Source organism: Puma concolor, chromosome B3 (genome assembly GCF_028749965.1).
Source record: "Puma concolor isolate L17-30 chromosome B3, mPumCon1.1.hap2, whole genome shotgun sequence".
Taxonomy (NCBI): domain Eukaryota; kingdom Metazoa; phylum Chordata; class Mammalia; order Carnivora; family Felidae; genus Puma; species Puma concolor.
In genome coordinates, this window is record NC_141672.1 from 518505 (window position 1) to 806862 (window position 288358).

General features: G+C 43.1%; 3 protein-coding genes, 10 pseudogenes and 1 gene segment (V, D, J or C); all 14 read left to right on the forward strand.

Annotated features, from left to right (window-relative positions):
* The first annotated feature begins 27071 nt into the window (after positions 1 to 27071).
* Positions 27072 to 28025, forward strand: LOC112856811 (immunoglobulin heavy variable 3-23 pseudogene; annotated as a pseudogene).
* Positions 28026 to 66145: 38120 nt separating this feature from the next.
* On the forward strand, positions 66146 to 66941 carry LOC112856810 (immunoglobulin heavy variable 3-74 pseudogene; annotated as a pseudogene).
* A 2523-nt stretch (positions 66942 to 69464) lies between these two features.
* Positions 69465 to 83239, forward strand: LOC147579588 (disintegrin and metalloproteinase domain-containing protein 29-like; annotated as a pseudogene).
* Positions 83240 to 94973: 11734 nt separating this feature from the next.
* On the forward strand, positions 94974 to 95990 carry LOC112856809 (immunoglobulin heavy variable 3-74 pseudogene; annotated as a pseudogene).
* A 9831-nt stretch (positions 95991 to 105821) lies between these two features.
* LOC147579589 (immunoglobulin heavy variable 3-23 pseudogene) lies at positions 105822 to 106592 on the forward strand (annotated as a pseudogene). The gene is made up of 2 exons (XR_015251836.1): positions 105822 to 105948; positions 106048 to 106592. The product of XR_015251836.1 is annotated as an immunoglobulin heavy variable 3-23 pseudogene (transcript).
* Positions 106593 to 121777: 15185 nt separating this feature from the next.
* On the forward strand, positions 121778 to 122539 carry LOC147579590 (disintegrin and metalloproteinase domain-containing protein 20-like; annotated as a pseudogene).
* Positions 122540 to 122703: 164 nt separating this feature from the next.
* Positions 122704 to 123978, forward strand: LOC147579591 (disintegrin and metalloproteinase domain-containing protein 29-like; annotated as a pseudogene).
* A 15357-nt stretch (positions 123979 to 139335) lies between these two features.
* On the forward strand, positions 139336 to 142313 carry LOC147579592 (immunoglobulin heavy variable 3-23 pseudogene; annotated as a pseudogene).
* A 27-nt stretch (positions 142314 to 142340) lies between these two features.
* On the forward strand, positions 142341 to 156681 carry LOC147579593 (disintegrin and metalloproteinase domain-containing protein 20-like). Its single transcript, XM_086708456.1, is given in 2 exon segments — positions 142341 to 143428; positions 156611 to 156681. Coding segments are annotated over 2 exon segments (1140 nt in total). The 5' UTR covers positions 142341 to 142359.
* Positions 156682 to 157438: 757 nt separating this feature from the next.
* LOC112859864 (uncharacterized) lies at positions 157439 to 158911 on the forward strand. The gene is made up of 3 exons (XM_086708457.1): positions 157439 to 157547; positions 157648 to 158103; positions 158685 to 158911. Exons 1-3 carry the CDS (start codon positions 157502 to 157504, stop codon positions 158909 to 158911), a joined length of 729 nt encoding a protein of 242 aa, XP_086564583.1. The 5' UTR covers positions 157439 to 157501.
* Positions 158908 to 173679, forward strand: LOC112856819 (uncharacterized; annotated as a pseudogene).
* Positions 173680 to 183968: 10289 nt separating this feature from the next.
* On the forward strand, positions 183969 to 198682 carry LOC147579594 (immunoglobulin heavy variable 3-74-like). The segment is given in 3 exon segments: positions 183969 to 184076; positions 184176 to 184618; positions 198548 to 198682. Coding segments are annotated over 3 exon segments (624 nt in total).
* Positions 198683 to 215320: 16638 nt separating this feature from the next.
* Positions 215321 to 216006, forward strand: LOC147579595 (immunoglobulin heavy variable 3-23 pseudogene; annotated as a pseudogene).
* A 2354-nt stretch (positions 216007 to 218360) lies between these two features.
* LOC147579596 (disintegrin and metalloproteinase domain-containing protein 21-like) lies at positions 218361 to 220678 on the forward strand. Its single transcript, XM_086708441.1, has one exon. It carries the CDS (start codon positions 218361 to 218363, stop codon positions 220566 to 220568), a length of 2208 nt encoding a protein of 735 aa, XP_086564567.1. The 3' UTR covers positions 220569 to 220678.
* The last annotated feature ends 67680 nt before the right edge of the window (positions 220679 to 288358 follow it).

Genomic DNA, 288358 nt, shown 5'->3' on the forward strand with positions numbered 1-288358 from the left:
ATCAAATCTGATGAACAATCTGGCCAAAGAGACACACACAGCATATCTTGTGAAACTTGAGTTCAATTTCAGCATGAGAACAGAATTTCCATATATTATGAAAAAAACCATGCCATGAAAACGAGTTACTTGGGGTGCCTGGGTGGCTCAGCCGGTTAAGCATCCGACTTCGGCTCAGGTCATGATCTCACGGTCCATGAGTTCAAGCCCCGTGTCAGGCTCTGTGCTGACAGCTCAGAGCCTGGAGCCTGCTTCAGATTCTGTGTCTCCCTCTCTCTCTGACCCTCCCCCATTCATACTCTTTCTCTCTCTGTCTCAAGAATAAATAAACATTAAAAAAAATTTAAAAAAAAAAAGAAAATGAGTTACTACACACTATAAACTTAAAAACAAACAACAGAGACCAGAGACCAGTTAGGGAACAAGTCAACACTGAGAGAAACCAGAAAAAAAAAAGATTTTACTTACCTTGTAAATCAAGAAATTAGTGGGGTACCTGGGCGGCTCAGTCGGTTAAGCATCTGACTTCAGCTCAGATCATGATCTTACAGTTCGTGGGTGTGAGCCCTGTGTCAGTTTCTGTGCTTACAGCTTGGAGCCTGGAGCCTGCTTCAGAATCTGTGTCTCCCTCTCTCTGCCTCTCACCCACTGGAACTCTGTCTCTGTCTCTCTCTCTCTCTCTCTCTCTCTCTCTGAAGAATAAAAATTTTAAAAAAGATATCAGTCACAAGCAATCAATCATTATGAAAACCAAAATTATACCTAAGAAACGAAGGCCCATAAAAAGAAATAGTATAAATGGGCTTTGTGAAAATCAAATAATTTTTTTCTGAACACGTGACAATCAATAGCAGTAAGACAAGGTACAGACAAAGAGACAATATTCAAAAATTGCATAACCACCAAGGGACCTGCATCCTGAATATGCTAAGAACCCTCGACAGTCAATAGGAAGAAAGGATACAACCCTCTATAAAACAAGCACAGCCTTGCGTAGTAAACATCCCATCCTAGAGGTTGTAGACACATTAAGTAAGGACAGGAAAAGACTCTTCACACCATCGACTGTCAAGGAAATTCAAATCAAGAATGCAATAGATGCCCTATGCACACATCCTGAGGGCTCAGGTATGGAGGGAACACTGGCAACACCATCCAGGAGAGCATCCAGCACACATGGGGCCTCAAACACTGTAGGTAGGAATGAAAAACGAACACCACCTCTGGAAAATCATTGGCTGTTGCTTATGACATTGTACATGGACAACTTAACATGTAACCCGGAAATACCACTCCCAAGTGTTTGCTCCAGAAAGAAATCCCATGCTCAGAAAATAAATGGTGTGTAAATATTTACAACTTCTTTCTTAGTGTTAGAAGCTAAGAATAAGGCAAAACGCTTTCACAATATAAAGGAATAAACCAAGTATGAAACTTCCATCAATGGGATGCTTTTCAGATAAATGTGACACTACTGATGCACATCTGAAACCAGGTGAAACTAAAAGACACGATGGTGGAGGGAAGGGCGGTAGTCTCATAATTACAGAGGTGGTGTGGCCTGGGACATTCACACAGCCAGACCATGGTGACAGTGATTTGGTTGGGCATTCTTTATGTCTTTCTGTTCCTCGCCACATGGTAAGATCCTCTGCTTCATTTGAGTGCTCCCCTATGTTCAACCATGCTCTGATGTATCAAGTCTCCACAGACTAGACCCCAGAACCTAGGACTCCTCTGAATGGAGAGTTGTTGAGGCCATAATCTGATATGTGTTCTGACAGGAGCTGTTCCCTCCACTGTCCCTGGCTCTGGCTCTCTCCTGCAGGTGAGGAGGAGTAGGTTCGGAATACTCCACTGAAACCATCTGTCTCCTGCACCTGATTCTCCCGCAACATGAGGCCCAGACCTTCCTCACCCTCAGCTGGAAATGAAGTCAGTTGCACCGGAACAGATTTCCACCTTGGTTTAGTGGATTGTTCCCACTCCCCCAATCCCTGGGAAAAATTCTGCAGCTGCAGGTGAGGACAAACAAGATTCCCTCCTCACTCAGTTTGGAAACTGAGGGCTCAGTTTAGGGGTGGGTGGCACCTTCATTTCCTTGTGGCTTGCTTGTCCTGGTGGCATGAGACTCCTGCCATACAAGTCAGGTCTGTGGCGACCAGGCTCCCAGCATCCCTAGTGGACTGTACCCACGGCAGAGTTTCCACCCTGGGAGTGTGGATGCAAACAATGTGTGTGTCCAAATCTCAGTGGCACTTTCTGGGGCTTGGCCTCAACAACAAACAGCTTAGGGTCATGACATCCTGTCTCTCTGGGAAAGAGTCCTCTGAACAGTAGCTGGTCACCGTGAACCCTGTGTATTGGCTACAACAGTCTGGAGGGGAGTTTGCAGTCAGGCTCAGTGGCACACACCTATAGTCCCAGATACTTGCACTGGAGTTTGCATTTGCTGAGCTGGGGTGGGGAAGGAAAGGCACAAACCTTAGCTCAAAATTCTAGCTTTTCCTTCTGTCAGTACATTTTCTGGAATAAATGTTTCTTCATGGGCTGTATGCCAACAAGGCCATTTACAGACACTGTAAATACATCATTTGAGATTTTATTCAAATTCCACTTAGTAAACATGCAATGTAATATTACTTTCAGGTGTAAAATGTAGTCATTCAGCATTTCCATACAACACCCAGTGCTCATTATTAGTGCGCCCCTGCAACCCCATCACCTACTTCCCGAACCCTCCTCCCACCTTCCATCTGGTAACCATAAGTTTTTGTATAGGTAAGAGTCTGTTTTGTTGTGTTTACATGTTCCATGGGTTAACCCTAAGACTCTTGATTTGGGCTCATGTCTTGATTTCATGGTTCCTGAGATCAAGCTCATCTTTGGTTTCTGCACTGACAGCAAAGAGGCTGCTTGGGATTCTCCTTCCCTCTTCCCCTGCCCCTCCCCCATTCTATCTCAAAATAAATTTGCAAACATTGAAAAAATTGTATTTCTTGGTGTGGCTCTTCTCTCTTATTTGTCCCATTTCCCATTTGAGGTTTCTTAAATTTTACATATGAATGAAATCATATATTTGTCTTTCTCTGACTTATTTCAGTTAGCATAATACTCCCTAGCTCCATCCATATCATTACAAAGAGCAAATGTCGTTCATTTCAGGGTTGAGAAACATTCCAGTGTATGAGTATGAGTGTGTGTGTGTGTGTGTCTGTGTGTGTGTGTGTGTGTCTGTGTGTGTGTGTAGATATACCACATATACTTTATCCATTTATCAGTCAATGCTTACTTGGACTGCTTCCATAGCTGGGCTGTTTTTGATGGGGCTGGTATAAAAATAGAGGTACAATCCCCTTTAAATTAGTATTTTTGTATCCTTTCGGTAAATACCTAGTAGTTCAATTGATCAGTCATAAGGTAGTTATATTTTTAGCATTTTGAGGAATGCCCATACTGTTTTCCAGACAAGCTGCACCAGTTTCCATTCCCACAAGCAGTGAAAAAGTGTTCCTCTTTCTCTGTATCCTCACCAACACCTGTTGTTTCTTGTGTAGTTGAGTTTAGTCATTCTGACAGGAGTGAGTTGCTATTTCGTTGTAGTTTTGATTTATATTTCCCAGATGATGAGTGATGTTGAGCATCTTTTCATGTGTTTATTGACCATGTGTATGTTGCATGTTGGAAAGTCTATTCATGCCTTCTGCTCATTTTTTAATAGGATTATTCAGTTTTGGAGTTGAATTTTATACTATACATAGAAATCCTGAAAAACTCCACCAACAAAAACTGGCTAGTCCTGATACAATAAACCATTAAAGCTGCAGCATACAAAATCAACATACAGAAATTTGTGCATTTCGATACACCAGTAATGAAGCAGGAGAAAGAGAAATCAAGGAATGATCCCATTTACAATTACACCAAAAACCATAAGATACCTAGAAATAACCTTCATTAAAGAGTTAAAAGAGCCTTACTCTGAAACCTGGGACATTTATGTAAGAAATTGAAGAAGACACAAAGAAATGGAAAAATATTCCATGCACATGGATTAAAACAAAAAACATTGTTAAAATGTTGATACTACCCAAAGCAATCTAGACATTCAATGCAAATATCCCTGTCAAATAATACAAGCATTCTTCACAGAGCTAAAACAAATAATTCTAAAATTATCATGGAACCACAAAAGACCCTGAACATCCAAAGCGATCCTGAAAAAAAAAAAAAAAAAATGGAGGCATCACAATTTTGGATTTCAAGCTATATTACAATGCTGTAGTCATCAAGACAGTATGGTCCTGGCACAAAAGGAGACACATAGATTAATGGAACATAGTAGAAAACCCATAAATGGACACATAACAATATGGTCAACTAATCTTCGACAGAGCAGGAAACAGTATCAAATGGAAAAATGACAGTCCCGTCAACAAATGGTGTTGGGAAAACTGGACAGCAACATGAAATTCTAATGGAACTGGACCACTTTCTTACAATATACACAAAAACAAATTCAAAATGGATGAAATACCTAAATATGAGACAGGAAACCATCAAAATCCTAGAGGAAAACACAGGCACCAACCTCTTTGACCACGGTTGGAGCAACTTCTTACTAGACATGTCTCAGACGCAAGGGAAACAAAAGCAAAAATCAACTATTGGGACCTCATGAAGATAAAAAGCTTCTGCGGAGCAAAGAAACAATCAATAAAACTAAAAGGCAACTGACAAAATAGGAGAAGATATTTGCAAATGGCATATAAGATAAAGGCTTAGTATGCTAAATCTATAAAGAACTTATCAAACTTGAAACTCAAAAATACAAATAATCTGGTGAAGAAATGTTCAGAAGACATGAATAGACATTTTTCAAAGACTTTCAGATAGCGATAAGACACGTGTAATGAGGCTCATTGTCACTTCTCATCAGGGAAACATAAATCGAAACCACACTGAGATAACACCTCACACCTGTCAGGATGGCTAAAATTAACATGGTGGGAATGCAAACTGGTGCAGCCATTCTGGAAAATAGTGTGGAGATTCCTCAAAAAAATTAAAAATAGAACTATCCTGTGATTGAGCAATTGCTTTACTAGGAATTTATCCAAAGGATACCAAAATGCTGATTTGAAGGGGCACAGGCACCCCAATGTTTATAGCAGCCCTATCAACAATAAGCAAATTGTGGAAGAGCCCAAATATCCATCAAGGGATGAACGCATAAAGAAGATGTGGTAGAGATGGCAGCGTAGGAGGACGCTGGGCTCACCGCGCGTCCTGCTGATCACTTAGATTCCACCTACACCTGCCTAAATAACCCAGAAAACCACCAGAGGATTAGCAGAACGGAGTCGCCGGAGCCAAACGCAGACGAGAGGCCCACGGAAGAGGGTAGGAAGGGCGGCGAGGCGGTGCGCGCTCCACGGACTGGCGGGAGGGAGCCGGGGCGGAGGGGCGGCTCGCCGGCCAAGCAGAGCCCCCGAGTCTGGCTTGCAAAAAGCGGAGGGGCCTGATGGACTGTGTTCCGACAGCAAGCGCGACTTAGCGTCTGGGAGGTCATGAGTTAACAGCTCTGCTCAGAAAGCGGGAAGGCTGGAGGACAAAGGGAAGGAGAGCTGCTGAGCCCCCGGACGACAGAGCTCAGTTTGGTGGGGAACAAAGGCGCTCGCCAGCGCCATCTTCCCCGCCCATCCCCCAGCCAAAATCCCAAAGAGAACCAGTTCCTGCCAGGGAACTTGCTGGCTCCGCGCGCAAACACCCAACTCTGCGCTTCTGCGGAGCCAAACCTCCGGCAGCGGATCTGACTCCCTCCTGCTGCCACAGGGCCCCTCCTGAAGTGGATCACCTAAGGAGAAGCAAGCTAAGCCTGCCCCTCCTGCCCCTGTGCACCTTGCCTACCCACCCCAGCTAAGACGCCAGATCCCCAGCACCACAAGCCTGGCAGTGTGCAAGTAGCCCAGACAGACCACCCCACCCCACAGTGAATCCCGCCCCTAGGAGAGGGGAAGAGAAGGCACGCACAAGTCTGACTGTGGCCCCAGCGGTGGGCTGGGGGCAGACATCAGGTCTGACTGCGGCTCCACCCACCAACTCCAGTTATACACCACAGTACAGGGGAAGTGCCCTGCAGGTCCTCACCACGCCAGGGACTATCCAAAATGACCAAGCGGAAGAATTCCCCTCAGAAGAATCTCCAGGAAATAACAACAGCTAATGAGCTGATCAAAAAGGATTTAAATAATATAACAGAAAGTGAATTTAGAATAATAGTCATAAAATTAATCGCTGGGCTTGAAAACAGTATAGCTGACAGCAGAGAATCTCTTGCTACAGAGATCAAGGGACTAAGGAACAGTCACGAGGAGCTGAAAAACGCTTTGAACGAAATGCATAACAAAATGGAAACCACCACGGCTCGGATTGAAGAGGCAGAGGAGAGAATAGGTGAACTAGAAGATAAAGTTATGGAAAAAGAGGAAGCTGAGAAAAAGAGGGATAAAAAAATCCAGGAATATGAGGGGAAAATTAGAGAACTAAGTGATACACTAAAAAGAAATAATATACGCATCATTGGTATCCCAGAGGAGGAAGAGAGAGGGAAAGGTGCTGAAGGGGTACTTGAAGAAATAATAGCTGAGAACTTCCCTGAACTGGGGAAGGAAAAAGGCATTGAAATCCAAGAGGCACAGAGAACTCCCTTCAGACGTAACTTGAATCGATCTTCTGCACGACATATCATAGTGAAACTGGCAAAATACAAGGATAAAGAGAAAATTCTGAAAGCAGCAAGGAGTAAACGTGCCCTCACATATAAAGGGAGACCTATAAGACTCGTGACTGATCTCTCTTTTGAAACTTGGCAGGCCAGAAAGAATTGGCACGAGATTTTCAGTGTGCTAGACAGAAAAAATATGCAGCCGAGAATCCTTTATCCAGCAAGTCTGTCATTTAGAATAGAAGGAGAGATAAAGGTCTTCCCAAACAAACAAAAACTGAAGGAATTTGTCACCACTAAACCAGCCCTCCAAGAGATCCTAAGGGGGACCCTGTGAGACAAAGTACCAGAGACATCACTACAAGCATAAAACATACAGACATCACAATGACTCTAAACCCATATCTTTCTATAATAACACTGAATGTAAATGGATTAAATGCGCCAACCAAAAGACATAGGGTATCAGAATGGATAAAAAAACAAGACCCATCTATTTGCTGTCTACAAGAGACTCATTTTAGACCTGAGGACACCTTTAGATTGAGAGTGAGGGGATGGAGAACTATTTATCATGCTACTGGAAGCCAAAAGAGAGCTGGAGTAGCCATACTTCTATCAGACAAACTAGACTTTAAATTAAAGGCTGTAACAAGAGATGAAGAAGGACATTATATAATAGTGACAGGGTCTATCCATCAGGAAGAGCTAACAATTATAAATGTCTATGCGCCGAATACCGGAGCGCCCAAATATATAAAACAATTACTCATAAACACAAGCAACCTTATTGATAAGAATGTGGTAATTGCAGGGGACTTTAACACCCCACTTACAGAAATGGATAGATCATCTAGACACACGATCAATAAAGAAACAAGGGCCCTGAATGAGACATTGGATCAGATGGACTTGACAGATATATTTAGAACTCTGCATCCCAAAGCAACAGAATATACTTTCTTCTCGAGTGCACATGGAACATTCTCCAAGATAGATCATATACTGGGTCACAAAACAGCCCTTCATAAGTTTACAAGAATTGAAATCATACCATGCATACTTTCAGACCACAATGCTATGAAGCTTGAAATCAACCACAGGAAAAAGTCTGGAAAACCTCCAAAAGCATGGAGGTTAAAGAACACCCTACTAACGAATGAGTGGGTCAACCAGGCAATTAGAGAAGAAATTAAAAAATATATGGAAACAAACGAAAATGAAAATACAACAATCCAAACGCTTTGGGACGCAGCAAAGGCAGTCCTGAGAGGAAAATACATTGCAATTCAGGCCTATCTCAAGAAACAAGAAAAATCCCAAATACAAAATCTAACAGCACACCTAAAGGAAATAGAAGCAGAACAGCAAAGGCAGCCTAAACCCAGCAGAAGAAGAGAAATAATAAAGATCAGAGCAGAAATAAACAATATAGAATCTAAAAAAACTGTAGAGCAGATCAATGAAACCAAGAGTTGGTTTTTTGAAAAAATAAACAAAATTGACAAACCTCTAGCCAGGCTTCTCAAAAAGAAAAGGGAGATGACCCAAATAGATAAAATCATGAATGAAAATGGAATTATTACAACCAATCCCTCAGAGATACAAACAATTATCAGGGAATACTATGAAAAATTATATGCCAACAAATTGGACAACCTGGAAGAAATGGACAAATTCCTGAACACCCACACTCTTCCAAAACTCAATCAGGAGGAAATAGAAAGCTTGAACAGACCCATAACCAGCGAAGAAATTGAATCGGTTATCAAAAATCTCCCAACAAATAAGAGTCCAGGACCAGATGGCTTCCCAGGAGAGTTCTACCAGACGTTTAAAGCAGAGATAATACCTATCCTTCTCAAGCTATTCCAAGAAATAGAAAGGGAAGGAAAACTTCCAGACTCATTCTATGAAGCCAGTATTACTTTGATTCCTAAACCAGACAGAGACCCAGTAAAAAAAGAGAACTACAGGCCAATATCCCTGATGAATATGGATGTCAAAATTCTCAATAAGATACTAGCAAATCAAATTCAACGGCATATAAAAAGAATTATTCACCATGATCAAGTGGGATTCATTCCTGGGATGCAGGGCTGGTTCAACATTCGCAAATCAATCAACGTGATACATCACATTAACAAAAAAAAAGAGAAGAACCATATGATCCTGTCAATCGATGCAGAAAAGGCCTTTGACAAAATCCAGCACCCTTTCTTAATAAAAACTCTTGAGAAAGTCGGGATAGAAGGAACATACTTAAAGATCATAAAAGCCATTTATGAAAAGCCCACAGCTCACATCATCCTCAACGGGGAAAAACTGAGAGCTTTTTCCCTGAGATCAGGAACACGACAGGGATGCCCACTCTCACCGCTGTTGTTTAACATAGTGCTGGAAGTTCTAGCATCAGCAATCAGACAACAAAAGGAAATCAAAGGCGTCAAAATTGGCAAAGATGAAGTCAAGCTTTCGCTCTTTGCAGATGACATGATATTATACATGGAAAATCTGATAGACTCCACCAAAAGTCTGCTAGAACTGATACATGAATTCAGCAAAGTTGCAGGATACAAAATCAATGTACAGAAATCAGTTGCATTCTTATACACTAACAATGAAGCAACAGAAAGACAAGTAAAGAAACTGATCCCATTCACAATTGCACCAAGAAGCATAAAATACCTAGGAATCAATCTAACCAAAGATGTAAAGGATCTGTATGCTGAAAACTATAGAAAGCTTATGAAGGTAATTGAAGAAGATTTAAAGAAATGGAAAGACATTCCCTGCTCATGGATTGGAAGAATAAATATTGTCAAAATGTCAATACTACCCAAAGCTATCTACACATTCAATGCAATCCCAATCAAAATTGCACCAGCATTCTTCTCGAAACTAGAACAAGCAATCCTAAAATTCATATGGAACCACAAAAGGCCCCGAATAGCCAAAGTAATTTTGAAGAAGAAGACCAAAGCAGGAGGCATCACAATCCCAGACTTTAGCCTCTACTACAAAGCTGTCATCATCAAGACAGCATGGTATTGGCACCAAAACAGACACATAGACCAATGGAATAGAATAGAAACCCCAGAACTAGACCCACAAACGTATGGCCAACTCATCTTTGACAAAGCAGGAAAGAATATCCAATGGAAAAAAGACAGCCTCTTTAACAAATGCTGCTGGGAGAACTGGACAGCAACATGCAGAAGATTGAAACTAGACCACTTTCTCACACCATTCACAAAAATAAACTCAAAATGGATAAAGGACCTGAATGTGACACAGGAAACCATCAAAACCTTAGAGGAGAAAGCAGGAAAAGACCTCTCTGACCTCAGCCGTAGCAATCTCTTACTCGACACATCCCCAAAGGCAAGGGAATTAAAAGCAAAAGTGAATTACTGGGACCTTATGAAGATAAAAAGCTTCTGCACTGCAAAGGAAACAACCAACAAAACTAAAAGGCAACCAACGGAATGGGAAAAGATATTTGCAAATGACATATCGGACAAAGGGCTAGTATCCAAAATCTATAAAGAGCTCACCAAACTCCACACCCGAAAAGCAAATAACCCAGTGAAGAAATGGGCAGAAAACATGAATAGACACTTCTCTAAAGAAGACATCCGGATGGCCAACAGGCACATGAAAAGATGTTCAGCGTCGCTCCTTATCAGGGAAATACAAATCAAAACCACACTCAGATATCACCTCACGCCAGTCAGAGTGGCCAAAATGAACAAATCAGGAGACTATAGATGCTGGAGAGGATGTGGAGAAACGGGAACCCTCTTGCACTGTTGGTGGGAATGCAAATTGGTGCAGCCGCTCTGGAAAGCAGTGTGGAGGTTCCTCAGAAAATTAAAAATAGACCTACCCTATGACCCAGCAATAGCACTGCTAGGAATTTATCCAAGGGACACAGGAGTACTGATGCATAGGGGCACTTGTACCCCAATGTTCATAGCAGCACTCTCAACAATAGCCAAATTATGGAAAGAGCCTAAATGTCCATCAACTGATGAATGGATAAAGAAATTGTGGTTTATATACACAATGGAGTACTACGTGGCAATGAGAAAAAATGAAATATGGCCTTTTGTAGCAACGTGGATGGAACTGGAGAGTGTGATGCTAAGTGAAATAAGCCATACAGAGAAAGACAGATACCATATGGTTTCACTCTTATGTGGATCCTGAGAAACTTAAGAGAAACCCATGGGGGAGGGGAAAAAAAAAAAAAAAGAGGTTAGAGTGGGAGAGAGCCAAAGCATAAGAGACTGTTGAGAACTGAGAACAAACTAAGGGTTGATGGGGGGTGGGAGGGAGGAGAGGGTGGGTGATGGGTACTGAGGAGGGCACCTTTTGGGATGAGCACTGGGTGTTGTATGGAAACCAATTTGACAATAAATTTCATATATAAATAAAAAAAAAAAGACCCTATGGGCTTCATACAGATGCTTTTCACAGTTTGATTTCAGTGCTTTAGTTTTTAATGTAGCAAATTATTCAAAGTTCTACAAAATCAATGGCATCTTTACTCCAAATAAAACTTCATTCCACGCTTAAAAAAAAAAAAAAAAAAAAAAAAAAAAAAAAAGATGTGGTAAATATATACAATGGAATATTACTCAAGCATCAAAAAGAATGAAATCTTGCCATTTACAACAATGTGGGTGGAACAACAAAGTATTAACCTAAGTGAAATAAGTCAGTAAGAAAAAGTCAAATATCATATGATTTCACTCATATATGGAATATAAGAAACACAACATACGGGAAGGAAAAATAAAATAAGATAACAACAGAGAGGGAGGAAACCAGAAGATATACTTAAATACAGAGAACAAACCAAGGGGAAGTGGGGAAGGTGGGCTGAAAGGGAGATGGGCATTAAGGAGGGCACTTGTTGAGATGAGAACTGGGTGCTATTTGTACGTGATGAATCACAAAATTCTACACCTGAAATCAATACTACACTGTACGTTTAACACACTTGAATTTAAATTAAAAATATTACAAGAAAATCACATACATACATATATGAACAATTGGGAATACCTCAAAATAGCAATCTTCTGCACAGTGAAGGAAACAATAAACAAAACTAAAAGGCAACCTATGGAATGGAAGAAGATATTTGTAAATGGCATATCCTCAGGGTTAGGATCCAAATATGTAAATTTTAAAAAATTATTTCCACTTACCTGTAGAGAGTGTGTGTCCATGCATACTTTGAGTGAGGAGCAAAACTCGTGTATTGTGGTAAGATCTCACTGAAACTGAGATCCACCCTCTTCACTAAATGTTAACCGTACAGTACAGTATTGTTAACTACAGGTGTAACGTTGTGGAGAAGACCTCTAGAACTTAGTCGTCTTGCATAACAGAAAATCACACCCCTTTATATCTAACCCTCATTGTCCCTTGCTGCCAGCCCCTGGCAAATGCCACTCCACTCTCTGTTTTATTGTTATCAAAACCAAAATTCAGCTGCCTGTTGCTGGAAAGGTCAACGTTCAAAGTTATACTTTTGGTGGGAAAGGGATTTGAGCTTTATTCAGAAGGCCAGCCAGTGGTGAGAATGCATAATCCTGTCCAAAAGACATCTCTGAGGGTTTCTCCCTGACGCAGGGGGTTTTAAAGGAGCAGAGCATACTTAATCAAACAAGGGAGCGCCATGGTTGATAACGTCTTTTGATCATGTGCAGACTCCATGGTGCATGCTACCAAAGTTACCTCCACTCCCTGGCATCTCCAGCTGAGGAGGGAACTACACATGCATGGGAGGAGACTGCCAGAGGCCAGGAAAGAACCCCAATAAGGGATTAGAGCGGAAAACCCCTGGGGCTCACACATGGTCAGCAGTACTTTCTGTTCTCCCCAGCTGGCATAAAAAATACTAAAATACAACCTTGTAGTTCACCAAGCATCACATGGAATACTGGGAAATGGTTTCCTCAGTAAACTCAGAGGAAGCTTCAAAGCAAAAACCAAAAGAAACAAATTGCTTAAAAACTAATATTTAACCAGAATGACATGAAAAACGACAAAGCTATTTTTTTCATCACCAATAAAGGTAAAATTGACAATGTCCACCTCCACATATCAAGAAAGTAGGAAGCATCGGTCTCCATAATGAGGAAAGGTAGTCATCGATAGAAAGTGACCCAGACATACCACAGGACATGGAATTGATAGAGAAGTTCAGGATGTTAAAATTGCATATCCCATATCCAAGTAGCGGAGGAAAGATGGAATGTGTTGAATAGAGCCAGGTCTCTGGGTCCAAGTCCCCACTATGCCCACGTGAGCACTCTTGAACTGGCCCATCTGCCTCTTCCACATCCACCCCAGCGGAACTGTTGTGTAGGGTCACCCAATGCCACACCCTGGGACTGTTACCTAACCCCACAAGTGGCTCCCAGGTGCAGGGTGCTGGCCACCTGGCTCAGCAGTCTGTTCTGTCAGATGGCCTAGACCTCACTTTGCTGAGGATCCTCCATTTATCCACTCTCACTGGCAGATGTCCCTGAGCAGGTGCATGAGGCTGGCAGAGGGCCAGATCACGCTGAGGGCGTCCCTCTTGAAGTTTGCACTCTGGGCAGTGCTATCTCCTGTCCAGGGTTCTCAAGGACGTCCCTCATGGCGCTATCCACATGCAGCACAAGAAACCCTTTTGGTCCATACATCATCATTTTGGTCCATAAATACATCATTTTGGTCCATACATCATCTGCTGATGATGACTCAGGATAATCAGGGAGACTTGCAGATGGGTTACCCCTCCATGCCTCCAGACTGTACTACCTCAGCTATCTGGAGAAGATTCCTCTTTCCATGGTTACCATGGGCATGTGCTATCAGGGCCTTAAAGGTATCATGAAGTTGGATGGCATTGCCTATGAAATCAGACACCTCAGTGATTCGCAACATTTGAACACATTTTTTTCTCAGAGAGTGGCAGACACCAGTGCAATGGGACCTACTTATAACCTGGAATATAAGGAGGATAGGGAACACCCTGTTCCTCAAGCAAATGCCAGTGTAGTGCTCAGGATCTCTAGTAAGTTGTAGTCATCCCATCAGGGAATTTTGCTCTCAGACCCTAAACAATATATAGTGTGTCCAACCATGTGTCAAAATGTGCCCAATTCCTAATAAGGCTAATTAGCTTAATTGACTCATTGTTTCATGGGATTGATGTAAGTTACTATATTGGTTTCATGATAAGTTATAATGAGAGAGATCCAGCTAACGTGGGCAAATATGTGTTGCACCAGAGTCCTTTTTTTTTTTCGATTCTATGAGTCCAAGGGTTTTCAAATTCTTAAACCAAATTCATACTTAATTGCGATTTGAGATGGATCCCATGAAGTTAATTTCAGTCCAGCTGTATGCAGTATATGCCATCCACAAAGCCCTATCATGATGGGTTATTTAGGCAGATATTATTTACTCTTGTCTGTCATAGCAACACATCAGATTGCAAAATATATTGGTTTGTGGGTTGACACTGATGAATATGCTTGCCAGAAAAGATCCAACTGCATTAGGACCCAATTAACTGGTATAATGGAAGTTTTCAGTAAGTGTTCTTTCATTCATATGCAGCACAAAATCAGGGGCAGATTAGGCAACTGCCTCTTCAAATCTAAGTGGTGCATTGAAATAAAAGCCTGACCCACAATCATTTTGGAAACTACTTAGCTGACCCAGGCAAGAATTGTGACTGCAACTCCTTAGAGCAATGCTACAGCAATCTATGCTGTATGAGTGATTGTATTTTTTTATTTTTATTTTTAAAAAAAATTTTTTTTCAACGTTTATTTATTTTTGGGACAGAGAGAGACAGAGCATGAACGGGGTAGGGGCAGAGAGAGAGGGAGACACAGAATCGGAAACAGGCTCCAGGCTCTGAGCCATCAGCCCAGAGCCCGACGCGGGGCTCGAACTCCCGGACCACGAGATCGTGACCTGGCTGAAGTCGGACGCTTAACCGACTGCGCCACCCAGGCGCCCCGAGTGATTGTATTTTAACCCATGGCAACAAATGGAATACAGGCAGATGCTATACAGACTGCCCCAACTCCACTTCTTGGACACTCAGCAGACCAATCAAAAATATATTTGATCCTCCAGAGTCCTGCCGTGGGGTGTCCTTGTCGTGCCCTGATGACTTCCATATGTAAGATGGTACCCCGTGCACTGAAGAAGGGTGCTGCTATCATGGAAACTGCACTGAGTGCACTATGCACTGCCAAGAAACTTTGGCAGAAATTCTGGGAAAGGTGAAGATGTCTGCTATACCATAAATCACAAAGGCAGCCGACATGGACACTACAGAAGACCACAGGGAATTCAACGCTGAACCTGTTCCCACACAGACGTGCCGTGTGGAAGGCTGCAGTGTAGTAATGTCACAAACCTCCCTCAGCTGCAAGAGCATGTTGTATTCCATCTTTCTGAGATCCAGGGTTCTGATGTTTGGGGCTGGATTCACATCGTAGCACAGGAACAACCCAGATTGGTCATGTGAGAACTGGTACTTCCTGTGCTCCTGGAAAGTTCTCTCAGGATACCTACTTCAATGGCAGTGGGGCTCAGCTGAATTATGACTGTATCCCGGAGAAATGTAACAGTCACATTCACAGTCACAGAAGGATGTGCAACCATAACAGGAACTGCCACTGCCACATAGGTTGGGATCCTCCATGGTGCACTGGACGAGGCACTGGTGGGAGCAAAGACAGTGGACGCCTCCAAGAAGAATGTGGCCAGTCAGGCAAAGTCCTGAATCCCTGGTATATCTCAGAGTGGTTTTTGGTCCCGTTTAAGCCATAATAGCTGCATTCCTTGTGCTGTTGCCACAAATGTCAGAATTATCAACACCAAGAAAGTTAAGAGAGCGATTGTTGGTGAAGACAACCCATAATTCAGCCTCCAGACCCCTGAACAACTATAGTCAAATCACCTGGTGCCTCTGTGAAAATACAGTAATGAGGCAGCACAGCTGACATCCATGTTTCCAGGGTCTGTGAGAGACACAGGATCCACAGGAACATCACAGATCTGACACAGGTTTCTCATGGGTCACTGATGAAAACTCTGAAATGAAACTTAAAAACTGCATGGTTGTGCACTCTATGTGTATGTCAAAGCTTCCAAGAGCCCAAACATAGCCTGAGATTATTTTCAGAGGACCTGAGTCAGCATCTGGGTCTTGAACTGAGGTATACGCTTCCAGAATTAAGAGAAGTTGACACAAGCTCTTTTAGGGACAAATTCATGAGTTTTATCCAAAACTGTGCTCTTGCACACTTAACATTTTCTCATTCTCCAGGTAATCTGTCTTCCCCCAGTCCCAACGTGGGTTCAGGGTATTGGTGGGCTATCACCCACCCACACTGCCTGTCCCACACTGGGATGTCTGTGGGCTGTGAGGGAATGGGGACTGGCATTAGGTTCCACCTAGCACAAGCTGTGCCTCCCTGGAGAGCAAATTTCCAAATGTGGGAGACTGAGACCATGAGGTTTAAAGGAGCACCAAGTGAAATGAATCAGAAAGGTAGGCACAAGTACTTATGGATGACTCTGGCATCCAGAGGGAGCCTGGTGAATGTGAATCCCTGCTCTCTTTCTCTTGCCTAATTTTCAATGAGTTTAACCTTAGATAAGGATCTGCCTAGGATTCCAACTTTGGTTTTCCGAGTGCCTTCTCGAATAACCACACAGAGGTGAGCTTGTGAAAACTAGAGACTTCAGCCCCATCTACTCTCAAGTTGTCAGGTACTTGCTACTCTGTTTTCTATGTCCTTATCACTGGGAATGTGGGATGGAGACCTGTCCTTCCCTTGGTCCTTATGCCCCCTTGTTCTGGGCTCTATAAGTCATAAATCCTGTGCCTCCATTTCCTTTATTGGGGGTGCACTGAAACTCCACCTTGATTCAGCAGGGCCCCGTGCAACTCATGTACCCAAAGCAAGAGCTCAGATGCCTAGGGAGCCACCTGTCCACCCCCTGAGCAATGGCTCTTGCCTCTTCCTTCAGCAGGACACAGTCTACATGTTCTTAATTCTGTACAACAGCTGGGGTCCCCAACACATTTGTTCCCAAGGATGGGATTGGGGACCTAGGTGGTGACTTCCAACAATGCGTTAGTACTGAGAATGGCTCACTCATTCCTCACCCCCACATCTCAGCTGTTCTGGGAAGGAGCTAGTGTTTGCTGGTGGTCTGTAGCTGTCTTTGGGCTGATGCCAGGTTTTGCCAGAAACTCCCATCATAAGTTATCAGAGCCATAAAAGGTCAGACTCCCTGCAGAGACCAACAAGCAGGCACCAGTCTGGGGTTCCAGAGGTGTGTATTTCCTATTCACCTCCAAAGGAGGTGGACACCGAGGACAGTGTTCCTAGATTAGTGTCAAAGAAGACACTCGCTACTGTGTCCACTGTGTTGTGGCCAGCACAATGGTGTTGTGTCTGATTAGCCAGCCCTAGCTAGTGATGGAGGCAAATCTACAAGAAGCATCATGGCACCCAGGGTGGAGGTCTTGGCCAAGGCAAGCTCCCCCTAGTTGCTGAAATCCTCGCTGCTGTGACCAATGGCTCCCCACCTGTCAGGTGTTGAGTGGGACACCTCAGTGTGGGAGGCCACAGAACACGAGTCTGGGAAGAGCTAATTTCTATCCCAAATTTTCCCTGTCATGATCCACTACACCAACATGTCCAAGGACCAGCGTGAGAGACAGAAATGTTGACAGGCACTATAGAATCATGGAAATGCAAGGCTTCCTGGAATCATTTGTCCAAAGGGAGGGAGACAAGGACATTGATTGGTTCTTGTGGGTCTTCATAATTGGCTCCAAGCTGTTGTTTTAAGCACTTGATATGCTGCAGCTGTCTGGATTGGTCCAAGTCCCCCAGATTCATAAATCACTGAAAAGCTCAAGGTATCAACAGCCTGTTTACTTGCAGACAACATGTGGAGCTTTCAGTCTTTTCACTGTATCAAGTGCTTATGACAATCACACCAGGGCACAGGTCAGGAGACACAGACCAAATAAAAGGGGAAGGCTCTGAGGAAGAGGCTTCCCAGGGCCCCAGAGCCCACAGAGGTAGGAAGAAAGAAGTTCTGATTCCCAGTACATGGATTTTTGTGGCATGACAGCACAGGCCCACTGGGAGAGGTCAAGCCCAGGTGACACAATCCAACTCTAAGATACAATGGGGACAATTCAATGGGTGTGGTTCTTTTTTTTTTTTTTTTTTTTTTTTTTTTTTTTGCCTTATGTCATGCACCCATGAGCCCTTGTCCATTTCCAACCTGGAGGAGAGGCACTTGACAACAGAATTCAAGGAGTTATTCTTGAAAGACCACTCTGATTAAGCCTTGTGCCAATACAATTCATGGAAATACCAGCTTTAGTGTAGCAGGCATTAGCATGTATGCCATAGTCAAACGTGAAAAGGAGAATTTTCAAGAAGCCCAAGACTTTTTTGCTGCAAAGGCTGATGGCTCACCACCTCCAAAGATAGGCCACAGGAGTGTCCCAACAGCATATGGAGCTTGGGGGCCTCTTTTCTGCCGCATTCAAGGGGTGGCACTTCAACCCAGCTCTCTTGCTCTGGAGATGATGCCCACACTTCTCTTTATGGGCAGCTCTGAGAAGCGGGGTCCCTAATGTAATCTCATGACAGCCCAAACACAAGTCAGAAACTTTGATCAGACTCTTTTGGATCTTCAAGAGAATGCTGTTCCTACCCTTTGGGTGGGTGCCATCACTTCTCTGGACATGACAGCCCTGGTACGGGGGAGCTGGGATCCCAGTAGGTGGGGAGATGCCAAGGCCCCTGCCTAGGGACCCGGAGGTTTGTGGAGTATGTCCTTACTCCTGGGAACACTGCCTGTATATTCTGTAATTACCCTGTAGGACACAGACATAGACAACACTTTATTTCTCTTATTGACCCTGAAGCCAAGGTATATTGCTTCCCAGGAACCCCTCCAAATATAAGTGTGGTGCCCTTTAGCTTATGAGGTAAAGGGAGGTATAGTAGAAGGGTCTCAACATCCCTTTGATGTCACTACAGGAAGAATATTTACTGAATCTATTTTAGCAATGGTGGCCCCTTTGACCCTGCATTGTCTTGTTAATGGTGTGGATGCCCTCACATGCCATCAAGGCCAGTGGGAACAAACCCAGTGCCTGGACTTCCTCAGGGGGAGCTAATATCAGGAGTCTGTAGGACTGCAAACTGCACCCCCCACACACACACACCCAAATAAGACAGTATATATACATCAATATTGTGTGCAATAGAGGACTGAGTAATTGCAGCCCATAATCAATATTTACTGAAGAGGAGGGGTCATTAAACATGCCGTTTCTCCTTTCAGTCTGCCTATTTGACAGGCATTAAAGCCCCCTCCTAACAAGTGGCGCTTTACAGTTGACAACTGAAATGTAAATTCCCAGCTGTGCATAAGATGGCTCACGTTCCCAAGACTGTCTAGGCAGTTGAAAGTATCTAAAGGGCCACAGGGGAGACTCTGTCATGACTGAGCTAGCCAGTATGTCCCATTCAGCATCGATGACCAAGGAGTCCCAGCCACAGTCTGCTCTCAACCTGTACATCTCTACCCAGCTGTCTTGGGAATTCCTAACAGCCCAAAGAGTGCCAAGATGTTAGGCTGACCAGCTCATGTAGAGCCTGTCATGAGTTCCCACTGGTCTGGGCAATTGAGGGTCACTGTCACTGGTCAATTATCATGCATTCCTGAACGTTTGTGAGACATGGGACCAGCAGTCCGTCAGCAGCTATAAGGTGGGTTTTGTCACCTGACTGAGCTACTCCAGATTTTCGGCCTACTTTCATATGACTTGTGCTGTTAGGCAGCCTTACCTGGAAGTGGCTGAGCTATGCCAGTTGATGCACAGGTGGTCTGAGTGCCAATGAAACATTTTGGGATCTGGAAAGTGTTTGTGCCATGGGGGTTACCCTGGAGCACCTAGTGACCATCTGGCACCAGGTTGCCTTGCTATGTCACCAAGAGAGAGAAGCCAGCACCATGACTGTCTTCATACAAAGGGAAATATTCTCTCCCAATACTTCACCTGAGCAAAGGACCATCCCGAAGCTTCCATTAAAGTTGTGGTCCCAATCAATGCAGTGGAAGGAAAGGCAGAGTGACATTGTCGTGCTGGTTGTGGATACCACACCCTTCCATATGTCCATCCACATGGTGTATTCACCTGCTTGCATTGGCAGGAAATAACACTACTTTGGGGGCTTACTTGCTATCCTGATGTCAAAACAATTGACAATCAGACTGATTATTTACTGTAGACAGGACTTGGAAAACCTGTGTAAGGGTCTGTGTCTGACCTGCTGAGATAACCACACAGGTGAATGGGGCAGATGCAGTCTGAAGACAGACAGTTGTAGAGGTTCAGAGGGAGAGCAGGAAATGTAGTCAGTCTTTTAATAGTGGGGGAAAGGGCAGGTTCAATTTTTAAAAGTTTGTTTTCCTGACAGGAGAAAGCCAGAAAATGAAACTAGGTAGAAATGCAGTTTCTTGAACCGTGACCTACTATGTGATCCCATGTGCTTCTGGAGCCTGGGAATTGGCTCTGTGAATCCTTACCTATGGTCGTCGTGGGGATGGCCATCCAGGGTCTTGACGATGGCATTTTCTGGAACTATTCTGTGCAGCTTGCATGAATCCAGAGGCATCTTTCCCTAATTTTGATGGCAGTGTATTCGGTTAGCAGTTCGTCATAAGGTGCTTCCCAGTGAGGTGGCACTGGGTGCTCTCTGAAGACTTGATGTGCCTTCCATATTCCATAGAAGGGGTGGTAAGACTTGTCAGTGGCACAGGCCACGTTCTTATTGTCTGTGGATGATATGACCCAAGTGTACCAGTTAGTTCTTGGTCCTGGATATGCATGGCATCAACTTGGTCATAGCAGTTATAAAGTTCACTCAATCAGTAATGAAAGTGTTAAGCATTCCTTTCTAAAATACAATTGCAAAGGGGCTCAGTCCCTGCCTGCTATCTGGGGCATTCCAAATCTCATTAAGGGCCAAGGACAATGATTCTAGACGTTCCAGGAAAGTTTGCAGATGGATTTTTCCTGAAGGACTTTGTGTCTAGTTTTTCATGTTCCATATATGTTTCCCTAATCCTCATATCCTCATCTTCCTCTTCTGTGATGATTGAAGATCACGTGGGGTATGAAATTCTAACGAATACCCCCAAGTCTTTCCAAGTAGGTAGTTTGTCTATGTGCTGAAGTGAGTTCCTTGGTCTGGCTAAATCCATAATGGAATGGGAAAACCAGGGACCATTTCAGGCATCACATTCTTTACCAGGGTCGTGGCATTGGCAGGTCCAGTCAGAAAGCATCAGTCCATCCACCAAACATGCGGCCATTAACCAAAGAGGAAGCCAATTTGTCAAATCCATCTGGAGAGCCCCAGTGGGCAGGGAGGGGCTAGAGGGACTCCCTGAGGCCTGCAGATATTATACGGAACTTGGAGAGATTTACAAGTAGTGCCCTGGGAAATAATTTAGTCAGAGGTTTAGTGGATGCCTGGGAAGAACCCGCTGACTCTCACTTTCTTAATTATCCCATCTGTTGGGGTTAGTGCAAGACCAAAGGAGAGAAGAACGTGGCCTCAGCAGGCCCACTAAACCCCAATGTACACCCCATCTAATCACTATCTGTCCACCTGTCTTTTTCACGTTGTGAGGAACTTACATGATAAACAATAGTCCAAGTTGGGGATAAAGACAGGCTTCTATAGTGGGGGAAAGGACAGGGGCCTGTGTTCTTTGCTGTGTATTTGACAGCCTTGTGAGCTCTGTCAGTCACTGGACAGATAGCATCAGTCTCCTCACAGTTTGGGCTGGAGTGACTATTAGCAATTTTAGCAGTAAGATCAGTTGTGTGCAATAAGGCAGCAATTACATGTCTGCTGGAAAAATGTCCTCTGGTACTCATGGGGGTTAGGAGCTGTGGGATTTCTAGAGGTTGCCAACAGCCCTGAAGACTCCAGGGTATGTCTGGAATGGCTGTGAATAGTGGTGGTCTTTCCCTTTGCGGATGTGCAAGCTTGGGAAAACCTGGGAGCGCAGTGGCTTAGACTGATTTTACAGCAGGCAGAGAGGACACCTGGAGTACTTCTAGTAGGGACACTGGCCTGCCTGGTTCCTATGTTTCCCCACATACAGAAGCAATCACAAAATAGAAGTCAGGGTGGGGCACCTGGGTGGCTCAGTTGGTTAAACCATGGACTACGGCTCAGGTCAGGATCTCGCAGTTTGTGAGTTCAAGCCCTGCATCGGGCTCTGTACTGACAGCTAAGAGCCTGGAGCCTACTTCAGATTCTAAGTCTCCCCCTCTCTCTACCCCTCCCCTGCTCACGCTCTGTGTCTCTCTGCCTCTCAATAAGAAATAAATGTTAAAGAAAAAAAATTTTTAAATAGAAGTCAGGGTTGACCACCAGATATCCCAGAAATCATTCATGTAGCTGAGGGCAATTGTGTGGAATGAAGTAGGGTCTCCCCTTTTAAATTTTTTTAATGTTTATTTATTTTTGAGAGAAAGACAGAGTGTGAGTGGGGGAGGAGCGGAGAGAGAGGGGGACACAGAATCTGAAGCAGGCTCCAGGCTCTGAGCTGACAGCACAGAGCCAGATGCATGGCTCAAACTCACAAACCACGAAATCATGACCTGAGCTTAAGTAGGAGGCCCACCAACTGAGCCACCCAGGAGCCCTGTGTCTCCCTTTTTAGGGAGGGGAGTGGGATAGTGGGATTTAAAGTGTTAACATGACACAAGATGATGGAGGGGTTGGTCAGTGGCCAGCTGGTAGGTAGGTGGTGGGCCTGGGAATTACAAATTTGTCAGAAAGGAACATAGAGGTGAGTGGGGACCTTAATGTATCCAGACAGCAGCTGTGGGGGGTGCAAGCATGCAGTGGTACCTGATGGCCCAAGGTCTAATTTTCATGAGAAGAAAGTTATAGGACATATCCGAGAGGCACAGGTTGTCACAGGATACCTGCAGCCGCTGCATTCCATGGAATGAGAGGTGAAACATGTTACTGATATTCAGCTGAGAGTTCGGGGTGTGCACAGAGCTAATATTAATGCTTTAAAGTAGGTTAATGCCTCTGAAAGCCATGAAAAGGAATCTATGGCAGCATCAGGTAGGGGTGAGAGGCTCATATAGATACAGCAAGTTCAGTGAAGTTAGGGGGCTTTAGGAAGCAAAGCCAGGTTTCCTTAGAAGTTTATGCAACTGCATTTTTGTACTGGTGAGAGGGATGCGAAAAACTGACAAGACACTTTGTGGGGAGATTTGAAGCATGGTGACATACTCCTAGTTGGTAGTAGCTGTTTGCAACCATGGACATCAACAAGACAGGAGGGTGTATGGTCCTGTCTGGCTGGTGCTTTAGGAGGGTGGGGGCGTCTGCAAGGGCTCCCTGCCCCTTTGGCAATGGAATGACAGACACTGACATACTGAACAAGAGTGCAGGCTTGGGTGCAGGTACAGAATGTAAGTCGGCTTCAAGAACTTGGAGAAATATTGAGCCCGATTTCGTTGGCTTCCCCAAGCATACACACAAAGAGAAAGCATAAGTCAGGGTGCAATGGCATTGACAAGAAAGTTGAGCAAATGTTCATTCCAGTAATGCATCTTCATCACCAGGGATTGAGGCATGAATGCCAGCTCAGTTAGGGACAGAGGTTGGGGGATGCGGAATTTGTGACAAAAGACTTTATGGCTCCTACATTGTACAAATCAGTAGCTTTGATTGCCATCTGAATCAATTATGTTCTTTCTTTACTCACAAGATTGGGGTGTTACATGGTGAGGAGGTAAAGCAAGAACGTCATGTGGTAACAGAGTCTTTCACAGGGTCAGGTCCTCCCTCTGCAGCAAGACAGGGCATGTGGCTACTTGTGGCAGGTGCCAGTCCCTTTCCCAGGCCCCTAGAGCACAAGCTAAGCATTAGACACATTCCATCCTCGTGTGCATATGAGGCCCAGACACTAGTGGGCACATCTTTAAGACTCATCCTCTGAGGAGCACTTTGAATGAAGGTGGGTCTCCATTAGGGAAAGGGGGAAGCTTGAGGTGTGGTCTGATGGCAGGGAAATGAGAACACCTTATTGTCCCTCCTGCATTTTGGATATTAACTCCTTTTTAATATTTTTTATTGTAATGTCTACCCTCCCATAGACTGCCTTCTAGCTCTGCAAATATTTGCTTGCCCCTTTTCTAGTATGGTATAGTCCCCCTTGCCTGCTTTGTTCTCTGTGACTTTGCTTTTATATCAAATCAATCATTCTCTCGGGGCGCCTGGGTGGCGTAGTCGGTTAAGCGTCCGACTTCAGCCAGGTCACGATCTCGCGGTCCGTGAGTTCGAGCCCCGCGTCAGGCTCTGGGCTGATGGCTCAGAGCCTGGAGCCTGTTTCCGATTCTGTGTCTCCCTCTCTCTCTGCCCCTCCCCCGTTCATGCTCTGTCTCTCTCTGTCCCAAAAATAAATAAACGTTGAAAAAAAAATTAAAAAAAAATCAATCATTCTCAAATGAATGTCATGACGTTTATCTTTCATGTTTTCTTTGAAGGCATTTAGGTTCAAGTGTTCTTCTTAATCCTTCATCCATTTTGAGATTTTTTTGTGTCGACGTATATGTATGAAGCAAGATTATGGTCAAATGTTATTATTTTGCATGTATATATCAATACTATTTTTTAATTTTTACTTTGTTTTTGAGGGAGAGACACAGATAATGAGTAGGGAGGCACAGAGATAGAGGCAGAAACAGAATCCAGGCCCTGAGCTGTCAGCAGGAGCCTGATGTGACGCTCAAACCCACAAACCATGAGATCATGACCTGAGTGGAAGTGGGATGCTTAACTGACCGAGCCACACAGGTGCCCCTAGTCAACACTATGTTTAAGAGACACTATCCTCCCCTCACTGTGCATTGTTGGAAATCTCGTGGAGGATTTGCTGACTGCATCTGCAAACTTCTACTTCTGGGCTCCATAATGAGCTCCACTGGCCTAAATGTCTCATTTGATGCCAGCAGCACACTGTTGTGGTTAATGTACCTCTGCAATATCTTTAGAAAGAGAGAAGTATGATGTCTCCAGGTTCTCTCGACGTCATGATTGTTTTGTTGCTTCCATGTGTTGTGTGCTTTCATATGAATTGTATATTTTTCAGGTTCCTTAAAAAACTCATTGGCATTTTTATTGACATAACAAGAGAAACATAAAAATAACATAAAAAGATAAAGCAGACAGAAAATAGAGTCTATCACAAATACAGAAAACAAATCAATTACATAAAAATTTGTATTTGGAAAAGGAAGTAAAATTTGAAAAAAATAGGTAGCCTGGGGAAATAGGGAAGACTCAAACAAATGCAATCAGAATTGAAAGAGGAGACATAACTGAACTAAAGACATGAAAAGGATCATTAAAGAAAAACTTAGATATTTATAGGCCAACAATTAGATCACCAGGAACAAATTACACATTTTATGCCATAATGTAGTCCAGCAAGACTGTTTCATGGAAAATTACAAAATGAACAAAAGAAAAATTAATAAGATTTCTCTAGCTAAAACCTCACCTTCCAAATAATCTGCATAGGAGTCCTTAGCTTTATTAAAACTTCTACTAAGTATTTAAAGAGGTATTAATGCCAATGTTTCTCAAACTATTACAAACCAATGATAAAAAACAGCACTCCCAAATGCATTTTGTGAGGACAGCATTGCTCTCACACCAAAGCCAAAGAAAGACACCAGAAGAAGGGAAACTACAGGTAACTATCTCAAATGAACATACAAGCAAAATTCCTTCACAAAATTTGAGCATACTGAATTCAAAAGAACATTGAGAGGGCCATACAACATAATCCAGTGTGATTCACTCCAGGGATGCAAGGATCCTTCAATATACACAGTTGCATAAATGTGATGTCCTCCATTAACAGAGGGAGTGATTGAATCAAAGCTATTCTTAATTGATTCAAAAAAAAATTAGACAAAATTCAACACATGTTCCTCAATTAAAAATAACCCAATTAAAAAGGAACTGAAGGAGATTACCTCCACATGATCATAGCCACTATGAAAAGCCCACACCTGACAGCATATTGAACGGTAAAATGCTGAAGGCTTTCCTGTCAAATCAGGAGCCAGGCAATGATGGTCACCCCTAACATAAGTATTCCCCATGATAACGTGAAGAATACATATGCCACCTCAAACTATGTCATCTTGTCACATTGCTTATTTGGATGAAAGTCACTTGAGAAATAGTCCAAGTACACTCAGACTCTCCATCGTCCCTTGACAGAAGGATATAAATCTCCCTTCCATATACCAAGAGGGAAGAACCATCCTTAGCACCAGAATAAGGACACAGGCACAAGAAGGCTGTGCAAACAAGCCTAGTTACTTGGTGACTAACATAATACCCCAAACTTAACTCTTGCCAAATCCAATGTTTTGTTGTCTGAAAGTCACAGTGCCACCTGCTTTGTCCTTTTTCTGGGTGTCATATCATTAGGAAGGCCATGCACTTACAAAATGAAATTTAGTCTCTCCTGTAGATGTGTCTTATGTCAATTGAATCCTTACACTGTCTAAATCCCAGAAGAAAAGAAGGGAAAAGCTTTCTTCTCCAACAACTGGAAGACGTAACCAGAAAAAAATAGGGAATAAAAAAAATAAAAGACATTTAAATCAGTAGGAAGGAAGAAAAATTACCTGTTTGCAGATGACATGATCTTAAACATAACAAAACACTTGAGATACCACAAAAACTTAGAACTACTTTTAACAATGAGGGAAATTGCAGGATACAAAATGAACAACAACACCAAAAAGGCACCTGTGATTGTACGCACCAACATGGAAATATATGCAAAACAAATAACAAAATTATACAAGTGAAAATGACACAGAATAAAGAATTTTGGATTAAACTTCAAAAAATATGTAAAACACTTGTAGAGTGAAAATGACCTTTGTTGATGAAAGACCTGGAAAAATGCACACACGCCTGCAAATATACCTGTGCTCACTGATTGGAATTATTTATATTGTCACAGCACCATCTACACAAACTAAACTACAAGTGTGTCCCAAACCCTGTCGTTCACTTTTAAAGAATCAAATCAAAGTCTTGGGTTTGATATATATGTCAGAGCACATGCAAATGGGGTCATTTCTGTGTTGATAAAACCAGCCCATCCCAGACTCTGCAGCTGGGAGAGGAGCCCCCAGCCCGGGAGTCACAGGTGTTCCCATTCTATGATCAGGACAGAACAGACACCTCACCATGGAGTTTGTGTTTGGCTGGGTGTTCCTGGTTGCTCTTTTAAAAGGTAATTCAGGGGCGCCTGGGTGGCGCAGTCGGTTAAGCGTCCGACTTCAACCAGGTCACGATCTCACGGTCCGTGAGTTCGAGCCCCGCGTCGGGCTCTGGGCTGATGGCTCAGAGCCTGGAGCCTGTTTCCGATTCGGTGTCTCCCTCTCTCTCTGCCCCTCCCCCGTTCATGCTCTGTCTCTCTCTGTCCCAAAAATAAATAAACATTGAAAAAAAAAATTAAAAAAAAAAAAAGTAATTCATGGTGAACGAGAGACACAGAGCATGTGAGTGGATATGAGTGAGAACCAGTGGATGTGTGACAGTTTCCTGACCAACATGTCTTGTGTCTGCAGGTGTCCAGTGGGACGTGCAGCTGGTGGGGTCTGGGGGAGACCTGGTGAAGCCTGGGGGGTCCCAGAGACTCATCTGTGTAGCCTCTGGATTCACCTTCAGTAGATATGGAATGAGCTGGGTCTGCCAGGCTCCAGGAAAGGGACTCCAGTGGGTCGCATATATTTATGATGATGGAAGTAGCACATACTACGCAGACTCCGTGAAGAGCCGATTCACCCAGAACACCCTCTATCTGCAGATGAACAACCTGAGGGCCGAGGACAAGGCCACATATTACTGTGCAAGAGACAAGGTGAGGGGACCTCACTGGGAGCCCAGACACAAACATCCCTGCAGGAAGGGATCATCACCACGAAGGAGTGCACACTATGCACAATTTTGCTTTGTGTTGCCAGGAGCAGGTGAAGATGGAGGTTACAGGCAGGTTTCCTGTCAGGGTCTGGGGCTTCCTGTCCACACAGCAGTTTCTCCAGGGAGCCTCTCTGGACACAGGATTCTGTGTTTACCTACTAACTGTGTGAAATATATCATTGTTGTCATAGGAAAACTACCCTAACATGCACAAAGACACAGTTGTTTGCATTGCTTACTCCTGCCCCTCAACATGAGTGAATTACAGATTTCCTGAGACACAATAGCTGAACATTTACATGAGTCCCAGATGCACTCCCTGTGAAGCCAGGACCATAGGATCCCACAGCTACCCATTATCTTCACCCAGCCCTTATCCCAATCAAACAATGTGACACTTCCTTCATGGCACTTTGCTACTCAGGACTTTAAATGAGATACAGCTCTATTCAATTCCTCTAAACAAGAGATAAATCATCTCCATGTATTAGTGATGTATTCCTTTGAGCAACAGAACCCAAAGAACATTGGTTTCCAAGACAAAATATGTTGAGATTTCCCATGATCTACCGTCACAAGTTGGGGACCCAGGAAAACCAGTGGTGTAATTCTCGCCTGATTCTGAACTAGTGTCTAGTCTCAGAACCTGCAGAGCTGATGATGTAACTCTAAGAACAAGGGCAGGAGGAGATTAATGTTCCAGTTCAAACAAGCACATGGGAAGTAAAAATGAGGGAATTCTTCCTCCCTCTGCAACGGATTCTACTCAGAACTATAATGGAATGGGTGATGCCCAGACAGAAAGAAACCATGGATGGAAATGTCAGTCTCTTCTGGAAACTCATCACAGACATACACAGAAACAGTCGTGATTCTGGACACCCATGACACAGTCAAGATGACACATAAAGGTAATCATGACACGTCAACCAGCTGTAAATGTCGAGTTCAAAGACTGAAGATTTAGAAGTCCATGCCATCACTGGGGTGGAGCTGGGTGGGCATAGCTATGCTGCTGTGGAGGAGCCCCGAGGCCCATAGGGACTGCTGCGGTTTGAAGATCCCCTATTTGGGAGCCAGGACATTGCCTCTTGTGGGGCAGGAGAGTTGACAGGCACCATTGCACTGCCCTGGTCATTAGTACAGGAGCCTCTCCTGAGAGCAGCTAACTGAATGCTGCCTTCTTGTTTTTCCTCATCATGAACTCCAATCCCCTAGTGTTCATGCAACTGCCCTTCTGGGATAACCAGCTCCAGCCACGACACAGCGAGACAATCTCCCAGAGGATCAGTGGGGTCCCTGTCATATTGAGTATACAATTTGGTGTATTCAAACCCAGCTAGAGCTCCTGAGATAAAACATAAGAGCACTGAGGTGCCAGGTGGGCCAATGGATTGGACACAGACAGGGTGAAGGCCGGGTTCTGAAGCAAGCCTGGGACCCATGAGTACAGATTGTTCTCTCTGTGTGAGGGCTTCCTGAACAGGGGTAGCTGGGAACTCCAACTGCAGGGACTAGAGGGGGAGTTGATGCGAATATTTCCTCCAACCAATTACGGACAGAATTCAGTGAGCAGCACAGCACCTCCCCAGTAGATACGGAGCTACTAACACCAAGCTATACCCACCTTGCCTTCCTCAGGTGCTTCCTTATTAGGGAAAGAGTTCCTGGAATCCATACCAACATTGCACCCCTCCCTCCAAAGACCACCATATACCCACACAGGCACCAAGTCTACTGACCATATAGTGAGGAATAGCTTCACCTATAGGGGAGATAGGAATTAGCCTTTTTTAATAATGAGAACAAACTCACCTAGTTAAAACTCACAACACTATGGACAAAGTTGAAAAACTCCCCACTAGAGGCAAGGAAAACTCTGCAGAGGACTGACCTCAGGGACAGAGCAGCCAATACATGACAGCACAGTGTACACAGCACATGCAAGAAATGCTTCCAGAATGTCAGGTCCTCAACAGTATATAAACATTACTCAATAAATACACTACTCTAGAAGCATAAAACATGACAGGATTTTCCTAAAACACTTAAGAAAGCGGAGACATAGACATACACCATGGTGGAGGAATTCATTCCATGAGAAAAACGATAAAAGGACATTGCCAGGGATATAATTAAAACACATATAAATAATTTGCCTCAAACAGAATTTAAAACATATCATAAGGAACCAAAACTTTTAAAAACTATCATAAGGATACTAGCTGTGCTTGAGGAAAGCCTAAAAGACAAGAGGATACCCTGACTGCAGATGGAAAAGACCTATATCCCAGTCAGGCTGAAATTTTTAAAATCCTGTAACCAAGATATGAAATTGATTGGATATAATGAACTCAACGCAGAAAGAAGCAGATGAATGAGTAAGTGACATGGAAGATAAAATTTTGTGAGAAATGAAGCAGGAAAGAAGAGGAAAATTAAAATATTGCCTCACAAACGTATACTTAGGGAATCAGCAACTCCATAAAGTGTAATAAAATTATTTTCAAAGGAGTCCCAGAAGAAGAAAAGAGGGAGAAAGAAGGGGAGAAGTTTTATCTGAATGCATTAGAGTGGAAAGTTTCCACTAAATGGTGAAGGAAACAGATGTCTACATCTATGAATCACAGAAAACGCCCATTAAAATTAAAAAAAAAAAAGCTGGCCAACTCTGAGACATAACATAGTAAAATTCACAAAATACACAGATTAAAAAAAAAACCTATAAGCATGAAGACAGAAGAGTTTGCTAACAAGTATGGGAAGATAAAAAAAGATTATGGCAGAAGTGTCCACAGAAACCTGCAGGAAAGAAGGGAGTGGCAAGATATCCTCAAAAGCTCAGTTGAAGATTAGGCAGTCAATGGGGGAATTGATGATGGCGGAACAACATGGAAGATTTTTGTGTGTCTCGTGTCCATGAAATACAGCCAGAACAACACTAAATCATCCTACACACCTTGAAATCTGATTGAGGATTAACACAGGAATCTGCACAACCTGAATCACAGAATTCCACAAGTACGTGGTGCAGAGAGGTGGCCTTGGGGAGCGAGAAGCTGCAGAAAGGGAGGTGCTTTTGTGGGCGGAAAGAGGACGGAGCCTGGGGAGTGGGGGAGAATACAGGAAAAGCACCCCTCCCCAAAAGCAGCTGGAGAGAAAGTGGAAAATTGGAAACAGCCACAGGGACTAAACTAAAAAGGGAGAAAGGAGAGTGTGTAAATCCCACTAAGACTCTAAACAAGGGGAGTGCAAAGGCTGCAACTCTGTAGCTTGATACCTAGAGGTGCTCTGGTGGGAAGGGAGAATCCCAGGAACAGAGAGGGGTCTGGGATGTTCTCAGGCCACACGGAGAGAGGAGGTTCCACTGCTGGAAGGACATTTGGTGGAGACTGCCAAAGCTACCTGCTCCCAGCAGACCCCAGAAAACGGCCACATTCTCTGGTGCTGGAACAAGGTCATTTAGGGTGAAGCCTGGTGCCAGATGTGTGTTGTGATTTTCCATAATCCCTGAAATGCTGTTGCTACACTCTCTCACAAACTTTTTCTGGGGCGGGCTGGCACCTGGCCACAGTCTCGGGGCACCAGCAACAACAGGGTCCAGCAAGCGTTCCTGGGTGCAGCCAATAATTCGCCATTGCTTATTCAGCCATTGCTCGGTGAGACCCTCCCACAGAGGGGCAGAACAGGTCAAAGCCACAGTCCTTTGGACGTAAGGGGCTGGGGAAAACAGCCCATCTGAGACAAAACTTGGGAGAGAGGTGCGGCCTGGGGCCCTGTACAGAGAGTGAAGGAGCGGGTAGTGGACGAGAGCTGAAGACAGAAGACGGGTGCACAATTGCTGATCCAGGAGAACAGACTGGGTAGCTAGGTGGCGCCATTGTCACCTCTCCTGCGCATGTGCATTCGCACCTACAAGTACTTCAACAATCCACCCACAGGGGCTAGTAGCACCTTTTAGTGGAGAGCGGAGCCGTTACACTGAGCACCCCCCCCAAGGGGGCCAACATGGCTCTTCAGGAACACAAGTCTCACTGCCCTGGCTTAGTTTATTGACTATAAAGAGCTACATAGACTGACATCTAGGGGATAACGAAGTAATTTCAGTCCTGCTTCAATCTGTTAGCAGGTTCATCTAGTCAATTTTCTTTCTTTTTTTTCTTTTTCTCTTTTACACTTTTTTTTCTCAAATGCAGAAAGAGAAAAAATTCATTTTTATTATCAATTTTTATTAAAAACATTTTAATTTAATTTTTATTACTATATTTTTTACATTTGTGTAATTTCTTTTGAAATTCTATTTTACTTCTGTCATTTGTTTTTAGTCTACTTCAGTGTATTCCCTTTTCAAATTTCCAAACAATTTCCTTCTTATTTTTTCTTTTTCTTTTTTTCTCATCATCGTTTCTGTTATTTTTCTTGGAAGCAGAAAGAGAAAAACTTCATTTTACTTTCAATTTCTATTAAAATATTTTATTTAATTTTTTAATATATTGATTGCTTTTATGTAACTTTTTTCAAATTCTATTTTACTTCCATCATTTTCTTTTAGTCTACTACAGTGTATTCACTTTTTGAATTTTCAAAAGATTTCCTTTTTTCCTTTTTTTATGTTTTTTCTCCTTTTCATTTCTTTTTCCTTGAATACATAAAAAGAAAAAAAATCACATTTATTTTTAATTTTTATTAAAAATATTTTCCTTAATTTTTCTACTATATTCTTTACTTTTGTGTATATTTTTTCAAACTCTATTTTACTCCCTTCATTTCATTTTAGTCTATTTCAGTGTATTCATTTTTTCTAATTATCAAATTATTTCCTTTTTTTCTCCCTCCCTTTTTTTTCTGTAATCGGTCAAACAACTTTCAACACCCAGAAAAAAAACATACCTAGGATCTAACATCATCTATTCGATTTCTGTGTGTGTGTGTGTGTGTGTGTGTGTGTGTTTAATTTTTAATTTTAATATTTTTGTAATTTTCTTATTTCAATTTTGCGACATTATTTCCTTTTCTCCCATTAAAATGACAAAATGAAGGAATTCACCCGAAAAGAAATACCACGAAGAAATGACAGCCAGGGATTTAACCAACACAGATACAAGCAAGATGTCTGAACAAGAATTTAGAATCACGATAATAAGAATACTAGCTAAAAATAGTCAAAAATAGATTATAATCCCTTTCTGTAGAGATAAAAGAAGTAAAAAATAGCCAGAATGAAATTAAAAATGCTATAACTGAGCTGCAATCACGGATGGATGAAGCGGTGGCACGGATGGATGAGGCAGAACAGAGAATCAGGGATATAGAGGACAAACTTATAGAGAATAATGAAGAAGAAAAACAAGAGGGAAATTAAAGCAAAAGAGCAAGACTTAAGAATTAGAGAAATCAGTGACTCATTAAAAAGGAACAACATGAGAACCATAGGGGTCCCAGAAGTGGAAGACACAAATAGGAGTGGAAGTATTATGTGAGCAAATCATAGCAGAAAACTTTCCTAACCTGGGCAAAGACACACACATCAAAATCCAGGAAGCACAGAGAACTCCCATTAGATTCAACCAAAACCGAACATCAACAAGGCACATCATAGTCAAATTGACAAAGTACTCAGGCAAAGAGAATCATAAAACCAACAGGGAAAGAAAGTCCCTAACCGGCAAGGGAAGACAGATCAGGTTTGCAGCAAACCTATCCACAGAAACTTGGCAGGTGAGACATGAGTGGCAGGATATATTCGGTGTGCTAAATCAGAAAAATATGCAGCCAAGAATTCTGTATCCAGCAAACCTGTCATTCAAAATAGAAGGAGAGATAAAAATATTCCCATACAAACAAAAATTAAATGAGTTTGTTACCACTAAACCAGCCCTGCAAGGAATTTTAAGGGGGACTAGCTGAGGGGAGAAAAGATGAAAATATATCTGTATAAATAAATACCAAAAGCAACAAAGATTAGAAAGACCAGAGAACACCACCAGAAACTCCAACTCCACAAGTATCATATTGGCAATAAATTCATATCTTTCAGTACTCATTCTAAATGTCAATGGACTCAATGTCCCAATCAAAAGACATAGGGTAACAGAATGGATAAGAAAACAAGATCCATCTATATGCTTTTTACAATAGACCTACTTTAGACCTAAAGACACCTCCAGATTGAAAATAAGGGGATGGAGAATCATCTATCATGCTAATGTTCAACAAAAGAAAGCCGGAGTAGCCATACTTACATCAGACAATCTAGACTTTAAAATAAACACTGTATCAAGAGATGCAGAATGGCATTATATCATTCATAATCAAGGGGTCTATCCACCAAGGATACCTAACAATTGTAAACATTTATGCACCAAATATGAGAGCATACAAATATATAAATCAATTAATCACACACATAAATAAACTCACCGATAAGTATACCATAAAAGTAGGGGACTTCAACACCCCACTCACAACAATGGACAGATCATCTCATCAAAAAATCAACAAGAAAACAATAGCTTTGAATGACACACTGGACCAGATGGACTTAACAGATATATTCAGAACATTTCCTCCTAAAGCAACAGAATATGCATTCTTCTCCAGTGCACATGGAACGTTCTCCAGAATAGACCATATACTGGGACACAAATCAGTCCTATGTAAGTACAAAAATATCGAGATTATACCGTGCATATTTTCAGACCACAACACCATGAAACTCAAAATACACCACAAGAAAAAATTTGGAAAGGTAACAAATAATTAGAGACGGAAGAACATCCTACTAAAGAATGAATGGGCTAACCAAGAAGTTAAAGAGGAAATTAAAAAGTATATGGAAGTCAATGAAAAGGATAACACCACAACCCAGGACCTCTGGGATGCAGCAAAGGTGGTCATAAAAGGAAAGTATATAGCAATCCAGGTCTTTCTATGGAAGGAATAAAGATCTCAGATACACAACCTAACTTTATGCCTTAAGGAGCTGGAAAAGAACAGCAAATAAAACCCAAAACCAGCAGACGAGAGGGAATAATAAAGATTAGAACAGAAATTAATGTTATCAAAACAAAAATACAGTAGAACAGATCAATGAAACTAAAACCTGCTTCCCTGAAAGAATTAATACATTGATAAGCCACTATCCAGTTTGATCAAAAAGAAAAAGGAAAGGACCCAAATAAATAAAATCAAGAATGACAGAGGAGAGATCACAACCAACAAAACAGAAATAAAAACAGTAATAAGATAATATTATGAGCAATTATATGCCAGTAAAATGGGTAATCTGGAAGAAAGGGAAAAATTCCAAGAAACATATACACTACCACAACTGAAACAGGAAGAAATAGAAAATTTGAACAGACCCATAACCAGTAAGGAAATCGAATTAGTAATAAAAAATCTGCCAAAAGAAAACAGTCCAGGACCAGAGGGCTTTCCAGGGGAATTCTACCAAACATTTAAGGAAGAATTAACACCTATTCTCTTGAAACTGTTCCAAAAAAATAGAAATGGAAGGAAAACTTCCAAACTCTTTCCATGAAGCCAGCATTACCTTGATTCCTAAAGAAGACAGAGACCACACTAAAAAGGAGAAATATAGACCAATTTCCCTGAACATGGATGCAAAAATCCTCAACAAGATATTAGCCAGACAGAAACATTAAATATTAACAAAATTATTCACCACGACCAAGTGGGATTTATACCTGGGATGCAGGGCTGGCTCAATATCAGCAAAACAATTAACGTGATTAATCACAGCAATAAAGAAAGGACAGGAACCATATGATCCTGTCAATAGATGCAGAGAAACCAGTTGACAAAATACGACATCCTTTCTTGAAAAAAACCCTCAAGAAAGTAGGGATAGAAGGACCATACCTCGAGATCATAAAAGCCATATAGGAACGTCTCAACGCTAATATCATCTTCAATGGGGAAAAACTGAAAGCTTTCCCCCTAAGGTCAGGGACAACACAGGGATGTCCACTCTCGCCACTGTTATTCAACATAGTATTGGAAGTCTTAGCCTCTGCAATCAGACAACACAAAGAAATAAAAGGCATCCAAATCGTCCAGGATAAGGTCAAACTTTCACTCTTCACAGATGACATGATACTCTATACGGAAAACCCAAAAGATTCCACCAAAAAAATGCCAGAATTGACTCATGAATTCAGCAAGTTGCAGGATATAAAATCAACACAGAGAAACTGGTTGCATTCCTATACACCAACAATGAAGCTACAGAAAAAGAAATGGAATCAATCCGATTCACAGTTGCACCAGAAACCATAAGATACCTAGGAATAAATCTAACCAAAGAGACAAAAAAATCTATACACTGAAAACTACAGAAGGCTTATGAAAGTAATTGAAGAAGACAAAAAATGAAAGAAGATTCCAGGCCCCTGGATAGGAAGAACAAATATTGTTAAAATGTCAATAGTACCCAAAGCAATCTACATATTCAATGCAATCCCGATCAAAGTGACACCAGCATTCTAGACAATAATCCAGAGCTAGACAAATAATCCTAAAAATTTTATGGAACAGAAAAGACCCAGAATAGCCAAGGCGATCTTGAAAAACAAAACCAAATCAGGAGGCATCACAATCCCAGACTTCAAGCTATACTACAAAGTCGTAATCATCCAGACAGTATGTTACTGGCACAACAGGAGGCACTCGGGCACGTGGGTGGATCAGTCGGTTAAGCATCCGATTTTGACTCAGGTCACAATCTCGCGGTTCAAGAGTACGAGTCCCACATTGGGCTATGTGCTGACAGCTCAGACTCTGGAGCCTGCTTCGGATTCTGTGTCCCCGTCTCTCTCTGCCCCTCCCCTGCACATGCTCTGTCTCTGTCTCTCAAAAGTAATAAATAAATGCCAAAAAAAAAAAAACAAAAAAACAAGAACAGACATTCAGATCAATGGAACAGAATAGACAACCCAGAAATGGACCCACAAATGTATGACCACCTAATCTTTGAAAAAGCAGGAAAGAATATCCATGGAATAAAGACCGTTTCTTCAGCAAGTGGTGCTGGGAAAACTGGACAGCGACATGCAGAAAACTAAACTTGGACCACTTTCTTACGCCATTCACAAAAATAAACTCAAAATGGATGAAACACTTCAATATAGGTCAGAAGGCTATCAAACGCCTCGAGGAGAAAGCAAGCAAAAACATCTTTAATCTTGGCTGCAGCAACGTGCAGCCCTGCAGGCATGTCCCTGGAGACAAGGGAAACAAAAGCAAAAATTAACTACTGGGACCTCATCAAAATAATAAGCTTCTGCACAGTGAAGGCAACAATCAGCAAAACTAAAAGGCAACTGACAGAATGGAAGAAGATATTTGCAAATGACATCTCAGATAAAGGGTTAGTATCCAAAATTTATAAAGAACTTACCAACTCAACACCCAAAAAACAAATAATCCAGTGAGGAAACGGGCAAAAGACATGAATAGACACTTCTCCAAAGAAGACATCCAGACGGCCAACCGACACATGAAAAAATGCTCCACATCACTCATCAACAGGGAAATACAAATCAAAACCCTAATGAGATATCACCTGACACTTGTCAGAATGGAGAACATTAACAACTCAGGCAACAACAGATGTTGGTGAGGATGCAGAGAGAGGATCTCTTTTGCATTATGGGTGGCAATGCAAGCTGGTGCAGCCACTCTGGAAAACACTATGGAGGTTCCTAAAAAACTAAAAATAGAACCACCCTATGACCCAGAAATTGCACTGCTAAGCATTTATCCACGGGATACAGGTATGCTGTTTTGAAGGGACACATGCACCTGCATATTTATAGCAGCACTATCAACAAGAGCCAAAGTATGGAAAGAGCCCAAATGTCCATCGATGGATGAATGGAAAAAGAAGATGTGGTATATATATACAATGGAGTATTACTCGGCAATCCAAAAGAATGAAATCTTGCCAATTGGAACTACATGGATGGAACTGGAGGGTATTATGCCAAGTCATATTAGTTAGAGAAAGACAAAAATCATATGACTTCACGCATATGAGGACTTTAGAGACAAAACAAATGAACAAAATGGAAGGAAAACAAAAATAATATAAAAACATGGAGGAGACAAAGCATAAGAGACTAATAAATGTGGGTAACAGAGGGTTACTGGAGGGGTTGTGGGGAGGATGGGCTACATGGGTAAGGGGAAGTAAGGAATCTACTCCTGAAATCATTGTTGCACTATATGCTAACTAATTTGGATGTAAATTTTTAAAAAGAAAAATAATTAATTACTTTTAAAAACTTTATTATTTTTTTAAATATTAATATTTGTTATGACTCCTTCAGGGTTTTTTTTTCTTTTTTTTCAATATATGAAATTTATTGTCAAATTGGTTTCCATACAACACCCAGTGCTCATCCCAAAAGGTGCCCTCCTCAATACCCATCACCCACCCTCCCCTCCCTCCCACCCCCCATCAACCCCCAGTTTTTTCTGTTTTTAAGAGTCTCTTATGCTTTGGCTCTCTCCCACTGTAACCTCTTTCTTTTTTCCTTCCCCTACCCCATGGGTTTCTGTAAAGTTTCTCAGGATCCACATAAGAGTGAAAACATGGTATCTGTCTTTCTCTGTATGGCTTATTTCACTTAGCATCACACTCTCCAGTTCCATAAACGTTGCTACAAAGGGCCTTATTTCATTCTTTCTCATTGCCATGTAGTACTCCATTGTGTATATAAACCACAATTTCTTTATCCATTCATCAGATGATGGAAATTTAGGCTCTTTCCATAATTTGGCTATTGTTGAGAGTGCTGCTATAAATATTGGGGTACAAGTGCCCCCTATGCATCAGCACTCCTGTATCCCTTGGGTAAATTCCTAGCAGTGCTATTGCTGGGTCATAGGGTAGGTCTATTTTTAACATTTTGAGGAACCTCCACACTGTTTTCCAGAGTGGCTGCACCAGTTTGCATTCCCACCAACAGCGCAAGAGGGTTCCCATTTCTCCACATCCTCGCCAGCATCTATAGTCTCCTGATATGTTCATTTTGGCCACTCTGACTCGCGTGAGGTGACATCTGAGTGTGGTTTTGATTTTTATTTCCCTGATGAGGAGCGACGTTGAGCATATTTTCATGTGCCTATTGGCCATCCAGATGACTTCTTTAGAGAAGTGTCTATTCATGTTTTCTGCCCATTTCTTCACTGGGTTATTTGGTTTTCGGGTGTGGAGTTTGGTGAACTCTTTATAGATTTTGGATACTAGCCCTTTGTCCGATATGTCATTTGCAAATATCTTTTCCCATTCCGTTGGTTGCCTTTTAGTTTTGTTGGTTGTTTCCTTTGCTGTGCAGAAGCTTTTTATCTTCATAAGGTCCCAGTAGGTCATTTTTGCCTTTAATTCCCTTGCCTTTGGGGATGTGTCAAGTAAGAGATTGCTACGGCTGAGATCAGAGAGGTCTTTTCCTGTTTTCTCCTCTAGGGTTTTGATGGTTTCCTGTCTCACATTCAGGTCCTTTATCCATTTTGAGTTTATTTTTGTGAATGGTGTGAGAAAGTGGTCTAGTTTCAATCTTCTGCATGTTGCTGTCCAGTTCTCCCAGCAGCATTTGTTAAAGAGGCTGTCTTTTTTCCATTGGATATTCTTTCCTGCTTTGTCAAAGATGAGTTGGCCATACGTTTGTGGGTCTAGTTCTGGGGTTTCTATTCTATTCCATTGGTCTATGTGTCTGTTTTTGTGCCAATACCATGCTGTCTTGATGATGACAGCTTTGTAGTAGAGGCTAAAGTCTGGGATTGTGATGCCTCCTGCTTTGGTCTTCTTCTTCAAAATTACTTTGGCTATTCGGGGCCTTTTGTGGTTCCATATGAATTTTAGGATTGCTTGTTCTAGTTTCGAGAAGAATGCTGGTGCAATTTTGATTGGGATTGCATTGAATGTGTAGATAGCATTGGGTAGTATTGACATTTTGACAATATTTATTCTTCCAATCCATGAGCAGGGAATGTCTTTCCATTTCTTTAAATCTTGTTCAATTACCTTCATAAGCTTTCTATAGTTTTCAGCATACAATTCTTTTATATCTTTGGTTAGATTTATCCCTAGGTATTTTATGCTTCTTGGTGCAATTGTGAACGGGATCAGTTTCTTTATTTGTCTTTCTATTGCTTCATTGATAGTGTATAAGAATGCAACTGACTTCTGTACATTGATTTTGTATCCTGCAACTTTGCTGAATTCGTGTATCAGTTCTAGCAGACTTCTGGTGGAGTCTATCAGATTTTCCATGTATAATACCATGTCATCTGCAAAAAGCGAAAGCTTAACTTCATCTTTGCCAATTTTGATGCCTTTGATTTCCTTTTCTTGTCTGATTGCTGATGCTAGAACTTCCAGCACTATGTTAAACAACAGCGGTGAGAGTGGGCATCCCTGTCGTGTTCCTGATCTCAGGGAAAAAGCTCTCAGTTTTTCCCCGTTGAGGATGATGTTAGCTGTGGGCTTTTCATAAATGGCTTTTATGATCTTTAAGTATGTTCCTTCTATCCCGACTTTCTCAAGGGTTTTTATTAAGAAAGCATGCTGAATTTTGTCAAAGGCCTTTTCTGCATCGATTGACAGGATCATATGGTTCTTCTCTTTTTTTTTATTAATATGATGTGTCACATTGATTGATTTGCGAATGTTGACCCAGCCCTGCAGCCCAGGAATGAATCGCACTTGATCATGGTGAATAATTCTTTTTATATGCTGTTGAATTTGATTTGCTAGTATCTTACTGAGAATTTTTGCATCCATATTCATCAGGGATATTGGCTTGTAGTTCTCTTTTTTTACTGGGTCTCTGGTTTAGGAATCAAAGTAATACTGGTTTCATCGAACGACTCTGGAAGTTTTCCTTCCCTTTCTATTTTTTGGAATAGCTTGAGAAGGATAGGTATTATCTCTGCTTTAAACGTCTGGTAGAACTCCCCTGGGAAGCCATCGGGTCCTGGACTCTTATTTGTTGGGAGATTTTTGATGACTGATTCAATTTCATCGCTGGTTATGGGTCTGTTCAAGCTTTCTGTTTCCTCCTGATTGAGTTTTGGAAGTGTGTGTGGGTGTTTAGGAATTTGTCCATTTCTTCCAGGTTGTCCAGTTTGTTGGCATATAATTTTTCATAGTATTCCCTGATAAATGCTTGTATCTCTGAAGGATTGGTTGTAATAATTCCATTTTCATTCATGATTTTATCTATTTGAGTCACCTTCCTTTTCTTTTTGAGAAGGCTGGCTAGAGGTTTATCAATTTTGTTTATTTTTTCAAAAAACCAACTCTTGGTTTCGTTGATCTGCTCTACAGTTTTTTTTTTTAGATTCTATATTGTTTATTTCTGCTCTGATCTTTATTATTTCTCTTCTGCTGGGTCTAGGGTGTATTTGCTGTTCTGCTTCTATTTCCTTTATGTGTGCTGTTAGATTTTGTATTTGGGATTTTTCTTGTTTCTTGAGATAGGCCTGGATTGCGATGTATTTTCCTCTCAGGACTGCCTTCGCTGCATCCCAAGGCGTTTGGATTGTTGTATTTTCATTTTCATTTGTTTCCATATATTTTTTAATTTCTTCTCTAATTGCCTGGTTGACCCACTCATTCGTTAGTAGGGTGTTCTTTAACCTCCATGCTTTTGGAGGTTTTCCAGACTTTTTCCTGTGGTTGATTTCAAGCTTCATAGCATTGTGGTCTGAAAGTATGCATGGTATAATTTCAATTCTTGTATATTTATGAAGAGCTGTTTTGTGACCCAGTATGTGATCTATGTTGGAGAAGGTTCCATGTGCACTCGAGAAGAAAGTATATTCTGTTGCTTTGGGATGCAGAGTTCTAAATATATCTGTCAAGTCCATCTGATCCAATGTCTCATTCAGGGCCCTTGTTTCTTTATTGACCGTGTGTCTAGTGATCTATCCATTTCTGTAAGTGGAGTGTTAAAGTCCCCTGCATTTACCACATTCTTATCAATAAGGTTGCTTATGTTTGTAATTATTTTATATATTTGGGGGTCCCCGTATTCGGCGCATAGACATTTATAATTGTTAGCTCTTCCTGATGGATAGACACTGTGATTATTATATAATGCCCTTCTTCATCTCTTGTTACAGCCTTTAAAGTCTAGTTTGTATAAGTATGGCTACTCCAGCTTTCTTTTGACTTCTAGTGGCATGATAAATAGTTCTCCATCCCCTCACTCTCAATCTGAAGGTATCCTCAGGTCTAAAATGAGTCTCTTGTAGACAGCAAATAGATGGGTCTTGTTTTTTTTATCCATTGTGATTTCCTATGTCTTTTGGTTGGCACATTTAGTCCATTTACATTCAGTGTAATTATAGAAAGATATGGGTTTATAGTCATTGTGATGTCCATAGGTTTCATGCTTGTAGCTATGTCTCTGGTACTTTGTCTCACAGGATCCCCCTTAGGGTCTCTTGTAGGGCTGGTTTAGTGGTGATGAATTCCTTCAGTTTTTGTTTGGGAAGACCTTTATCTCTCCTTCTATTCTAAATGTCAGACTTGCTGGATTAAGGATTCTCGGCTGCATATTTTTTCTGTTCATCACATGGAAGATCTCCTGCCATTTCTTTCTGGCCTGCCAAGTTTCAGTAGAGAGATTGGTCACGAGTCTTATAGGTCTCCCTTTATATGTTAGAGCACGTTTATTTCTAGATGCTTTCAGAATTTTCTCTTTATCTTTGTATTTTACCAGTTTCACTATGATATGTCATTCAAAGATCGATTCAAGTTACGTCTGAAGGGATTTCTCTGTGCCTCTTGGATTTCAATGCCTTTTGCCTTCCCCAGATCAGGGAAGTTCTCAGCTATTATTTCTTCAAGTACCTTTCCCTCTCTTTTCCTCCTCTGGAATACCAATTATGCGTATATTATTTCTCTCTAGTGCATCACTTTTTTCTCTAATTTTCCCCTCATACTCCTGGATTTTTTTTTATCTCTCTTTTTCTCAGCTTCTTCTTTTTCCATAATTTTATCTTGTAGTTCACCTATTCTCTCCTCTGCTTCTTCAAACTGAGCCACAGTTGACTCCATTTTATTTTGCATCTCGTTGATAGCATTTTTTAGCTACTTCTGGCTGTTCCTTAGTGCCTTGATCTCTGTAGCAAGAGATTCTCTGCTGTCCTTTATACTGTTTCCAAGCCCAGCGATTAATTTTATGACTACTATTCTAAATTCACTTTATGTTATATTGTTTAAATCATTTTTGATCAGTTCGTTAGCTGTTGTTATTTCCTGGACATTTTTTCTGAGGGGAATTCTTCCATTTCGTCAATTTGGATAGTCCCTGGAGTGGTACAGGGCTGCTGGGCACTTTCTCTGTACTGTCTTAAATAACTCGCATTGGTGGGCGGGGCCACAGTCAGACTGATGTCTGCCCCCAGCCCACCGCTGGGGCCACAGTCAGACTGGTGTGTGCCTTCTCTTCCCCTCTCCTAGGGGCGGGATTCATTGTGGGGTGGCGTGGCCAATCTGGGCTACTTGCACACTGCCAGGCTTATGGTGCTGGGGATCTGGTATATTAGCTGGGGTGGATCCGCAAGGTACATTGAGGCGGGAGGGTCAGGCTCAGCTCGCTTTTCCTTCGGAGATCCGCTTCGGAAGGGCCCCTGCGGCACCGGGAGGGAGTCGGACCCGCCAGAAGGATGGATGCGCAGAAGCACAGCATTGGTTGTTTGCGAGGTACAAGCAAGTTCCCTGTCAGGAACTGGTTCCCTTTGGGATTTTGGCTGGGGGATGGGCGAGGGAGATGGCGCTGGCAGAGCCTTTGTTCCCCGCCAAGCTGAGCTGTCATCCGGGGCTCAACAACTCTCCCTCCCGTTGTCCTCCAGCCCTCCTGTTCTCCGAGCAGAGCTGTTAGCTTATAACCTTCCAGATGGCAAGTCCTGCTTGCTGTCCAAACACACTTCATCTGGCCTCTCCGCTTTTGCAAGCCAAACTCGGGGGCTCTGCTTGGCTGGCGGGCCGCCTGTCTGCCCAGCTCCCTCCCACCAGTTCGTGGAGTGCACACAACCTCTCTGCCCTTCCTACCCTCTTCCGTGGGACTCTCGTCTGCACTTGGCTCCAGAGACTCCATTCTGCTAGTCTTCTGGCAGTTTCCTGGGTTATTTAGGCAGGTGTAGGTGGAATCTAAGTGATCAGCAGGATGCGTGGTGAGCCCAGCATCCTCCTACGCAGCCATCTTCCCAGGAGCCCTCACTGGGTGTTAATGTACGTGATGAATCACTAAAATTTATTCCTGAAACTAAAACTACACTACATGTTAACTAACAAAGATGTAAATAAATACAATCTTCAGACATTAAAACACAGGGGGAAGAAAAGGAAATGGACAAATTTTGTTACACATGGTCATAAATAATGGGATCTAGGGCAGTGAGTCTAACTACTTGCATTTACCCATTTTATCCCTAACTGGTAGTGGACATTAATTAACAAACATACTCATGATTCCCAATGTTGGTGCCACGTGAGTTGGAATTCAAACCCCAGGTGCCCTTCCCAGCTCCTCTGTGACCACATCTCATGGGCAGTCTGTCTAGACAGCTGGCATCTATGTATTGCCTGTGTGTAGACGTCCTTGCTCCTGGAGCAGGCCTGTTCACCCAGGTCTGTTGGGTACTTAAGAAGCACAGACTAGTGCCAGCTGGCATTCCTTGTAATTCCCATTCCTCACTAGGGAACAAGCTCAGCCTTGAGGATGCATGGTTACCATGTGCTGTTCCACTGGTCTACACCACCTGACACCACACATGTATTCCACTACTTGCTTCTGAAGGGAATTTTCAAACAGATAACAATTTCACTAGTGATTTACACCAAAAAATAATTGAAACCAAGTGCTGGCACAATATCGGATTTTAGCTGCATAAGGGGAACTTCGCTTTCATTCTTAGAAGACAGAGAAGAGGTTTATACCAGAGACAAGGTCACAAGGACGGATCCTCCCAGAACCAGCAGTGGACCATCGCCTTACTGAGAGAGCGTACATTTCATATACAATAGAAGCTGTGAATGTATAAAATCTGGAGGGAGTGACCTCAGAGGGTGGAGGGGCCACAGTCATGGCCGGAACTTCTCTTTACCCTCAGGTGAGTGACCTCCCGAGTCATGTCACTTGTCCACAATACAGTCAGCTTAGGGTGGCTATGGTTCTGGTCCTATCCCAGAGCCCAGTTTGTAGGGCTGCCTCCAACCTCCACTGGCTAGTGTCCAACATCGTCCAATCAAGGCTGCATAAAACAGGATGCATGTAAGCTCCAAAAGTCTTCTCTCAATGGCAATGACACCTTTATGTGTCTTTCCTTGCTGTTATCTGTCTTTCTTCATGATTCATTCCTTACTGTTTCTCTTCACATCAGAGCATTTTTGGGACATCCATGCATATCCACCTGGGTTCAGTCAGACACTCAGATCCAGTGGGAGACATGGACTTCATGCAAGAAAGTGTCTGTGCCTGGTGATGAGGGGTTTCATCCCACAATTCTCAAGGTATTGCCTCCCAAAGATGTGCTGTCTTCAGGACGCACTCACTCATCTTCAGTTCCGAGATTAACATTTGGTGACTGCCCATCTGTGTCCTGAACTGCATCCCCAGACTCATACACATGGAAGTAATATCAATGTCTCAAAATTAATCTAATGTGGGCCACAGTCCACACTGATGTCAGGGAAAGTTCACCTCCATCCCACATGACACTCACATTACCACACCCCCAAATCCTCCAACATGTCAAATCATTAAATATTAAGTCAAGTCCAAAATGTACCTAAATTTCACTACCTCTAAAACCCCAAATCTAGCCATGTAGCTTGGGTAGGGTGAGACTGTGGTACCTTCCATCCTGGGGTGAAACTCTCTCCATCAGCCGACCTGCATTTCTAGAAAACCATTCATGTTCTTCTGAATGCTTCTGCATGGTAACCATAACAAAACAGGTACTGACATTCCTATGCCAGAAGAAATACAGTGTAATTTAGAAGTGCATCACCAACAAGAAACAATTTGATTATCAATCTGGGGAAACCCGTTAGGTTCAAAGACAGAATGCTCTGAATCCAGACTCCGACTTGTCTCTGGGATTGACACTTCTTTTTTTCTTGAAGGTGGTACATGTTTGAAGCTGAGCACATTTATCCCAGTTTCATGAAAGTAGAATTTCTGAGCCCAAAAATCCTTCTTTTGTTCTCTCGATTATCAAATGAAAAGTTCTTCTGACCCTTGCCAGCTGATAAGGATGACTATTCAAGATTGTTGCTCACCAATGATTAAAGGAAATATAACTGTATATTTATAGGCAAGGAGCAGAGTGAGGGGTTCAAAGATGGGAAATATGTAGGAGGAGACATCCTGTGAACAGAAGGGTCTGCAGTGCTCATGATGGAAGGGTCTCACCTTTGCATGTTGCATAAATGGGGAGGGAAAGAAAGGAGTCACTGTATCTCTGCAGGTGTCTGTGAAAAAACAGGAGCACTGGGACCACGAGGGCGCAATCACAACCACCAGGGGGAACTCAGAAACCAGGTAGCTCATGATTCAGGACAAGAGATTGGTTGAAGGATGGTCTCCTCTCGAGGGTTTTCAGATCCAGGCTCTGCACACTTATTCTGACATGAACACAGCAGAGTTTGTAAAAGCTGTGGAAACACACAAGTGTCCTCCCTGTTTGGAATTAACCATGTTAATGGGAATACACAAACTTCCCCAGGGTCAGGCACTGGGATAAATATATCTTTGATCATTCTCACATTAACAAGATTTTAGAAGAATAATGATCTTCATTTCATAGATTAAGAAATATTTTTAATTAACATCACCCTTCCTGATCTCAGATGTTTTGCCTTCAACATATTTTAATACAATTCAACCATTTTAACTTTATTGAGGCTTCTTTTTTTAATGTTTACTAATTTTTAAGAGATAGAGAGAGTATGAGTGGGGGAGGGGAAGAGAGAGAGGAGACACAGAATCAGAATATGAAGCGTTCTCCACGCTCTGAGCTGTGAGCACAGAGCCCGACAGAAGGCTCAAACTCATAAATGGTAATATTATGACCTGAGATAAAATCAGACACTTAACCAACTGAGCCACCCAGAGGCCCCATATTGAGGGTTTCCATTGATGTCCACATAGAGTTCATGTGTAAATGACCCCTTGTGTTGGTAGAAAACCCATGGCATCCCCAGCAGCTCTGTGAGTCTCTGTCGAGGCTTCTCACTCTACTTTCTGTGACAGAATAGAACTGGCTTCCACCGATCACTCTCCTGGGACTTCTAGAAGGTCATGAACCTGCAAACCTCACTGGAATGCCCAGCCTTGTCCCGCATATGGTTCAGGAGGCAGGTGGGTCCCACGATGGGGAGCGCAGGTCCAGATGCTGGGACTACTCTCACCTCATACATGCTCTTGGACACTCACACACTCCATCTCTGCTGCAGTGTACCTGTTAACCTGTACAATGGTGGTATACTGATTCTTACCTCACACGTTTGGGTGCATATGTGAAAATAAGGATTATCATGGGTACTATAATCACTGCAGCAAAATCACAAATTAATAAATCACAATGTCCTGAAAGATATTGTGACACCAAACACTGCCCCATCCCTTACACCTACCAAGGGTCACTGGATTCTTGAGGATTCTATTGCAAAATTTACTATATTGTCAAAGGACATCTGTATGCTGATTAAACCCTCCCATCCCTGAAACTGTAGCTGGGAGAAGAGCCCCAGCCCCTAAGTGTTCACATTCAGTGATCAGAACAGAACACAGACATCTCACCATGGAGCTGGATTCACTTTGCTTTTCCTTGGTTCTATTATAAACAGTAATTCATGATGAACAAGAAACACTGACTATGTTAGTGCATATGAGTGAGAGAAACAGTGGATGTGTGACAGTTTCCTGACTTGTATCTGTAGATGTCTTGTGTGACGTGCAGCTGGTGGAGTCTGGGGGAGACCTGATGAAGCCTGGCAGGGAGGGGGTCCCTGAGACTCTCCTGTGCAGTCTCTAGGTTCACCTTCAGTAGCTAATTGATGAGGTGGGTGTGCCAGACTCCAGGGAAGGGGATGAATCGGGGTCTACATATCTGTATGGTATAAGATAAGGACCAAATGTCATTATTTTACTCACTGGAAATCAAAACAATTTGTGAAAGAGGACATTTTTCCCTAATTTTAATTCTATTAAATCTCATGGAGGATTTGCTGACTGCATCCAGACACATTTCACTCTGGTCTCTGTAATCTGCCGGTCTGTGTGCCTGACTCTATGCCAGCAGCACAGTGTTATAGACAATGTACCTCTGCAATATACTTAGAAAGAAGGATGTGTGCTGTCTCCAGGTTTCTTCTTCTTCCTCAGGATTGTTTTCTCACTTCTGTGTGCTTTGTGGTACCATATAAATAAGAATTTCCCAGATACATTCATTGGCATTTTTATTAACTCAACTAATATTAGAAATTATTAGAACAGATAAAAGGAATAAAGAGTGTAATAATACAAAAAATTAACAAATTGACATTGATATCTGGAAAGCTAAATGCAATTTAAAAAGCATCTCTACGAGAGAGGGAAGATGGCGGCGTAGGAGGACGCTGGGCTCACAGCGCGTCCTGCTGATCACTTAGATTCCACCTACACCTGCCTAAATAACCCAGAAAACCGCCAGAGGATTAGCAGAACGGAGTCTCCAGAGCCACGCGCAGACGAGAGGCCCATGGAAGAGGGTAGAAAGGATGGCGAGGCGGTGCACGCTCCACGGACTGGCTGGAGAGAGCCAGGGTGGAAGGGCGGCTCGCTGGCCAAGCAGAGCCCCCGAGTCTGGCTGGCAAAAGCTGAGGGGCCTGACGGACTGTGTTCCGACAGCAAGGGCGACTTAGCATCTGGGAGGTCATAAGTTAACAGCTCTGCTCAGAAAGCGGGAAGGCTGGAGGACAAAGGGAGGGAGAGCTGCTGTGCCCCCCGAGGACAGAGCTCAGTTTGGTGGGGAACAAAGGAACTCGCCAGCGCCATCTCCCCCGCCCATCCCCCAGCCAAAATACCAAAGGGAACCAGTTCCTGCCAGGGAACTTGCTCGCTCTGCGCAAACACCCAACTCTGTGCTTCTGCGGAGCCAAACCTCCCGTAGCGGATCTGACTCCCTCCCGCTGCCACAGGGCCCCTCCTGAAGTGGATCACCTAAGGAGAAGTGAGCTAAGCCTGCCCCTCCTGCCCCCATGCACCTTGCCTACCCACCCCAGCTAATACGCCAGATCCCCAGCATCACAAGCCTGGCAGTGTGCAAGTAGCCCAGATGGGCCATGCCACCCCACAGTGAATCCCACCCCTAGGAGAGGGGAAGAGAAGACACACACCAGTCTGACTGTGGCCCCAGCGGTGGGCTGGGGGCACACATCAGGTCGGACTGCGGCCCTGCCCACCAACTCCAGTTATACACCACAGCACAGGGGAAGTGCCCTGCAGGTCCTCACCATGCCAGGGACTATCCAAAATGACCAAGCGGAAGAATTCCCCTCAGAAGAATCTCCAGGAAATAACAACAGCTAATGAGCTGATCAAAAAGGATTTAAATAATATAACAGAAAGTGAATTTAGAATAATAGTCATAAAATTATCGCTGGGCTTGAAAACAGTATAGAGGACAGCAGAGAATCTCTTGCTACAGAGATCAAGGCACTAAGAAACAGTCACAAGGAGCTGAAAAGCGCTTTAAACGAAATGCAAAACAAAATGGAAACGACGACAGCTCGAATTGAAGAGGCAGAGGAGAGAATAGGTGAACTAGAAGATAAAGTTATGGAAAAAGAGGAAGCTGAGAGAAAGAGAGATAAAAAAAATCCAGGAGTATGAGGGGAAAATTAGAGAACTAACTGATACACTAAAAAGAAATAATATATGCATAATTGGTATCCCAGAGGAGGAAGAGAGAGGGAAAGGTGCTGAAGGGGTACTTGAAGAAATTATAGCTGACAACTTCCCTGAACTGGGGAAGGAAAAAGGCATTGAAATCCAAGAGGCACAGAGAACTCCCTTCAGACGTAACTTGAATCGATCTTTGCACGACATATCATAGTGAAACTGGCAAAATACAAGGATAAAGAGAAAATTCTGAAAGCAGCAAGGGATAAACGTGCCCTCACATATAAAGGGAGACCCATAAGACTTGTGACTGATCTCTCTTTTGAAACTTGGCAGGCCAGAAAGAATTGGCACGAGATCTTCAGTGTGCTAAACAGAAAAAATATGCAGCTGAGAATCCTTTATCCAGCAAGTCTGTCATTTAGAATAGAAGGAGAGACAAAGGTCTTCCCAAACAAACAAAAACTGAAGGAATTTGTCACCACTAAACCAGCCCTACAAGAGATCCTGAGGGGGACCCTGTGAGACAAAGTACCAGAGACATCACTACAAGCATTAAACATACAGACATCACAATGACTCTAAACCCGTATCTTTCTATAATAACACTGAATGTAAATGGACTAAATTCTCCAACCAAAAGACATAGGGTATCAGAATGGATAAAAAACAAGACCCATCTATTTGCTGTCTACAAGAGACTCATTTTAGACCTGAGGACACCTTCAGATTGAGAGTGAGGGAATGGAGAACTATTTATCATGCTACTGGAAGCCAAAAGAAAGCTGGAGTAGCCATACTTATATCAGACAAACTAGACTTTAAATTAAAGGCTGTAACAAGAGAGGAAGAAGGGCATTATATAATAATTACAGGGTCTATCCATCAGGAAGAGCTAACAATTATAAATGTCTATGCGCCGAATACCGGAGCGCCCAAATATATAAAACAATTACTCATAAACATAAGCAACCTTATTGACAAGAATGTGGTAATTGCAGGGGACTTTAACACCCCACTTACAGAAATGGATAGATCATCTAGACACACGGTCAATAAAGAAACAAGGGCTCTGAATGAGACATTGGATCAGATGGACTTGACAGATATATTTAGAACTCTGCATCCCAAAGCAACAGAATATACTTTCTTCTCGAGTGCACATGGAACATTCTCCAAGACAGATCATATACTGGGTCACAAAACAGCCCTTCATAAGTTTACAAGAATTGAAATTATACCATGCATACTTTCAGACCACAATGCTATGAAGCTTGAAATCAACCACAGGAAAAAGTCTGGAAAACCTCCAAAAGCATGGAGGTTAAAGAACACCCTACTAACGAATGAGTGGGTCAACCAGGCAATTAGAGAAGAAATTAAAAAATATATGGAAACAAACGAAAATGGAAATACTACAATCCAAAAGCTTTGGGACGCAGCGAAGGCAGTCCTGAGAGGAAAATACATTGCAATCCAGGCCTATCTCAAGAAACAAGAAAAATCCCAAATACAAAATCTAACAGCACACATAAAGGAAATAAAAGCAGAACGGCAGGGGCGCCTGGGTGGCGCAGTCGGTTAAGCGTCCGACTTCAGCCAGGTCATGATCTCGCGGTCCATGAGTTCGAGCCCTGCGTCGGGCTCTGGGCTGATGGCTCAGAGCCTGGAGCCTGTTTCTGATTCTGTGTCTCCCTCTCTCTCTTCCCCTCCCCCGTTCATGCTCTGTCTCTCTCTGTCCCAAAAAAATAAATAAATGTTAAAAAAAAATTAAAAAAAAAAGAAGCAGAACGGCAAAGGCAGCCTAAACCCAGCAGAAGAAGAGAAATAATAAAGATCAGAGCAGAAATAAACAATATAGAATCTAAAAACACTGTAGAGCAGATCAATGAAACCAAGAGTTGGTTTATAAACAAAATTGACAAACCTCTAGCCAGGCTTCTCAAAAAGAAAAGGGAGATGACCCAAATAGATAAAATCATGAATGAAAATGGAATTATTACAACCAATCCCTCAGAGATACAAACAATTATCAGGGAATACTATGAAAAATTATATGCCAACAAACTGTACAACCTGGAAGAAATGGACAAATTCCTAAACACCCACACTCTTCCAAAACTCAATCAGGAGGAAATAGAAAGCTTGAACAGACCCATAACCAGTGAAGAAATTGAATCGGTTATCAAAAAACTCCCAACAAATAGGAGTCCAGGACCAGATGGCTTCCCAGGGGAGTTCTACCAGACGTCTAAAGCAGAGATAATACCTACCCTTCTCAAGCTATTCCAAGAAATAGAAGGGGAAGGAAAACTTCCAGCCTCATTCTATGAAGCCAGTATTACTTTGATTCCTAAACCAGACAGAGACCCAGTAAAAAAAGAGAACTACAGGCCAATATCCCTGATGAATATGGATGCAAAAATTCTCAATAAGATACTAGCAAATCGAATTCAAAAGCATCCCCTCACTTTCAATCTGAAGGAATCCTCAGGTCTAAAATGAGTCTCTTGTAGGCAGCAAATAGATAGGTCTTGTTTTTTTTATCCATTCTGATACCCTATGTTTTTTGGTTGGAGAATTTAGTCCATTTACATTCAGTGTTATTATAGAAAGATATGGTTTTAGAGTCATTGTGATATCTTAGGTTTCATGCTTGTAGTGATGTCTCTGGTACTTTGTCTCACAGGATTCCCCCCTCCCCCAGGATCTCTTGTAGAGCTGGTTTAGTGGTGATGAATTCCTTCAGTTTTTGTTTGTTTGGGAAGACCTCTTTCTCTCCTTCTATTCTAAATGACAGACTTGCTGGGTTAAGGATTCTCAGCTGCATTTTTTTTTGTCTGTTCATCACATTGAAGATTTCCTGCCATTCCTTTCTGGCCTGCCAAGTTTCAGTAGACAGATCCATCATGAGTCCTATTAGTCTCCCTTTATATGTTAGAGCATGTTTATCCCTAGCTGCTTTCAGAATTCTCTCTTTATCCTTGTATTTTGCCAGTTTCACTATGATATGTCATGCAGAAGATCGATTCAAGTTACGTCTGAAGGGAGTTCTCTGTGCCTCTTGGATTTCAATGCCTTTTTCCTTCCTCAGTTCAGGGAATATCTCAGCTATGATCTTTAAGTACACCTTCAACACCTTTCCCTCTCTCTTCCTCCTCTGGAATACCAATTATGCGTATATTATTTCATTTAATTATGTCGCTTAGTTCTGTAAGTCTCCCCTCATACTCCTGGATTTTTTTTATCTCTCTTATTCTTAGTTCTTCTTTTCCATAATTTTATCTTCTAATTCACCTATTCTCTCCTCTGCCTCTTCAACACGAGCTGTGGTCGCCTCCATTTTATTTTGCATCTCATTTATAGCATTTTCTAGCTCCTCCTGACTGTTTTTTACTCACTTGGTCTCGGTAGTAATAGATTCTCTGCTGTCCTCTATTTTTTTAAAACCCAGCGATTAATTTTATGACTATTATATTAAATTCATTTTCTGCTATATTGCTTAAATCGTTTTTGATCAGTTCATTAGCTGTCGCTACTTCCTGGAGTTTTTATTCAGGAGAATTCTTCTGTTTCGTCATTTTGGACAGTCCCTGGAGTGGCGGGGAACTGCAGGTCTCTTCCCCTGTGCTGTCTGGAGTAACTTGCGTTGGTGGGTGAGGCTGCAGTCAGACGTGATGTCTGGCCCCAGCCCACCGCTGGAGCCACAGTCAGATTGGAGTGTATTTTATCTTCCCCTCTCCCAGGGGCAGTACTCACTGTGGAGTGGTGTGGTCTCTGTCTGGGCAACTTGCACACTGCTAGGCTTGTGGTGCTGCTTCGATGGGATCTGGTGTATTGACTGGGGTGGATCCGCAAGGTGCACAGGGGTGGGAGGGGCAGGCTTAGCTCGCTTTGCCTTCAGTGGTCCACTTCAGGAGGGTCACTGTGGCACCAGGAGGGAGGAAGACCCATTGGAGGGATGGATCCGCAGAAGCACAGTGTTGGGTGTTTGCGAGGTGCAAGCACCTCGTGGTGGGAACTGGTTCCTTTTGGGGTTTTGTCTGGGGGATGGGCAAGGGAGATGGCGCTTCCCTGCACCTTAGTTCTCTACCAAGCTGAGCTCTGTCCTCCGGGGCTCAAAAACTCTCCCTCCCATTGTCCTTTAGCCCTCCAGTTCTCCGATCAGAGCTGTTGACTTATAACATTCCAGATGTTAAGCCCCGCTGGCTGTCAGAACACACTCCGTCCAGCCCCTCCGCTTTTGCAAGCCAGATTCAGGGGCTCTGTCTTGCTGGGTGGCTGGCTGCCCCTCCAGTGCCCTGGCACCCTCCAGCCAGTCTGTGTAGTGTGCACCGCCTCTCCGCCCTTCCTACCCTCTTCCGTGGGCCTCTCATCTACTCTTGGCTCTGGAGACTCAATTCTGCTAGTCTTCTGGTAGTTTTCTGGGTAAATTAGGCAGATGTGGGTGGAATCTAAGCGATCAGCAGGACGCGGTAAGCCCAGCATCCTCCCACACTGCCATATTCCTCCAGGACTAAGTAAATATAATCACAAATTTGAGAGGAGAGATCACAACTAACACCAGAGAAATACAATTATAAAAAAATATTTTGGAATTTATATGCCAAAAAATTGGTCAATCTGAATGATATGGATAAATTCCTAGAATGATATAAACTAAACTGAAAAAGGGAGAAATAGAAAACCTGAACAGACTGAAAGGAGCAAAGAAATTGAATCAGTAATCAAAAACCTACCGACACACAAAAGTCAAGAGCCAGATGGCTTCACAGGTGAATTCTACCAGATATTTAAAGAAGAGTGTAAATATTCTATTTAAGTAGAATAGAATATTCTAGTCTTCTCAAACTGTTCCAAATAATAGAAATGGAAAGAAAACTTCCAAACTCATTCTATAAGGCCAGTATTATCATGGTTCCAAACCAGATTAAACCCCACTAAAAACGAGACTTACAGGCCATTAGCACTAATGAGCATGGATGCAACAATTCTCAAGACAATACTTTCCAATTGAATCCAACAAGACATTAAAAGTATCACTTACCATGATAGGGTGGGATTTACTCCTTGGCTGTAAGAGTGGTTCAATATTCACAAATAAATCACTGTAACACATCACAGTAATAAGAGAAAGGATAAAAACTATATGACCCTCTCAATAGATGCAAAAAATAATAATAATTTTTGACAAAGTAAAACATCCTTTCTTGATAAAAACCCTCAACAAGGGATAGAGGAAACATACCTCAACACCATAAAGTCCATATATGAAAACCCCACAGCTAATATCTTCACAAGGAAAACAAATTTCCTCTACTGTCAGGAACACAAGAGGAATGCCCACTCTCATAATTCTACTTAATGTATTCCTGGAAGCTTTATCCACACAAACAGACAACAAAAGGAAACAAGGACATTCAAATTGGAAAGGAAGAAGTCAAACTTTCACTCTTCACAGATGACATGACACTCTACCTAGAAAAACCCAAGACTCCACCAAAACATGGCAAGAACTGATACACCAATTCAGCAAAGTCACAAGATACAAAATCAACATACATAATTCTATTGCATTTCTATACAGCAATAATGAAGAAACAGAAAGACAAATCAAAAAATCCATCCCGTTTAATATTGTATGAAAAATAATCGGATACCTAAAGAGTTAAAAGATTTATACTCTGAAAACTATAAAACATGATGAAAGAAACTGAGGATGACAGAAAGAAATGGAAACACAGTCAATGTTAAGGATTGAAAGAGCAAGTATTGTTGACATGTCTATGCTACACAAAGAAACAGGAGACTTTGGTATTGCAGATTTCATGCTATATTACAAAGCTATAGTCATCAAGACAGTATGCTACAAGCACAAAAGAGACACACAGGTCAATAGAACAGAAAGGTTAATCCAGATATGGACTCACAAATGTATGGTCACCTCATCTTGGCTGAAACAGGAAAGAGTATGTAACGGAAAAAAGACAGTTTTGTCAACAAATGCTGTTGGGCACACTGGACCAGAGGATGCAGAAGAATGAAACCGAGTCACTTTCTTACCCCATACACAAAAATAAATTCAAAATGGGTGAAAGACATAAATGTGAGACAAGAGACCATCAAAATCCTAGAGGAGAACTCAGGCAGCAACTTCTTTGATATCAGACATAGCAACTTCTTACTTGACGCATCTCAGAAGGCAAAGGAAACAATAGCAAACATGAACAACTGGTGCCTCATCAAAAGAAAAAGCTTCTGCGCTAAAGAAACAATCAACTAAACTAAAAGGCAACCTACAGAATTGAAAAAGGTATTTCAAATGACAAATCTCATAAAGGCTTACCATCCAAAATCTATAAGGAATGTATCAAACTCAACACCCAAAATACAACTAATACAGTGAAGAAATGGGCAGAAGACATGAGGAGACACTTTTCCAAACAAAGGATCCAGATAGCTAACTGACACACAAAAAGATGCTCAACCTCACACATCATCAGGGAAATGCAAATCAAAACTACAATGAGAAACAACCTCAAACTGTCAAAAAGTCTAAAACTAACAACTTGGAGACAAGACATATTGATGAGGCTGAGGAGAAAAAAAAAAACAAACATTTTTATACTCTTGGTGGAAATGCAAAGTGTGGCCATTCCCAAAAACAGTTCAAAAACTTAAAAATGAAACTACCTTACACTCCAGCAATTGCTCTATGAGGTATTCACCCAAAAGATACAAAAATTCTGATTTAAGGAGGTACATGCACCCCAGTGTTTACAGCAGCATTACCAATGAGAGCTAAACTGAGGAAAGAGACCAAAAGTCCACCGAGTGATGAATGTGCTACATGTATAGACTAGAATATTACTCAGTCAGAAATAAGAATGAAATCTTTCCAGTTGCAAAGATGTTGATGCAACTAGAGGGTATCATGATAAATGAAGTAAATCAGTCAAAGAAAGACAAACACCATACGATTTCCTCATATGGGGAATTTAAGAAACACAACAGATGGACATAGGGGGAGGGGGAAAAGAGAAAGAAAAACATAAAAGACTGTAAGGTTAGAGAACAAACTAAGGGTTGCTGGAGGTCAGGTGTGTGGGGGATGGGATAATGGGTGAGGGGGGTTAAGTAGGCCACTCGTTGTGATGGGTATTGGGTGTTAATGTAAGTTTTGAATCAGTAAATTCTACTAATGAAATTAATATCACCCAATATGTTAACTCACCAAAATTTAAACACAAATTTAAAAATTAAAAAAGCGGAAAAAAAAGGAAGGGAGAAATGTTGTCACAAACTTTCATGAACATGGAATCTAAGGTAGTGAGTCTAACTTCCTGAATTTACCCATTTTCTCCCTAACTGGTAGTGGACATTAATTAACATATGCATGAATGTTCACAGCAGTGCCAGGTGGGCTGGAATTCAAACCACAGCTGCCCTTCCCAACTCCTCTGTGCCCATATCTCATGGGCTGCTTGTCCAGAGACCTGCGCAAGAACCCAGGCTGGTCCTCAGCAGGGACCCACATCTGCAGAACTGGAAAGTCTGGAGAGATGACCCTTCCTGCCAGCCTGTGGGTTTCTTTCCCCGACCTTGTGTCTTAGCTCCCTTGTCTTCCTTTCCATTCTCTTTTATAAAGGACCATGCCCCCTGTTAGTGGTGCATGAAACTGAGGGGTATCTTTTCTATGAACATTTAATATGACAGATCACTTACATGGGAACCAAAAAAAAAAAAAAAAAAAAAAAAACAACCCACCAATATGGTTCAGCCTGTCTTACAGGCTCCTATCACCCAATGTGGCAGAGTACAAATAAACCTAAATATGCATTTAGTGAAACACCATAGAGCAAGTTGGAAAAGCATTAGGGGATGAGAAGGCTGGAAGAATTCCATAAATGCAGATATGAGCTCCCCTTTGCAGGAGGAAGAAAAATCACACTCCCAAACATGCAAGAGTAAAATAATTTTAGGAAATAGTTTCAGGAAATGATAAAACAGTTTCAGTGTGTTCTATTCATGAAGTGTCTGACAGTGACAACCCACAACATGAATTTTCAGGGTTTTACATAGAATTCTGAAGGGAAAATCCTGTGTCAAGAACTCAGTTGTGTGCACAGAGCTCAATGGCTCCTGAGACATAGAGAAATCCCAACACCTGGAAAGGTAAACGCGTTTTTTTTTTTTTTTTTTTTTTTTAAATTTTTTTTCAACGTTTATTTATTTTTGGGACAGAGAGAGACAGAGCATGAACAGGGGAGGGGCAGAGAGAGAGAGGGAGACACAGAATCGGAAACAGGCTCCAGGCTCTGAGCCATCAGCCCAGAGCCCGACGCGGGGCTCGAACTCACGGACCGCGAGATCGTGACCTGGCTGAAGTCGGACGCTTAACCGACTGCGCCACCCAGGCGCCCCGGTAAACGCGTTTTTTGACCCCAGGAGCACATCTATCAAATATGATGAGCAATCTGGCCAAAGAGACACAGCACAGCATCTCTTATGAAATTTGAAGTTCAATTACAGCATGACAACAGAATTGTCCATATATTTATGAAAAAACCATGTCATGAAAATGAGTTACTGGAGTCTATAAACTTAACAACAAACAACAAAACACTAAGTCACCAGAGACCAATTAGGGAACAAGTCAACACTGAGAAGAACCAGAAAAAAAAAAAACAAAAAAACAAAAAAACAAGACTTTCATTTACATTGTAAATCAAGAAATAAGTCGGGTGCCTGGGTGATTCAGTCACTATAAGCATCTACTTCAGCTCAGGTCGTGATGTCAGGGTTCATGGGTTTGAGCATCATGTCAGGATCTCTGTTGACAGCCCAGAGCCTGGAGCCTGCTTCAGATTCTGTGTCTCCTTTTCTCTGCCTCTCACCCTTCTGTCTCTCTCTCTCGAGAATAAATATTTCAAAATAGACATTAGGCACAAGCAATCAATCATCATTAAAACCAAAATTATAGCTCAGAACACAAGACCCATAAAAAAATGGTATAATTACACTTTGTGAAAATCAGGTACGTTTTTCTGCCCACAGGACAATCAGTGGCAGTACAACAAGTTACAGAGGAAGAGACAATATTCACAAATTACATAACCACCAAGGGACCTGCATCCTGAAATATGCTAAGAACCCTCAACAGTCAATAGGAAGAAAGGAAACAACCCCCTATAAAACAATCACAGCCTTGCGTAGTAAACATCCCATCCTAGAGGTTGTAGACACATTAGGTATAGACTGGAGAAGACTCTTCACACCATCGACTGTCAAGGAAATTCAAATCAAGAATGCAATAGATGCCCTATGCACTCATCCTGAGGGCTCAGGTATAAAGGGAACCCTGGCAACACCATCCAGGTGAGCATCCAGCACACTTGGGGCCTCAAACACTGCAGGTAGGAATGAAAAACAAACACCAGCTCTGGAAAACCGTTGGCTGTTGCTTATGATATTATACATGGATGACTTAACATGTAACCCGGAAATACCACTCCCAAGTGTTTGCTCCAGAATGAACCCATGCTCAGAGAATAAATGTTTTCTAAATATTTATAGCAACCTTCTTAGTGTTATAAGCTAAGAATAAGTCAAAAGTCTTTCTAAATATAAAGGAATAAACAAAGTATGAAACTTACATCGATGGGATGCTTTGCCACAGAAATGTGACGCTATTGATGCAGAATTGAAACTAGGAGAACCTCAAAGACATGATGTGAGGGAAGGGAAGTAGTCTCAAAGACCACAGAGGTGCTGTGGCCTGAGACATTCACACAGCCAGCCTAGGTGTGACAGCATAAGTGACAGTGTTTGGTTGGACTTTATCTCTTTCTGCCCCACCCCCACATGATAAGTTCCTCTGCTTCATGTTGAATGCTGTGCTACGTTCAACAATACTCTGATGTATGGAGTCTCCACAGACTGAACCCCACAACCTCTGACTCCTCTGAATGGAGAGTTGCTGAGACCAGAATCTGATATGTGTTCTGACAGATTGTCCCTCCATTGTCCCTGGCTCTTGCTGTCTCCTGCTGGTGAGGAGGAGTAGGTTAGGAATCCCACTGAAGCCATTTGTCTTCTGCACCTGACTCTCCCACAACATGAGGCCCAGACCTTCCTCACACTCATCTGTAAATGAAGTCAGTTGTACCGGAACAGATTTGCACCTTGGTTTAGCAGATTGCTCCAGCTCCCCCATGCCCTGGGCAAACTCTGTAGCTACAGGTGGGGACAAACTGAGGGCTCAGTTTAGGGGTGGGCGGCAGCTGCACTTCTTTGAGGCTTGCTTGTCCTGGTGGCATGAGACTCCTGACATATAAGTCAGGTCTGGCGCGACCAGGCTCCCAGCATCCCTAGTGGACTGTGCCCAGGGCAAAGCTCCATCCTGGGAGAGGGGCTGCATACAATGAGTGAGTCCCACATCTCAGTGGCACCTGTAGGGGCTTGGCATCAACAGCACACAGACTGGGGTCACTGACATCCTGTCCCTCTGGGAAAGAGTCCTCTGAACAGGAGCTGGGCACCGGGAATGCTGTGTATTGGCTACAACAGTCTGGAGGGGAGGTTGCAGCCAGGCTCAGTGGCACACGCCTATAGTCCCAGCTCCTTGCACTGGACTTTCCATTTGCTGAGCTGGGGTGGGGAAGGAAAATAATATACCTTAGCTCAAAACTCTAGCTCTTCCTTGTGGCAGTATATTTTTTGGAATAAATGCTTCCTGGTGGACTGTATGCCAACAAGGCCATTTGTAGACACTTTAAATACATTGATTTTTTTTTTATTCAAATTCAAGTTAGTTAACATGCAATGCAATATTAGATTCATGTGTAAAATTTAGTGATTCAACATTCCCATACAAAACCCAGTGCTCATTATGAGTGCACCCCTTCATCCCCATCACCTACTTCCCCCAACCCTCCATCCACCTTCCCTCTGGTAACCATAAGTTTGTTCTCTATAGTTAAGAGTCTGATTGGTGTGCTTACATGTTCCATGGGTTAAGGCCACGACTCTTGATTTGGGCTCATGTCTTGCTTTCATGGTTCCTGAGATCAAGCCCCACATTGGTTCCTGCACTGACATCACAGAAACTACTTGGAATTCTCCTTCCCTCTTCTTCTGCCCCTCTTCCCATTCTCTCTCAAAATAAATAAATAAACATTGAAAAAATCATCTATTTCTTGGTTTGACTCTTCTCTCTTATTTTTCCCTTTGCCCATTTGTTGTTTCTTAAATTATACATATGAATGAAATCATATATTTTTCTTTCTCTGGCATATTTAATTTTTTTCCAATCAAAGATTGTGCTGGCTTTATCTTATTTAATTCAACAAGCGAGGGACTCAGTAACATACAATGCAGTCCAGAGGAATGTGGACGAGTAAGAAATTAAATCTAGTGAGCAATGGCACTTAGGAAAAACTCCTTAGAAGAGGTGAATTAAGCTAAGCTTTCCCTCCTCCTGTTTTATTGAGATTTACTCAACACACAGCACTGTATAAGTTTCAGGTGTTCAGTATAATGACGTGACTTACATATATTGTGAAATGATTACCATAGTGAGTTTAGTTAATGTCCATATCCATAGGTTAAGCAGAAAAGTAAGAGAAAATAATGTTTCTTTCCTTTGTGATGGAAACTCTTAGGATTTACTCAATTCATTAACTTTCACACATACCACACAGCAGTGTTCAGTAGTCACCATGTTGTCCATTACATTCCTAGTATTTACTTATTTTCTAACTTGGAGTTTGTCCCTTTGACCACCTTCATCTGATCCCCTCCCCTACCTCTGGTAACCACCTATGTGACTTTTTTCTTTATTTAAGATGAAATTTATCATCAAATTGGTTTCCATACAACACCCAGTGCTCATCCCAACAGGTGCCCTTCTCAATGCCCAGCCCCCAATTTCCCTTCCTTCCCTCCCCCCCAATCAACCCTCAGTTTATTCTCAGTTTTTAAGCATCTCTCGTGGTTTGCCTTCTTCCCTCTCTGTAACTCTTTCTCCCCTTCCCTTCCCCCATACTCTTCTGTTAAGTTTCTCAGGAATCACGTAAGAGTGACTACATATTGTATATGTCTTTCTCTGTACAACCATGTCACTTAGCATAACACTCTCCAGTTCCATAAACGTTGCTACAAAAGGCCATATTTCATTCTTTCTCATTGCCAAGTGCTATTCCATTGTGTATATAAACCACAACTTCTTTATCCATTCATCAGTTGATGGACACTTAGGCTCTTTCCATAATTTGGCTATTGTTGAAAGTGCTGCTATAAACATTGGGGTGCAAGTGCCCCTATGTCTCAGCTCTCCTGCATCCCTTGGGTAAATTCCTAGCAGTGTTATTGTAGGTTCATAGGGTAGATCTATTTTTAAGTTTTTGAGGAACCTCCACACTGTTTTCCAGAGTGGCTGCACCAGTTTGCACTGCCACCAACAGTGCAAGAGGGTTCCCATTTTTCCACATCCTCTCCAGCATCTAGAGTCTCCTGATTTGTTCATTTTAGCCACTCTGACCTGCATGAGATGCTATCGCAGTGTGGTTTTGATTTGTATTTCCCTGATGAGGAGTGACATTGAGCATCTTTTCATGTGCCTGTTAGCCATCTGGATGTCTTCTTTAGAGAAGTTCTCTGATTATTTCAGGTAGCATAAATTTCTCTAGCTCCAACTGTGTCATTACAAATGACAAAATGTCGTTCCTTGTGGGCCTGAGAAATATTCCTGTGTGTGTGTGTGTGTGTGTGTGTGTGTGTGTGTAGAAATACCACATATTTTTTACCCATTCATCAATCAAACAGCACACTTGGGCTGTCTCTATAGCTGGGCTGTTTTTGATAGACCTGCTATAAACATAGAGGTACAAATCCCTTAAATTAGTATTTTTGTATCCCTTGGGTAAATACCTAGTAGTGCAATTCCTCAATCATAAAGTAGTTATACTTTTAGCTTTTTGAGGAACCTCCGTACTGTTTTCCAGAGTGGCTGCGCCAGTTTGCATCCCACCAGCAGTGCAAAAGGGATCTTCTTTCTCTGTATTCTCACCAACACCTGTTGTTTCTTGTGCTGTTGAGTTTACCTTTCTGACCAGTGTGAGTTGATATGTCATTGTAGTTTGGATTTATATTTCCCTGTGGAGGAGTGATGTGGACCAACTTTTCATGTGTTTATTGACAATCTGTAGGTCGCATTTGGAAAAAATGTTTATTCATGTCTTCTGCCCATGTTTTAATAGGATTATTCAGTTCTGGAGTTGAATTTTATACTATATATAGAAATCCTGAAAAACTCCACCAAAAAAACCACTAGAACTTATACAATAAACCAGTAAATTTGCAGCATACAAAATCAACATACAGAAATTTGTTACATTTTGATACAACAATAATGAAGCAGGAGAAAGAGAAATCAAGGAATTGATCCCATGTACAATTACACCAAAAACCACAAGATACCTAGAAATAAACCTAACTAAAGAGTTAAAAGATCTTCACTCTGAAAAATCTGGGACATCTATGGAAGAAATTGAAGAAGACACAAAGAAATGGAAAAATATTCAAAGTACATGTATTAAAAAGCATTCTAGACATTCAATGCAAGTAATTCAATGCAAATATCCCTGTCTAATAATGTCAGCATTCTTCACAGAGCTAGAACCAATAATTCTAAAATTATCATGGTAGGGACACCTGGGTGGCTCAGTTGGCTAAGCGTCTGACTTCAGCTCAGGTCATGATCTCACAGTCTGTGAGTTCGAGCCCCACATTGGACTCTGTGCTGACAGCTCAGAGCCTGGAGCCTGCTTCAGATTCTGTGTCTCCCTCTCTCTCTGCCCCTCCCCTGCTCATGCTCTCTCTCTCTCTCTCTCTCTGCATCAGCAATAAATAAAAACATTTCAAAAATAAAATTATCATGGAACCACAAAAGACCCTGAATCGACAAAGCAATCCTGAAAAAGAAAAAAAATAGAGGCATCACAATTCTGGATTTCAAGCTATATTACAATGCTATAGTCATCAAGACAGTATAGTACCTGCATAAAAATAGACACACGGATTAATATAACAGATTGGAAAACCCAGAAATAGACCCATAACTATATGGTTAACTAATCTTCGACAGAGCAGAAAATAGTATCAAGTGGAAAAATGACATTCCCTTCAACAAATAGTGTTGAGAAAACTGGACAGCAATATGACACTGTAATTCAACTGGACCACTTTTTACAATATACACAAAAATAAACTGAAAATGGATGAAAGACCTGAATGTGAGAAGGGAAACCATCAAAATACTAGAGGAGAACACAGGAACCAACTTCTTTGACCTTGCCCAGAGCAACTTCTTACTAGACATGCCCCCAGAGGCACGGGAAACAATAGCAAAAATGAACTATTGGGACCTCATCAAGATAAACAGGTTCTATACAGCAATGAAACAATCAAAAAAACTAAAAGGCAACTGACAAATGGGGAAAGATATTTGAAAATGACATATCACATAAAGGGTTAGTATTCAAAATCTATAAAGAACTTATCAAACTCAACACTGAAAAAAAAAAACAAATAATCCATCATGGATAAAGAAGATATATATATATATATATATATATATATATATATATATATATATATATATATATATATATATAATATGGACTATGACTTGGCAATGAAAAAGAATGAAATCTTACTTACCATTTGCAACTATGTGGATGGAATAAGAGGGTATTATACTAAGTGAAATGAGTCAGTCTGAGAAAGACAAAAACCATATGACTTTACTCATATAAGGTGTTTAAGAGACAAAAGAGATGAACATACGCAAGGAAAACAAAAATAATATAAAAACAGGGAGGGGGACAAAACAGAAGAGACTCATAAATATGGAGAACAAATTGAGGGTTACTGGAGGGGTTGTGGGAGGAGGAATGGGCTACATGGGTAAGGGGCAATAAGAAATCTACTCCTGAAATCATTGTTGCACTCTATGCTAACTAATTTGGATATAAATTTTAAAAAATAAAAAACAAACATGCTAATGAAAAAAAAAAGAGAAGAAAATTACCTCCACATGATCATGGCCACTATGAAAGCCCACCTCTGACAGCATATTGAACAGTAAAATACTAAAACCATTCCTGCCACATCAGGAGCCAGGCAATGATGATCACCCCCAACATGAGTATTCCACATGATAACGTGAAGAATAAACATGCTGCCTCAAACCATATCATCGTGTCACATTGCTGATTTGGATGAAAGTCACATGAGAAACAGCCAGTCCAGAGACATCAGACCCTCGTTTGTCCCTTCACATCAGGAAATAAATCTCCCTTGGGAAAACTCCCTTACCTGTTCCAGGAGGGAAGAACTATCCTTAGCACCAGAATAAGAAACACAGGGACAAGAAGGCTGTGAAAACAAACCTAGTTACTTGTTGACAAATTAAATACCCCAAACCCACACCTTTGCGTTAACTCTTTCCAAATCCAATGTTTTGTTGTCTGAAAGTCACAGGTGCCACCTGATTTGTTTATTCTCTGGGCATCATATCATTAGGAAGGCCACGCACTTGCAAAATGAAATTTATCCTCCCCTTTAGATCAGTCTCATGTCAATTGAATCCTTATACCAAGTGAAAACCCAGAAGAACGGAAAAGAATTCTTCTCCTACAACTGGAAGAAGTACCTACAAACTTTGGCAATAAAAAGAAATAAAAGACATTTAAATCAGTACGGAGGAAGGAAAATTACTTGTTTACAGATGACATTGATCTTAAACATAACAAAGCCCTAGAGATACCACAAAAAAATATCATAACCAGTTTTTTTTAAATGAGGAAAAGTGCAGGATGCACAATGAACAAAGAAAATAAATAAAAATAAACCACCTGTGATTCTACACACCAGCATGGAAATACATGCAAAATAAATAACAAAATTATACAAGTGAAAATGGCACAGAATAAAGTATTTTGGGTTAAACTTCAAAAAGTGTGTAAAATACTTGTAGAGTAAAAATGATCTATGTTGATGAAAGACCTGTAAAAATGCACACAGGACTGCAAATATACCTGTGCTCACTGATTAGAATTATTCATATTTTCACAGCACCATCTACACAAATTAAACTACAAGTGCGTCCCTAACTCTGTCGTTCACTTTTAAAGAATCAAATCTAAGTCTGGAGTATGATATATATGTCAGAGGACATGCAAATGGGGTCCTCTCTGTGCTGATAAAACCAGCCCATCCCAGACCCTGCAGCAGGGAGAGGAGCCCCAGCCCCGGGAGTCCCAGGTGTTCCCATTCTCTGATCAGGACAGAACAGACACCTCACCATGGAGTTTGTGCTGGGCTGGGGGTTCCTGGTTGCTCTTTTAAAAGGTAATTCATGGTGAATGGGAGACACTGAGTATGTGAGTGGATAAGAGTGAGAAACAGTGGATGTGTGACAGTTTCCTGATGAAGATGTCTTATGTCTGCAGGTGTCCAGTGTGACGTGCAGCTGGTGGAGTCTGGAGGAGACCTGGTGAAGCCTGGGGGGTCCCTGAGACTCACCTGTGTGGCCTCTGGATTCACCTTCAGTAGCTCTTGGATGAGCTGGGTCCGCCAGGCTCCAGGGAAGGGGCTGCAGTGGGTCGCATATATTAATACTGATGGAAGTAGCACAAACTACGCAGACTCCGTGAAGGGCCGATTCACCATCTCCAGAGACAACTCCAAGAACACGCTCTATCTGCAGATGAACAACCTGAAGACTGAGGACACGGCCACATACTACTGTGCAAGAGACAGGGTGAGGGGACCTCACTGGGAGCCTAGACACAAACCTCCCTGCAGGAGGGGATCAGCACCACCAGGGGGCGCACACTATGCACAATTCTGCTTTGTGTTGCCAGGAGCAGGTGAAGATGGAGGTTACAGGCAGGTTTTCTGTCAGGGTCTGGGGCTTCCTCTCCACACAGCAGTTTCCCCAGGGAGCCTCCCTGGACACAGGATTCTGTGTTTACCCATTAACTCACTGAATTAGCAATTGTGTTGTCATAGGAAAACTACCCTAACATGCACATAGACACAGTTGTTTGCACTTTCTTCCTCCGGTCCCTGAACATGAGTGAATTACAGATTTCTTGAGGCACAACAGCTGAACCTTTACAGGAGTCTCAGATGCACCCCCTGTGCAGCCAGGACCACAAGATCCCACAGTTCCCCTTTATCTTCACCCAGCAGTTGTCCCAATCAAACAACCTGAAACTTCCCTCCTGGCACTTGCTACTCAGGACTTTAAATGAGCTACAGCTTTATTCAATTCCTCTAAAGAAGAGATAATTCATCTCTATGTATTAGTCAGGATTCTCCCGAGCAACAGAAACCAAAGAAACTGGTTTCCATGACTAAATACATTGATAAGCCCTACATTCCACTCTCACATGCTAGAGACCCAGGAAAACCAGTGGTGTAATTCTCATCTGATTCTGAACTAGTGTCTAGTCTCAGAATGTGGAGAGCTGATGATGTAACTTGCAGAACAAGGGCCAGAGGAAACCAATGTTCCAATTCAAACAGGCACATGGGAAGTAAAACTGAGGGAATTCCTCCTCCCTGTGCATCAGATTTTATTCAGAACCTTAATGGAATGGGTGATGCCCAGGCAGACAGAAACCATGGATATAAATGCCAGTCTCTTCTGGAACACATCACAGACATCCACAGAAACAGTGGGGAGTCTGGGCACCCATGATGCAGTCAAGGTGACACATAAACATAATCATGACAATTCAACCTCCTGTAAATGTGCTTTTCAAAGACTGAAGATTTAGAAGTCCATGCCATCACTGGCATGGAGCCTGGTGGGCATAGCTGTGCTTCTGTGGTGAAGGAGGGCAGAGTCGCATAGGGAGAATTGTGGTCTGAGTATCCCCTGGGAGACTTGGGGAGAGACAGTTCCCTTCTCAGGTTGCATTTCATAAAGGGTGTATTGCCTCTCGTGGGGCAGGGGAGCTGACAGGCACCATTGCACTGCCCTGGTCATTAATATAGGAGCCTCTGCTGAGAGCAGCTAACTTAACACTGCCTTGTTGTTCCCCACCATGAACTCCAAGCCCCTAGTGTTCATGCAACTGCCCTTCTGGGATAACCAGCTCCAGCCACAGCACAGCAAAACCCTCTTGCAGAGGATCAGTGGGGTCCCTGTCATATTCAGTTCATACGATTTGGAGTTTTCAAACCCAGCTAGAGCTCCTGAGATAAAATGTAAGAGCCATGTGCTGCCAGGTGGGCCAATGGTTTGGACACAGACAGGGTGAATGCAGGGTTCTGACGGAAGCCTGGGACCCACGAGTATAGATTGTTCTCTCTGTGGGAGGGCTTCCTGAACAGCGGTGGCTGGGAACTCCAACGCAGGGACTAGAGGGGGAAATGATGTCAATATTTCCTCCCACCAATCAGCATGGACAGAGTTCAGTGAGCAGCACAGCAGCCCCAGTAAAGATGAGCCACTGACACCAAGATCCACCCCCCTTGCCTTCCTCAGGTGCTTCCTTTCTAGGGAAAGAGTGCCTGGAAACCAGACCTGCATTGTTTCCCTTCCTCCAAAGACCACATATACCCCCACACGCACCAAGTCTACTGACCATATAGTGAGGCATAGCTTCACCTCTAGAGGAAATAGGAATTAGCCTCTTTTAACAGGCAGAACAAACTCACCTAGTTAAAACTCACAACATTGTGGACAATGTCTAAACACTCATCACTGGAGACAAGGAGAAACTGCAGAGGACTTAGCTGAGGGACAGAGCAGCCAATACACGACTGCACAGTGCACACAGAATGTGCAACAGATGCTTCCTAAAGTGGCAAGCCCTCAACAGTAATTGTACACTTCTCAATAAAGACACTACTCTAGAAAAAGAAAACATAACAGGATTTTCTAAAACACTTAAGCAAGCGGAGACATAGATATACACCATGATGGAGGAATTCGTCCCAAAGGAAAAAACAATAAAAGGTCATTGCCAGGGATATTATTAAAACACATATAACTAATATGCCTCAAACAGAATTTCTAAAAACTCTCACAAGGAAATAGAATTTTTAAAAACTATCATAAGGATAATAGGTGTGCTTGAGAGAAGCATAGGAGACATGAGGGAAACCCTTACTGCAGATAGAAAAGACCTAAAACCTAGTCATGCTGAAATTTTAAAAATACTGTAACTAAAATGGGAAACTGATTGTATATAATGACCTCAAGGAAGAAAGAAGCAGATGAATAAGTGACATAGAAGATAAAATTATGGGGGAAATGAAGCAGAAAATAAGAGGAAAATTAAAATATTTCATCACAAACATATACTGAGGGAACTCAGCAACTCCATAGTGTGTAATCAAATGCTGTTCAAAGGAGTCTGGGAGAAGAGAGGGAGAAAAGAAGAAGTGTTATATGAGTGAATTTCCATGGGAAATTCCCAAAACTGGGGAAGGAAACAGACATACACATCTAGGAGGCACGGAGAACTCCCATTAAAATAAAAAATGGCAGGCCAACACTGAGACATATCATAGTAAAATTGGCAAAATACACAGAAAAAGACAAACCCTATAAGCACCAAGACAAAAGACGTCGCTAACTAAAGAGGGAAGATAAAAGAAATGATTATGGAAGATGTATCCACAGAAACCTTCAGGCAAGAAAGGAATGACATGATATCCACAAGATGCTCAATTGAAAATTATGCATCTAAGAATACTTTCACCAGTAAGACTGTCATTCGGATACAAGAAGAGATAGAAGTTCCCAGAAAGGTAAAAACCAAAGGAGTTCATGGCCTCTAAACAAGCCCTGCAAGAAATATTAAAGGGGACTCTTTGAGTGGAAAAGGAAGACTAAAAGAAACAAAGATTAGAAATAAGCAGAGAAAGTCTCCAGAAACAGTGACTTCAGAGGTAACACAATGGCACTAAGTTTATATCTATCAATAATCACTGTGAATGTAAAAGGGAAAAATGGTCCAATCAAAACACATAGGATATCAGAATGGATTAAAAAAATACAAGACCTTCTGTACACTGCATACAATAGGCTCATTTTCAACCTAAAGCAACTGTAGATGGAAAGTGAGGGGAGGGAGAACAATTTATCAGGCTAATGGACATCAAAAGAAAGGTGTAGTACCATACTTATATCACACTAACTAGATTTTAAACCAAAGTCCGTTACAAGAAATGAGGAAGTCATTGTATCATCATGAAGGGGTCTATACAGCGAAAAGATATAAAGCTTTAAATATTTATACACCAATATATAAATCAATTGATAAGAAACATTAAAAACTTATTGATAATAATACAAGAATAATAATAGAGAACTTTAACACTCCACCTACCGAAATGGACACATTACCTAAGCCAAAATTAATAAGGAAACAACGGCTTAGAAAGACACACCTGACCAAATGGACTTAACAGATATATTCAGAACATTCCACCCTAAAGCAACAGAATACTCATTCTTTTCGACTGCACATGCAATATTCTCCACAACAGATCACATACTATGTCATAAATCAGCTCACTACAAGTTCAAAAGACTGAGATCATACATGCACATTTTCATACCAAACACTATGAAACGTGAAGTCAACCACAAGAAAAACTTTGGCAACACCACTAATACATAAGGTTAAAGAACACTGTGGTAAAGAATGAATGAGATTTTCAGGAAATTAAAGAAGCAATAAAAAATACATAGATGCAAATTAAAATGAAAACATGCCATTGCCCCATCTGGATGCAACAAAAGTGGTTGGAAGAGGGAAATATATAGCAATACAGGTCAAACTCAAGAAAGAAGAAAAATCTCAAACACACAACCACCTCACAACTAAAAAAGCTAGAAAATGAACAGCAAATGAACCCTAAAGCCAGTAGAAGGTAAATAAAAAACATTAGAGCACACAAATGATAAAGACATAAACAAAACATTAGACAGATCATTGAAAATATAAGTTGGTTTTTGGAGGCATAAATAAAAATGATAAACCCAAGGCCAGAATTACGAAAAACAAAAGAGAAAAGACTAAGTCAATATAACCACAAATTTAAGACGAGAGATCACAACTAATAGCACAGAAATACAATCAGAAGAAAATATTTTGGAAATTTATATTCCAACAAACTGGTCAATCTGGAAGAACTGGATAAATTCCTACAGTAATGGAAACTACAGTAACTGAAATAGGAAGAAATAGAAAACCTGAACTGACTGATAATGAACAAAGCAATTGATCCGTAATCAAAACTCTACTGAAACACAAAAGACCAGGGCCTGAGGGCTTCACAGGTGAATTCTACCTGATATTTAAAGAAGAGTGTAAATAATCTATTTAAGTAGCATAGAAGATTCTAGTCTTCTGAAACTGTTCCAAATAATAGAAATGGAAAGAAAACTTCCAAACTCATTCTATAAGAACAGTATGACCATGGTTCCAAATCAAACAAAACCCCACTAAAAAGGAGACTTAAAAGCCACTAGCCCTAATGAGCGTGGATGCAACAATTATCAAGAAAATAAGTGCAACTTGAATTCAAAAATACGTTAAAATTATCATTTACCACGATCAGGTGGGATTCATTCCTTGGTTGTAAAGGTGGTTCAATATTCACAAATGACTCAATGTCATACAACACATCAATAAGATAAAGGATAAAAACTATACGATCCTCTCAATAGATATAAAAAAGAGCATTTATCAAAGTACAGCAACCTTTCTTAATAAAAACCCTCAACAAGGCAGAGAGGAAACATACCTTAACATCATAAAGACCATATATGAAAACTCCACAGGTACTATCCCACAGTAGGGAAAATAACCTTTTCCTCTACTGTCAGGAACACAAGAGGGATGCCCACTCCCATCATTCTACTTAACATATCACTGGAAGTCTTATCCTCACAGACAACAAAAAGAAATAAAGGCATTCAAATTGGCAAGAAAGAAGTTAAACGTTCACTCTTCACAATGACATGACACTCTATATAGAAAACCCAAGAATCCACCAAAATATTGCAAGCACTGATACACAAATTCAGCAAAGTAACAAGATACAAAATCAACATGCAAAAATCTATTGCATTTGTATATAGTAATAATGTAGAAACAGAAAGACAAATACAAAAAAATTCCATCCCTTTACAATTGTACCAAAAATAATAGGATAACTAAAGGGTTAAAAGACCTATACTCAAAAAAACAAACACAGTGAAAGAACTGAGGATGACGCAAAGAAATGGAAACACAGTCAATGTTCAGGATTGAAGGTGCAAGTATTGTTGACATGTCTATGCTACACAAAGAAGCAGGAGACTTTATGATTGCAGACTTCACGCTATATTACAAAGCAGTAGTCATCAAGACAGTACGCTACAAGCACAAAAGAGACACACAGATCAATCGAACAGAAGAGTAAGCCCAGATATGGACTCACACATGTGTGGTCACCTTATGTTAGATGAAGTAGGAAAGACTATGTAATGGAAAAAAAAAAGACAGTCTTCTCAACGAAGGGTGTTGGGAAAACTGAACCAGAACATGCAGAAGAATGAAACTGAGCCAACTTTCTTATACCATACACAAAAATAAATTCAAAATGGGTGAAAGACCTAAATGTGAGGGGCGCCTGGGTGGCGCAGTCAGTTAAGCGTCCGACTTCAGCCAGGTCACGATCTCGCGGTCCGGGAGTTCGAGCCCCGTGTCGGACTCTGGGCTGATGGCTCAGAGCCTGGAGCCTGTTTCTGATTCTGTGTCTCCCTCTCTCTCTGCCCCTCCCCCATTCATGCTCTGTCTCTCTCTGTCCCAAAAATAAATAAACGTTGAAAAAAAAATTAAAAAAAAAAGACCTAAATGTGAGACAGGAGACCATCAAAATCCTAGAGGAGAACTCAGGCAGCAACTTCTTTGACATCGGACATAGCAACTTCTTACTAGACGTGTCTCAGAAGGCAAAGGAAACAATAGCAAACATTAACAACTGGGGCACATCAAAATAAAAAGCTTCTGCACAACTAAAGAAACAATCAACTACTCTAAAAGGCAACCTACAGAATTGAAAAAGGTATTTGCAAATGATATATCTCATAAAGCCTTACTATGCAAAATCTATAGAGAACATATCAAACTCAGCACCCAAAATACAAATAATCCAGTGGAGAAATGGGCAGCAGACATGACTAGACACTTTTCCAAACAAAGCATCCTGATGGCTAATGAAAAATGCTCATCATCACTCAACATCAGGGAAACACAAATCAAAACTATAATGAGATAGGACCTCACAACTCTCAGAATGGCTAAAATTAACAACTCAGGAAACAACAGATATTGATGAGGATGAGAAGAAAAGGGAACCCTTTTATACTCTTGGTGGGAATGCAAAGTGGTGTGGCAATTCCAGAAAACACTTTTAAATACTTAAAACTGAAACTACCTTCTACTCCAGTAATTGTTCTACTAGGTATTCACCCAAAGGATACAAAAATTCTGACTTGAGGAGGCCCATGCACCCCAATGTTTATAGCAGCATTAACAATGAGAGCCAAAGTGAGGAGAGAGACCAAACATCCACCGAGTGATGAATGTGCTATATGTATAGATTAGAATATTATTCAGGCATAAGAAAGAATGAAATCTTGCCATTTGCAAAGATGTTGATGCAGTTAGAGGTATCATGCTAAGTGACATAAGGCAGTCAAAGAAAGACAAGCATGATATTATTTCCTTATATGGGGAATTTAAGAAACACAGCAGATGAACATAGGGGAAAGGGAAAAAAGAGCAAGAAAAAATATAAAAGACTCTAAGGTTAGAGAACAAACTGAGGGTTGCTGGAGGACAGGGGTGTAGGGGATGCGTTAATGGATGATGGGGATTAAGTAGGCCACGTGTTCTGATGCGTACTGGATGTGAATGTAGGTGATGAATCAGTGAATTCTACTACTGAAATTAATATCACACAGTATGTAATCTAATAAAAATTTAAACACAAACTTAAAAAGTTAGAAAAGTGGAAAAAAAGGAAGGGAGAAACATTGTCACAAATTGTCGTGAACATGGAATCTAAGGTAGTGAGTCTAACTTCTTGCATTTACTCATTTTATCCCTAACTGCTAGTGGACATTAATTAACATACTCATGACTTTTACAGTGGTTCCAGGTGGGCTGGAATTCAAACCACAGCTGCCCTTCCCAACTCCACTGTGCCGGCACCCCATGGGCAGCTTGTCCAGACACCTGCACAAGAACTCAGGTTGGACCTCAGCAGGGACCCTCATCTGCAGAACTGGAAAGCCTGGAGAGATGACCATTCCTGCCAGGCTCCGGGTTTCCTCCTGCCACTTTGCTGGCTCCGCTCTCTTATATTCCTCTCCCTTCTCTTTGAAAAGAAGCATGTCCCCTGTTTGTGGTGCATGAAAGTGAGGGGCTGCGTGTTCTATAAATGTTCAATATGACAGATCACTTACATGGGGACAAATAAAAACCCATATGGTGCAGCCTGTCTCATGGGCTCCTATCACCCAAAGTGGCAGAGTACAAATAAACCTAAATATGCATTTAGTAAAACACTGTACAGCACGTTGCAAAAGCATTAGGAGATGAGAAGCCTGGAATAATTCCACAAATGCTGTATGAGCTCCCCTTGGAAGGAAGAAAAAATCTTATACTCCCAAACATGCAAAACAAAAAATAATTTCAGGAAATGATAAAACAGTTTCAGTGTGTTCTATTCATGAAGTGTCTGACAGTGACAATGCACAGAAGGAATTGTCAGCGTTTCGCATAGAATTGTGAAGGAAAAATCTTGAGTCACGAACTTGCTTGTGGGCACAGAGCTCAATGGCTCCTGACACATATAGAAACCCCAAAACTTGGAAAGGTTAACGTGTTTTTTGGCCCCGGAGCACATCGATCAAATCTGATGAACAATCTGGCCAAAAAGACACACACAGCATATCTTGTGAAACTTGAGTTCAATTTCAGCATGAGAACAGAATTTCCATATATTACGAAAAAACCATGCCATGAAAATGAGTTACTACACTCTATAAACTTAAAAACAAACAACAGAGACCAGAGACCAATTAGGGTACAAGTCAGCATTGAGAGAAACCAGAAAAAAAAAGATTTTAGTTATATTGTAAATCAAGAAATTAGTGGGGTGCCTGCGTGGCTCAGTCAGTTAAGCATCTGACTTTAGCTCAGTTATCGATCTCACGGTTCATGGGTTTGAGCCCCGTGTCAGTTTCTATGCTTACAGCTTGGAGCCTAGAGCCTGCTTCAGATCGTGTCTCCCTCTCTCTGCCTCTTGCCCACTTGCACTCTCTTTCTCTCTCTCTGTCTCAAAAATCATCAGTCACAAGCAATCAATCATTATGAAAACCAAAATTATACCTAAGAACCAAAGGTCCATAAAAATAAATAGTATAAATGGGCTTTGTGAAAATCAAATATATTTTCTGAACACGTGACAATCAATAGCAGTAAGACAAGTTACAGAGGAAGAGACAATATTCACAAATTGCATAACCACCAAGGGACCTGCATCCTGAATATGCTAAGAACCCTCAACAGTCAATAGGAAGAAAGGAAACAACCCTCTATAAAACAAGCACAGCCTTGCATAGTAAACATCCCATCCTAGAGGTTGTAGACACATTAGGTAAGGACAGGAAAAGACTCTTCACACCATCGACTGTCAAGGAAATTCAAATCAAGAATGCAATAGATGCCCTATGCACTCATCCTGAGGGCTCAGGTATGAAGGGAACACTGGCAACACCATCCAGGTGAGCATCCAGCACACGTGGGGCCTCAAACACTGCAGGTAGGAATGAAAGACGAACACCAGCTCTGGAAAACCATTGGCTGTTGCTTATGAAATTATACATGGATGACTTAACATGTAACCTGGAAATACCACTTCCGAGTGTCTGCTCCAGAGTGAAATCCCATGCTCACAAAATAAATGGTGTGTAAATATTTATAGCATCTTAGTGTTAGAAGCTAAGAATAAAGCAAAAGTCTTTCTAAATAAAAAGGAATAAACTAAGTATGAAACTTCCATCAATGGGATGCTTTGCCTCAGAAATGTGACGCTATTGATGCAGAATTGAAACTAGGAGAACCTCAAAGACATGCTATGAGGGAAGGGAAGTCGTCTCAAAGACTACAGAGGTGGTGTGGCCTGGGACATTCACACAGCCACCCCAGGGTGACAGAGTTTGGCTGGGTTTCTTTATCTCTTTCTGCCCAACACTCACATGATAAGTTCCTCTGCCTCATGTTGAATGCTGTCCTGTATTCAACAATGCTCTCATGTTTGAACTCTCCACAGACTAAACCCTACAACCTCGGACCCCTCTGAATGGAGAGTTGTTGATGCCATAATCTCATATGTGTTCTGACAGGAGCTGTTCCCTCCACTGTCCCTGGCTCTGGCTCTCTCCTGCAGGTGAGGAGGAGTAGGTTAGGAATCCTCCACTGAAACCATCTGTCTCCTGCACCTGACTCTCCCACAACATGAGGCCCAGACCTTCCCACACTCAGCTGGAAATGAAGTCAGTTGTACCAGCACAGATCTGCACCTTGGTTTAGTGGATTGCTCCAGCTCCCCCCTGCCCTGGGCAAAACTCTGCAGCTGCAGGTGGGGACAAAATAAGGGCTCAGTTTAGGGGTGAGTGGCAGCTGCACTTCTTTGAGGCTTGCTTGTCCAGGTGGCATGAGACCCCTGCCATACAAGTCAAGTCTGGGGCGACCAGGCTCCCAGCATCCCTAGTGGACTGTGCCCAGGGCAGAGTTTCCATCCTGGGAGTGGGGCTGCAAACAATGAGTGAGTCCCACATCTCAGTGGCACCTGCTGGGGCTTGGCCTCAACAGCAAACAGCTTAGGGTCACTGACATCCTGTCCCTCTGGGAAAGAGTCCTCTGAACAGGAGCTGGTCACCAGGAACCCTGGTATTGGTTGCAACAGTCTAGAGGGGAGGTTGCAGCCAGGCTCAGTGGCACATGCCTATAGTCCCAGCTCCTTGCACTGGAGTTTCCATTTGCTGAGCTGGGGTGGGGAAGGAACGGCACATACCTTAGCTCAAAATTCTAGCTTTTCCGTCTGTCAGTATATTTTCTGGAATAAATGTTTCTTCATGGGCTGTATGCCAACAAGGCCATTTGCAGACACTGTAAATAAATCATTTGAGATTTTATTCATATTCCACATAGTAAGCATTCAATGTAGTATTACTTTCAGGTGTAAAATACAGTGATTCAACATTTCCATACAACACCCAGTGCTCATTATGAGTGCGGCCCTGCAACCCCATCACCTACTTCCCCAAACCTCCTCCCACCTTCCCTCTGGTAACCATAAGTTTGTTTTGTATAGGTAAGAATCTGTTTTGTTGGGTTTATATGTTCCATGGGTTAAGCCTAAGACTCTTGATTTGGGTTCATATCTTGATTTCATGGATCCTGAGATCAAGCCCCATTTTGGTTTCTGCACTGACAGCAAAGAGACTGCTTGGGATTCTCCTTCCCACTTCCTCTGCTCCTCCCCCCATTCTATCTCAACATAAATTTAAAAACATTGAAAAAAGTTTATTTCTTGGTGTAGCTCTTCTCTCTTCTTTGTCCCATTCCCCTTTTGAAGTTTCTTAAATTCTACATATGAATTAAATCATATATTTTTCTTTCTCTCACTTGTTTCAGTTAGCATAATACTCTCTAACTCCATCCATATCATTACAAATAGCAAATGTCATTCCTTTCAGGGCTGAGAAACATTCCAGTGTATGAGTATGAGTGTGTGTGTGTGTGTGTGTGTGTGTGTGTGTGTGTGTGTGTCTGTGTGTGTGTGCGTGTGTAGATATACCACATATACTTTATCCATTTATGAGTCAATGCTTACTTGGACTGTTTCCATAGCTGGGCTGTTTTTGATAGGGCTACTGTAAACATTGAGTTACAATCCCCTTTAAATTAGTATTTTTGTATCCTTTGGGTAAATACCTAGTAGTTCAATTGATCAGTCATAAGGTAGTTATATTTTTAGCATTTTGAGGAATGCCCATGCTGTTGTCCAGACAAGATGCACCAGTTTCCATTCCCACAAGCAGTGAAAAAGTGTTCCTCTTTGTATCCTCACAAACACCTGTTGTTCCTTCTGTAGTTGAGTTTAGTCATTCTGACAGGAGTGAGTTGATATTTCGTTGTAGTTTTGATTTATATTTCCCTGATGATGAGTGATGTTGAGCATCTTTTCATGTGTTTATTGGCCATCTGTATGTTGCATGTTGGAAAGTCTATTCATGCCTTCTGCTCATTTTTTTAATAGGATTATTCAGTTTTGGAGTTGAATTTTATACTATATATAGAAAACCTGAAAAACTCCACCAAAAAAAAAAAATATTAGAACTGATACAATAAACCAGTAAAGCTGCAGCATACAAAATCAACATACAGAAATATGTGCATTTTGATACAACAATAATGAAGCAGGAGAAAGAGAAATCAAGGAATTTATCCCATTTACAATTACACCAAAAACCATAAGATACCTAGAAATAACCCTCACTAAAGAGTTACAAGAGCTTTACTCTGAAAAACCTGGGACATTTATGGTACAAATTGAAGAAGACACAAAGAAATGGAAAAATATTCCATGCACATGGATTACAACAAAAAACATTGTTAAAATGTTGATACTACCCAAAGCAATCTAGACATTTAATGCAAATAATTCAATGCAAATATCCCTGTCAAATAATACAAGCATTCCTCCCAGAGCTAAAACGAATAATTCTAAAATTATCATGGAACCACAAAAGACCTTGAACACCCAAAACGATCCTAAAAAAGAAAAAAAATGGAGGCATCACAATTCTGGATTTCAAGCTATATTACAATGCTGTAGTCATCAAGACAGTACGGTCCTGGTGCAAAAAGAGACACATAGATTAATGGAACAGAGTAGAAAACCCATAAATGGACACATAACAATATAGTCAACTAATCTTCGACAGAACAGGAAACAGTATCAAATGGAAAAATGACAGTCCCTTCAACTGGGACTGACAGTCCCAGTTGGGAAAACTGGACAGCAACAGGAAACTCTTATGGAACTGGACCACTTTCTTACAATATACACAAAAACAAATTCAAAATGGATGAAAGACCTAAATGTGAGACAGGAAACATCAAAATCCTAGAGGAAAACACAGGCACCAAACTCTTTGACCAAGGTCAGAACAACTTCTTACTGGACATGTCCCAGATGCAAGGGAAACAAAAGCAAAAATGAACTTTTGGGACTTCAAAATAAAAAGCTTCTGTACAGCAAAGAAACAATCAACAAAACTAAAAGGCAACTGACAAAATAGGAGAAGATATTTGCAAATGGCATATCAGATAAAGGCTTAGTATCCAAAATCTATAAAGAACTTCTCAAACTCGACACTGAAAAAAACAAATAATCTGGTGAAGAAATGGTCAGAAGACATGAATAGACATTTTTCAAAGAAGACTTCCAGATGGCGAAAAGACACGTGTAATGAGGCTCATTGTCACTCCTCGTCAGGGAACATAAATCAAAACCACAATGAGAGAACACCTGTCAGGATGGCTAAAATTAACATGGTGGGAATGCAAGCTGGTGCAGCCATTTTGGAAAATAGTGTGGAGATTCCTGAAAAAAATTAAAAATAGAACTATCCTGTGATTGAGCAATTGTTTTACTATGTATTTATCCAAAGGATACCAAAATGCTGATTTGAAGGGGCACATGGACCCCAATGTTTATAGCAGCCCTATCAACAAGCAAATTGTGGGAGAGCCCAAATATCCATCAGGAGATGAATGCATAAAGAAGAGGTGGTAAATATATACAATGGAATATTACTAAGCCATCAAAAAGTACGAAATCTTGCCATTTACAACAATGTGTGTGGAACAACAACGTATTAACCTAAGTGAAATAAGTCAGTAAGAGAAAGTCAAATATCATATGATTTAATTCATATGTGGAATATAAGAAACACAACATAGGAGAAGGAAAAATAAAATAAGAGAAAAACAGAGAGGGAAGAAACAGGAAGAGACTTAAATACAGAGAACAAACTGAGGGGAAGTGGGGAAGTTGGGATAAAAGGGAGATAGGCATTAAGGAGGGCACTTGTTGAAATGAGAACTGGGTGTTATATGTACGTGATGAATCACTAAATTCTACACCTGAAATCAATACTACACTGTAGGTGAACACACTAAAATTTAAATTTAAAATATTACAAAATTAAATACATACATATATGAACTCTTGGGAGTACCTCAAAATAGAAAGCTTCTGCACAGTGAAGGAAACAATAAACAAAACTAAAAGGCAACCAATGGAATGAAAGAAGATATTTGTAAATGGCATACCCCAGGGTTAGGACCCAAAGTATGTTCATTTTTTAAAATTATTTTCACTTATCAGTACAGAGTGTGTGTCCATGCATACTTTTTGTGAGAAGCAAAACTGGTGTATTTTGGTAAGATCTCACTGAAACTGAGGTCCACCCTCTTCACTAAATTTTAACCGTACAGTACAATATTGTTAACTACACATGTAATGTTGTGGAGAAGACCTCTAGAAATTAGTCGTCTTGCATAACAGAAAATCACACCCCTTGATATCTAACCCTCATTGCGCCTCGCTGCCAGCCCCTAGCAACTGCCACTCCACTCTGTTTTATTGTTATCAAAACCCGAATTCAGCTGCCTGTTGCTGGAAAGGTCAACGTTCAAAGTTTTCGTTTTGGTAGGAAATGAATTTGAGCTTTATGCACAAGGCCAGCCACTGGTGAGAATGCAGACTCCTGTCCAAAAGCCAACTCTGAGGTTTCTCCCTGACTCAGGGGGTTTTAAAGGAGTACAGCATATTTAATCAAACAAGGGAGATCCATGGTTGATAACATCTGTTGATCATGTGCAGACTCCACGGTGCAAGCTGCCAAAGTTACCTCCACTCCCTGGTATGTCCAGCTGAGGAGGGAACCACACATGCATGGGAGGAGACTGCCAGAGGCCATGAAAGAACCCAATAAGGGATTAGAGCAGAAAACCCCTGGGGCTCACACATGGTCAGCAGTAATTTCTGTTCTCCCCAGCTGGCATAAAAAAAATACTAAAATACAACCTTGTACTTCACCAATCATGACAGAATACTGGGAAATGTTTCCTCAGTAAACTCAGTGGAAGCTTCAAACCAAAAACCAAAAGAATCAAATGGCTTCAAAAGTAATGTCTAACATGAATGAGACATGACAAATGACAAAGCTGTTTTTTTAGTCACCTATAAAGGTAAAATTGACAATGTCCACCTCCACATCCCAAGGAAGTAGGAAGCATTGGTCTCCATAATGAGGAAAAGCAGTCATCCATAGAAAGTGACCCAGCAGTACCACAGGACATGGAATTGGTAGAGAAGTTCAGGGTGTTAAAATTTCATATCCCATATTCACTAGCTAGAGGAAAGATGGAATGTGTTGAATAGAGCCATGTCTCTGGTCCCAGTCCTTACTATGTCCATGTGAGCACGCTTGAACTGACTCACCTCCTTCTCCCACATCCACCCCAGCTGAACTGTTGTGCAGGGTCACACAATGTCACACCCTGGGACTGTTACCTAACCCCACAAGTGGATCCCAGGTGCAGGGGGCTGGCCACCCGGTACAGCCCTCTGTTCTGTCAGATGACCTAGACCTCACTTTGTGTGAGATTCTCCATTTATCCACTCTCACTGGCAGATGTCCCTGAGCAGGGGCATGAGGGTGGCAGAGGGCCAGGTCACCTTGAGGGCGTCCCTCTTGCAGTTTGCACTCTAGGCAGTGCTGGCTCCTGTCCAGGGTTCTCAAGGTCGTCCCTCATGGCGCTACATCTCCTTGAGGTGGTAATTACAAAGAAGGAGCTGCACAATGGCAAGGGCATTCAGATGACTGGTTGGCTGTCCTGTAGCCTGTGTTTTGGGGACAAGAGATACGTTATCCACATGCGCTGCAAGAAACCCTTTTGGTCCATACATCTGCTGATGATCACTCAGGATAATCAGGGAGACTTGAAGATGGACTACCCCTCCATGCCTCCAGACTGTTACTACCTCGGCTACCTGGAGGAGATTCCTCTTTCCATGGCCACCAGGGACATGGGCTATCAGGGCCTTGAAGGTATCATGAAGTTGGATGACCTTGCCTATGAAATCAGATGCATCAGCGATTCCTAACATATAAACACATTGTTTCTCAGATAGTGGCAGACACCAGTGCAATGGGACCTACTTATAACATGGGATATAAGGAGGATAGGGACCCCTATTCCTCAAGCAAATGCCAGTGCAGTCCTCAGGATCTCTAGTAAGTTGTAGTCATCCCATCACGGAATCTTTCTCTCAGTTCCAAAACAATATATAGTGTGTACAGCCATGGGTCAAAATGTGCCCAATTCCTAATAAGGCTAGTTAGCTTAATTGACTCATTGTTTCATGGGATTCATGTAAGTTACTATATTGGTATCATGATAATTTATAATGAGAGAGATCCAGCTAACATGGGCAAATATGTGTTGCATCAAAGTGCTTTTTTTTTTCGATACTATGAGTCCAAGGGTTTTCGAATTCTTAAACCACATTCATCCTTAGTTGCGATTTGAAATGGATCCCATGAAGTTAATTTCAGTCCAGTTGTATGTACTATATGCCATCCACAAAGCCCCATCATGATGGGTTATTTAGGCAGATATTATTTACTCTTGTCTGTCATAGCAACACATCAGATTGCAAAAAATATTGGCTTGTGGGTTGACACTGATGAATATGCTTGCCAGAAAAGGTCCAACTGCATTAGGACCCAATTCTCTTGTATACTTGAAGCTTTCAGGAAGTGTTCCTTCATTCATATGCAGCACAAAATGAGTGGCAGATAAGGCAAGTGTCTCTTCAACATCTAAATGGTGCATTGAAATGAAAGCCTGACCCACAATCATTTTGGAAACTACTTAGCTGACCCAGGCAAGCATTGTGACTGCAGCTCCTTAGAGCAGTGCTATAGCAATCTATGCTGTATGAGTGATTGTATTTTAACCCCTGGGGACAAATGTAATACAGGCAGATGCTATACAAACTGCACCTATTTCGATGCTGGGACACTTGGCAGGCCAATCTAAAATATATGTGTTCTTCCAGAGTCCTGCCGTGGGGTGTCCTTGGCGTACCCTGATGAATTCTATATGCAAGATGGAACCCCGTGCACTGAAGAGGGCTACTACTATCATGGGAACTGCACTGACCGCACTGTGCACTGCCAAGAAATCTTTGCAAAAATTCTTGGAAAGGTGAAGATGTCTGCTATACCATAAATCAAAAAAGCAGCCGATATGGACACTGCAGAAGACCCCAGGGAATTCAATGCTGAACCCTGTTCCCACACAGACATGCCGTGTGGAAGGCTGCAGTGTAGGATTGTCACACATCTCCTTCAGCTGCAAGAGCATGTTGGATTCCATCCGTCTGAGATCTCACGGTTCTAGTGTTTGCGGCTGAATTCACATAGTAGCACAGGAATAACGGAGATTGGTAATGTGAGAACTGGCACCCCCTATGCTTCTGGAAAGCTCTGTCAGGACACCTACTGCACTGGCAGTGTGGCTCAGCTGAATTATGACCCTATCCCACAGAAATGCAGTCACAGAGGGTCATGCGACAATAACAGGAACTGCCATTGCCACATAAGCTGGGATCCTCTGTGGTGCACTGGACGAGGCACTGGTGGGAGCACAGACAGTGGACCCCTCCAAGAAGAATGCAGCCAGTGAGGCAAAGCCATGAATCCCTATTATATCTCAGAGCGGTTTTTGGTCCCATTTAAGCCTTAATAGCTGCATTCCTTGTGGTGTCGCCACAAATGTCAAATTATCAACCCCGAGAAAGTTAAGGGACTGATTGTTGCTGACGACAATCCATAATTAGCCACCTGACTGCTGAACAACTATAGACAATCCAACTGGCACATGTGTGAAAATACAGTAATGAGGCTGCATAGCTGACATCCACGTTTCGGGGGTCTGCGTGAGACACAGGGGCCCACAGGCACATCACAGCTCTGACACACATCTCTCATGGCTCACTGAACAGAACGCTGAAATAAAACTTAAAAACTGCATGCTTGTGGCCTCTACGTATATATCTAAGCTTCCAAGAGCCCAAACTGAGCCCGAGATTATGTGTAGAGGACCTGAGTCAGCATCGGGGCCTTGAACTGAGGTATATGCTTCCAGAATTAAGAGACGTTCACACAAGCTCTTTCAGGGACAAATTCACGAGTTGTCTCCAAAACTGCGCGGTTGCACACTGAACATTTTCTCATTCTCCAGGTAATCTGTCTTCCCCCAGTCCTAATGTGGGTTCAGGATAATGGAGGGCTACCACCCACCCACACTGCCTGTTCCACACTGGGGTGTCTGTGGGCTGTGAGGGAAGGGGACTGGCATTATGTTCCAACTAGCACAAGCTGTGGCTCCCTGGAAGGCAATTTCCCAAATGTGGGAGACTAAGACCATGAGGTTTAAAGGAGCACCAAATGAAGTGAATCAGAAAAGTAGGCACAAATGCCTGTGGATGACTCTGGCATCCAGTTGGAGCCCGATGAATGTGAATCCCTGCTCTCTTTCTCTTGCCTACTTTTCAGTGAGTTTAACCTTAGATAAGGATCTGCCTAGGATTGCCACTTTGGTTTTCTGAGAGCCTTCTCGAATAACCACACAGAGGTGAGCCTGTGAAAAGTTAGGGACTTCAGCCCCATCCATTCTCAAGTAATCAGGTACTTGCTACCCTGTTTTCTATGTCCTGATCACTGGGAATGTGGGAAGGAGGCCTGCCCTTCCCAAGGTCCTTGTGTACCCTTGCTTCTGGGCCCTGTGAGTCATAAATCCTGTGCCTCTATTTCCTTTGTTGGGGGTGCACTGAAACCGCACCTTGAGTCAGGAGGGCCCCATGCATCTCATGTATCCAAAGCCAGAGCTCAGATACCTAGGAAGCTGCCTGCCCACCCCCTGAGCAATGGCTCTTGCCTACTCCTTCAGCGGGATACAGTCTACATGTTCTTAATTTTGTACAACAGCTGGGGTCCCCAACACATTTGTCCCCAGGGATGGGATTTGGGGCCTAGGTGGTGCCCTCCAACAATGTGTTAGCACTAAGAATGGCTCACTCGTTTCTCACCCCCACTTCTCAGCTGCTCTGGGAAGGAGCTCGAGCTTGCTGGTGCTCTGTAGCTTTGCTTTGAGCTGATGCCAGGTGTTGCCAGAAACCCCCACCCTAAGTTACCAGTGCCATAAAAGGTCAGACTCCCTGCAGAGACCAACAATCAGGCACCGTCCTGGGGTTCCAGAGGTGTGTATTTCCTACTCATCTCCAAGTGAGATATTGCTGGTCACCGAAGACCATATCCCTAGATTTGTGTCGAAGAAGACTCCAGCTGCTGGGTCCACTGTGTTCCAGCCAGTACCCTGGTGTTGTGTTTGCTGAGCCATGCCTACCTAGTGACAGAGGCAACTCGACCAGGAGCATCATGTCTCCCTGGGTGGAGGACACGATCAAGGCAACGTTCCCCTACTGGCTGTATTCCTCACTGCTGCTGACAATGGCTCCCTATTTGACAGGTGTTGTGGGGGACACCTCAGTGTTGGAGGCCTCAGCACACGTGTCTGGGAAGAGCTAACTTCTATCCCAGGTCCTCCCTGTCAAGACCACTACACCAACATATCCACGGACCAGTGTGAAAGAGAGAAGTGGTGACAGGCACTACACCATCATGAAAATGCAAGGTTTCCTGGAATCATTTGTTGAAAGGGAGGGAGACAAGGACATTTATTGGCTCTAGTGGGTTTTAACAATTGGCTCCAAGCTGTTGCTTTAAGCGCTTGACATACTACAGCTGTCTGGATTGGTTCAAGTGCCCCAGATTCACAAATCACTGAAAAGCTCAAGTTATCAACGGCCTGTTTACTTAGAGACAACCGATGGAGCTTCCAGTCTTTTCACTGTATCAAAAGGCTATGACAATCACCCCAAGTCACATGGCAAGAGACACACACCAAGGAAAAAGGGGAAGGCTCTGAGGAAGAGGCTCCCTAGGGCCCCAGAGCCCAAAGAGGTAGGAAGTAAGAAGCTCTAATTCTCCGGACTTAGATTTTTATGGCATGACAGCACAGGCCCACTGGGAGAGGTCAAGCCCAGGTGATGCAATCCAACTCTAAGATAGAATGGGGACAATTCAATGGGTGTGGGTCTTGTGTTTTGTTTTGTTTTCTTTTCTTTTTGCCTTATGTCATGCGCCCATGAGCCCTTGTCCATTTCCACCTGGAGGAGAGGCACTTGACAACAGAATCTAAGGAGTTCTTCTTGAAGGACCACTCTGATCTTAAGCCTTGTGCCAATACAATTCATGGAAATACCAGCTTTAGTGTAGCAGGCATTAGCATGCATGCCATAGTCAGATGTGAAAAGGAGAATTTTCAAGAAGCCCAAGACTTCTTTGCTGCAAATGCTGATGGGATCACCACCTCCATAGATAGGAGCTCACAGGAGGGTCCCAGCAGTGCCCTATTCAAGGAGTGGAACTTCAAACCAGATCTCTTGCTCTAGAGATGATGCTCACACTTATCTTTATGCACAGCTCTGAGAAGAGGGGTCCCTAGTGACTTAATCTCAGGCAGCCTGAACACAAGTCAGAAACTTTGATCAGACTCTGGGATCTTCAAGAAAATGCTGTTCCTACCCTTAGGGTGGGTACCATCACTTCTCTGGACATTAGAGCCCTGGTAGTGGGGAGTTGGGATCCCAGTGGGTGGGGAGATGCCAAGGCCCCTGCCTAGGGACCCAGAGATTTGTGGAGTATGTCCTTCCTCCTGGGACAACTGCCTGTATACTTCTGTAATTACCCTGTAGGACACAGACACAGACAAACTTTATTTCTCTCATTGACCCTGAAGCCAAGGTACAGTGCTTCCCAGGAACCCCTCCAAATATAAGTGTGGTTCCCTTTAGCTTACTAGGTATAAAGGGAGGTATAGTAGAAGGGTCTCAACATCCCTTTGATGTCACTATTGGAAGAATCTTTACTGAATGTCTTTTAGCAACCGTGGCACCTTTGACCCTGCATTGTCTTGTTAATGATGTGGATGTGCTCACATGCCATCAAGGCCAGTGGGAACAAACCCAGTGCCTGGCTTTCCTGGGGGGACCTACATACCAGGCATCTGTAGGACTGCAAATTGCACCCCCCTACATCCAATTAAGACAGTATATGCACATCGATATTGTGTGCAATAGAGAACAGAGTAATTGCACCCCATACTTCAAGATTTACTGAAGGAGGGGGGGACATTAAACACACCATTTCTCCTTTCAGTCTGCCCACTTGATGGGCATTAAAACCCCTCCTAACAGGTGGCACTTTACAGTTGACTACTGAAACGTAAATGCCCAGCTGTCCATAAGATGGCTCACATTCCCAAGACTGTCTAGGCAGTTGAGGGTATCTAAAGGGCCACAGGGGAGACTCTGTCCTGACTGAGCTAGCCAGTATGTCCCATTCAGCATCGATGACCAAGGAGTCCCAGCCACAGTCTGCTCTCAACCTATACATCTCTACCCTGCTGACTTGGGAATTCCTAACAGTCCAAACAGTGCCAAGATGTTAGCCTGGCCAGCTCATGTAGAGCCTGTCATGAGTTCCCACTGGTCTGGGCAATTGAGGGTCACTGTCACTGGTCAATTATCATGCATTCCTGAACGTTTGTGAGACATGGGAGGCCTGCAGTCCTTCAGCAGCTATAAGGTGGGTTTTGTCACCTGACTGAGCTACTCCAGGTTTTTGGTCTACTCTCATATGACTTGTGCTGTTGGGCAGCCTTACCTGGAAGTGGCTGAGCTATGCCAGTTGATGCACAGGTAGTCTGAGTGCCAATGAAACATTTTGTGATCTGGAAAGTGTTTGTGCTATGGGGGTTATGCTGGAGCACCTAGTGACCACCTGGCACCAGATTGCCTTGCTATGTCACCAAGAGAGAGAAGCCAGCACCATGACTGTCTTCATACAAAGGGAAATATTCTCTCCCAATCTTCACCTGAGCAAAGGACCATCCTGAAGCTTCCATTAAAGTTGTGGTCCCAATCAATGTAGTGGAAGGAAAGGCAGAGTGACATTGTCATGCTGGTTGTGGATACCACACCCTTCCATTTGTCCATCCACATGGTGCGTTCACCTGCTTGCATTGGCAGGAAATAACACTACTTTTGGGGCTTACTTGCTATCCTGATGTCAAAACAATTGACAATCAGACTGATTATTTACTGTAGACGGGACTTGGAAAACTGGTGTAAGGGTCTGTGTCTGACCTGCTGAGATAACTACACAGGTGAATGGGGCAGATGCAGTCTGAAGACAGACAGTCATAGAGGTTCAGAGGGAGAGCAGGAAATGTAGTCAGTCTTTTAATAGTGGGGGAAAGGGTAGGCTCCATTTTAAAGTTTTTTTTTTTTTTCCTGACAGGAAAGAGCCGGAAAATGATACTAGGTGGAAATGCAGTTTTTTGATCCGTTACCTACTATGTGATGCCATGTGCTTCCGAGCCTGGGAATTGTCTCTGGGAATCCTTACCAATGGTCATCATGGGGATGATCACCCACAGTTGACAATGGCAATCTGGATCTATTTTGTGCAGCTTGCGTGAATCCAGAAGAATCTTTCCCTAATTCTGATGGCAGTGTAGTCGGTTAGGAGTTCGTCATAAGGTCCTTCTCAGTGAGGTGGCACTGGGTGCTCTTTGAAGACCTGATGAGCGTCCCATATTCTGTAGAAAGGGTGGCAAGGCTAGTCAGTGGCAGAGGCCATGTTCTTATTGTCTGTGGATGATATGACCCAAGTGTACCTGTTAGTTCTTGGACATGGCTATGGCATGGCATCAACTTGGTCATTTAAATTATCATAAAGTTCACTCAATCGGTAAACAAAGGGTTAAGGATTCCTTTCTAAAATACTATTGAAAAGGGGGTCAGTCCCTGCCTGATATTTGGAGAATTCCAAATCTCATTAAGGGCCAAGGACAATGATTCTGGATGTTCCAGGCCAGTTTCCAGGTGGATTTTTCCTGAAGGAATTTTGTGTCTAGTTTTTCATGTTCCATATCTGTTCCCCTAATCCACATATCCTCATCGTCCTCCTTTGTGATGATTAAGGATAATGTGGGGTATGAAATTCTAATTATCATCCCCAAGTCTTTGCAAGTACGTAGTTTGTCTATGTGCTGAAGTGAGTTCCTTGGTCTGGCTAAATCCATAATGGAATGACAAATCCAGGAACCATTTCAGGCATTACATTTTTTACCACAGTCGTGGCATTGGCAGGTCCAGTCAGACAGCATCAGTCCATCCACCAAACATGCAGCCATTAACCAAAGAGGAAGCCAATTTGTCAAATCCATCTGGAGAGCCCCAGTGGGCAGGGAGGGGCTAGAGGGACTCCCTGGGGCCTGCTGATAATATACAAAACTTGGAGAGATTTACGAGTAGTGCCCTGGGAAATAATTTAGTCAGAGGTTTAGTGGATGCCTGGGAAGAACCCACTGTCTCTCAGTTTCTTAATTATCCCATCTGATGGGGTTGGTGCAAGACCAAAGGAGAGAAGAAAGTGGCTTCAGCAGGCCCACTCAACCCCAATGTACAACCCATCTGATCATTATCTGTCCACTTGTCTTTTCCCATTGTGAGGAACTTACATGATAAACAATAGTCCAAGTCAGGGAAAAAGGCAGGCTTCTAAAGTGAAGGAAAGGACAGGGGCCTCTGATCTTCGCTGTGTATTTGAGAGCCTTGTGAGCTCTGTCAGTCGCTGGAGAGACAGTGGCAGTCTCCTCACGGTTTGGGCTGGAGAGTGACTATTAGCAATTTTAGCAGAAAGATCAGTTGCGTATAATAGGGCAGCAATTATAGGCCTGCTGGAAAATGTCCTCTGTCCTCTGGTACTCATGGCGGCTAGGACCTGTGGGATTTCCAGAGGGTGCCAACAGCCATGGAGACTCCAGGGCTCGTCTGGAATGGCTGTGAACAGTGGCGGTCTTTCCCTTTGCAGATGTGCAAGCTTGGGAAAACCTGGGAACGCAGTGGCTTAGACTGATTTTACAGCAGACAGAGAGGACGCCTGGAGTACTTCTAGTAGGGACACTGGCCTGAGTGGTTCCTATGTTTCCCCACATACAGAAGCTGTCACAAAATAGAAGTCAGGGTGGGGCACCTGGGTGGATCAGTTGGTTAAGCTATGGACCTCAGCTCAGGTCATGATCTCGAAGTTTGTGAGTTCAAGCCCCACATCAGGCTCTGTACTGACAGCTCAGAGCCTGGAGCCTACTTCAGATTCCATGTCTCGCCCTCTCTCTATCCCTCCCCTGCTCATTCCCTGTGTCTCTCTGTGTTTCAATAAGAAATAAATGTAAAAGAAATTAAAAAAAAAAAAAATAGAACACAGGGTTGACCACCAGATGTCCCAGAAACCATTCCTGTAGCTGATGGCAATCGTGTGGAATGAAGTAGGGTCTCTCCTTTTAAATTTTTTTAAAGTTTATTTATTTTTGAGAGAAAGAGTGTGAGTTGGGAGGAGCAGAGAGAGAGGGGGACACAGAATCTGAAGCAGGCTCCAGGTTCTGAGCTGACAGCACAGAGCCCGACGCAGGGCTCAAACTCACAAACCGCAAAATCATGACCTGAGGTGAAGTAGGACGCCCACGAACTGAGCCACCCAGGTACCCCAGGTCTCCCTTTTTAGGGAGGGGAGTGGGATAGCCTGATTTAAACTGTTAACATTACACAAGATGATGGGGGGGGGGTTGGTCAGTGGCCTGCTGGTAGGTAGGTGGTGGGCCTGGAAATTACAAACTTGTCAGAGAGGAATACAGAGGTGAGTTGGGATCCTAATATATCCAGACAGCAGATGTGGGGGTGCAAGCATGCAGTGGGGCCTGATGGCCCAAGCTCTAATTTTCATGGGAAGAAAGTTATAGAACATATCCAAAAGGCACAGGTTGTCACAGAATACCTGCAGCCACTCCATTTCCATGGAATGAGAGGTGAAACATGTTATTGATATTCAGACAGCTGAGAGTTTGGGGTGTGCACAGAGCTAATATTAACACTTTAGGTTAATGACTCTGAAAGCCACAAAAAGAAATCTGTGGCAGCATCAGGTAGGGGTGAGGAGCTCACACAGACAGAGCAAAGGCAGTGAAGTTAGGGGTCCTTGGGAAGCAGTAGCCAGGTTTCCTTAAAAGGTTATGCAACTGCATTTTTGTATCAGTGAGAGGGATGTGAAAAACTGACAAGACACTTTGTGGGGAGTTTTGAAGCACTGTGACATAGTCCTCGTTGGCAGTAGCTGTTTGCAACCATGGACATTAAAGAAGACAGGAGGGTGAATGGCCCTGTCCAGCTGGTGCTTTAGGAGGGTGGGGGAGTCTGCAAGGGCTCTCTGACTCCTTTGGTAATAGAGTGACAAGTCACGGACATATGAAACAAGAGTGCAGCCTTGGCTGAAGGCACAGAATGTAAGTTGGCTTCAAGAACTTGGAGTAATATTGAGCCCAACTTAGTTGCCTTCCTCAAGCGTACATGAAAAGAGAACTTGTGAATCAGAGTGCAATGGCATTGACAAGAAAGTTGAGATGTTCATTCCAGTAATGCATCTTCATCACCAGGAATTGAGGCATGAGCAGCAGCCCGGTTAGGGACAAAAGATGGGGAGGGAGGGTAGTAGATGACAAAAGACTTTATGATTCCTACATTGTACAAATCAGTAGCTTTGCCTTCTGAATCAAATTCTGTTCTTTCTTTACTCACAAGATCGGGGTGTTACATGGGGAGGAGATAAAGCAAGAACATCCTGCGGTAACAGAGTCTATCACAGGGTCAGGTCCTCCCTCTGCAGCAAGACAGGGCATCTGGCTACTGATGGATGGGGGCAGTTCCTTTCTCAGGCCCCCTGACACAGGCTCTGCACTGGGGGCAATCCATCCTCTTGTGCATGTGAGGCCCAGACACTAGTGGGCACATCTTTAAGACTCATCCTCTGAGGAGCACTTTGAATGGAGGTGGGTCTCCATTAGGGAAAGGGGGAAGCTTGAGGTGTGGTCTGATGGCAGGGAAATGAGAACACTTTATTGTCCCTCCTGCATTTTGGATATTAACTCCTTTTCAATATTTTTTATTGTAATGTCTACCCTCCCATAGACTGCCTTCTAGCTCTGCAAATATTTGCTTGCCCCTTTTCCAGTATGGTGTAGTCCCTTGCCTGCTTTGTTCTCTGTGACTTTGCTTTTATATCAAATCAATCATTCTCAAGTGAATGTCATCATGTTTATCTTTCATGTTTTCTTTGAAGGCATTTAGGTTCAAGTGTTCTTCTTAATCCTTCATCCATTTTGAGATTTTTTTGTGTCGACGTATATGTATGAAGCAAGATTATGGCCAAATTTTATTATTTTGTATGTATATATCAGTACTATTTTTTAATTTTTACTTTGTTTTTGAGGGAGAGAGACAGATCATGAGTAGGGAGGCACAGAGATAGAGGCAGAAACAGAATCCAGGCCCTGAGCTGTCAGTAGGAGCCTGATGTGAGGCTCAAACCCACAAACCGTGAGATCATGACCTGAGTGGAAGTGGGATGCTTAACTGACCGAGCCACACAGGTGCCCCTAGTCAACACTATGTTTAAGAGACACTATCCTCCCCTCACTGTGCATTGTTGGAAATCTCGTGGAGGATTTGCTGACTGCATCTGCAAACTTCTACTTCTGGGCTCCGTGATGAGCTCCACTGGCCTAAATGTCTCATTTGATGCCAGCAGCACACTGTTGTCGTTAATGTACCTCTGCAATATCTTTAGAAAGAGAGAAGTGTGATGTCTCCAGGTTCTCTCGACGTCATGATTGTTTTGTTGCTTCCATGTGTTGTGTGCTTTCATATGAATTGTATAATTTTCAGGTTCCTTAAAAAACTCATTGGCATATTTATTGACATAAAAAGATAAACATGAAAATAACATAAAAAGATAAAGCAGACAGAAAATAGAGACTATTACAAATACAGAAAACAAATCAATTACATAAAAATTTGTATTTGGAAAAGTATGCAAAATTTGAAACAAATAGGTAGCCTGGGGAAATAGGGAAGACTCAAATAAATGCAATCAGAATTGAAAGAGGAGACATAACTGAACTAAAGACATGAAAAGGATCATTAAAGAAAAACTTAGGTATTTATAGGCCAACAATTAGATCACCAAGAAGTAATTACACATTTTATGCCATAATGTAGTCCAGCAAGACTGTTTCATGGAAAAATACAAAATGAACAAAAGAAAAATTAATAAGATTTCTCTATCTAAAACCTCACCCTCCAAAAAAATCTGCATAGGAGTCCATGGCTTTATTAAAACTTCTACTAAGTTTTTAAAGAAGAATTAATGCCAATATTTCTCAAACTATTACAAAACACTGATAAAAAACAGCACTCCCAAATGAAATTTGTGAGGACAGCATTGTTTTCACACCAAAACCAAAGAAAGACACCACAAGAAGGGAAACTACAGGTCACTATCTCAAATGAACATACATGCAAAATTCCTTCACAAAATCTGAGCATACTGAATTCAACAGAACATTGAGAGGATCATACAACATAATCCAGTGTGATTCATCCAGGGATGCAAGGATCCTTCAACATACACAGATGCATAAATGTGATGTCCTCCGTTAACAGAGGGAATGATTGAATCAAAGCCATCATTAATTGATTCAAAAAAACTAGACAAAATTCAACACATGTTCATCATTTAAAAAGAACCCAATTAAAAAGGAACTGAAGGAAATTACCTCCACATGCTCATGGCCACTATGAAAAGCCCACACCTGACAGCATATTGAACGGTAAAATGCTGAAGGCTTTCCTGTCAAATCAGGAGCCAGGCAATGATGGTCACCCCTAACATAAGCATTCCCCATAGTAATGTGAAGAATACATATTCCACCTCAAACTATGTCATCTTGTCACACTGCTTATTTGGGTGAAAGTCACTTGAGAAATAGTCCAAGTACACTCAGCCTCTCCATCGTCCCTTGACAGCAGGATATAAGTCTCCCTTCCGTGTATCAAGAGGGAAGAACCATCGTTAGCACCAGAATAAGGAGCACAGGGACAAGAAGGGTATGCAAACAAACCTACTTACTTCGTGACTAACATAATACCCCAAACTTAACTCCTGCCAATCCAATGTTTTGTTGTCTGAAAGACACAAGTGCCACCTGCTTTGTCCTTTCTCTCGGTGTCATATCATTAGGAAGGCCATGCACTTACTAAAGGAAATTTATTCTCTCCTGTACATATGTCTTATGTCAATTGAATCCTTACACTGGCTAAATCCCAGAAGGAAAGAAGGGAAAAGCTTTCTTCTCCTACAACTGGAGGACGTAACCAGAAAAAAATAGGGAATACAAAAAATAAAAGACATTTAAATCAGTAAGGAGGAAGGAAAATTACTTGTTTGCAGGTGACATTGATCTTAAACATAACAAAACCGTAGAGATCCCACAAAAAAATTAGAACCAGTTTTTTGAAAGGAGGAAAAGAACAGGACGCAAAATGAACAAAGAAAATAAATAAAAATAAACCACCTGTGATTCTACACACCAGCATGAAAATACATGCAAAATAAATAACAAAATTATACAAGTGAAAATGGCACAGAATAAAGTATTTTGGGTTACACTTCAAAAAGTATGTAAAATACTCGTAGAGTGAAAATGATCTATGTTGTGAAAGACCTATAAAAATGCACACAGGACTGAAAATATACCTGTACTCACTGAATACAATTATTCATATTGTCACAGCACCTAACACACCCTAACCCTGTCGTTCATTTTTAAAGAATCAAAGCTAACACAGGAGCTTCTTATATATATGTCAGAGAATATGCAAATGGGGTCCTCTCTGTGCTGATAAAACCAGCCCATCCCAGACCCTGCAGCAGGGAGAGGAGCCCCAGCCCTGGGAGTCCCAGGTGTTCCCATTCTCTGATCAGGACAGAACAGACACCTCACCATGGAGTTTGTGCTGGGCTGGGTGTTCCTGGTTGCTCTTTCAAAAGGTAATTCATGGTGAACGAGAGACGCCGAGTATGTGAGTGGATATGAGTGAGACCAGTAGATGTGTGACAGTTTCCTGATGAAGATGTCTAATGTCTGCAGATGTCCAGTGGGACGTGCAGCTGGTGGAGTCTGGGGGAGACCTGGTGCAGACTGGGGGGTCCCTGAGACTCACCTGTGTAGCCTCTGGATTCACCTTCAGTAGCTATGGAATGAGCTGGGTTCGCCAGTCTCCAGGGAAGGGGCTGCAGTGGCTCGCATATATTTATGATGATGGAAGTAGCACAAGATATGCAGACTCCATTAAGGGCCGATTCCCCATCTCCAGAGACAAAGCCAAGAACACGCTGTATCTGCAGATGAACAACCTGTGGGCCAAGGACAAGGCCACATATTACTGTGCAAGAGACAGGGTGAGGGGACCTCACTGGGAGCCCAGACACAAACCTCCCTGCAGGAGGGAATCAGCACCACCAGGGGGCGCACACTATGCACAATTCTGCTTTGTGTTGCCAGGAGCAGGTGAAGATGGAGGTTACAGGCAGGTTTCCTGTCAGGGTCTGGGGATTCCTCTCCACACAGAAGTTTCCCCAGGGAGCCTCTCTAGACACAGGATTTATCTGTGTGTTTACCTATTAGCTGTGTGAATTAGATCATTGTTTTCATAGGAAAACTACCCTAACATGCACAAAGACACAGTTGTTTGCATTCCTTACTCCTGTCCCTCAACATGAGTGAATTACAGATTTCCTGAGGCACAATAGCTGAACATTTACATGAGTCCCAGATGCACTCCCTGTGCAGCCAGGACCACAAGCTCCCACAGCTCCCCATTATCTTCACCCAGCCCTTGTCCCAATCAAACAACGTGACACTTCCTTCATGGCACTTTGCTACTCAGGACTTTAAATGAGCTACAGCTTTACTCAATTCCTCTAAACAAGAGATAAATCATCTCCATGTATTAGTCAGGATTCCCTCGAGCAAAAGAACCCAAAGCACATTGGTCCATGACAAAATATGTTGAGAAGTCCCATGATCTACTCTCACAAGTTGGGAAGCCAGGAAAACCAGTGGTATAATTCTCGCCTGATTCTGAACTACTGTCTAGTCTCAGAACCTGCAGAGCCTATGATGTAACTCTAAGAACAAAGCCAGGAGGAGACCAATGTTCTAGTTCAAACAAGCACATGGGAAGTAAAAATGAGGGAAGCCTTCCTCCCTCAGCATCGGATTCTACTCAGAACTATGATGGAATGGGTGATGCCCAGGCAGAAAGAAACCATGGATGGAAATGCCAATCTCTTCTGGAAACTCATCACAGACATACACAGAAACAGTCGTGAATCTAGACACCCATGACGCAGTCAACATGACACATAAAGGTAATCATGACAAGTCAACCTGCTGTAAATGTCGAGTTCAAAACCTGAAGATATAGAAGTCCATGCTATCACTGGGGCGGAGCCTGGTGAGCGTAGCAGTGCTCTTGTGGAGAAGGAGTCCCGAGGCCCATAGGGACTGCTGCGGTTTGAGGATCCCCTGGGTCATATCGGGTGAGACAGTTACCTTCTTGGAGTGCATTTGGGAGAAAGGGCATTGCCTCTCATGGGGCAGGAGAGCTGACAGGCACCATTGCACTGCCCTGATCATTAGCATAGGAGCCTCTGCTGAGAGCAGCTAACTGAACGCTCCCTTCTTGTTCTTCCTCACTATGAACTCCAAGCTCCTAGTGTTCATGCAACTGCCCTTCTGGGATAACCAGCTCCAACCACATCACAGCAAGACACTGTCCCAGAGGATCAGTGGGGTCCCTGTTGCATTGAGTTCATACAATTTGGTGTACTCACACCCAGGTAGAGCTCCTGAGATAAAACATAAGAGCCCTGAGCTGCCAGGTGTGCCAATGGATTGGACAAAGGCAGGGTGAAAGCTGGGTTCTGAAGGAAGCCTGGGACCCATGAGTACAGATCGTACTATGTGAGGGCTTCCTGAACAGGGGTGGCTGGAAACTCCAACTGCAGGGACTAGAGAAGGAGTTGATGCCAATATTTCATCCCACCAATTATCATGGACAGAATTCAGTGAGCATCACAACACCCCCCAGTAGATACTGAGCCACTGACACCAACCTATACCCACCTTTCCTTCCTCACGTGCTTCCTTTCTAGGGTAAGAGTGCCTAGAACCCAGACCACCATTGCACCCTTCCTTCCAAAAACCACCATATACCCCCACAGGCACCAAGTCTACTGACCATATAGTGAGGCATAGCTTCACCTCTAGGGGAGATAATAATTAGCCTCTTTTAACAAGGAGACCAAACTCACCTAGTTAAAACTCACAACACTATGGACAAAGTTGAAAAACTCTCCCCTGGAGGCAAGGAGAACTCTGCAGAGGACTGACCTGAGGGACAGAGCAGCCAATACATGACAGCACAGTGCACACAGCACATGCAAGAAATGCTTCCAGAATGTCAGGTTGTCAACAGTATGTAAACATTTCTAAAAAAAGACACTACTCTAGAAGCAGAAAACATAACAGGATTTTCCTAAAACACTTAAGAAAGAGGAGACATGGACATACAGAGTGATGGAGGAATTCATTCCAAAAGAAAAAACCATAAATGACATTGCCAGGGATATAATTAAAACACACATAAGTAAGAAGCCTCAAACAGAATTTAATACCTATCATAAGGAAACTGAACTTTTAAAAACTATCATAAGGATACTAGCTATGCTTGAGAAAGCCTAGAAGACATGAGAATACCCTGACTACAGATGGAAAATACCTAAAAATTAAAATTAAAAAAAAAAAAGCATGCTGACTCTGAGACATAACATAGTAAAACTCACAAACTACACAGATTTAAAAATCCTATAAACATGAAGAGAAAAGAGTTTGCTAACGAATACGGGAAGATAAAAGATTATGACAGAAGTGTCCACAGAAACCTGCAGGAAAGAAGGGAGTGGCATGATGTCCTCAAATTTTCAAATGAAAATTACGCAGGCAATGGGCGAGGAGACAAGATGGCGGAACAACGTGGAAGATTTTTGTGTGTCTGCGTCCATGAAATACAACCAGACCAACACTAAACCTACACACCTAGAAAACTGATTGAGGATTAACACAACAATCTGCACAACCTGAACCACAGAATTCAACAAGTATGTGGCTTGGAGAGGGGACCTTGGGGAGTAAGAAGCTGCAGGAAGGGAGGTGCTTTTGCAGGCTGAGAGAGGACGGAGACTGGGGAGTGGGGGAGAATAAAGGAAAAGCACCCCTCCCCAAAAGCAGCTGGAGAGAAAGTGGAAAATTGGAAACAGCCACAGGGCTAAACTAAAAACGGAGAAAGGAGAACGGAGAGTATGTAAATTCCACTAAGACTGTAAACAAGGGGAGTGCAAAGGCTGCAACACCACAGCTCGATACCTGGAGGTGCTCTTGTGGGAAGGGAGAGAATCCCAGGAACAGAGTGGGGTCCAGGATGTTCTCAGGCCACACAGGGAGAGGCAGTTGCACTGCTGGAAGGACATTTGGAGGTGACTGCCAAAGCCATCTGGTCCCAGCAGACCCCAGAAAACAGCCACATTCGCGGGTGCTGGAACAAGGTCATTTAGGGTGAAGCCTGATGCCAGACGTGTGTTGTGATTTTCCATAATCCATGAAATGCCGCTGCTACACTCTCTCGCGAACTTTTTCTGGGGCAGGCTGGCACCTGGCCACAGTCTCGGGGCTTCAACAACAGGATCCAGCAAGCATTCCTAGGTGCAGCCAATATTCAGCCATTGCTCATTCAGCCATTGCTTGGTGAGACCCTCCCACAGAGGGGCAGAACAGGTCAAAGCCACGGTCCTTTGGACGTAAGGGACCGGGGAACACAGCCGCGTCTGTGACAAAACTTGGGAGAGAGGTGCAGCCTGGGGCCTGGTCACGGAGAGTGAAGGAGCGGGGAGTGGACAAGGGCTGAAGACAGAGGATGGGTACGCGATTGCTGATCCAGGAGAACAGACTGGGTACCTGGGTGGCACCATTTTCATCTCTCCCGCGCATGTGCATTCACAACTACAAGCACTGCAACAATCCACCCCAGGAGCCTAAAGGCGCCATCTAGTGGAAAGCAGAGCCATTTCACTGAGCCCGGCCCAACTGGGCCAACAGGGCTCTTCAGGAACACAAGTCTCACTGCCGCTTACTTTATGGACTATAAAGAGCTACATAGACTGACATCTAGGGGATAAGGAAGTAATTTCAGTCCTACTTCAATCTGCTAGACGGTTCATCTAGTCAATTTTCTTTCTTTTTTTTTTCTTTTTATCTTTCACACTTTTCTTTTTCTTGAATGTAGAAACAGAAAAGAATATTTGTATTATCAATTATAATTAAAAATATTTTCTTTAATTTTATTACTATATTTTTTACATTTCTGTATTTTTTTTCAAATTTTATTTTACTGCCATCATTTTATTTTACTCTACCTCATTGTATTCCCGTTTTCAAATATCCAGTTTCCTTTTTATTTTTTCTTTCTTTTTCTTTTTTTCACTTCTTCGTTTCTGTAGTTTTTCTGGAATGCAAAATGATAAAAACTTCATTGTACTTTCAGTTTCTATCAAAAATATTTTTCTTTAATTTTTTTACTATATTGATTGCTTTTATGTAAATTTTCCAAATTCTATTTTACTTCCATCATTTTATTTTAGTCTGCTATAGTGTATTCACTTTTTGAATTTTCAAATGATTTCCTCTTTTTCCTTTTTGTATCTTTTTTCTCTTTTTTGTTTCCTCTCTTTTTTCTAGAATACAGAAAAAGAAAAAAAATCACATTTATTTTTAATTTTTATTAAAAATATTTTCCTTTATTTTTTCTACTATATTCTTTACTTTTCTGTATATTTTTTCAAACTATATTTTACTCCCACCATGTCATTTTAGTTACTTCAGTATATTCATTTTTTCAAATTCTCAAATTATTTCCTTTTTTTCTCCCCCTCCCATTTTTTTCTCTGTCAAACCAATTTCAACACCCAGAACAAAAGAAACCTAGGATCTAGCATATTCCATTCAATTTGCTTGTGTGTGTTTAATTTTTAATTTTAATATTTTTGTAATTTTATCTTTTTATTTCAGTTTTGCGACCTCATTAATTCCTTTTCTCCCTTCAAAATGACAAAACGAAGGAATTAACCCAAAAGAAAGATCACGAAGAAACGACAGCCAGGGATTTAACCAACACAGATACAAGCAAGATTTCTGAACCCGAATTTAGAATCACAATAATAAGAATAATAGCTGCAGTCAAAAACAGATTAGAATCTCTTTCTGCAGAGATAAAAGAAGTAAAATATAGCCAGAATGAAATTTCAAATGCTATAACTGAGCTGCAATCACGGATGGATGCAGCGGTGGCACGGATAGATGAGGCAGAACAGAGAATCAGCGTTATAGAAGACAACCTTATAGAGAATAATGAAGCAGAAAAAAAGAGGGAGATTAAGGCAAAAGAGCAAGACTTAAGAATTAGAGAAATCAGTGACTCATTAAAAAGGAACAATATGAGAATCATAGGAGTCCCAGAAGTGGAAGAGAGAAATAGGGGTGAAAAGGTTATGTGAGCAAATCATAGCGGAAACCTTTCCTAACCTTGGCAAAGACACAGACATCAAAATCCAGGAAGCACGGAGGACTCCCATTAGATTCAACCAAAACCGACCATCAACAAGGCACATCATAGCCAAATTGACAAAGTACTCAGGCAAGGAGAGAATCATAAAACCAACAGGGAAACAAAGTCCAGAACTTACAAGGGAAGACAGATCAGGTTTACAGCAGACCTATCCACAGAAACTTGGCAGGCCAGAAAGGAGTGGCGGGATGTATTCAGTGTGCTAAATCAGAAAAATATGCATCCAAGAATTCTGTATCCAGCAAGGCTGTCATTCAAAATAGAAGGCAAGATGAAAAGATTCCAATACAAACAAAAATTAAATGAGTTTGTGACCACTAAACCAGCCCTGCAAGAAATTTTAAGGGAGACTCTCTGAGGGGAGAAAAGATAAAAATATATCTGTATAAATAAATAAATACCAAAATCAACAAAGATTAGAAAGACAAAGAACACCACCATAAACTCCAACTCTACAAGCATCATAATAGCAATAAACTCATATCTTTCAGTACTCACTCTAAACGTCAATGGACTCAATGCCCCAATCAAAAGACATAGGGTAACAGAATGGAGAAGAAAACAAGATCCATCCAGACGCTTTTTACAAGAGACCCACTTTAGACCTAAAGACGCCTCCAGATTGAAAATAAGGGGATGGAGAACCATCTATCATGCTAATGTTCAACAAAAGAAAGCCAGAGTAGCCATACTGATATCAGACAATCTAGACTTTAAAATAAAGTCTGCATGAAGAGATGCAGAATGGCATTATATCATTCATAATCAAAGGGTCTATCCACCAAGAAGACCTAACGATTGTAAACATTTATGCGCCAATTTTGAGAGCACCCAAATATAGAAATCAATTAATCACAAACATAAGGAAACTCACCGATAAGAATACCATAATAGTAGGAGACTTCAACACCCCACTCACAATAATGAACAGATCACCTGATCAAAAAATCAACAAGAAAACAATGGCTTTGAATGACACACTGGACCAGAAGGACTTAACAAATATATTCAGAACATTTCATCCTAAAGCAACAGAATATGCATTCTCTCCAGTGCACATGGAACGTTCTCCAGAATAGACCATATACTGGGACACAAATCAGCCCTAAGTAAGTACAAAAAGATTGAGATCATACCATGCATATTTTCAGACCACAATGCCATGAACTCAAAATCAACCCCAAGAAAAAATTTGGAAATGTAACAAATAAATAGAGACTGAAGAACCTACTAAAGAATGAATGGACTAACCAAGCAGTTAAAGAAGAAATGAACAGTATATGGAAATCAATGAAAATGATAACACCGCAATGCAAACCTCTAGGATGCAGCAAAGGCGGTCATAAGAGGAAAGTATATAGCAATCCAGGCCTTCGTAAAGAAGGAAGAAAGATCTCAGATACACAACCTAACCTTATGACTAAAGAGCTGGAAAAGGAACAGCAAATAAAACCCAAAACCAGGAGAACGCAGGAAACACTAAAGATTAGAGCAGAAATTAGTGCTATCGAAACCAAAACACAGAACAGATCAATGAAACTAAAAGCTGGTTCTTTGAAAGAATTAACAAAATTGATAAACCATTATCCAGTTTGATCAAAAAGAAAAAGGAAAGGACCCAAATAAATAAAATCAAGAATGACAGAGGAGAGATCACAACCAATACAACAGAAATAAAAACAGTAATAAGACAATGTTATGAGCAATTGTATGCCAATAAAATGGGCAATCTGGAAGAAATGGACAAATTCCTAGAAGCATATACACTACCAAAACTGAAACAGGAAGAAATAGAAAATTTGAACCGACCCATAACCAGTAAGGAAATCGAATTAGTAATCAAAAATCTGCCAAAAGACAACAGTCCAGGACCAAATGGCTTTCCAGGGGAATTCTACCAAACATTTAAGGAAGAGTTAACACTTATTCTCTTGAAGGTGTTCCAAAAAATAGAAATGGAAGGAAAACTTCCAAACTCTTTCTATGAAGCCAGAATTACCTTGATTCCAAAAACAGACAGAGACAACACTTAAAAAGAGAACTATAGACCAATTTCCCTGATGAACATGGATGCAAAAATCCTCAACAAGATATTATCCAACCAGAAACAATAAGACATTAAAAAATTCTTCACCACGACCAAGTGGGATTTATACCTGGGATGCAGGGCTGGCTCAATATCTGTAAAACAATTAACGTGATTCATCATATCGATGAAAGAAAGGACAGGAACCATATGATCCTCTCCATAGATGCAGAGAAAGCATTTGACAAAACACAACATCCTTTCTTGATAGAAACCCTCAAGAAAGTAGGGATAGAAGGACCATACCTCGAGATCATAAAAGCCATCTGTGAACGACCCAATGCTAATATCATCCTCAATGGGGAAAAACTGAGAGCTTTCTCCCTAAGGTCAGGAACAAGACGGGGATGTCCACTCTCGCCACTGTTATTCAACATAGTATTGGAAGTCTTAGCCTCTGCACTCAGACAACACAAAGAAATAAAAGGCATCCAAATTAGCCAGGAGGCGGTCAAACTTTCACTCTTCACAGATGACATGATACTCTATATGGAAAACCCAAAAGACCCCACCAAAAAACTGCTAGAATTGATTCATGAATTCAGCAAAGTGGCAGGATATAAAATCAACGCAGAGAAATCGGTTGCATTCCTATACACCAACAATGAAGCAACAGAAAGAGAAATCAAGGAATCTATCCCATTTACAGTAGCACCAAAAACCATAAAACACCCAGGAATAAATCTAACCAAAGAGGTGAAAAATCTTTACACTGAAAACTAGAGAAAGCTTATGAAAGAAACTGAAGAAGACAAAATATGGAAAAAGATTCCATGCTCCTGAATAGGAAGAGCAAATATTGTTAAAAGGCTGATAGTACCGAAAGCAATCTACATATTCAATGCAATCCCGATCAAAGTGACACCAGCATTCTTCACAGAGCTAGAAAAAATAATCCTAAAATTTGTATGGAACAAGAAAAGCCGCCGAATAGCCAAAGAAATCTTGAAAAAGAAAACCAATGCAGGAGGCATCACAATCCCAGACTTCAAGCTATACTTCAAAGCGGTAATCATCGAGACACTATGGTACTGGCACAAGAACAGACACTCAGGGGCATCTGAGTGGATCAGTCTGTTAAACATCCGACTTTGACTCAGGTCACGATCTGGCAGTTCGTGAGTTAGAGTCCCACATCAGTCTGTGTGCTGACAGCTCAGAGCCTGAAGCCTGCTTGGAATTCTGTGTCTCCCTCTCTCTCTGACACTCCCCCGCTCATGCTCTGTCTCTGTCTCTGAAAAGTAATAAATAAATGCCAAAAAAATTAAAAAAAAAAAACAAGAACAGACACTCAGATCAATGGAACAGAATACAAAATCCAGAAATGGACCCACAAATGTATGGCCAACTAATCTTTGACAAATCAGGAAAGACTATCCAATGGAATAAAGACAGTGTCTTCAGCAAGTGGTGCTGGGAAAACTGGACAGCGACATGCAGAAGAATGAACCAGGACCACTTTCTTACACCATACACAAAAATAAACTCAAAATGGATGAAAGACCTCAATGTAAGTCAGGAAGCCATCAAAATCCTCGAGGAGAAAGCAGGCAAAAACATCTTTGGTCTTGGCCGCACCAACTTCCTACTCAACACGTCCCCAGAGGCAAGGAAAACAAAAGCAAAAATGAACTACTGGGACCTCATCAAAATAAAAATCTTCTGCATAGTGAAGGCAACAATCAGCAAAGCTAAAATTCAACTGACAGAATGGGAGAAGATATTTGTAAATGGCATGTCACATAAAGAGTTGGTATCCAAAATCTATAAAGAATTTATCGAACTCAACACCCAAAACACAATCCAGTGATGAAATGGGCAAAAGACATGAATAGACGCTTCTCCAAAGAAGACATCCGGATGGCCAACCGACACATGAAAAAATGCTCCACATCACTCATCATCATGGAAATGCCAATCAAAACCCTAATGAGATACCACCTGACACCTGTCAGAATGGCTAACATTAACAACTCAGGCAACAACAAATGTTGGCGAGGATGCAGAGAGAGAATCTCTTTTGCATTTTGGGGGCAATGCAAGCTGGTGCAGCCACTCTGGAAAACTGTATGGAGATTCCTCAAAAAACTGAAAATAGAACTCCCCTACGACCCAGCAATTGCACTACTAGGCATTTATCCATGGGACACAGGTGTTCAGTTTCAAACAGACAGATGCACACCCATGTTTATAGCAGCACTATCAACAATAGCCAAAGTATGGAAAGAGCCAAATGTCCATCGATTGATGAATGGATAAAGAAGAAGTGTTAAATATATACAATGGAGTATTACTTGGCAATCAAAAAGAGTGAAATCTTGCCATTTGCAACTATGTGGATGGAACTGGAGGGTATTATGCTAAGTGAAATGAGTCAGTCAGAGAAAGACAAAAATCATATGAGTTCACTCATATGAGGACTTTAAGAGACAAAACAGATGAACATAAGGGAAGGGAAAGAAAAATAATATGAAAACATGGAGGGGACAGAGCATAAGAGACTCATAAATATGGAGAACAAACAGAGGGCCACTGGAGGAGTTGTGGGAGGGGGGATGGGCTAAACTGGTAAGGGACACTAAGGAATCTACTCCTGAAATCATTGTTGCACTATATGCTAACGAATTTGGATGTTAATTTTTAAAACTAAAAATAAATACTAATTAAAAATTAAAAAATTAAAATATTGTAAGAGAAAATAATGTGCGATCATGCTGTTGAGGTAAATATTTCTTAAAGATTATGCCGAAGCCTCCATTAATAAAGGTAAAAATCCAAAACTGAAAAAAAAAGAATTCTTCATATTGTCACACCGCCATCCACACAAACTAATATTGAAGTGCATCCCTACCCTCTCATTCACTTTTACAGAATCAAATCTAAGTCTGGAGCTTGATATATATGTCAGAGGACATGCAAATGAAGCCCTCTCTGTGCTGATAAAACCAGCCCAGCTCCGACCCTGCAGCTGGGAGACGAGCCCAAGCCCCAGGAGTCCCAGGTGTTCCCATTCTGTGATCAGCACAGAACACACAACCCTCACCATGGAGATTGTGCTGGGCTGGGTTTTCCTGGTTGCTCTTTTAAAAGGTAATTCATGATGAACGAGGGACACTGAGTCTGTGAATGGATATGAGTGAAACAGTGGATGTGTGACAGTTTCCTGACCAACATGTCTTGTGTCTGCAGGTGTCCAGTGTGACGTGCAGCTGGTGGAGTCTGGGGGAGACCTGGTGAAGCCTGGGGGGTCCCTGAGACTCACCTGTGTGGCCTCTGGATTCACCTTCAGTAGTGCAAGCATGAGCTGGGTTCGCCAGGCTCCAGGAAAGGGGCTGCAGTGGGTCGCAGTAATTAGTAGTAGTGGAGGTAGCACATACTACGCAGACTCCGTGAAGGGCCGATTCACCATCTCCAGAGACAACGCCAAGAACACGCTGTATCTGCAGATGAACAGCCTGAAGACCGAGGACACGGCCACATATTACTGTGCGAGAGACACAGTGAGGGGACATCACTGCGGACCCAGACACAAACCTTCCTGCTGGAGGGGATCAGCACCACCAAGGGGCGCACACTATGCACAATTCTCCTTTGTATTCCCAGGCGCAGGTGCAGATGGAGGTTACAGGCGGGTTTCCTGTCAGGGTCTGGGGCTTCCTCTCCACACAGCAGTTTCCCCAGGGAGCCTCCCTGGTTATATGCTTCTGTGTTTACCTATTCACTCTCTGGATTAGCATCTGCGTTGTCATAGGGAAACTAGACTAATGTGCACAAAGACACAGTTGTGTGCACTTGCTTACTCCAGTCCCTCAACATGAGTGAATTACAGATTTCCTGAGGCACAACAGCTGCACCTTTACAGGATTCCCAGATGCGCTCCCTGTGCAGCCAGGACCACAGGATCCCACAGCTCCTCCTTATCCTAACCTAGCCCTTGTTCCAGTCAAACAATGTGACACTTTCTTCATAGCCCTTTGCTACTCAGGACTTTAAATGAGCTACAGCTTTATTCAATTACTCTAAAGGAGAGACAAACAATCTCCATGTATTAGTCAAGTTCCCCTGAGGAACACAACCCAAAGGTCATTGGTTTCCATAACTAAATATGTTGAGAAGTCCATGATATACTGTCACAAGCTGAATACCCAGGAAAACCAGTAATGTAATTCTTGTCTGATTCTGACTAGTGTCTAGTCTCAGAACGTGGAGAGATGATGATGTAACTCTCAGAAAAAGGGCCGGAGGAGACCAATATTCCAATTCAAACAAGCACATGGGAAGTAAAAATGAGGGAATTAGTCCCCCATCTGCATCAGATTCTATTCACAACCTAAATGGAATGGGTGGTGCCCAGGCAGAAAGAAACCATGGATGGAAATGCCAATCTCTTCTGGAACACATCACAGACATCCACAGAAACAGTGGTGAATCTGGGCACCCATGATACAGTCAAGATAACCCAGGAAGTTAATCATGAAAAGCCAACCTCCTGTAAACGTGGAGCTCAAAGACTGAAGATTGAAGTCGATCCCATCATTGGGGTGGAGACTGGTGGGCATAGCAGTGCTCCTGTGGAGGAGGGCAGAGGCCCATAAGGGGAACTGTGGTCTGAGTATCCCCTGGGTCTCATGGGGAGAGACAATTCCCTTTGTGGAGTGCATTTGGGAGACGGGGCATTGGCTCTCATAGGACAGGAGAGCTGACAGGCACCATTAAAATTCCCTGATCATTAGCATAGGAGCCTCTTCTGAGAGCAGTTAGCTGGATGCTGCCTTCTGGTTGTTCTTCACCATGTGCTCCAAGCCCATAGTGTTCATGCAACTGCCCATCTGGGGTAAACCAGCTCCAGGCACAGCACATCAAGACCCTCTCCCAGAGGATCAGTGGGGTCCCTGTCATATTGAGTTCACACAATTTGGAGTTTTCAAACCCAGCTAGAGCTCCTGAGACAAAACATAAGAGCCCTGTGCCACCAGATGGGCCAATGGCTTGGACACACACAGGGTGAAAGCAATTCTGACGGAAGCCTGGGACCCATAAGTGTTCTCTCTGTGTGAGGGCTTCCGGAACAGGGGAGGCTGGGAACTCCAACTCCAGGGAATAGAGAGGGAGCTGATGCCAGTATTTCCCCCCACCAATCAGGATGGACATATTTCACTCAGCAGCACAGGATCCCCAGTGGAAGCTGAGCCACTAACACCAAGCTCCACCTACTCCAGCCCCCATCAAGTGCTTGCTTACTAGGAAAGAGTGCCTGGCAACCAGACCACCACTGCACCCCTTCCTCCAAAGACGACCGTAAACCCCCACACGCACCAAGTCAGCTGATCATACAGTGAGGCATATCCTCACCTCTAGGGGAGATAGGAATTAGCCTCTTTTAACAAGCAGACCAAACTCACCTAGTGAAAACTCACAACACTGGGGACAAGGTCCAACACTCCCCACTGGAGGCAAGGAGAAAATCTGCAGAGGACTCTCCTGAGGGACAGAGCAGCCAAAACACGACAGCACAGTGCCACAGAACATAAAACAAATGCTTCATGAAGTGTCAGGCCCTGGACAGTATGTAAACACTTCTCAATAAAGATACTACCCTAGAAGCAGAAAAGATAACAGGATTTTCTAAAACATTTAAGAAGGCAGAGACATAGACAACAACATGATGAAGGAATTCATCCTAAAAGAAAAAATGATAAAAGGTCATTGTGAGGGATATAATTAAAACACATAAACTAATGTGCCTCAAACAGAATTTCTAAAAACTCTCATAATGAAACAGGATTTTCAAAAAGTATCATAAGGATACGATCTGTGCTTGAGGAAAATATATGATACATGAGGGATACCCTTCCTGCAAACAGAAAAGACCTAAAAACTAGTCAGGATGAAATTTTAAATGTTGTAACCGAGATGTGAAACTGATTGGATATAATGACCTCAAACCTGAAAGAAGCAGATGAATGAGGAAGGGACATAGAAGATAAAATTATGGGGGAAATGAAGTTGGAAAGAAGAAGAAAATTAAAATATTGCATCACAAACAACACTTAGGGAAATCAGCAACTCCATAAACTGTAATAACATTCTTTTGAAAGGAGTCCCAAAAGAATAAGAGGGAGAAAAAGGGGGATACATTTTAGCTGAGTGAATTATAGTGAAAATTTCCACAAGCTGCGGAAGGAAATAGACATTCACATCTAGGAGGCAGAGAGAACACCCATTAAAATAAAATAAAAAAAAAAGGGCAGGTCAACACTGAGACATATCATAGGAAAATGGAAAAATATCCATATAAAGAAAAACCATAAAAGCATCAACACAAAAGAAGTTGCTAACTAACAAGGGAAGATTAAAAAAAACTATGGCATGTGTCTCTACAGAAACCTTCATGCAAGTAGGGAGTGGCATCATATCCTCAACATGCGCAATTGAAAATTATGCAGCTAAGAATACTTTCTCCATAAGGCAGTCATTCAGATACAAGGAGTGATAGAATTTCCCAGACAAATAAAACCAAAGGCGTTCAGGCCTCTAAATCAGCCCTGCGAGAAATTAAAGGGGACCCTTTGAGTGGGAAAGGAAGACTATAAGTAACAAAGACTAGAAATAAACAGAGAAAATCTCCAGAAACAATGACTTTGGAGGTAATACTATGGCACGAAGTTTATATCTATCAATAATTACTGTGAATGTAAATGGGCAAAATGCTCCAATCAAAAGACATAGGATACCAGAATGGATAAAAACAAATACAAGATCCTTCTAATCACTGCACACGATTGACTCATTTTCAACCTAAAACACCTGTAGATTGAAAGTGAGGGGAGGGTGAACAATTTATCATGCTAATGGACGTCAAAAGAAAGTTGTAGTACCACAATCATATCACACTAACTAGTTTTCAAACCACAGTTTGTTACAAGAGATCAGGAAGGCAGTATATCATCATAAAGGGGTCTATCCAACAAGAAGATCTGAAGCTTTAAATATTTATACCCCAAAAATGTAAGCACTGAAATATATAACTCAATTACTAAGAAACATAAAGAAACTCATTGATAATAGACAATAGTAGTAATAGAGAACGTTAACACTCCACTTTCAACAATGGAAAGACAATCTAAGCTGAAAATCAATAAGGAAACAAAGGCTTTGAAAGACACATGGACTGAATGGACTTAACAGTTACATTCACAACATTCCATCCTAAAGCACCAGAATACACATTCTTTTTGAGTGCGCATGGAACATTCTCCAGAACAGACCACATACTATGTCACAAATTAGCCCTCTACAAGTACAAAAAGACTGAGATCATTCCATGCGTATTTTCAAACCACAACACTATGAAACTTGAAGTCGACCACAAGAAAAATTTGGGCAACACCACCAATACATTAGGTTAAAGAACATTGTAGTAAAAGCAGAATGAGACATTCAGGAAATTACAGAAGCAATAAAAAATACATGGAAGCAAATGAAAATGAAAACATGCCAGTTCCAAACCATCTGGATGCAGCAAAGTTGATGGAAGAGTGAAATATATAGCAGTACAGGCCAAACTCAAGAAAGAAGAAAGGTCTCAAACACACAACCACCTTACAACTAAAGGAGCTAGAAAAAGAACAACAAATGAACCCAGCAGGAACAGGTAAACAAAAAAGATTAGAGCAGAAATAAATGATATAGAAACAAAAAAAAAAAAAACAAAAAAAAACCAGTAGAACAGATGAATGAAACTGTAAGTTGGTTTTTGTAAGAATAAATAAAAATGATAAACCCATGGGCAGACTTGGCAAAAACAAAAGAGAAAGGACAAAAGTAAATATAATCAGAATTTGAGAGGAGACATCGCGACTAACACCACAGAAATACAAATATGAGAAAATAGTTTGGAGATTTATATGCCAAAAAATTGGGCAATCTGGAAGAAATGGATAAATTCACAGAATAAGGTAAACTACCTAAACTGAAAAAGGAAGAAATAGAAAACGGGAACAGACTGATAATGAGCAAAGAAATTGAATCATTAATCAAAAATCTACTGACACACAAAAATCCAGGGCCAGATAGGTTCACAGGTGAATTCTACCAGATATTTAAGAAGAGTGTAAAATATTCTATTTAAGTAGAATAGAATATTCCTGTCTTCACAAACTGTTCCAAATAATAGAAATGGAAAGAAAACTTCCAAATTCATTCTATAAGATCAGTATGATCACGGTTCCAAACCAGATTAAACCCCACTAAAAATGAGACTTTCAGGCCACTAGCCCTAATGAGCAAGAATGCAAAAATTGTCAAGAAAATACTTGCAGGGGCACCTGGGTGACTCAGTCAGTTAAGCGTCCGACTTCGGCTCAGGTCATAATCTTGTGGTCCGTGAGTTCGAGCCCCGTGTCAGGCTCTGGGCTGACAGCTCAGAGCCTGGAGCCTGTTTCCGATTCTGTGTGTCCCTCTCTCTCTGACCCTCCCCATTCATGCTCTGTCTCTCTCTGTCTCAAAAATAAACAAACGTTAAAAAAAAAGAAAGAAAATCCTTGCAAATTGAATCCAACAATACATTAAAAGGATCCTTTAACGTGACCAGATGGGATTTATTCCTTGGCTGTAAGAGTGGTTCAACAGTCACAAATAAATCAATGTAATACATACCATCAATCAGAGAAAGGATATGAATGATATGGCCCTCTCAATAGATGAAAAAAAAATTGACATAGTACAGCATCCTGTCTTAATAAAACCCTCAACAAGGGGTAGAGGAAACACACCTCAACATCATAAAGTCCGTACATGAAAACCCCACAGTTAATATCCTCAGCGGGGAAAAAAAAACCTTTTCCTCTACTGTCAGGAACAGAAGAGGGATGTTCACTCCCATCATTCTACTTAACACAGCACTGGAAGTCTTATCCTCAAAAACAGACAACAAAAATAAATAAAGGCATTCAAGTTGCAAAGAAGAAGTCAAACATTCCCTCTTCACAGATGACATGACACTCTATATAAAAAACTCAAGACTCCACCAAAATATTGCAAGAGCTCATACACAAATTCAGCAAAGTCACAAGATACAGTATCAACATACTGAAATCGGCTGCATTTCTACACAGCAATAATGAAGAAACAGAAAAAAAAAAAAACTATCCATCCCATTTACAACTGCACCAAACATAATAGTATACCTAAAGAGTTAAAATATCTATACTCAGGAGACTCTAAAAACTGTGAAAGAAACTGAGGTTGACACAAAGAAATGGAAACACCTTCAATGTTCATGGAATTAAGGAGCAAGGAGTGTTGAAATGTCTATGCTACACAAAGAAACGGGAGACTTCATGATTATGGATTTCATGCTATAATACAAAGCTGTACTTATCAAGACAGTAAGCTACAAGCACAAAAGAGACACATAGATCAAGAGAACAGAAGAGTAAACCCAGATATGGACTCACAAATGTATGGCCACCTCATCTTGGATGAAGTAGGAAAGACTATGTAATGGGAAAAAAGACAGCCTTGTCAACAAAGGGTGTTGGGAAAACTGGACCAGAACATGAAGAAGAATGCAACTGAACCACTTTCTTACTCCATACACTAAAATAAATCCAAGTGGGTGAAAGACCTAAATGTGAGACAAGAGACCATCAAATCCTAGAGGAGAACAGGCAGCAACCTCCTAGACCTCAGACATAGCAAATTCTTACTAGACGTGTCTCGAGAGGCAAGGGAAACAACAGCAAACTTGAACTACTGGGACCTCATCAAAATAAAAACCTTCTGCACAGCTAAAGACACAATCAACTAATCTAAAAGGCATTCTACAGAAATTAAAAAGGTATTTGCAAACCACATATCTGATAAAGGCTTACTATCCAAAATCTACAAAAACTTCTCAAACTCAACACCCAAAATACAAAGAATCCAGTGAAGAAACGGGCAGAAGACATGAGGAGATACTTTTCCAAACAAAGCATTCAGATGGCTAACCGACACACGAACATATGCTCAACATCACTCATCATCAGGGAATTACAAATCAAAACTACAATGAGAGATGCCCGCACACCTGTCAGAATGGCTACAATTAACAACTCAGGAAACAACAGATATTGATGAGGATGAGGAGAGAAGGGAACCCTTTTATACTCCTGGTGGGAATGCCAAGTGCCCGGACCATTCCAGAAAACAGTTTTAAAACTAAAAATCAAACAACCTTACACACCAGCAATTGCTCTACTAGGAATTCATCCAAAGCATACAAAACTTCTGATTTGAGGAAGTACATGCACCCCAATGTTTACAGCAGCATTAACTATGACAGCCAAACGGAGGAAAGAGACCAAAAGTCCACCATGTGATTAATCTGCTATATGTATAGAATGGTATATTACTCAGTCATAAAAAAGAATGAAATCTTGCCATTCACAAAGATGTTGATGCAGCTAGAGGGTATCATGCTAAGCAAAGTAAGTCAGTCAAAGATGACAAACACCATATGATTTCCTCATATGGGGAATTTAAGAAACACAACAGATGATCTAGGGGAAGGGGTAAAAGAGCAAGAAATCATAAAAAAACTCTAAGGTTAGGGACCAAACTGAGGGTTGCTGGAGGGCAGGTGTGTGGGGGGTGGGATAATGGGTGTTGGGGAATAAGGAGGCCCCATGTTGTGATGGGTACTGGGTGTTAATGTAAGTGATGAACCAATAAATTCTACTACTGAAATTAATATTACACAATATGTTAACAAAAATTTAAACACAAACTTAAAAAATTTAAAAGTGGAAAATAGGAAGGGAGAATTGTTGTCACAAACTGTCATGAACATGGAATCAAGGTAGTGAGTCTAACATCTTGCATTTACTCATTATATCCCTACTTGATGGTGGACATAAATTAACATACTCATGAATTTTCACAGCAGTGCCAGGTGGGCTGGAATTCAAACCACAGCTGCCCTTCCCAACTCCACTGTCCCCACACATCATGGGCAGCTTGTCCAGACACCTGCACAAGAACCCAGGTTGGACCTCAGCAGGGACCCACATCTGCAGAACTGGAAAGTGTGAACAGTTGACGCTTCCTGAGAAGCTCTGGGTTTCCTTCCCCAACTTGCTGTCTCAGCTTCCTTGTCTTCTTTTCCTGTGTCTTGAAGACAACCATGTTTCCTGTTAGTGGTTCATGAAAGTGAGGGGCTATATGTTCTATAAACATTCAATATGACAAATAACATACAAGGGGACAAAAAAAAAGCCCATATGATGCAGCCTGTCTCACGGCTCCAATCACCCAATGTGGTAGAGTACAAATAAACCTAAGTATACATTTGGTAAAAAAAAAACAAAACAAAACTGCACAGCACGTTGGAAAAATTTAAGAGATGAGAAGCCTGGAGGAATTCCACAAATGCAGATATGAGCTCCCCTTGGAAGGGAGAAGAAAAATTACAGTCCCAACACGCAAGAGTAAAACAATTTTAGGAAATGATACAAGAGCTTCAATGTGTTCTATTCATGAACTGTCTAAATTTGTCAATGCAAAAAATGGATTTTGACGGTTTCACATACAATTGCGAAGGAAAAATTGTGTCAAGAACTCGGTTGTGTGCACAGAGCTCAACGGCTCCTAAGACATATAGAAAGCCCACCACCTGAAAAGGTAAACGTGTTTTTTGACCCCAGGAGCATATCTATCAAATCTGATGAGCAGTCTGGCCAAAGAGACACAGAATGGCAACTCTTGTGAAATTTGAACTTCAATTTCAGCATGAGAACCTAATTTCCATATATTATGAAAAACCATGCCATGAAAATGATTTGCTAGAGTCTATAAATTTAAAATCAAACAACAAAACTCTAAGTCAATAGAGACCAAATAGAGAAGAAGTCAATGTTGAGAGAAAGCAGAAAAAAACAAGACTTTTAGTTACATTGTAAGTCAAGATATCAGTGGGGTGCCTGGGTGGTTCAATCGGTTAAGTGTCTCACTTCAGCTCAGGTCTCGATGTCACGATTTGAGGGTTTGAGGCCCATTGTCAGGCCCTATGCTGACAGCTCAGAACCTGGAGCCTGCTTCAGATTCTGTGTCTCCCTCTCTCTCTGCTTTTCCCACTCATGTTCTGTCTCTCTCTCCCTATCAAGAATAAACATTTTAGGGGCGCCTGGGTGGCTCAGTCGGTTAAGCAGCCAACTTCGGCTCAGGTCATGATCTCGTGGTCTGTAAGTTCAAGACCCGCGTCGGGCTCTGTGCTGACAGACAGCTCAGAGGCTTGAGCCTGTTTCAGATCCTGTGTCTCCCTCTCTCTGACCCTACCCCGTTCATGCTCTGTCTCTCTCTGTCTCAAAAATAAATAAACGTTAAAAAAAAGAATAAACATTTTAAAAAAATATTAGTCAGAAGCAATGAATCGTCAAGAAAATGAAAACTATAGCTAAGAACAAAACACCAATAAAAAGAAATAGTATAAATAGACTTTGTGAAAATCAAATATGCTTATCTGCCCACATGAATACCAATAGTAAGATAAGTTACAGAGTAAGAGACATATTCACAAATTGCATAACCACCAAGGGACCTGCATCTTGAATATGCTAAGAACCCTCAACAGTCAATACGAAGAAAGGAAACAAACCTCCATAAAACAAGCACAGCCTTGTGTAGTAGACCTCCTATCCTTGAGGTTATAGACACATTAGGTACGGACTGGAGAAGACTCTTCACACCATCGACTGTCAGGGAAATTCAAAACAAGAACGCAATAGATGCCCTATACACACATCCCAATGGCTCCGGAATGAAAACAACACTGGCAGCAACATCCAGGTGAGCATCCAGCATACGTGGGGCCTCAAGCAATGCAGGAAGGATTGGCAAATAAACACCAGCTCTGGAAAACCGTTGGCTGTTGCTTATGAAATTATACATGGATGGCATAAAAAGGAACCTGGAAATACCACTCCCGAGTATTTGTCCCTGAAAAATGAAATCCCATGTTCAGAAAATAAATGGTGTGTAAATATTTATAGCATCTTTCTTAGTGTTAGAAGCTCAGAATAAGGCAAAAGTCTTTCTAAATATAAAGGAATAAACCAACTACGAAACTTCCATCAATGGGATGCTTTGCCAGAGAAATGTGACACTACTGATGCACACCTGAAACCAGGTGAAACTCAAAGACATGATGTGGAGGGAAGGGCAGTAGTCCCATAATTACAGAGGTGGTGTGACCTGGGACATTCACACAGCCAGACCATGGTGACAGTGGTTTGGTTGGGCATTCCTTATCTCTTTCTTTCCCAAACCACATGATGAGATACACTGCTTCATTTGAGAGCACTCCTATGTTCAACCACCCTCTGATGTATGGAGTCTCCAGTCTGAACCCTACAACCTCGGACTCCTCTGAATGGAGAGTTGTTGAGATCATACTCTGATGTGTGTTCTGACAGGAGCTGTTCCCTCCACTGTCCCTGGGTCTGGCTCTCTCCTGCAGGTGAGCAGGAGTAGGTTAGGAATCCTCCACTGAAACTATTGGTCTCCTGTACCTGACTCTCCCACAACATGAGGCCCAGACCTTCCTCACACTCAGCTGGAAATGAAGTCAGTTCTATAGGAACAGATTTGCTCCTTGATTTAGAGGATTGCTCCATCTCCCCCTTACCCTGGGCATTACTCTGGGCAAAGGTCTGCAGCTGCAGGGCATGTTGGGGACAAACAGGATTCCAAACAGTTTGGAAACTGAGGGCTCTGTTTAGGGGTGGCTGGCAGCTTCACTGCCTTGTGGCTTGCTTGTCCTGGTGGCATGAGACTCCTGCCATACAAGTCAGGTCTGGGGTGATCAGGTTCCCAGCACCCCTAGTGGACTGTGCCCAGGGAAGAGCTTCCTTCCTGGGAGTGGGGCTGCCAACAATGAGTGAGTCGCACATCTCAGTGGCACCTGCTGGGGCTTGGCCTCAACAGCAAACAGCTTAGGGTCACTGACATCCTGTCCCTCTGGGAAAGAGTCCTCTGAACAGGAGCTGGTCACCGGGAATACTGTGTATTGGCTACAACAGTCTGGAGGGGAGGTTGCAGCCAGGCTCAGTGCCACATGCCTATAGTCCCAGTTACTTGCACTGGAGTTTCTACTTGCTGATCTGGGGTGGGAAAGGAAAAGAACATACCTTAGTTCAAATATTCTAGGTATTCTTTCTGGTAGTATATTTTCTGCAATAAATGCTTCTTCATGGGCTGTATGCCAACATGGCCATTTGCAGGCACTTAAATATATTATTTGAGTTTTTCTTCAAATTCCAGTTAGTTAACATGCAATGTAATACTAGTTTCAGGTGTAAAATATAGTGATTCAACATTGCAATACAGCACCCACTGTTCATTATGAGCGTTCCCCTTAATCCCCATCAACTACCTCCCCACCCCTCCACCCACCCTCCCCAGGGTAACCACCAGTTTTTCCCCTATAGTTAAGTATCTGTTTCGTGCTGCTTACGTAGTTCCATGGGTTAGGCCCATGACTCTTGATCTGGGCTCTTGTCTTGATCTCATCGTTCCTGAGATCGAGCCCCCCTTTGGTTTCTGCACTGACAGCACGACGTTTCCTTGGGATTCTCTTCCCATCTGCCTCTGCCCCACCTCCCATTCTCTCTCTAAATCAGTAAGTGAACATTGAAAAAATCACCTATTTCTTGGTTTGCCTCTTCTCTCTTATTTGTCCCTTTGCCCATTTGTTGTTTCTTAAATTCTACATATGGATGAAATCATATATTTGTCTTTCTCTAACTTATTTCAGTAAATATAATACTCTCTAGGCCCATCCCTGTCCTTACAAATGGCTAATGTCATTTCTTTTGTGGCTGAGAAATATTCCAGTGTGCGTGGACGGGGTTATGTAGATATACCACGTATTCTATATCCATTCATCAATCAATGCATACTTGGGCTGGGTTGTTTCCATAGCTGGGCTGTTTGTGACATAGCTTCTATAAACATAGAGGTACAATTCCCTTCAATTAGTATTTTTGTATTGTTTGGGTGAATACCTAGTAGTGCATTTGTTCTATCGTAACGTAGTTATATTTTTAGCTTTCTAAGGAACCTCCATGCTGTTTTCCATAATGGCTGTGCCAGTGTGCATTCCCACCAGCACCTCGAAAAGGATCCTCTTTCTCTGCATCCTCACCAACACCTGTTGTTTTTTGTGCTGTTGAGTTCAGCCTTTCTGACCAGTGTGAGTTGATATTTCATTGTAGTTTGGATTTATATTTCCGTGATGAGGAGTGATGTTCACCATCTTTTCATGTGTTTATTGACAATCTGTAGGTCGCATTTGGAAAAATGCTTATTCATGTCTCCTGGCCATTTTTAATAGGATTATTCAGTTCTGGAGTTGAATTTTATACCATATATAGAAAACCTGAAAGACTCCACAAAAAAAAAAAAAAAAAAAACCCCGCTAGAACTGGTACAATAAACCTGTAAATTTGCAGCATACAAAATCAACATATAGAAATTTGTTACATTTCTATACACCAATAATGAAGCAGGAGAAAGAGAAATCAAGGAATCAATCCCATTTAAAATTACACCAAAACCATAATATACTAGAAATAAACCTAAGTAAAGAGGTAAAAGATCTGTACTCTGAAAGGTCTGGGACATTTATGGAAGAAATTGAAGAAAACACAAAGAAATGGAAAAATATTCCATGCACATGGATAAAAGAAAAATCATTGGTAAATGACAATTCTATCCAAAGCAATCTAGACATTCAATGCAAATAATTCAATTTCCTGTCAAATACGACCAGCATTTTTCACAGAGCTAGAACAAATAACTCTAAAATTATCATGCAACCACCAAAGACCCCAAATAACCAAAGATCTTGAAAAAGAAAAAAACCTGGAGGCATCACAATTATGGATATCAAGCTATATTACAATGCTGTAGTCATCAAGACAGGATGATACTGGCAAAAAAAAGACACATAGATTAATGGAAAAGATTAGAAAACCCTAAAATGGACACATAACTATATGATCAACTAATCTTTGACAGAGCAGGAAAGACTATCAAATGGAAAAAGTCCCTTCAACAACTGGTGTTGGGAAAACTGGACAGCATCATGAACTTGTAATGAACCTGGATCACGTTCTTACAGTACACACAAAAATAAATACAAAATGAATGAAAGACCTAAATGTGAGACAGGAAACCATCAAAATCCTAGAGGAGAACACAGGCACCAACCTCTTTGACCTTGGCCAGAACAAGTTCTTACTAAACGTGTCCCCAGAGTCAAGGGAAACAATAGCAAAAATAAACTATTGGGATCTCATCAAGATAAAAAGCTTCTGCACAGCAAAGAACAAATCAACAAAACTAAAAGGCAACTGACAAAATGAAGGGAGATATTTGCAAATGACATCTCAGATAAAGGGTTAGTATCCAAAATCTATGAATAACTTACCAAACTCAACACTCAAAAAACAAATAATCCAGTAAAGAAATGGGCAGAAGACATGAATACATATTTCTCCAAAGAAGACATCCAGATGGCAAAAAGACACGAATAAAGATGCTCAGCAACACTCTTCATCAGTGAAATATAAATCAAAACCACAATGAGATACCAACTCACACCTGTCACAATGACTAAAATTAACAATTCAGAAAACACAAAATGTCACCAAGAATGCAGAGAAAGTGAAACCCTTTCACACTGTTGATGGTAATGCAAACTGGTGCAGCCACTCTGGAAAACAGTGTGGAGATTCCTCAAAAAATTAAAAATGGAACTATCCTGTGATCAAGCAATTGCATTTATCTACGGACACCAAAGGTATCCAAAGGATACCAAAATGCTGATTCGAAGGGGCACGTGCATCCCAATCTTTATGGCGACCTTATCAACAAAAAACAAATTGTGGAACGCCCAAATATTCATCAACACATGAATGCATAAAGAAGAGGTGGTAAATATATACAATGGACTATTACTTAGCCATCAAAAAGAATGACATCTTGCCAATTACAATAATGTGGATGGAACTACAGTTTATTATGTTAAGTGGAACAAGTCAGTCAGAAAAAGTCAAATATCCTATGATTTCACACATTAGTGGAATATGAGAAACACTACATACTGAAAGGAAAAATAAAATAAATCAAAACAGAGAGGGAGGAAACCAGAAGACACTCTTAAATACAGAGAACAAACTGAGGGGAAGTGGAGGAGGTGGGCTAAATGGCATGTGGCCATTAAGGAGGGCACTGGGTGAAATGAGAACTGGGTGTTATATGTATGCGATGGTTCCCTAAATTCTACCCCTAAAATCAGTACTACACTGTACGTTAACAGACTTGAGTTTAAATTAATATAATACAAGAAAATTATATATAGAGAGAGACTACCTCAAAATAGCAAGCTTCTGCACAGTGAAGGAAACAATCAACAAAACAAAAAAGCAACCTATGGAATGGAAGAAGATATCTGTAAATGACATATCCTCAGGGTTAGTTTTCAAAACATATGTTTTTTTAAATTGTTTTCAAATTATCAGTAGAGAGTGTGTCCATGCAGTTCAGCACACTGTTGTGTGAGAAGCAAAACTCATGTCTTCCACTTTTATATTGTGGTAAGATCTCACTGAACATGAGACCCACACTCTTCACAAAATTTTATCCACACCTTACAGTATTGTTAACTACATGGGTAATGATGTGGAGTCCCCTCTGGAACTTAATCATCTTGCATAACACAAAATCATAGCCCTTGAGATCTACTCCTCATTGACCCTCCCTGCCAGGCCCTGGAAACTGCCATTTCACTCTCCATTTCATTGTTATCAAAACCCAAATTCAGCTGCCTGTTGCTGGAAAGGTCAATGTTCAAAGTTTTAGTTTTGGTGGGAAAGGAATTTGAGCTATATTCAGAAGGCCAGACACTGGGGAAAAGGCAAACTCTTGTCCAAAAGCCAACTCTGAGGTTTCTCCCTGACCCAGGGCGTTTTAAAGCAGTAGAGGGTACTTAATCAAGCAAGGTAGTGCCACGGTCAATACCATCTTTTGATCTTGGGCAGACTCCATGGTACAAGCTGTCAAAGTAACCTCAACTTCCCTGCATCTCCAGCTGAAGAGGGAACCAAACTACATGGGAGGAGACTGCCAGAGGCCAGGAAACAACCACCATAAGTGATTAGAGGAGAAAACCCCTGGGGCTCACACATGGTAGCAGTACATTCTGTTCTCCCCAGCTGGCATAAGAAAATACTAAAATACAACTTTGTAGTTCACCAATCATTACTCAGAATACTGAGAAATGTTTTGCTCAGTGAACTCAGAGGAACCTTCAAAGCAAAAACCAAAAGGATCAAATGGCTTGCAAACTAATAGCCAAGGAGAATAAGACACATACAACTACAAAGAGATTTTTTGCATCACCCATAAAGGTAAAATTGACAATGTTTACCTCCACATCATAAGGAAGCAAAAGCAGTGGTCTCTGTAATGAGGAAAAGTAGTCATCCAAAGAAAGTGACCTAGCAGTACCACAGGACATGGAATTGGTAGAGAAGTTCAGGGTGTTATAACTGTATAGCCCATATGCAAGTAGCTGGAGGAAAGACTGAAGGTGTTGACTAGAGCCATGCCTCTGGGTCCAAATCCCTACCCATGTCCATGTGACCACTCTTGATCATGGCCCACCTGCCCCTCCCACATCCACCCCAGCTGAACTGATGTGCAGGGTCACCCAATGCGACACCCTGGGACTTTTGCCGAACCCCACAGGTGGCCCCCAGGTGCAGGGTGCTGGCCACCTGGCACAGCCCTCTCTTATGTCTGATGGTCTAGACCTCACTTTGCTGAGGATCCTCCATTTATCCATTCTCACTGGCAGATGTCTCTGAGCAGGGGCATGAGGCTGGCAGAGGGCCAGGTCACCCTGAGGGCGCCCCTCTTGCTGTTTGCACTCTGGGCAGTGCTGGCTCCTGTGCAGGGTTTTCAAGGGCATCCCTCATGGTGCTACATCTCCTCTGAGGTGGTAATTCCCAAGAAGGAGCTGGACCACAGCAAGGGCATTCAGATGCCTGGCTGTCTGTCCTATAGCCTGCGTTTTGGGGCAAGAGACATGTTATGCACATGCGGCACAAGAAACTCTTTTGGTCCAGACTCTGCTGATGATGACCCAGGAGCTCAGGGAGCCTTGCAGATGGACTATCCCTTCATGCCTCCAGACTGTTACTACCTCGGCTACCTGGAGGAGATTCCTTTTTCCATGGTCACAATTGACACAGGCTATGGCAGCCTTGAAGATGTCATGAAGTTGGATTAACCTGCCTATGAAATGAGACCCCTCGGTGATTTCCAATGGTTTGAACACTTTGTTTCTCAGAGAGTCGCAGACATCTGTGCAATGGGACCACTTATAACCTAGGATATAAGGAGGACAGGGGACCCCCTGTTCCTCAAGGAAATGCCAGTGCAGCCCCAAGGATCTCTAGTAAGTTCTGTTCATACCATCACGGAATTTTCAAAGGACTTGCTCTCAGTTTCAAAACAATGTATAGTGCATTAACCACGTGGAAAAGGTGCCCAATTCCTAATAAGTCTATTTAGCTTAATTGAGTCAATATTTCATGGTATTGATGTAAGTTATTGGTTTCATGGTCATTTATAGTGAGAGACATCAAGCTCACACGGGCAATTATGTGTTGCATCAGAGTCCTTTTTTCTCTTCAGTAGTATGAGTCAAAGTATTTTCGATTTCTTAAAACACATTCATCCTTAATGGATTTGAGATGGGCCCCATGAGGTTCATTGCACTCCAGTTGTATATTCTATATGCCATCCACCAATGGGTTATATGCCATCATTCTGAGTTATTTAGGCAGACATTATTTACTCTTGTCTGTCATAGCAACACATCAGATGGCAAGAAATTGTGGCTTGTGCCTTGACACTGATGAATGTGCTTGCCAAAAAAGGTCCAGCTGCCTTAGGACCCAACTAACTGGTATAATGGAAGCTTTCAGTAACTGTTCCTTCATTCATACGCAGCACATAATGAATTGTGGAACAGGCGAGTGCATGTTCAACACTGAAATGGTGCATTTAAATAAAAGCCTGACCCACTATCATTATGGAAACTACATAGTGGATCCAGGCAAGCAGTGTGACTGCGGCTCATTCAACCAGTGCTACAGCAATCTAGGCTGTATGTGTGATTGCATCTGAACCCCTGGGGGCAAATGTAATACAGGCAGATGCTATACAGACTGCGCCAACTCCGCTGCTTGGACACCCTGCAGACCAATCCAAAATATACGTGATCTTCCAGAGTCCTGCCATGGGGTGTCCTTGGCGTACTCTGATGACTTCCATATGCAAGATGGAACTGCGTGCACTGAAGAGGGCTGCTGCTATCATGGAAACTGCACTGACCACACTATTCACTGCCAAGAAAGCTTTGGCAGAAATTCTGGGAAAGGTGAAGATGTCTGCTATACCATAAATCACAAAGGCATCCGACATGGACACTGCAGAAGACCCCGGGGAATTCAACACTGAACCTGTTCCCATACAGGCGTGCCGTGTGGAAGGCTGCAGTGTAGGAATGTCACACATCTCCCTCAGCTGCAAGAGCATGTTGGATTCCATCTGTCTGAGATCCAGGGTTCTGATGTTTGGGGCTGGATTCACATCGTAGCACAGGAACAACCCAGATTGGTCATGTGAGAACTGGTACTTCCTGTGCTTCTGGAAAGTTCTGTCAAGACACCTACTCCAATGGCAGTGGGGCTCAGCTGAATTATGACTGTATCCCAGAGAAATGCAGTCACAGAGGGATGTGCAACCATAACAGGAACTGCCACTGCCACATAGGCTGGGGTCCTCCATGGTGCACGGACAAGGCACTGGTGGGAGCACAGACTGTGGACCCCTCCAAGAAGAATTCAGTCAGTCAGGCAAAGACATGAATCCATGGTATATCTCAGAGTGGTTTTTGGTCACATTTATGCCCTAATAGCTGCATTCCTCCTTGTTGTTTCTGGAAATGTCAGAACTATAAACACAGAGAAAGTTAAGGAAGAGATTTTTGGAGAAGACAATCCATAATTTAGCCTCCAGACCTCTGAACAACTATAGACAATGCATCTGGTGCATCTGTAAAAATACAGTATTGAGGCTACACAGCTGATATCCACGTTTCCAAGGGTCTGCGGGAGACACAGGGGTCCTCAGGCACATCACAGCTCTGACACCAGGGCTCTCATGGGTCACCGACCAGCACTCTGAAATAAAACTTGAAAACTGCATGCTTGTGGCCTTTATCTAGTTTTTAAGCTTGTAAGAGCCCAAACTGAGCCTTAGTTTCTGGGAAGAGGACCTGAGTCACAGCTGTGTCATGAGCGGAAGTGTCTGCTTCCAGAATTAAGAGAAGTTGACACAAGCTCCTTTATTGGCAACTTCATGAGTTTTCTCCAAGACTGCACTGTTGTGGACTGAAAAGTTTCTCATTCTCCAGGTAATCTGTCTTCCCCCAGTCCCAGGTGGGTTCAGGATAATGGAGGGCTACCACCCACCCATACTGCGTGTCCCACACGGGGGTGTCTGCAGGCTGTGAGGGAAGGGGACTGGCATTAGGTTCCACCTAGCGCAAGCTGTGCCTCCCTGGAGACAAAATTTCCAAATGTGGGAGAATGAGACCATGAGGCTGAAAGGAGCACCCCATAAATCAATCAGAAAGGTAGGCACAAGTGCCTATGGATGACTCTGGCATCCAGAGGGAGCCCGATGAATGTGAATCCCTGCTCTCTTACTCTTGCCTACTTTTCAGTGAGTTTACCTTACATAAGAATCTGCCTAGGGTTCCCACTTTGGTTTTCCAAGCACCTTCTAGAATAACACAGCGGTGAGCCTGTGAAAGTTAGCGAATTCAGCCCCATCCACTCCCAAGAAATCCTGTACTTGCTACACTTTTTTCTATGTCCTGATCATTGCGAATGTGGGATGGAGGCCTGCCCTTCCCTGGGTCCTTGTGCCCTCTTGTTGTGGGCTCTGTAAGTCATAAATCCTGGGCTTCCATTTCCTTTGTTGCGGCTGTACTGAAACCCACCTTCAGTCACAAGGGGCCCACACATCTCATGTACCCCAAGCAAGAGCTCAGATGACTCGGGAGCTGCCTGTCACCCACTGTGACTTGCTGTTGCCACATCCTTCAGCAGGTCACAGTCTACATGTTCTTAATTCAGTACAGAAGCTGAGGTCCCACAATACATTTACCTCCAAGGATGGGATTGGGAGCCTAGCTGATGCTCCCCATACAATGCCTTAAACCTAAGAATTGCTCACTCATTCCTCACCCTCACATCGCAGCAGCTGTGGGAAGGAGCTGGTGCTTGCTGGTGGTCTGTAGCTTTGATTTGGGCTTATGCCAGGTGTTGCCAGAAACCCTCACCCTAAATTATCAGTGCCATAAAAGGTCAGACTCCCTACAGAGACCAACAAGCAGGCAGCAGTCTGGGGTTGCAGGGGTGTGTATTTCCTATTTACCTCCAAAGGAGGTGGGCACCGAGGACAGTGTTACTAGATTAGTGTCGAAGAAGACGCCAGCTGCTTGGTCCACTGTGTTGTGGCCAGCACCGTGGTGTTGTGCTTGATTAGCCAGCCCTAGCTAGTGATGGAGGCAAATCTACAAGGAGCATCATGGCACCCAGGGTGGAGGACTTGCCCAAGGCAAGCGCCCCCGAGTGGCTGCAATCCTCGCTGCTGTCGCCAATGGCTCCCCACCTGTCAGGTATTGGGTGGGACACCTCAGTGTGGGAGGCCACAGAACACGACTCTGGGAAGAAATAACTTCTATCCCAGATTTTCCCTGTGACGATCCACTACACCTACATGTCCAAGGACCAGCGTGAGAGACAGAAATGGTGCCAGGCACTATACCATCATGGAAATGCAAGGCTTCCTGGAATCATTTGTCCAAAGGGAGGGAGACAAGGACATTGATTGGCTTTTGTGGGTCTTCATCATTGGCTCCGAGCTGTTGCTTACAGCACTTGACATGCTGCAGCTGACTGAATTGGTCCAAGACTGCCAAAGTCATCATTCACTGAAAAACTCAAGGTATCCACAGCCTGTTTACAGAGACACCCTAGAGGAGCCTCCAGACTTTTCACTCTATCAAAAGACAATGATAAGCACGCCAAGGCACAGGGCAGGAGACACAGACAAAAAAAAAAGGGGGAAGGCTCTGAGGAAGACGCTCCCCAAGCCCCCAGAGCCCACAGAGGTAGGAAGAAAGAAGCTCTGATTCCTGGGACTTGGATTTTTATGGCATGGCAGTACAGGCCCACTGGGAGAGACCCAATCCACCTCTAAGAAAGAATGGGGACAATTCAAAGAGTGTGGGTTTTTTGTTTTTTGTTTTTGCCTTGTGTCATGCGCCCAGATCCTTGACCATTTCCAACCTGGAGTAGAGACCCTTGACAACACAATCTAAGGAGTTCTTCATGAAGGACCACTCTGACCTTAAGTCTGTGCCATTACGTTCACAGTGGGGGAACAGGACGACATAGGTTCCTGTCCACGTGACAAGAACCTGATCTCAGGACCCACTGTGGAGACTTCCAGCGGAGGAGGGCCCGCGTCCACGCCAACCAGAACTGGATTCGTCAGGACCCGCTGTGGAGGATTCACGAGGACTAGGGCCCACATCCAAACCCAGAAGAACCTGGTCTCCACAGGACCCCCTGCGGAAGATTCGGGAGAATAGGGCCTGTGTCCATGCTGACAAGAACCGGCTTCATCCGGACCCGCTGTGGGGGATTCGGAGGATGAAATCCCAGGTCCAAACCGACAAGAACCCAGTCTCTACAGGACCCGCTGTGGAGTCTTGGGGTGGACTAGGGCCCACATCCGAACCGACAAGAACCCGGTTTCCTCAGGATCCGTTGTGGAGCCTTCGGGCGGACAAGGTCCCGTGTCCACACCAACAAGAATCCGGCTTTTCAGGACCCGCTGTGGAGGATTCGGGAGGACCTGGACCTGCGTCCACACGGACAAGAACCCGGTCTCCTCAGGACCCGCTGAGGATTCGGGAAGACAAGGGCCCGCGTCCAAACCGACAAGACCTGGTCTCCTCAGGACTCTCTGTGGAGACTTCGGGGAGATGAGGGCCCGTGTCCACACTGACAAGAACCCGGTTTCGTCTGACCCGCCATGGCGGATTCAGGGGACGTGGCCCCGCGTCCAAACCGAGAAGAACGTGGTCTCCACAGGACCCGCTGAGGAGGATTCGGGAACAGGAGGGCCCGCGTCCAAACCGACAAGAACCCGGTCTCAACAGGACCTTCTGTGGAGACTTCGGGGGGATGAGGGCCCGTGTCCACATGGACAAGAACCCGGTTTCGTCAGGACCCGCTGTGGAGGATTCGGGAGGACCTGGGCCTTTGTCCACACCGACAAGAACCCAGTTTCGTCAGGACCTGGTGTGGAGGATTGGGGAGGCCTGGGCCTGTGTCCACACAGACAAGAACCCGGTTTCGTCAGGACCCGCTGTGGAGGATTCGGGAGGACCTGGGCCTGCGTCCAAACGGACAAGAACCCGGTCTCCTCAGGACCTGCTGAGGAGGATTCGGGGAGACGAGGGCCCATGTCCACACCGACAAGAACCCGGTTTTGTCAGGACCGGCTGTGGAGGATTCGGGAGGACCTGGGCCTGCGTCCACACCGACAAGAACCCGGTCTCCTCAGGACCCACTGTGGAGGATTCAGGGGGACGTGGCCCTGCGTCCACACGGACAAGAACCCGGTATCCTCAGGACCCACTGTGGAGGATTCAGGGGCACGTGGCCCCGCGTCCACACTGACAAGAACCCGGTCTCCGCAGGACCATCTGTGGAGGATTCAGGGGGACGTGGCCCTGCGTCCACACTGAGAAGAACCCGGTCTCCTCAGGACCCGTTGTGGAGGATTCAGGGGGACGTGGCCCCGCGTCCACATGGACAAGAACCCGGTATCCTCAGGACCCGCTGTGGAGGATTCAGGGGGACGTGGCCCCGCGTCCACACTGGGGGACGTGGCCCTGTGACCACACGGACAAGAACCCGGTCTCCTCAAGTCCCGCTGTGGAGACTTCGGGGAGACGAGGGCCCATGTCCACACCGACAAGAATCCGGCTTTTCAGGACCCACTGTGGAGGATTCGGGAGAACCTGGACCTGCGTCCACACGGACAAGAACCCGGTCTCCTCAGGACCCGCTGAGGAGGATTCGGGAAGACAAGGGCCTGCGTCCAAACGGACAAGACCGGGTCTCCTCAGGACCCGCTGTGGAGGATTCAGGGGGACGTGGCCCTGCGTCCACACTGACAAGAACCCGGTCCTCTCAGGACCCGCTGAGGAGGATTCGGGAAGACGAGGGCCCGCGTCCAAACCGACAAGAACCCGGTTTCGTCTGACCCGCTGTGGAGGATTCAGGGGGACGTGGCCCCGCGTCCACACTGACAAGAACCCGGTCTGGTCAGGACCCGCTGTGGAGGATTCAGGGGGTCGTGGCCCCGCGTCCACACGGACAAGAACCCGGTCTCCTCAGGACCCACTGTGGAGGATTCAGGGGGACGTGGCCCCGCGTCCACACGGACAAGAACCCGGTCTCCTCAGGTCCCGCCAAGGAAGGAGCAGGTGAGGAGAAAGCCAGGCCCCGGGAAGAGGAGCTTCCGGAACCTGGAGGCTGAGGGGGGCGGTGTTCCCCAGACCCTGGGGGGAAAGGACGCTGCGCGGCGTCGTGCGCGGTGACACCGTGTCCCCCGCGGGGCTTACCTCACCGGCGCCGGGCGGCGGGGCAGCGCGGCCGTGTTCCTGCTCCGCGCCCACTCGGTTCCCGCCGCTTCCTCATGCGGTTCGCGGTCCAGGAGCGGGGTCGGTCCCCTGGCGGAGCTTGCACTCCCGCCGCTCTGGCCTCGCGGGTCCCTTCAGCCTCCGCGCGGGGCGGGGTGTCCCTCCCGAGTCTGCGACGGCGCCGTGGGGAGTTCGGTGCGACACCCCGGAGCTGCAGGTCGCTCCGGGCAGGACAGACGTGCTCTCGGGGTCGGTTCCTCCGCGGCCAGGAGCACAGAGCCGCTCTCCGCCCCCGTGCGTCTTCCTCCGTTTCTGTCCCCAGTGCCCTGTCCTGGGACAGCAGGCCTGCCACCTCCTTGCTCAGATTTCCTCTGGGGCACGTCGTTCCTTCTGCGGCGGTTGCAAATGGCACAGTCTCTTCCTTTCTCTTTCCGACGGGTCGGCAGGAGCGTGCAGACGTGCACGTGGTGTGTGTGTGCTGATCTCCCATCCTGCGAGTGTCCTCGTTTATCCTTCCGTTGCCCTTGGAAATAACGCCGCCAGTTATGTTACCAGCAAAAGCGGGTTTATTCAGGAGTAGCGGAGAATTGCCATCCGGGCCCAGCAAGCTGTGGCAAAACCGCGGCCGGGTGGGGAGCACACGGAGAGGAACGCTGTTTCCGGGGAAGAGGAAGTTGGGAGGCTGGTTTTGAAGCGAGGTCCGCAGGAGGAAAGCAGGGCTGCAGGGCGAGCAGGCGCCTCCCGGGCCCGGCTGCAGGCGCGGTGGGTTTCCTGTAGGGGCCGCAGGGCACAGCTTCCCCTGGTGGGGCCTGAGCCTGGAGCTTCTCTCCGCCGAGGGTTCTAATCTTGGGTCTGTAGCGGTGGGTTGTTCCGGAGCCTGACCCTGGGTGCTGGGCTCCGCCTTCCAGCCTCCCATCCCCGCCTCCCGGGTCCACTTCCCTGAGATGTCCCTACATTGGTTTTCGCAGTTCTAACAGCTTATTAGTGGCGTCTTGTGGACAACCGGAATTCCAAATCCCACTGCTTCCACTGCACCCAAGACACGTGGCCACCAATTGAACCCTCCCACGTACCTCTGGCTCACGTGCTGCCTCCTGCAGGGCCCGTGGCCTCTCCGCCTGGGTGAGCTGGGTCTGGGCGTGGGCCTACGTCACAGCGTTTGACCCCTCTCTTGCTTCTGTCATGCGGGGCTGACACTGTTGTTTGGAGGAGTACCTTACTCTGTGATTTCAGATGTGCAGTGAACGTGTCACGGCAACGCAAATACAGTTTACCTGGACGCTCGTTTCTTTACTGCGTTTGCCACTTCACATGAGATACTTTGGTGCGTTTTACCCCAAACGGGGACGCCCTCCCGAGATACCACCACAGAACCCGAAATGAGGAAATCCCTGCGTTTCCACTTTAGAACCCAGACCACAGGCCCACTTCAAGTGTCCCCACCTGCCCCACTGTGAAATGTCTTTTCCCATTCTGATCTGGTTTCTTTTGGGGAAGTGCTCCTGAGACTTTCCCCTATCTGTGTAACCTGGGGGGATTTACAGAGCAAGGTGGTTCCTGGGGCGCCTGGGGTCTCAGTCTGCTAAAGGCCGAGTTCACATCAGGTCGTGATCTCGAAGTTGATGGGTTCCAGCACCTGCTTCTGGCTGTGTGCTAACAGCTCAGAGCCTACAGATTGCTAGAGATTCTGTGACTCCCTCTTGATTACCCCTCCCTATCATAACCTATCTCTGTCTCTCTTTTTCAACAATAAATAATAAATGTTAAAAAAAAAAAAGAGCAAGATGGTTCCTGAGTGGCTTTTCTGGATGGCTTCTGTCACTGAGGATGTTTTCTGCATTCAACCATGTTGCGACGTGTATCAGTCCTTCCTTTTTAAATTCTGATTAAATATATGTAACATAACATTTACCACATAAGTCACTTTAAGCATACAGTTGTCTGGCATTAACTGCATTCACACTGTTGTGCATCCATCTCCAGAACACTGTCATGTTCCCCGAGGGAAACTCTGTATCTCTTAAACCCTAAATCCCAATTCCCCTTTCCCCTCGGCCCCTACAGCCACATTCTACTTGGTGTCTCTGAGTATGACTTTTCTGGACACCTCACTTAAGTGGAACCCTAGTGTATTTTCCTTCTGTCACTGGCTCATTTCACTCTGCATAATGACTGCCAAGTTCAGTCGGTGTGCAGGTGTGTGTCAGAACTCTCTTCCTTTTTAAGGCTGAATCATATTCCATTTTGTATATAATACATTTTGTTTATTTACTCACCTGTGAATAGTTACTTGGGTTTCTTCCCTCTTTTGGCTGTTGTGAAGAAGCTGCTATGAATACGGGAACATGAATACCTGCTCAAGGCTTTGCTTTAAATTTCCAGATGTAAGTGCAGATGTGGAGTTCTGTGATAGCTTTCTGAGAAACCAGTATTCTCTACAGCCACAACATTTTACTTTATTTCTTTGTATGACAGAATAATATCCCTGTTTAAGGGTCTGCCCCAGGTTGTTTATCCATTCACACACCGATAGGCATTTGCATAGTTTCTACAATTTGGCTATTGTGAACAGTGCTGCTATGTATGTGCACATGCACTTTGTTTAAACAACTGTTTTCAATTCTTCGAGATATACATCTAGTAGCAGTAATGTTGGGCCATATGTAATTCTATGTTTTTATCTTTTTTGGGCGGGGGGGAATGCAAACTATTTTACACATAGTCTCCACCATTTTACATTTCCACAAGCAAGGTTGAAGGGTTCCAATTTCTCAACATCTTTACCAACATTTGTTATTTTGTAGTTGTATTGATTAGAGCATTTTTAGTGCATGTAAAAGGGTATCTCACTATGGTTTAAATCTCCATTTCCATAAGGACTATTGATGTTTAATATCTTTTCAAGTGGTATTCACCATTTGTATGATTGCACTGGGGAAAGATATATCCAAATCCTTTGTCCATATTAAAAATTGGGCTGTATTTTTGTTGATGAGTTGTAAAAACTCTTTATACATTCTGCATAACAGGCTCTTACCAGACAAATACTGTGCAAATATTGTCTTCCATTAGGCTTTGTCTTTTCACTTTGGGGATAGCATCTTCTGGTGTACAAAGGTTTCTAAGGTTGAGAAAACTAAATTTATCTACTTTTTCTTTCCTTGCTTGTGCTTTGGTGTCATCTCTAACAGCATTGCTAAACCCAATGGTCATGAAGATTCATCTCGATATATTGCTTCCAGAGGTCATAATTTTACATTTAAACTGTTGATCCATTTTGATTTGATGTTTGTATATGGTGTGAGGTATGGACACAATTTCATTCCTCTACCCATGGATAGCCAGCTGTCTAGCACCCTTTATTAAAAAGACCATTTGCTCCCCAATGTCATGTTGTCTGCTCTTGTCAAAATTCAGTTGACCAAAGATGAAGGGGATTATTTCTGGGTTCTCCATTAAATCTCACTGACCTGTACGTATCTTTATTTTTGTAATGTTTATTTATTTTTGAGACAGAGAACACGCGAGGCCCAGAGAGAAAGGGAGAGATAGGAAACTGATTGGTGTGCAAAGGAAAGGGTTTGGATAGACCTGAGAATGATACATTTCTTTGACCTGTGGTTACTCGGTTGTCCTGTAACTTGATTATGTTCATCTAAACTCATAGAATCTTATAATAAACATGGTCATTTACCATACTTAAGTTACTTCTGTAAATATCTCATTACTTTATTGGATAAAATTTTATAAAATTATTTCTATAAATACTTATGTCTTCACACTCTGTATTGTGTTCCTTCTTAGCTTGGTGGTTGTCTGATGACCATAGAGAGTAGATAGATGGGATGGACCAGTCTTGTAGGGGGGACAGATTTAGTTCAGTTCATGAAAATGACCGTTTCTAATGCAAGACTGTGGGTCAAGGGGCTGAGATGGGGTGCAAAATAATAACATCATGGGAATGAACTCAAGGCTATTGTGGAGAGAGTCTGTCATGTTTTACCTATACAGTTCTTTCCTCAATGCGAATTATTATTAGGAGACCTGCCAACCTAACAAACTGTTGTTAAATCCACAGGAAATGAATGGAGTCCAGAAGGAGGCTGGCTGGTGGTGGATACAGGGATGGAGCCTGGTGGGCAGAAGCCTGGTCGTTCAGCAAGGGCCTGAAAGGAGCTGTAAATGTTAGGCCAGAGGGACGATGGTCCAGATCCAGGACAGAGCTCTTGTCCCTGCACATCCCAGAGCTCAGGACATTCTGGGAAGGGAGACCCTGGGAACAAATGGGAATGGAAGCCAAAGCCCCAGAGGGAGGAGGAATCTACAAGCAGGCATGTGCTTCCCCATGTGGAAGCTGTATTCAGAAAATATTGAAGTCATAAGTATTTATTTTGTATATCTAAAGTTGGTGTCAAATATTCTTTTCCATATGAAATTATGGTCTTTTAAAAAATATTTCCAATAGTGTATAATTTCATTATAATATATTCATAATGATGTGAATCCTCTATAATGACTTTAATATAACATAAAATTATCTATTATCTACCTATCATCTATCTACCCTCTATCATCCATCACCTATCCACTTATCATCTATCTAGTATCTAGCAATCTGATCTCTATTTGAAGTCTATTCAGCTAACTCAGCATGTATCCTCTTGGCACATGCCTTCAGGACTATGAACACATTTTCTACAATTTCTTTAGGCTCCAGATTTTTAAATTCCAATGATGTCCATGTCAGCCAATCCATTTTCATTAATGTGGTTGTTTTAGTGCCATTAACTTCTTACCTCAGATACTGATGGTCTCTGTGCCATATCAGTGAAGAGTCCCCCACTTTTCTGTGACATCTGTGCCTCCTCCCTGAGTTAACAGCCCCTTGTGTTCGATGGGGATTTCTCAGGAGATGGAGACACCAACCATGCATGGGAATCATATCTGCAGGTGACAGAAAGGTGTCCATGTCTTGGTGTCTGTGCACTTAAAGATGTCGGCTCTGCTTCCAAGCTTTGCAGATGATTGAGGAAGCAAACCACATCAGCAGAGAACCATCAAGATCAGAAGTCTCCAGGTGTGCTCAAGCTCTGCAGGTAGTTGTCAGGTGAGGTTAATGCATCAGTGTGGAAACTAAAAGAAATATGATCCTGGGAACAAGTGTCCTTTGCTTGTTATATTTACAACAGACTGGACATCAATATAGATTTTCCTATGCAGTTATGTGAGGAAGGACTGTTAAAATTGAATGTATTTAAAGACTTGATTTGGAAAGTTTTCTGGAGAAAATATGGATCCCTTCAAATATCCTTTGGACAGATAGAGTATAGTGATCCATTCATTTGTTCCACTCATTTGTGGATCCACTCATTTGTTCACTATCTGATCAGAAAGGTGAGGCCATCACTTGACCTCCTCCAACACAATTCATAGACCAAGTGTTGCCTTGACCGAGGACCAACAAGCCTGTGGATCCACAAACAGATGCCCACAGGTGGACCTGGAAGGACAAGGGGAGCCTGACTCAATTTTTGTCCACTTATAAGGACATGCTCCCTCCCACACAGGCAAACTTCTCTAGATCTAGAGTAAACTCCAATCTCAGGGTGTGGGAGCCCACAGCTCTCTCCTCAGAGAGAGCTGAAGTCCCTAAGGAAGGCAGAACTGTATTCGAGAAACAGAAGAGACTGTAGGGCCTTCCTTGTGCCTGGTGAGAGGTCCCAAAGGTGAGGGTTTCAGATGTCAGATGTGGGATGATGGGAATGGTTGTGACTGCTGGTGACTGGCCCAGGCTGAGTCTCCTTGTCCCCAGGGGTCCTGTCCCAGGTGCAGCTGCAGGGGTTGTGCCCAACTGGTGAGTGCCTTGCACAGTCTGCACCTCACTGGCAGCATCTTGGGGTTCTCCATCTCAATCGGTAATTTCTGGTGGAATTGGATCCACCAACCAGAGTGGATGCAGTGGATGGTTCATATACTATCATATAGTTCACATACTATCCTATATTCTATATCACATACTAGGGTCCAGACCACAAGAGCCACATGTCCATCAGTTAGGCAGTTTTTTAGGCAAGAGGAAGAGGGATAAAGCAGGTGCTGGCCACACCCTTGGAGGTTCCCCCAGGGTTAACAGCCACACAATCAGAACCACCTATAAGGGTGAACAGGACAGGATAGGCCTAGCCACAGAGCTGGCTCAAACACCACAAAGGACTTCTGAGAGCTGAGCATGGGCCCAAAAATTGCAATTTGCCCTTAGGTTATTTAAAAGTCACGAGGGGCATTCAGGACACCAGGGGTAACTGACATCTCCTGGGGTGCTCAGGTTACCAGGGGGAGCTGAGGACACCAGGGTCCCTCAGTTCTGCATGGAGCACTCAGACTTCCAGGGGGATGCTCAGGTCTCCATGGGGCATTGAGGTCACTAGTTGTCACTCAGTTCACCTGGGGGCACTCAGGTCATCAGGAACGCACAGGACACCAGGAGCCACGTAGGTAACCTGGAGGTTCACAGGTCTCCAGGGGGCACCCAAGGTCGCAGAATTCATATCCAGAACCAGTGTTTCAGGGTCAGGTTTCCTGTGAAGCATCTTTCTCATCACGCCCTGGAAACTTCATGCTGACCAGTAAACAGCACACACTGTTTCCTAAACCATTTACAAACACAGATGTCTTCTAACATTTAGAGTGAACAGTCATATAGAAGTGCTGACCTTGACAGAGACCAAGCTTGGGGATAAATCAACTCATATACAGACCTGTGACTCACAAGTACACGGGCCACCATTTAAAATACATGTAAGTGATTTTCAAACAGAGGAGACTGACTCATTCAAGTGATCTAAATTTAATATATTTGAGCAGCTCCTCTCTCCTTTTATTTTCCTTAAGCTTTTCCTTTGATGCCCATGAAGAGAGACCATGAGGAAAGACCCTTGTGGTTGTCGAAACCCCACAGCATCTTCATCAACTCCGCAACTTTCTCTCAAGGATTCTCAGTATATACACGTTCCTGTGAGAGAAAAGAGTAGTTTCTACCCTTCACTCCTTTTGTTCTCCATCCAGTTCAGGAAGCCAGAGACAACCAGTGGGGAGGCACACTGAGTCAAGTCTTACAAAACGGTCAGCCAGGGGTCCATTCTACTGAAGGAGTTAAGGAATCATCCACTGGATCCACCTGTCTCTGCACCTGCCTCTCCACAGAACATGAGGCCCAGACCTTCCTCACACTCAGCTGGACATGAAGTCAACTGTATGGGAGCAGATTAGGAACTCAGTTTAGTGGGTTATTTCACCGCAGTTTTCCATAGTAGCTACACTGTGTTGCACTCCCATCAAGTGAATTCTAGGATTGCCTGTTCTCCAAATCCTCAGCAACACTTGAGATGTTCTCGTTGTGTTTGCCTTATTTTATAATAGTCTTGCTATCAGTTGTGAGGTGATATCTCAGTGGATCGGGGGTGGAATACTCTGATGATTAGTGATGATGAACACCATTCATATGCTGGATGGACATTTTTTCAACCTTAATAGTGAAATGGATATTTACATGTTTGACCCAAATTTTAATCAGGTGATGTGCTTACTGTTATGATTATAATTGTGATGTTTGCTATTGATGTTAAGGAGTCCCTCCTGTATTTTGGATATTAACTCCTTTTCAATATTTTTAATGTAATGTCTCCCATTTCATAGACTGCCTTCTCACCCTGCTACTGTTTGATTTGCCCCCTTTCTAGTTTGATGCAGTCCCCCTTGTCTGCCATGGTTCTCTGTGATTTTGCTTTTGTATCAAATAAATCTTTGTCAAGAGAATGTCATCATGTTTATCCTGTGTCTTTTCTTCGAAGGCATTTTGGGTCAGGTGTTCTGCTTAATCTTTAATCCACTTTGAGATTTGTTTGTGTTGACGTATATGTATGATGCAAGATTACGACCAAATGTCATTATTTTGCATGTGTATATCAACACCATTTCTTAATGTTTCTTTTATTTTTGAGGGAGAGAGACAGATCATGATCAGGGGAGGCACAGGGATAGAGGCAGACACAGAATCCAGGCTCTGAGCTGTCAGCACAGAGCCTGATGTGGGGCTCAAACCCACAAATCATGACAACAATACGTGACTGGAAGTTGGATGCTTAGCTGACTGAGCCACCCAGGCGCCCCTAGTCAACACCATGTTTAAGAGACACAATCCTTTCCCCACTGTGCATTGTTGGAAATCTTATGGAGGATTTGCTGACTGCATCTTCACAATTCTACTTCTGGGCTCCGTAATGAGCTCCACTGGTCTATATGACTCATTTCATGCCAGCAGTACACTGTTGGAGTTAATGTACCTCTGCAATATATTTAGAAGGAAGAAGTGTTCTCCTTCTTCCAGGTTCTCTCCTCTTCAGGATTTTGTTTTTTACTTCCATGTGTTTTGTGGTTACATATGAATTAGTATATTTTTCAGATTCCTTTAAAAAAAAGGCATTGGTATTTTCATTGAGATAAAAAGATAAATATAAAATTAACATAAAAAGATACAACAGAGAAAAAAAGACTATCCCAAATACAGAAAACAAATCAACTTCATTAAAATTTGAATTTGGAAAGATAAGTGAAATTTAAAAAACATAGGTAGCCTAGGGAAATAGGTAAGATTCAAACAAACGCAATCGGAACTGAAAAAGGAGACATAACTGAACTAAACACATGAAAAGGATCATAAAGGACAAACGTAGATATTTATAAGTCAACAATTAGATCACCAAGAACAAATTACACATTTTCTAGCATTATGTAATCCACCAAGACTCTTCCATGCAAAATACAAAAGGAACAAAACAAAACTTAGTAAGAAGATATCCTTAACATAAAACCTTCACCCTCCAAAAAGAAACAAGGCATTATTAAAATTCTACAATATTTAAAGAATAATTAATGCCAATACTTCTCAAACTATTACAAATTGCTGATGAAAAAGACCACTCCCAGATGCACTTTATGAGGACACCTTTATTCTCACAACAATGCCAGAGAAACACACCACAAGAAGGGAAACTACAGGCCAGTGTCTCAGATACACATACATGCAAAAGTCCTTGATGAAATCCGAACCTACTGAATTCAACAGCACACTGAAAGGATCATACATGATAATCCAGTGTGATTCATCCCTGAAATGCAAGTATCCTTCAACATATACAAATGCAAAATTCTGGTGTCCTCCATTAACAGAGGGAATGATTGAATCAAAGCCACCCTTAATTTATTCATAAAATCATTAGACACAGTTTTTTCATGAACAACAAACACATCTTCATCACTTTAAAATAACTCAATTAAAAAGGAGAAGGAAATTACCTCCACATGATCATGGCCACTATGAAAGCCCACACCTGACAGCATATTGAACATAACATATTAAAACCATTCCTGCCACATCAGGAGCCAGGCAATGATGGTCATCCCCAGTAGAAGTATTCCACATGATAACGTGAAGAATAACTGTGCTGCCTCTAACCATATCATCGTGTCACAGTCCTTATTGGATGAAAGTCATGGGAGAAACAGCCAGCCCAAGGACACTCAGACCCTCCTGTGTCCCTTGACAGCAGGATATAAATCTCCCTTGGGAAACTCCCCTTCCCTGTACCAGGAGGGGAGAACCATCCTTAGCACCAGAATAAGGAAGTCAGGGACAAGAAGGTTGTGCAAACAAACCTAGTTACTTGACTAATTACATATCCGAAAACCACACCTTTGCCTTGACTCTTGCCAAATCCAATGTTTTGTTGTCTGAAAGTCACAAGTGCCACCTGCTTTGTTCATTCTCTGGGTGCCATATTATTAGGAAGCCCAGGCACTTGCAAAATGAAATTTATTCTCCCCTTTAGATCAGTCTTATGTCAATTGAATCCTTACACTGGGTGAAAATCCAGAAGAAAAGAAGGGAAAGGCATTCTTCTCCTACAACTGGAAGAAGTACCCACAAACTTTGGCAATAAAAAGATAAAAGACATTTAAATCAGTAAGGAGGAAGGAAAATTATTTGTTTGGAGATGACATGATCTTAAACATAACAAAACCCTAGAGATACCACAAAAAATATTAGAACCAGTTTTTTAAAATGAGGAAAAGAGCAGGATGCACAATGAGCACAATGAACAAAGAAAATAAATAAAAATAAACCACCTATGATTCTACACACCAGCATGGAAATACATGCAAAACAAATAACAAAATTATACAATTGAAAATGGCACAGAATAAAGTACTTGGGATTAAATTTCATAAAGTATGTAAAATAATTCTAGTGCGAAAATGACCTTTGTTGATGAAAGACATGTAAAAATGCACAAGTTCCGCAAATATACCTGTGCTCACTGATAAGAATTATTCATATTGTCACAGCACCATCCACACAAACTAATGTAGAAATGCATCCCAAACCTGCCATTCACTTTTAAAGAATCAAATCTAAGTCTGCAGTGTGATGTATATGCAAGAGGACATGCAAATAGGGCCCTCTCTGTGCTGATAAAACCAGCCCATCACGACCGTGCAGCTGGGAGAGGAGCCCCAGCTCCAGGGGTCCCAGGTGTTCACATTCTGTGATGAGGACAGAACACAGACACCTCATCATGGAGTATGTGGTTGGCTTGGTTTACCTTGTTGAATTTTTAAAAGGTAATTCATGGTGAATGAGAGACACTGAGTATGTGAGTGGATATGAGTGAGAACCAGTGGATGTGTGACAGTCTCCTGACCAAGATGTCTTGCGTCTGCAGGTGTCCAGTGTGACGTGCAGCTGGTAGAGTCTGGGGGAGACCTGGTGAAGCCTGGGGGGTCCCTGAGACTCACCGGTGCAGCCTCTGGATTCACCTTCAGTAGTTCCAGCATGAACTGGGTCCGCCAGGCTACAGGAAAGAGGCTGCAGTGGGTCGCAGCAATTAGTGGTAGTGGAGGTAGCACATACTACGCAGACTCCGTGAAGGGCCGATTCACCATCTCCAGAGACAATGCCAAGAACACGCTGTATCTGCAGATGAACAACCTGAAGTCTGAGGACACGGCCACATATTACTGTGCAAGGAACAGGGTGAGGGGACCTCGCTGGGAGCTCACACGCAAACCTCCCTGCAGGAGGGGATCAGCACCACCAGGGGGCGCACACTATGCACAATTCTGCTTTGTGTTGCCAGGAGCAGGTGCAGATGGAGGTTACAGGCAGGTTTCCTGTCAGGGTCTGGGGCTTCCTGTCCACACAGCAGTTTCCCCAGGGAGCCTCTCTGGACACAGGATTCTGTGCTTACCTATTAACTCTCTGAATTAGATCCCTGTTGTCATAGGAAAACTGCACTAACATGCACAAAAGACACAGTTGTTTGCATTGCTTCCTCCTGTCCCTCAACATGAGTGAATTACAGATTTTCTGAGGCACAACATCTGAGCCATTAGAGGAGTCCCAGATGCACTCCCTGTGCAGCCAGGACCACAGGATCCCACAGCTCCCCATTAACTTCACCCAGCGCTTGTCCCAATCAAACAAGGTGACACTCCCTCCTGGCACTTGCTACTCAGGACGGTACATGAGCTACAGCTTTATTCAATTCCTCTAAAGAAGAGGTAAATCATCTCCATGTATTAGTCTGGATTCTCCTGAGGAACAGAACCCAAAGCACATTGGTTTCCATGACTAAAGAGGTTGGGAAGTCCCATGATCTACTGTCACAAGCTGGAGACCCAGGAAAACCAGTGGTGTAATATGTCTGATTCTGAACTAGGGTCTAGTCTCAGAACGTAGAGATCTGATGATATAACTCTCATTACAAGGTTCCAGAGGGGACCACTGTTCCAGTTCAAACAAGCACATGGGAAGTAAAAATGAGGGAATTCTTTCTCCCTCTGCATCAGATTCTATTCAGAACCTTAATGGAATGGGTGATGCCCAGACAGAAACCATGGAGGAAAATGCCAGTCTCTTCTGGAAACACATCACAGACATCCACAGAAACAGTGGTGAATCTGGGCACGCATGATGCAGTCAAGATAACCCATAAAGTTAATCATGACAAGTCAACTTCCTGTAAACGTGGAGCTCAAAGACTGAAGACTTCAATTTAAATTAAAAATAAAAGAAGAAAATTAAATACATACATATATGAACTATTGGGACTACCTCAAAATAGCACGCTTCTGCACAGTGATGGAAACAATCAACAAAACTAAAAGGCAACCTATGAAATGGAAGAAGATATTTGTAAATGAAATATCCTCAGGGTTACTATTCAAACTATGCAAATGTTTTTAAATTATTTTCACATTATCAGTAGAGAGTGTGTCCATGCCGTTCAGCATACTGTCATGTGAGAAGCAAAATTCGTGTCTTCCACTTTGGTTTTGAGTTAGGATCTCACTGAACATGAGACCAACACTCTTCACAAAACTTGAACCATACAGTACAGTACTGTTAATTACAGGGGTAATGTTGTGGAGACCCCTCTAGAACTTAATCATCTTGCATAACAGAAAATCATAGCCCTTGAGGTCTACTCCTCATTGCTCCACCCTGCCAGCCCCTGACAACTGCCATTCCACTCTCCATTGTATTGTTATCAAATCCCAAATTCAGCTGAGTATTTCTGGAAAGGTCAATGTTCAAAGTTTTAGTTTTGGTGGGAAAAGAAGTTGAGCTTTATTTAGGAGGACAGCCACCCGGAGAAAAGGCAGACTCTTCTCCAAAAGCCAACTCTGAGGGTTTGTCCCCAACCCAGGGGATTTTAAAGGACTAGACGGTACTTAAACAAGGGAGTTCCATGCTGGATACCATTTTCGATCATGTGCAGCCTCCATGGTGCAAGCTGCCAATGTAACCTCAACTCCCCTGCATCTATCTCCCCCTGAGGAGAGAAACTCACAGGCATGGGAGAAGACTACCAGAGGCCAGGAAAGAACCACAATAAGGGATTAGAGGGGAAATCGCCTGGGGCTCACACATGGTCAGCAGTACTTTCTGTTCTCACCAGACGGCATAAGAAAAAACTAAAATACAACCTTGTACTTCACCAATCATGACACAGAATACTGGGAAATGTTTCCTCAGTAAACTCAGAGGAAGCTTCAAAGCAACAACCAAAAGGATCAAATGGCTTGCAAACTAATAGCCAACCAGAATAAGACACGTAAAATTACAAAGCGATGTTTTTCAATACGTACAAAGGTAAAATTGACAGTCTACCTCCATATCCCATGGAAGTAGGAAGCATTGGTCTCCATAATGAGGAATAGCAGTCATCCAGAGAAAGTGACCCAGCAGTACCACAGGACGTGGAATTGGTAGAGAAGTTCAGTGTGTTATAATTGCATATCCCGTATCCAAGTAGGAGAAAAGATGGAATGTGCTGAATAGAGCCGTGTTTCTGGGTCCAATTCCCTACCCATGTCCATGTGAGCACTGTTGACCATGGCCCACCTGACTCTCCCACATCCACCCCAGGTGAACTGATGAGCAGGGTCACCCAATGCCACGCCCTGTGACTGTTACCTAACCCCACAGGTGGCCCCGAGGTGTAGGATGCTGGCCACCCGGTACAGCCCTCTGTTCTGTCTGATGGTCTAGACCTGGCTTTGGTGAGGATCCTCCATTTATCCATTCTCACTGGCAGATGTCCCTGAGCAGGGGCATGAGGCTGGCAGAGGACCAGGTCACCCTGAGGGCAACCCTCTTGCTGTTTGCGCTCTGGGCATTGCTGGCTCCTGTCCAAGGTTCTCAAGGTCGTCCCTCATGGCGCTACATCTCTTCTGAGGTGGTAATTCCCAAGAAGGAGTTGCACCACGGCAAGGGTGTTCAGATGCCTGGCTGGCTGTCCTATAGCCTGCATTTTGGGGGCAAGAGCCATGTTATCCACATGAGGCACAAGAAACTCTTTTGGTCCAGACATTTCCTGATGATGACTCAGGATGCTCAGGGAGCCTTGCAGATGGACTACCCCTTCATCCCTCCAGACTGTTACTACCTCGGCTACCTGGAGGAGATTCCTCTTTCCATGGTCACCATGGACACGTGCTATGGGGGCCTTGAAGGTATCATGAAGTTGGATGACCTTGCCTATGAAATCAGACCCCTCAGCGATTCCCAACGGTTTGAACACGTTGTTTCTCAGATAGTGGCAGACACCAATGCAACGGGACCTACTTATAACCTGGGATATAAGGGGGATAGGAACCCCCTGTTCTCTCAAGCAAATATCAGTGCAGCCCCCAGGATCTCTAGTAAGTTGTATTCATCCCATCATAGAATTTTGAAAGGACTTGTTCTCGGTTCCAAAACAATGTATAGTGTGTTCAACAACGTGTCAAAATGTGCCTGATTCCTCATAAGGCTTGTTAGTTTGACTGACTCAATGCTTCAAGGTATTGATGTAAGGCACTGTATTTCCTCCATGGTCATTTATAATCTGGAAGATCCAGTTGTCTTGAACAATTTTCAGGTGCCAGGGAGTCCGATTCATATCTACTTTCAAAGACACTTGTTTGTTGCTTTTAAAGCACATACAGCTTTACTTATGAACAAAGATGCGCCACATGAACTTCAGTTTCAGCCAGCCACATATGCGGTATGCGGATCAAAATCCATCATCTTGCTTGCTTCTCTAGGCAGACATTTTTTATTGTTGTCTGTGTTAGTAGCCCAAAAAATTGCAAAACCTATTGGTATTTTTTATGACAATCAGTGTTTTTTTCTATTTTTTTATTTATATATGAAATTTATTGTCAAATTGGTTTCCATACAACACCCAGTGCTCATCCCAAAAGGTGCCCTCCTCAATACCCATCACCCACCCTCTCCTCCCTCCCACCCCCCATCAACCCTTAGTTTGTTCTCAGTTCTCAACAGTCTCTTATGCTTTGGCTCTCTCCCACTCTAACCTCTTTTTTTTTTTCCTTCCCCTCCCCCATGGGTTCCTGTTAAGTTTCTCAGGATCCACATAAGAGTGAAACCATATGGTATCTGTCTTTCTCTGTATGGCTTATTCATTTAGCATCACACTCTCCAGTTCCATCCACGTTGCTACAAAAGGCCATATTTCATTCTTTCTCATTGCCACGCAGTATTCCATTGTTTATATAAACCACAATTTCTTTATCCATTCATCAGTTGATGGACATTTAGGCTCTTTACATAATTTGGCTATTGTTGAGAGTGTTGCTATGAACATTGGGGTACAAGTGCCCCTATGCATCAGTACTCCTGTGTCCCTTGGATAAATTCCTAGCAGTGCTATTGCTGGGTCATAGGGTAGGTCTATTTTTAATTTTCTGAGGAACCTCCACACTGCTTTCCAGAGCGGCTGCACCAATTTGCATTCCCACCAACAGTGCAAGAGGGCTCCCGTTTCTCCACATCCTCTCCAGCTTCTATAGTCTCTTGATTTGTTCATTTTGGCCACTCTGACTGGCGTGAGGTGATACCTGAGTGTGGTTTTGATTTGTATTTCCCTGATAAGGAGCAACGCTGAACATCTATCTTTTCATGTGCCTATTGGCCATCCGGATGTCTTCTTTAGAGAAGTGTCTATTCATGTTTTCTGCCCATTTCTTCACTGGGTTATTTGCTTTTCGGGTGTGGAGTTTGGTGAGCTCTTTATAGATTTTGGATACTAGCCCTTTGTCCGATATGTCATTTGCAAATATCTTTTCCCATTCCGTTGGTTGCCTTTTAGTTTTGTTGGTTGTTTCCTTTGCTGTGCAGAAGCTTTTTATATTCATAAGGTCCCAGTAATTCACTTTTGCTTTTAATTCCCTTGCCTTTGGGGATGTGTCGAGTAAGAGATTGCTACGGCTAAGGTCAGAGAGGTCTTTTCCTGCTTTCTCCTCTAAGGTTTTGATGGTTTCCTGTCTCACATTCAGGTCCTTTATCCATTTTGAGTTTATTTTTGTGAATGGTGTGAGGAAGTGGTCTAGTTTCAACCTTCTGCATGTTGCTGTCGAGTTCTCCCAGCACCATTTGTTAAAGAGACTGTCTTTTTTTCCATTGGATGTTCTTCCCTGCTTTGTCAAAGATGAGTTGGCCATACGTTTGTGGGTCTAGTTCTGGGGTTTCTATTCTATTCCATTGGTCTATGTGTCTGTTTTTGTGCCAATACCATGCTGTCTTGATGATGGCAGCTTTGTAGTAGAGGCTAAAGTCTGGGATTGTGATGCCTCCTGCTTTGGTCTTCTTCTTCAAAATTACTTTGGCTATTCGGGGCCTTTTGTGGTTCCATATGAATTTTAGGATTGCTTGTTCTAGTTTCAAGAAGAATGCTGGTGCAATTTTGATTGGGATTGCATTGAATGTGTAGATAGCTTTGGGTAGTATTGACATTTTGACAATATTTATTCTTCCAATCCATGAGCAGGGAATGTCTTTCCATTTCTTTAAATCTTCTTCAATTACCTTCATAAGCTTTCTATAGTTTTCAGCATACAGATCCTTTACATCTTTGGTTAGATTTATTCCTAGGTATTTTATGCTTCTTGGTGCAATTGTGAATGGGATCAGTTTCTTTATTTGTCTTTCTGTTGCTTCATTGTTAGTGTTTAAGAAGGCAACTGATTTCTGTACATTGATTTTGTATCCTGCAGCTTTGCTGAATTCGTGTATCAGTTCTAGCAGACTTTTGGTGGAGTCTATCGGATTTTCCATGTATAATATCATGTCATCTGCAAAAAGCGAAAGCTTGACTTCATCTTTGCCAATTTGGATGCCTTTGATTTCCTTTTGTTGTCTGATTGCTGATGCTAGAACTTCCAGCACTATGTTAAACAACAGCGGTGAGAGTGGGCATCCCTGTCGTGTTCCTGATCTCAGGGAAAAAGCTCTCAGTTTTTCCCCGTTGAGGATGATGTTAGCTGTGGGCTTTTCATAAATGGCTTTTATGATCTTTAAGTATGTTCCTTCTATCCCGGCTTTCTCAAGGGTTTTTATTAAGAAAGGGTGCTGGATTTTGTCAAAGGCCTTTTCTGCATCGATTGACAGGATCATATGGTTTTTCTCTTTTTTTTTGTTAATGTGATGTATCACATTGATTGATTTGCGAATGTTGAACCAGCCCTGCATCCCAGGAATGAATCCCACTTGATCATGGTGAATAATTCTTTTTATATGCCGTTGAATTTGATTTGCTAGTATCTTATTGAGAATTTTTGCATCCATATTCATCAGGGATATTGGCCTGTAGTTCTCTTTTTTTACTGGGTCTCTATCTGGTTTAGGAATCAAAGTAATACTGGCTTCATAGAATGAGTCTGGAAGTTTTCCTTCCCTTTCTATTTCTTGGAATAGCTTGAGAAGGATAGGTATTATCTCTGCTTTAAACGTCTGGTAGAACTCCCCTGGGAAGCCATCTGGTCCTGGACTCTTATTTGTTGGGAGATTTTTGATAACCGATTCAATTTCTTCGCTGGTTATGGGTCTGTTCAAGCTTTCTATTTCCTCCTGATTGAGTTTTGGAAGAGTGGGGGTGTTCAGGAATTTGTCCATTTCTTCCAGGTTGTCCAATTTGTTGGCATATAATTTTTTTTTCAACGTTTATTTATTTTTGGGACAGAGAGAGACAGGGCATGAACAGGGGAGGGGCAGAGAGAGAGGGAGATACAGAATCGGAAACAGGCTCCAGGCTCTGAGCCATCAGCCCAGAGCCTGACGCGGGGCTCGAACTCACGGACCGTGAGATCGTGACCTGGTTGAAGTGGCATATAATTTTTCATAGTATTCCCTGATAATTGTTTGTATCTCTGAGGGATTGGTTGTAATAATCCCATTTTCATTCATGATTTTATCTATTTGGGTCATCTCCCTTTTCTTTTTGAGAAGCCTGGCTACAGGTTTGTCAATTTTGTTTATTTTTTCAAAAAACCAACTCTTGGTTTCGTTGATCTGCTCTACAGTTTTTTTAGATTCTATATTGTTTATTTCTGCTCTGATCTTTATTATTTCTCTTCTTCTGCTGGGTTTAGGCTGCCTTTGCTGTTCTGCTTCTAGTTCCTTTAGGTGTGCTGTTAGATTTTGTATTTGGGATTTTTCTTGTTTCTTGAGATAGGCCTGGATTGCAATGTATTTTCCTCTCAGGACTGCCTTCGCTGCGTCCCAAAGCGTTTGGATTGTTGTATTTTCATTTTCGTTTGTTTCCATATATTTTTAAATTTCTTCTCTAATTGCCTGGTTGACCCACTCATTCGTTAGTAGGGTGTTCTTTAACCTCCATGCTTTTGGAGGTTTTCCAGACTTTTTTCTGTGGTTGATTTCAAGCTTCATAGCGTTGTGGTCTGAAAGTATGCATGGTATGATTTCAATTCTTGTAAACTTATGAAGGGCTGTTTTGTGACCCAGTATATGATCTATCTTGGAGAATGTTCCATGTGCACTCGAGAAGAAAGTATATTCTGTTGCTTTGGGATGCAGAGTTCTAAATATATCTGTCAAGTCCATCTGATCCAATGTCTCATTCAGGGCCCTTGTTTCTTTATTGACCGTGTGTCTAGATGATCTATCCATTTCTGTAAGTGGGGTGTTAAAGTCCCCTGCAATTACCACATTCTTATCAATAAGGTTGCTTATATTTATGAGTAATTGTTTTATATATTTGGGCGCTCCAGTATTCGGCACATAGACATTTATAACTGTTAGCTCTTCCTGATGGATAGACCCTGTCACTATTATATAATGTCCTTCTTCATCTCTTGTTACAGCCTTTAATTTAAAGTCTAGTTTGTCTGATATAAGTATGGCTACTCCAGCTTTCTTTTGGCTTCCAGTAGCATGATAAATAGTTCTCCATCCCCTCACTCTCAATCTAAAGGTGTCCTCAGGTCTAAAATGAGTCTCTTGTAGACAGCAAATAGCTGGGTCTTGTTTTTTTATCCATTCTGATACCCTATGTCTTTTGGTTGGCGCATTTAATCCATTTACATTCAGTGTTATTATAGAAAGATATGGGTTTAGAGTCATTGTGATGTACGTTTTATGCTTGTAGTGATGTCTCTGGTACTTTGTCTCACAGGGTCCCCCTCAGGATCTCTTGTAGGGCTGGTTTAGTGGTGACAAATTCCTTCAGTTTTTGTTTGTTTGGGAAGACCTTTATCTCTCCTTCTATTCTAAGTGACAGACTTGCTGGATAAAGGATTCTCGGCTGCATATTTTTTCTGTCTAGCACACTGAAAATCTCGTGCCAATTCTTTTTTTTTTTTTCCATTAGCAGTTATCCATGCAGTTTATTTTTTTTTATTTTATTTTTTTTATATATATTTTTTTTATTTATATATGAAATTTATCGTCAAATTGGTTTCCATACAACACCCAGTGCTCATCCCAAAAGGTGCCCTCCTCAGTACCCATCACCCACCCTCTCCTCCCTCCCACCCCCCATCAACCCTTAGTTTGTTCTCAGTTCTCAACAGTCTCTTATGCTTTGGCTCTCTCCCACTCTAACCTCTTTTTTTTTTTTTTGTTCCCCTCCCCCATGGGTTTCTCTTAAGTTTCTCAGGATCCACATAAGAGTGAAACCATATGGTATCTGTCTTTCTCTGTATGGCTTATTTCACTTAGCATCACACTCTCCAGTTCCATCCACGTTGCTACAAAAGGCCATATTTCATTTTTTCTCATTGCCACGTAGTACTCCATTGTGTATATAAACCACAATTTCTTTATCCATTCATCAGTTGATGGACATTTAGGCTCTTTCCATAATTTGGCTATTGTTGAGAGTGCTGCTATGAACATTGGGGTACAAGTGCCCCTATGCATCAGTACTCCTGTGTCCCTTGGATAAATTCCTAGCAGTGCTATTGCTGGGTCATAGGGTAGGTCTATTTTTAATTTTCTGAGGAACCTCCACACTGCTTTCCAGAGCGGCTGCACCAATTTGCATTCCCACCAACAGTGCAAGAGGGTTCCCGTTTCTCCACATCCTCTCCAGCATCTATAGTCTCCTGATTTGTTCATTTTGGCCACTCTGACTGGCGTGAGGTGATATCTGAGTGTGGTTTTGATTTGTATTTCCCTGATAAGGAGCGACGCTGAACATCTTTTCATGTGCCTGTTCGTGCCAATTCTTTCTGGCCTGCCAAGTTTCAAAAGAGAGATCAGTCACGAGTCTTATAGGTCTCCCTTTATATGTGAGGGCACGTTTATCCCTTGCTGCTTTCAGAATTTTCTCTTTATCCTTGTATTTTGCCAATTTCACTATGATATGTCGTGCAGAAGATCGATTCAAGTTACGTCTGAAGGGAGTTCTCTGTGCCTCTTGGATTTCAATGCCTTTTTCCTTCCCCAGTTCAGGGAAGTTCTCAGCAATTATTTCTTCAAGTACCCCTTCAGCACCTTTCCCTCTCTCTTCCTCCTCTGGGATACCAATTATGCGTATATTATTTCTTTTTAGTGTATCACTTAGTTCTCTAATTTTCCCCTCATACTCCTGGATTTTTTTATCTCTCTTTTTCTCAGCTTCCTCTTTTTCCATAACTTTATCTTTTAGTTCACCTATTCTCTCCTCTGCCTCTTCAATCCGAGCCGTGGTGGTTTCCATTTTGTTAAGCATTTCGTTTGAAGCGTTTTTCAGCTCCTCGTGACTGTTCCTTAGTCCCTTGATCTCTGTAGCAAGAGATTCTCTGCTGTCAGCTATACTGTTTTCAAGCCCAGTGATTAATTTTATGACTATTATTCTAAATTCACTTTCTGTTATATTATTCAAATCCTTTTGATCAGCTCATTAGCTGTTGTTATTTCCTGGAGATTCTTCTGAGGGGAATTCTTCCGCTTGATCATTTTTGGATAGTCCCTGGCATGGTGATGACCTGCAGGGCACTTCCCCTGTGCTGTGGTGTATAAGTGGAGTTGGTGGGCGGAGCCACAGTCAGACCTGATGTCTGCCCCCAGCCCACCGCTGGGGCCACAGTCAGACTGGTGCGTGTCTTCTCTTCCCCTCTCCTAGGGGCGGGATTCACTGTGGGGTGGGGTGGCCTGTCTGGGCTACTTGCACACTGCCAGGCTTGTGATGCTGGGGATCTGGCGTCTTAGCTGGGGTGGGTAGGCAAGGTGCACAGGGGCAGGAGGGGCAGGCTTAGCTTGCTTCTCCTTAGGTGATCCACTTCAGGAGGGGCCCTGTGGCAGCAGGAGGGAGTCAGATCCGCTGCCGGAGGTTTGGCTCCAAAGAAGCGCAGAGTTGGGTGTTTGTGCGGAGCGAGCAAGTTCTCTGGCAGGAACTGGTTCTCTTTGGGATTTTGGCTGGGGGATGGGCGGGGGAGATGGCGCTGGCGAGCGCCTTTGTTCCCCACCAAACTGAGCTCTGTCGTCAGGGGGCTCAGCAGCTCTCCTTCCCTTTGTCCTCCAGCCTTCCCGCTTTCTGAGCAGAGCTGTTAACTTATGACCTCCCAGACGCTAAGTCGCGCTCGCTGTCGGAACACAGTCCGTCAGGCCCCTCCCCTTTTTGCAAGCCAGACTTGGGGGCTCTGCTTGGCCAGCAAGATGCCCCTCCGCCCCGGCTCCCTCCCGCCAGTCCGTGGAGCGCGCACCGCCTCGCCGCCCTTCCTACCCTCTTCCGTGGGCCTCTTGTCTGCGCTTGGATCCGGCGACTCCGTTCTGCTAATCCTCTGGCGGTTTTCTGGGTTATTTAGGCAGGTGTAGGTGGAATCTAAGTGATCAGCAGGATGCGCTGTGAGTCCAGCGTCCTCCTACGCCGCCATCTTCCCTCTCATCACTCAAGATCTATCATTTTAAATTAGGGTCCGGAACCAATGACCAAGAACGAATTCTTGAAGATGTCTTTGGTGCAAAAAGATGATCTTATTAAAGCACAGGGAGAAGAGCCCGGGCAGGAAGAGCTACCCCAGAACAATCGAGCAGACACTTTTCCAAGAAAACATCTGGATGGCTAAGAGACACGTGAAAAGATGCTCAACATCACTCATCATTGGGGGAAAACAATTCAAAATCATGATAAGATACCACCTCACACCTGTCAGAATGGCTAAAATGAACAATTCAGGAAGCAACAGATATTGGCAAGGATGTGGAGACAGAGGAAACTTCCTATACTCTTGGTGGGAATGCAAAGTGGTGTGACCACACTGGAGAAGAGTTTAAAAAGTTAAAATAGAATTACCTTATGTCCCACCAATTTCTCTACAAGGTATTTACACAAAGGACACAAAAATTCTGATTCAAATAGCTAAACGGGTGATGGAGATTATGTAGGTCACTTGTTGTGATGCGCACTGGGTGTTAATATATGTGATGAATCACTAAATTTCATTCCCAAAACTAAAACTACACTACATGTTAACTAACAAAGATGTAAATAAATAAAATCTTCAGATATTAAAAAACAGGGGAAAACAAGGAAGGGGAGAAATTTTGTTACAAATGGTCATAACCGATGGGATCTAGGGCAGTGAATCTAACTACTTGCATTTACCCATTTTATCCCTAAATGGTAGTGGACATTAATTAACAAACGTACTCATGATTCCCAATGTTGCTGCCACGTGAGTTGGAATTCAAACCCCAGCTGCCCTTCCCGGCTCCTCTGTGACCACATCTCATGGGCAGTCTGTCTAGACAGCTGGCATCTATGTATTGCCTGTGTGTAGACATGCTTGCTCCTGGAGCAGGCCCGTTCACCCAGGTCTGCTGGGTACTCAGAAAGCACAGACTAGTGTCAGCTGGCATTCCTTGTACTTCCCATTCCTCACTAGGGAACAAGTTCAGCCTTGAGGATGCATGGTTACCATGTGCTGTTCCACTGGTCTACACCACCTGACACCACCCATGTATTCCACTACTTGCTTCTGAAGGGAATTTCCAAACAGATGACAATTTCACTAGTGATTTACACCAAAAAATAATTAATACCAAGTGCGGGCACAATATCGGATTTTAGCTACATGAAAAGGGGAACTTTGCCTTCATTCTTAGAAGACAGAGAAGAGGTTTATACCAGAAACAAGGTCACAATGACGGATCCTCCCAGAACCAGCAGTGGACCATCGCCTTACTGAGAGAGGGTACATTTCACATACAATAGAGGCTGTGAATGTATAACAACTGGAGGGATTGACCTCAGAGGGTGGAGGGGCCACAGGGTGGCCAGAACATCTCTTTACCCTCAGGTGAGGGACCTCCCGAGTCATGTCACTTGTCTACAACACAGTCAGCTTTGAGGGTGGCTACGGTTCTGGTCTTACATCCCAGAGCCCAGTTTGTAGGGCTGCCCCCGACCTCCACTGGCTAGTGTCCAACATCCTCCAATCAAGGCTGAAGAAAACAGGATGCATGTCAGCCCCAGAAGTCCTCTCTCAATGGCAATGACTCCTTTATGTGTCTTTCCTTGTTGTTATCTGTCTTTCTTCATGTTTCTTTCATTACCGTTTCTCTTCACCTCAGAGCATTTTGGGGACATCCATGCATATCCACCTGGGTTTGGTTAGACACTCAGACCCAGAGGGAAACATGGACTTCATGCAAGAAAGTGTCTGTGCCTGGTGATGAGGAGGTTCATCCCACAATTCTCAAGGTATTCCCTCCCACAGATGTGCTGTCTTCAGGACCCACTCATCTTCAGTTCCGAGACGGACATTTGGTGACTGCCCGTCTGTGTCCTGAACTCCATCCCCAGACTCATACACATGGCAGTAATATCAATGTCTCAAAATTAATCTCATGTGACAAGTCCCTTTGGCCACATAAGTTATTCTACACAGGTTCAAGAATGACATAGATGACCACAGTCCACACTGATGTCAGGGAAAGTTCACCTCCATCCCACATGACACTCACATTACCACACCCCCAAATCCTCCAACATGTCAAATCATTAAATATTAAGTCAAGTCCAAAATGTACCTAAATTTCACTACCTCTAAAACCCCAAATGTAACCATGTAGCTTGGGTAGGGTGAGACTGTGGTACCTTCCATCCGGGGGTGAAACGCTTTCCATCAGCCGACTGGCATTTATAGAAAACCATTCATGTTCTTCTGAATGCTTCTGCATGGTAACCATAACATAACAGGTACTGACATTCCTATGCCAGAAGAAATACAGCGTAATTGAGAAGTGCATCACCAACAAGAAACAATTTGATTAACAATCTGGGGAAACCCGTTAGGTTCAAAGACAGAATGCTCTGAATCTCAGACTCCAACCTGTCTCTGGGATTGACACTTCCTTTTTTCTTAAAGGTGGTACATGTCTGAAGCTGAGCACATTTGTCCCAGTTTCATGAAAGTAGAATTTGTGAGCCCAAAAATCTTTCTTTTGTTTTCTTGATTATCGAATGAAAAGTTCTTCTGACTCTTGCCAGCTGATAAGGATAACTATTCAAGATTGTTGCTCACCAATGATTTAAGGAAATATAACTGTATATTTATAGGGAAGAAGCAGAGTGAAGGGTTCAAAGATGGAAAATATGTAGGAGGAGACATCCTGTGAACAGAAGAGTCTGCAATGCTCATGATGGAAGGGTCTCACCCTTGCATGTTGCATAAATGGGGAGGGGAATAAAGGAGTCACTGTACCTCTGCAGGGGTCTGTGAAACAACAGGAGCACGGGGACCACCGGGGGCAATCACAACCACCAGGGGGAACTCAGAGACCAGGGAGCTCATGATCCAGGACAAGAGATTGGTTGAGGACTGGTCTCCTCTCAAGGGCTTTCAGATCCAGGCTCTGCACACTTATTCTGACATGAACACAGCAAAGAGTTTGTAAAAGCTGTGGAAAAACACAAGTGTCCTCCCTGTTTAAATAAACCATGATAATGGGAATACACAAATTTTCCCAGGGTCAGACACTGGGATAAATACATCTTTGATCATTCTCATATTAACAACTGTTTAGAAGAATAATGATCTCCACTTCATAGATGAAGAAATATTTTTAATTAACATCATCCTTCCTGATCTCAGGTGTTTTGCCTTCAACATATTTAAATAAAATTCAACCATTTTAACATTATTGAGGCTTTCTTTTTTTTTAATGTTTATTTATTTTTAAGAGAGAGAGAGACAGACTACGAGCGGGCAAGGGGAAGAGAGAGAGAGGAGACACAGTATCAGAAGATAAAGCAGTCTCCAGGCTCTGAGCTGTCAGCACAGAGCACGACACAAGTCTCAGACCCATAAGCTGTGAGACCATGACCTGAGTCAAAATCGGACACTTAACCAACTGAGCCACCCAGAGGCTCCATACTGAGGGTTTCCATTGATGTCCACATAGAGTTCATCTGTAAATAACCCCTTGTGTTTGTAGAAAACACCTGGAATCTCCAGCATCTCTGTGAGTCTCTGTCGAGGCTTCTCACTCTCTCCAATTTGTGACAGAATAGACCTGGCTTCCATCCATCACTCTCCTGGGACTTCTAGAAGGTCAGGAACCTGCAAACCTCACTCGGATGTCCAGCCTTGTCCTGCATGTGGTTCAGGAGGCAGGTGGGCCCCCTGGAGGGGAGCACAGGTTCAGATACTGGGACTACTCTCACCTCATACGTGATCTTGGATATTCACACACTCTGTCTCTGCTGCAGTGTATCTGTTAACCTGTACAATGGTGGTATACTGATTCTTACCTCAAGTGTTTGGGTTCATATGTGAAAATAAGGATTACCATGGGTACTTATAATCACTGCAGCAAAATCACAAATTAATAAATCACAATGTCCTGAAAGATATTGTGACACCAAACACTGCCCCATCCCTGACACCTACCAAAGGCCACTGGCTTCTTGAGGATTCTATTGCAAAATTTACTATATTGTCAAAGGACATCTGTATGCTGATTAAACCCTCCCATCCCTGAAACTGTAGCTGGGAGAAGAGCCCCAGCCCCTAAGTGTTCACATTCAGTGATCAGAACAGAACACAGACATCTCACCATGGAGTTGGATTCACTTTGCTTTTCCTTGGTTCTATTATAAACAGTAATTCATGATGAACAAGAAACACTGACTATGTTAGTGCATATGAGTGAGAGAAACAGTGGATGTGTGACATTTTCCTGACTTGTATCTGTAGATGTCTTGTGTGACGTACAGCTGGTGGAGTCTGGGGGAGACCTGAGAAGCCTGGCAGGGGAGGGTGTCCCTGACACTCTCCTGTGCAGTCTCTAGATTCACCTTCAGTAGCTAATTGAGGAGGTGGGTCTGCCAGACTCCAGGGAAGGGGCTGAATGGGGGTCTACATATCTGTATGGTATAAGATAAGCACCAAATGTCATTATTTTACTCACTGGAATTCAAAACCATTTGTGAAAGAGGCCATTTTTTCCCTAATTTTAATTCTATGAAATCTCATGGAGGATTTGCTGACTGCATCCAGACACATTTCACTCTGGTCTCTGTAATCTGCTCCACTGGTCTGTGTGTCTGACTCTGTGCCATCAGCACAGTGTTATAGACAATGTACCTCTGCAATATACTTAGAAAGAAGGATGTGTGCTGTCTCCAGGTTTGTTCTTCTTTCTCAGGATTGTTTTCTCACTTCTGTGTGCTTTGTGGTACCATATAAATAAGAATTTCCCAGGTACATTCATTGGCATTTTTATGAACTCAACTAACATTAGAAATTATTAGAACAGATAAAAGGAATAAAAAGTGTAATAATACAAAAAATTAACAAATTGAAATGGATATCTGGAAAGCTAAATGCAATTGAAAAAGCATCTCTACTAGGAAAATAGGTAAAACTCAAACAGATACAATCAGAATTAAGGAGGGGACATAACTGACACCAAAGAAGTGAAAAACAATAACAGAAAATGTCTAGATAATTATAGACCCATTATTAGATAACAAAGGGCAACTAGGCAATTTCCAGAGACAAACAATCCACAAGACTGTACATAAAGAAATAGAAAATTAACAGAATTAAAACAAATAAAATTCAATCTATAATCTAATCATACACCGTCCCAAAAGAAAAAAGTCAGCTTAGTAACACAGGGCTTTATCTATGAATTATATCAAAATATAAAAGAGACTTAATGACAAGACCTCTCAGACTCTTACCAAAAACTGAAAAGAAAGGAATATGCCCCAATTCATCCACAAGACCGACCTTACTATGCTGCAAAATCGAAAGACACCGTAAGAAGAGAAACTAAAGGCCAATATCTCAGATGGACATACATGCAAAACTCCTAGCATAGTGAAAGCAACAGCACAATGAAAGGGTCATTTGTGACAATGCAGTCACATCTGTTGATCATCTATATCACCATCTATTGATGCATATAAAACTAGAGAAAATTCAACAAATTGTCATTATTAAAAAATCTCAGCAACTGAGGGAAAGAAAGAAATAACCTTCACAAAATCGTGGCCATAGATGAAAAGCCCACACCTGACAGCATATTTAACAGTGAAAAACTGAAGCTTTTCCTGTCACATTAGGAGCCGGGCAAGGATGCTCATTCCCTACATAGGTATTCCACATGGTAACATGAAGACCAGTAAAATATGGCACCCAATGTACGTCATCTTGTCACATTGCTTATTTGGAGGAAAGTCACTTGAGTAACAGCTAGTCTAAGGAAACTGTGACCCTTCTTTATCCCCCTGAGAGCAGGAAATCAACCTCTCCTGGGAAACTTCTTCCCCTCTACCAGAATGGAAGAACCATCCTTAGCACCAGAAATGGGAACGTAGCACCAAGAAGGCTGTGCAAACAAGCCTGGTTAGTTCCTCACTAATTGACTTGCCCAAACCCAAATCTCTGTCTCGTTAACTCTTCGCAAATCCATTGTTTTTTATTCTAAAAGGCACAAGTGCCACCTACTTTCTTCATTCTCTGGGTGTCATATTATTAGGAAGCTTGTGCACATGCAAAATGAAATTTATTCTCTTCTGTAGATCTGTCTTATGTCAATTGAATCCTTAGACCAGACAAAGAACACAGAAGCGAAGAAGGAAAAAGCTTTCTGCTCCTACAAGTTGAAGATGTACCCATAAAAATTAGGTAAGAAAATGAAATAAAGACATGAAAATCAGTAAGAAGAAAATTATTTGTTTGAGAATCACACGAACTTACACACAGTGAAACCTTAGAAACTCCACAAAAAAAGTATTAGAACTAATAAACTCAGGAAAAGTTCAGGGTACAAATCAACATACAAAAAGATGAAAACACACACCAAAAACATAGTATATGAAAAAACTAACAAAATCACACAATTGAAAATGGCACAAAATGGAGCACCTGTGTGGCTCAATCCCTTAAGTGCCTACTGTTGATTTTGGCTCAGGTCATGATCTCATGGTTCCTGAGTTTAATTCTAAGGCAGGGTCTGCAATGATTGTGCAGAGCCTGCTTGGGATTCTCTGTCCCATTCTCTCTCTCTGATCTCTCTCCTTCCTTCTATCTGTCACACAAAAATAAACACACATTAAAATTATATGACACAAAATAAAGTATTTATGATTAAATTTCACTAAAAAGTAAAATAGCATACCAAACATGACCTTCTGGGAGAAAGCCATGTAAAATGACACACAGATGAAAAGATAACTGTGTTCACAGATTAGAATTATTTATACTGTCACAGTCCCTTCTGCAAGAAGTGATCTAGAAGTGCCTCTCAAACACTGGTTTTAAATTTGAAACAAATCTAAGTCTGGAGCTTGATATATAGCCAGAGGATATGCAAATAGGGCCCTCCCTGTGCTGATTAAACCCGTCCAGCTCCAACCCTGCAGCTGGGAGAGGAGCCCCAGCCCCGGGAGTCCCAGGTGTTCCCATTCTGTGATCAGCACAGAACATACACACCTCACCATGGAGTCTGTGCTGGGCTGGGTTTTCCTTGTTGCTCTTTTAAAAGGTAATTCATGGTGAACGAGAGACACTGAGTATGTGAGTGGACATGACTGAAAAGAGTGGATGTGTGACAGATTCCTGACCAAGATGTCTTGTGTCTACAGGTGTCCAGTGTGACGTGCAGCTGGTGGAGTCTGGGGGAAACCTGGTGAAGCCTGGGGGGTCCCTGAGACTCACCTGTGTGGCCTCTGGATTCACCTTCAGTAGCTATAGCATGCACTGGGTCCGCCAGGCTCCAGGGAAGGGGCTGCAGTGGGTCGCATACATTTATGATGATGGAAGTAGCACAAGCTACGCAGACTCCGTGAAGGGCCGATTCACCATCTCCAGAGACAACGCCAAGAACACGCTGTATCTGCAGATGAACAACCTCAAGACCGAGGACACGGCCACATATTACTGTGCAACAGACACTGTGAGGGGACCTCACTGGGAGCCCACACACAAACCTCCCTGCAGGAGGGGATCAGCACCACCAGGGGGCGCACACTATGCACAATTCTGCTTTGTGTTCCCAGCAGCAGGTGCAGATGGAGGTTACAGGCAGCTTTCCTGTCAAGGTCTGGGGCTTCCTCTCCACACAGCAGTTTCTCTAGGGAGCCTCTCTGGTCACAGGATTCTGTGTTTATCTATTAACTCTCTGAATTAGCAACTGTGTTGTCATAGGAAAACTACCCTAAATGCACAAAGACACCGTTGTTTGCATTCCTTACTCCTGTCACTCAGTATGAGTGAATTGCAGATTTCCTGGCGCACAACAGCTGAACCTTTACAGGAGTCCCAGATGCACTCACTGTGCAGCCAGGCCTACAGGAGCCCCCAGACCCCCATTATCTTCACCCAGCACTTGTCCCAAACAACGTGACACTTCCCTCCTGGCACTTGCTACTCGGGACATTAAATGAGCAACAGCTTTATTCAATTCCTCTAAAGAAGAGATAATTCATCTCCATGTATTAGTCAGGATTCTCCCGAGGAAGAGAACCCAAAGCACATTGGTTTCCATGACTAAATACATTGATAAGCCCCACATTCCACTCTCACATGCTGGAGACCCTGGAAAACCAGTCGTGTAATTCTCATCTGATTCTGAACTACTTTCTAGTCTCAGAACGTGAAGAGCTGATGATGTAACTCTCAGAACAAGGGCCAGAGGAGACCAATGTTCCAATTCAAACAGGCACATGGGAAGTAAAACTGAGGGAATTTCTCCTCCTTCTGCATCAGCTTCTATTAAGAACCTTAATGGAATGGGTGATGCGCAAGCAGACAGAAACCACGGATAGAAATGCCAGTCTCTTCTGGAATACTTCACAGACATCCACAGAAACAGTGGGGCTTCTGGGCACCATGATGCAGTCAAGATGACACATAAAGGTAATCATGACGAGTCAACCTCCTGTAAATGTGCAGTTCAAAGACTGAAGATTTAGAAGTCCATGCCATGACTGGCATGGAGCCTGGTGGATAGCTGTGCTTCTGTGGAGAAGGAGGGCAGAGTCGCATAGGGAGAATTGTGGTCTGATAATCCCTTGGGAGACTTGGGGAGAGACAGTTCCCTTCTCAGGGTGCATTTCATAAAGGGTGTATTGCCTCTCGTGGGGCAGGAGAGCTGACAGGCACCATTGCACTGCCATGGTCATTAGCATAGGAGCTTCTGCTGAGAGCAGCGAACTGAATGCTGCCTTCATGTTCTTCTCACCATGAACTCCAAGCCCCTAGTGTTCATACAACTGCCCTCCTGGGATAAAAAAAACTCTAGCCACAGCACAGCGAGACCCTCTCCTAGAGGATCAGTGGGGTCCCAGTCATATTGCGTTCATATAATTTGGAGTTTTCAAACCCAGCTAGAGCTCCTGAGATAAAACATAAGAGCCCTGTGCCACCAGGTGGGCCAATGGTTTGGACACAGACAGGGTGAAAGCAAGGTTCTGATGGAAGCCTGGGACCCACAGGTACAGATTGTTCTCTCTGTGGGAGGGCTTCCTGAACAGGGGAGGCTGGGAACTCCAACTCAAGGGACTAGACAGGGAGCTGATGCCAGTATTTCCTCCCACCAATCAGCATGGACAGAATTCAGTGAGCAGCACTGAACCTCCCAGTAGAAGCTGAGCCACTGACACCAAGCTATACCCTCACTTGCTTTCCTCAGGTGCTTCCTTACTAGAGAAAGAGGGCCTGGAAACCAGATAAGCACCGCGCCCCTCCCTCAAAAGACGACATATACCCACAAAGGCACCAAGTCTACTGACCATATAGTAAGGCATAGCTTCACCTCTAGGGGAAATAGGAATTAGCCTCTTTTAACAGGCAGAACAAACTCACCTGGTTAAAACTCACAACATTAGGGACAATGTCTAAACACTCATCACTGTAGACAAGGAGAAACTGCAGAGGACTTAGCTGAGAGACAGATCAGCCAATACATGACAGCACAGTGCACACAGAATATGCAACAAATGCTTCCTAAAGTGTCAAGCCCTCAACAGCAATTGAACACTTCTCAATAAAGACACTACTCTAGAAGCAGAAAACAAAACAGAATTTTCTAAAACACTTAAGAAAGCGGAGACATAGACATACACCATGATGGAGGAATTCATCCCAAAAGAAAAAACGATAAAAGGTCATTGCCGGGGATATTATTAAAGCACATATAACTAATATGCCTCAAACAGAATTTCTAAAAACTCTCACAAGGAAATAGAATTTTTCAAAACTATCATAAGGATACTTGCTGTGCTTGAGGAAAGCAGAGGAGACATGAAGGAAACCCTTACTGCAGATAGAAATGACCTAAAACCCAGTCATGTTGAAATTTTAAATGTTGTAACCAAGATGTTTCAACTCTCCACAGACTAAACCCTACAAACTCGGACCCTTCGGAATGGAGAGTTGTTGAGGCCATAATCTCACATGTGTTCTTACAGGAGCTGTTCCCTCCATTGTCCCTGGCTCTGGCTCTCTCCTGCAGGTGAGGAGGAGTAGGTTAGGAATCCTCCACTGAAACCATCTGTCTCCTGCACCTGACTCTCCCACAACATGAGGCCCAGAACTTCCTCACCCTCAGCTGGAAATGAAGTCAGTTGTACCAGAACAGATCTGCACCTTGGTTTAGTGTATTGCTCCAGCTCCCCCCTGCCATGGGCAACAGTCTGCAGCTGCAGGTGGGGACAAAATAAGGGCTCAGTTTAGGGGTGAGTGGCAGCTGCATTCTTTGAGGCTTGCTTGTCCTGGTGGCATGAGACCCCTGCTGTACAAGTCAGGTCTGGGGCGACCAGGCTCCCAGCATCCCTAGTGGACTGTGCCCAGGGCAGAGTTTCCATCCTGGGAGTGGGGCTGCAAACAATGAGTGAGTCCCACATCTCAGTGGCACCTGCTGGGGCTTGGCCTCAACAGCAAACAGCTTAGGGTCACTGACATCCTGTCCCTCTGGGAAAGAGTCCTCTGAACAGGAGCTGGTCACCAGGAACCCTGGTATTGGTTGCAACAGTCTGGAGGGGAGGTTGCAGCCAGGCTCAGTGGCACATGCCTATAGTCCCAGCTCCTTGCACTGGAGTTTCCATTTGCTGAGCTGGGGTGGGGAAGGAAAGGCACATACCTTAGCTCAAAATTCTAGCTTTTCCGTCTGTCAGTATATTTTCTGGAATAAATGTTTCTTCATGGGCTGTATGCCAACAAGGCCATTTGCAGACACTGTAAATACATCATTTGAGATTTTATTCATATTCCACATAGTAAACATTCAACGTAGTATTACTTTCAGGTGTAAAATATAGTGATTCAACATTTCCATACAACACCCAGAGCTCATTATGAGTGCGGCCCTGCAACCCCATCACCTACTTCCCCAAACCTCCTCCCACCTTCCCTCTGGTAACTATAAGTTTGTTTTGTATAGGTAAGAATCTGTTTTGTTGGGTTTATATGTTCCATGGCTTAAGCCTTGGTTTTGGTTCATGTCTTGATTTCATGGATCCTGAGATCAAGCCCCATTTCGGTTTCTGCACTGACAGCAAAGAGACTGCTTGGGATTCTCCTTCCCACTTCCTCTGCTCCTCTCCCCATTCTATCTGAACATAAATTTAAAAACATTGAAAAAACTTTATTTCTTGGTGTAGCTCTTCTCTCTTCTTTGTCCCATTTCCCATTTGAAGTTTCTTAAAATCTACATATGAATGAAATCATATATTTGCCTTTCGCTCACTTGTTTCAGTTAGCATAATACTCTCTAACTCCATCCATATCATTACAAATAGCAAATGTCATTACTTTCAGGGCTGAGAAACATTCTAGTGTATGAGTATGAGTGAGTGTGTGTGTGTGTGTGTGTGTGTGTGTGTGTGTATATATACCACATATACTTTATCCATTTATGAGTCAATGCTTACTTGGACTGTTTCCAGAGCTGGGCTGTTGTTGATAGGGCTGCTATACACATAGAGTAACAATCCCCTTTAAATGAGTATTTTTGTATCCTTTGGGTAAATACCTAGTAGTTCAACTGATGAATCATAAGGAAGTTATATTTTTAGCATTTTGAGGAACGCCCATGCTGTTTTCCAGACAAGCTGCACCAGTTTCCATTCCCACAAGCAGGGCAAAAGTGTTCCTCTTTCTCTGTATCCTCACAAACACCTGTTGTTCCTTGTGTAGTTGAGTTTAGTCATTCTGACAGGAGTGAGTTGATATTTCCTTGTACTTTTGATTTATATTTCCCTGATGATGAGTGATGTTGAGCATCTTTTCATGTGTGTATTGGCCATCTGTATGTTGCATTTTGGAAAGTGTATTCATGCCTTCTGCTCATTTTTTTAATAGGATTATTCAGTTTTGGAGTTGAATTTTATACTACATACAGAAAACCTGAAAAACCACCAAAAAACCCCCACTAGAACTGATACAATAAACCAGTAAAGCTGCAGCATACAAAATCAACATACAGAAATTTGTGCATTTCGATACAACAATAATGAAGCAGGAGAAAGAGAAATCAAGGAATTTATCCCATTTACAATTACAACAAAAACCATAAGATACCTAGAAATAACCCTCACTAAAGAGTTACAAGAGCGTTACTCTGAAAAACCTGGGACATTTATGGTACAAATTGAAGAAGACACAAAGAAATGGAAAAATATTCCATGCACATGGATTAAAACAAAAACATTGTTAAAATGCTGATACTACCCAAAGCAATCTAGACATTAAATGCAAATAATTCAATGCAAATATCCCTGTCAAATACAAGCATTCCTCACAGAGCTAAAACAAATAATTCTAAAATTATCATGGAACCACAAAAGACCTGGAACACCCAAAGCGATCCTAAAAAAGTAACAAAATGGAGGCATCACAATTCTGGGTTTCAAGCTATATTACAATGCTGTAGTCATCAAGACAGTATGCTCCTGGCACAAAAAGAGACACATAGATTAATGGAACAGAGTAGAAAACCCATAAATGGTCAACTAATCTTCGACAAAACAGGAAACAGTATCAAATGGAAAAATGACAGTCCCTTCAACAAATGGTGTTGGGAAAACTGGACAGCAACAGGAAACTCTAATGGAACTGGACCACTTTCTTACAATATACACCAAATCAAATTCAAAATTGGATGAAAGACCTAAATGTGAGACAGGAAACCATCAAAATCCTAGAGGAAAACACAGGCACCAAACTCTTTGACCACGGTCAGAACAACTTCTTACTGGACATGTCCCAGATGCAAGGGAAACAAAAGCAAAAATGAACTATTGGGACCTCAAGATAAACAGCTTCTGTACAGCAAAGACACAATCAACAAAACTAAAAGGCAACTGACAAAATAGGAGAAGATATTGGCAAATGGCATATCAGATAAAGGCTTAGTATCCAAAATCTATAAAGAACTTCTCAAACTCGACACTGAAAAAAACAAATAATCTGGTGAAGAAATGGTCGGAAGACATGAATAGACATTTTTTAAAGAAGACTTCCAGATGGCAAAATGACACGTGTAATGAGGCTCATTGTCACTCCACTTCAGGGAACATAAATCAAAACCACAATGAGGTAATACCTCACACCTGTCAGGATGGCTAAATTTAACATGGTGGGAAAGCAAACTGGTGCAGCCATTCTGGAAAATAGTATTGAGATTCCTGAAAAAATTAAAAATAGAACTATCCTGTGATCGAGCAATTGTTTTACTAGGTACTTATCCAAAGGATACCAAAATGCTGATTCGGAGGGGCACATGGACCCCAATGTTTATAGCAGCCCTATCAACAATAAGCAAATTGTGGGAAAGCCCAAATATCCATCAGGAGATGAACACATAAAGAAGAGGTGGTAAATATATACAATGGAATATTACGCAGCCATCAAAAAGTACGAAATCTTGCCGTTTACAACAATGTGTGTGGAACAACAACGTATTAACCTAAGTGAAATAAGTCAGTGAGAAAAAGCCAAATATTATATGATTTCATTCATATGTGGAATATAAGAAACACAACATAGGGGAAGGAAAAATAAAATAAGAGAAAAAAGGAGAGAGAAGAAACAGGAAGAGACTCTTAAATGAAGAGAAAAAACTGAGGGGTAGTGGGGAAGTTGGGCTAAAAGGGAGATAGGCATTAAGGAGGGCACTTATTGATGAGAAATGGGTGTTATATGTACGTGATGAATCACTAAATTCTTCACCTGAAATCAATACTACACTGTAGGTAAACACACTTGAATTTAAATTTAAAATTACAAGAAAATTAAATACATACATATAGGAACTCTTGGGAGTACCTCAAAATAGCAAGCTTCTGCACAGTGAAGGAAACAATAAACAAAACTAAAAGGCAACCTATGGAATGGAAGAAGATATTTGTAAATGGCATATCCCCAGGGTTAGGATCCAAAGTATGTACATTTTTTTAAATTATTTTCACTTATCAGTACAGAGTGTGTGTCCATGCATACTTTGTGTGAGAAGCAAAACTGGTGTATTTTGGTAAGATCTCACTGAAACAAGATCCACCCTCTTCACTAAATTTTAACCGTACAGTACAATATTGTAACTACACATGTAATGTTGTGGAGAAGACCTCTAGAAATTAGTCGTCTTCCATAACAGAAAATCACACCCCTTGATATCTAACCCTCATTGTGCCAGCTGCCAGCCCCTGGCAACTGCTACTCCACTCTCTGTTTTATTGTTAACAAAACCCAAATTCAGCTGCCTGTTGCTGGAAAGGGCAATGTTCAAAGTTTTAGTTTTGGTAGGAAAGGAATTTGAGCTTTATGCACAAGGCCAGCCACTGGTGAGAATGCAGACTCCTGTCCAAAAGCCAACTCTGAGGTTTCTCCCTGACGCCGGGTGTTTTAAGGAGTAGAGCATATTTAATCAAACAAGGGAGTTTCATGGTTGATAACGTGTTTTCATCATGTGCAGACTCCATGGTGCAAGCTGCCAAAGTTACCTCAACTCCCTGGCATCTCCAGCTGAGGAGGGAACCACACATGCATGGGAGGAGACTGCCAGAGGCCAGGAAAGAGCCCAATAAGGGATTAGAGCGGAAAACCCCTGGGGCTCACACATGGTCAGCAGTACTTTCTGTTCTCACCAGATGGCATAAGAAAAAACTAAAATACAACCTTGTACTTCACCAAACATGACATAGAATACTGGGAAATGTTTCCTCAGTAAACTCAGAGGAAGCTTCAAACCAAAAACCGAAAGGATCAAATGGCTTGAAAACTAATGTCTAACCAGAATGAGACATGGAAAACGACAAAGCTAATTTTTGAGTCACCTATAAATGTAAAATTGACAATGTCCACCTCCACATCCCAAGGAAGTAGGAAGCATTGGTCTCCATAATGAGGAAAAGCAGTCGTCCATAGAAAGTGACCCAGCAGTACCACAGGACATGGAATTGGTAGAGAATTTCAGGATGTTAAAATTTCATATCCCATATTCACTAGCTGGAGGAAAGATGGAGTGTGTTGAATAGAGCCATGTCTCTGGGTCCAAGTCCTTACTATGTCCATGTGAGCACGCTTGAACTGGCTCACCTCCTTCTCCCACATCCACCCCAGCTGAACTGTTGTGCAGGGTCACACAATGCCACACCCTGGGACTGTTACTTAACCCCACAGGTGGATCCCAGGTGTAGGGTGCTGGCCACCCGGTACAGCCCTCTGTCTGTCACATGGCCTAGACCTCACTTTGCTGAGGATCCTCCATTTATCCACTCTCACTGGAAGATGTCCCGGAGCAGGGGCATGAGGGTGGCAGAGGGCCAGGTCACCTTGAGGGCGTCCCTCTCACAGTTTGCACTCTGGGCAGTGCTGCTCCTGTCCAGGGTTCTCAAGGTCGTCCCTCAAGGCTCTAAATCTCCTTGAGGTGGTAACTACAAAGAAGGAGCTGCACAACAGCAAGGGCATTCAGATGACTGGCTTGCTGTCCTGTAGCCTGTGTTTTGGGGACAAGAGACATGTTATCCACATGTGGGGCAAAAAACACTTTAGGTCCAGACATCTGCTGATGATCACTCAGGATGATCAGGTGCCTTTCAGCTGGACTACCCCTCCATGCCTCCAGACTGTTACTACCTTGGCTACCTGGAGGAGATTCCTCTTTCCATGGTCACCATGGGCACGTGCTATCAAGGCCTTGAAGGTATCATGAAGTTGGATGACCTTGCCTATGAAATCAGACACATCAACGATTCCCAACATTTGAACACATTGTTTCTCAGAGAGTGGCAGACACCAATGCAATGGGACCTACTTATAACCTGGGATATAAGGAGCATAGGGACCCCTGTTCCTCAAGCAAATGCCAGTGCAGTCCTCAGGATCTCTAGTAAGTTGTAGTCATCCCATCACGGAATCTTTCTCTCAGTTCCAAAACAATATATAGTGTGTTCAACCACAGGTCAAAATGTGCCCCATTCCTAATAAGACTAGTTAGCTTAATTGACTCATTGTTTCATGGGATTCATGTAAGTTACTATATTGGTTTCATAATCATTTATAATGAGAGAGATCCAGCTAACATGGGCAACTATGTGTTGCATCAGAGTCCTTTTTTTTTTTTTGATACTATGAGTCCAAGGGTTTTCGAATTCTTAAACCACATTCATACTTAATTGCGAATAGAGATGGATCCCATGAAGTTAATTTCAGTCCAGCTGTATGCAGTATATGCCATCCACAAAGCCCTATCAGGATGGGTTATTTAGGCAGATATTATTTACTCTTGTCTGTCATAGCAACACATCAGATTGCAAAAAATATTGGTTTGTGGGTTGACACTGATGAATATGCTTGCCAGAAAAGGTCCAACTGCATTAGGACCCAATTCTCTTGTATACCTGAAGCTTTCAGTAAGTGTTCCTTCATTCATACGCACTACAAAATCAGTGGCAGATTAGGCACGTGCCTCTTCAACATCTAAATGGTGCATTGAAATAAAAGCCTGACCCACAATCATTTCGGAAACTACTTAGCTGACCCAGGCAAGCATTGTGACTGCAGCTCCTTAGAGCAGTGCTATAGCAATCTGTGCTGTATGAGTGATTGTATTTTAACCGCTGGGGACAAATGTAATACAGGCAGATGCTATACAAACTGCACCGATTTTGATGCTGGGACGCTTGGCAGGCCAATCCAAAATATATGTGATCTTCCAGAGTCCTGCCATGGGGTATGCTTGTCGGGCCCTGATGACTTCTGTATGCTAGATGGAACCGCGTGCACTGAAGAGGGCTGCTGCTATCATGGGAACTGCACTGACCGCACTATGCACTGCTAAGAAATCTTTGGCAGAAATTCTGGGAAAGATGAAGATGTCTGCGACACCATAAATCAAAAAAGTAGCCGACACGGACACTGCAGAATATCCTGGGGAATTCATGGCTGAACTCTGCTCCCACACAGATATGCCATGTGGAAGGATGCAGTGTAGGAATGTCACACATCTCCCTCAGCTGCAAGAGCATGTTGGATTCCATACATCTGAGATCTCATGGTTCTGGTGTTTGCACCTGAATTTACATAGTAGCACAGGAACAACCGAGATTGGTCATGTGAGAACTGGTACACCCTACGCTTCTGGAAAGTTCTGTCAGGACACCTACTGCACTGGCAGTGTGGCTCAGCTGAATTATGACTGTATCCCAGAGAAATGCAGTCACAGAGGGTCATGCGACAATAACAGGAACTGCCATTGCCACATAAGCTGGGATCCTCCATGGTGCAGTGGATGAGGCACTGGTGGGAGCAGAGACAGTGGACCCCTCCAAGAATGATGGGGCCAGTCAGGCAAACTCATGAAACCCTGTTATATCTCAGAGCAGGTTTTGGTCCCATTTAAGCCATAATAGCTGCATTCCTTGTGGTGTCGCCACAAATGTCAAATTATCAACCCCGAGAAAGTTAAGGGACTGAATGTTGCTGATGGCTAATCCATAATTAGCCTCCTAACTGCTGAACAACTATAGACAATCCTACTGCACATGTGTGAAAATACAGTAATGAGGCTGCAGAGCTGACATCCACGTTTTGGGGGTCTGCAGGAGACACAGGGGTCCACAGGCACATCACGGCTCTGACACACATCTCTCATAGCTCACTGACCAGAAGGCTGAAATAAAACTTAAAAACTGCATGCTTGTGGCCTCTACGTATATATCTAAGCTTCCAAGAGCCCAAACTGAGCCCGAGATTTTGTGCAGAGGACCTGAGTCAGCATCTGGGTCTTGAACTGAGGTATATGCTTCCAATAAGAAATAAATGTTAAAGAAATATTTTTTTTAAAAAAAAATAGAACTCAGGTTTGACCACCAGATGTCCCAGACACCATTCCTGTAGCTGAGGGCAATCGTGTGGAATGAAGTATGGTCTCCACTTTTAAATGTTTTTAATGTTTATTTATTTTTAAGAGAAAGAGTGTGAGTTGGGAGGAGCAGAGAGAGAGGGGGACACAGAATCTGAAGCAGGCTCCAGGCTCTGAGCGGACAGCACAGTGCCCGATACAGGGCTCAAATTCACAAACCACGAACTCATGACCTGAGCTGATGTAGGATTCCCACCAACTGAGCCACCCAGGTGCCCTGGATCTCCCTTTTTAGGGAGGGGAGTGGTATAGCCCGATTTAAACTGTTAACATGACACAAGATGATGGAAGGGCTGGTCAGTGGCCACCTGGTAGGTAGGTGGTGGGCCTGGAAATTACAAACTTGTCAGAGAGGAATACAGAGGTGAGTTGGGATCCTAATGTATCCAGACAGCAGTTGTGGGGGTGCAAGCATGCAGTGGGGCCTGATGGCCCAAGGTCTAATTTTCATGGGAAGAAAGTTATAGGACATATCTGAGAGGCACAGGTTGTCGCAGGATACCTGCAGCCACTCCATTTCCATGGAATGAGAGGTGAAACATGTTATTGATATTCAGACAGTTGAGAGTTTGGGGTGTGCACAGAGCTAATATTAACACTTTAAAGTAGGTTAATGACTCTGAAAGCCACGAAAAGAAATCTGTGGCAGCATCAGGTAGGGGTGAGGGGCTCACAGAGACAGAGCAAAGCATTGAAGTTAGGGGTCCTTGGGAAGCAGTAGCCAGGTTTCCTTAGAAGCTTATGCAACTGCATTTTTGTACCAGTGAGAGGGATGTGAAAAACTGACAAGACACTTTGTGGGGAGTTTTGAAGCACTGTGACATAGTCCTTGTTGGCAGTAGCTGTATGCAACTGTGGACATTAAGAAGACAAGAGGGTGTATGGCCCTGTCTGCCTGGTGCTTTAGGAGGGTGGCGAGTCTGCAAGGGCTCCCTGATTCCTTTGGTAATAGAGTGACAAGTCAGGGACATACTAAACAAGAGTGCAGCCTTGGGTGAAGGCACAGAATGTAAGTTGGCTTCAAGAACTTGGAGTAATATTGAGCCCAACTTAGTTGCCTTCCCCAAGCATACATGAAAAGAGAACTTGTGAATCAGAGTGCAATGGCATTGACAAGAAAGTTGAGCAGATGTTCATTCCAGTAATGCATGTTCATCACCAGGAATTGAGGCATGACCAGCAGCCCGGTTAGGGACAAAAGATGGGGAGGGAGGGTAATAGATGACAAAAGACTTTATGGTTCCTACATTGTACAAATCAGTAGCTTTTCCTTCTGAATCAAATTCTGTTCTTTCTTTACTCACAAGATCGGGGTGTCACACGGCGAGGAGGTAAAGCAAGAACATCCTGCGGTAACAGAGTCTATCACAGGGCCAGGTCCTCCCTCTGCAGCAAGACAGGGCATCTGGCTACTGATGGATGGGGGCAGTTCCTTTCTCAGGCCCCCTGAGCACAGGTTCTGCACTGGGGGCAATCCATCCTCTTGTGCATGTGAGGCCCAGACACTAGTGGGCACATCTTTAAGATTCATCCTCTGAGGAGCACTTTGAATGGAGGTGGGTATCCATTAGGGAAAGGGGGAAGCTTGAGGTGTGGTCTGATGGCAGGGAAATGAGAACACCTTATTGTCCCTCCTGCATTTTGGATATTAACTCCTTTTCAATATTTTTTATTGTAATGTCTACCCTCCCATAGACTGCCTTCTAACTCTGCAAATATTTGCTTGCCCCTTTTCTAATATGGTGTAGTCCCCCTTGCCTGCTTTGTTCTCTGTGATTTTGCTTTTATATCAAATCAATCATTCTCAAGTGAATGTCATCATATTTATCTTTCATGTTTTCTTTGAAGGCATTTAGGTTCAAGTGTTCTTCTTAATCCTTCATCCATTTTGAGATTTTTTTGTGTCGACGTATATGTATGAAGCAAGATTATGGCCAAATGTTATTATTTTGCATGTATATATCAATACTATTTTTTAATTTTTACTTTGTTTTTGAGGGAGAGAGACAGATCATGAGTAGGGAGGCACAGAGACAGAGGCAGAAACAGAATCCAGGCCCTGAGCTGTCAGCAGGAGCCTGATGTGAGGCTCGAAGCCACAACCGTGAGATCATGATCTGAGTGGAAGTGGGATGCTTAACTTACCGAGCCACACAGGTGCCCCTAGTCAACACCATGTTTAAGAGACACTATCCTCCCCCCACTGTGCATTGTTGGAAATCTCGTGGAGGATTTGCTGACTGCATCTGCAAACGTCTACTTCTGGGCTCCGTAATGAGCTCCACTGGCCTAAATGTCTCATTTGATGCCAGCAGCACAGTGTTGTGGTTAATGTACCTCTGCAATATCTTTAGAAAGAGAGAAGTGTGATGTCTCCAGGTTCTCTCGACGTCATGATTGTTTTGTTGCTTCCATGTGTTGTGTGCTTTCATATGAATTGTGTATTTTTCAGGTTCCTTAAAAAACTCATTGGCATTTTTATTGACATAAAAAGATAAACATAAAAATAACATAAAAAGATGAAGCAGACAGAAAATAGAGACTGTCACAAATACAGAAAACAAGTCAATTACATAAAAATTTGTATTTGGAAAATTATGTAAAATTTGAAACAAGTAGGTAGCCTGGGGAAATAGGGAAGACTCAAACAAATGCAATCAGAATTGAAAGAGGAGACATAACTGAACTAAAGACATGAAAAGGATCATTAAAGAAAAACTTAGGTATTTATAGGCCAACAATTAAATCACCAAGAACAAATTACACATTTTATGCCATAATGTATTCCACCGAGACTGTTTCATGGAAAAATACAAAATGAACAAAAGAAAAATTAATAAGATTTCTCTATCTAAAACCACACCCTCCAAAAAATCTGCATAGGAGTCCATGGCTTTATTGAAACCTCCACTAAGTATTTAAAGAGGAATTAATGCCAATATTTCTCAAACTATTACAAAACACTGATAAAAAACAGCACTCCCAAATAAAATTTGTGAGGACAGCATTGTTTTCACACCAAAACCAAAGAAAGACCCCACAAGAAGGGAAACTACAGGTCACTATCTCAAATGAACATACATGCAAAATTCCTTCACAAAATCTGAGCATACTGAATTCAACAGAACATTGAGAGGATCATACAACATAATCCAGGGTGATTCACCCAGGGATGCAAGGATCCTTCAACATACAGAACTGCATAAATTTGATGTCCTCCATTACCAGAGGGAATGATTGAATCAAAGCCATCATTGATTGATTCAAAAAAACATTAAACAAAATTCAACACCTGTTCATCATTTAAAAAGAACCCAATTAAAAGGGAACTGAAGGAAATTACCTCCACATGCTCATGGCCACTATGAAAAGCCCACACCTGACAGCATATTGAACGGTAAAATGTTGAAGGCTTTCCTGTCAAATCAGGAGCCAGGCAATGATGGTCACCCCTAACATAAGTATTCCCCATGGTAACATGAAGAATACATATGCCACCTCAAACTATGTCATTTGTCACACTGCTTATTTGGATGAAAGTCACTTGAGAAATAGTCCAAGTACACTCAGACTCACCATCGTCCCTTGACCAAAGGATATAAATCTCCCTCCTGTGTACCAAGAGGGAAGAACCATCGTTAGCACCAGAATAAGGAACACAGGGACAAGAAGGCTATGCAAACAAACCTACTTACTTGGTGACTAACATAATACCCCAAACTTAACTCTTGCCAAATCCAATGTTTTGTTGTCTGAAAATCACAAGTGCCACCTGCTTTGTCCTTTCTCTGGGTGTCATATCATTTGGAAGGCCATGCACTTATAAAATGAAATTTATTCTCTCCTGTAGATATGTCTTATGTCAATTGAATCCTTACACTGGCTAAATTCCAGAAGAAAAGAAGGGAAAAGCTTTCTTCTCCTACAACTGGAAGCCGTAACCAGAAAAAATAGGGAATAAAAAAAAAAGACATTTAAATCAATAAGGAGGAAGGAAAATTAGTAGTTTGCAGGTGACATTGATCTTAAACATAAGAAAACCTTAGAGATCCCAGAAAAAATATTAGAACCAGTTTTTTGAAAGGAGGAAAAGAACAGGACACAAAATGAACAAAGAAAATAAATAAAAATAAACCACCTGTGATTCTACACACCAGCATGAAAATGCATGCAAAATAAATAGCAAAATTATACAAGTGAAAATGGCACAGAATAAAGTATTTTGGGTTACACTTCAAAAAGAATGTAAAATACTTGTAGAGTGAAAATTATCTAAGTTGATGAAAGAACTGTAAAAATGCACACAGGACTGAAAATATACCTGTACTCACTGAATACAATTATTCATATTGTCACAGTACCTAACACACCCTAACGTGTCGTTCATTTTTAAAGAATCAAAGCTAACACTGGAGCTTCATATATATGTCAGAGAACATGCAAATGGGGTCCTCTCTTTGCTGACAAAACCATCCCATCCCAGACTCTGCAGCTGGGAGAGCAGCCCCAGTCCCGGGAGTCCTAAGTGTTCCCATTCTAGATCAGGACAGAACAGACACCTCACCATGGAGTTTGTGTTTGGCTGGGTGTTTCTGGTTAATATTTTAAAAGGTAATTCGTGGTGAACGAGAGACGCTGAGTATGTGAGTGGATATGAGTGAGACCAATAGATGTGTGACAGTTTCCTGACCAAGATGTCTTGTGTCTGCAGGTGTCCAGTGTGACGTACAGCTGGTGGAGTCTGGAGAAGACCTGGTACAGCCTGGGGGGGGGTCCCTGAGACTCACCTTTGTAGCCTCTGGATTCACCTTCAGTAGATATGCAATGAGCTGGGTTCGCCAGGCTCTAGGAAAGGGGCTGCACTGGCTCGCATATATGTATGATGATGGAAGTAGCACAAGATATGCAGACTCCATTAAGGGCCAATTCCCCATCTCCAGAGATAACCCCAAGAACACGCTGTATCTGCAGATGAACAACCTGTGGGCCAAGGACAAGGCCACATATTACTATGCAAGAGACAGGGTGAGGGGACCTCGCTGGGAGCCCAGACACAAACCTCCCTGCAGGAGGGGATCAGCACCACCAGGGGGCGAACACTATGCACAATTCTGCTTTGTGTTGTCAGGAGCAGGTGAAGATGGAGGTTACAGGCAGGTTTCCTCTCAGGGTCTGGGGCTTCCTGTCCACACAGCAGTTTCTCCAGGGAGCCTCTCTGGACACAGGATTCTGTGTTTACCTATTAGCTGTGTGAATTAGATCATTGTTTTCCTAGGAAAACTACCCTAACATGCACAAAGACACAGTTGTTTGCATTGCTGACTCCTGTCCCTCAACATGAGTGAATTACAGATTTCCTGAGGCACAAAAGCTGAACATTTACATGAGTCCCAGATGCACTCCCTGTGCAGCCAGGACCACAAGCTCCCACAGCTCCCCATTATCTTCACCCAGCCCTTCTCCCAAACAAACAACGTGACACTTCCTTCATGGCACTTTGCTATTCAGGACTTTAAATGAGCTACAGCTTTACTCAATTCCTCTAAACAAGAGATAAATCATCTCCATGTATTAGTCAGGATTCCCTCGAGCAACAGAACCCAAAGCACATTGGTTTCCATGACAAAATAGGTTGAGAAGTCCCATGATCTACTGTCACAAGTTGGGAAGCCAGGAAAACCAGTGGTATAATTCTCGCCTGATTCTGAACTAGTGTCTAGTCTCAGAACCTGCAGAGCCTATGATGTAACTCTAAGAACAAGGGCAGGAGGAGACCAATGTTCCAGTTCAAACAAGCACATGGGAAGTGAAAATGAGGGAATATTTCCTCCCTCTGCATCGGATTCTACTCAGAACTATGATGGAATGGGTGATGCCCAGGCAGAAAGAAACCATGGATGGAAATGCCAATCTCTTCTGCTAACTCATCACAGACATACACAGAAACAGTCGTGAATCTGGACACCCATGACGCAGTCAAGATGACACATAAAGGTAATCATGACAAGTCAACCTGCTGTAAATGTCGAGTTCAAAAACTGAAGACTTAGAAGTCCATGCCATCACTGGGGTGGACCCTGGTGGACATAGCAGTGCTCTTGTGGAGAAGGAGCCCCGAGGCCCATACGGACTGCTGAGGTGTGAGGATTCCCTGGGTCATATCGGGTGAGACAGTTACCTTCTTGGAGTGCATTTGGGAGACAGGGCATTGCCTCTCATGGGGCAGGAGAGCTGACAGGCACCATTGCACTGCCCTGGTCATTAGCATAGGAGACTCTGCTGAGAGCAGCTAACTGAACACTCCCTTCTTGTTCTTCCTCACCATGAACTCCAAGCTCCTAGTGTTCATGCAACTGCCCTTCTGGGATAACCAGCTCCAACCCCGTCACAGCAAGACACTGTCCCAGAGGATCAGTGGGGTCCCTGTCGTATTGAGTTTATACAATTTGGTGTACTCACACCCAGCTAGAGCTCCTGAGATAAAACATAAGAGACCTGAGCTGCCAGGTGTGAAAATGGATTGGACAAAGGCAGGGTGAAGGCTGGGTCTGAAGGAAGCCTGGGACACATGAGTAAAGATTATTCTCTTTTTGTGGGGGCTCCCTGAACAGGGGTGGCTGGAAACTCCAACTGCAGGGACTAGAGAAGGAGTTGATGCCAATATTTCCTCCCACCAATTATCATGGACAGAATTCAGTAACACCCCCCAGTAGATACTGAGCCACTGACACCAAGCTATACCCACCTTTCCTTCCTCACGTGCTTCCTTACTAGGGAAAGAGTGCCTAGAACCCAGACCACCATTGCACCCCTCAATCCAAAGACCACCATATACCCTCACAGGCACCAAGTCTACTGACCATATAGTGAGGCATAGCTTCACCTCTAGGGGAAATAGGAATTAGCCTCTTTTAATAAGGAGACCAAACTCACCTAGTTAAAACTCACAACACTATGGACAAAGTTGAAAAAATCTCCCCTGGAGGCAAGGAGAACTCTGCAGAGGAATGACCTGGGGGACAGAGCAGCCAATACATGACAGCACAGTGCACACAGCACATGCAAGAAATGCTTCCAGAATGTCAGGTTGTCAACAGTATGTAAACATTTCTCAAAAAAGACACTACTCTAGAAGCAGAAAACATAACAGGATTTTCCTAAAACACTTAAGAAAGCGGAGACATGGACATACAGAGTGATGGAGGAATTCATTCCAAAAGAAAAAACCATAAATGACATGCCAGGGATATAATTAAAACACATATAAATAATAAGCCTCAAACAGAATTTAATACCTATCATAAGGAAACTGAACCCTTAAAAACTATCATAAGGATACTAGCTATGCTTGAGAAAGCCTAGAAGACATGAAAATACCCTGACTACAGATGGAAAATACCTAAAACCCAGTCAAGCTGAAAATTTTAAAATGCTGTAACCGAGATGTGAACCTGATTGGATATAATGAACTCAAGGCAGAAAGAAGCAGATGAATGAGTGACATGGAAGATAAAATTTTGTGAGAAATGAAGCAGGAAAGAAAAGGAAAATTAAAACATTGCATCACATACGTATACTTAGGGAATCAGCAACTCCATAAAGTGTAATAAAATTCTTTTCAAAGGAGTCCCAGAAGAAGAAGAGAGGGAGAAAAAGAGGAGAAGTTTTGTCTGAGTGCATTAGAGTGGAAAATCTCCACTAAATGGTGAAGGAAACAGACGTCCACATCTATGAGTCACAGAGAACTCCCATTAAAATTTTTTAAAAAAAGGAGGCTGACTCTGAGACATAACATAGTAAAACTCACAAAATACACAGATTACAAAAACCTATAAACATGAAGACAAAAGAGTTTGCTAACGAATACGGGAAGATAAAAGATTATGGCAGCAGTGTCCACAGAAACCTGCAGGAAAGAAGGGAGTGGCATGATATCCTGAAATGTTCAAATGAAAATCTGGCAGTCAATGGGGGAGGAGACAAGATGGCGGAACAACATGGAAGATTTTTGTGTGTCTCGCATCCATGAAATACAGCCAGACCAACACTAAACCATCCTACACACCTAGAAAACTGATTGAGGATTAACACAACAATCTGCACAACCTGAACCACAGAATTCAACAAGTGTGTGGTGTGGAGAGGGGACCTTGGGGAGCAAGGTGGTTTAGGGTGAAGCCTGATGCCAGACGTGTGTTGTGATTTTCCATAATCCATGAAACGCTGCTGCTACATTCTCTCGCAAACTTTTTCTGGGGCGGGCTGGCACCTGGCCACAGTCTCGGGGCACCGACAACAACAGGATCCAGCAAGTGTTCCTAGGTGCAGCCGATATTCGGCCATTGCTCATTCGGCCATTGCTTGGTGAGACCCTCCGACAAAGGGGCAGAACAGGTCAAAGCCGCGGTCCTTTGGACGTGAGGGACTGGGGAAAACAGCCGCGTCTGTGACAAAACTTGGGAGAGAGGTGCGGCCTGGGGCCTGGTCACGGAGAGTGAAGGAGCAGGGAGTGGACAAGGGCTGAAGACAGAGGATGGGTGCGCAATTGCTGATCCAGGAGAACAGACTGGGTCCCTGGGTGGCGCCATTTTCACCTCTCCCGTGCATGTGCATTCGCACCTACAAGCACCACAACAATCCACCCCAGGAGCCTAAAACTGCCATCTAGAGGACAGCAGAGCCATTACACTGAGCCCCACCCAACTGGGCCAACAGGGCTCTTCAGGAACACAAGTCTCACTGCCACTTACTTTATGGACTATAAAGAGCTACATAGACTGACATCTAGGGGATAAGGAAGTAATTTCAGTCCTACTTCAATCTGTTAGCCGACTCATCTAGTCAATTTTCTTTCTTTTTTTTCTTTTTCTCCTTTACACTTTTCTTTTTCTTGAATGTAGAAACAGAAAAAATTATTTTTATAATCAATTATTATTAAAAATATTTTCTTTAATTTTTATTACTATATTTTTTACATTTCTGTATTTTTTTTTCAAATTCCATTTTACTTCCATCATTTTATTTTACTCTACCTCAGTGTGTTCCCGTTTCTAAATTTCCAAACAATTTCCTTTTTATTTTTTCTTTCTTTTTCTTTTTTCTCTTCTTCGTTTCTGTAGTTTTTCTGGAATGCAAAATGAGAAAAACTTGATTTTACTTTCAATTTCTATTAATAATATTTTCCTTTAATTTTTTTTACTATATTGATTGCTTTTATGTAAATTTTCTCAAATTCTATTTTACTTCCATCATTTTATTGTAGTCTACTATGGTGTATTCACTTTTTCAATTTTCAAATGATTTCCTTTTTTTCCTTTTTGTATCTTTTTTCTCTTTTTCGTTTCCTCTCTTTTTTCTAGAATACAGAAAAAGAAAAAAAAATCACATTTATTTTTGATTTTTATTAAAAATATTTTTCTTTCTTTTTTCTATTATATTCTTTACTTTTCTTTATATTTTTTCAAACTATATTTTACTCCCACCATCTCATTTCAGTCTACTTCAGTGTATTCATGTTTTCAAGTTCCCAAATTATTTCCTTTTTTTTCTCCCCCTCCCATTTTTTTCTCTGTCAAACCAATTTCAACACCCAGAACAAAACACACCTAGGATCTAGCATATTCCATTCAATTTGCTTGTGTATGTTTAATTTTTAATTTTAACATTTTTGTAATTTTATATTTTTATTTCAATTTTGTGACTTCATTAATTCATTTTCTCCCTTCAAAATGACAAAACGAAGGAATTCACCCCAAAAGAAAGACCACGAAGAAACGACAGCCAGGGATTTAACCAACACAGATACAAGCAAGATATCTGAACCAGAATTTAGAATCACAATAAGAAGAATACTAGCTGCAGTCAAAAATACATTAGAATCTCTTTTTGCAGAGATAAAACAAGTAAAAAATAGCCAGAATGAAATTTAAAATGCTATAACTGAGCTGCAATCACGGATGGATGCAGCAGTGGCACGGATGGATGAGGCAGAACAGAGAATCAGCGTTATAGAGGACAACCTTATAGAGAATAATGAAGCAGAAAAAAAGACGGAGATTAAGGCACAAGAGCAAGATTTAAGAATTAGAGAAATCAGTGACTCATTAAAAAGGAACAACATGAGAATCATAGGGGTCCCAGAAGTGGAAGAGAGAAATAGGAGTGGAAGGGTTATGTGAGCAAATCATAGCGGAAATCTTTTCTAACCTGGGCAAAGACACAGACATCAAAATCCAGGAAACACGGGGGACTCACATTAGATTCCACCAAAACCGACCATCAACAAGGCACATCATAGTCAAATTGACAGAGTACTCAGGCAAGGAGAGAATCATACAACCAACAGGGAAACAAAGTCCATAACTTACAAGGGAAGACAGATCAGGTTCACAGCAGACCTATCCACAGAAACTTGGCAAGACAGAAAAGAGTGGCGGGATGTATTCAGTGTGCTAAATCAGAAAAATATGCAGCCAAGAATTCTGTATCCAGCAAGGCTATCATTCAAAATAGAAGGCAAGAAAAAAGATTCCCATACAAACAAAAATTAAACGAGTTTGTACCACTAAACCAGCCCTGCAAGAAATTTTAAGGGAGACTCTCTGAGGGGAGAGCATGAAAATATATCTGTATAAATAAATAAATACCAAAATCAACGAAGATTAGAAAGACAAAGAACACCACCATAAACTCCAACTCTACAAGCATCATAATAGCAATAAACTCCTACCTTTCAGTACTCACTCTAAACGTCAATGGACTCAATGCCTCAATCAAAAGACATAGGGTAACAGAATGTAGAAGAAAACAAGATCCATGTATATGCTTTTTACAAGAGACCCACTTTAGACCTAAAGACGCCTCCAGATTGAAAATAAGGGGATGGAGAACCATCTATCATGCTAATGTTCAACAAAAGAAAGTCAGAGTAGCCATAGTGATATCAGACAATCTAGACTTTAAAATAAAGACTGCATCAAGAGATGCAGAATGGCATTACATCATTCATAATCAAAGGGTCTATCCACCAAGACCTAATGATTGTAAACATTTATGCGCCAATTGTGAGAGCACCCAAATATAGAAATCAATTAATCACAAACATAAAGAAACTCATCGATAAGAATACCATAATAGTAGGAGACCTCAACACCCCACTCACAATAATGAACAGATCACCTGATCAAAAAATCAACAAGAAAACAATGGCTTTGAATGACACACTGGACCAGAAGGACTTAACAAATATATTCAGAACATTTCATCCTAAAGCAACAGAATATGCATTCTCTCCAGTGCACATGGAGCTTTCTCCAGAATAGACCATATACTGGGACACAAATCAGCCCTAAGTAAGTACAAAATGATCGAGATCATACCATGCATATTTTCAGACCACATGCCATGAACTCAAAATCAACCCCAAGAAAAAAATTGGAAAGGTAACAAATAATTAGAGACTGAAGAACCTACTAAAGAATGAATGGGCAAACCAAGCAGTTAACGAAGAAATTAAAAAGTATATGGAAGTCAATGAAAAGGATAACACCACAACGCAAAACTCTAGGATGCAGCAAAGGCGGTCATAAGAGGACAGTATATAGCAATCCAGGCCTTCCTAAAGAAGGAAGAAAGATCTCAGATACACAACCTAGCCTTATGACTAAAGAGCTGGAAAAGGAACAGCAAATAAAACCCAAAACCAGCAGAAGGCAGGAAATAATAAAGATTAGAGCAGAAATTAGTGCTATTGAAACCAAAACACAGTAGAACAGATCAATGAAACTAAAAGCTGGTTCTTTGAAAGAATTAACAAAATTGATAAACCACTATTCAGTTTGATCAAAAAGAAAAAGGAAAGAACCCAAATGAATAAAATCAAGAATGACAGAGAAGAGATCACAACCAACACAACAGAAATAAAAACAGTAATAAGAGAAAGTTATGAGCAATTATATGCCAACAAAATGGGCAATCTGGAAGAAATGGACAAATTCCTAGAAACATATACACTACCAAAATTGAAACAGGAAGAAATAGAAAATTTGAACAGACCCATAACCAGTAAGGATCAAATTAGTAATCAAAAATCTGCCAAAAGACAACAGTCCAGGACCAGATGGCTTTCCAGGGGAATGCTACCAAACATTTAAGGAAGAGTTAACACCTATTATCTTGAAACTGTTCCAAAAAGTAGAAATGGAAAGAAAACTTCCAAACTGTTTCTATGAAGCCAGCATTACCTTGATTCCAAAAACAGACAGAGACCACACTGGAAAGGAGAACTATAGACCAATTTCCCTGATGAACATGAATGCAAAAATCCTCAACAAGATATTATCCAACAAGAAACAATAATACATTAAAAATTATTCACCACGACAAAGTGGGATTTATACCTGGGATGCAGGGCTGGCTCAATATCTGTAAAACAATTAACGTGATTCATCACATCGGTAAAAGAAAGGACAGGAACCATATGACCCTCTCCATAGATGCAGAGAAAGCATTTGACAAAATACAACATCCTTTATTGATAAAAACCCTCAAGAAAGTAGGGATAGAAGGACCATACCTCGAGATCATAAAAGCCATCTATGAACGACCCAATGCTAATATCATCCTCAATGGGGAAAAACTGAGAGCTTTCTCCCTAAGATCAGGAACAAGACGGGGATGTCCACTCTCGCCACTGTTACTCAACATAGTATTGGAAGTCTTAGCCTCTGCAATCAGACAACACAAAGAAATAAAAGGCATCCAACTTGGCCAGGAGGCGATCAAACTTTCACTCTTCAGAGATGACATGATAGTCTATATGGAAAACCCAAAAGACCCCACCAAAAAACTGCTAGAATGGATTCATGAATTCAGCAAAGTGGCAGGATATACAATCAACGCAGAGAAATTGGTTGCATTCCTATACACCAACAATGAAGCAACAGAAAGAGAAATGAAGGAATCTATCCCATTTACAGTAGCACCAAAAACCATTAAATACCCAGGAATAAATCTAACCAAAGAGGTGAAAAATCTTTACACTGAAAACTATAGAAATCTTATAAAAGAAATTGAAGAAGACAAAATATGGAAAAAGATTCCATGCTCCTGAATAGGAAGAACAAATATTGTTAAAATGCCAATAGTACCAAAAGCAATCTACATATTCAATGCAATCCCGATCAAAGTGACACCAGCATTCTTCACAGAGCTAGAAAAAATAATCCTAAAATTTGTATGGAACCAGAAAAGCCACCGAATAGCCAAAGAAATCTTGAAAAAGAAATCCAAAGCAGCAGGCATCACAATCCCAGACTACAAGCTATACTTCAAAGCTGTAATCATCAAGACAGTATGGTACTGGCACAAGAACAGACACTCAGGGGCATCTGAGTGGATCAGTCTGTTAAGCATCTGACTTTGACTCTGGTCACGATCTGGCAGTTCGTGAGTTAGAGTCCCACATCAGGCTGTGTGCTGACAGCTCAGAGCCTGAAGCCTGCTTGGAATTCTGTGCCTTCCTCTCTCTCTGACACTCCCTGCTCATGCTCTGTCTCTGTCTCTGAAAAGTAATAAATAAATGCCAAAAAATATTAAAAAAAAAACAAGAACAGACACTCAGATCAATGGAACAGAATACAAAATCCAGATATGGACCCACAAATGTATGGCAAACTAATCTTTGACAAAGCAGGAAAGACTATCCAATGGAATAAAGACAGTGTCTTCAGCAAGTGGTGCTGGGAAAACTGGACAGCGACATGCAGAAGAATGAACCAGGACCACTTTCTTACACCATACACAAAAATAAACTCAAAATGGATGAAAGACCTCAATGTAAGTCAGGAAGCCATCAAAATCCTCAAGGAGAGGGGCGCCTGGGTGGCGCAGTCGGTTAAGCGTCCGACTTCAGTCAGGTCACGATCTCGTGGTCCGGGAGTTCGAGCCCCGCGTCAGGCTCTGGGCTGATGGCTCAGAGCCTGGAGCCTGTTTCCAATTTTGCGTCTCCCTCTCTCTCTGCCCCTCCCCCGTTCATGCTCTGTCTCTCTCTGTCCCAAAAATAAATAAACGTTGAAAAAAAATTAAAAAAAAAATCCTCGAGGAGAAAGCAGGCAAAAACATCTTTGGTCTTGGCTGCACCAACTTCCTACTCAACACGTCCCCAGAGGCAAGGAAAACAAAAGAAACAATGAACTACTGGGACCTCATCAAAATAAAAATCTTCTGCATAGTGAAGGCAACAATCAGCAAAGCTAAAATTCAACTGACAGAATGGGAGAAGATATTTGCAAATGACATCTCACATAAAGAGTTAGTATCCAAAATCTATAAAGAATTTATCGAATTCAACACCCAAAACACAATCCAGCGAAGAAACGGGAAAAAGACATGAATAGACACTTCTCCAAAGAAGACATCCAGATGGCCAACCGACACATGAAAAAATGCTCCACACCACTCATCATTGTGGAAATGCCAATCAAAAATCTAATGAGATACCACCTGACATCTGTCAGAATGGCTAACATTAACAACTCAGGCAACAACAGATGTTGGCAAGGATGCAGAGAGAGGATCTCTTTTGCATTCTGCGAGGCAATGCAAGTTGGTGCAGCCACTCTGGAAAACTGTATGGAGATTCCTCACAAAACTAAAAATAGAACACCCCTATGACCCAGAAATTGCACTACTAGGCATTTATCCACGGGACACAGGTGTTCTGTTTCAAAGGGACACATGCACCCCCATGTTTATAGCAGCACTATCAACAATAGCCAAAGTATGGAAAGAGCCAAATGTCCATCGATGGATGAATGGATAAAGAAGAAGGGGTAAATATATACAATGGAGTATTACTTGGCAATCAAAAAGAGTGAAATCTTGCCATTTGCAACTATTTGGATGGAACTGGAGGGTATTATGCTAAGTGAAATGAGTCAGGAAAGTCAAAACTCATATGAGTTCACTCACATGAGGACTTTAAGAGACAAAACAGATGAACATAAGGGAAGGGAAACCAAAATAATATGAAAACATGGAGGGGACAGAGCATAAGAGACTCATAAATATGGAGAACAAACAGAGGGCTACTGGAGGGGTTGTGGGAGGGGGGATGGGCTAAACTGGTAAGGGACACTAAGGAATCTACTCCTGAAATCATTGTTGCACTATATGCTAACTAATTTGGATGATAATTTTTAAAACTAAAAATGAATACTAATTAATAATAAAAAAATTAAAATATTTTAAGAGAAAATAATGCGTGATCATGCTGTTGAGGTAAATGTTTCTTAAAGATTATGCCGAAGCCTCCATTAATAAAGGTAAAAATCCAAAACTGAAAAAAAAAAAAAGAATTCTTCATATTGTCACACCGCCATCCACACAAACTAATGTAGAAGTGCGTCCTTAACCCTGTCATTCACTTTTACAGAATCAAATCTAAGTCTGGAGCTTGATATATATGTCAGAGGACATGCAAATGGGGCCCTCTCTGTGCTGATAAAACCAACCCAGCCCAACCGTGCAGCTGGGAGACGTGCCCCAGCCCCAGGAGTCCCAGGTGTTCCCATTCTGTGATCAGCACAGAACACACACACCTCACCATGGAGTTTGTGCTGGGCTGGGTTTTCCTGGTTGCTCTTTTAAAAGGTAATTCATGGTGAATGAGGGACACTGGGTCTGTGAATGGATATGAGTGAAACAGTGGATGTGTGACAGTTTCCTGACCAACGTGTCTTGTGTCTGCAGGTGTCCAGTGTGACGTGCAGCTGGTGGAGTCTGGGGGAGACCTGGTGAAGCCTGGGGGGTCCCTGAGACTCACCTGTGTGGCCTCTGGATTCACCTTCAGTAGCTACTACATGAACTGGGTCCGCCAGGCTCCAGGGAAGGGGCTGCAGTGGGTCGCATATATTAATACTGATGGAAGTAGCACAAGCTACGCAGACTCCGTGAAGGGCCGATTCACCATCTCCAGAGACAACGCCAAGAACACGCTGTATCTGCAGATGAACAGCCTGAAGACCGAGGACACGGCCACATATTACTGTGCAAGAGACACAGTGAAGGGACCTCACTGGGAACCCACACACAAACCTCCCTGCTGGAGGGGATCAGCACCACCAGGGGGCGCACACTATGCACAATTCTCCTTTGTGTTCCCAGGCGCAGGTGCAGATGGAGGTTACAGGCAGGTTTCCTGTCAGGGTCTGGGGCTTCCTCTCCACACAGCAGTTTCCCCAGGGAGCCTCCCTGGTTATATGATTCTGTGTTTACCTATTAACTCTCTGAATTAGCAACTGGGTTGTCATAGGGAAACTAGACTAACATGCACAAAGACACAGTTGTTTGCACTTGCTTACTCCGGTCCCTCAACATGAGTGAATTACAGATTTCCTGAGGCACAACAGCTGCACCTTTACAGGATTCCCAGATGTGCTCCCTGTGCAGCCAGGACCACAGGATCCCACAGCTCCTCCTTATCGTCACCCAGCACTTGTCCCAGTCAAACAACATAGCCCTTTGCTACTCAGGACTTTAAATGAGCTACAGCTTTATTCAATTACTCTAAAGGAGAGACAAACAATCTCCATGTATTAGTCAAGATTCCCCTGAGGAACACAACCCAAAGGTCATTGGTTTCCATAACTAAATATGTTGAGAAGTCCCATGATGTACTGTCACAAGCTGAAGACCCAGGAAAACCAGTGATGTAATTCTTGTCTGATTCTGACTAGTGTCTAGTCTCAGAACGTGGAGAGATGATGATGTAACTCTCAGAAAAAGGGCCGGAGGAGACCAATATTCCAGTTCAAACAAGCACATGGGAAGTAAAAATGAGGGAATTCCTCCTCCATCTGCATCAGATTCTATTCACAAATTTAATGGAATGGGTGGTGCCCAGGCAGACAGAAACCATGGATGGAAATGCCAATCTCTTCTAGAACACATCACAGACATCCACAGAAACACTGGTGAATCTGGGCACCCATGACGCAGTCAAGATAACCCATGAAGTTAATCATGACAAGTCAACCTCCTGTGAACGTGGAGGTCAAAGACTGAAGATTTAAAAGTCGATCCCATCATTGGGGTGGAGTCTGGTGGGCACAGCAGTGCTCCTGTGGAGGAGGGCAGAGGCCCATAAGGGGAACTGTGGTCTGAGTATCCCCTGGGTCACATGGGGAGAGACAATTCCCTTCGTGGAGTGCATTTGGGAGACGGGGCATTGGCTCTCATAGGACAGGAGAGCTGACAGGCACCATTAAAATTCCCTGATCATTAGCATAGGAGCCTCTTCTGAGAGCAGCTAGCTGGACGCTGCCTTCTGGTTGTTCTTCACCATGTACTCCAAGCCCCTAGTGTTCATGCAACTGCCCATCTGGGGTAAACCAGCTCCAGGCACAGCACATCAAGACCCTCTCCCAGAGGATCAGTGGGGTCCCTGTCATATTGAGTTCACACAATTTGGAGTTTTCAAACCCAGCTAGAGCTCCTGAGATAAAACATAAGAGCCCTGTGCCACCAGATGGGCCAATGGCTTGGACACACACAGGGTGAAAGCAATTCTGACGGAAGCTTGGGACCCACAAGTGTTCTCTCTGTGTGAGGGCTTCCTGAACAGGGGAGGCTGGGGACTCCAACTCAAGGGACTAGAGAGGGAGCTGATGCCAATATTTCCTCCCACCAATCAGCATGGACAGATTTCACTCAGCAGCACAGCATCCCCAGTGGAAGCTGAGCCACTAACACCAAGCTCCACCTACTCCAGCCCCCATCAAGTGCTTGCTTACTAGGAAAGAGTGCCTGGCAACCAGACCACCATTGCACCCCTTCCTCCAAAGATTACCGTAAACCCCCACACGCACCAAGTCAGCTGATCATACAGTGAGGCATATCCTCACCTCTAGGGGAGATAGGAATTAGCCTCTTTTAACAAGCAGACCAAACTCACCTAGTTCAAACTCACAACACTGGGCACAAGGTCCAACACTCCCCACTGGAGGCAAGGAGAAAATCTGCAGAGGACTGTCCTGAGGGACAGAGCAGCCAAAACATGACAGCACAGTGCCACGGAACATAAATGCTTCATGAAGTGTCAGGCCCTGGACAGTATGTGAACACTCCGCAATAAAAATACTACCCTAGAAGCAGAAAAGATAACAGGATTTTCTAAAACATTTAAGAAGGCAGAGACATAGACAACAACATGATGGAGGAATTCATCCTAAAAGAAAAAATGATAAAAGCTCATTGTGAGGGATGTAATTAAAACACATAAACTAATGTGCCTCAAACAGAATTTCTAAAAACTCTCATAATGAAACAGGATTTTCAAAAAGTATCATAAGGATACTAGCTGTGCTTGACGAAAATATATGAGACATGAGGGATACCCTTCCTGCAAACAGAAAAGACCTAAAAACTAGTCAGGATGAAATTTTAAATGTTGTAACCAACATGTGAAACTGATTGGATATAATGACCTCAAGGCTGAAAGAAGCAGATGAATGAGGAAGGGACAATGCAGATAAAAGTTTGGGGGAAATGAAGCTGGAAAGAAGAGGAAAATTAAAATATTGCATCACAAACATACACTTAGGGAAATCAGCAACTCCATACACTGTAATAACATTCTTTTGAAAGGAGTCCCAAAAGAATAAGAGGGAGAAAAAGGGATATACATTTTAGCTGAGTGAATTATAGTGAAAATTTCCACAAGCTGGGGAAGGAAACAGACGTCCACATCTAGGAGGCAGAGAGAACACCCATTAAAATAAAAAAAAAAGGCCAACACTGAGACATATCATAGGAAAATGGCAAAATATTCAGATGAAGAAAAACCATAAAAGCATCAACACAAAAGAAGTTGCTTACTAACAAGGGAAGATTATAAAAAACTATGGCAGATGTCTCTACAGAAACCCTCATGCAAGTAGGGAGTGGCATCATATCCTCAACATGCACAATTGAAAATTATGCAGCTAAGAATACTTTCTCCAGTAAGGCAGTCATTCAGATACAAGGAGTGATAGAATTTCCGAAACAAAAACCAAAGGAGTTCATGGCCTCTAAATCAGCCCTGAGAGAAATTAAAGGGGACCTTTGAGTGGGAAAGGAAGACTAAAAGTAACAAAGACTAGAAATAAACAGAGAAAATCTCCAGAAACAATGACTTTGGAGGTAACACTATGGCACTAAGTTTATATCTATCAATAATTACTGTCAATGTAAATGGGTAAAATATCCAATCAAAAGACATAGGAGTTTCAACCTAAAACACCTGTAGTTTGAAAGTGAGGGTAGGGTGAACAATTTATCATGCTAATGGACGTCAAAAGAAAGTTGTAGTACCACACTCATATCACACTAACTAGTTTTCAAACCAAAGTTTGTTACAAGAGATCAGGAAGGCAGTATATCATCATAAAGGGGTCTATCCAACAAGAAGATCTGAAGCTTTAAATATTTATACCCCAAAAATGTAAGCACTGAAATAGATAACTCAATTACTAAGAAACATAAAGAAACTCATTGATAATAGACAATAGTAGTAATAGAGAACGTTAACACTCCACTTATAACAATGGAAAGACAGTCTAAGCTGAAAATCAATAAGAAAACAATGGCTTTGAAGACACATGGACTGAAGGGACTTAACAGATATATTCACAACATTCCATCGTAAAGCACCAGAACACACATTCTTTTTGAGTGCGCATGGAACATTCTCCAGAACAGATCACATACTATGTCACAAATCAGCCCTCTACAAGTACAAAAAGACTGAGATCATTCCATGTGTATTTTCAAACCACAACACTATGAAACTTGAAGTCGAACACAAGAAAAATTTGAGCAACACTGCCAATACATTAGGTTAAAGAACATTGTAGTAAAAGCGGAATGAGATTTTCAGGAAATTACAGAAGCAATAAAAAATACATGGAAGCAAATGAAAATGAAAACATGCCAGTTCCAAACCATCTGGATGCAGCAAAGTTGATGGAAGAGTGAAATATATAGCAGTACAGGCCAAACTCAAGAAAGAAGAAAGGTCTCAAACACACAACCACTTTACAACTAAAGGAGCTAGAAAAAGAACAAATGAACCCTAAAGCCAGCAGGAACAGGTAAACAAAAAAGATTAGAGCAGAAATAAATGATATAGAAACAAAGAAAAACAGTAGAACAGATGAATGAAACTATAAGTTGGTTTTTGCAAGAATAAATAAAAATGATAAACCCATGGGCAGACCTGGCAAAAAAAAAAGAGAAAGGACAAAAGTAAATATAATCAGAATTTGACAGGAGGCATTGCGACTGACACCACAGATTTACAAATATGAGAAAATAGTTTGGAGATTTATATGCCAACAAATTGGGCAATCTGGAAGAAATGGATAAATTCTCAGAATAATGTAAACTACCTAAACTGAAAAAGGAAGAAATAGAAAACGGGAACAGACTGATAATGAGCAAAGAAATTGAATCATTAATCAAAAATCTACTGACACACAAAAATCCAGAGCCAGATAGTTTCACAGGTGAATTCTACCAGATATTTAAGAAGAGTGTAAAATATTCTATTTAAGTAGAATAGAATATTCCTGTCTTCACAAACTGTTCCAAATAATAGAAATGGAAAGAAAACTTCCAAATTCATTCTATAAGATCAGTATGATCTCGGTTCCAAACCAGATTAAACCCCACTAAAAATGAGACTTACAGGCCACTAGCCCTAATGAGCAAGAATGCAACAATAGTCAAGAAAATACTTGCAGGGGCGCCTGGGTGGCTCAGTCAGTTAAGCGTCCGACTTTGGCTCAGGTCATAATCTTGCGGTCCGTGAGTTCGAGCCCCGTGTCGGGCTCTGTGCTGACAGCTCAGAGCCTGGAGCCTGTTTCAGATTCTGTGTCTCCCTCTCTCTGACCCTCCCCCATTCATGCTCTGTCTCTCTCTGTCTCAAAAATAAATAAACATTAAAAAAAAAGAAAGAAAATACTTGCAAATTGAACCCAACAAGATATTAAAAGGATCCTTTAACGTGACCAGTTGGGATTTATTCCTTGGCTGTAAGGGTGGTTCAAAAGTCACAAATAAACCAATGTAATACATAGCATCAATCAGAGAAAGGACACGAATGATATGATCCTCTCAATAGGTGCAAAAAAAAATTGACATAGTACAGCATCCTTTCTTGATAAAACCCTCAACAAGGGGTAGAGGAAACACACCTCAACATCATAAAGTCCGTACATGAAACCCCACAGCTAATATCCTCAGCGGGGAAAAAAAACCTTTTCCTCTACCGTCAGGAACAGAAGTCGGATGTCCACTCCCATCATTCTACTTAACACCGCACTGGAAGTCTTATCCTCAAAAACAGACAACAACAAAAAATAAACGCATTCAAGTTGGAAAAGAAGAAGTCAAACATTCCCTCTTCACAGATAACATGACACTCTATATAAAAAACTCAAGACTCCACCAAAATATTGCAAGAACTGATACACAAATTCAGCAAAGTCACAAGATACAGTATCAACATACTGAAATCAGCTGCATTTCTACACAGCAATAATGAAGAAACAGAAAGAAAAATAAAAAAACTATCCATCCCGTTACAACTGCACCAAATATAATAGTATACCTAAAGAGTTAAAATATCTATGCTCTGAAGTCTCTAAAAACGGTGAAACAAACTGAGGATGACACAAAAAAATGGAAACACCTTCAATGTTCATGGATTTAAGGAGCAAGGAGTGTTGAAATGTCTATGCTACACAAAGAAACGGGAGACTTCATGATTATGGATTTCATGCTATAGTACAAAGCTGTACTTATCAAGACAGTAAGCTACAAGCACAAAAGAGACACACAGATCAAGAAAACAGAATAGTAAACCCAGATATGGACTCGCAAATGTATGGCCACCTCATCTTGGATGAAGTAGGAAACACTATGTAATGGGAAAAAAGACAGCCTTGTCAACAAAGGGTGTTGGGAAAACTGGACCAGAACATGCAGAAGAATGCAACTGAACCACTTTCTTACTCCATACACAAAAATAAATCCAAATGGGTGAAAGACCTAAATGTGAGACAGGAGACCATCAAATCCTAGAGGAGAACAGGCAGCAACCTCCTGGACATCGGACATAGCAACTTCTTACTAGACATGTCTCGAGAGGCAAGGGAAACAACAGCAAACTTGAACTACTGGGACCTCATCAAAATAAAAACCTTCTGCACAGCTAAAGAAACAATCAACTAATCTAAAAGGCATTCTACAGAAATTAAAAAGGTATTTGCAAACCACATATCTGATAAAGGCTTACTATCCAAAATCTATATAAAAAAAAAAAAAAACTTCTCAAACTCAACACCCAAAATACAAAGAATCCAGTGGAGAAATGGTCAGAAGACATGAGGAGATACTTTTCCAAACAAAGCATTCAGATGGCTAACCGACACAGGAGCATATGCTCAACATCACTCATCATGAGGGAATTACAAATCAAAACTACAATGAGAGATGACCACACACCTGTCAGAATGGCTACAATTAACAACTCAGGAAACAACAGATATTGATGAGGATGAGGAGAGAAGGGAACCCTTTTATACTCTTGGTGGGAATGCAAAGTGCCCGGACCATTCCAGAAAACAGTTTAAAAACTAAAAATCAAACAACCTTACACACCAGCAATTGCTCTACTAGGAATTCATCCAAAGCATACAAAACTTCTGATTTGAGGAAGTACATGCACCCCAATGTTTACAGCAGCATTAACTATGACAGCCAAACTGAGGAAAGAGACCAAAAGTCCACCATGTGATTAATCTGCTATATGTATAGAATAGTATATTACTCAGTCATAAAAAAGAATGAAATCTTGCCATTTGCAAAGATGTTGATGCAGCTAGAGGGTATCATGCTAAGCAAAGTAAGTCAGTCAAAGATGACAAACACCATATGATTTCCTCCTATGGGGAATTTAGATCTAGGGGAAGGGGAAAAAGAGCAAGAAATCATAAAAAAAAACTCTAAGGTTAGAGACCAAACTGAGGGTTGCTGGAGGGCAGGTGTGTGGGGGGTGGGATAATGGGTGTTGGGGAATAAGGAGGCCCCATGTTGTGATGGGTACTGGGTGTTAATGTAAGTGATGAACCAATAAATTCTACTACTGAAATTAATATTACACAATATGTTAACTAACAAATATTTAAACACAAACTTTAAAAATTTAAAAAGTGGGAAAAAGGAAGGGAGAATTGTTGTCACAAACTGTCATGAACATGGAATCCAAGGTAGTGAGTCTAACGTCTTGCATTTACTCATTATATCCCTAACTGATGGTGGACATAAATTAACATACTCATGAATTTTCACAGCAGTGCCAGGTGGGCTGGAATTCAAACCACAGCTGCCCTTCCCAACTCCACTGTGCCCACACATCATGGGCAGCTTGTCCAGACACCTGCACAAGAACCCAGGTTGGGCCTCAGCAGGGACCCACATCTGCAGAACTGGAAAGTGTGGACAGTTGACGCTTCCTGAGAAACTCTGGGGTTCCTTCCCCAAATAGCTGTCTCAGCTCCCTTGTCTTCCTTTCCTGTCTCTTGAAGAGAACCATGTCCCCTGTTAGTGGTTCATGAAAGTGAGGGGCTAGATGTTCTATAAACATTCAATATGACAGATAACATACAAGGGAACAACAAAAAAAAAACCCATATGATGCAGCCTGTCTCGCGGCTCCTATCACCCAATGTGGTTGAGTACAAATAAACCTAAGTATTCATTTGGTCAAAAACTACACAGCACGTTGGAAAAGTATTAACAGATGAGAAGCCTGGAAGAATTCCACAAATGCAGATATGAGCTCCCCTTGGAAGGAAGAAGAAAAATTACAGTCCCAAACATGCAAGAGTAAAATAATTTTAGGAAATGATACAAGAGCTTCAATGCATTCTATTCATGAAGTGTCTAAAATTGGCAATGCACAAAATGGATTTTGAGGGTTTCACATAGAATTGCGAAGGAAAAATTGTGTCAAGTACTCAGTTGTGTGCACAGAGCTCAACAGCTCCTGAGACATATAGAAAGCCCACCACCTGAAAAGGTAAACGTGTTTTTTGACCCCAGGAGCATATCTATCAAACCTGATGAGCAGTCTGGCCAAAGAGACACAGAATGGCAACTCTTGTGAAATTTGAACTTCAATTTCATATATTTCCACTTAATTTCCATATATTAGGAAAAACCATGCCACGAAAATGATTTGCTAGAGTCTATAAATTTAAAAACAAACGACAAAACTCTAAGTCACCAGAGACCAAATAGGGAACACGTCAACATTGAGAGAAACCAGAAAAAAACAAGACTTTTAGTTACATTGTAAGTCAAGAAATCAGTGGGGTGCCTGGGTGGTTGAGTTGGTTAAGTGTCTCACTTCAGCTCAGGTCTCTATGTCACGATTTGAGGGTTTGAGCCCCGTTGTCAGGCCCTATGCTGACAGCTCAGAACCTGGAGCCTGCTTCAGATTCTGTGTCTCCGTCTCTCTCTGCTTTTCCCCACTCACATTCTGGCCTCTATCTCTATCAAGAATAAACATTTAAAAAAATATATTAGTCACAAGCAATCATCAAGAAAATGAAAACTATAGCTAAGAACACAAGACCCATAAAAAGAAATGGTATCAATAGACTGTGAAAATCAAATACGCTTATCTGCCCACATGAATACCAATAGTAAGATAAGTTACAGAGTAAGAGACAACATTCACAAATTGCATAACCACCAAGAGACCTGCATCTTGAATATGCTAAGAACCCTCAACAGTCAATAGGAAGACAGGAAACAAACCTCCATAAAACAAGCACAGCCTTGTGTAGTAGACATCCTATCCTTCAGGTTATAGACACATTAGGTACGGACTGGAGAAGACTCTTCACACCATCGACTGTCAGGGAAATTCAAATCAAGAACGCAATAGATGCCCTATACACACATCCCAATGGCTCCGGAATGAAAACAACACTGACAGCAACATCCAGGTGAGCATCCAGCATACGTGGGGCCTCAAACAATGCAGGAAGGATTGACAAATAAACACCAGCTCTGGAAAACCGTTGGCTGTCACTTATGAAATTATACATGGATGACATAAAAAGGAACCTGGAAATACCACTCCCGAGTATTTGTCCCTGAAGAATGAAATCCAATGTTCAGAAAATAAATGGTGTGTAAATATTTATAGCATCTTTCTTAGTGTTAGAAGCTCAGAATAAGGCGAAAGTCTTTCTAAATATAAAGGAATAAACCAACTCCGAAACTTCCATCAATGGGATGCTTTGCCAGAGAAATGTGACACTACTGATGCACACCTGAAACCAGGTGAAACTCAAAGACATGATGTGGAGGGAAGGGTGGTAGTCCCATAATTACAGAGGTGGTGTGACCTGGGACATTCACACAGCCAGACCATGGTGACAGTGGTTTGGTTGGGCATTCCTTAACTCTTTCTTTCCCAAACCACATGATGAGATACTCTGCTTCATTTGAGAGCACTCCTATGTTCAACCACCCTCTGATGTATGGAGTCTCCAGTCTGAACCCTACAACCTCGGACTCCTCTGAATGGAGAGTTGTTGAGACCATAGTCTGATATGTGTTCTGACAGGAGCTGTTCCCTCCACTGTCCCTGGCTCTGGCTCTCTCCTGCAGGTGAGGGGGAGTAGGTTAGGAATCCTCCACTGAAACCATCTCTCTCCTGCACCTGACTCTCCCACAACATGACGCCCAGACCTTCTTCCTCACACTTAGCTGGAAATGAAGTCAGTTCTATAGGAACAGATTTGCTCCTTGATTTACCCTGGGCAATACTCTGGGCAAAGGTCTGCAGCTGCAGGGGGTGTCGGGGACAAACAGGATTCCAAACAGTTTGGAAACTGAGGGCTCTGTTTAGGGGTGGCTGGCAGCTTCACTGCCTTGTGGCTTGCTTGTCCTGGTGGCATGAGACTCCTGCCATACAAGTCAGGTCTGGGGTGATCAGGTTCCCAGCATCCCTAGTGGACTGTGCCCAGGGCAGAGCTTCCTTCCTGGGAGTGGGGCTGCCAACAATGAGTGAGTCGCACATCTCAGAGGCACCTGCTGGGGCTTGGCCTCAACAGCAAACAGCGTAGGGTCACTGACATCCTGTCCCTCTGGGAAAGAATCCTCTGAACAGGAGCTGGTCACCGGGAACCCTGTGTATTGGCTACAACAGTCTGGAGGGGAGGTTGCAGAAAGGCTCAGTGGCACATGCCTATAGTCCCAGTTACTTGCACTGGAGTTTCTACTTGCTGATCTGGGGTGGGAAAGGAAAGGCACATACCTTAGTTCAAATATTCTAGGTATTCTTTCTGGTAGTATATTTTCTGCAATAAATGCTTCTTCATGGGCTGTATGCCAACATGGCCATTTGCAGGCACTATAAATACATTATTTGAGTTTTTCTTCAAATTCCAGTTAGTTAACATGCAATGTAATATTACTTTCAGGTGTAAAATATAGTGATTCAACATGGCAATACAGCACCCAGTGTTCGTTATGAGCGCTCCGCTTAATCCCCATCAACTACCTCCCCACCCCTCCACCCACCCTCCCCAGGGTAACCATCAGTTTTTCCCCCATAGTTAAGTATCTGTTTCGTGCTGCTTACGTGGTTCCATGGTTTAGGCCCACGACTCTTGATCTGGCCTCTTTTCTTGATCTCATCATTCCTGAGATCGAGCCCCACTTTGGTTTCTGCACTGACAGCACAACGTTTCCTTGGGATTCTCTTCCTATCTGCCTCTGCCCCACCTCCCATCTCTCTCTAAATAAATAAGTGAACATTGAAAAATCGCCTATGTCTTGGTTTGCCTCTTCTCTCTTATTTGTCCCTTTGTCCATTTGTTGTTTCTTAAATTCTACATATGGATGAAATCATATATTTGTCTTTCTCTGACTTATTTCAGTAAATATAATACTCTCTATGCCCATCCCTGTCCTTACAAATGGCTAATGTCATTCCTTTTATGGCTGAGAAATATTCCAGTGTGCGTGGACGGGGTTATGTAGATATACCACGTATTCTATACCCATTCATCAATCAATGCATATTTGGGCTGGGTTGTTTCCTTAGCTGGGTTGTTTGTGACATAACTGCTATAAACATAGAGGTACAATTCCCTTAAATTAGTATTTTTGTACCCTTTGGGTAAATACCTAGTAGTGCATTTGTTCTATCATAACATAGTTATATTTTTAGCTTTCTAAGGAACCTCCATGCTGTTTTCCATAGTGGCTGTGCCAGTGTGCATTCCCACCAGCACCTCGAAAAGGATCCTATTTCTCTGCATCCTCACCAACACCTGTTGTTTCTTGTGCTGTAGAGTTCAGCCTTTCTGACAGTGTGAGTTGACATTTCATTGTAGTTTGGATTTATATTTCCCTGATGAGGAGTGATGTTGACCATCTTTTCATGTGTTTATAGACAATCTGTAGGTGGCATTTGGAAAAATTCTTATTCATGTCTCCTGGCCATTTTTTAATAGGATTATTCAGTTCTGGAGTTGAATTTTATACCATATATAGAAAACCTGAAAGACTCCACCAAAAAAAAAAAAAAACCCGCTAGAACTGGTACAATATATCTGTAAATTTGCAGCATACAAAATCAACATATAGAAATCTGTTACATTTCTATACACCAATAATGAAGCAGGAGAAAGAGAAATCAAGGAATCAATCCCATTTAAAATTACACCAAAAAGCATAATATACTAGAAATAAACCTAAGTAAAGAGGTAAAAGATCTGTACTCTGAAAAGTCTGGGACATTTATGGAAGAAATTGAAGAAAACACAAAGAAATGGAAAAATATTCCATGCACATGGATTAAAAGAAAAGTCATTGTTAAATGGCAACACTATCCAAAGCAATCTAGACATTCAACGCAAATAATTCAATTTCCTGTCAAATAATACGAGCATTTTTCACAGAGCTAGAACAAATAACTCTAAAACTATCATGGAACCACAAAAGACCCCAAATAACCAAAGATCTTGAAAAAGAAAAAAAACCTGGAGGCATCACAATTCTGGATATCAAGCTATATTACAATGCTGTAGTCATCAAGACAGGATGATACTGGCAAAAAAAAAAAAATAGATTAATGGAAAAGATTAGAAAACCCTGAAATGGACACATCACTATATGATCAACTAATCTTTGACAGAGCAGGAAAGACTATCAAATGGAAATAGTCCCTTCAACCACTGGTGTTGGGAAAACTGGACAGCATCGTGAACTTGTAATGAACCTGGATCACTTTCTTATAGTACACACAAAAATGAATACAAATTGAATGAAAGACCTAAATGTGAGACAGGAAACCATCAAAATCCTAGAGGAGAACACAGGCACCAACCTCTTTGACCTTGGCCAGAACAAGTTCTTACTAGACGTGTCCCCAGAGGCAAGGGAAACAATAGCAAAAATAAACTATTGGGATCTCATCAAGATAAAAAGCTTCTGCACATCAAAGAACAAATCAACAAAACTAAAAGGCAACTGACAAAATGAGGGAAGATATTTGTAAATGACATCTCAGATAAAGGGTTAGTATCCAAAATCTATAAAGAACTTACCAAACTCAACACTCAAAAAACAAATAGTCCAGTGAAGAAATGGGCAGAAGACATGAATACATATTTTTCCAAAGAAGACATCCAGATAGCAGAAAGACATGAATAAAGATGCTCAACACACTCTTCATCAGTGAAATATAAATCAAAACCACAATGAGATACCAAATCGCACCTGTCACGATGACTAAAATTAACAATTCAGAAAACACAAAATGTCAGCAAGGATGCAGAGAAAGCGAAACCCTTTCGCACTGTTGATGGTAATGCAAACTGGCGCAGCCACTCTGGAAAACAATGTGGAGATTCCTCAAAAAATTAAAAACGGAACTATCCTGTCATCAAGCAATTGCATTTATCCAAGGATACCAAAGGTATCCAAAGGATACCAAAATGCTGATTCGAAGGGGCACGTGCATCCCAATCTTTATGGCAGCCTTATCAACAAAATCAAATGGTGGAACAGCCCAAATATTCATCAACACATGAATGCATAAAGAAGAGGCGGTAAATATATACAATGCAATATTACTTAGCTATAAAAAAGAATGACATCTTGCCAATTACAATAATGTGGATGGAACTACAGTGTATTATGCTGAGTGGAACAAGTCAGTCAGAAAAAGTCAAATATCCTATGATTTCACACATTAGTGGAATAGAAGAAACACAACATACGGAAAGGAAAAATAAAATAAATCAAAACAGAGAGGGAGGAAACCAGAAGACACTCTTAAATACAGAGAACAAACTGAGGGGAAGTGGGGGAGGTGGGCTAAATGGCATGTGGCCATTAAGGAGGGCACTGGTTGAAATGAGAAATGGGTGTTATATGTATGCGATGGTTCTCTAAATTCTACCCCTAAAATCAGTACTACATTGTATGTTAACAGACTTGAATTTACATTAATATAACACAAGAAAATTATATATAGAGAGAGACTACCTCAAAATAGCAAGCTTCTGCACAGTGAAGGAAACAATCAACAAAACAAAAAAGCAACCTATGGAATGGAAGAAGATATCTGTAGATGACATATCCTGAGGGTTAGTTTCCAAAACGTATAAGTTTTTTTTAATTGTTTTCAAATTATCAGTAGAGAGTGTGTCCATGCAATTCAGTACACTGTTGTGTGAGAAGCAAAACTCGTGTCTTCCACTTTTATATTGTGGTAAGATCTCACTGAACATGAGACCCACACTCTTCACAAAATTTTAACCATACATTACAGTATTGTTAATTACAGGGGTAATGATGTGGAGACCCCTCTAGAACTTAATCATCTTGCATAACACAAAATCATAGCCCTTGAGATCTACTCCTCATTGGCCCTCCCTGCCAGGCCCTGGAAACTGCCATTTCACTCTCCATTTCATTGTTATCAAAACCCAAATTCAGCTGCCTGTTGCTGGAAAGGTCAATGTTCAAAGTTTTAGTTTGATGCTCAGGGAGCCTTGCAGGTGGACTACCCTTTCATGCCTCCAGACTGTTACTACCTCGGCGACCTGGAGGAGATTCCTCTTTCCATGGTCACAATTGACACAGGCTATGGCAGCCTTGAAGATATCATGAAGTTGGATTAACTTGCCTATGAAATGAGACCCCTCGGTGATTTTCAATGGTTTGAACACTTTGTTTCTCAGAGAGTCGCAGACATCTGTGCAATGGGACCTACTTATAACCTAGGATATAAGGAGGACAGGGGACCCCCTGTTTCTCAAGGAAATGCCAGTGCAGCCCTAAGGATCTCTAGTAAGTTCTGTTCATACCATCACGGAATTTTCAAAGGACTTGCTCTCACTTTCAAAACAATGTATAGTGTGTTAACCACGTGGAAAAAAGTGCCCAATTCCTAATAAGGCTAGTTAGCTTAATTGAGTCAATATTTCATGGTATTGATGTAAGTTATTGGTTTCATGGTCATTTATAGTGAGAGACATCAAGCTCACACGTGCAATTATGTGTTGCATCAGAGTCCTTTTTTCTCTTCAATAGTATGAGTCAAAGTATTTTCGATTTCTTAAAACACATTTACCCTTAATGTGATTTGAGATGGGCCTCATGAGGTTCATGGCAGTCCAGTTGTATATTCTATATGCCATCCACCAGTGGGTTATATGCCATCATTCTGAGTTATTTAGGCAGACATTATTTACTCTTGTCTGTCATAGCAACACATCAGATGGCAAGAAATTGTGGCTTGTGCCTTGACACTGATGAATGTGCTTGCCAAAAAAGGTTCAACTGCATTAGGACCCAATTAACTGGTATAATGGAAGCTTTCAGTAACTGTTCCTTCATTCATACGCAGCACATAATGAATTGTGGAACAGGCGAGTGCATGTTCAACACTGAAATGGTGCATTTAAATAAAAGCCTGACCCACTATCATTATGGAAACTACATAGTGGATCCAGGCAAGCAGTGTGACTGCGGCTCCTTCAAGCAGTGCTACAGCAATCTAGGCTGTATGCGTGATTGTATCTGAACCCCTGGGGGCAAATGTAATACAGGCAGATGCTATACAGACTGCACCAACTCCGCTGCTAGGACACCCTGCAGACCAATCCAAACCATACGTGATCTTCCAGAGTCCTGCCATGGGGTGTCCTTGGCGTACCCTGATGACTTCCATATGCAAGATGGAACCGCGTACACTGAAGAGGGCTGCTGCTATCATGGAAACTGCACTGACCGCACTATTTACTGCCAAGAAAGCTTTTGCAGAAATTCTGGGAAAGGTGAAGATGTCTACTATACCATAAATCACAAAGGCAGCTGACATGGACACTGCAGAAGACCCTGGGGAATTCAACACTGAACCTGTTCCCACACAGACGTTCCGTATGGAAGGCTGCAGTGTAGGAATGTCACACATCTCCCTCAGCTGCAAGAGCATGTTGGATTCCATCTGTCTGAGATCCAGGGTTCTGATGTTTGGGGCTGGATTCACATCGTAGCAGAGGAACAACCCAGATTGGTCATGTGAGAACTGGTACTTCCTGTGCTTCTGGAAAGTTCTGTCAGGATACCTATTCCAATGGCAGTGGGGCACAGCTGAATTATGACTGTATCCCAGAGAAATGCAGTCACAGAGGGATGTGCAACCATAACAGGAACTGCCACTGCCACATAGGCTGGGGTCCTCCATGGTGCACGGACAAGGCACTGGTGGGAGCACAGACTGTGGACCCCTCCAAGAAGAATTCAGTCAGTCAGGCAAAGTCATGAATCCATGGTATATCTCAGAGTCGTTTTTGGTCACATTTATGCCCTAATAGCTGCATTCCTCCTTGTTCTTTCTGGAAATGTCAGAACTATAAACACAGAGAAAGTTAAGGAAGAGATTTTTGGAGAAGACAATCCATAATTTAGCCTCCAGACCTCTGAACAACTATAGACAATGCATCTGGTGCATCTGTAAAAATACAGTATTGAGGCGGCACAGCTGACATCCACATTTCCAAGGGTCTGCGGGAGACACAGGGGTCCTCAGGCACATCACAGCTCTGACACCAGGGCTCTCATGGGTCACCGACCAGCACTCTGAAATAAAACTTGAAAACTGCATGCTTGTGGCCTTTATCTAGTTTTTAAGCTTGTAAGAGCCCAAACTGAGCCTTAGTTTCTGGGAAGAGGACCTGAGTCACAGCTGTGTCATGAGCGGAAGTGTCTGCTTCCAGAATTAAGAGAAGTTGACACAAGCTCCTTTATTGGCAACTTCATGAGTTTTCTCCAAGACTGCGCTGTTGTGGACTGAAAAGTTTCTCATTCTCCAGGTAATCTGTCTTCCCCCAGTCCCAGGTGGGTTCAAGATAATGGAGGGCTACCACCCACCCATACTGCGTGTCCCACACGGGGGTGTCTGCGGGCTGTGAGGGAAGGGGACTGGCATTAGGTTCCACCTAGTGCAAGCTGTGCCTCTCTGGAGAGCAAATTTCCAAATGTGGGAGACTGAGACCATGAGCTGAAAGGAGCACCCCATAAATCAATCAGAAAGGTAGGCACAAGTGCCTATGGATGACTCTGGCATCCAGAGGGAGCCCGATGAATGTGAATCCCTGCTCTCTTTCTCTTGCCTACTTTTCAGTGAGTTTACCTTAGATAAGAATCTGCCTAGGGTTCCCACTTTGGTTTTCCAAGCACCTTCTAGAATAACACAGAGGTGAGCCTGTTAAAATTAGCAAATTCAGCCCCATCCGCTCCCAAGAAATCCTGTACTTGCTACCCTGTTTTCTATGTCCTGATCATTGCGAATGTGGGATGGAGGCCTGCCCTTCCCTGGGTCCTTGTGCCCTCTTGTTCTGGGCTCTGTAAGTCATAAATCCTGTGCTTCCATTTCCTTTGTTGTGGGTGTACTGAAACCCCACCTTCAGTCACAAGGGACCTGCACATCTCATGTACCCCAAGCAAGAGCTGAGATGACTTGTGAGCTGCCTGTCACCCACTGTGACTTGCTGTTGCCACTTCCTTCAGCAGGTCACAGTCTACATGTTCTTAATTCAGTACAGAAGCTGAGGTCCCACAATACATTTATCTCCAAGGACAGGATTGGGAGCCTAGCTGATGCCCCCCCTACAATGCCTTAAACCTAAGAATGGCTCACTCATTCCTCACCCTCACATCGCAGCAGCTGTGGGAAGGAGCTGGTGCTTGCTGGTGGTCTGTAGCTTTGATTTGGGCTTATGCCAGCTGTTTCCAGAAACCCTCACCCTAAATTATTAGTGCCATAAATGGTCAGACTCCCTGCAGAGACCAACAAGCAGGCACCAGTCTGGGGGTACAGGGGTGTGTATTTCCTATTCACCTCCAAAGGAGTTGGACACCAAGGACAGTGTTCCTAGATTAGTGTCAAAGGAGACGCCAGCTGCTTGGTCCAGTGTGCTGCGGCCAGCACCGTGGTGTTGTGCTTGATTAGCCAGCCCTAGCTAGTGATGGAGGCAAATCTACAAGGAGCAATATGGCACCCAGGGTGGAGGACTTGCCCAAGGCAAGCGCCCCCTAGTGGCTGCAATCCTCGCTGCTGTCGCCAATGGCTCCCCACCTGTCAGGTATTGAGTGGGACACCTCAGTGTGGGAGGCCACAGAACACAAGTCTGGGAAGAGCTAACTTCTACCCCAGATTTTCCCTGTCACGATCCACTACACCTACGTGTCCAAGGACCAGCGTGAGAGACAGAAATGGTGCTAGGCACTATACCATCATGGAAATGCAAGGCTTCCTAGAATCATTTGTCCAAAGGGAGGGAGGCAAGGACATTGATTGGCTTTTGTGGGTCTTCGTCATTGGCTCCGAGCTGTGCTTACAGCCCCTGACATGCTGCAGCTGACTGAATTGGTCCAAGACCGCCAAAGTCATCATTTCCTGAAAAATTCAAAGTATCCACAGCCTGTTTACAGAGACACCATAGAGGAGCCTCCAGGCTTTTCATTCTATCAAAAGACCATGATAAGCACGCCAAGGCACAGGGCAGGGGACACAGACAAAAAAAAGGGGGGGAAGGCTCTGAGGAAGACACTCCCCAAGCCCCCAGAGCCCACAGAAGTAGGAAGAAAGAAGCTCTGATTCCTGGGACTTGGATTTTTATGGCATGGCAGCACAGGCCCACTGGGAGAGACCCAATCCACCTCTAAGATAGAATGGGGACAATTCAAAGAGTGTGGGTTTTTGGTTTTTGTTTTTGCCTTGTGTCATGCGCCCAAGATCCTTGACCATTTCCAACCTGGAATAGAGACCCTTGACAACACAATCTAAGAAATTCTTCATGAAGGACCACTCTGACCTTAAGGCTGTGCCATTACATTCACAGTGTGGGAACATGACGACATGGGTTCCTGTCCACGTGGCAAGAACCTGGTCTCCTCAGGACCCACTGTGGAGACTTTGGGCGGAGGAGGGTATGCATCCATGCTGATAAGAACCGGTTTCATCAGTACCCCTGTGGAGGATTCAGGAAGGCGAGGGCCCACGTCCAAACTGACAAGAACCCGGTCTCTTCAGGCCCCGCTGTGGAGACTTCGGGTGGACATGGGCCCGTGTCCACGCGGACAAGAACCAGTTTTGTCAGGACACCCTGTGGAGGATTTGAGAGGAGGAGGCCCACGTCTAAACCGAGAAGAATCCGGTCTCCACAGGGCCCGCTGAGGAGGATTCAGGAAGACGAGGGCCCACGTCCAAACCGACAAGAACCCGGTCTCCTCAGGACCCGCTGTGGAGACTTCAGGGGGAAGAGGACCCGTGTCCACACCGACAAGAACCCGGTTTCGTCAACACCCGCTGTGGAGGATTTGGGAGGACCTGGGCCTGCGTCCACACTGACAAGAACCTGGTCTCCTCAGGACCCGCTGTGGAGGATTCAGGGGGACGTGGCCCCTCGTCCACACTGACAAGTACCCGGTCCTCTCAGGACCCACTGTAGAGAATTCAGGGGGACATAGCCCCGCGTCCACACTGACAAGAACCCGGTCTCTACAGGACCTGCTGAGGAGGATTCGGGAAGACGAGGGCCCGTGTCCACACCGAAAAGAACCCGGTTTCGTCAGGACCCGCTATGGAGGATTTGGGAGGACCTGGGCCTGCGTCCACACAGACAAGAACCTGGTCTCCTCAGGACCCGCTGTGGAGGATTCAGGGGGATGTGGCCCCGCGTCCACACTGACAAGAACCCGGTCTCCTCAGGACACGCTGTGGAGGATTCAGTGGGACGTGGCCCCGCGTCCACACGGACAAGAACCCGGTCCTCTCAGGACCCTCTGTGGAGGATTCAGGGGGACATAGCCCCGCGTCCACACCGACAAGAACCCGGTTTCGTCAGAACCCGCTGTGGAGGATTCAGGAAGACGAGGGCCCACGTCCAAACCGACAAGAACCCGGTCTCCTCAGGACCCACTGTGGAGGATTCAGGGGCACGTGGCCCCGCATCCACACTGACAAGAACCCGGTCTCCTCAGGACCCGCTGTGGAGGATTCAGGGGACGTGGCCCCGCGTCCACACGGACAAGAACCCGGTCCTCTCAGGACCCGCTGTGGAGGATTCAGGGGGACGTGGACCCGCGTCCACACGGACAAGAACCCGGTCTCCTCAGGACCCGCTGAGGAGGATTCAGGGGGACGTGGCCCCGCGTCCACACTGACAAGAACCCGGTCTGGTCAGGACCCGCTGTGGAGGATTGAGGGGGACGTGGCCCCGCGTCCACACGGACAAGAACCCGGTCTCCTCAGGTCCCGCCAAGGAAGGAGCAGGTGAGGAGAAAGCCAGGCCCCGGGAAGAGGAGCTTCCGGAACCTGGAGGCTGAGGGGGGCGGTGTTCCCCAGACCCTGGGGGGAAAGGACCCTGCGCGGCGTCGTGCGCGGTGACACCGTGTCCCCCGCGGGGCTTACCTCACCGGCGCCGGGCGGCGGGGCCGCGCGGCCGTGTTCCCGCTCCGCGCCCACTCGGTTCCCGCCGCTTCCTCGTGCGGTTCGCGGTCCAGGAGCGGGGTCGGTCCCCTGGCGGAGCTTGCACTCCCGCCGCTCTGGCCTCGCGGGTCCCTTCAGCCTCCGCGCGGGGCGGGGTGTCCCTCCCGAGTCTGCGACGGCGCCGTGGGGAGTTCGGTGCGACACCCCGGAGCTGCAGGTCGCTCCGGGCAGGACAGACGTGCTCTCGGGGTCGGTTCCTCCGCGGCCAGGAGCACAGAGCCGCTCTCCGCCCCCGTGCGTCTTCCTCCGTTTCTGTCCCCAGTGCCCTGTCCTGGGACAGCAGGCCTGCCACCTCCTTGCTCAGATTTCCTCTGGGGCACGTCGTTCCTTCTGCTGCGGTTGCAAATGGCACCGTCTCTTCCTTTCTCTTTCCGACGGGTCGTCAGGAGCGTGCAGACGTGCACGTGGTGTGTGTGTGCTGATCTCCCATCCTGCGAGTGTCCTCGTTTATCCTTCCGTTGCCCTTGGAAATAACGCCGCCAGTTACGTTACCGGCAAAAGTGGGTTTATTCGGGAGTAGCGGAGAATTGCCATCCGGGCCCAGCAAGCTGTGGCAAAACCGCGGCCGGGTGGGGAGCACACGGAGAGGAACGCTGTTTCTGGAGAAGAGGAAGTTGGGAGGCTGGTTTTGAAGCGAGGTCCGCAGGAGGAAAGCAGGGCTGCAGGGCGAGCAGGCGCCTCCCGGGCCGGCTGCAGGCGCGGTGGGTTTCCTGTAGGGGCCGCAGGGCACAGCTTCCCCTGGTGGGGCCTGAGCCTGGGGCTTCTCTCCGCCGAGGGTTCTAATCTTGGGTCTGTAGCGGTGGGTTGTTCCCGAGCCTGACCCTGTGTGGTGGGCTCCGCCTTCCAGCCTCCCCTCCCCGCCTCCCGGGTCCACTTCCCTGAGATGTCCCTACATTGGTTTTCGCAGTTCTAACAGCTTATTAGTGGCGTCTTGTGGACAACCGGAATTCCAAATCCCACTGCTTCCTCTGCACCCAATCACGTGGCCACCAGTTGAACCCTCCCACGTGCCTCTGGCTCACGTGCTGCCTCCTGCAGGGCCCGTGGCCTCTCCGCCTGGGTGAGTTGGGTCTGGGCGTGGGCCTACGTCACAGCGTTTGACCCCTCTCTTGCTTCTGTCATGCGGGGCTGACACTGTTGTTTGGAGGAGTACCTTACTCTGTGATTTCAGACGTGCAATGAACGTGTCACAGCAGCGCAAATACACTTTACCTGGACCCTCGTTTCTTTGCCGCGTTTGCCACTTCACATGAGATACTTTGGTGCGTTTTAACCCAAACGGGGACGCCCTCCCGAGAAACCACCACAGAACCCCAAATGACGAAATCCGTGCGTTTCCACATTAGAACCCAGACCACAGGCCCACTTCAAGTGTCCCCACCTGCCCCACTGTGAAATGTCTTTTCCCATTCTGATCTGGTTTCTTTTGGGGAAGTGTTCCGGAGACTTTCCCCTATCTGTGTAACCTGGGGGGATTTAAAGAGCAAGGTGGTTCCTGGGGCGCCTGGGGTCTCAGTCTGCTAAAGGCCGAGTTCACTTCAGGTCATGATCTCCAATTGATGGGTTCCAGTGCCTGCTTTGTGCTCTGTGCTAACAGCTCAGAGCCTGCAGATTGCTTCAGATTGTGTGTCTCCCTCTTGCTCTGCCCCTCCCACTATCATGACCTGTCTCTGTCTCTCTTTTTCAACAATAAATAATAAACATTAAAAAAAAGAAAAGAGCAAGATGGTTCCTGAGTGGCCTTTTCTGGATGGCTTCTGTCACTGAGGATGTTTTCTGCATTCAACCATGTTGCGACGTGTATCAGTCCTTCCTTTTTAAATTCTGATTAAATATACGTAACATAACATTTACCACATAAGTCACTTTAAGCATACAGTTGTCTGGCATTAACTGCATTCACACTGTTGTACATCCATCTCCAGAACATTGTCATGTTCCCCAAGGGAAACTCTGTATCTGTTAAACCCTAAATCCCAATTCCCCCTTCCCCTCGGCCCCTACAGCCACATTCTACTTGGTGTCTCTGAGTATGACTTTTCTGGACACCTCACTTAAGTGGAACCCTAGTGTATTTTCCTTCTGTCACTGGCTCATTTCACTCAGCATAATGACTGCCAAGTTCAGTCAGTGTGCTAGTGTGTGTCAGAACTCTCTTCCTTTTTAAGGCTGAATCATATTCCATTTTGTATATAATACATTTTGTTTATTTACTCACCTGTGAATAGTTACTTGGGTTGCTTCCCTCTTTTGGCTGTTGTGAAGAAGCAGCTATGAATACGGGAACATGAATACCTGCTCATGGCTTTGCTTTAAATTTCCAGATGTAAGTGCAGATGTGGAGTTCTGTGATAGCTTTCTGAGAAACCAGTATTCTCTACAGCCACAACATTTTACTTTATTTCTTTGTATGACAGAATAATATTCCTGTTTAAGGGTCTGCCCCAGGTTGTTTATCCATTCACACACCGATAGGCATTTGCATAGTTTCTACAATTTGGCTATTGTGAACAGTGCTGCTATGTATGTGCACATGCACTTTGTTTAAACAACTGTTTTCAATTCTTCGAGATATACATCTAGGAGTAGTATTGTTGGGCCATATGGTAATTCTATGTTTTTATCTTTTGGGGGGGGGATTGCCAACCTATTTTACACATAGTCTCCACTATTTTACATTTCCACAAGCAAGGTTGAAGGGTTCCAATTTCTCAACATCTTTACCAACATTCGTTACTTTGTAGTTGTATTGATTAGAGCATTTTTAGTGCATGTAAAAGGGTATCTCACTGTGGTTTAAATCTCCATTTCCATAAGGACTATTGATGTTTAATATCTTTTCAAGTGGTATTCACCATTTGTATGATTGCACTGGGGAAAGATATATCCAAATCCTTTCTCCATTTTAAAAATGGGGTTTCTTTTTGTTGATGAGTTGTAAAAACTCTTTGTACATTCTGCATAACAATCTCTTACCAGACAAATACTGTGCAAATATTGTCTTCCATTAGGCTTTGTCTTTTCACTTTGGGGATAGCATCTTCTGGTGTACAAAGGTTTCTAATGTTGAGAAAACTAAATTTATCTACTTTTCTTTCCTTGCTTGTGCTTTGGTGTCATCTCTAACAGCATTGCTAAACCCAATGGTCATGAAGATTTATCTCGACATATTGCTTCCAGAGGTCATAATTTTATATTTAAGCTGTTGATCCATTTTGATTTGATGTTTGTATATGGTGTGAGGTATGGACGCAGTTTCATTCCTCTGCACATGGATAGCCAGCTGTTTAGCACCCTTTATTAAAAAGACCATTGTTGGGGCTCCTGGGTGGCGCAGTCGGTTAAGCGTCCGACTTCACCAGGTCACGATCTCGCGGTCCATGAGTTCGAGCCCCGCATCGGGCTCTGGGCTGATGGCTCAGAGCCTGGAGCCTGTTTCCGATTCTGTGTCTCCCTCTCTCTCTGCCCCTCCCCCGTTCATGCTCTGTCTCTCTCTGTCCCAAAAATAAATAAAACGTTGAAAAAAAATTAAAAAAAAAAAAGACCATTGTTTCCCCAATGTCATGTTGTCTGCTCTTGTCAAAATTCAGTTGACCAAAGATAAAGGGGCTAATTTCTGGGTTCTCCATTAAATCTCAATGACCTGTACGTATCTTTATTTTTGTAGTGTTTACTTATTTTTGAGACAGAGAACATGCGAGGCCCAGAGAGAAAGGGAGAGATAGGAAACTCATTGGTGTGCAAAGGAAAGGGTTTGGATAGACCTGAGAATGATACATTTCTTTGACCTTGGTTATTTGGTTGTCCTGTAACTTGATTATGTTCATGTAAACTCACAGAATCTTATAATAAACATGGTCATTTACCATATTTAAGTTACTTCTGTAAATATCTCATCACTTTGATTATTAGATAAAATTTTATAAAATTATTTCTATAAATACTTATGTCTTCACACTCTGTATTGTGTTCCTTCTTAGCTTGGTGGTTGTCTGATGAACATAGAGAGTAGATAGATAGGATGGACCAGTTTTGTAGGGGGAACAGATTTAGTTTAGTTCATGAAAGTGACCGTTTCTAATGCAAGACTGTGGGGTCAAGGGGCTGAGATGGGGTGCAAAATAATAACATCATGGGAATGAACTCAAGGCTATTGTGGAGAGAGTCTGTCATGTTTTATCCATACAGTTCTTTCCTCAATGTGAAGTATTATTAGGAGACCTGCCAACCTAACAAACTGTTGTTAAATCCACAGGAAATTAAGGAGGCTGGCAGGTGGTGGATGTAGGGATGGAGCCCGGTGGGCAGAAGCCTGGTGGTTGAGCAAGGGCCTGGAAGGAGCTGTAAATGTTAGGCTAGAGGGATGATGGTCCAGATACAGGACAGAGCTCTTGTCCCTGCACATCCCAGAGCTCAGGACATCCTGGGAAGGGAGACCATGGAAACAAATGGGAGTGGAAGCCAAAGCCCCAGAGGGAGGATGAATCTACAAGGAGGCATGCGCTACCCTATGTGGAAGCTGTATTCAGAAACTATTGAAGTCATAATTATTTCTTTTGTATACCTAAAGTTGGTGTCAAATATTCTTTTCCGTATGAAATTATGGTCTTTTAAAAAATATTGCCAATAGTGGGTAATTTCATTCAAATACATTCATAATGATGTGACTCCTCTATAATGACTTTAATATAACATAAAAGTATCTATTATCTATCTATCATCTATCTACCCTCTATCATCCATCACCTATCCACTTATCATCTATCTACTATCTAGCATTCTGATCTCTATTTGAAGTCTATTCAGCTAACTCAGCATTTATCCTCTTGGCACATGCCTTCAGGACTATGAACACATTTTCTACAATTGCTTTAGGCTCCGGATTTTTAGATTCCAATGATGTCCAGGTCAGCCAATCCATTTTCATTAATGTGGTTGTTTTAGTGCCATTAACTCCTTACCTCAGATACTGATGGTCTCTGTGCCATATCAGTGAACAGTCCCCAACTTTTCTGTGACATCTGTGCCTCCTCCCTGAGTTAACAGACCCTTGTGTTGGATGGGGATTTCTCAGGAGATGGAGACACCAGCCATGCATGGGAATCATATCTGCAGGTGACAGAAAGGTGTCCATGTCTTGGTGTCTGTGCACTTAAAGATGTCGGCACTGCTTCCAAGCTTTGCAGTTGACTGAGGAAGGAAACCCCATCAGCAGAGAACCATCAAGATCAGAAGTCTCCAGGTGTGCCCATGCTTTGCAGGTAGTTGTCAGGTGAGGTTAATACATCAGTGTGGAAACTAAAAGAAATGTGATCCTGGGAACAAGTGTCCTTTGCTTGTTATATTTACACCAGACTGGACATCAATATAGATTTTTCCTATGCAGTTATGTGAGGAATGACTGTTAAAATTGAATGTATTTAAAGACTTGATTTGGAAAGGTTTCTGGAGAAAATATGGATCCCTTCAAATATCTTTTGGACAGATAGAGTATAGTGAATTGTGATCCACTCAATTGTTCACTATCTGATCAGAAAGGTGAGGCCATCACTTGACCTGCCTCCAACACAATTCATAGACCAAGTGTTGCCTTGACCGAGGACCAACAAGCCTGTGGATCCACAAAGAGATGCCCACAGGTGGATCTGGAAGGACCAGGGGAGCCTGACTCAATTTTTGTCCACTTATAAGGACATGCTCCCTCCCACACAGGCAAACTTCTCTAGATCTAGAGTAAACTCCAATCTCAGGGTGTGGGAGCCCACAGCTCTCTCCTCAGACAAAGCTGAAGTCCCTAAGGAAGGCAGAACTGTATTCGAGAAACAGAAGAGACTGTAGGGCCTTCCTTGTGCCTGGTGAGAGGTCCCAAAGGTGAGGGTTTCAGATGTCAGATGTGGGATGATGGGAATGGTTGTGACTGCTGGTGACTGGCCCAGGCTGAGTCTCCTTGTCCCCAGGGGTCCTGTCCCAGGTGCAGCTGCAGGGGTTGTGCCCAACTGGTGAGTGCCTTGCACACTCTGCACCTCACTGGCAGCATCTTGGGGTTCTCCATCTCAACCAGTAATTTCTGGTGGAATTGGATCCACCGACCCCAGCAGAGTGGATGCAGTGGATGGTTCACATACTATCATATATTCGATATCACATACTAGGGTCCAGACCACAAGAGCCACATGTCCATCAGTTAGGCAGTTTGTTAGGCAAGAGGAAGGGGGATAAAGCAGGTGCTGGCAACCCCCTTGGAGGTTCCCCCAGGATTAACAGCCACACAATCAGAACCCCCTCTAAGGGTGAACAGGACAGGATAGGCCTAGCCACAGAGCTGGCTCAAACACCACAAAGGACTTCTGAGAGCTGAGCATGGGCCCAAAAATTGCAATTTGCCCTTAGGTTATTTAAAAGTCACGAGGGGGCATTCAGGACACCAGGGGTAACTGACATCTCCTGGGGTGCTCAGGTTACCAGGGTGAGCTGAGGACACCAGGGACGCTCAGTTCTGCATGGAGCACTCAGACCTCCAGGGGGATGCTCAGGTCTCCATGGGGCATTGAGGTCACTAGTTGCCACTCAGTTCACCTGGGGGCACTCAGGTCATCAGGAACGCACAGGACACCAGGAGCCACGTAGGTAACCTGGAGGTTCACAGGTCTCCAGGGGGCACCCAAGGTCTCAGAATTCATATCCAGAACCAGTGTTTCAGGGTCAGGTTTCCTGTGAAGCATCTTTCTCATCACGCCCTGGAAACTTCATGCTGACCAGTAAACAGCACACACTGTTTCCTAAACCATTTACAAACACAGATGTCTTCTAACATTTAGAGTGAACAGTCATATAGTAGTGCCGACCTTGACAGAGACCAAGCTTGGGGATAAATCAACTCATATACAGACCTGTGCCTCACAAGTACACGGGCCACCATTTAAACCACATGTAAGTGATTTTCAAACAGAGGAGACTGACTCATTCAAGTGATCTAAATTTAATACATTTGAGCAGCTCCTCTCTCCTTTTACTTTCCTTAAGGTTTTCCTTTGATGCCCATGAAGAGAGACCATGAGGAAAGACCCTTGTTGTCGAAACCCCACAGCATCTTCATCAACTCCGCGACTTTCTCTCAAGGATTCTCAGTATATACACGTTCCTGTGAGAGAAAAGAGTAGTTTCTACCCTTCACTCCCTTTGTTCTCCATCCAGTTCAGGAAGCCAGAGACAACCAGTGGGGAGGCACACTGAGTCAAGTCTTACAAAACGGTCAGCCTGGGGTCCATTCTACTGAAGGAGTTAAGGAATCATCCACTGGATCCACCTGTCTCTGCACCTCCTCTCCACAGAACATGAGGCCCAGACCTTCCTCACACTCAGCTGGACATGAAGTCAACTGTATGGGAGCAGATTAGGAACTCAGTTTAGTGGGTTATTTCACCGCAGTTTTCCATAGTAGCTACACGATGTTGCACTCCCATCAAGTGAATTCTAGGATTGCCTGTTCTCCACATCCTCAGCAACACTTGATATGTTCTTGTTGTGTTTGCCTTATTTTATAATAGCCTTGCTATCAGTTGTGAGGTGATATCTCAGTGGATCGGGGGTGGAATACTCTGATGATTAGTGATGATGAACACCATTCATATGCTGGATGGACATTTTTTCAACCTTAATAGTGAAATGGATATTTACATGTTTGACCCAAATTTTAATCAGGTGATGTGCTTACTGTTATGATTATAATTGTGATGTTTGCTATTGATGTTAAGGAGTCCCTCCTGTATTTTGGATATTAACTCCTTTTCAATATTTTTAATGTAATGTCTCCCATTTCATAGACTGCCTTCTCACCCTGCTACTGTTTGATTTGCCCCCTTTCTAGTTTGATGCAGTCCCCCTTGTCTGCCATGGTTCTCTGTGATTTTGCTTTTGTATCAAATAAATCTTTGTCAAGAGAATGTCATCATGTTTATCCTGTGTCTTTTCTTCGAAGGCATTTTGGGTCAGGTGTTCTGCTTAATCTTTAATCCATTTTGAGATTTGTTTGTGTTGACGTACATGTATGATGCAAGATTACGACCAAATGTCATTATTTTGCATGTGTATCTCAACACCATTTCTTAATGTTCCTTTTATTTTTGAGGGAGAGAGACAGATCATGATCAGGGGAGGCACAGGGATAGAGGCAGACACAGAATCCAGGCTCTGAGCTGTCAGCACAGAGCCTGATGTGGGGCTCAAACCCACAAATCATGACAACAATACGTGACTGGAAGTTGGATGCTTAGCTGACTGAGCCACCCAGGCGCCCCTAGTCAACACCATGTTTAAGAGACACAATCCTTTCCCCACTGTGCATTGTTGGAAATCTCATGGAGGATTTGCTGACTGCATCTTCACAATTCTACTTCTGGGCTCCGTAATGAGCTCCACTGGTCTATATGACTCATTTCATGCCAGCAGTACACTGTTGGAGTTAATGTACCTCTGCAATATATTTAGAAGGAAGAAGTGTTCTCCTTCTTCCAGGTTCTCTCCTCTTCAGGATTTTGTTTTTTACTTCCATGTGTTTTGTGGTTACATATGAATTAGTATATTTTTCAGATTCCTTTAAAAAAAAGGCATTGGTATTTTCATTGAGATAAAAAGATAAATATAAAATTAACATAAAAAGATACAACAGAGAAAAAAAGACTATCACAAATACAGAAAACAAATCACCTTCATTAAAATTTGAATTTGGAAAGATAAGTGAAATTAAAAAAAACATAGCTACCCTAGGGAAATAGGTAAGATTCAAACAAATTGCAATCGGAACTGAAAAAGGAGACATAACTGAAATAAACACATGAAAAGGATCATGAAGGAAAAACTTAGATATTTATAAGTCAACAATTAGATCACCAAGAACAAATTACACATTTTCTAGCATTATGTAATCCACCAAGACTCTTCCATGCAAAATACAAAAGGAACAAAACAAAACTTAGTAAGAAGATATCCTTAATGTAAAACCTTCACCCTCCAAAAAGAAACAAGGCGTTACTAAAATTCTACAATATTTAAAGAATAATTAATGCCAATACTTCTCAAACTATTACCAATTGCTGATGAAAAAGACCACTCCCAGATGCACTTTATGAGGACACCTTTATTCTCACAACAATGCGAGAGAAACACACCACAAGAAGGGAAACTACAGGCCAGTGTCTCAGATACACATACATGCAAAATTCCTTGATTAAGTCCAAGCCTACTGAATTCAACAGCACACTGAAAGGATCATACATGATAATCCAGTGTGATTCATCCCTGAAATGCAAGTATCCTTCCACATACACAAATACAAAAATGTGATGTCCTCCATTAACAGAGGGAATGATTGAATCAAAGCCATCCTTAATTTGTTCATAAAATCATTAGACACAGTTTTTTCATGAACAAAAAACACATGTTCATCATTTAAAAATAACTCAATTAAAAAGGAGAAGGAAATTACCTCCACATGATCATGGCCACTATGAGAGCCCACACCTGACAGCATATTGAACAGAAAATACTAAAACCATTACTGCCACATCAGGAGCCAGGCAATGATGGTCATCCCCAATAGAAGTATTCCACATGATAACGTGAAGAATAACTATGCTGCCTCAAACCATGTCATTGTGTCACAGTCCTTATTTGGATTAAAGTCACGGGAGAAACAGCCAGTCCAAGGACACTCAGACCCTCCTTTGTCTCTTGACAGCAGGATATAAATCTCCCTCGGGAAACTCCCTTCCCTGTACCAGGAGGGGAGAACCATCCTTAGCACCAGAATAAGGAACTCAGGGACAAGAAGGTTGTGCAAACAAACCTAGTTACTTGACTAATTAAATACCCGAAAACCACACCTTTGCCTTGACTCTTACCGAATCCAATGTTTTGTTGTCTGAAAGTCACAAGTGCCACCTGCTTTGTTCTCTCTCTGCGTGTCATCTTATGAGGAAGCCCAGGCACTTGCAAAATGAAATTTATTCTCCCCTTTAGATCAGTCTTATGTCAATTGAATCCTTAGGGTGAAAGCCCAGGAGAAAAGAAGGAAAAAGCATTCTTCACCTACAACTGGAAGAAGTACCCACAAACTTTGGCAATAGAAAGAAATAAAAGACATTTAAATCAGTAAGGAGGAAGGAAAATTATTTGTTTGCAGATGACATGATCTTAAACATAACAAAACCCTAGAGATACCACAAAAAATATTAGAACCAGTTTTTTAAAATGAGGAAAAGAGCAGGATGCACAATGAGCACAATGACCAAAGAAAATAAATAAAAATAAACCACCTATGATTCTACACACCAGCATGGAAATACATGCAAAACAAATAACAAAATTATACAATTGAAAAAGGAACAGAATAAAGTACTTGGGATTAAATTTCATAAAGTATGTAAAATAATTCTAGTGCGAAAATGACCTTTGTTGATGAAAGACATGTAAAAATGCACAAGTTCCGCAAATATACCTGTGCTCACTGATAAGAATTATTCATATTGTCACAGCACCATCCACACAAACTAATGTAGAAATGCATCCCAAACCTGCCATTCACTTTTAAAGAATCAAATCTAAGTCTGCAGTGTGATATATATGCAAGAGGACATGCAAATAGGGCCCTCTCTGTGCTGATAAAACCAGCCCATCACAACCGTGCAGCTGGGAGAGGAGCCCCAGCTCCAGGGGTCCCAGGTGTTCACATTCTGTGATCAGGACAGAACACAGACACCTCATCATGGAGTATGTGCTTGGCTTGGTTTACCTTGTTGCATTTTTAAAAGGTAATTCATGGTGAATGAGAGACACTGAGTATGTGAGTGGATATGAGTGAGAACAGTGGATGTGTGACAGTCTCCTGACCAAGATGTCTTGCGTCTGCAGGTGTCCAGTGTGACGTGCAGCTGGTGGAGTCTGGGGGAGACCTGGTGAAGCCTGGGGGGACCCTGAGACTCACCGGTGAGGCCTCTGGATTCACCTTCAGTAGTTCCAGCATGAACTGGGTCCGCCAGGCTCCAGGGAAGGGGCTGCAGTGGGTCGCATATATTAGTAGTAGTGGAGGTAGCACAAGCTACGCAGACTCCGTGAAGGGCCGATTCACCATCTCCAGAGACAACGCCAAGAACACGCTGTATCTGCAGATGAACAGCCTGAAGTCTGACGACACGGCCACATATTACTGTGCAAGGAACAGGGTGAGGGGACCTCGCTGGGAGCTCACACGCAAACCTCCCTGCGGGAGGGGATCAGCACCACCAGGGGGCGCACACTATGCACAATTCTGTTTTGTGTTGCCAGGAGCAGGTGCAGATGGAGGTTACAGGCAGGTTTCCTGTCAGGGTCTGGGGCTTCCTCTCCACACAGCAGTTTCCCCAGGGAGCCTCTCTGGACACAGGATTCTGTGCTTACCTATTAACTCTCTGAATTAGATACCTGTTGTCATAGGAAAACTGCACTAACATGCACAAAAGACACAGTTGTTTGCATTGCTTACTCCTGTCCCTCAACATGAGTGAATTACAGATTTCCTGAGGCACAATAGCTGAACATTTACATGAGTCCCAGATGCACTCCCTGTGCAGCCAGGACCACAAGCTTCCACAGCTCCCCATTAACTTCACCCAGCGCTTGTCCCAATCAAACAACGTGACACTCCCTCCTGGCACTTGCTACTCAGGACGTTAAATGAGCTACAGCTTTATTCAATTCCTCTAAACAAGAGATAAATCATCTCCATGTATTAGTCTGGATTCTCCTGAGGAACAGAACCCAAAGCACATTGGTTTGCATGTCGAAAGAGGTTGGGAATTCCCATGATCTACTGTCACAACCTGGAGACCCAGGAAAACCAGTGGTGTAATATGTCTGATTCTGAACTAGGGTCTAGTCTCAGAACGTAGATATCTGATGATATAACTCTCATTACAAGGGCCAGAGGGGACCACTGTTCAATTCAAACAAGCACATGGGAGGTAAAAATGAGGGAATTCTTTCTCCCTCTGCATCAGATTCTATTCAGAACCTTAAAGGAATGGGTGATGCCCAGACAGAAACCATGGAGGGAGATGCCAGTCTCTTCTGGAAACACATCACAGACATCCACAGAAACAGTGGTGAAACTGGGCACCAATGACTCAGTCAAGATAACCCATAAAGTTAATCATGACAAGTCAACTTCCTGTAAACGTGGAGCTCAAAGACGGAAGACTTCAATTTAAATTAAAAATAAAAGAAGAAAATTAAATACATACATATATGAACTATTGGGACTACCTCAAAATAGCACGCTTCTGCACAGTGATGGAAACAATCAACAAAACTAAAAGGCAACCTATGGAATGGAAGAAGATATTTGTAAATGAAATATCCTCAGGGTTACTATTCAAACTATGCAAATGTTTTTAAATTATTTTCACATTATCAGTAGAGAGTGTGTCCATGCCGTTCAGCATACTGTCATGTGAGAAGCAAAATTCGTGTCTTCCACTTTGGTTTTGAGTTAGGATCTCACTGAACATGAGACCAACACTCTTCACAAAACTTGAACCATACAGTACAGTATTGTTAATTACAGGGGTAATGTTGTGGAGACCCCTCTAGAACTTAATCATCTTGCATAACAGAAAATCATAGCCCTTGAGGTCTACTCCTCATTGCCCCACCCTGCCAGCCCCTGACAACTGCCATTCCACTCTCCATTGTATTGTTATCAAATCCCAAATTCAGCTGAGTATTTCTGGAAAGGTCAATGTTCAAAGTTTTAGTTTTGGTGGGAAAAGAAGTTGAGCTTTATTTAGGAGGCCAGCCACCCGGAGAAAAGGCAGACTCTTCTCCAAAAGCCAACTCTGAGGGTTTCTGCACAACCCAGAGGATTTAAAGGGCTAGACGGTACCTAAACAAGGGAGTTCCAAGGTGGATACCATTTTCAATCATGTGCAGCCTCCATGGTGCAAGCTGCCAACGTAACCTCAACTCCCCTGCATCTATCTCCCCCTGAGGAGAGAAACTCACAGGCATGGAAGAAGAGTGCCAGAGGCCAGGAAAGAACCACAATAAGGGATTAGAGGGGAAATCCCCTGGGGCTCACACATGTTCAGCAGTACTTTCTGTTCTCACCAGACGGCATAAGAAAAAACTAAAATACAACCTTGTACTTCACCAATCATGACACAGAATACTGGGAAATGTTTCCTCAGTAAACTCAGAGGAAGCTTCAAAGCAACAACCAAAAGGATCAAATGGCTTGCAAACTAAGAGCCAACCAGAATAAGACACGTAAAATTACAAAGCGATGTTTTTCAATACGTACAAAGGTAAAATTGACAGTCTACCTCCATATCGCATGGAATTAGGAAGCATTGGTCTCCATAATGAGGAAAAGCAGTCATCCAGAGAAAGTGACCCAGCAGTACCACAGGACATGGAATTGGTAGAGAAGTTCAGTGTGTTATAATTGCATATCCCGTATCCAAATAGAAGGAGAAAAGATGGAATGTGTTGAATAGAGCCGTGTTTCTGGGTCCAAGTCCCTACCCATGTCCATGTGAGTACTGTTGACCATGGCCCACCTGACTCTCCACATCCACCCCAGGTGAACTGATGAGCAGGGCCACCCAATGCCACACCCTGTGACTGTTACCTAACCCCACAGGTGGCCCCAAGGTGTAGGGTGCTGGCCACCCAGTACAGCCCTCTGTTCTGTCTGATGGTCTAGATCTGGCTTTGCTGAGGATCCTCCATTTATCCATTCTCACTGGCAGATGTCTCTGAGCAGGGGCATGAGGCTGGCAGAGGACCAGGTCACCCTGAGGACACCCCGCTTGCTGTTTGCGCTCTGGGCAGTGCTGGCTCCTGTCCAAGGTTCTCAAGGTCGTCCGTCATGGCGCTACATCTCTTCTGAGGTGGTAATTCCCAAGAAGGAGTTGCACCATGGCAAGGGCGTTCAGATGCCTGGCTGGCTGTCCTATAGCCTGCATTTTGGGGGCAAGAGCCATGTTATCCACATGAGGCACAAGAAACTCTTTTGGTCCAGACATTTGCTGATGATGACTCAGGATGATCAGGGAGCCTTGCAGATGGACTACCCCTTCATCCCTCCAGACTGTTACTACCTCGGCTACCTGGAGGAGATTCCTCTTTCCATGGTCACCATGGACACGTGCTATGGAGGCCTTGAAGGTATCATGAAGTTGGATGACCTTGCCTATGAAATCAGACCCCTCAGTGATTCCCAACGGTTTGAACACGTTGTTTCTCAGATAGTGGCAGACACCAATGCAACGGGACCTACTTATAACCTGGGATATAAGGGGGATAGGAACCCCCTGTTCTCTCAAGCAAATATCAGTGCAGCCCCCAGGATCTCTAGTAAGTTGTATTCATCCCATCATGGAATTTTGAAAGGACTTGTTCTCGGTTCCAAAACAATGTATAGTGTGTTCAACAACGTGTCAAAACGTGCCCGATTCCTCATAAGGCTTGTTAGTTTGACTGACTCAATGCTTCAAGGTATTGATGTAAGGCACTGTATTTCCTCCATGGTCATTTATAATCTGGAAGATCCAGTTGTCTTGAACAATTTTCAGGTGCCAGGGAGTCCGATTCATATCTACCTTCAAAGACACTTGTTTGTTGCTTTTAAACCACATACAGCTTTACTTATGAACAAAGATGCACCCCATGAACTTCAGTTTCAGCCAGCCACATATGCGGTATGCGGATCAAAATCCATCATCTCGCTTGCTTCTCTAGGCAGACATTTTTTATTGTTGTCTGTGTTAGTAGCCCAAAAAATTGCAAAATCTGTTGGTATTTTTTATGACAATCAGTTTTGTGCATGCCAGAGGCGGTCTACCTGCATTATGAATCAATACCCTATTATGACAGATTCTTTCAGTAACTGTTCCTTCATTCATATGCAGCATGTAGTGGTGACTAATTTTTGTGAGTGCATATTTGACTCAGGACTTTCCTGTTTCAATAAAAGCCTGACTCACGATCGTTGTGGAAACTATGTAGTGGAGCCAGGTGAGCAGTGTGACTGTGGCTCCTTCAAGCAGTGCTACAACAATCCCTGCTGTACGAGTGATTGTATTCTAACCCCTGGCAGCAAATGTAATACAGGCAGATGCTGTACAAACTGCACCTATTCCGATGCTGGGACACTCTGCAGGCCAATCCAAACTATATGTGATCTTCCAGAATACTGCCGTGGGGTGTCCGTGGAGTGCCCTGATGACTTCGATATGCAAGATGGAACCCCGTGCACTGAAGAGGGCTACTGCTATCATGGAAACTGCACTGACCGCACTATGCACTGCCAAGAAATCTTTGGCAGAAATGCTGTGAAGGGTGAAAATGTCTGCTATACCATAAATCAAAAAGGCAGCCGATATGGACACTGCAGAAGAGAACCAGGGGTATTCAAATCTAAACCCTGTTCCCCCACAGACATGCAGTGTGGAAGGCTGCAGTGTAGTAACGTCACCCATCTCCCTCAGCTGCAAGAGCATGTTGGATTTCACCAGTCTGAGATCTCAGGGTTCTGGTGTTTTGGGCTGGAATCGCATCGTAGCACAGGAACAACCGATATTGGTCATGTGAGAACCGGTACCCCCTGTGCTCCTGGAAAGTTCTGTCAGGATACCTACTGCAATGGCAGTGTGGCTCAGCTGAACTATGACTGTATCCCGGAGAAATGCAGTCACAGAGGGATATGCAACAATAACAGGAACTGCCATTGCCACGTAGGCTGGGATCCTCTGTGGTGCACTGGACGAGGCACTGGTGGGAGCACAGACAGTGGACCCCCTCCAAGAAGAATGCGGTCAGACAGGCAAAGTCGTGAATCCGTGCAATATCTCAGAGAGATCTTTGCTAGAATCTATGTCTTAATTGCTGCATTCCTCTTTGGTGTTGCCAGAAATGTCAGAACTATCAACAGACAGAAAGTTACGCAAGAGACTGTTGATCAAGACAATGCATAATTCAGCCTCCAGACCCCTAAACAACTATAGACAGTCCATGTGGCTCATCTGTGAAAATACAGTAATGAGGCGGCACAGCTAACATCCACGTTTCCAGGGGTCTGCGGGAGACACAGGGGTCCACAGGCACATCATGTACCTGATACCAGGTCTCTGATGCGTCACTGAGCAGAACTCTGAAATAAAACTTGAAAACTGCATGCTTGTGGCCTCTATGTATTTTTGTAAGCCTGTAAGAGCCCAAACGGTGCCTAAGACTCTGTGCAGAAGACCTGAGTCAGCAGCTGTGTCTTGGGCTGAGGTTTCTGGTTCCAGAAATAAGAGAAGTTGCCACAAGGTCCTTTAGGGACAAATGCATGAATTTTCTCCAAAACTGTGCTCTTGCACACTGAGCTTTGTCTCATTCTTCAGGTGACCTCTCATTTCCTGGTCCCAGTATGGGTTCAGGGTGATGGAGGGCTACCACCCACCCATACTGCCTGTCCCACACTGGGGTGTCTGTGGGCTGTCAGGGAAAGGGACATGTATTGGATCCCAGCCAGTGCAAGCTGTGCCTTCCTGGAAAGCAAATTTCCGAGTGTGGGAGACTGAGACTATGAGGCTGAAAGTAGCCCCCAGTGAAATCAATCAGAAAGGTAGGCACAAGTGCCTATGGATGTCTTGGCATTCCGAGGGAGCCCGATGAATATGAACCCCTCTTCTCCTTCTTTTCTCTATTTTTCAGTGAGTTCATCCGTAGACGAGGGTCTGCCTAGGATTTCCACTTTGGTTCTCCCAAGAACCTTCTAGAAATCCTGCAGAGTTGAGCCTGTGGAAAGTTAGGGACCCTTTTTCTAAATATGTTTTACTACTTTTACAGTTGTCTAGAATATATTTTAAATCATAATAGTGATATTAAAGTCTGTTTATTTTCTTCTGAATTGAAAATATACAACTTTTTAATAGTAATTGATTAGGAAATTTTCAGAACTAAATAGTAACTGTTTCAGAAATTAATTTGGAATAAGAATTTATCCCATAATTCACCAATAGATGTAAAACACATGAAGCACATAACAGGATTTTCACTTCAGTTCATACCTAGAATCCTTTTGTTTGTGCAGATAGTCTTGTAAGTCATACCAATGTGTCCCCATTCATGCACTTTGTCTCAAAGACACATGGTTACTCAAAGTATTAGACTGCCATGTGTACACATATTCTCCACGTTCCAGGGCAAACAGGTAATCATACTTTCCCAGCACCTCCTGAAATTCCCGTGCAGCCACACTGCATGTTCCCAGCAAGAATGCGTCCAGGAATGTTTGGGAAGGAGGGCCAAACAGGTGCCCCAGCCACCTGCTCAGTAAACTACAGAAGGATGCTAAGTGAACTGTGGAGTAACATCAGCCCTTCTGTCTGTTTGGACACACGTGTTACAGATGCAGACCTATTCAGTTAACACCATACATGTGCTGGAAACGTGAGTTTACCTTCAGGATCAAGTAAGAATGGGTCCTGTGGAGGATCTAGCACCCACAGGCCACACCCACTAATTGATGGGAGTCTATACACCAGCACACAGCAATGTGGGCTTCAAGTATAGTGCTGGGTCTGAGCTGACAAGCAGAATGTCGCTGAACCTAGAGCCTAGAAAGGTGAAGGGGAGGAAGAAATTCTCCACCAAATGTTCTTGTGGACCAAGAACTAAGTTCACATGACCTGGATGAACAGGGGAAAGAAACCAAAGTTCATTGTGTGTGCACAGAGGTCCCCCTAGATACACATTAACTGGATCAGAGAAGTGAGGGCCCCCTAAACTGACATTAATGAGCTAAGCAAAGTGAGTGCCCCCTAGAGTAATATTAACTAGATAAGTGAACTGTAGTGTGCCCCCTAGATTTACTAACTAGATAAAGTGAGTGCCCCCTCAGATATACACAAATCAGATAAGCTAAGCAAGTGCCCATTAGATTTGTATTGACTACATAAGTGAAGGGTAGCGTGCTCCCTAGATTTACATTAACTAGATAAGCTAAGTGAGTGTCCCCTAAATTTACATTAACTGGATAAGCAAGGTGAGTGCCCCTTAGATTTATATTACTTAGGTAAGTGAAGTGTAGCTTGCCCCCTACATATACATTAACTCCATAAACTGAGTGCCCCCTAGATTTGCATTAACCAAATAAGCAAAGTGGAGTACCCCCTAGATACCCATTAACTAGACTGGTAAAATGACTCCCCTCTAGATTTATGATAACAAGAGAAGCAAAGTGAGTGCCCCCTAGATGAATAACTAGATAAGTGAAGTTAGTGACCCCTAGATTTACATAACTAGATAAGCAAAGTTTAACCTGCCTCCTAGATTTATATTAACTACAAGAGTGAAGTGAGTGCCACCTACATATACATTAACTCCATAATGGAAGTGAGTGCCCCCTATATATACATGAAGGAGGTAAGTGAGGTGAGTGCCCCTAGAATTATATTAACTAGATAAGGAAGAGCGTGCCCATAGATATACATATACTGGATAAGCAAAGTGAGGTTTCCCTAGATTTACATTAACTATCTAGGTGAAGTGTAGCTTGCCCCTAGATTTACATTCACTACATAAGCACAGTGAGTGTGTCCCCTAGATTGACATTAACTAGATGTGGGAAGTGTAGCTTGCTCCCGAGATTTGCATTTACTAGAAAAGCAAAGTGAGTGCCCCCTAAACATAATTAACCAGATAATTAAAGTGAGTTCCCCCTATGCTGACATTAACTAGATAAGCAAATTGAATGCGCCCTAGATATACATTAATTAGATAAGCAAAGTGTGCTTACCTAATGTGTCCCATAGATTTTCATTAACAAGACAAGGAAATGAGTGCCCCCTAGATTTACATTAACTAGATAAGTGAAACGATTGCCCCAGAAATTCACATTAACTAGGTGAGTTAAATGAGTGCCCACTACATAAAAATTTACTGGATAAGTGAATGATCCCTAGATTTACATTAACTAAATAAGGGAACTGAGTGCCCCCTAGATTTACATTAACTAGATAATCACAGTGAGTTCCCCTAAATGTATTTCAACTAAATCAGCGCAGTGCCCCCTAGATTTATATTAACTAGTTGCACTAGATCAATATTAACTAAATAAGTGAACTTTAGTGTTCCCACTAGACTTACGTTAACTACATAAGGGAACTGAGTGTCCCCTAGATTTACATTAAATTGATAAGCAAAGCGAGTGCCCCCTAGGTCTATATTAACTAGATAAGGGTGATGAGTGCTCCCTAGATATACGTTAACGAGATAAGGGAAGTTAGTGACTCCTAGATAGACATTAACCACACAAGCAAAGCATTGCCTGCTGTTTTCAGCAAAGCCAGAAAGCAGTGTTCTGCTTTGCGATGTGTTCCCTGTAATGTCCTACACCAGGACATACCTATTTGATTTCCCACATGTCTGACTTACTTCACTTATCCTGATGCCCTCAGGATCCACCCATGTTGTCGCAAAGGGCAAGTTTTCCTTCTTTCTTATGGACGAATCATAGAATTCCACTGTACATACAGGCCACACTTCTTTTTACCCATTCTTCTGTCTGCGGACACATAGGGTGTTTTGGTTCTTGTAAATAATGCTACAATGCACAAGGGTGGGGGGAATGAAGATATCATTTAAAGTTAGAGTTTTCACTTTCTTTGGAAAGTTGGACTTCCACAAAGACTCCAGTCCCTGTGTGATCAACTGAGACTGTTTCCCAGAACCTCGGCGACCACAGACAAGAAAGGTGGAGCAGGTTCAGGGGTCACTGTAGAGTCCATAGCCACACTCAGGTATGTTCACCTATGCATGTGTACGGAAGACTCTTCATGGGTCCATTGGCATATGGAGCTGGATCCCACAGGGCCCAAAAATGCACACTTGTTTGTGGATGGATGCCAAGTTTTGGATGGGTGTGAGAGACAACACAGGGTCATCTTAGGCTGCTATGAGGCTGACATTACCCCTCTACTACACTTCCAATTCTTTTGTGAGATTCAAAAGACAAAAGCATCAAGTGTGACTATAAATCAATGCTCATGGGTACACAATACATACAGATGTGACCTGTGACATCAGTAGAGCGGGGAGTGGTGTGGAGCCGTTAAAGTGTACTTGTCCATGGGATTGAATTTAAGTAGATATCAGTTGACAATAGACTGTTACGGCTTTAGAGTCTTTTGTGTAAGGGCATGGTAAACCCAAAGGATCTATCTAAAGAATGTGCACAAAAGGAACAAAGAAGAAAATGAAAATGTGTCACTGCAAAATATCAACTAAGCACAAAGGAAGCCATTCATATGGGAAATGGAGTACAAAAGCTGTGAGATGTAGAAAGAAAACACAGATCTTATGTTATGTTCCAATCACAACATGGAAAAGTGTTCACCATTCTTGTTTTGTTTTGTTTTGTTTTGTTTTGTTTTGTTTTGTTTTGTTTTACATCCCACATTGCTCATGATCTATCCCCTGGCCATAATGCCTTTAATTTTCTTCAAAAATGCCACGATCTCTACTTAGCACCAGTGTCCTAACGCCTGTTGTTATGGCTGTTGTTTCTATGAGTGTACAGAATCACATGAAATTATTCCCACCAACACAAACACATGCACACTTGTATGAAATCTTCTCTGTGCATAAACATCTTTAGGGTTAATATCACATATTGTATGATTTGCAGTCATTTCCATGCATAGTTAAATTATTACTAGACAAATGTGTATAGGAATGTCTTCTAGGAATACCTTTTTTTTTTTTGGCCCCAGATTTATTGAGAGATAATCGACATATAACATTATGTAAGGTTAAGGTGTACAATGTGATGCCTTGATACATGTATATAATGCGAAATGTTTACCAAGTTGAAGTTAGTCAGTACATTCTTCAGCTAATTATGGTAAGAACATAAAGCAACTTTCAATATACAATATGTATATTAATTATTGTCATCTTTCTATACATTAGACCCATGGAAGCTTTTTGTCTATCTTCTAACTGGAAGTTTGGACACACTGAGCAATGCCCCCCCCCCCATTTTCCCTGCCCCTCAGTCCCTGGAACCCACCATTGCACACTCTGTTTCTGTGAATTTGATGTTTCTAGACTCCACATGTAAGTGTGATCATACAGAATGTGTCTTTCTGTGTCTGACTAATTTAACTTAGCATAATGTCTTCAAGCTTCATCCATGTAGTCACAAATGGCACGATTAACTTTTATATGGATGAAATCTATCATCTATCTATCTATCTATCTATCTATCTATCTATCTGTCTATCTATCATCTCTGTATCCATCCATCTATCTATCTAATCTCACATCTTCTTTATCTATTAATCCCTTGATGAGCAGTTAGGTCTTTTCAGTGTCTCAGCTATGGAGAATAATACTGCAATGAACATGGGGTGCACATATCTCTGATGTAGTGACTTCATCCCCTGTATATATCACTCAGAAATGGGATCGCTGGGCACAACCATACTTTGTTTCTAATTTTTTGAGAATTCTCCATACTGCTTTCAGTAGTAACCTCACCAGTTTACATTCCTAGGGACAATGTACCAGGTTTGCTTATTTCCACATGCTCACAAGCATTTGTTATCTCTTGTCTGATGGTAACAGCCATAATAACAGGTGTGAAGTGTTATGGGATTGTGGCTTTGATTTGCATGTCTCTGGTGATGAGTGATGTTGAGCACCTTTTAATGCACTTGCTGGACGTTTGTACATGGACTTTGGAAACATGCCCTTTCAAGTCCTCTACTCCCCAATTTTTTTAAAAATTGGGTTGCTTGTTATAATATTCAGCAAAATAAGCTTTTTTAAAATTTTGGATATGAACCTCATATCACACGTTTTACAATTTTTTTTCCATCCCTGTAAAATGTCTTTTCCTTTGGCGAATGTTTCTTTTCCTAAGCAGAAGATTTTTAGTTTGATGTGTTCTCACTCACTGATTTTTGTCTTCATTGACTGTGCATTGGGAGTCATATCCAAAACATCATTTCCAAGGCCAAGGTCAAGGAGATTTTTGCCCATGTAGTTTTTAGGTGTGTTATGGTATCCCTATCTGGTTTTTGTGTAAAAGGAAGGCGGGCATTTTAAAACTAGTGGGGACATTCACTCTTCCTCTCAACTTGGGCACTAGCAGACAGCCCCTTTGTATCTCCAGCTGAGGAGGGAACCACAGTCTCCTGGAAGTAGCATAGCAGGAGACTTCCAGAAGCCAGGAAAGAATCACAATAGAGGATTAGAGGGAAAAAAATCCTGGGGCTCACACGTGGTCAGCAGTAGTTTCACTTCTCCCCAGCTGGAATAAGAAAATACTAAATAACAACCTTGTACTTCACCAATCAGGACACAGATACTGGGAAATGTTTCCTCAGTAAACTCAGAGGAAGCTTCAAAGTAACAACCAAAAGGATCAAATGGCTTGCAAAATAATAGCCAACCAGAATAAGACATGTAAAATTACAAAGCAATGTTTTTCAACACGTACACAGGTAAAATTGACATCTACCTCCACATCCCAAGGAAGTAGGAAGCAGTGGTCTCCATAATGAGGAAAAGTAGTCATCCATAGAAAGTGAACCGGCAGTACCACAGGACATGGAAGTGGTAGGGAAGTTCAGGGTGTTAAAATTGTATAATCTGTATTTAAGTAGCTACAGGAAAGATGGAATGTGTTGAATAGAGCCATGTCTCTGGGTCCAAGTCCCTACTATGTCCATGTGAGTATGCTTGGACAGGGCCCACCTGCCTCTGCCACGTGTGCCCCAGCTAAACTGATGTGCAGGGTCACCCAATGCCACACCCTGTGACTGTTACCTAACCCCACAGGTGGTCCCCAGGTGTAAGGTGCTGACTGCCCAGCACAGCCCTCTGTTCTGTCAGATGGTCTAGATCTGGCTTTGCTGAGGATCCTCCATTTATCCATTATCACTGGCAGATGTCCCTGAGCACAGGCATGAGGCTGGCAGAGGGCCAGGTCACCCTAAGTGCGTCCCTCTTGCTGTTTGCATCCTGGACATTGCTGGCTCCTGTCCAAGGTTCTCAAGATCATGCCTCATGGCGCTACATCTCCTCTGAGGTGGTATTTCCCAAGAAGGAGCTGAACCACAGCAAGGGTGTTCAGATGCCTCCCTGGCTGTCCTATAGCCTGCGTTTGGGGGGCAAGAGACAAAACTTCATTTTACTTTCAATTTCTATTAAAAATATTCCTATTTGGGGAGAGAGGGGAAGATGGAGGCTTAGGAGAACATCTTATCATGCTGATCGCTTAGATTCCACCCACATCTGCCTAAATAACCCAGAAAACTTCCAGAAGACTAGCAGAATGGACTCTCCAGAGCCAAGCACACACAAGAAGCCTACGGAAAACGGTAGGAAGGGCAGAGAGGTGCTGCATGCTATACAGACGGGAGGGAGGGAGCCAGGGCAGTGGAGGGGGAGACAGCCCGGCAAGGCACAACCCCCAAAGTCTGGCTTGCAAAAGCGGAGGGGCCGGACTCTGTGAGTTCTGACTGCCAGCAGGGCTTAACATCTGGGATGCTAACAGTCAACAGCTCTGCTCTCAGAGAGTGGGTAGAGTAAGAGGACACCTGGAGGCAGAGTTGATGAGTCCCGGAAGACAGAGCTCAGCTCAGCAGGAACAAAGGCAGTGGCCAGCACCATCACCCTCTCCCATCCCCCAGCCAAAATCCCAAAGGGAACCAGTTCCTGTCACCAAACTTGCTTGCATCACGCAAACACCCAACACTGTGCTTCTGTGGATCCATCCCTCCGAAGGGTCTGCCTCCCTCCTGGTGCTTCAGGGCCCCTACCACAGGGGACCACTGATGGCAAAGCGAGCTAAGCCTACCCCTCCCGCCACTGTGCACCTTGCGGATCCACCCAGGTTAATATGCCAGATCCTATCGAAGCAGCACCCCAAGCCTGGAAGTGTGCAAGCAGCACAGACAGGGGCCACACCACTCCACAGTGAATCTTCCCCCTGGGAGAGGGTAAGATAAGGTACCCACCAGTGTGACTGTGGCCCCAGCGGTGGGCTGGAGGCAGATATTGGGTCTGACTGCAGCCCTGCCCACCAACACAAGTTACACCAGACGGCACAGGGGAAGTGCCCTGCAGTTTGGAGCCACCACAGGGACTACCAAAAACGATGAAAGGGAAGAACTCGCCTCAAAAGAAACTCCAGGAAGTAGCGACACCTAACGAATTGATCAAAAACGATTTAAGCTCTATAACACAACAAGAATTTAGAATAATAGTCATCAAAGTAATCACTGGGCTTGAAAAAGGCACAGAAGAAAGCAGAGAATCTATTACTACAGATCAAGGGACTAAGAAATAGTCATGAGGAGCTAAAAAAATACTATAAATGAGGTGCAAAATAAAATGGAGGTGGCCGTAGCATGGACTCAGAGGCAGGGGAGAGAATAGGTGAATTAGAGGATAAAATTATGGAAAAAAAGGAAGCTGAGAACAAGAGAGATAAAAAAAATCCAGGAGTATGAGGGGAGAATTAGAGAACTAACTGATGCAATCAAATGGAACAATACCTGTATCATAGGAATTCCAGAAGAGGAAGAGAGAGAGAGAAAGGGGCTGAAGGTGTACTTGAACAAATCATAGCTGAGAACTTCCCTGATCTGGGGAAGGAAAAAGGCATTTAAATCCAAGAGGCACAGAGAACTCCCTTCAGATGTAACTTGAATCGATCTTCTGCACGATACATCATAATGAAGCTGGCAAAATACAAGGATAAAGAGAAAATTCTGAAAGCATCTAGAGATAAACATGCTCTAACTTACAAAGTGAGATCCATAAGAGTAGTGGCAGACCTATCTACTGAACCTTGGCAGGCCAGAGAGGAATGGCAGGAAATCTTCCATGTGAGGAACAGAAATGCAGCCAAGAATCCTTTATCCAGCAAGTCCGTCACTCAGAATAGGAAAGATAAAGGTCTTCCCAAACAAACAAAAATGGAAGGAAATCATCACCACTAAACCAGCCCTACAAGAGATCCTAAGGGGGATTCTGTAAGTGAAATGTTGCAAGGACCACAAAGTACCAGAGACATCACTACAAGCATGAAACCTACAGATATCCCAATGACTCTAAACCCATAACTTTCGATAAGACTGAATGTAAATGGACTAAATGCTCCAACCAAAAGACATAGGGTATCAGAATGGATAAAAAAACAAGACCCATCTATTTGCTGTCTACAAGAGACTCATTTTAGACCTGAGGACACCTTCAGATTGAAAGTGAGGGGATGGATAGCTATCATGCTACTGGAAGTCAAAAGAAAGCTGGAGTAGCCATACGTATATCAGACAAACTAGACGTTAAATTAAAGGCTGTAACAAGAGGTGAACAAGGGCATTATCTAATAATTACAGGGTCTATCCATCAGGAAGAGCTAACAATTATAAATGTCTATGCACCGAATATGGTAGCACCGAAATATATAAAATAATTACAAACATAAGCAACCTTATTGATAAGAATGTGATCACTGCAGGGGACTTTAACACCCCACATACAACAATGGATAGATCATGTAGACACAGGATCAATAAAGAAACAGGGCCCTGAATGATACATTGGATCAGATGGACTTAACAGATATATTTAGAACTCTGCATCCCAAAGCAACAGAATATACTTTCTTCTCGAGTGCACATGGAACATTCTCCAAGATAGATCACATACTGGGTCAGAAAACAGCCCTTCATAAGTACAAAAGAACTCAGATCCTACCATGCACAGTTTCAGCCCAAAATGCTATGAAACTTGAAATCAACCACAGGAAAAAGTCTGGAACACTTCCAAAAGCATGGAGGTTAAAGAACACGCTACTACAGAATGAATGGGTCACCCAGGCAACTAGAGAAGAAATTAAAAAATATATGGAAACAAATGAAAATGAAAATACAACACTCCAGGGGGTCCTAGGTGGCTCAGTTGGTTGAGATTCCAACTTTGGCTCAGGTCACAATTTTCCAGCTTGTGAGTCCGAGCCCCACGTCCGGGTCTGTGCTGACAGCTCAGAGTCTGGAGCCTGCTTTAGATGCTGTGCCTCCCTCTCTCTCTGCCCGTAACCCACTCGCATTCTGCCTCTGTCTCTCTCAAAAGTAAATAAACATTAAAAAAAAAAAGAAAATACAACAACCCAAATGCTTTGGGATGCAGCAAAGGCAGTCCTGACAGGAAAATACATTGTAATCCAAGCCTATCTCAAGAAACAAGAAAAATCCCAAATACAAAATCTAACAGCACACATAAAGGATATAGAAGCAGAACAGCAAAGACACACTAAACCCAGCAGAAGAAGAGAAATAATAAAGATCAGAGTGGAAATAAACAATATAGAATCTAAAAAACTGAAGAGCAGATCAATGAAACCAAGAGTTGGTTTTTTGAAAAAATAAACAAAATTGATAAACCTCTAGCCAGCCTTCTCAAAAAGAAAAGGGAGATGACCCAAATAGATAAAATCATGAATGAAAATGGAATTGTTACAACCAAACCCTTAGAAATACAAGCAATTATCAGGGAATACTATGAAAATGTATATGCCAACAAACTGGACAGCTTGGAAGAAACGGACAAATTCCTAAGCACCCATGCACTTCCAAAACTCAAACAGGAAGAAATAGAAAATTTGAACAGACCCATAACCAGTGAAGAAATTGAATCAGTCATTAAAAATCTCCCAACACACAAGAGTCCAGGACCAGGATTCCCTGGGGAATTCTACCAGACATTTAAAGCAGAGATAACACCTCTAGTTCTCAAGCTCTTCCAAAAAAATAGAAAGGGAAGGAAAAGTTCCAGATTCATTCTATGAAGCCAGCATACTTCGATTCCTAAACCAGAGACCCAGCAACAAACACAACTACAGCCCAATATCCCTGATGAATATGGATGCAAATATTCTCAATAAGATACTAACAAATCGAATTCAACAGCATATAAAAAGAATTATTCACCATGATCAACGGGATTCATTCCTGGGCTGCAGGCCTGGTTCAACATTCGCAAATCAATCAGTGTGATACATCACATTAATAAAAGAAAAGATAAGAACCATATGATCTTGTCAATCGATGCAGACAAAGCATTTGACAAAATTCAGCCTCCTTTCTCAGTAAAAACCATCAAGACACTCGGGATAGAAGGAACACACTTGAATATCATAAAAGCCATTTATTAAAAGCCCACAGCTAATATGTTCCACTGGTCTCCACCACCTGACACCACCCATGTATTCCAGTACTTGCTTCTGAAGAGAATTTCCAAACAGATGACAATTTCACTAGTGATTTACACCAAAAAATAATTGGATCCAAGTGAGGGCACAATATTGGATTTTAGCTGCATGTTAAGGGGAACTTTGCTTTCATTCTTAGAAGACAGAGAAGAGGTTTATACCAGAGACAAGGTCACAAGGACGGATCCTCTGAGAACCAGCAGTGGACCATCGCTTTACTGAGAGAGGGTACAATTCACATACAATAGAAGCTGTGAATGTATGACATCTGGAGGGAGTGACCTCGGTGGAGGGGCCACAGGGTGGCCAGAACATCTCTTTACCCTCAGGTGAGGGACCTCCCGAGTCATGTCACTTATCTACAACACAGTAAGCTTTGAGGGTGACTATTGTTCCCTTCTATCATCCCAGAGCCCAGTTTATAGAGCTGCCCCCGACCTCCACTGGCTAGTGTCCAACATCGTCCCATCAAGGCTGCAGAAAACAGGATGCATGTCAGCCCCAGAAGTCCTCTCTCAATGGCAATGACTCCTTTATGTGTCTTTCCTTGCTGTTATCTGTCTTCATGTTTCTTTCCTAACTGTTTCTCTTCACCTCAGTGCATTTGGCGGACACCCATGCATATCCACCTGGGTTCGGTTAGACACTCAGATCCAGAGGGAGACATGGACTTCATGCAAGAAAGTGTCTGTGCCTGGTGATGAGGGGTTTCATCCCACAATTCTCAAGGTATTCCCTCCCACAGATGTGCTGTCTTCAGGACCCACTCACTCATCTTCAGTTCCAAGATGGACATTTGGTGACTGCCCTTCTGTGTCCTGCACTCCATCCCCAGACTCATACACATGGCAGTAATATCAATGTCTCAAAATTAATCTCATGTGACAAGTCCCTTTGGCCACATAAGTTATTCTACACAGGTTCAAGAATGACATAGGTGACCACAGTCCACACTGATGTCAGGGAAAGTTCACCTCCATCCCACGTGACACTCACAACACCACACCCCCAAATCCTCCAACATGTCAAATCATTAAATATTAAGTCAAGTCCAAAACGTTCCTAAATTTCACTACCTCTAAAACCCCAATGTAACCATGTAGCTTGGGTAGGGTGAGACTGTGGTACCTTCCATCCTGGGGTGAAACTCTCTCCATCAGCCGACCTGCATTTCTAGAAAACCATTTTTGTTCTTCTGAATGCTTCCACATGGTAACCAAAACATAACAGGTACTGACATTCCTATGCCAGAAGAAATACAGTGTAATTGAGAAGTGCATCACCAACAAGAAACAATTTGATTATCAATCTGGGGACACCCGTTAGGTTCAAAGACAGAATGCTCTGAATCCAGACTCCAACTTGTCTCTGGGATTGACACTTCCTTTTTTCTTAAAGGTGGTACATGTCTGAAGCTGAGCACATTTATCCCAGTTTCATGAAAGTACAATTTCTGAGCCCAAAAATCTTTCTTTTATTCCCTCGATTATCAAATGAAAAGTTCTTCTGACTCTTGCCAGCTGATAAGGATGACTATTCAAGATTGTTGCTCACCAATGATTAAAGGAAATATAACTGTATATTTATATGCAAGAAGCAGAGTGAAGGGTTCAAAGATGGAAAATATGTAGGAGGAGACATCCTGTGAACAGAAGGGTCTGCAGTGCTCATGATGGAAGGGTCTCACCCTTGCATGTTGCATAAATGGGGAGGGGAATAAAGGAGTCACTGTATCTCTGCAGGGGTCTGTGAAACAACAGGAGCACGGGGACCACCGGGGGCAATCACAACCACCAGGGGGAACTCAGAGACCAGGGAGCTCGTGATCCAGGACAAGAGATTGGTTGAGGACTGGTCTCCTCTCAAGGGCTTTCAGATCCAGGCTCTGCACACTTATTCTGACACGAACACAGCAAAGAGTTTGTAAAAGCTGTGGAAACACACAAGTGTCCTCCCTGTTTAAATAAACCATGATAACAGGAATACACAAATTTCCCCAGGGTCAGACACTGGGATAAATACATCTTTGATCATTCTCACATTAACAAGAGTTTAGAAGAATAATGATCTCCATTTCATAGATGAAGAAATATTTTTAATTAACATCATCCTTCCTGATCTCAGGTGTTTTGCCTTCAACATATTTTAATAAAATTCAACCATTTTAACGTTATTGAGGCTTTCTTTTTTTTAATGTTTATTTATTTTTAAAAGAGAGAGAGACAGACTACCAGTGGACAAGGGGAACAGAGAGAGAGGTTACATAGTATCAGAATATGAAGCAGTCTCCAGGCTCTGAGCTGTCAGCACAGAGCACGACACAAGGCTCAGACTCATAAACTGTGAGACCATGACCTGAGTCAAAATCGGACACTTAACCAACTGAGCCACCCAGGGGCTCCATATGGAGGGTTTCCATTGATGTCCACATAGAGTTCATGTGTAAATAACCCCTTGTGTTTGTAGAAACCCCCTGGCATCTCCATCAGCTCTGTGAGTCTCTGTCGAGGCTTCTCACTCTCTCCAATTTGTGACACAATAGACCTGGCTTCCACCCATCACTCTCCTGGGACTGCTAGAAGGTCAGGATCTGCAAACCTCACTGGAATGTCTAGCCTTGTCCTGCATGTGGTTCAGGAGGCAGGTGGGTCCTCTGATGGGGAGCACAGGTTCAGATACTGGGACTAGTCTCACCTCATACGTGATCTTGGACATTCACACACTCTGTCTCTGCTGCAGTGTATCTGTTAACCATTACAATGGTGGTATACTGATTCTTACCTCAAGTGTTTGGGTGCATATGTGAAAATAAGGATTATCATGGGTACTTATAATCACTGCAGCAAAATCACAAATTAATAAATCACAACGTCCTGAAAGATATTGTGACACCAAACACTGCCCCATCCCTTACACCTGCCAAGGGCCACTGGCTTCTTGAGCATTCTATTGCAAAATTTGCTATATTGTCAAAGGACATCTGTATGCTGATTAAACCCTCCCATCCCTGAAACTGTAGCTGGGAGAAGAGCCCCAGCCCCTAAGGGTTCACATTCAGTGATCAGAACAGAACACATACATCTCACCATGGATTTTGGTTCACTTTGGTTTTCCTTGGTTCTATTTTAAACAGTAATTCATGGTGAACAAGAAACACTGACTATGTTAGTGGATATGAGTGAGAGAAACAGTGGATGTGTGACAGTTTCCTGACTTGTATCTGTAGATGTCTTGTGTGACGTACAGCTGGTAGAGTCTGGGGGATACCTGAGAAGCCCGGCAGGGGAGGGGGTCCCCGAGACTCTCCTGTGCAGTCTCTAGATTCACCTTCAGTAGCTAATTGAGGAGGTGCGTCTGCCAGACTCCAGGGAAGGGGCTGAATGGGGGTCTACATATCTGTATGGTATAAGATAAGGACCAAATGTCATTATTTTACTCACTGGAATTCAAAACCATTTGTGAAAGAGGCCATTTTTCCCTAATTTTAATTCTATGAACTCTCATGGAGGATTTGCTGACTGCATCCAGACACATTTCACTCTGGTCTCTGTAATCTGCTCCACTGGTCTGTGTGTCTGACTCTGTGCCAGCAGCACAGTGTTATAGACAATGTACCTCTGCAATACACTTAGAAAGGAGGACGTGTGCTGTCTCCAGGTTTCTTCTTCTTTCTCAGGATTGTTTTCTCACTTCTGTGTGCTTTGTGGTACCATATAAATAAGAATTTCCCAGATACATTCATTGGCATTTTTATTAACTCAACTAATATTAGAAATTATTACAACAGATAAAAGGAATAAAAAGTGTAATAATACAAAAAGTTAACAAATTGAAATGTATATCTGGAAAGCTAAATGCAATTTAAAAACCATCTCTAGGGGCGCTTGGGTGGCTCGGTCGGTTAAGCAGCCAACTTCGGCTCAGGTCACGATCTCACACTCCGTGAGTTCGAGCCCCGCGTCGGGCTCTGTGCTGACCGCTCAGAGCCTGGAGCCTGTTTCAGATTCGGTGTCTCCCTCTCTCTGACCCTCCCCCGTTCATGCTCTGTCTCTCTCTGTCTCAAAAATAAATAAACGTTAAAAAAAAATTTTAAAACGATCTCTATTAGGAAAATAGGTAAAAAAAAAAAAAAAAGGAAAATAGGTAAAACTCAAACAGATACAATCAGAATTAAGGAGGGGACGTAACTGATACCAAAGAAGTGAAAAACAGTGACAGAAAAATGCCTAGATAATTATATACCCATTATTAGATAACTAAGGGCAACTAGGCAATTTCTAGATTTAATCCACAAGACTGTACATGAATAAATAGAAAATTAACAGAATGAAAACAAATAAAATTCAATCTATAATCTAATCATTCACCACCCCAAAAGAAAAAAGTCAGCTTAGTAACACAGGGCTTTATCTATGAATCATATCAAAATATAAAAGAGACTTAATGACAATACCTCCCAGACTCTTACCAAAAACTGAAAAGAAAGGAATATGCCCCAATTCATCTACAGGACCAACCTTACTATGCTGCAAACTCGAAAGACACCGTAAGAAGAGAAACTAAAGGCCAATATCTCAGATGGACATACATGCAAAACTCCGAGCATAGTGAAAGCAACAGCACAATGAAAGGGTCATATGTGACAATGCAGTCACATCTGTTGATCATCTATATCACCATCTATTGATGCATATAAAACTAGAGAAAATTCAACAAATTGTCATTATTAAAAAATCTCAGCAACTGAGGGAAAGAAAGAAATAACGTCCACAAAATCGTGGCCATAGATGAAAAGCCCACACCTGACAGCATATTTGACAGTGAAAAACTGAAGCTTTTCCTGTCACATTAGGAGCCGGGCAAGGATGCTCATTCCCTACATAGGTATTCCACATGGTAACATGAAGACCAGTAAAATATGGCACCCAATGTACGTCATTGTGTCACATTGCTTATTTGGAGGAAAGTCACTTGAGTAACAGCTAGTCTAAGGAAACTGTGACCCTTCTTTGTCCCCCTGAGAGCTGGAAATAAATCTCTCCTGGGAAACTTCTTCCCCTATACCAGAATGGAAGAACCATCCTTAGCACCAGAAATGGGAACTTAGCACCAAGAAGGCTGTGCCAACAAGCCTGGTAGTTCCTCACTAATTGACTTGCCCAAACCCAAGTTAACTCTGTCTTGGTAACTCTTCACAAATCCATTGTTTTTTATTCTAAAAGGCACAAGTGCCACCTGCTTTCTTCATTCTCTGGGTGTCATATTATTAGGAAGCTTGTGCACAGGCAAAATGAAATTTATTCTCTTCTGTAGATCTGTCTTATGTCAACTGAATCCTTAGACCAGACAAAGAACACAGAAGCAAAGAAGAAAAAAGCTTTCTGCTCCTACAAGTTGAAGATGTACCCATAAAAATGAGGTAAGAAAATGAAACAAAGACATGTAAATCAGTAAGAAGAAAATTATTTGAGAATCACACAAACTTACATATAGTGAAACCTTAGAAACTCCACAAAAAAAGTATCAGAATTAATAAACTCAGGAAAAGTTCAGGATACAAATCAACATACAAATATGTTGTATTTCCACACACCAAAAACATAGTATATGAAAAAACTAACAAAATCACACAATTGAAAATGGCAGAAAATGGAGCACCTGTGTGGCTCAATCCGTTAAGTGCCTACTATTGATTTTGGCTCAGGTCATGATCTCATGGTTCCTGAGTTTAATTCTGAGGCAGGGTCTGCAATGATTGTTTACAGCCTGCTTGGGATTCTCTGTCCCCTTCTCTCTCTCTCTGATCTCTCTCTCCTCTCTGTCACACAAAAATAAACACATATTAAAATTATATGACACAAAATAAAGTATTTAGGATTAAATTTCATTAAAAAGTAAAATAACATACCAAACATGACCTGCTGGGAAAAAGACATGTAAAATGGCAAACACAGATGAAAACATAACTGTGTTCACAGATTAGAATTATACTGTCACAGTCCCTTCTGCAAGAAGTGATCTAGAAGTGCCTCTCAAACACTGGTTTTAAATTTGAAACAAATCTAAGTCTGGAGCCTGATATATAGTCAGAGGATATGCAAATAGGGCCCTCCCTGTGCTGATTAAACCAGTCCAGCTCCGACCCTCCAGCTGGCAGAGGAGCCCCAACCCCGGGAGTCCCAGGTGTTCCCATTCTGTGATCAGCACAGAACATAGACACATCACCATGGAGTTTGTGCTTGGCTGGGTTTTCCTTGTTGCTCTTTTAAAAGGTAATTCATGGTGAACGAGAGACACTGAGTATGTGAGTGGACATGACTGAGAAAGAGTGGATGTGTGACAGATTCCTGACCAAGATGTCTTGTGTCTACAGGTGTCCAGTGTGACGTGCAGCTGGTGGAGTCTGGGGGAAACCTGGTGAAGCCTGGGGGGTCCCTGAGACTCACCTGTGTGGCCTCTGGATTCACCTTCAGTAGCTATGCAATGAGCTGGGTCCGCCAGGCTCCAGGGAAGGGGCTGCAGTGGGTCGCATACATTTATGATGATGGAAGTAGCACAAACTATGCAGACTCCGTGAAGGGCCGATTCACCATCTCCATAGACAACTCCAAGAACACGCTGTATCTGCAGATGAACAGCCTGAAGACCGAGGACACGGCCACATATTACTGTGCAAGAGACACGGTGAGGGGACCTCACTGGGAGCCCAGACACGAACCTCCCTGCAGGAGGGGATCACCACCACCAGGGGGCGCACACTATGCACAATTCGGCTTTGTGTTCCCAAGAGCAGGTGCAGATGGAGGTTACAGGCAGCTTTCCTGTCAGGGTCTGGGGCTTCCTCTCCACACAGCAGTTTCTCTAGGGAGCCTCTCTGGTCACAGGATTCTGTGTTTATCTATTAACTCTCTGAATTAGCAACTGTGTTGTCATAGGAAAACTACCCTAACATGCACAAAGACACCGTTGTTTGCATTCCTTACTCCTGTCACTCAGTATGAATGAATTGCAGATTTCCTGGCGCACAACAGCTGAACCTTTACAGGAGTCCAAGACGCACTCACTGTGCAGCCAGGCCTACAGGAGCCCCCAGACCCCCATTATCTTCACCCAGCACTTGTCCCAAACAACGTGACACTTCCCTCCTGGCACTTGCTACTCAGGAATTTAAATGAGCTACAGCTTTATTCAATTCCTCTAAAGAAGAGATAATTCATCTCCATGTATTAGTCAGGATTCTCCCGAGGAAGAGAACCCAAAGCACATTGGTTTCCATGACTAAATACATTGATAAGCCCCACATTCCACTCTCACATGCTGGAGACCCAGGAAAACCAGTGGTGTAATTTACATCTGATTCTGAACTACTTTCTAGTCTCAGAACGTGAAGAGCTGATGATGTAACTCTCAGAACAAGGGCCAGAGGAGACCAATGTTCCAATTCAAACAGGCACATGGGAAGTAAAACTGAGGGAATTCCTCCTCCTTCTGCATCAGTTTCTATTCAGAACCTTAATGGAATGGGTGATGCCCAGACAGACAGAAACCACGGATAGAAATGCCAGTCTCTTCTGGAATACTTCACAGACATCCACAGAAAAGTGGGGAGTCTGGGCACCCATGATGCAGTCAAGATGACACATAAAGGTAATCATGACAAGTCAACCTCCTGTAAATGTGCAGTTCAAAGACTGAAGATTTAGAAGTCCATGCCATGACTGGCATGGAGCCTGGTGGGCATAGCTGTGCTTCTGTGGAGAAGGAGGGCAGAGTCGCATAGGGAGAATTGTGGACTGATAATCCCTTGGGAGACTTGGGGAGAGACAGTTCCCTTCTCGGGGTGCATTTCATAAAGGGTGTATTGCCTCTCGTGGGGCAGGAGAGCTGCCAGGCACCATTGCACTGCCATGGTCATTAGCATAGGAGCCTCTGCTGAGAGCAGCGAACTGAATGCTGCCTCCTTGTTCTTCCTCACCATGAACTCCAAGCCCCTAGTGTTCATGCAACTGCTCTCCTGGGATAAACAGCTCTAGCCACAGCACAGTGAGACCCTCTCCTAGAGGATCAGTGGGGTCCTAGTCATATTGCGTTCATATAATTTGGAGTTTTCAAACCCAGCTAGAGCTCCTGAGATAAAACATAAGAGCCCTGTGCCACCAGGTGGGCCAATGGTTTGGACACAGACAGGGTGAAAGCAGGGTGCTGATGGAAGCCTGGGACCCACAAGTACAGATTGTTCTCTCTGTGGGAGGGCTTCCTGAACAGGGGAGGCTGGGAACTCCAACTCAAGGGACTAGACAGGGAGCTGATGCCAATATTTCCTCCCACCAATCAGCATGGACAGAATTCAGTGAGCAGCACAGAACCTCCCAGTAGAAGCCGAGCCACTGACACCAAGCTATACCCCCGCTTGCCTTCCTCAGGTGCTTCCTTACTAGAGAAAGAGGGCCTGGAAACCAGATCAGCACCGCGCCCCTCCCTCAAAAGACGACATATACCCACAAAGGCACCAAGTCTACTGACCATATATGAGGCATAGCTTCACCTCTAGGGGAAATAGGAATTAGCCTCTTTTAACAGGCAGAACAAACTCACCTGGTTAAAACTCACAACATTGTGGACAATGTCTAAACACTCATCACTGGAGACAAGGAGAAACTCTGCAGAGGACTTAGCTGAGGGACAGAGCAGCCAATACACGACAGCACAGTGCACACAGAATATGCAACAAATGCTTCCTAAAGTGTCAAGCCCTCAACAGCAATTGAACACTTCTCAATAAAGACACTACTCCAGAAGCAGAAAACAAAACAGGATTTTCTAAAACACTTAAGAAAGCAGAGACATAGACATACACCATGATGGAGGAATTCATCCCAAAAGACAAAACGATAAAAGGTCATTGCCAGGGATATTATTAAAGCACATATAACTAATATGCCTCAAACAGAATTTCTAAAAACTCTCACAAGGAAACAGAATTTTTCAAAACTATCATAAGGATACTTGCTGTGCTTGAGGAAAGCATAGCAGACATGAAGGAAACCCTTATTGCAGATAGAAATGACCTAAAGCCCAGTCATGTTGAAATTTTAAATGTTGTAACCAAGATGTTTCAACTCTCCACAGGCTAAACCCTACAACCTCAGACACCTCTGAATGAAGAGTTGTTCAGGCCATAATCTCAATGTGTTCTGACAGGAGCTGTTCCCTCCAATGTCCCTGGCTCTGGCTCTCTCCTGCAGGTGAGGAGGAGTAGGTTAGGAATCCTCCACTGAAACCATCGGTCTCCTGCACCTGACTCTCCCACAACATGAGGCCCAGAACTTCCTCACCCTCAGCTGGAAATGAAGTCAGTTGTGCCAGAACAGATGTGCACCTTGGTTTAGTGGATTGCTCCAGCTCCCCCCTGCGCTGGGCAAAACTCTGCAGCTGCAGGTGGGGACAAAATAAGGGCTCAGTTTAGGGGTGAGTGGCAGCTGCATTCTTTGAGGCTTGCTTGTCCTGGTGGCATGAGACCCCTGCCGTACAAGTCAGGTCTGGGGCGACCAGGCTCCCAGCATCCCTAGTGGACTGTGCCCAGGGCAGAGTTTCCATCCTGGGAGTGGGGCTGCAAACAATGAGTGAGTCCCACATCTCAGTGGCACCTGCTGGGGCTTGGCCTCAACAGCAAACAGCTTAGGGTCACTGACATCCTGTCCCTCTGGGAAAGAGTCCTCTGAACAGGAGCTGGTCACCAGGAACCCTGGTATTGGTTGCAACAGTCTGAAGGGGAGGTTGCAGCCAGGCTCAGTGGCACATGCCTATAGTCCCAGCTCCTTGCACTGGAGTTTCCATTTGCTGAGCTGGGGTGGGGAAGGAAAGGCACATACCTTAGCTCAAAATTCTAGCTTTTCCGTCTGTCAGTATATTTTCTGGAATAAATGTTTCTTCATGGGCTGTATGCCAACAAGGCCATTTGCAGACACTGTAAATACATCATTTGAGATTTTATTCATATTCCACATAGTAAACATTCAATGTAGTATTACTTTCAGGTGTAAAATATAGTGATTCAACATTTCCATACAACACCCAGTGCTCATTAGGACTGCGGCCCTGCAACCCCATCACTTACTTCCCCAAACCTCCTCCCACCTTCCCTCTGGTAACTATAAGTTTGTTTTGTATAGGTAAGAATCTGTTTTGTTGGGTTTATATGTTCCATGGGTTAAGCCTAAGACTCTTTATTTGGGTTCATGTCTTGATTTCATGGATCCTGAGATCAAGCCCCATTGGTTTCTGCACTGACAGCAAAGAGACTGCTTGGGATTCTCCTTCCCGCTTCCTCTGCTCCTCCCCCCATTCTATCTCAACATAAATTTAAAAACATTGAAAAAACTTTATTTCTTGGTGTAGCTCTTCTCTCTTCTTTGTCCCATTTCCGATTTGAAATTTCTTAAATTCTACATATGAATGAAATCATATATTTGTCTTTCTCTCACTTGTTTCAGTTAGCATAATACTCTCTAACTCCATCCATATCATTACAAATGGCAAATGTCATTCCTTTCAGGGATGAGAAACATTCCATTGTACGAGTATGAGTGTGTGTGTGTGTGTGTGTGTGTGTGTGTGTGTGTGTAGATATACCACATATACTTTATCCATTTATGAGTCAATGCTTACATGGACTGTTTCCATAGCTGGGCTGTTTTTGATAGGGCTGCTATAAACATAGCGTTGCAATTCCCTTTAAATTAGTATTTTTGTATTGTTTGGGTAAATAACTAGTAGTTCAACTGATCAATCATAAAGTACTTATATTTTTAGCACTTTGAGGAACGCCCATGCTGTTTTCCAGACAAGCTGCACCAGTTTCCATTCCCACAAGCAGTGCAAAAGTGTTCCTCTTTCTCTGTATCCTCACAAACACCTGTTGTTCCTTGTGTAGTTGAGTTTAGTCATTCTGACAGGAGTGAGTTGATATTTCCTTGTAGTTTTGATTTATATTTCCCTGATGATGAGTGATGTTGAGCATCTTTTCATGTGTTTATTGGTCATCTGTATGTTGCATTTTGGAAAGTCTATTCATGTCTTCTGCTCATTTTTTAATAGGATTATTCAGTTTTGGAGGTGAATTTTATACTATATACAGAAAACCTGAAAAACTCCAACAAAAAAAACCCCCACTAGAACTGATATAATAAACCAGTAAAGCTGTGGCATACAAAATCAACATACAGAAATTTGTGGATTTTGATACAACAACAATGAAGCAGGAGAAAGAGAAATCAAGGAATTTATCCCATTTACAATTACACCAAAAACCATAAGATACCTAGAAATAACCCTCACTAAAGAGTTACAAGAGCTTTACTCTGAAAAACCTGGGACATTTATGGTACAAATTGAAGAAGACACAAAGAAATGGAAAAATATTCCATGCACATGGATTAAAACAAAAAACATTGTTTAAATGCTGATACTACCCAAAGCAATCTAGACATTCAATGCAAATAATTCAATGCAAATATCCCTGTCAAATAATACAAGCATTCCTCACAGAGCTAAAACAAATAATTGTAAAATTATCATGGAACCACAAAAGACCTTGAACACCCAAAGCGATCCTAAAAAAGAAACAAAATGGAGGCATCACAATTCTGGATTTCAAGCTATATTACAATGCTGTAGTCATCAAGACAGTATGCTCCTGACACAAAAAGAGACACATAGATTAATGGAACAGAGTAGAAAACCCATAAAAGGTCAACTAATCTTCGACAAAACAGGAAACAGTATCAAATGGAAAAATGACAATCCCTTCAACAAATGGTGTTGGGAAAACTGGACAGCAACAGGAAACTCTAATGGAACTGGACCACGTTCTTACAATATACACAAAAACAAATTCAAAATGGATGAAAGACCTAAATGTGAGACAGGAAACCATCAAAATCCTAGAGGAAAACACAGGCACCAAACTCTTTGACCAAGGTCAGAACAACTTGTTACTGGACATGTCCCAGATGCAAGGGAAACAAAAGCAAAAATGAACTATTGGGACTCAAGATAAAAAGCTTCTATACAGCAAAGAAACAATCAACAAAACCAAAAGGCAACTGACAAAATAGGAGAAGATATGTGCAAATGGCATATCAGATAAAGGCTTAGTATCCAAAATCTATAAAGAACTTATCAAACTCGGCACTGAAAAAAACAAATAATCTGGTGAAGAAATGGTCAGAAGACATGAATACACATTTTTCAAAGAAGACTTCCAGATGGCGAAAAGACACGTGTAATGAGGCTCATTGTCACTCCTCGTCAGGGAACATAAATCAAAACCACAATGAGATAACACCTGTCAGGATGGCTAAAATTAACATGGTGGGAATGCAAGCTGGTGCAGCCATTCTGGAAAATAGTGTGGAGATTCCTGAAAAAAATTAAAAATAGAACTATCCTGTGATCGAGCAATTGATTTACTAGGTATTTATCCAAAGGATACCAAAATGCTGATTCGAAGGGGCACATGGACCCCAATGTTTACAGCAGCCCTATCAACAATAAGCAAATTGTGGGAGAGCCCAAATATCCATCAGGAGATGAATGCATAAAGAAGAGGTGGTAAATATATACAATGGAATATTACTCAGCCATCAAAAAGAATGAAACCTTTTCATTTACAACAATGTGGGTAGAACAACAACGTATTAACCTAAGTGAAATAAGTCAGTAAGAAAAAGGCAAATATCATATGATTTCATTCATATGTGGAATATAAGAAACACAACATAGGGGAAGGCAAAATAAAATAAGATAAAAACAAAGAATAGGAAACTGGAAGAGACTCTTAAATACAGAGAACAAACCAAGGGGAGGGGGGTAAGGTGGGCTAAAATGGAGGTGGGCATTAAGAAGGGCACTTGTTGAAATAAGAACTGTGTGTTATATGTACGTGATGAATCACAAAATTCTACACCTGAAATCAATACTGCACTGTAGGTTAACACACTTGTATTTAAATTTAAAATATTACAAGAAAATTAAATACATACATATATGAGATCTTGGGAGTACCTCAAAATAGCAAGCTTCTGCACAGTGAAGGAAACAATAAACAAAACTAAAAGGCAACCTATGGAATGGAAGAAGATATTTATAAATGGCATATATTCAGGGTTAGGATCCAAAGTATGTAAATTTTTTAAAATTATTTTCACTTATCAGTACAGAGTGTGTGTCCATGCATACTTTGTGTTGAAGCAAAACTCGTGTATTGCGGTAAGATCTCACTGAAACTGAGATCCACACTCTTCACTAAATTTTAACCGTACAGTACAATATTGTTAACTACACATGTAATGTTGTGGAGAAGACCTCTAGAAATTAGTCGTCTTCCATAACAGAAAATCACACCCCTTGATATCTAACCCTCATTGCGCCTCGCTGCCAGCCCCTGGCAACTGCCACTCCACTCTCCATTTCATTGTTATCAAAACCCAAATTCAGCTGCCTGTTGCTGGAAAGGTCAACGTTCAAGTTTTAGTTTTGGTAGGAAAGGAATTTTAGCTTTATGCACAAGGCCAGCCACTGGTGAGAATGCAGACTCCTGTCCAAAAGCCAACTCTGAGGTTTCTCCCTGACTCAGGGGGTTTTAAGGAGTAGAGCATATTTAATCAAACAAGGGAGTTCCATGGTTGATAACGTGTTTTCATCATGTGCAGACTCCACGGTGCAAGCTGCCAAAGTTACCTCAACTCCCTGGCATCTCCAGCTGAGGAGGGAAACACACATGCATGGGAGGAGACTGCCAGAGGCCAGGAAAGAGCCCAATAAGGGATTAGAGCAGAAAACCCCTGGGGCTCACACATGGTCAGCAGTACTTTCTGTTCTCCCCAGCTGGCATAAAAAAAATACTAAAATACAACCTTGTACTTCACCAATCATGACAGAATACTGGGAAATGTTTCCTCGGTAAACTCAGAGGAAGCTTCAAACCAAAAACCAAAAGGATCAAATGGCTTGAAAACTAATGTCTAACCAGAATGAGACATGGAAAACGACAAAGCTAATTTTTGAGTCACCTATAATGGTAAAATTGACAATGTCCACCTCCACATCCCAAGGAAGTAGGAAGCATTGGTCTCCATAATCAGGAAAAGCAGTCGTCCATAGAAAGTGACCCAGCAGTACCACAGGACATGGAATTGGTAGAGAAGTTCAGGGTGTTAAAATTTCATATCCCATATTCACTAGCTGGAGGAAAGATGGAATGTGTTGAATAGAGCCATGTCTCTGGGTCCGAGTCCTTACTATGTCCATGTGAGCACGCTTGAACTGGCTCACCTGCTTCTCTCACATCCACCCCAGCTGAACTGTTGTGCAGGGTCACACAATGCCACACCCTGGGACTGTTACCTAACCCCACAAGTGAATCCCAGGTGCAGGGTGCTGGCCACCCGGTACAGCCCTCTGTTCTGTCAGATGGCCTAGACCTCATTTTGCTGAGGATCCTCCATTTATCCATTCACACTGGCAGATGTCTCTGAGCAGGGGCATGAGGGTGGCAGAGGGCCAGGTCACCTTGAGGGCGTCCCTCTCGCAGTTTGCACTCTGGGCAGTGCTGCTCCTGTCCAGGGTTCTCAAGGTCGTCCCTCATGGCTCTACATCTCCTTCAGGTGGTAATTACAAAGAAGGAGCTGCACAACAGCAAGGGCATTCAGATGCCTGGCTTGCTGTCCTGTAGCCTGTGTTTTGGGGCCAAGAGACACATTATCCACATGCGGCACAAGACACCCTTTTGGCCCATACATCTGCTGATGATGACTCAAGATGATCAGGTGCCTTTCAGATGGACTATCCCTCCATGCCTCCAGACTGTTACTACCTCGGCTACCTGGAGGAGATTCCTCTTTCCATGGTCTCCATGGACATGTGCTATCAGGGCCTTGAAGGTATCATGAAGTTGGATGACCTTGCCTATGAAATCAGACACATCAGCGATTCCTAACATTTGAACACATTATTTCTCAGAGAGTGGCAGACACCAATGCAACGGGACCTACTTATAACCTGGGATATAAAGAGGATAGGGACCCCTGTTCCTCAAGCAAATACCAGTGCAGTGTTCAGGATTTTTAGTAAGATGTAGTCATCCCATCATGGAATTTTGCTCTCAGACCCTAAACAATATACAGTGTGTTCAACCACGTGTCAACCAGGTGTCAAAATGTGCCCAATTCTTAATAAGGCTAGTTAGCTTAATTGACTCATTGTTTCATGGGATTCGTGTAAGTTACTATATTGGTTTCATGATAATTTATGGGAGAGATCTAGCTAACATGGGCAAATATGTGTTGCATCAGAGTCCTTTTTTTTTTTTTTTTTGATACTATGTGTCCAAGGGTTTTCGAATTCTTAAACCACATTCATCCTTAGTTGCGATTTGAGATAGATCCCATGAAGTTAATTTCAGTCCAGTTGTATGTACTATATGCCATCCACAAAGCCCCGTCATGATGGGTTATTTAGGCAGATATTATTTACTCTTGTCTGTCATAGCAACACATCAGAGCACAAAATATATTGGTTTGTGGGTTTACACTGATGAATATGCTTGCCAGAAAAGGTCCAACTGCATTAGGACCCAATTCTCCTGTATACCTGAAGCTTTCAGGAAGTGTTCCTTCATTCATACGCTCTACATAATCAGTGGCAGATTAGGCAAGTGCCTCTTCAACATCTAAAATTTTTTTTTCAACGTTTATTTATTTTTGGGACAGAGAGAGACAGAGCATGAACGGGGGAGGGACAGAGAGAGAGGGAGACACAGAATCGGAAACAGGCTCCAGGCTCTGAGCCATCAGCCCAGAGCCTGACGCGGGGCTCGAACTCCCGGACCGCGAGATCGTGACCTGGCTGAAGTCGGACGCTTAACCGACTGCGCCACCCAGGCGCCCCATCTAAATGGTGCATTGAAATAAAAGCCTGACCCACAATCATTTCGGAAACTACTTAGCTGACCCAGGCAAGCATTGTGACTGCAGCTCCTTGGAGCAGTGCTATAGCAATCTATGCTGTATGAGTGATTGTATTTTACCCCTGGGGACAAATGTAATACAGGCAGATGCTATACAAACTGCACTGATTTCGATGCTGGGACGCTTGGCAGGCCAATCCAAAATATATGTGATCTTCCAGAGTCCTGCCGTGGGGTGTCCTTGTCATGCCCTGATGACTTCCGTATGCAAGATGGAACCGCGTGCACTGAAGAGGGCTGCTGCTATCATGGGAACTGTACTGACCGCAGTATGCACTGCCAAGAAATGTTTGCAAAAATTCTGGAAAGGTGAAGATGTCTGCTATGCCATAAATCAAAAAAGCAGCCGACATGGGCACTGCAGAATATCCCAGGTAATTCAACGCTGAACCCTGCTCCCACACAGACGTGCCATGTGGAAGGCTGCAGTAAGATTGTCACACATCTCCCTCAGCTGCAAGAGCATGTTGGATTCCATCCATATGAGATCTCATGGTTCTGGTGTTTGCGGCTGAATTCACATAGTAGCACAGGAACAACCGAGATTGGTCATGTGAGAACTGGTACCCCCTACGCTTTTGGAAAGCTCTGTCAGGACACCTACTGCACTGGCAGTGTGGCTCAGCTGAATTATGACTGTATCCCAGAGAAATGCAGTCACAGAGGGTCGTGCGACAATAACAGGAACTGACATTGCCACATAAGCTGGGATCCTCCATGGTGCACTGGATGAGGCACTGGTGGGAGCACAGACAGTGGACCCCTCCAAGAAGAATGCGGCCAGTCAGGCAACTCATGAATCCCTGTTATATCTCAGAGTGGTTTTTGGTCCCATTTAAGCCATAATAGCTGCATTCCATGTGGTGTCGCCACAAATGTCAAATTATCAACCCCGAGAAAGTTAAGGGACTGATTGTTGCTGATGACAATCTGTAATTAGCCTCCTGACTGCTGGACAACTATAGACAATCCAACTGGCACATGTTTGAAAATACAGTAATGAGGCTGCAGAGCTGAAACCACATTTCCGGGGGTCTCCAGGAGACACAGGGGTCCACAGGCACATCATGGCTCTGACACACATCTCTCATGGCTCACTGACCAGAACGCTGAAATAAAACTTAAAAACTGCATGCTTGTGGCCTCTACATATATATCTAAGCTTCCAAGAGCTGAAACTGAGCCCGAGATTATGTGCAGAGGACCTGAGTCAGCATCTGGGCCTTGAACTGAGGTATATGCTTCCAGAATTAAGAGACGTTCACACAAGCTCTTTCAGGGACAAATTCATGAGTTGTCTCCAAAACTGTGCGGTTGCACACTGAACATTTTCTCATTCTCCAGGTAATCTGTCTTCCCGCAGACCCAATGTGGGTTCAGGATAATGGAGGGCTACCACCCACCCACACTGCCTGTTCCACACTGGGGTGTCTGTCGGCTGTGAGGGAAGGGGACTGGCATTAGGTTCCACCTAGCACAAGCTGTGCCTCGCTGGAGAGCAAGTTCCCAAATGTGGGAGACTGAGACCATGATGTTTAAGGAGCACCAAATGAAATGATCAGAAAGGTAGGCACAAGTGCCTATGGATGACTCTGGCATCCAGTTGGAGCCCGATGAATGTGAATCCCTGCTCTCTTTCTCTTGCCTACTTTTCAGTGAGTTTAACCTTAGATAAGGATCTGCCTAGGATTCCCACTTGGGTTTTCTGAGAGCCTTCTCGAATAACCACACAGAGGTGAGCCTGTGAAAAGTTAGGTACTTCAACCCCATCCATTCTCAAGTAATCAGGTACTTGCTACCCTGTTTTCTATGTCTTGATCACTGGGACTGTGGAAAGGAGGCCTGCCCTTCCCAAGGTCCTTGTGTACCCTTGCTTCTGGGCCCTGTGAGTCATAAATCCTGTGCCTCCATTTCCTTTGTTGGGGGTGCACTGAAACGCCACCTTGAGTCAGGAGGGCCCCATGCATCTCATGTATCCAAAGCCGGAACTCAGATGCCTAGGGAGCCGCCTGTCCACCCCCTGAGCAATGGCTCTTGCCTATTCCTTCAGCAGGATACAGTCTACGTGTTCTTAATTTTGTACAACAGCTGTGGTCCCCAACATATTTGTCCCCAGGGATGGGATTGGGGACCTAGGTGGTGCCCTCCAACAATGTGTTAACACTAAGAATGGCTGACTCATTCCTCACCCCCACATCTCATTTGCTCTGGGAAGGAGCAGGACCTTGCTGGTGGTCTGTAGCTTTGCTTTGGGCTGATGCCAGGTGTTGCCAGAAACCCCCATCCTAAGTTATCAGTGCCATAAAAGGTCAGACTCCCTGCAGAGACCAACAATCAGGCACCATCCTGGGGTTCCAGAGGTGTGTATTTCCTACTCATCTCCAAGTGAGATATTGCTGGACACCAAGGACCATTTCCCTAGATTAGTGTCGAAGAAGACGCCAGCTGCTGGTTCCACTGTGTTGCAACCAGTACCCTGGTGTTGTGTTTGCTTAGCCATGCCTACCTACTGACAGAGGCAACTCTACCAGGAGCATCATGTCTCCCTGGGCGGAGGACATGACCAAGGCAACCTACCCCTACTGGCTGCATTCCTCACTGCTGCTGACAATGGCTCCCTATCTAACAGGTGTTGTGGGGGACACCTCAGTGTGGGAGGCCTCAGCACACGTGTCTGGGAAGAGCTAACTTCTATCCCAGGTTCTCCCTGTCAAGACCACTACACCAACATATCCACGGACCAGTGTGAAAGAGAGAAATGGTGACAGGCACTACACCATCATGAAAATGCAAGGTTTCCTGGAATCATTTGTCCAAAGGGAGGGAGACAAGGACATTGATTGGCTCTAGTGGGTCCTCACAATTGGCTCCAAGCTGTTGCTTTAAGCGCTTGACATACTACCGCTGTCTGGATTGGTCCAAGTCCTCCAGATTCATAAATCACTGAAAAGCTCAAGGTATCAATGGCCTGTTTACTTAGAGACAACCTACGGAGCCTCCAGTCTTTTCACTGTATCAAAAGGCTATGACAATCACCCCAAGGCACATGGCAAGAGACACACACCAAAGAAAAAGGGGAAGGCTCTTAGGAAGAGGCTCCCTAGGGCCCCAGAGCCCAGAGAGGTAGGAAGAAAGAAGCTCTGATTCTCCGGACTTGGATTTTTATGGCACGACAGCACAGGCCCACTGGGAGAGGTCAAGCCCACGTGATGCAATCCAACTCTAAGATAGAATGGGGACAATTCAATGGGTGTGGGTTTTGGGTTTTGTTTTGTTTTGTTTTTGCCTTATGTCATGTGCCCATGAGCCCTTGTCCATTTCCATCTGGAGGAGAGGCACTTGACAACAGAATCCAAGGAGTTCTTCTTGAAGGACCACTCTAATCTTAAGCCTTGTGCCAATACAATTCATGGAAATACCTACTTTAGTGTAGCAGGCATTAGCATGCATGCCATAGTCAGATGTGAAAAGGAGAATTTTCAAGAAGCCCAAGACTTCTTTGCTGCAAATGCTGATGGGATCACCACCTCCATAGATAGGAGCCCACAGGAGGGTCCCAGCAGTGCCCCATTCAAGGGGTGGAACTTCAACCCAGATCTCTTGCTCTAGAGATGATGCCCACACTTCTCTTTATGCACAGCTCTGAGAAGAGGGGTCCCTAGTGACTTGATCACGGGCAGCCTGAACACAAGTCAGAAACTTTGATCAGACTCTTTGGGATCTTCGAGAGAATGCTGTTCCTACCCTTCGGGTGGGTGCCATCACTTCTCTGGACATGACAGCCCTGGTAGTGGGGAGCTGGGATCCCAGTGGGTGGGGAGATGCCAAGGCCCCTGCCTAGGGACCCGGATGTTTGTGGAGTATGTCCTTCCTCCTGGGACAACTGCTTCTACACTTCTGTAATTACCATGTAGGACACAGACACAGACAACACTTTATTTCTCTCATTGACCCTGAAGCCAAGGTACAGTGCTTTCCAGGAACCCCTCCAAATATAAGTGTGGTGTCCTTTAGTTTACCAGGTATAAAGGGAGGGATAGTAGAAGGGTCTCAACATCCCTTTCATGTCACTATTGGAAGAATCTTTACTGAATCTCTTTTAGCAAAGGTGGCCCCTTTGACCCTGCATTGTCTTGTTAATGATGTGGATGCCCTCACATGCCATCAAGGCCAGTGGGAACAAACCCAGTGCCTGGGTTTCCTGGGGGGAGCTACATATCAGGAGTCTGTAGGACTGCAAATTGCACCCCCCCAACATCCAATTAAGACAGTATATGTACATCAATATTGTGTGCAATAGAGGACTGAGTAATTGCACCCCATAATTCAAGATTTAGTGAAGGAGCGGGGGCATTAAACACACCATTTCTCCTTTCAGTCTGCCCACTTGACGAGCATTAAAGCCCCCTCCTAACAGGTGGCACTTTACAGTTGACTACTGAAATGTAAATGCCCAGCTGTCCATAAGATGGCTCACATTCCCAAGACTGTCTAGGCAGTTGAGGGTATCTCAAGGACCACAGGGGAGACTCTGTCATGACTGAGCTAGCCAGTATGTCCCATTCAGCATCGATGACCAAGGAGTCCCAGCCACAGTCTGCTCTCAACCTGTACATCTCTATCCTGCTGCCTTGGGAATTCCTAACAGTCCAAACAGTGCCAAGATGTTAGGCTGACCAGCTCATGTAGAGCCTGTCATGAGTTCCCACTGGTCTGGGCAATTGAGGGTCACTGTCACTGGTCAATTATCATGCATTCCTGAAAGTTTGTGAGACATGGGAGGCCTGCAGCCCTTCAGCAGCTATAAGGTGGGTTTTGTCACCTGACTGAGCTACTCCAGATTTTCGGTCTACTTTCATGACTTGTGCATTTAGGCAGCCTTACCTGGAAGTGGCTGAGCTATGCCAGTTGATGCACAGGTAGTCTGAGTGCCAATGAAACATTTTGGGATCTGGAAAGTCTTGTGCCATGGGGGTTATGCTAGAGCACCTAGTGACCACCTGGCACCAGATTGCCTTGCTATGTCACCAAGAGAGAGAACCCAGAACCATGACTGTCTTCATACAAAGGGAAATATTCTCTCCCAATCTTCACCTGAGCAAAGGACCATCCTGAAGCTTCCATCAAAGTTGTGGTCCCAATCAATGCAGTGGAAGGAAAGGGAGAGTGACATTGTCGTGCTGGTTGTGGATACCACACCCTTCCATTTGTCCATCCACATGGTGCGTTCACCTGCTTGCATTGGCAGGAAATAACACTACTTTGGGGGCTTACTTGCTATCCTGATGTCAAAACAATTGACAATCAGACTGATTATTTACTGTAGATGGGACTTGGAAAACTGGTGTAAGGGTCTGTGTCTGACCTGCTGAGATAACTACACAGGTGAATGGGGCAGATGCAGTCTGAAGACAGACAGTTGTAGAGAAACAGAGGGAGAGCAGGAAATGTAGTCAGTCTTTTAATAGTGGGGGAAAGGGTAGGCTCTATTTAAAAAAAATTTTTTTTTCCTGACAGGAAAGAGCCGGAAAATGAAACTAGGTGGAAATGCAGTTTTTTGATCCATGACCTACTATGTGATGCCATGTGCTTCCAGAGCCTGGGAATTGGCTCTGGGAATCCTTACCAATGGTCATCATGGGGATGGTCATCCACGGTCTTGACAATGGCGATCTGGAACTATTTTGGGCAGCTTGCATGAATCCAGAAGAATCTTTCCCTAATTCTGATGGCAGTGTAGTCGGTTAGGAGTTCGTCATAAGGTCCTTCTCAGTGAGGTGGCCCTCGGTGCTCTCTGAAGACCTGATGACTGTCCCATATTCTCTAGAAAGGGTGGAAAGGCTAGTCAGTGGCAGAGGCCATGTTCTTATTGTCTGTGGATGATATGACCCAAGTGTACCAGTTACTTCTTGGACATGGCTATGCATGGCATCAACTTGGTCATATAAGTTATCATGAAGTTCACTCAATCAGTAAAGAAAGGGTTAAGGATTCCTTTCGAAAATACTGTTGCAAAGGGGGTCAGTCCCTGCCTGCTATTTGGAGCATTCCAAATCTCATTAAGGGCCAAGGACAATGATTCTGGATGTTCCAGGCCAGTTTCCAGGCGGATTTTTCCTGAAGGACTTTTGTCTCTAGTTTTTCATGTTCCATATCTGTTCCCCTAATCCACATATCCTCATCATCCTCTTCTGTGATGATTAAGGATGATGTGTGGTATGAAATTCTAATTATCACCCCCAGTCTTTGCAAGTATGTAGTTTGTCTATGTGCTGAAGTGACTTCCTTGGTCTGGCTAAATCCATAATGGAATGGCAAATCCAGGAACCATTTCAGGCATTACATTCTTTACCACAGTCGTGGCATTGGCATGTCCAGTCAGACAGCATCAGTCCATCCACCAAACATGCAGCCAGTAACCAAAGAGGAAGCCAATTTGTCAAATCCATCTGGAGAGCCCCAGTGGGCAGGGAGGGGCTACAGGGACTCCCTGGGGCCTGCTGATATTATACAAATCTTGGAGAGATTTACAAGTAGTGCCCTGGGAAATAATTTAGTCAGGGGTTTAGTGGATGCCTGGGAAGAACCCACTGTCTCTCAGTTTCTTACTTATCCCATCTAATGGGGTTGGTGCAAGACCAAAGGAGAGAAGAAAGGGGCCTCAGGAGGCCCACTCAACCCCGATGTACACCCCATCTGATCATTATCTGTCCACCTGTCTTTTCCCATTGTGAGGAACTTACATGACAAACAATAGTCCAAGTCAGGGGAAAAGGCAGGCTTCTAAAGTGAAGGAAAGGACAGGGGCCTCTGATCTTGGCTGTGTATTTGACAGCCTTGTGAGCTTGTCAGTTGCTGGAGAGATAGTGACAGTCTCCTCACGGTTTGGGCTGGAGAGTGACTGTTAGCAATTTTAGCAGAAAGATCAGTTGCGTATAATAGGGCAGCAATTATAGGCAGGCTGGAAAAATGTCCTCTGTCCTCTGGTACTCATGAGGTTAGGACCTGTGGGATTTCCAGAGGGTGCCAACAGCCATGAAGACTCCAGGGCACGTCTGGAAGGCCTGTGAATAGTGGCAGTCGTTCCCTTTGCAGATGTGCAAGCTTGGGAAAACCTGGGAGTGCAGTGGCTTAGACTGATTTTACAGCAGGCAGAGAGGATGCCTGGAGTCTAGTAGGGACACTGGCCTGAGTGGTTCCTATGTTTCCCCACATACAGAAGCTGTCACAAAATAGAAGTCAGGGCGGGGCACCTGTGTGGCTCAGTTGATTAAGCTACGGATCTCAGCTCAGGTCATGATCTCGCAGGTTGTGAGTTCAAGCCCCATATAGGGCTCTGGACTGACAGCTCAGAGCCTGGAGCCTACTTCAGATTCTATGTCTCCCCCTCTCTCTCTACCCCTCCCGTGCTCACGCTCTGTGTCTCTCTGTCTCTCAATAAGAAATGTTAAAGAAAAAAAATTTTTTTTAAACAGAACTCAGGGTTGACCACCAGATGTCCCAGAAACCATTCCTGTAGCTGATGGCAATTGTGTGGAATGAAGTAGGGTCTCCCCTTTTAAATGTTTTTAATGTTTATTTATTTTTGAAAGAAAGATTGTGAGTTGGGAGGAGCAGAGAGAGAGGGGGACACAGAATCTGAAGCAGGCTCCAGCCTCTGAGCTGACAGCACAGAGTCCGATGCAGGGCTCAAACTCACAAAACACGAAATCATGACCTGAGCTGATGTAGGATTCCCACCAACTGAGCCACCCAGTTGCCCTGGTTCTCCCTTTTTAGGGAGGGGATTGGTATAGCCCGATTTTAACTGTTAACATGACACAAGATGATGGAGGGGTTGGTCAGTGGTCTGCTGGTAGGTAGGTGGTGGGCCTGGAAATTACAAACTTGTCAGAGAGGAATACAGAGGTGAGTGGGGATCCTAATGTATCCAGACAGCAGTTGTGGGGGTGCAAGCATGCAGTGGGGCCTGATGGCCTAAGGTCTAATTTTCATGGGAAGAAAGTTATAGGACATATCTGAGAGGCACAGGTTGTCGCAGGATACCTGCAGCCACTCCATTTCCATGGAATGAGAGGTGAAACATGTTATTGATATTCAGACAGCTGAGAGTTTGGGATGTGCACAGAGCTAATATTAACACTTTACAGTAGGTTAATGACTCTGAAAGCCACAAAAAGAAATCTGTGGCAGCATCAGGTAGGGGTGAGGGGCTCACAGAGACAGAGCAAAGGCAGTGAAGTTAGGGGTCCTTGGGAAGCAGTAGCCAGGTTTCCTTAAAAGGTTATGCAACTGCATTTTTGTACCAGTGAGAGGGATGTGAAAAACTGACAAGACACTTTGTGGGGAGTTTTGAAGCACTGTGACATAGTCCTCGTTGGCAGTAGCTGTTTGCAACTGTGGACATTAAGAAGACAGGAGGGTGTATGCCCTGTCTTCCTGGTGCTTTAGGAGGGTGGCGAGTCTGCAAGGGCTCCCTGATTGCTTTGGTAATAGAGTGACAAGTCACGGACATACTAAACAAGAGTTCAGCCTTGGGTGAAGGCACAGAATGTAAGTTGGCTTCAAGAACGTGGAGTAATATTGAGCCCAACTTAGTTGCCTCCCCCAAGCATACATGAAAAGAGAACTTGTGAATCAGAGTGCAATGGTATTGACAAGAAAGTTGAGCAGATGTTCATTCCAGTAATGCATCTTCATCACCAGGAATTGAGACATGAGCAGCAGCCCGGTTAGGCACAAAAGATGGGGAGGGAGGGTAATAGATGACAAAAGACTTTATGGTTCCTACATTGTACAAATCAGTAGCTTTGCCTTCTGAATCAAATTCTGTTCTTTCTTTACTCACAAGATCGGGGTGTTACATGGTGAGGAGGTAAAGCAAGAACATCCTGCGGTAACAGAGTCTATCACAGGGTCAGGTCCTCCCTCTGCAGCAAGACAGGGCATCTGGCTACTGATGGGTGGGGGCAGCTCCTTTCTCAGGCACCCTGAGCACAGGCTCTGCACTGGGGGCAATCCATCCTCTTGTGCATGTGAGGCCCAGACACTAGTGCGCACATCTTTAAGACTCATCCTCTGAGGGGCACTTTGAATGGAGGTGGGTCTCCATTAGGGAAAGGGAAAAGCTTGAGGAGTGGTCTGATGGCCGGGATATGAGAATACCTTATTGTCCCTCCTGCATTCTGGATATTAACTCCTTTTCAACATTTTTATTGTAATGTCTACCCTCCCATAGACTGCTTTCTACCTCTGCAAATATTTGCTTGCCCCTTTTCTAGTATGGTATAGCCCCCCTTGCCTGCTTTGTTCTCTGTGACTTTGCATTTATCTCAAATCAATCACTCTCAAGTGAATGTCATGACGTTTATCTTTCATGTTTTCTTTTAAGGCATTAAGGTTCAAGTGTTCTTAATCCTTCATCCATTTTGAGATTTTTTTTGTGTCGACGTATATGTATGAAGCAAGGTTATGGCCAAATGTTACTATTTTGCATGTATATATCAATACTATTTTTTAAGTTTTACTTTGTTTTTGAGGGAGAGAGACAGATCACGAGTAGGGAGGCACAGAGATAGAGGCAGAAACAGAATCCAGGCCCTGAGCTCTCAGCAGGAGCCTGATGTGAGGCTTGAACCCACAAAACGTGAGATCATGACCTGAGTGGAAGTGGGATGCTTAACTTACCGAGCCACACAGGTGCCCCTAGTCAACACCATGTTTAAGAGACACTATCCTACCCCCACTGTGCATTGCTGGAAATCTCGTGGAGGATTTGCTGACTGCATCTACAAACTTCTACTTCCGGGCTCTGTAAGGAGCTCCACTGGTCTAAATGTCTCATTTGATGCCAGCAGCACACTGTTGTGGTTAATGCATCTCTGCAATATCTTTAGAAAGAGAGAAGTGTGATGTCTCCAGGTTCTCTCGACGTCATGATTGTTTTGTTGCTTCCATGTGTTGTGTGCTTTCATATGAATTGTATATTTCTCAGGTTCCTTCAAAAACTCATTGGCATTTTTATTGACATAACAAGATAAACATAAAAATAACATAAAAAGATAAAGCAGAGAGAAAATAGAGATTATCACAAATACAGAAACAAATCAATTACATAAAAACTTGTATTTGGAAAAGTAAGTAAAATTTGAAACAAATAGGTAGCCTGGGGAAATAGGGAAGACTCAAACAAATGCAATCAGAATTGAAAGAGGAGACATAACTGAACTAAAGACATGAAAAGGATCATTAAAGAAAAACTGAGGTATTTATAGACCAACAAGTAGATCACCAAGAACAAATTACACATTTTATGCCATAATGTAGTCCACCAAGACTGTTTCATGGAAAAATACAAACTGAACAAAAGAAAAATTAATAAGATTTCTCTATCTAAAACCCCACCCTCCAAAAAATCTGCATAGGAGTCCATGGCTTTATTAAAACTTCTACCAAGTATTTAAAGAGGAATTAATGCCAATATTTCTCAAACTATTACAAAACACTGATAAAAAAAAACAGCACTCCCAAATAAAATTTGTGAGGACAGCATTGCTCTCACACCAAACCAAAGAAGGACACCACAAGAAGGGAAACTACAGGTCACTATCTCAAATGAACATACATGCAAAATTCCTTCACAAAATCTGAGCATACTGAATTCAACAGAACATTGAGAGCATCATACAACATAATCCAGGGTGATTCACTCCAGGGATGCAAGGATCCTTCAACATACACAGATGCATAAATGTGATGTCCTCCATTAACAGAAGGAATCATTGAATCAAAGCCATCATTAATTGATTCAAAAAAACATTAGACAAAATTCAACACATGTTCATCATTTAAAAAGAACCCAATTAAAAAGGAACTGAAGGAAATTACCTCCACATGATCATGGCCACTATGAAAAGCCCACACCTGACAGCATATTGAACGGTAAAATGCTGAAGGCTTTCCTGTCAAATCAGGAGCCAGGCAATGATGGTCACCCCTAACATAAGTATTCCTCATGGTAACATGAAGAATACATATTCCACCTCAAACTATGTCATCTTGTCACATTGCTTATTTGGATGAAAGTCACTTGAGAAATAGTCCAAGTACACTCAGACTCGCCATCGTCCCTTGACAAAAGGATATAAATCTCCCTCCCGTGTACCAAGAGGGAAGAACCACCGTTAGCACCAGAATAAGGAACACAGGGACAAGAAGGCTATGCAAACAAACCTACTTAATTGGTGACTAACATAATACCCCAAACTTAACTCTTGCCAAATCCAATGTTTTGTTTCTGAAAGACACAAGTGCCACCTGCTTTGTCCTTTCTCTGGGTGTCATATCATTAGGAAGGCCAGGCACTTGCAAAATGAAATTTATTCTCTCCTGTAGATATGTCTTATGTCAATTGAATCCTTACACTGGCTAAATCCCAGAAGAAAAGAAGGGAAAAGCTTTCTTCTCCTACAACTGGAAGACGTAACCAGAAAAAAATAGGGAATAAAAAAAATAAAAGACATTTAAATCAGTAAGGAGGAAGGAAAATTAGTAGTTTGCAGGTGACATTGATCTTAAACATAACAAAACCCTAGAGATACCACAAAAAATATTAGAAGAAGTTTTTTCATGAGGAAAAGAGCAGAATGCCAAATGAACAAAGAAAATAAATAAAAATAAACCACCTGTGATTCTACACACCAGCATGAAAATACATGCAAAATAAATAACAAAATTATACAAGTGAAAATGGCACAGAATAAAGTATTTTGGGTTAAACTTCAAACAGTATGCAAAATACTTGTAGAGTGAAAATGATCTATGTGGATGAAAGACCTGTAAAAATGCACACAGGACTGCAAATATACCTGTACTCACTGAATACAATTATTCAAATTGTCACAACACCATCTACACAAACTAAACTACAAGTGCGTCCCTAACCCTGTCGTTCATTTTTAAACAATTAAATCTAACACTGGAGCTTGATATATATGTCAGAGCACATGCAAATGGGGTCATTTCTGTGTTGATAAAACCAGCCCATCCCAGACTCTGCAGCTGGGAGAGGAGCCCCCAGCCCGGGAGTCACAGGTGTTCCCATTCTCTGATCAGGACAGAACAGACACCTCACCATGGAGTTTGTGCTTGGCTGGGGGTTCCTGGTTGCTCTTTTAAAAGGTAATTCATGGGGCGCCTGGGTGGCGCAGTCGGTTAAGCGTCCGACTTCAGCCAGGTCACGATCTCGCGGTCCGGGAGTTCGAGCCCCGCGTCAGGCTCTGGGCTGATGGCTCAGAGCCTGGAGCCTGTTTCCGATTCTGTGTCTCCCTCTCTCTCTGCCCCTCCCCCGTTCATGCTCTGTCTCTCTCTGTCTCAAAAATAAATAAAACGTTGAAAAAGAAAAAAAAAATTAAAAAAAAAATAAAAGGTAATTCATGGTGAACGAGAGACGCCGAGTATGTGAGTGGATATGAGTGAGACCAATAGATGTGTGACAGTTTCCTGACCAAGATGTCTAATGTCTGCAGATGTCCAGTGTGACGTGCAGCTGGTGGAGTCTGGAGGAGACCTGGTGTAGCCTGGGGGGGGTCCCTGAGACTCACCTGTGTAGCCTCTTGATTCATTTTCAGCAGCTATGAAATGAGCTGGCAGGCTCTATTGCACTGCCCAGGTCATTAGCATAGGAGCCTCTGCTGACAGCAGCTAACTGAACGCTCCCTTCTTGTTCTTCCTCACCATTAAATCCAAGCTCCTAGTGTCCATGCAACTGCCCTTCTGGGATAACCAGCTCCAACCCCATCACAGCAAGACACTGTCCCAGAGGATCAGTGGGGTCCCTGTCGCATTGAGTTCATACAATTTGGTGTACTCACACCCAGCTAGAGCTCCTGAGATAAAACATAAGAGCCCTGAGCTGCCAGGTGTGAAAGTGCATTGGACAAAGGCAGGGTGAAGGCCGGGTTCTGAAGGAAGCCTGGGACCCATGTGTACAGATTATTCTCTCTTTGTGAGGGCTTCCTGAGCAGGGGTGGCTGGAAACTCCAACTGCAGGGACTAGAGAAGGAGTTGATGCTAATATTTTCTCCCACCAATTATCATGGACAGAATTCAATGAGGAGCACAACACCCCCCAGTAGATACTGAGCCACTGACATCAAGCTATACCCACATTTCCTTCCTCAGGTACTTCCTTACTAGGGAAAGAGTGCCTAGAACCCAGACCACCATTGCACCCCTCCCTCCAAAGACCACCATATACCCCCACAGGCACCAAGTCTACTGACCATATAGTGAGGCATAGCTTCACCTCTAGGGGAAATAGGAATTATCCTCTTTTAATAAGGAGACCAAACTCACCTTGTTAAAACTCACAATACTATGGACAAAGTTGAAAAACTCTCCCCTGGAGGCAAGGAGAACTCTGCAGAGGACTGACCTCAGGGACAGAGCAGCCAATACATGACAGCACAGTGCACACAGCACATGCAAGAAATGCTTCCAGAATGTCAGGTTGTCAACAGTATGTAAACATTTCTCAAAAGATACTACTCTAGAAGCAAAAAACATAACAGGATTTTCCTAAAACACTTAAGAAAGCGGAGACATGGACATACAGAGTGATGGAGGAATTCATTCCAAAAGAAAAAACCATAAATGACATTGCCAGGGATATAATTAAATCACATATTAATAATAAGCCTCAAACAGAATTTAATACCTATCATGAGCAAACTGAACCTTTAAAAACTATCATAAGGATACTAGCTATGCTTGAGAAAGCCTAGAAGAGATGAGAATTCCCTGACTACGGATGGAAAAGACCTAAAACCCAGTCAAGCTGAAATTTTTTAAATGCTGTAACTGAGATGTGAACCTGATTGGATATAATGAACTCAAGGCAGAAAGAAGCAGATGAATGAGTAAGTGACATGGAAGATAAAATTTTGTGAGAAATGAAGCAGGAAAGAAGAGGAAAATTAAAACATTGCATCACATACATATACTTAAGGAATCAGCAACTTCATAAAGTGTAATAAAATTCTTTTCAAAGGAGTCCCAGAAGAAGAAGAAAGGGAGAAAAAGGGGAGAGGTTTTGTCTGAGTGCATTAGAGTGGAAAATCTCCACTAAATGGTGAAGGAAACAGACGTCCACATCTATGAGTCACAGAGAACTCCCATTAAAATTAGAAAAAAAAGGCAGGCCGACTCTGAGACATAACATAGTAAAACTCACAAAATACACAGATTACAAAAACCTATAAACATGAAGACAAAAGAGTTTGCTAACGAATACAGGAAGATAAAACATTATGGCAGAAGTGTCCACAGAAACCTGCAGGAAAGAAGGGAGTGGCATGATATCCTCAAATGTTCAAATGAAAATGAGGCAGTCAATGGGGGAGGAGACAATATGGTGGAACAACACGGAAGATTTTTGTGTGTCTCGTGTCCATGAAATACAGCCAGACCAACACTAAACCATCCTACACACCTAGAAAACTGATTGAGGATTAACACAACAATCTGCACAACCTGAACCACAGAATTCAACAAGTACATGGCGTGGAGAGGGGACCTTGGGGAGCAAGAAGCTGCAGGAAGGGAGGTGCTTTTGTAGGCGGAGAGAGGAAGGAGACTGGGGAGTGGGGGAGAATAAAGGAAAAGCACCCCTCCCAAAAAGCAGCTGGAGAGAACGTGGAAAATTGGAAATAGCCACAGGGACTAAACTAAAAAGGGACAGAGGAGAACGGAGAGTGTGTAAATTCCACTAAGACTGTAAACAAGGGGAGTGCAAAGGCTGCAACTCCACTACTCGATACGTGGAGGTGCTCTGGTGGGAAGGGAGAATCCCAGGAACAGAGTGGGGTCCGGGATGTTCTCAGGCCACACGGGGAGAGGCAGCTGCACTGCTGGAAGGACATTTGGAGGAGACTGCCAAAGCCATCTGGTCCCAGCAGACCCCGGAAAACGGCCACATTCGCTGGTGCTGGAACAAGGTCATTTAGGGTGAAGCCTGATGCCAGACGTGTGTTGTGATTTTCCATAATCCATGAAACGCTGCTGCTACACTCTCTTGCGAACTTTTTCTGGGGCGGGCTGGCACCTGGCCAAAGTCTCGGGGCACCGACAAGAACAGGATCCAGCAAGCGTTCCTAGGTGCAGCCAATATTCGGCCATTGCTCATTCGGCCATTGCTTGGTGAGACCCTCCCACAGAGGGGCAGAACAGGTCAAAGCCGCGGTCCTTTGTACGTAAGGGACCGGGGAAAACAGCCCTGTCTGTGACAAAACTTGGGAGAGAGGTGTGGCCTGGGGCCTGGTCACGGAGAGTGAAGGAGCGGGGAGTGGACAAGGGCTGAAGACAGAGGATAGGTGCGCAATTGCTGATCCAGGAGAACAGACTGGGTCCCTGCGTGGTGCCATTTTCACCTCTCCTGCGCATGTGCATTCGCACCTACAAGCACCGCAACAATCCACCCCAGGAGCCTAAAAGCGCCATCTAGTGGACAGGAGAGCCATTACACTGAGCCCCGCCCAACTGGGCCAACAGGGCTCTTCAGGAACACAAGTCTCACTGCCACTTACTTTGTGGACTATAAAGAGCTACATAGACTGACGTCTAAGGGATAAAGAAGTAATTTCAGTCCTACTTCAATCTGTTAGCCGATTCATCTGGTCAATTTTCTTTCTTTTTTTTCTTTTTCTCTTTTACACTTTTCTTTTTCTTGAATGTAGAAACAGAAAAAATTATTTTTATTATCAATTATTATTAAAAAATATTTTCTTTAATTTTTATTACTATATTTTTTACATTTCTGTATTTTTTTTCAAATTCTATTTAATTCCATCATTTTACTTGACTCTACCTCAGTGTATTCCCGTTATCAAATTTCCAAACAATTTCCTTTTTATTTTTTCTTTCTTTTTCTTTTTTTCTCTTCTTCGTTTCTGTAGTTTTTCCGGAATGCAAACTGAGAAAAAATTGATTTTACCTTCAATTTCTATTAAAAATATTTTTCTTTAATTTTTTTACTAAATTGATTGCTTTTATGTAAGTTTTCTAAAATTCTAATTTCCTTCCATCATTTTATTGTAGTCTACTATGGTGTATTCACTTTTTGAATTTTCAAATGATTTCCTTTTTTTACTTTTTTTATCTTTTTTCTCTTTTTTGTTTCCTCTATTTTTTCTAGAATACAGAAAAATTTAAAAAATCACGGGGCGCCTGGGTGGCGCAGTCGGTTAAGCGTCCGACTTCAGCCAGGTCACGATCTCGCGGTCCGGGAGTTCGAGCCCCGCATCAGGCTCTGGGCTGATGGCTCAGAGCCTGGAGCCTGTTTCCGATTCTGTGTCTCCCTCTCTCTCTGCTCCTCCCCCGTCATGCTCTGTCTCTCTCTGTCCCAAAAATAAATAAACGTTGAAAAAAAATTAAAAAAAAAATCACATTTATTTTTAATTTTTATTAAAAATATTTTCCTATATTTTTTCTATTATATTCTTTACTTTTCTTTATATTTTTTCAAACTATATTTTACTCCCACCATCTCATTTCAGTCTACTTCAGTGTATTCATGTTTTCAAATTCTCAAATTATTTCCTTTTTTTCTCCCCCTCCCATTTTTTTCTCTAATCTGTGAAACCACTTTCAACACCCAGAACAAAACACACCTAGGATCTAGCATATTCCATTCAATTTGCTTTTGTTTAAGTTTTAATTTTAATATTTTTGTAATTTTATCTTTTTATTTCAATTTTGCGACCTCATTAATTCCTTTTCTCCCTTCAAAATGAAAAAATGAACGAATTCTCCCCAAAAGAAAGACCACGAAGAAACGACAGCCAGGGATTTAACCAACACAGATATAAGCAAGATTTCTGAACCAGAATTTAGAATCACAATAAGAAGAATACTAGCTGCAGTCAAAAATAGATTGGAATCTCTTACTGCAGAGATAAAAGAAATAAAAATAGAATGAAATTTAAAATGCTATAACTGAGCTGCAATCACCGATGGATGCAGCGGTGGCACGGATAGATGAGGCAGAACAGAGAATCAGCGTTATAGAGGACAACCTTATAGAGAATAATGAAGCAGAAAAAAAGAGGGAGATTAAGGCAAAAGAGCAAGATTTAGGAATTAGAGAAATCAGTGACTCATTAAAAAGGAACAACATGAGAATCATAGGGGTCCCAGAAGTGGAAGAGAGAAATAGGGGTGGAAGGGTTATGTGAGCAAATCATAGCGGAAATCTTTTAAGACTGGGCAAAGACACAGACATCAAAATCCAGGAAACACGGAGGACTCCCATAGATTCAACCAAAACGGACCATCAACAAGGCACATCATAGTCAAATTGACAAAGTACTCAGGCAAGGAGAGAATCATAAAAACAACAGGGAAACAAAGTCTATAACTTACAAGGGAAGACAGACCAGGTTTACAGCAGACCTATCCACAGAAACTTGGCAGGCCAGAAAGGAGTGGCGGGATGTATTCAGTGTGCTAAATCAGAAAAATATGCATCCAAGAATTCTGTATCCAGCAAGGATGTCATTCACAATAGAAGGCGAGATGAAAAGATTCCCATACAAACAAAAATTAAATGAGTTTGTGACCACTAAACCATCCCTGCAGGAAATTTTAAGGGAGACTCTCTGAGGGGAGAAAAGATGAAAATATATCTGTATAAATAAATAAATACCAAAATCAACAAAGATTAGAAAGACCAAAGAACACCACCATAAATTCCAACTCTACAAGCATCATAATAGCAATAAACTCATATCTTTCAGTACTCACTCCAAATGTCAATGGACTCAATGCCCCAATCAAAAGACATAGGGTAACAGAATGGAGAAGAAAACAAGATCCATCTATATGCTTTTTACAAGAGACCCACTTTAGACCTAAAGACGCCTCCAGATTGAAAATAAGAGGATGGAGAACCATCTATCATGCCAATGTTCAACAAAAGAAAGCCGGAATAGCCATAGTGATATCAGACAATATAGACTTTAAAATAAAGACTGCATCAAGAGATGCAGAATGGCATTACATCCTTCATAATCAAAGGGTCTATCCACCAAGAAGACCTAACGATTGTAAACATTTATGCGCCAATTGTGAGAGCACCCAAATATAGAAATCAATTAATCACAAACATAAAGAAACTCACCGATAAGAATACCATAAGAGTAGGAGACTTCAACACCGAACTCACAACAATGAACAGATCACCTTATCAAAAAATCAACAAGAAAACAATGGCTTTGAATGACACACAGGACCAGAAGGACTTAACAAATATATTCAGAACATTTCATCCTAAAGCAACAGAATATGCATTCTCTCCAGTGCACAAGGAGCTTTCTCCAGAATAGACCATATACTGGGACACAAATCAGCCCTAAGTAAGTACAAAAAGATCGAGATCATACCATGCATATTTTCAGACCACAATGCCATGAACTCAAAATCAACCCCAAGAAAAAATTTGGAAAGGTAACAAATAATTAGAGACTGAAGAACCTACTAAAGAATGAATGGGCTAACCAAGCAGTTAAAGAAAAAATTAAAAGTATATGGAAGTCAATGAAAATGATAACACTGCAATGCAAACTTCTAGGATGCAGCAAAGGCAGTCATAAGGGGAAAGTATATAGCAATCCAGGCCTTCCTAAAGAAGGAAGAAAGATCTCAGATACACAACCTAACCTTATGACTAAAGAGCTGGAAAAGGAACAACAAATAAAACCCAAAACCAGCAGAAGGCAGGAAATACTAAAGATTAGAGCAGATATTAGTGCTATTGAAACCAAAACACAGTAGAACAGATCGATGAAACTAAAAGCTGGTTCTTTGAAAGAATTAACAAAATTGATAAACCACTTTGCAGTTTGATCAAAAAGAAAAAGGACCCAAATGAATAAAATCAAGAATGACAGAGGAGAGATCACAACCAACACAACAGAAATAAAAACAGTAATAAGAGAAAGTTATGATCAATTGTATGCCAATAAAATGGGCAATCTGGAAGAAATGGACAAATTCCTAGAAACATATACACTACCAAAACTGAAACAGGAAGAAATAGAAAATTTGAACAGACCCATAACCAGTAAGGAAATCGAATTAGTAATCAAAAATCTGCCAAAAGACAACAGTCGAGGACCAGATGGCTTTCCAGGGGAATTCTACCAAACATTTAAGGAAGAGTTAACACCTATTCTCTTGAAAGTGTTTCAAAAAATAGAAACGGGAGGAAAACTTCCAAACTCTTTCTATGAAGCCAGCATTACCTTCATTCCAAAAACAGAGACAACACTTAAAATGAGAACTATAGACCAATTTCCCTGATGAACATGGATGCAAAATCCTCAACAAGATATTATCCAACCAGAAACAATAATACATTAAAAAATTCTTCACCACGACCAAGTGGGATTTATACCTGGGATGCAGGGCTGGCTCAATATGTGTAAAACTATTAACGTGATTCATCATATCGATAAAAGCAAGGACAGGAACCATATGATCCTCTCCATAGATTCAGAGAAAGCATTTGACAAAATACAACATCCTTTCTTGATAAAAACCCTCAAGAAAGTAGGGATAGATGGACCATACCTCGAGATCACAAAAGCCATCTATGAACGACCCAATGCTAATATCATCCTCAATGGGGAAAAACTGAGAGCTTTCTCCCTAAGGTCAGGAACAAGACAGGGATGTCCACTCTCGCCACTGTTATTCAACATAGTATTGGAAGTCTTAGCCTCTGCAATCAGACAACACAAAGAAATAAATGGCATTCAAATTGGCCAAGAGGCGGTCAAACTTTCACTCTTCAGAGATGACATGATACTCTATATGGAAAACCCAAAAGACCCCACCAAAAAACTGCTAGAATTGATTCATGAATTCAGCAAAGTGGCAGGATATAAAATCAACGCAGAGAAATTGGTGGCATTCCTATACACTAACAATGAAGCAACAGAAAGAGAAATCAAGGAATCTATTCCATTTACAGTAGCACAAAAACCATAAAATACCCAGAAATAAATCTAACCAAAGAGGTGAAAAATCTTTAAACTGAAAAGTATAGAAATCTTATAAAAGAAATTGAAGAAGACAAAATATGGAAAAAGATTCCATGCTCCTGAATAGGAAGAACAAATATTGTTAAAATGCCAATAGTACCAAAAGCAATCTACATATTCAATGCAATCCCGATCAAAGTGACACCAGCATTCTTCACAGAGCTAGAAAAAATAACACGAAAATTTCTATGGAACCAGAAAAGCCACGGAATAGCCAAAGAAATCTTGAAAAAGAAATCCAAAGCAGGAGGCATCACAATCCCAGACTTCAAGCTGTACTTCAAAGCTGTAATCATCAAGACACTATGGTACTGGCACAAGAACAGACACTCAGGGGCATCTGAGTGGATCAGTCTGTTACGCATCTGACTTTGACTCAGGTCATGATCTGGCAGTTCGTGAGTTCGAGTCCCACATCAGGCTGTGTGCTGACAGCTCAGAGCCTGAAGCCTGCTTGGAATTCTGTGTCTTCCTCTCTCTCTGACACTCCCCCGCTCATGCTCTGTCTCTGAAAAGTAATAAATAAATGCCAAAAAAATTAAAAAAAAAAAACAAGAACAGACAGATCAATGGAACAGAATACGAAATCTAGAAATGGACCCACAAATGTATGGCCAAATAATCTTTCAAAAGCAGGAAAGACTATCCAATGGAATAAAGACAGTGTCTTCAGCAAGTGGTGCTGGGAAAACTGGACAGCGACATGCAGAAGAATGAACCTGGACCACTTTCTTACACCATACACAAAAATAAACTCAAAATGGATGAAAGACCTCAATGTAAGTCAGGAAGCCATCAAAATCCTCGAGCAGAAAGCAGGCAAAAACATCTTTGATCTTGGCCACACCAACTTCCTACTGAATACGTCCCCGGAGGCAAGGGGGAAGAAAGCAAAAATGAACTACTGGGACCTCATCAAAATCAAAAGTTTCTGCATAGTGAAGGCAACAATCAGCAAAACTAAAATTCAACTGACAGAATGGGAGAAGATATTTGCAAATGACATCTCAGATAAAGAGTTAGTATCCAAAATCTATAAAGAATTTATCAAACTCAACACCCAAAACACAATCCAGTGAAGAAATGGGAAAAAGACATAAATAGACACTTCTCCAAAGAAGACACCCAGATGGCCAACTGACACATGAAAAAATGCTCCACATCAGTCATCATCATGGAAATGCCAATCAAAACCCTAATGAAATACCACCTGACACCTGTCAGAATGGCTATCTTAACAACTCAGGCAACAACAGATGTTGGCAAGGATGCAGAGAGAGGATCTCTTTTGCATTCTGGGGGCAATGCAAGTTGGTGCAGCCACTCTGGAAAACTGTATGGAGATTCCTCAAAAAACTAAAAATAGAACTCCCCTATGACCCAGCAATTGCACTACTAGGCATTTATCCACGGGACACAGGTGTTCTGTTTCAAAGGGACACAGGCACCCCCATGTTTATAGCAGCACTATCAACAATAGCCAAAGTATGGAAAGAGCCAAATGTCCATCGATGGATGAATGTATAAAGAAGAAGGGGTAAATATATACAATGGAGTATTACTTGGCAATCAAAAAGAGTGAAATCTTGCCATTTGCAACTACGTGGATGGAACTGGAGGGTATTATGCTAAGTGAAATGAGTCAGTCAGAGAAAGACAAAACTCATATGAGTTCACTCATATGAGGAATTTAAGAGACAAAACAGATGAACATAAGGGAAGGGAAACCAAAATAATATGAAAACAGGGAGGGGACAGAGCGTAAGAGACTCATAGATATGAAGAACAAACAGAGGGCTGCTGGAGGGGTTTTGGGAGGGGGGATGGGCTAAACTGGTAAGGAGCACTAAGGAATCTACTCCTGAAATCATTGTTGCACTCTATGCTAACTAATTTGGATGTTAATTTTTAAAACTAAAAATAAATACTAATTAATAATAAAAAAATTAAAATATTGTAAGAGAAAATAATGCGTGTTCATGCTGTTGAGGTAAATGTTTCTTAAAGATTATGCCGAAGCCTCCATTAATAAAGGTAAAAATCCAAAACTAAAAAAAAGAATTCTTCATATTGTCACACCGCCATCCACACAAACTAATGTAGAAGTGCGTCCCTAACCCTGTCATTCACATTTACACAATCAAATCTAAGTCTGGAGCTTGATATATATGTCAGAAGACATGCAAATGGGGCCCTCTCTGTGCTGATAAAACCAACCCAGCCCGAACGTGAAGCTGGGAGACGAGCCCCAGCCCCAGGAGTCCCAGGTGCTCCCATTCCGTGATCAGCACAGAACACACACACCTCACCATGGAGTTTGTGCTTGGCTGGGTTTTCCTGGTTGCTCTTTTAAAAGGTAATTCATGGTGAACGAGGGACACTGAGTCTGTGAATGGATATGAGTGAAACAGTGGATGTTTGACAGTTTCCTGACCAACATGTCTTGTGTCTGCAGGTGTCCAGTGTGACGTGCAGCTGGTGGAGTCTGGGGGAGACCTGGTGAAGCCTGGGGGGTCCCTGAGACTCACCTGTGTGGCCTCTGGATTCACCTTCAGTAGCTATGCAATGAGCTGGGTCCGCCAGGCTCCAGGAAAGGGGCTGCAGTGGGTCGCAGAAATTAGTAGTAGTGGAGGTAGCACATACTACGCAGACTCCGTGAAGGGCCGATTCACCATCTCCAGAGACAACGCCAAGAACACGCTGTATCTGCAGATGAACAACCTGAAGACCGAGGACACGGCCACGTATTACTGTGCGAGAGACACAGTGAGGGGACATCACTGGGAGCCCACACACAAACCTCCCTGCAGGAGGGGATCAGCACCACCAGGGGGCGCACACTATGCACAATTCTCCTTTGTGTTCCCAGGCGCAGGTGCAGATGGAGGTTACAGGAGGATTTCCTGTCAGGGTCTGGGGCTTCCTCTCCACACAGCAGTTTCCCCAGGGAGCCTCCCTGGTTATATGATTCTGTGTTTACCTATTAACTCTCTGAATTAGCAACTGGGTTGTCATAGGGAAACTAGACTAACATGCACAAAGACACAGTTGTTTGCACTTGCTTACACCGGTCCCTCAACATGAGTGAATTACAGATTTCCTGAGGCACAACAGCTGCACCTTTACAGGATTCCCAGATGTGCTCCCTGTGCAGCAAGGACCACAGGATCCCACAGCTCCTCCTTATCCTAACCTAGCCCTTGTTACAGTCAAACAATGTGACACTTTCTTCATAGCCCTTTGCTACTCAGGACTTTAAATGAGCTACAGCTTTATTCAATTACTCTAAAGGAGAGACAAACAATCTCCATGTATTAGTCAAGATTCCCCTGAGGAACACAACCCAAAGGTCATTGGTTTCCATAACTAAATATGTTGAGAAGTCCCATGATCTACTGTCACAAGCTGAAGACCCAGGAAAACCAGTGATGTAATTCTTGTCTGATTCTGACTAGTGTCTAGTCTCAGAACGTGGAGAGCTGATGATGTAACTCTCAGAAAAAGGGTCAGAGGAGACCAATATTCCAGTTCAAACAAGCACATGGGAAGTAAAAATGAGGGAATTCCTCCTCCATCTGCCTCAGATTCTAGTCACAACCTTTATGGAATGGGTGGTGCCCAGGCAGAAAGAAACCATGGATGGAAATGCCAATCTCTTCTGGAACACATCACAGACATCCACAGAAACCGTGGTGAATCTGGGCACCCATGACGCAGTCAAGATAACCCATGAAGTTAATCATGACAAGTCAACCCCCTGTAAACGTGGAGCTCAAAGACTGAAGATTTAAAAGTCGATCCCATCATTGGGGTGGAGTCTGGTGGGCACAGCAGTGCTCCTGTGGAGGAGGACAGAGGCCCATAAGGGGAACTGTGGTCTGAGTATCCCCTGGGTCGCATGGGGAGAGACAATTCCCTTCATGGAGTGCATTTGGGAGACGGGACATTGGCTCTCATAGGACAGGAGAGCTGACAGGCACCATTAAAATTCCCTGATCATTAGCATAGGAGCCTCTTCTGAGAGCAGCTAGCTGGACGCTGCCTTCTGGTTGTTCTTCACCATGTACTCCAAGCCCTTAGTGTTCATGCAACTGCCCATCTGGGGTAAACCAGCTCCAGGCACAGCACATCAAGACCCTCTCCCAGAGGATCAGTGGAGTCCCTGTCATATTGAGTTCACACAATTTGGAGTTTTCAAACCCAGCTAGAGCTCCTGAGATAAAACATAAGAGCTCTGTGCCACCAGATGGATCAATGGCTTGGACGCAGACAGGGTGAAAGAAATTCTGATGGAAGCCTGGGACCCACAAGTGTTCTCTCTGTGTGAGGGCTTCCTGAACAGGGAGGCTGGGAACTCCAACTCCAGGGACTAGACAGGGAGGTGATGCCAATATTACCTCCCACATATCAGCATGCACAGAATTCAGTGAGCAGCACAGAACCTCCCAGTAGAAGCTGAGCCACTGACACCAAGCTATACCACCCCTTGCCTTCCTCAGGTGCTTCCTTACTAGAGAAAGAGGGCCTGGAAACCAGATCAGCACCGCGCCCCTCCCTCAAAAGACGACATATACCCACAAAGGCACCAAGTCTACTGACCATATAGTGAGGCATAGCTTCACCTCTGGGGGAAATAGGAATTAGCCTCTTTTAACAGGCAGAACAAACTCACCTGGTTAAAACTCACAACATTGTGGACAATGTCTAAACACTCATCACTGGAGACAAAGAGAAACTCTGCAGAGGACTTAGCTGAGGGACAGAGCAACCAATACACGACAGCACAGTGCACACAGAATATGCAACAAATGCTTCCTAAAGTGTCAAGCCCTCAACAGCAATTGAACACTTCTCAATAAAGACACTACTCCAGAAGCAGAAAACAAAACAGGATTTTCTAAAACACTTAAGAAAGCAGAGACATAGACATACACCATGATGGAGGAATTCATCCCAAAAGAAAAAACGATAAAAGGTCATTGCCAGGGATATTATTAAAGCACATATAACTAATATGCCTCAAACAGAATTTCTAAAAACTCTCACAAGGAAATAGAATTTTTCAAAACTATCATAAGGATACTTGCTGTGCTTGAGAAAAGAATAGGAGACATGAAGGAAACCCTTACTGCAGATAGAAATGACCTAAAACCTAGTCACGTTGAAATTTTATTTAAATTTTTTTTTCAACGTTTATTTATTTTTGGGACAGAGAGAGACAGAGCATGAACGGGGGAGGGGCAGAGAGAGAGGGAGAAACAGAATCGGAAACAGGCTCCAGGTTCTGAGCCATCAGCCCAGAGCCTGACGCGGGGCTCGAACTCACAGACCGCGAGATCGTGACCTGGCTGAAGTCGGACGCCCAACCGACTGCGCCACCCAGGCGCCCCACGTTGAAATTTTAAATGTTGTAACCAAGATGTTTCAAATCTCCACAGACTAAACCCTACAAACTCGGACCCCTCTGAATGGAGAGTGGTTCAGGCCATAATCTCACATGTGTTCTGACAGGAGCCGTTCCCTCAACTGTCCCTGGCTCTGGCTCTCTCCTGCAGGTGAGGAGGAGTAGGTTAGGAATCCTCCACTGAAACCATCTGTCTCCTGCACCTGACTCTCCCACAATATGAAGCCCAGAACTTCCTCACCCTCAACTGTAAATGAAGTCAGTTGTACCAGAACAGATCTGCACCTTGGTTTAGTGGATTGCTCCAGCTCCCCCCTGCGCTGGGCAAAACTCTGCAGCTGCAGGTGGGGACAAAATAAGGGCTCAGTTTAGGGGTGAGTGGCAGCTGCATTCTTTGAGGCTTGCTTGTCCTGGGGGCATGAGACCCCTGCCGTACAAGTCAGGTCTGGGGCGACCAGGCTCCCAGCATCCCTAGTGGACTGTGCCCAGGGCAGAGTTTCCATCCTGGGAGTGGGGCTGCAAACAATGAGTGAGTCCCACATCTCAGTGGCACCTGCTGGGGCTTGGCCTCAACAGCAAACAGCTTAGGGTCACTGACATCCTGTCCCTCTGGGAAAGAGTCCTCTGAACAGGAGCTGGTCACCAGGAACCCTGGTATTGGTTGCAACAGTCTGGAGGGGAGGTTGCAGCCAGGCTCAGTGGCACATGCCTATAGTCCCAGCTCCTTGCACTGGAGTTCCCATTTGCTGAGCTGGGGTGGGGAAGGAAAGGCACATACCTTAGCTCAAAATTCTAGCTTTTCCGTCTGTCAGTATAGTTTCTGGAATAAATGTTTCTTCATGGGCTGTATGCCAACAAGGCCATTTGCAGACACTGTAAATACATCATTTGAGATTTTATTCATATTCCACATAGTAAACATTCAATGTAGTATTACGTTCAGGTGTAAAATATAGTGATTCAACATTTCCATACAACACCCAGTGCTCATTATGAGTGCGGCCCTGCAACCCCATCACCTACTTCCCCAAACCTCCTCCCACCTTACCTCTGGTACCTATAAGTTTGTTTTGTATAGGTAAGAATCTGTTTTGTTGGGTTTATATGTTCCATGGGTTAAGCCTAAGTCTCTTGATTTGGGTTCATGTCTTGATTTCATGGATCCTGAGATCAAGCCCCATTTTGGTTTCTGCACTGACAGCAAAGAGACTGCTTGGGATTCTCCTTCCCGCTTCCTCTGCTCCTCCCCCCATTCTATCTCAACATAAATTTAAAAACATTGAAAAAACTTTATTTCTTGGTGTAGCTCTTCTCTCTTCTTTGTCCCATTTCCCATTTGAAGTTTCTTAAATTCTACATATGAATGAAATCATATATTTGTCTTTCGCTCACTTGTTTCAGTTAGCATAACACTCTCTAACTCCATCCATATCATTATAAAGAGCAAATGTCATTCCTTTCAGGGCTGAGAAACATTCCAGTGTATGAGTATGAGTGTGTGTGTGTGTGTGTGTGTGTGTGTGTGTGTGTAGATATACCACATATACTTTATCCATTTATGAGTCAATGCTTACTTGGACTGTTTCCAGAACTGGGCTGTTTTTGATACGGCTGCTATACACATAGAGTAACAATCCCCTTTAAATTAGTATTTTTGTATCCTTTGGGTAAATACCTAGTAGTTCAATTGATCAGTCATAAGGTAGTTATATTTTTAGCATTTTGAGGAACGCCCATGCTGTTTTCCAGACAAGCTGCACCAGTTTCCATTCCCACAAGCAGGGCAAAAGTGTTCCTCTTTCTCTGTATCCTCACAAACACCTGTTGTTCCTTGTGCAGTTGAGTTTACTCATTCTGACAGGAGTGAGTTGATATTTCGTTGTAGTTTTGATTTATATTTCCCTGATGGATGAGTGATGTTGAGCATCTTTTCATGTGTTTATTGGTCATGTGTATGTTGCATTTTGGAAAGTCTATTCACGCCTTCTGCTCATTTTTTAATAGGATTATTCAGTTTTGGAGTTGCATTTTATACTATATACAGAAAACCTGAAAAACTCCAACAACAAAAAAAAACACTAGAACTGATACAATAAACCAGGAGAAGCTGCAGCATACAAAATTAACATACAGAAATTTGTGCAGTTCGATACAACAATAATGAAGCAGGAGAAAGAGAAATCAAGGAATTTATCCCATTTACAATTACACCAAAAACCGTAAGATACCTAGAAATAACCCTCACTAAAGAGTTACAAGAGCTTTACTCTGAAAAACCTGGGACATTTATGGTACAAATTGAAGAAGACACAAAGAAATGGAAAAATATTCCATGCACATGGATTAAAACAAAAAACATTGTTTAAATGCTGATACTACCCAAAGCAATCTAGACATTCAATGCAAATAATTCAATGCAAATATCCCTGTCAAATAATACAAGCATTCCTCACAGAGCTAAAACAAATAATTCTAAAATTATCATGGAACCACAAAAGACCTGGAACACCCAAAGCGATCCTAAAAAAGTAACAAAATGGAGGCATCACAATTCTGGGTTTCAAGCTATATTACAATGCTGTAGTCATCAAGACAGTATGCTCCTGGCACAAAAAGAGACACATAGATTAATGGAACAGAGTAGAAAACCCATAAATGGTCAACTAATCTTCGACCAAACAGGAAACAGTATCAAATGGAAAAATGACAGTCCCTTCAACAAATGGTGTTGGGAAAACTGGACAGCAACAGGAAACTCTAATAGAACCGGACCACTTTCTTACAATATACACAAAATCAAATTCAAAATTGGATGAAAGACCTAAATGTGAGACAGGAAACCGTCAAAATCCTAGAGGAAAACACAGGCACCAAACTCTTTGACCACGATCAGAACAACTTCTTACTGGACATGTCCCAGATGCAAGGGAAACAAAAGCAAAAATGAACTATTGGGACCTCAAGATAAACAGCTTCTGTACAGCAAAGACACAATCAACAAAACTAAAAGGCAACTGACAAAATAGGAGAAGATATTGGCAAATGGCATATCAGATAAAGGCTTAGTATCCAAAATCTATAAAGAACTTATCAAACTCGGCACTGAAAAAAACAAATAATCTGGTGAAGAAATGGTCAGAAGACATGAATAGACAATTTTCAAAGAAAACTTCCAGATGGCGAAAAGACACGTGTAATGAGGCTCATTGTCACTCCACATCAGGGAACGTAAATCAAAACCACAATGAGAGAACACATCACACCTGTCAGGATGGCTAAATTTAACATGGTGGGAATGCAAACTGGTGCTGTCATTCTGGAAAATAGTGTGGAGATTCCTGAAAATTAAAAATAGAACTATCCTGTGATCGAGCAATTGTTGTACTAGGTATTTATCCAAAGGATACCAAAATGCTGATTCGGAGGGGCACATGGACCCCAATGTTTATAGCATCCTATCAACAATAAGCAAATTGTGGGAAAGCCCAAATATCCATCAGGAGATGAACACATAAAGAAGAGGTGGTAAATATATATAATGGAATACTACTCAGCCATCAAAAAGAATAAAATCTTGCCATTTACAACAATGTGTGTGGAACAACAACGTATTAACCTAAGTGAAATAAGTCAGTAAGAAAAAGCCAAATATCATATGATTTCATTCATATGTGGAATATAAGAAACACAACATAGGGGAAGGAAATTAAAATAAGAGAAAAACGGAGAGAGAAGAAACAGGAAGAGACTCTTAAATACAGAGAACAAACCGAGGGGAAGTGGGGAAGTTGGGCTAAAAGGGAGATAGGCATTAAGGAGGGCACTTGTTGAGATGAGAACTGGGTGTTATATGTACGTGATGAATCACTAAATTCTACAACTGAAATCAATACTACACTATAGGTTAACACACTTGTATTTAAATTTAAAATCTTACAAGAAAATTAAATACATACATATAGGAACTCTTGGGAGTACCTCAAAATAGCAAGCTTCTGCACAGTGAAGGAAACAATAAACAAAACAAAAAGGCAACCTATGGAATGGAAGAAGATATTTGTAAATGTCATATCCCCAATGTTAGGATCCAAAGTATGTACATTTTTTAAAATTATTTTCACTTATCAGTACAGAGTGTGTGTCCATGCATACTTTGTGTGAGAAGCAAAACTCACTGAAACTGAGATCCACCCTCTTCACTAAATTTAACCATACAATACAGTATTGTTAACTACACATGTAATGTTGTGGAGAAGACCTCTAGAAATTAGTCGTCTTGCATAACAGAAAATCACACCCCTTGATATCTAACCCTCATTGCGCCTCGCTGCCAGCCCCTGGCAACTGCCACTCCACTCTGTTTTATTGTTATCAAAACTCAAATTCAGCTACCTCTTGCTGGAAAGGTCAACGTTCAAAGTTTTAGCTTTGGTAGGAAAGGAATTTGAGCTTTATGCACAAGGCCAGCCACTGGTGAGAATGCAGACTCCTGTCCAAAAGCCAACTCTGAGGTTTCTCCCTGATGCAGGGGGTTTTAAAGGAGTAGAGCATATATAATCAAACAAGGGAGTTCCATGGTTGATAACGTCTTTTGATCATGTGCAGACTCCATGGTGCAAGCTGTCAATGTTACCTCAACTCCCTGGCATCTCCAGCTGAGGAGGGAACCACACATGCATGGGAGGAGACTGCCAGAAGACAGGAAAGAACCCCAATAAGGGATTAGAGTGGAAAACCCCTGGGGCTCACACATGGTCAGCAGTACTTTCTGTTCTCCCCAGCTGGCATAAAAAAAAAAAAAAATACTAAAATACAACCTTGTACTTCACCAATCATGACAGAATACTGGGAAATGTTTCCTCGGTAAACTCAGAGGAAGCTTCAAACCAAAAACCAAAAGGATCAAATGGCTTGAAAACTAATGTCTAACCAGAATGAGACATGAAAAATGACAAAGCTATTTTTTTAGTCACCTATAAAGGTAAAATTGACAATGTCCACCTCCACATCCCAAGGAAGTAGGAAGCATTGGTCTCCATAATGAGGAAAAGCAGTCATCCATAGAAAGTGACCCAGAAGTACCACAGGACATGGAATTGGTAGAGAAGTTCAGGGTGTTAAAATTTCATATCCCATATTCACTAGCTGGAGGAAAGATGGAATGTGTTGAATAGAGCCATGTCTCTGGGTCCAAGTCCTTACTATGTCCATGTTAGCATGCTTGAACTGGCTCACCTGCTTCTCCCACATCCACCCCAGCTGAACTGTTGTGCAGGGTCACACAATGCCACACCCTGGGACTGTTACCTAACCCAAGTGAATCCCAGGTGCAGGGTGCTGGCCACCCGGTACAGCCCTCTGTTCTGTCAGATGGCCTAGACCTCATTTTGCTGAGGATCCTCCGTTTATCCACTCTCACTGGCAGATGTCCCGGAGCAGGGGCATGAGGGTGGCAGAGACCAGGTCACCTTGAGGGTGTCCCTCTTGCAGTTTGCACTCTGGGCAGTGCTGGCTCCTGTCCAGGGTTCTGAAAGTCGTCCCTCATGGCGCTACATCTCCTTCAGGTGGTAATTACAAAGAAGGAGCTGCACAACAGCAAGGGCATTCAGCTGACTGGTTGGCTGTCCTGTAGCCTGTGTTTTGGGACAAGAGACCCGTTATCCACATGTGGCCAAAGAAACCCTTTAGGTCCAGACATCTGCTGATGATCACTCAGGATGATCAGGGAGCCTTGAAGATGGACTACGCCTCCATGCCTCCAGTCTGTTACTACCTCGGCTACCTGGAGGAGATTCCTCTTTCCATGGTCACCATGGCCACGTGCTATCAGGGCCTTGAAGGTATCATGAAGTTGGATGACCTTGCCTATGAAATCAGACACATCAGCGATTCCCAACATTTGAACACATTGTTTCTCAGATAGTGGCAGACACCAATGCAATGGGACCTACTTATAACCTCGATATAAGGAGCATCGGGAATACCCTCTTCCTCAAGCAAATGCCAGTGAAGTGCTCAGGATCTCTACTAAGTTGCAGTCATCCCTTCACGGAATTTTGCTCTCAGACCCTAAACAATATACAGTGTGTTCAACCACGTGTCAAAATGTGCCCAATTCCTAATAAGGCTAGTTAGCTTAATTGACTCATTGTTTCATGGGATTCATGTAAGTTACTATATTGGTTTCATGATAATTTATAACGAGAGAGATCCAGCTAACATGGGCAAATATGTGTTGCATCAGAGTCCTTTTTTTTTTCGATACTATGAGTCCAAGGGTTTTCGAATTCTTAAACCACATTCATCCTTAGTTGCGATTCGAAATGCATCCCATGAAGTTAATTTCAATCCAGTTGTATTCAGTATATGCCATCCGCAAAGCCCCATCATGATGGGTTATTTAGGCAGACATTATTTACTCATGTCTGTCATAGCAACACATCAGATTGCAAAAAATATTGGTTTGTGGGTTGACACTGATGAATATGCTTACCAGAAAAGGTCCAACTGCATTAGGACCCAATTCTCTTGTATACCTGAAGCTTTCAGGAAGTGTTCCTTCATTCATACGCACTACATAATCAGTGGCAGATTAGGCAAGTGCCTCTTCAACATCTAAATGGTGCATTGAAATAAAAGCCTGACCCACAATCATTTCGGAAACTACTTAGGTGACCCAGGCAAGCATTGTGACTGCAGCTCCTTAGAGCAGTGCTATAGCAATCTATGCTGTATGAGTGATTGTATTTTAACCCCTGGGGACAAATGTAATATAGGCAGATGCTATACAAACTGCACCTATTTCGATGCTGGGACACTTGGCAGGCCAATCCAAAATATATGTGATCTTCCAGAGTCCTGCCGTGGGGTGTCCTTGTTGGGCCCTGATGACTTCCATATGCAAGATGGAACCCCGTGCACTGAAGAGGGCTGCTGCTATCATGGGAACTGCACTGACCGCACTATGCACTGCCAAGAAATCTTTGCAAAAATTCTGGAAAGATGAAGATGTCTGCTAGACCATAAATCAAAAAAGCAGCCGACATGGACACTGCAGAAGACCCCGGGGAATTCAACGCTGAACCTGTTCCCATACAGACATGCCGTGTGGAAGGCTGCAGTGTAGGATTGTCACACATCTCCCTCAGCTGCAAGAGCATGTTGGATTCCATCCGTCTGAGATCTCAGGGTTCTGGTGTTTGTGGCTGGATTCATGTCATAGCACAACCGATATTGGTCATGTGAAAACTCGTATGCCATGTGCTCCTGGAAACATCTGTCAGGATACCTACTACAGTCGCAGTGTGGCTCAGGTGAACTATGATTGTATCCCGGAAAAATGCAGTCACAGAGGGTCGTGCGACAATAACAGGAAATGCCATTGCCACATAAGCTGGGATCCTCCATGGTGCACTGGACGAGGCACTGGTGGGAGCACAGACAGTGGACCACTCCAAGAAGATTGCGGCCAGTCAGGCAAACTCAAGAATCCCTGTTATATCTCAGAGCAGGTTTTGGTCCCATTTAAGCCATAATAGCTGCATTCCTTGTGGTGTCGCCACAAATGTCAAATTATCAACCCCGAGAAAGTTAAGGGACTGATTGTTGCTGACGACAATCCATAATTAGCCTCCTAACTGCTGAACAACTATAGACAATCCAACTGGCACATGTGTGAAAATACAGTAATGAGGCTGCACAGCTGACATCCACGTTTTGGGGGTCTGCAGGAGACACAGGGGTCCACAGGCACATCAGGCTCTGACACACATCTCTCATGGCTTACTGACCAGAACACTGAAATAAAACTTAAAAACTGCATGCTTGTGGCCTCTACGTATATATCTAAGCTTCCAAGAGCCCAAACTGAGCCCGAGATTATATGCAGAGGACCTGAGTCAGCATCTGGGTCTTGAACTGAGGTATATGCTTCCAGAATTAAGAGACGTTCACACAAGCTCTTTCAGGGACAAATTCATGAGTTGTCTCCAAAACTGTGCGGTTGCACACTGAATATTTTCTCATTCTCCAAGTAATCTGTTTTCCCCCAGTCCCAATGTGGGTTCAGGATAATGGAGAGCTAACACCCACCCACACTGCCTGTTCCACACTGGGGTGTCTGTGGGCTGTGAGGGAAAGGGACTGGCATTAGGTTCCACCTAGCACAAGCTGTGCCTCCCTGGAGACAAAATTTCCAAATGTGGGAGACTGAGACCATGAGACTGAATGGAGCACGCAATGAAATGAATCAGAAAGGCAGGCACAAGTGCCTGTGGATGAGTCTGGCATCCGGTTGGAGACCGATGAATGTCAATCCCTGCTCTCTTTCTCTTGCCTACCATTCAGTGAGTTTAACCTTAGATAAGGATCTGCCTAGGATTCCCACTTTGGTTTTCTGAGAGCCTTCTCAAATAACCACACAGGTGAGCCTGTGAAAAGTTAGGGACCTCAGCCCCATCCATTCTCAAGTAATCAGGTACTTGCTACCCTGTTTTCTGTGTCCTGATCACTGGGAATGTGGGAAGGAGGCCTGCCCTTCCCAAGGTCCTTGTGTACCCTTGCTTCTGGGCCCTGTGAGTCATAAATCCTGTGCCTCCATTTCCTTTGTTGGGGGTGCACTGAAACCCCACCTTGAGTCAGGAGGGCCCCATGCATCTCATGTATCCAAAGCCAGAGCTCAGATGCCTAGAGAGCCGCCTGTCCACCCCCTGAGCAATGGCTCTTGCCTATTCCTTCAGCAGGATACAGTCTACATGTTCTTAATTCTGTACAACAGCTGGGGTCCCCAACACACTTGTCCCCAAGGATGGGATTGAGGGCCTAGGTGGTGCCCTCCAACGTGTTAGCACTGAGAATGGCTCACTCGTTCCTCACCCCCACATCTCAGCTGCCCTGGGAAGGAGCTGGAGCTTGCCAGTTGTCTGTAGCTTTGTTGGGCTGATGCCAGGTGTTGCAAGAAACCCCCACCCTAAGTTATCAGTGCCATAAAAGGTCAGACTCCCTGCAGAGACCAACAATCAGGCACCATCCTGGGGTTCCAGAGGTGTGTATTTCCTATTGATCTCCAAGTGAGATATTGCTGGACACCAAAGACCACATCCCTAGATTAGTGTCGAAGAAGACGCCAGCTGCTGGGTCCACTGTGTTGCAACCAGTACCCTGGTACTGTGTTTGCTTAGCCATGCCTACCTAGTGACAGAGGCAACTCGACCAGGAGCATCATGTCTCCCTGAGTGGAGGACACCACCAAGGCAACCTCCCCCTACTGGCTGTATTTCTCACTGCTGCTGACAATGGCTCCCTATTTGACAGGTGTTGTGGGGGACACCTCAGTGTGGGAGGGCTCAGCACACGTGTCTGGGAAGAGCTAACTTCTATCCCAGGTCCTCCCTGTCAAGACCACTACACCAACATATCCACGGATCGCTGTGAAAGAGAGAAATGGTGACAGGCACTACACCATCATGAAAATACAAGGTTTCCTGGAATCATTTGTCCAAAGGGAGGGAGACAAGGACATTGATTGGCTCTAGTGGGTCTTCACAATTGGCTCCAAGCTTTTGCTCTAAGTGCTTGACACACTACAGCTGTCTGGATTGGTCCAAGTGCCCCAGATTCATAAATCACTGAAAAGCTCAAGGTATCAATGGCCTGTTTACTTAGAGACAACCTACAGAGCTTCCAGTCTTTTCACTGTATCAAAAGCTGTGACAATCACCCCAAGGTGATTAATGATGTGGATGCCCTCACATTCCATCAAGGCCAGTGGGAAAAAACCCAGTGCCTGGTTTTCCTGGGGGGAGCTACATATCAGGAGTCTGTAGGACTGCAAATTGCACCCCCCCACACATCCAATTAAGACAGTATATGTACATCAATACTGTGTTCAATAGAGGACTGAGTAATTGCATCCCATAATTCAAGATTTAGTGAAGGAGCGGGGGCATTAAACACACCATTTCTCCTTTCAGTCTGCCCACTTCATGGGCATTAAAGCCCCCTCCTAACAGGTGGCACTTTACAGTTGACTACTGAAATGTAAATACCCAGCTGTCCATAAGATGGCTCGCATTCCCAAGACTGTCTAGGCAGTTGAGGGTATCTCAAGGGCCACAGGGGAGACTGTCATGACTGAGCTAGACAGTATGTCCCATTCAGCATCGATGACCAAGGAGTCCCAGCCACAGTCTGCTCTCAACCTGTACATCTCTATCCTGCTGCCTTGGGAATTCCTAACAGTCCAAACGTGCCAAGATGTTAGGCTGACCAGCTCATGTAGAGCCTGTCATGAGTTCCCACTGGTCTGGGCAATTGAGGGTCACTGTCACTGGTCAATTATCATGCATTCCTGAACGTTTGTGAGACATGGGAGGCCTGCAGCCCTTCAGCAGCTATAAGGTGGGTTTTGTCATCTGACTGAGCTACTCCAGATTTTCGGTCTACTTTCATATGACTTGTGCATTTAGGAAGCCTTACCTGGAAGTGGCTGAGCTATGCCAGTTGATGCACAGGTTGTCTGAGTGCCAATGAAACATTTTGGGATCTGGAAAGTGCTTGTGCCATGGGGGTTATGCTGGAGCACCTAGTGACCATCTGGCACCAGATTGCCTTGCTATGTCACCAAGAGAGAGAACCCAGAACCATGACTGTCTTCATACAAAGGGAAATATTCTTTCCCAATACTTCACCTGAGCAAAGGACCATCCTGAAGCTTCCATTAAAGTTGTGGTCCCAATCAATGCAGTGGAAGGAAAGACAGAGTGACATTGTCGTGCTGGTTGTGGATACCACACCCTTCCATTTGTCCATCCACATGGTGCGTTCACCTGCTTGCATTGGCAGAAAATAACACTACTTTGGGGGCTTACTTGCTATCCTGATGTCAAAACAATTGACAATCAGACTGATTATTTACTGTAGACGGGACTTGGAAAACTGGTGTAAGGGTCTGTGTCTGACCTGCTGAGATAACTACACAGGTGAATGGGGCAGATGCAGTCTGAAGACAGACAGATGTAGAGGAACAGAGGGAGAGCAGGAAATGTAGTCAGTCTTTTAATAGTGGGGGAAAGGGTAGGCTCTATTTAAAAAAAAAATTTTTTTTTCCTGACAGGAAAGAGCCGGAAAATGAAACTAGGTGGAAATGCAGTTTTTTGATCCGTGAGCTACTATGTGATGCCATGTGCTTCCGGAGCCTGGGAATTGGCTCTGGGAATCCTTACCAATGGTCATCATGGGGATGGTCATCCACGGTCTTGACAATGGCGATCTGGATCTATTTTGTGCAGCTTGCGTGAATCCAGAGGAATCTTTCCCTAATTCTGATGGCAGTGTAGTCGGTTAGGAGTTCATCATAAGGTACTTCTCAGTGAGGTGGCCCTCGGTGCTCTCTGAAGACCTGATAAGCATCCCATATTCTGTAGAAAGGGTGGCAAGGCTAGTCAGTGGCAGAGGCCATGTTCTTATTGTCTGTGGATGATATGACCCAAGTGTACCTGTTAGTTCTTGGACATGGCTATGCATGGCATCAACTTGGTCATATAAGTTATCATGAAGTTCACTCAATCAGTAAAGAAAGGGTTAAGGATTCCTTTCGAAAATACTGTTGCAAAGGGGGTCAGTCCCTGCCTGCTATTTGGAGCATTCCAAATCTCATTAAGGGCCAAGGACAATGATTCTGGATGTTCCAGGCCAGTTTCCAGGCGGATTTTTCCTGAAGGACTTTTGTCTCTAGTTTTTCATGTTCCATATCTGTTCCCCTAATCCACATATCCTCATCGTCCTCCTTTGTGATGATTAAGGATGATGTGTGGTATGAAATTCTAATTATCACCCCCAGTCTTTGCAAGTATGTAGTTTGTCTATGTGCTGAAGTGACTTCCTTGGTCTGGCTAAATCCATAATGGATGGCAAATCCAGGAACCATCTCAGGCATTACATTCTTTACCACAGTTGTGGCACTGGCATGTCCAGTCAGACAGCATCAGTCCATCCACCAAACATGCAGCCAGTAACCAAAGAGGAAGCCAATTTGTCAAATCCATCTGGAGAGCCCCAGTGGGCAGGGAGGGGCTACAGGGACTCCCTGGGGCCTGCTGATATTATAGAAAACTTGGGAGAGATTTACGAGTAGTGCCCTGGGAAATAATTTAGTCAGAGGTTTAGTGGATGCCTGGGAATAACCCACTGTCTCTCAGTTTCTTAATTATCCCATCTAATGTGGTTGGTGCAAGACCAAAGGAGAGAAGAAAGGGGCCTCAGGAGGCCCACTCAACCCCGATGTACACCCCATCTGATCATTATCTGTCCACCTGTCTTTTCCCATTGTGAGGAACTTACATGATAAACAATAGTCCAAATCAGAGAAAAAGGCAGGCTTCTAAAGTGAAGGAAAGGACAGGGGCCTCTGATCTTGGCTGTGTATTTGACAGCCTTGTGAGCTCTGTCAGTCGCTGGAGAGACAGTGGCAGTCTCCTCATGGTTTGGGCTGGAGAGTGTTAGCAATTTTAGCAGAAAGATCAGTTGCGTATAATAGGGCAGCAATTATAGGCCTGGGGGAAAAATGTCCTCTGTCCTCTGGTACTCATGGCGGTGAGGACCTGTGGGATTACCAGAGGGTGCCAACAGCCCTGAAGACTCCAGGGCAGGTCTGGAAGGCCTGTGAATAGTGGCAGTCTTTCCCTATGCAGATGTGCAAGCTTGGGAAAACCTGGGAGCGCAGTGGCTTAGACTGAATTTACAGCAGGCAGAGAGGACGCCTGGAGTACTTCTAGTAGGGACACTGGCCTGAGTGGTTCCTATGCTTCCCCACATACAGAAGCTGTCACAAAATAGAAGGCAGGGTGGGGCACCTGGGTGGCTCAGTTGGTTAAGCTATGGACCCCAGCTCAGGTCATGATCTCGCAGGTTGTGAGTTCAAGCCCCACATCGGGTTCTGGACTGACAGCTCAGAGCCTGGAGCCTACTTCAGATTCTAGGTCTCCCACTCTCTCTACCCCTCCCCTGCTCACACCCTGTGTCTTTCAATAAGAAATAAATGTTTAAAAAAATTTTTTTTACATAGAACTCAGGGTTGACCACCAGATATCCCAGAAACCATTCCTGTAGCTGAGGGCAATCGTGTGGAATGAAGTAGGGTCTCCCCTTTTAAAATTTTTTAATGTTTATTTATTTTTGAGAGAAAGAGTGTGAGTGGGGGAGGAGAGAAAGAGAGGGGGACACAGAATCTGAAGCAGGCTCCAGGCTCTGAGCTGACAGCACAGAGCCCGATGCAGGGCTCAAACTCACAAACCGCAAAATCATGACCTGAGCTGAAGTAGGACGCCCACCAACTGAGCCACCCAGGTGCCCTGGGTCTCCCTTTTTAGGGAGGGGAGTGGGATAACCCGATTTAAACTGTAAACATGACACAAGATGATGGAGGGGTTGGTCAGTGGCCAGCTGGTAGGTAGGTGGTGGGCCTGGAAATTACAAACTTGTCAGAGAGGAATACAGAGGTGAGTGGGGATCCTAATGTATCCAGACAGCAGTTGTGGGGGTGCAAGCATGCAGTGGGGCCTGATGACCCAAGGTCTAATTTTCATGGGAAGAAAGTTATAGGACATATCTGAGAGGCACAGGTTGTCGCAGGATACCTGCAGCCACTGCAGTTCCATGGAATGAGAGGTGAAACATGTTATTGATATTCAGACAGCTGAGAGTTTGGGGTGTGCACAGAGCTAATATTAACACTTTAAAGTAGGTTAATGACTCTGAAAGCCACGAAAAGAAATCTGTGGCAGCATCAGGTAGGGGTGAGGGGCTCACAGAGACAGAGCAAAGCATTGAAGTTAGGGGTCCTTGGGAAGCAGTAGCCAGGTTTCCTTAGAAGCTTATGCAACTGCATTTTTGTACCAGTGAGAGGGATGTGAAAAACTGACAAGACACTTTGTTGGGAGTTTTGAAGCACTGTGACATAGTCCTCGTTGGCAGTAGCTGTTTGCAACCGTGGACATTAAGAAGACAGGAGGGTGTATGGCCCTGTCTGGCTAGTGCTTTAGGAGGGTGGCGAGTCTGCAAGGGCTCCCTGATTCCTTTGGTAATAGAGTGACAAGTCAGGGACATACTAAACAAGAGTGCAGCCTTGGGTGAAGGCACAGAATGTAAGTTGGCTTCAAAACCTTGGAGTAATATTGAGCCCAACTTAGTTGCCTCCCCCAAGCATACATGAAAAGAGAACTTGTGAATCAGAGTGCAATGGCATTGACAAGAGAGTAGAGATATTCATTCCAGTAATGCAACTTCATCACCAGGAATTGAGGCATGAGCGGCAGCCCGGTTAGGGACAAAAGATGAGGGGGGGTAATAGGTGAGAAAAGACTTTATGGTTCCTACATTGTACAAATCAGTAGCTTTGATTGCCATATGAATCAAATTCTGTTCTTTCTTTACTCACAAGATCGGGGTGTTACACGGTGAGGAGGTAAAGCAAGAACATCCCGCAGTAACAGAGTCTATCACAGGGTCAGGTCCTCCCTCTGCAGCAAGACAGGGCATCTGGCTACTGATGGGTGGGGGCAGCTCCTTTCTCAGGCCCCCTGAGCACAGGCTCTGCACTGGGGGCAACCCATCCTCTTGTGCATGTGAGGCCCAGACACTAGTGGGCACATCTTTAAGATTCATCCTCTGAGGAGCACTTTGAATGGAGGTGGGTCTCCATTAGGGAAAGGGGGAAGCTTGAGGTGTGGTCTGATGGCAGGGAAATGAGAACACCTTATTGTCCCTCCTGCATTTTGGATATTAACTCCTTTTCAATATTTTTTATTGTAATGTCTACCCTCCCTAGACTGCCTTCTAGCTCTGCAGATATTTGCTTGCCCCTTTACTAGTATGATGTAGTTCCCCTTGCCTGCTTTTTTTTCTGTGACTTTGCTTTTATATCAAATCAATCATTCCAAGTGAATGTCATCATATATATCTTT

What these genes read in the sequence shown, in the direction of transcription:
- LOC112859864 (XM_086708457.1), top strand. Translation starts at nt 157,502, where the DNA reads ATGGAGTCTGTGCTGGGCTGGGTTTTCCTTGTTGCTCTTTTAAAAG. An exon ending in CCTTGTTGCTCTTTTAAAAG is followed by an intron (nt 157,548 to 157,647) that starts GTAATTCATGGT and finishes TTGTGTCTACAG; the next exon opens with GTGTCCAGTGTGACGTGCAG. An exon ending in CAGGCAGCTTTCCTGTCAAG is followed by an intron (nt 158,104 to 158,684) that starts GTCTGGGGCTTC and finishes TGTAACTCTCAG; the next exon opens with AACAAGGGCCAGAGGAGACC.
- LOC147579596 (XM_086708441.1), top strand. Translation starts at nt 218,361, where the DNA reads ATGAGGCTGGCAGAGGACCAGGTCACCCTGAGGACACCCCGCTTGCTG.